General features: G+C 44.9%; 1 pseudogene; it reads left to right on the forward strand.

Moving 5' to 3' along the window:
- The first annotated feature begins 27,822 nt into the window (after positions 1-27,822).
- LOC147747622 (uncharacterized) lies at positions 27,823-170,911 on the forward strand (annotated as a pseudogene).
- Positions 170,912-288,358: the final 117,447 nt, after the last annotated feature.

The following is a 288,358-nucleotide window of genomic DNA, read 5'->3' on the forward strand; positions in this document are numbered from 1 at the left end:
GGATATGTCTCCCGCACCCCCTTATACCTAGTACTTTAATTAACGAAGCACAAAATGGCGAATTCCCGTTTCGCTACCAGTTTGCGGCCCAGTTCGCGGCCCGTGAAGCGCTTCTACCGTGAAAAATCTTTTTTTTTTTTTTTTCCCCACGGGACCCTTTAATAACCCCAACAACATTCCTAGGGGGTCAAGAGGGGGATACCTTGCCCCCTTTCATTAAATTCCTCCTTAGTTTTTCACCTTTTCTTCTCTCTCGATCCTACCGAGAGACAAGATGGCGGCCGCTCCGGACTGTCACGCAGCAAAAAAAAAAAAAAAGCTCACGCACAGCCGCTGGAAGAGATGTATCAACATATATCAGCCTCCTCAGCCACCCTCAGGAAACATAGGGGATTAGGATACGTCTCCCGCACCCACTTATAACTAGTAATTTAATTTACGAAGCACAAAATGGCGAATTCCCGTTTCGCTACCAGTTCGCGGCCGCGCTTCTACCGTGAAAAATCATTTTTTTTTTTTCCCCACGGGACCCTTTAATAACCCCAACAACATTCCTAGGGGGTCAAGAGGGGGATACCTTGCCCCCTTTCATTAAATTCCCCCTTCGTTTTCCACCTCTTCTTCTCTCTCGATCCTACCGAGAGACAAGATGGCGTCCGCTCCGGACTGTTTAGAATGTTGACAGACACCGGAGAGCCAATCAGCTTTCTGCGCGCAAAGTTCCGATAAGCGAAAAGTAAGCGGACCGGATCGCTGCCCAGAGCGCTGTTACAGATATATATCTTGGTTTGAACGTTAATTTCTCAAAAACTACTGGAGCACATATATTGAGACCTAGCAAAGGCACATCGGGCTAACAGTCCCTACAATTTTGCCAAGTTTCGTGCAAATCCATTCAGCCGTTCGAGCTAAAAGTGAGTCCAACTGCCCTATGGAAATTAACATGGGAAAAACGCGTTTTGGGACCCCCCTTTTTTCTCGGCCCCCCCTGGACGAAACCCCCCCAAATTTTCAGGGGCTGCTCAGAAACAAAATGTGCCATTTTCCTGAAAATTTCAGCCGATTCCGTCCACAAACACCAAAGTTATTAGACATAGAATTTTCAAAAGTCCCATAGGGAAAAAATCCTAACTATATATACCTACTGGCGACCGCCAGTAGGTAATATATATATATATTATTAATATTATTTTTTCCAAATTAATTACTTAAAAATAACACAAAATTATATATATTAAAAATGTACTCTAATTAATGTAATTAACTAATTACAATTAATTAATTAACAATTATTTACTAATACAAAATATGTTCAAAATTATATTAATTAATTAACTAATTAATATCAATTAATTATCAATTAATTATTAATTAAAAATATTAACAAACATATATTAATTAATTAATTAATATTAAATTACTTCCCACCCTATTCCCCTATAAACCCACAACCCGCTACAGAATTACATTACGCAATTATTATAAAAACAAAATTCATGTAATAAAATATTTTATAACATTAATACACACTATTCACACATATTATTACATAAAAATACACTATAAAATATTATATATTATAAAAAAATCGATATTTTTGCTATCTATATTTTATACAGTCGATATTACTTCACTTACCTGTAGTCGATATTATGTCCAGTCGATATTTTGTCCAGTCTATATTTAAAACTCGATATTATGTCCAGTCGATATTTTGGAGTCGATATTTTGTCTCTATACCATCCTGAACTCATCATTGGGCCTAATAAAGATACTGGTTAGGCATATTGAAATTGCCCTGGAGAAAATAAAGGAACAACTGAAGGAAGTGGAAAAAGAATTGGAAGCATTAAAATTAAATCAAGAAATGACTAAATTCAAAGAGGATTTGGAACAACAAATAGAGAAACATGAGGAAACTGTAAGATTGAGAAAACATAATAAATTTGTACGAGACGCAAATGACTACGCAGAAGGCAGAATCTTCACGTTTGCCCGAAAATATGATCTTTACAAGAAACCATCACAAACTAAAATCATCTCATCCTCCAGCCTATCCTCAATCACATCAAATGAATTGACAGATGAAGATATAAACCTGGATGAAGAACAGAAGTGTTTTTTAGGGGATATGCGCCTCGTGCTCCAGCAGCGGCAATGGGAACAGGAGCAAGGGGCGCCCAGACAAATACGAGGAAGAGGAAGAGGCCGTGGAAGATCTTGGCAACCCAGACAAAAAAGCCAACAACAACAACAACACCAAAAAAAACCAGAAGAGGCAGGAGGAGAAAATGTACAAAACCCACAAAGTGGCCCGGAAACAAGGGGCATGAAACAGAAGAGGGGCAAATGATGGAAGAATTACAAGTGGTCAACTTATCCAAAAGGACAATGACACCAGCGGAAACGACTCTACTTAAAAGGGGCATCAACTTCTGTCCCACAAGAAAAATGGATTTAGCCCAAACGAGGATAGATTTATATCTATACATTCGAAAGATCAAACTGGCTAAACATTTCCTAGAGAGACAAAATAAACCTCAAATCCACAGAATTCCCATGAAACCATTCTCAGACCTAACTGTGAAAGACGCAGATGGGTACCTAACCCTTCTTAATTTGAATGCAGAGGAAGAAAATGAAATAACTCTGACCACAGCGATACCACAATTAGGAGCTGGGATAAGCAAAATGAAGGCCAAGTCCAAATTCTATCCACAACTCACTCCGGGCAATAAAATCGATATCTTCCAGGAGGCGGTCATACAGGAATTATACAACATTCCAAAAACAAAATTCAAAGACAATCTAACCCCACAAGAACGAGCAGCACTGACAACCCTCATCAATGACAAAAATGTGGAAATAAAAATGGCAGACAAGGGGGGGAACGTGGTGATTTGGGACAAGGACCTATACACGGAGGAAGCGATGAACCAACTATCGAACCCCGAGTATTATGAACAACTTATGAAGAACCCAATAGATCAACTAAAGAGAGAGTTAGACCAAAAACTCTTAACATGGGAAAACAGAAATCTAATCGACTATGAGGAAAGGAAATACCTAACAGTCGATTTTCCACGTATGGCAACCATGTACGTCCTGCCAAAAATCCACAAAAACCCCACTAGACCACCAGGAAGACCGATAGTGTCAGCAAACGGTTCATTGATGGAACCAATGGGGAATTTTATTGATTTTTTTCTAAGACCTTATGTGGAGAATCTAAAATCATATTTGAAAGATACTACAGACTTTGTGTGTACAATATCTGATTTGGTCTGGCAGGATAACTATTTGCTAATATCCATGGATGTTATCGGACTGTACACAAACATTGACAATGATTTGGGATTGATGGCTTGCAAATACTTCCTGGAAAAACGCAACATACATTATAAGGAACATAATGATATGTTGTATGAAATGATCAAATTGTTACTCTCAAACAACATCTTCTTCTTTGGAGAACAACCCTATCGTCAGCGCAATGGCGCGGCAATGGGATTCTCATTCAGTCCAAGCTATGCTTGCATAGCAATGGGGTGGTGGGAGGAAGAGATAGCCTGGAATCAACGAAATGTCAAATACACCCAACACATCGTACAATGGAAGAGATTCATCGACGATTTATTCATAGTGTGGGGGGGAAGTGAGAGTGAATTCGAAGAATACTTTGAACTTTTGAACAATAGTACAAGAGGTCTGAAATTCACCTACACAAAAAGCAGGCAATCGATATCCTTTTTGGATACAGAAGTATATATCCAAAAGAACAAAGTGGAGACCACCTTACACAGGAAGAAAACGGCCACAAATTCAACATTGGAAGCCACAAGCTTTCATCAACCTGCCCTAATATCAAGTATACCATACGGTGAATTCCTCCGTGTCAAACGAATCTGTAGCGAAAAAACAGAATGGGAAAAGCACAGTGCAACAACAATGGAGAGATTCCGCAAGAGAAAATATGGAAAAAACTTGACGAAAAAATGTTGGGAAAGAGCCAACGAGAAATCGAGGGCAGATTGTTTGAAACCACAAATCAAAGAAAAAGAAATGGAAGAACCTATAAGACTAATACTGGATTACAGCAAAGAAGCAAAAGAAGTTATCCAGATTCTTAGAAAAAACTGGAAATTATTGAAACTGGATCCGACAATTGGTCAAAAAATGGGTGATCACCCAGTGGTCACATACCGCAGAACAACAAATCTGAAGGACCAATTGATCCATAGTCATTTTATGAACCGCAAAAAAACATCTTGGCTCAAAACAGTTGGATTCAACAAATGCTACAACTGCAAAGTTTGCGAGATAGCCAAACCAACGAAACAAATCGAAATGGCTAATGGTAAAACTTGGAAGATTAAAGAACTAATTACCTGCAAAAGCCAGTATACAGTTTATCTAATTGAATGTCCGTGCAAGCTGCGCTATATAGGAAGCACTATCTGTGAGCTTAAGAAGCGTATCTTGGAACACACCAGGGCCACAACCAACAAAGACAGAGGTAATGCAGTGGCCAAACACATGGAGACAAATCATGATGGCAATTGGCGACTTTTGAAATTTCTAGAATTGGAAACATTGGCCCCAACGGAACGGGGGGGGACATCGAGAAAAATTGTTGCGCCAAAAGGAATCACGCCACATCTTGAACTTTCGAACAATGACCCCTTATGGTCTGAACCAGTCCGAAGAACTTTACGTACACATTTAATAACAATGAAAGCCTCTCTGAATGCACTCCATAACTAACTTTTCCCTCCACAAAACCACGGCATAATATACATGAAAACCAAACTCTGGGCGAAAAATCAAATGCACTTAATACATAGATTTTGTGACATTATTTAACACCCTGGTTAATGTCAGCCCACCAGAGGGCTTTAAATAGGTCTAATGGAAAAAGACCTGGACAAAAATACCCTATTGTTTTGTTTATTTTTGAAAAATTATATGTTGAAAATTATTGAATTTAAAGTGCTGGAAACACTAACCATCTTTCCATTTGTAAGGTACAAGGAACCTTAAGCAAATTATAAGTAATGAATTTATAAGGTACCATATGACTGAGTCAGCCCACTTGAGGGCTTTTATTCTTACTGAAAAGTTGATTCTAATCTCAATTACCTGGGATATAGAAAGAAAGAATAATGATTGTGGTTTTCTGGCACACAAGAAATCCTTAATGTAAATATCACGAAAGGAATTTATGATTTAAAAACTGTCAATCAGCAGGGAATGGGTGTACAACTTGTTTTTCTGTGATAATAACATGAAATGACATTTTGTAATGTAAAAACTACGAGTCCCAGAAGGCCATAGTGTCAAAAAAACACATGGTCGGAATCATGTGACCGATGGGGGGAGGGACTCCCTTTTTAAATTATTCTCAGCAAACAGTGTTTGTAACAACCGTGATCAAGTGAGTGGGGAGCTCACGAAACGCGTTGGTTTTTCGCTGTGAAACATGCTGTAGAGGTTTGAATAATAAATCTACTGGTTTCTGAAAGAACGCATTGACTGCAGTTGCGGCTTCTTTTGTTTTGGACCCGGGAGGCCCTGGGGACAAACACAGTTTGAATACATTGCGGTTTGGTTCTACCGCGTGAAGCGACGCACTTGCCAGCAGCGCCAATAACAAGAGGAGAGCAGAACCATCCTGGGATTATTTTGAATTCCTCTTGGGGTGCTCATCGCATTGAAATTTTGAGCCAAAGGAAGCAGACTAGGGAGGCGCTTGTGGAGGACGGGAACCCACGCTGCCCGGAGAACACATCCGAGGTAAGAAGGGATCCCCCTCTCTCCTTCTCATTATCAACGGAAAAATAAACGTGCAGTCTGGGCATTTCCTAATGGCAGACAATTTTTAAAAAAAGTAAAAGGATATCCTGGCGATTAGGCAACGGCAAATTAGAACGAAGGGCATATGTTTCTGATGCGCTAAGACTTTTGGAAAGAGCGCGTGACACACAGTGACACACGCGCATTCATCCAATAACATTTGTACCCATTATGGAACCAGAATCAGCCTAGTCAGTTTCTAAATAGCCGGCAGTCATTCACAGAAACAGAACGAAAATAATAAATATAGCAACTGAACCAAAGCAGCAACTCACAGCATTGAAGAAATGGAGAAAAGAGAGGCTAAAAGAAAGGAACTTGTCACCAATATGTTCGACAAGGGGAACATGGAGAAAGCGCAAGCCAAACAGAGTGATACACCGAAGGATGACACAAAAGGGAAAATCAGAGCCTGGGAAAAATTAACCAGAAAAGAAATCAATAAATCTTGGGAAGTCATTGCATTACGCAAATACTTGGAAGCAGAAAGGGTCCCAAGAGGCCTAAGAATAATGTTGATGCCGAGCCAGCAGGATGTAACTAATGAGCTGCTACAGGAATGGGGGGCATACATCCTGAACTCATCATTGGGCCTAATAAAGATACTGGTTAGGCATATTGAAATTGCCCTGGAGAAAATAAAGGAACAACTGAAGGAAGTGGAAAAAGAATTGGAAGCATTAAAATTAAATCAAGAAATGACTAAATTCAAAGAGGATTTGGAACAACAAATAGAGAAACATGAGGAAACTGTAAGATTGAGAAAACATAATAAATTTGTACGAGACGCAAATGACTACGCAGAAGGCAGAATCTTCACGTTTGCCCGAAAATATGATCTTTACAAGAAACCATCACAAACTAAAATCATCTCATCCTCCAGCCTATCCTCAATCACATCAAATGAATTGACAGATGAAGATATAAACCTGGATGAAGAACAGAAGCGTTTTTTAGGGGATATGCGCCTCGTGCTCCAGCAGCGGCAATGGGAACAGGAGCAAGGGGCGCCCAGACAAATACGAGGAAGAGGAAGAGGCCGTGGAAGATCTTGGCAACCCAGACAAAAAAGCCAACAACAACAACAACACCAAAAAAAACCAGAAGAGGCAGGAGGAGAAAATGTACAAAACCCACAAAGTGGCCCGGAAACAAGGGGCATGAAACAGAAGAGGGGCAAATGATGGAAGAATTACAAGTGGTCAACTTATCCAAAAGGACAATGACACCAGCGGAAACGACTCTACTTAAAAGGGGCATCAACTTCTGTCCCACAAGAAAAATGGATTTAGCCCAAACGAGGATAGATTTATATCTATACATTCGAAAGATCAAACTGGCTAAACATTTCCTAGAGAGACAAAATAAACCTCAAATCCACAGAATTCCCATGAAACCATTCTCAGACCTAACTGTGAAAGACGCAGATGGGTACCTAACCCTTCTTAATTTGAATGCAGAGGAAGAAAATGAAATAACTCTGACCACAGCGATACCACAATTAGGAGCTGGGATAAGCAAAATGAAGGCCAAGTCCAAATTCTATCCACAACTCACTCCGGGCAATAAAATCGATATCTTCCAGGAGGCGGTCATACAGGAATTATACAACATTCCAAAAACAAAATTCAAAGACAATCTAACCCCACAAGAACGAGCAGCACTGACAACCCTCATCAATGACAAAAATGTGGAAATAAAAATGGCAGACAAGGGGGGGAACGTGGTGATTTGGGACAAGGACCTATACACGGAGGAAGCGATGAACCAACTATCGAACCCCGAGTATTATGAACAACTTATGAAGAACCCAATAGATCAACTAAAGAGAGAGTTAGACCAAAAACTCTTAACATGGGAAAACAGAAATCTAATCGACTATGAGGAAAGGAAATACCTAACAGTCGATTTTCCACGTATGGCAACCATGTACTTCCTGCCAAAAATCCACAAAAACCCCACTAGACCACCAGGAAGACCGATAGTGTCAGCAAACGGTTCATTGATGGAACCAATGGGGAATTTTATTGATTTTTTTCTAAGACCTTATGTGGAGAATCTAAAATCATATTTGAAAGATACTACAGACTTTGTGTGTACAATATCTGATTTGGTCTGGCAGGATAACTATTTGCTAATATCCATGGATGTTATCGGACTGTACACAAACATTGACAATGATTTGGGATTGATGGCTTGCAAATACTTCCTGGAAAAACGCAACATACATTATAAGGAACATAATGATATGTTGTATGAAATGATCAAATTGTTACTCTCAAACAACATCTTCTTCTTTGGAGAACAACCCTATCGTCAGCGCAATGGCGCGGCAATGGGATTCTCATTCAGTCCAAGCTATGCTTGCATAGCAATGGGGTGGTGGGAGGAAGAGATAGCCTGGAATCAACGAAATGTCAAATACACCCAACACATCGTACAATGGAAGAGATTCATTGACGATTTATTCATAGTGTGGGGGGGAAGTGAGAGTGAATTCGAAGAATACTTTGAACTTTTGAACAATAGTACAAGAGGTCTGAAATTCACCTACACAAAAAGCAGGCAATCGATATCCTTTTTGGATACAGAAGTATATATCCAAAAGAACAAAGTGGAGACCACCTTACACAGGAAGAAAACGGCCACAAATTCAACATTGGAAGCCACAAGCTTTCATCAACCTGCCCTAATATCAAGTATACCATACGGTGAATTCCTCCGTGTCAAACGAATCTGTAGCGAAAAAACAGAATGGGAAAAGCACAGTGCAACAACAATGGAGAGATTCCGCAAGAGAAAATATGGAAAAAACTTGACGAAAAAATGTTGGGAAAGAGCCAACGAGAAATCGAGGGCAGATTGTTTGAAACCACAAATCAAAGAAAAAGAAATGGAAGAACCTATAAGACTAATACTGGATTACAGCAAAGAAGCAAAAGAAGTTATCTAGATTCTTAGAAAAAACTGGAAATTATTGAAACTGGATCCGACAATTGGTCAAAAAATGGGTGATCACCCAGTGGTCACATACCGCAGAACAACAAATCTGAAGGACCAATTGATCCATAGTCATTTTATGAACCGCAAAAAAACATCTTGGCTCAAAACAGTTGGATTCAACAAATGCTACAACTGCAAAGTTTGCGAGATAGCCAAACCAACGAAACAAATCGAAATGGCTAATGGTAAAACTTGGAAGATTAAAGAACTAATTACCTGCAAAAGCCAGTATACAGTTTATCTAATTGAATGTCCGTGCAAGCTGCGCTATATAGGAAGCACTATCTGTGAGCTTGAGAAGCGTATCTTGGAACACACCAGGGCCACAACCAACAAAGACAGAGGTAATGCAGTGGCCAAACACATGGAGACAAATCATGATGGCAATTGGCGACTTTTGAAATTTCTAGGATTGGAAACATTGGCCCCAACGGAACGGGGGGGACATCGAGAAAAATTGTTGCGCCAAAAGGAATCACGCCACATCTTGAACTTTCGAACAATGACCCCTTATGGTCTGAACCAGTCCGAAGAACTTTACGTACACATTTAATAACAATGAAAGCCTCTCTGAATGCACTCCATAACTAACTTTTCCCTCCACAAAACCACGGCATAATATACATGAAAACCAAACTCTGGGCGAAAAATCAAATGCACTTAATACATAGATTTTGTGACATTATTTAACACCCTGGTTAATGTCAGCCCACCAGAGGGCTTTAAATAGGTCTAATGGAAAAAGACCTGGACAAAAATACCCTATTGTTTGTTTATTTTTGAAAAATTATATGTTGAAAATTATTGAATTTAAAGTGCTGGAAACACTAACCATCTTTCCATTTGTAAGGTACAAGGAAACTTAAGCAAATTATAAGTAATGAATTTATAAGGTACCATATGACTGAGTCAGCCCACTTGAGGGCTTTTATTCTTACTGAAAAGTTGATTCTAATCTCAATTACCTGGGATATAGAAAGAAAGAATAATGATTGTGGTTTTCTGGCACACAAGAAATCCTTAATGTAAATATCACGAAAGGAATTTATGATTTAAAAACTGTCAATCAGCAGGGAATGGGTGTACAACTTGTTTTTCTGTGATAATAACATGAAATGACATTTTGTAATGTAAAAACTACGAGTCCCAGAAGGCCATAGTGTCAAAAAAACACATGGTCGGAATCATGTGACCGATGGGGGGAGGGACTCCCTTTTTAAATTATTCTCAGCAAACAGTGTTTGTAACAACCGTGATCAAGTGAGTGGGGAGCTCACGAAACGCGTTGGTTTTTCGCTGTGAAACATGCTGTAGAGGTTTGAATAATAAATCTACTGGTTTCTGAAAGAACGCATTGACTGCAGTTGCGGCTTCTTTTGTTTAGGACCCGGGAGGCCCTGGGGACAAACACAGTTTGAATACATTGCGGTTTGGTTCTACCGCGTGAAGCGACGCACTTGCCCGCAGCGCCAATAACAAGAGGAGAGCGGAACCATCCTGGGATTATATATATATATATATATATATATATATATATCAGGAACACTCCAAACTTCAGCATGCAAGTAAGGCACTGACTCCGTGAAATTGTTGATTCCAAACAAGTTTTATTCACTCAATTTGGCTGCTTGACGCGTTTCGGCGGTAAGCACCCGCCTTGTTCACAACATCTTAGCAAACTGTGGTTACATTTATACCCCTTTGTCATTGCATTACATCATGCGTGTTTCACTCTTGTTTTTAGGCATATTATAGCTTGTTTTACATACTTTTGACATGGTCCCCATGGTAACCTCGGGTGACGCCTAAGTGCATTTGACATAGAAGAGTTACTTTCATTTTCCACATTCTGCATTACGTCACCCTCCCTCTCACGTTACTGTGTTACTATAGTAACCCACCGGCAATTCCAGCCCAGTTATTCCCTCCCTTTCACTCCGTGCGCGGCGCGCTGCCTCCTTGCTGCTGACAGATGTTCGCGCGCTCCTGTCTCAAAGAGTACACTATGTGTTGGTAAGTGTTCATGTTTATCGCCCTGTGGCTGATAACTATACACTATAGTGGGTGCTGAATGTGAGGCGGCGTTGGAGGCTCTGGCTGGCGCTGTAAATGTGGCCGCTCGTAAAGTTAATACGCGTCATGACTCGTAAGTGCCGGGTGCGGGAGGGACTAGTTATGACATTGCACTCCGGTGCTTACGGTTGTATTATTTTAGATTGTGCATTGGGATACAATAAAAATTCCCATATTTAATTTTAAACCGCTCACTATGGTCCAAAAGCAGTCCCGAGCATACCGGGTGCAGGTCAACCATTCGAGATTACTCTCCGGTGGTTCCGAATGTGTTGTAGCATTGGCTGCGTTACGTGATACGGGTTAAATTAGGGGAACTTGGAGGAAATAACAAACATTTCTAAGCATTAATATTTTACCGGTGACACCCGCCTATAAGCTACTTAGCGCGCCCAAGTCTGAAGTGAAAAGAAACGTTACATGTCAGTTTAACAGTGGATATTTAATCAACCCCGGGCGCCTTTAGCTGCTACCATCGTCTCCAAGTGGACAGGCGTTTTGGCGTGTCAAACATTTTAGTGCTCAGCGTGGTTAATACACTTACACATACACAGTACTTTTATACTTAGAAATTGCCGTTCATATACATAGTTATACTTATCCCACCAGAAGTCGTGATCATGTGCTACCTGTATACTTTAAAATGTGATATTTCCTCTCATGTCAATAAGTTTATATACCAGGTGAAACTGCTAAAATTACTGCCTATCAAGCTGAAACTGCTCTTGGGGTGGTCTTGGTGCTCTACTCTACAGTGAAAAGTGAAAATAAAAATGAACAAAGATGTTTATCTGGAAGGGAGAGAGTTTATGTTTCAGAAGAGGTCTGACTTAATATTCAAGCTTAGGCCCTAGTTTCGTGATTACAGATGTACATTGAGTGCTTCATCAGAGTTGAGGCCATTAGGTATTTTAGAATTTAGTAAAATGATATACCTGGATTCTAACCTTCTCAGACTCTGGAGACGGTTACCCCCCTGATATTTTTTGGGACATTGTCAATGACAAAATATGTCAGTACTCCTGTGTCACCTGCATGGGCCGTGTTGATGTGCCTGGCCACAGGGTATGCCGGATCATCATTTGTGACTGCGCGAAGATGTTGGAGGACTCTTACATGCACAGGGTGAATGGTGCTCCCCACATATCGCTTACCCGCGATGCATGTTAGCACATAAACTGCGTAATCCGTTTTGCAGGTATATTTATCACGGATCTTGTATGGTTTCTTTCTAAAGGGTACATCTACCTTAGTAGTGTTTACACCATGTTTACACGCTTTACACTTGGTACATTTACTGAACCCTTTAGACTTGGACAGCCAGTCGCCAGGTTTCTTGAGTGCGGGTGCATTACAGACAAGGTGATCCCTCATGGATTTTGCCTTCCTGAATGCTATCATTGGCCTGTTACCACCTAGTTCACCAATTATGGGATCTTTCTTCACTAGTGGCCAATGTTTGGTAAGTATTTTCCTGACCTGATTGTGATACGCATTAAATCCTGTTATTAGTCTAGGGGGTTCCCTTTTGGGGTTTTGCCCTGTTACAGCTTGCCTCTCAGTGAACAGGAGATCTTTCCTATTGGTCTTGCTACATTTGACATCTGCTTTGCTGCAAGTTTTTGGGCTATACCCTCTCTGCTTAAGTCTTGTAAACAGGTTCTCCTGTGCCTCAATAAGCCCCGTTTTAGTGCTGCAATTTCTTGTCATCCGTAGGCATTCCGCATAGGGAATTGATTCCTTAAGGTTTTCCGGATGGAAGCTCTGTGCATGGAGCACTGAGTTTCCAGCAGTTGGTTTTCGATATGTTCTAGTCTGGATTTTCCCCTGTTCTATGTAGAGTTCTACATCTAGGAATTGTATTGAGGTGGTGTCAGTGGTGCAGGTAAATCTTAAGTTTAGTGCATTTTCGTTTAGTTCTAATGCAAACATTTCTGCTTCTTCCTTTGGGCCTTTCCATAGAATAAAAATATCGTCTATGTACTGCTTGTACATGATCACATTTTGAGATAATATGGTCTGATGCTTAGCCATTAAAACCTGTTCCTCCCACCAGCCCATGTGTAGGTTCACATAGCTGGGGGAGAAACAAGTACCCATAGCTGACCCTTGTATTTGCCTGTAGTGCAGTCTGTTAAAGATGAAGGTATTGTTAGTTAAACACCATTCTGTCATCTCTAATAACATTTTCGTGTGATTGTATAGGGTGATTGGTCTCTGTCCTAAAAAGTAATTTACTGCTCTCAGCCCATCATGGTGTCTAATGCTGGTATATAGTGATTGAACATCAAGAGTCATAAATACAAAATCATGTTCCCATTTCACATCATATACTTTTCGTAGGAAATCACCGGTGTCTTTTATATAAGCCGGGAGTTTCTTGACAAATGGTTGCAAGAAATGATCAACAAAAATACTAGTTCTTTCAAAAAGGCTCCCTATGGCCGCAATTATTGGTCTGCCTGGTGGCTTTCTTTCGTTCTTGTGTATCTTTGGAATAAGATAGAGTTGTGGACATACAGGGTAGTCGGTTTTCAAATGTTCAAATTCATCTTTGCTTAGAAGACCTGTACTCTTCCATTTGTATAGCTCATTTGTGTACTTCTCTTGAATGCCCACTATGTGCGTGGGGGTTATTCTTGCATAACATTCCTGGTCTTGCAATTGTGACATCGCCTCGTTGTTGTACATTTCCAACGGCCATAACACAATGTTTCCCCCTTTATCTGACCACCTGATTACAATGTCAGATCTCGCTTTGATCTTTTCCATAAGTTTATCATACATATTATTCCTGTTTTGATGTTTTTTGTAGAACTCATCTGAGCTTTGTAGGGACAGGTCCTTCAGATCCTTAATCACACAATCTGTAAATAAATCAAGTCCATCTTTTGGCATGGCCGGCATGAATACTGATTTTGGCTTAAAGTTGTTTTTTTCCGTTTTGTAGATATCTAAATCAGCCATCTCTGCAGCTGTGCCTGATGATACCAAATCATTTACGTTATCATGTTCTATGTCGATCATGTCTCTCAGAGCATTCATATTCGCCACACTTAATCCTTGACTGTTTTGGACATTAGCTAGAGTTGTTTCAGTTTGGGGTGTTGTATTTACAAAATATTTTTGAAGTTTCAATTTTCTCATATATTGGAAAAAGTCAATCCTCGTCTGGGCATAGTCAAAATTGGTGTGTGCACAGAAAGTGAGACCCAATGATAAATTCCCAATCTCTTCTTGTGACAATTCCATATTGGAGAGGTTTATTACTGTGTTGCCGATACTCTTTGTTTTTTCTGCCATTATCGTCGAGTTTTCTTTCTGTATTGTTTTTTCGTTGTTGCTGTTTGTGCTTTTGCCGTTTCTTTGTCTTTTTCCCCACCGTCTGTTTTTTCGGCGGCGACTTTTTGTTTTTGCTGAGAATCCTGTTTTGAGGTCAATTTGTTTCTTTGCTGGTACTGTATTCTCGGCCTCAGTGTGGTGAGGCGGTGTAACCGTAAAAAAGCCAATTCTTGTGCTGGTGTTGGGACTGGTCCAGTAGCCCCAAGTGCATTGTTTGTTTCATTTTCCGATTCATAGTCTGTACTTAAATCTGGTTCACTTCGCTCTCCTGGTGTTCCCGTGCTAGTCATGGTTTTTGGTAGCGGTTGACTGCGTACTTGGTCATATTTTCTGGCAAAAGTGTATATTCTCCCAGTTAAGTAATCCTTTCTGTCTTTTTGAAATTTTATGGCTTTTCTTTCCTTAATTTCCTCCTCGTGTTTTAGGATTCTAACTTTTATTTCCTCCAAACTTTTGGCAATCTCATCCTTGTTCTCTTTTGTATCTAGTTCCTTTAAGATTTCTTCAATGCGGACAATTAATTTTTCTCTATCACTCGCCGCATATTTGGTTAATATTTTCAGCATGTTGGTTGATGCTAATACGCTGTTATCTGTCCAGTCTTGGAGCATAGCGGGGTCTGGGTTCTCATATGTGGGGGCTACCAATATTCTTAGTCCCCTAGGTACTCGGCCAACCTCAATGTACCTACTTAATGATTTCACCTCCCACCACTTCGCCACCTCTTTCTTCCTTAATTTCTCCAGTTCTGCCAGCAGACTTTTGGTTTCATCCTTTTTCCCGCCTTTATCTTTGGGTGCTGGCATATTGGAAGCGGTTTCTTCGCATGTGTCTGTGTCTTGAAATATATTAAGTGCCGCCTCCTCACGTTCTCTCTCCCATTCCACAGCCATTGTATGATGCGTGAAGTTAAAAGTCTTTTGGAAAATTTCACTGCCCTTCTAGTGCTCACTTCGCACCTGGGCTACCTCTCCCTTATACCTTGGTACATGTAATGTCACCAATCTGTCTGTACTCTCACACACGTACTGGCCTTACCTGGCAATCCCAATCTCCCACCGGCAATTGTAGACTCCAGTCAGGCTGTCCGTGGTGTTTTCCAGACTCACTTGGTGGATTACTGTTTCCAGTCTCTGGTTTAGGGGGGCGCTGCGTGTCTCTCTTCTGAAAGTATACCAAAGTATTGTCCTTTTCTGCCACAGCGCACCAGAACGAGGAGGGTCAGTGTTGGATCTCCAGGACAGGAGATTTTTATAGATCAGGAACACTCCAAACTTCAGCATGCAAGTAAGGCACTGACTCCGTGAAATTGTTGATTCCAAACAAGTTTTATTCACTAAATTTGGCTGCTTGACGCGTTTCGGCGGTAAGCACCCGCCTTGTTCACAACATCTTAGCAAACTGTGGTTACATTTATACCCCTTTGTCATTGCATTACATCATGCGTGTTTCACTCTTGTTTTAGGCATATTATAGCTTGTTTTACATACTTTTGACATGGTCCCCATGGTAACCTCGGGTGACGCCTAAGTGCATTTGACATAGAAGAGTTACTTTCATTTTCCACATTCTGCATTACGTCACCCTCCCTCTCACGTTACTGTGTTACTATAGTAACCCACCAGCAATTCCAGCCCAGGCATTCCCTCCCTTTCACTCCGTGCGCGGCGCGCTGCCTCCCTGCTGCTGACAGATGTTCGCGCGCTCCTGTCTCAAAGAGTACACTATGTGTTGGTAAGTGTTCATGTTTATCGCCCCGTGGCTGATAACTATACACTATAGTGGGTGCTGAATGTGAGGCGGCGTTGGAGGCTCTGGCTAGCGCTGTAAATGTGGCCGCTCGTAAAGTTAATACGCGTCATGACTCGTAAGTGCCGGGTGCGGGAGGGACTAGTTATGACATTGCACTCCGGTGCTTACGGTTGTATTATTTTAGATTGTGCATTGGGATACAATAAAAATTCCCATATTTAATTTTAAACCGCTCACTATGGTCCAAAAGCAGTCCCGAGCATACCGGGTGCAGGTCAACCATTCGAGATTACTCTCCGGTGGTTCCGAATGTGTTGTAGCATTGGCTGCGTTACGTGATACGGGTTAAATTAGAGGAACTTGGAGGAAATAACAAACATTTCTAAGCATTATTATTTTACCGGTGACACCCGCCTATAAGCTACTTAGCGCGCCCAAGTCTGAAGTGAAAAGAAACGTTACATGTCAGTTTAACAGTGGATATTTAATCAACCCCGGGCGCCTTTATATATATATATATTACCTACTGGCGGTCGCCAGTAGGTATATATAGTTGGGATTTTTTCTCTATGGGATTTCTGAAAATTCTATGTCTAATAACTTTGGCGTTTGTGGACGGAATTGGCTGTAATTTTCAGGAAAATGGAACATTTTGTTTCTGAGCAGCCCCTGATAATTTGGGGGGGTTTCATCAAGGGGGGGCCGAGAAAAAAGGGGGGTCCCAAAACGCGTTTTTCCCATGTTAATTTCGATAGGGCGGTTGGCCTCACTTTTAGCTCGAACGGCTGAATGGATTTGCACGAAACTTGGCAAAATTGTAGGGACTGTTAGCCCGATGTGCCTTTGCTAGGTCTCAATATATGTGCTCCAGTGGATTTTGAGTAATTTAGGTTAAAAAAAAGAGATATATCTGGGCGTAGCCTAACCACACATCTGATCTGATTGGCTGTCAGCACTTCATCCAAGAAGTGTTGGCAGCCATCTTGGGACCAATATACATGATAGCACCTCATTAAAAAGCATTGTAGTTAATAGAGGGTTTTAGGACTTTAGTTACATTATAAATCATTTGTTGATGGTACCATACTCGTTTTAGGAATTGTGGTGGGTTCTAAGGTGATTTTACCATGTGAAAAAACCTTCTGCTGTGATATCATGAATATTGTTTGAAAGAAAACTAATATCTCATGATTTTCCCACAGTGGTTTGGAAGGGGATCTATAAGCTAAACTGAAAGCATATTTTCTGTAAATTCACATTATCTTTCTCAGTCATGTGAAAATGAAGTCTGACATTCTCAGTAAAACATGTACATCCAACAAGGACAGAGACTGTCAGTTGATTCCTTTGTGTTCTACTGCAGCCTCCTAGAGTGTTCTAAAGAACAACTAGAGCGCTAACAGTCCTACTTATTACAAAGGTATGGCACACCTGAAGCCATCTTGATTGGAATAAAGTGGTAACTTTTAAAACATTTAATTTAAAAAGAAACAACATGAGGGGGTATATTTTGCCATAGAAAGTATGATTAGTGCTGCAGAATGAAAAATTAGGGCACATTTTGAGTGACTTCTCAAATCCTTTTCTATTTCATTAAAACATTCTGACATGCAGTCTCCCAAAATGGCCACCAGAGACAAAAGAGCCCAAATGTAGCCCAAATATCACCCAGATGTAGCCCAAGTATAGCCCAATGACAGAATATCCCAGAGTGTTCTAAAGAACAACTAGAGCGCTAACAGTCCTACTTATTACAAAGGTATAGCACACCTGGAGCCATCGTGATGGGAATAAAGTGGTAACTCTTAAAACATTTAATTTTAAAAGGAACAAAATGAGGGGGTATATTATGCAATAGAAGGTATTATTAGTGCTGCAGAAAGAAAAATTAGGGCACATTTTGAGTGACTTTTCAAATCCTCTTCTATTTCATTAAATAATTCTGACATGCAGTCTCCCAAAATGGCCACCAGAGACAAAAGAGCCCAAATGTAGCCCAAATATCACCCAGATGTAGCCCAAGTATAGCCCAATGACAGAATGTCCCAGAGTGTTCTAAAGAACAACTAGAGCGCTAACAGTCCTACTTATTACAAAGGTATGGCACACCTGAAGCCATCTTGATTGGAATAAAGTGGTAACTCTTAAAACATTTAATTTAAAAAGGAACAAAATGAGGGGGTATATTTTGCCATATGAATTATGATTAGTGCTGCAGAAAGAAAAATTAGGGCACATTTTGAGTGACTTCTCAAACCCTCTTCAATTTCATTAAAAAATTCTGACATACAGTCTCCCAAGATGGCCACCAGAGACAAAAGAGCCTAAATGTAGCCCAAATATCACCCAGATGTACCCCAAGTATAGCCCAATGACAGAATGTCCCAGAGTGTTCTAAAGAACAACTAGAGCGCTAACAGTCTTACTTATGACAAAAGTATGGCACACCAGAAGCCATCTTGATTGGAATGAAGTGGTAAGTCTGAAAACACTCAATTTAAAAAGATACAACATGAGGGGGTTAATTTTGCCATAGAAAGTATGATTAGTGCTTCAGAAAGAAAAATTAGCGATCATTTTGAGTGACTTCTCAAATCCTCTTCTATTTCATTAAAAAAAATTCTGACATGCAGACTGAAACATGCACTTTGAATACCAGCAGCAGACGTCCCTGGTGAGCAGTAGCTTTACTACAGTGATCTAATGTGCAACTAGAGTGCTAACATTCAGAATTTATGGCAAATGTGTGACACATCTGAATGCCTTCTTGATGGAACCAAAGTAAACAAGCATTGAAAATGCAATAGATCTCGCCCTCGTTTAAGTGAAAGCCATTCTGTTTGTAATGAGGTGGCTTTTTAGCTTTGCTTTTATTAGGGTTTTTTCAACTTTCATGTAAATAACATGCATCTGTATGCATATAAGTATATGTATGCATGCATTTATGTTTGTATTTATATAGATATACAGATGATATATGTTTATATATGTATGTATATATATATATATTCACTGAAAAAACCATAGGCTATAGACCATATATAGTTAGGAATTAGCATTTACAAAACCTTGAAAATTCACTGAAAAAACCATAGGTTATAGACCATATATAGTTAGGAATTAGCATTTACAAAACCTTGAAAATTCACTGAAAAAACCATAGGTTATAGACCATATATAGTTAGGAATTCGCATTTACAAAACCTTATTTTACTCACACAAAACCATTGAAATTCCATATATAGTTAGTTGCACTAACTATATATCGCGCACCCGCAATCCACTGCTGATGATGTCTTATATTACATCATTCATGACATGGTCAGTGACATCACTGATGACATCACTGATGACATCACTGATGACAACATCCAGTGACTGTATGTTTCTGTAAAGTTAAAATATGTCTTACATATTAAAGAATGAGTGGATGTATAAGTGTCTGGATGAAGGATTTAGTAGGTGCATTACTGACTGTATGAGTGAGTGATTAAATGTGTCTCACTGAGTGCATGGGTTAGTGACTAAACTGTCTTAATTTGTGCATCATTATGTCTGTTGTTCTGTAAACTGTTGCATGTGTTGATAAGTAGCTATATGAGTAACTATATGGGTTATTGATTGGTTGTATTTGTATGGGAGACTGAGTGTGTGTGTGGGTGGCTGGGAGGTGTATGACTCTGTGCATAGATGTGCGAGCAGTTGATTCACTAGATGTATGGTTTCAAAAGTGCATGTGGAAACAGCTGTATGGGCGGTTGACTGTGTGCATGAGTGTATTGGTGAGTGAATGGATATCTCAGTGCTACATGTCAAAGTAAGTACATATGTAAAACACAGTACATGTGAGAGTTGACATATATAAATAACTGTGCATAAGAGCCAGTGAATGTGTGAGTGGCTGTATGGATCATTGTGAACTTGTATCAGGGATTGTATAAGAGAGTAAATATGTGTTAGTATATGTTTGAATAAGTAAAGTTTGTATAACTGTATAGTTGAGGAAATGGAGGTGTGATTGATTCTTTGCATGACTGACTAGGTGTGTGAGTAACTCCATGGATGAGTGACAGTCTGTGAGTGTCTGTTTACACTGATTGTATCTAAGGTTATATTAGAGTCTGAAGAGGTTCATCGTATTATCACATGAATGATATCATCAGTGTTGTGATCAGTAATGCCAAATGAGATGTCATCATTGATGTCATCAGTGATGTCATTTGAGATGTCATCAGTGATGTCATTTGAGATGTCATCAGTGATGTCATCAGTGATGTCACTGACCATGTCATGAATGATGTAATATGTGACATCATCAGCAGTGGATTGCGGGTGCGCGATATATAGTTAGTGCAACTAACTATATATGGAATTTCAATGGTTTTGTGTGAGTAAAATAAGGTTTTGTAAATGCGAATTCCTAACTATATATGGTCTATAACCTATGGTTTTTTCAGTGAATATATATATTTAGGATTTTTTCTCTATGGAACTTTTGAAAATTCTATATCTAATAACTTTGGCGTTTGTGGACAGAATCGGCTGAAATTTTCAGGAAAATGGCACATTTTGTTTCTGAGCAGCCTCTGAAAATTTGGGGGGGCTCCGTCAAGGAGGGGCCGAGAAAAAAGGGGGGTCCTTTAACGCGTTTTTCCCATTTATTTTTCCATAGGGCGTTTGGCCTCACTTTTAGCTTGAACGGCTGAATGGATTTGCACGAAACTTGGCAAAATTGTAGGGACTGTTAGCCTGATGTGCCTTTGCTGGGTCTCAATATATGTGCTCCAGTGGATTTTGAGAAAGTAACGTTTAAAAAAAACAAAACAGATATATCTGTGACAGCGTTTCGGATAGCGCACCGGTTCGCGTACTTTTCGCGTAACGGAGCTTTGCGAAGCGAAGCTGATTGGCTCTCCGATGTCTGTCAACATTCTAAACAGTCCGGAGTGGCCGCCATCTTGTCTCTTGGTAGGATCGAGAGACAAGAGGAGGCCAAAACGAAGGGGGAAATACAGGAAAGGGGGCAAGGTAGACCCCTTCTGACCCCCTAGGATTGATGAGGGGGATATTAAAGTGCCCCGCGGGGCCCCAAAAAAAAAAAAATTGCGATTTTTTGTGGTAGAGGCGCAAATCGGTACGTGAACCGGGCAGCTAACCGGGCAGCTAACCGGCAGCATAACGGGAGTCTGAGGAGAAGCTGATTGGCTGTCAACATAGTAAACAGTCCGGAGCGGCCGCCATCTTGTCTCTCGGTAGGATCGAGAGACAAGAGGTGGAGAAAAACGAAGGGGGAAATGAAGGAAAGGGGGCAAGGTAGACCCCTCCTGACCCCCTAGGATTGATGAGGGGGATATTAAAGTTCCCCGCGGGGCAAAAAAAAAAAATTGCGATTTTTCGCCGTAGAGGCGCGTCCCGGTACGCGAACCGGGCAGCTAACTGGGCAGCTAACCGGCAGCTTAACGGGAGTCTGAGGAGAAGCTGATTGGCAGTCAACTTTGTAAACAGTCCGGAGCGGCCGCCATCTTGTCTCTCGGTAGGATCGAGAGATAAGAGGTGGTGAAAAACGAAGGGGGAAATGAAGGAAAGGGGGCAAGGTAGACCCCTCCTGACCCCCTAGGATTGATGATGGGGATATTAAAGTGCCCCGCAGGGCAAAAGGAAAAAAGTAAACAAAAATTGCGATTTTTCGCGGTAGAGGCGCTTCCCGGTACGCCAACCGGGCAGCTAAACGGTAGCGTAACGGGAGTCCGACCTCTTGTGTTTTTGGAGCGTCCGGTTTGCGTACCGGGTAGAGTTCCGGTAAGTGTAACAAGAGGAAAACCAAGAGAAACAGTAAAATAAAATTTAAAGGAATAGATTTCCACTAAACTTGGCAAAATTGTAGGGACTGTTTGTTTGATGTGCCTTTGCAAGGCCTCAAGATATGTGCATGTGTGGATTTTGTCTAATTAAGGTTAAAAAAAATATATATATCTGTAAGCGTGCTCTGGCGCGCTTACGCTACGGGTTTTGTTTGCGCTGCAGAGACGATACGTCACGTTTATGTGACGCGTCATGAGGCGTCTCACGTGGCTACGTGATACGTCACGTAATAAAGAATATATTTTACAGCTATAGATATTAGCTTTTAAAAAACCAATGAAATTCACTGAAAAAAACATAGGTTATAGACCATATATAGTTAGGAATTTGCATTTACAAAACCTTGAAAATTCACTAAAAAAAAACATTGGTTATAGACCATATATAGTTAGGGATTAGCATTTTCAAAACCTTAATTTACTCGCACAAAACCATAGAAATTTGCATATATAGTTAGTTGCAATAACTATATATCGCGCACCCGCAATCCACTGCTGGTGATGTCACATATTACATCATTCATGACATGGTCAGTGACATCACTGATGACATCACTGATGACATCTCAAATGACATCACTGATGACATCTCAAATGACATCACTGATGACATCACTGATGACAACATCCAGTGACTGTATGTTTCTGTAAAGTTAAAATATGTCTTTCATATTGAAGAATGAGTGGATGTATAAGTGTCTGGATGAAGGATTTAGTAGGTGCATGACTGACTGTATGAGAGAATGATTAAATGTGTCTCACTGAGTGCATGGGTTAGTGACTAAACTGTCTTAATTTGTGCATCATTATATCTGTTGTTCTGTAAACTGCTGCATGTGTTGATCAGTAGCTATATGTATATATATATATATATATATATATATATATATATATATATATATATATATATATATATATATATATATATATATATATATATATATATATATATATATATATATATATATATATATAGAACAGCGGTATGAGGACACACCATTGCTGCAATTGCCCTGTCACATTGCATAATTGAGTATAAGATATTGGTTCTCATTTAGAGCCTGACCAGCAGAACGCTGGTCCACCAAATCAATTAAGGGTAAAGCCACAGCACTCTACCGATGATGCTGGCCGTTGCGAACATAACTCCCTGGAAACCAATTGTTCTAAATGATAACAAGCTATCTTCTACGGTCAATTTCTTTGCTTATCCTGCAAAGATCTTCACTGGGGAATGAAATAAAGGAGGTGTACAGTACCTTCTCTTCTGTCCTATTTATATTTTAGCAATTGATCTGATGGAATTCGTTTTCATGCAAGCAAAATAATTTAATTCTCGAATTTCGAAGCAAAGTTACTATGGTTTTGGGTCAATTGTCACACAACACAAAGCAACACCACCTGATTTAGAGCTACAAAAACAGCAGAATTTATCATCTTTTTGCCCAAAAATCGAAAGCAAATAAATGATGCAAAGGGTGTGTTACTTGGAGTAAATAAAGGATACAACCATTGTATTATACACAAAGCTGAATCCACTCACATTGCATCATTTTTGTTAGCAAGAAATGCAGTAGCACATTAAGCAGCCACGGATAGTTTGCAAAAAAAAAAATGTCATAAATTAACAATTTTATCCATGGGCTGTTGTTTGCACTAAAAAATTTGTAATAGAAAGTGTGACTGAAGTACAAATTTCAAACTATACATCAGGCATCCCTGTTATGTCCTGTACAATGATTGAAACACACAAAGGGTGATGGGAGGATGCTTGCAATAAGTCTGACTACTGGCAATCGCTTGGGGTAGCACTCTAACCCATCATTCTGTTTGCTCATCGTGCCACAATAGTTTTGACTCAGCCATTCGCAAATCCGTCTTGACCCTGCTCCTCATGGGAACAGTCCAGCCCGAACTGCTAAGTCAGGGTCTCTCTGAACAGGAACACAAGCAACCCAGGACTGGTTTCGCCCTATCTATGGGCTCATCGGCAAGTACAGCTTGGTCCCAGTGACACATTGAGACATGTGTAATGGAAGCCTTTACAACTAATGTTTTTAAAATGGCAGTAGAATAATGACAATGCCCGAATAATGCAAGGTTTTGTAACAAACCCCATTATCACGCCAGCACACAGGGAATGATTAAAAGCACTGCTACAATGAACGCCATTATAACACATACATTAACAGGGATTACCTTTACAACACCAAATGGACAAAACCTACAAATTATTGAAAAGTAAATACTTTGAAAAACTGTATTTTTCAAACCATTTTACGAAGGTGGAGCTGGGATATATGCCAAACACAGTAACAGAGTGGTGCAAATACATGCATTTGTCACACAGCACTATTCTTATGTTTTTGGGAGATGCGCACTGCGGTGTGCTCATGCTGCTGCAGTCCTACCTTACTATATATTCTGCATTTCCCAAAGCAAAATGTCTGTCCTTGTTGGCCTGGAACATAAACCACAATGCAAAAAAGCTCAAAACGATTTATCACAGAAAAATGCATGAATGCTGCTGACCACCATTTTGAATTTAATGGTTACTGATACTAATTAAAGTCCCAAGCTGGCCAGTGACTGGGAGGCGAATTGACCAAACTAACTCAGCTGGGGGTATCCTTCATGCAGGGGTTGGAAAGTGGCAGGGGGGATAATTTAGTATTATAACTCCACTAGGGTTGTTCCTCTGAGCATGTGCTGGACAGTGCTGGGGGGACTAATTTAGTATTATAACTCCGCTAGGGGGCATATATTCTTCTAACCATAATGCATTGGGAGCATGTCTCAGAGCAATTGCTGACGTTTTGGTGAGTGTAAGGTCCCCAAAACATTTGTGAGTACACCTTCACAATATCAAAATATGTCACTTTTCTCCACAGATCAAAAAATACTCCTCACACCTGTTTTCCTGCAAATCAATACTCCTTCTTAGAAAGAAAAGGGATGTTATATTGTTGTAGGTTTAAAAGTGTTAATATTTGCCACCATATAAATATCAAAAAAAAAAAAAAATAGAACCATATTTGACAGGTACTGGCAGTGCAGTTTGCCAGGCCAGCCCACCCCGGGTCTCCATCTACCTCAGGTCTTCATTTCTTGAGATGTTACTGAGGTCGTGTGATTGACTTAAGAAAAGCACTAGAAAGAATCCTTAAAAAATGCAATACATCAAACATGGGTCACCACCATGTGAATTATTTTGGCAGAACACTTTGGGGCTGATTCACAGAACTAAGTTAAGACAAAATCCTAAACTTACTACTTTTGGTATTCACAGAAGTTAGGATTTTGTCTTAAGACAGACTGAAGACAAACTTAAGACAGACTTAAGACAAACTTAGGACAGAGTCAGTAACTCCTGGTGTATTTCTGGGTTTCTTCAGCAGCGGGAGGACTATTGTTTGGCCTGCAATAAATCAGAGTACCACCGTGTTGAAGTAATTTGAGTCCCTAATGACAAGGTGTGGTTACCTGAGATCATCCTGGTGAACAAGTGAGCAGCCGCTTGGTACTTCCTTCAAAGCTGAGTAAAGCGCTAGCAGAAACTCAAACATTTAAAATTCAAATCTGCAATCAAACAGCCTGTGTGGCACATGAGTTAAGACCAGCTCTCCTGACCTCCTTATACAGTAAGTGTCTAATGTTACGTGCACCCCTCTTCCCTCAATTCATGGGGAAAAAAGGAGAGCTCAGAGCTGAAACCAAATGTCTTTAAATGCCCCAGAGCTCTTGAAACCCTCAAACAGGCATTGAGTACGGTCTGAGCATGGCTGGGCAGGGGACACCATCAGGCTTTGAAACACTTAGACATTTTTTCACCCCACATGTCCCACTTGCTCCAGTACAACCACGCAGCTCCCTAGGCTGCAGTTATCACAGCCAGGGTTTCACTTTCAGGGGCAGCCTGAGTTCAGGAGGGCTGGCAGTGGCACCATTTGGACTGTTGTAGGGACCGGTGTCCCCAGCAGCAAAGAGTGCACCATCAGTTTGGCCATGAAGGAAGTCTGCAAGGACATCATGAGGATGATTTTGGTAGGGCAACCGGTGGGGCTTGCGTGCTTCTTGTCATGTTTAACTGCTGTGCGCCCTCAGTAGCTGACAGGAACAGGAGGAGTTAGAGCAGGAGGGAGAGACAGGATCAGCCCTGGAATAAATGCGAAAAATATTGCCAACAGTCACAACACCTGCATTATTGATGCCCTTACTAAAATAGAAAACAGACTCCTGTCTATGATGAATCATCAAGAGTAGGCACCGCGCACATGTGAACTCACTGCAATCTGAGAAGGTGCTTTAGTGAGTTAATGGCCCTCCACTGGACAATAGGCCTGAGTGTGAGGCCATCTTGTCCACAGTACAAGACACTTCATTGCAGGGGGACCTAGGGGAAGGGCAGAGCAGAACTCTGCAGAATTCCACACAGGGCAGCCCCACAAGCTCCATCCACCCCGAGTAGTTTCCCGACCGCTATGCTCCACTCAAAGCGTGGAGCGTGGATAACTTTGCAAGTTCCGCCAGCGGAGTTTACCGCTGACACCTAGTGCAAATAGTATATTTGAGCTTTCTAAAGTCCAATACTTTCCACAGTGTGGTGCTCCTTGGTATTTGAATAATTTTTATAAATCATTTTTAGGTTTTGCCTTAGCCATGCGTACGAAGTACGCATGCGCTAGCAAAACCTCTTGAGTTCTATCTGGGCTGATGACCCGCCTCTGCCTATCATTGGCTAGCTCCATAAATGGAGGCTAGCCATTGGGAGGCAGAGGCTGTCAATCGCGTTTTCTCTCGAAAACGCGATTCGGGGGCGTTTCTGGTGCTTTTTTTAAGCCCCGCCCCTTTGTCCCGGGCCGCGCTGCCATTGGCTGCCGGCCCGGGACACCCCCGTGACGTCATTCCCGGGCCGCGCTGTGATTGGCTGCCGGCCGGGACACCCCCGTGACGTCAGCCAATCACAGCGCGGCCCGGGACCTGACTTGTTTTTCTTGCGGTCTATTAATTGTAGAGCCACAAGCGCAATGCTAAAAAAAATACAGATACAAGAACGCAAAGCAAAGAACACATAATTGGGCGAACAACCCCACACCTGACACTTGGTAAGTGACTCCTCTGCGCCCCTCCCCTAGCCCCCTTTTACCGTCCCTGATTGTAGAATTCATGCGTTGGCAAGCAAGCGCAGAGCTCTCAAGTTCTCCACGTCTATACCGGAGCAGCTAATGCAGCCCCATAGTTTTACTATGCATTTTGGGACTGGTAACGTTGCCGGGCCCGTGTGAAATCATGACTGCAAATCCCACAATGCAAAGAAAACGCATGGACTGAGTTAACTACTCACGCATGGACTTAAAACTTAAGAACTCTGCTATCACGATTATAATTTAGCAATAGTGGCCTGTCTCTACACAACTAAAATTATGTTCGAACTAGGCACCTGTAATCTTTAATTAATTTCAAAGTTCTATTCTAACAATAAACAACGACAGCGGGCACCATAGGAAAATCAGGACAACATAGATCCATTTAAAGAAAATAATAATTCACTATATTTTAACGTAACATACTGTAGCCCTATCAATTAGGTGCATTGCTGAGCCACTAGAAACCTTAAGGCAAAATGTGTTTAGAGAGATAAATTTCATGAGACAAAGTTGCCTCCCGTGTAAAGTTAAAATAAGCACTGCACTACTTCAATTAAGGCGCGCGGGTTCAGCTAAGGGAGACATTTTGCAGACTTTAAATATAGATTTGGGCTAAAACAAGTTTGTATTATCCACTATAAGCTCTGCTATGCGCTTATGGCGAGTCTGGGGTCTGTCTCTGCAGGTGGGGTTGCCAAACTCCAATTCCATGTCTTAATTGAGCCGTTTGCAGACTTCACCTGCCGCCCTTATTTAATTAGGCCTCAGGGGCGGGCTCGGGGCCAGACACTATGGCTACGATATCGGACGAGGCAATGGACAGCTACATGTACTCGGCCTACACGCCGTACAACTACAGGTATCTGAACCCCAAAGGCAAGGGCGGCGGCTGGAGGCAGCGGGGTTACCTCACCTCCTACGCGGACACCGGAGAGTACTTCGACAACTACCAGCGCGCGCAGCTCAAGGCCATCCTGTCCCAGGTGAACCCCAACCTGACCCCGCGCCTGCGCAAGGCCAACACCCGCGATGTGGGGGTGCAGGTGAACCCCCGGCAGGACGCCTCGGTGCAGTGCTCGCTGGGGCCCCGTACCCTGTCCCGCCGGAGGCGGGGCGTGTGGTGACAGGCTCCGCAGGAGCCCGACGGGACCCCGGCCTCCTCGCCCCCCAAGACCGTACGCTTCCCCCGGACCGCCGCGGTGTACTCGCCCGTCGCTTCCCGCAGGCTCCCCACCTTCACGGAGGAAGAGGACGCGGAGGCCAAGGGCGGCGGAGAGGGGAAACCCGAGAGCGGGGAGAGCTCGGGGGCGCGGCCCGCAGAGGAGAAGGGTAGCCCCGCGGAGGGAGGCCGCGCAGACCGGCAGGAGGAGGCTAGCTTGGAGGAAGAGAAGAAGCCAGAACAGAAAGCCGAAGGGGACGCAGCAGCAGAGCCCGGGCAGCAGGAAACCACCGCCTCCCCCGACAAGGGCAGACTGCGTTTCCAGGTGAGGAGCAGGCAAGGGTCCATGGCTTTTCTGGGGGGTGAGGGGGGATTGTACGTCTCACTACCATATGGCCTACTACCCGCATGTAGTATACACTCCGTGACAGCCCTCGCCCCTTCCCTCTCACCCCGCCACCTTTGGGGGCACCCATTCGTTGCTGACTCCCCTCGCCAGTCCATCTCTCCCAATAACCGGCCGTTGCTTGTCTACCAGCTGCCGCTCAGTTTGAGGCCCATGCTGGAAAAACTTTCACAACGTTTTTTTTTTCTTTGGCGTTCTGATACTTGGTCTTTTTTTGTTGATTACTTTAGGGACTTGAGACTTAAAGTATCTCGCATAGACCTGGGAAATTTGAGACTTGTAGCCACGAGAGGAAATCCACTGGAATCGAATTGCGAGAACTGCAGGCAGTGCCAGATCTAAGAGTTTGAAAGCAGTGTGGGTATTTTTTTTATCTGGATTTAACCAATTAGTTGTCAAAACGGGGTGCTTATTCACGTAATACCAATGAATTCTTAGTGGGGGTCAGTTGTTCTCTTTGTTGCTGATTGTAAGCTGGGGTACCTGCAGAAATCCACTGCAAAGGTCAAGGTCATGTCTGAGGTTCTCTTAACAGCAGAACCATTCCCTCAACAAGCAGACAATGTAAAAGCAATTGTGAAATCGTTCTTGAGCTGGAAAAAAGGAGGTTATCAGTGAAAAGCACCCTCAGATTCCTGTCCTTTGTAACGCGTGCGCGAGGCACTGTCTCTGATGGCTGCAGACAAAGAGACTGCAATGTGTTTGGGCCGGTGAGGAGTGCCCTCTTCCTGCCCCCCACTCTCAATCATGCGAAACCTTGTGCCTGGGAGTGCGTCTCAAAGCTGAGAGCCTCGCCGGCTAGCTTTGCGTCTCGCTGGCAGGACGGAGAGTGGACGGCTACAGCTGCAATGTAATGTGTCGGAGCAGGGGAGAGCTACAGTTTGTTCTCTTCTGGAGTTCCTCGCCCAGGGTCCTAGCAGTTTTTACTCCTTACTGGAGGGCCCTCTGCGTGCAGTTTCACGGGAGTCCGCCCCAGCAATGCCTTCTTGGGTGCAAAGGGCAGCAAGGCCGGTAAAATTAAAAACATGCATTTTAGCAGCTGTGTAAGTCGCGCGCTGACAGCACTGTAAAGGCTGGTCAGCAGCACACGCAGAGTGGAGTGCACGGACACTGAGCCCCCCCCCCCCGCCCCCTGGACTACAGGACGCCGGCCCCCACTCTCTCTTCCAGCACCGTGATAAGAAAAGAGGTCCTGAAGAGCTCTGTGCCCCCCGCGTCTGCACGCCCCCTCACCAGACCCGAGCGGTGCCCATCAGCCCCTGTACCCATCCTCCCCTGCTGGTGTTCGAGCCGGGCCCCAACCCCCGCCCCGAGGAAACTAACTGCTGACGGGGTCCCCCTCTCTCTTCAAACACCCCATCTCGTTCCACACGCCTTCTATCCTGAGGGGCTTCGGTCCCTCTCACCCGACAACTCTCACTCCCCACCCTCTAATGTCTCTCTTTGCCCTGCAGGTGTCTCCGGCCCTGAGGTAAGAGAGAGTTTGTTGGGGGGTCCGAGGGTGGGGCCATGGGTGGTGGTGGCATCTGTCCGTGATGTACACCGGGGCACTTGACCGGGGGTGGTTGCAGGGGATGTGCGCAGGGAGTGATGCGCAGGGTTGTGGATGCATGGGTGTGAGGAAGGATGCATGGGCTCTAACTTTGTCAAAGGCGAAACCGTTGCATTGTAAATGCTTGTTTAGCTTGTATTGATATGTTTATTTTTTAGACATCTTTTAATGTATATGATTTTTGATGCGCATTATTTCTCAATAATTTTAACACATTTTTTATATATTTTTTTTATTTCAAAGAAAAAGGCATTTTTTTACTTGAGAATAATAATTACACATAATATAAAGTTGTATTGTACATACATTTTGATTTGTATTTACACAATTTTCAAAGATTACTACAGTAAAATGTACTTTCCTCTATTACATGCATTTATTAAACATTCTAATATTTTAGAAGGTGCTGGGGAAAATACTTTACATTTTTATTCACAGTTATTATGATATACTTTGCCATAAAATATTTTTAACATTTTATGGAATACTGAAATTTGTAAATACAATGACATGTTTAATATTGATTTCTATGGACAGGAGTCTTTTTTATTTTAATTTTCCACTTTTTTTTATCCTTGACCTTATACTCTTTCTTTGTCATTCTGGGCTATTTCTTGAGTTTGGGGTTGTATTTTCCCTTTGCTGGAGTCCTGTTTAAGTAAGACATTTTAAACATATTGTTTAAGTGTCTAGTGATGGGGGAAGATGTTTAGACTTATTTAGGCAAGGGCTTGTACCCAAATGTTGTTTAAGTGGATTTTTTAGTGTAGCATATGTTAGTTCATGGTCTTGCAGTTGGCTTATTGTAAAATTCACTTTTTATATGTACTTTATACATGTTATCAAAAAGTTTAACATTGATTCTAATAGTTTTTTTTACTGTGCTTTGTTGTACATGTATTTGTAGTGGGTTAGCAGGTTGTTTTCCTTTACATGTTTTTTGTTTAGAGATGAAAGACTTTATTCCTAATCTCGAAGTATTATTGTAGCAACAATTTTTTTTTCCCCAAATCATTTTTTACTTTTTTTTCAAACTTTTTGGGTTTTGGATGGATTCCTTTGTTTATTAGATTTATATTGAATGTTCTTTTTTATATTTCATAAATCTTTTCCATTTGTTTTTATCAATATTTTTGGGGATTCTAATTTTCGGATTGTCATTCACTGACCAGAACTTCAGCTCCAAAATCATAAGTGATATCATATTTTATTTATGTTAATGGGTGGGCAATGTTAATTTTTGATCTAATATATTGATGCACTTCTTTTATGTTTTCATGGTTTAAGCGTATTATATTTATTAACAGATAGAAAAGTTTTAGATTATGCAAAATAATTGTGGGTATTTTGGTTTGTATTCTCACATTTATGTGTGTGTGCATATGATTGTGTATATGACTCTGTGGCAGTTGCCACTCTGCAGTTATAGTTAAGATAATGTTTCAATAAGATATACATTTGTTATGATGCTGATGACTTTGGCACCATTTGATGAATCAGTATGAAACTTTGTAAAAAGAAGTTCAAGTTTTAGCTAGTTTGCTCCTTAAAAGATTCAGGGTGATCAGTCAAGCGGGGGCTGAGAAAAAGGGGGAGGATTACAGCACATTTTCCCATATTTTTTCATAGGAATGTGAGGCACAGCTACAGCCCACATCACTGAACAGATTTCCACCAAATTTGGCTCAAAATCTTAATCTTGGTCGAGAAAGAGTGCTTTTTGTGATTTGGTATACATTCATTCAGTAGTTTTTGAGAAATGAATTCTTAAAAACCCTGTAAATATCACTCTGCAGAGGTGCTGCAGAGGCTATGTTGGCTACTTGCTGCCACATCAACAACGGTCTGGCTGTTGCCATCTTAGGACTCAGGACTTGGTCCAGAGTCCTAGAAAAAATATGCAAAAAGGTCATAAAGGGGCATGGTCAGATTACCCTGACTCCCTGTGCCTGGGGCCAGGAACGTTTTTTTCCAGCTTTGCCTTGACTTTGCTAAGGATTAGGCTTCCCATGCAATGAATTAAATCAAAACCTGAGGTGGGCCGGAGACTGTGGGGATGGCACATACAATGTATAGTGGTGGGGGCATGCAAGCTCCTCCTCAAACCTCTATGAAGCCCCAGGGACAACATCTCCAAGGTTGAGTTAATAATAACAGAAGGGGCATGCAGTAGCCCCACCCCAAGCTTTGTTAGGCTCGGTGGAAACCCTAAGCCCAGTGGGACACCAAGGGGCGTGATATTTCACAGAATCCAGAGGAACCCACATCCAGGAGGGTGCAAGCATACTCTGCCTGCACTCTCCCTGGCAGGGAACAGAGCTTTGCTCCTGCCCAAAGGAAGGAGCAAAGAAAAGGTGCCAGCTTCTTCCAGCACCGACTATGGTGCTGGCTGGGACGCCTGCTGGGAGCCACAGGACCCTGGTACTACTCCCACAGCCCTCCACAAAGACAGGATTGTGGGTGCCCAGGGTGGACATAGGGACACCCTAACAACTAAACAGATTTGCAGAGTCCTGCCATAATGGCTGCTGGTGAGCTGGCCTGGGCTGCAGGTGACCTGAGGCTTCCCTCGTGGCCCCAATATCTTGTTCATTATGGGTGAGTGCTTCTGGGTTGACACGTTGCTACAAACCAGCAAGAAATAAAGATAGCTCCAGCCATGGGAGTCACCTGGGCTCGGTCCATGGGGGCAATAGCGCTCCCTCCGGCTCCCAAACAAAATAAATCATGTGGAAGTCCTGCATGGGCACTAGGACACACAGAAAAGAGAGCATAATAATACAGAGCTGCCCATTTGTTATTCACTGCTCCAGCAAATTACGCCCCAAATTACCTCACAACATTCTTTCACTATATATTTTGTTTTTGGTTTTGTCCCTAAAAGATGTAGAGGTCATCAATTTGTTTTATGTTTTGGGAGGCTGAAGGAACTGCAGCAGCCCCCAAGCAACATTAAAAAAATAATGTTTCCAGGGTCATCAAATTGATGACTCAGGAGAGCTTACCATATTTTCTTAATGCACTGGCTGGACTACTATCCTCTTCAGCTGTATATCAGAGCCTTGTTATGGACTGTTGTATGTCTGTCTCCAACTCTGCAAAGTTTTTGTTTGGCTGCTTGGTTTCGATGCAGGGCCTGGTGACAGGCTAATTACTGCAGCCAACCCCATATAATAAAGTATAAATTCACTGAAAAAGCAAACATTTAAGTCATGTTACAGTTAGGTGTAATCTTAAAGGAAAATAAAACACTGAAATTCACCAATTGTAGTTATTTCAAGCAATTTTAACTTGTGCTGTAAGGTAACTATAACTTGCGCACCCTCCACCCCCCCCCCCCCATGCCCAGAGTTGCCTTCAAATTTTAAAATGATGCTATCAAAGGTGTTATAGAATATGTCATAAGTGATGTGATATGTAGGTTAGCAGTGAATGGTGGGAGCATGAGTGATAGTTACCTTAAGGCACAGTTTTAACCTAACTATATTGTCACTTTAACCTTTGTTTTTTTTTTTTCGTGAATATATATAGTTATTGTGATAAATTTTAAATAGCAATCTGAGTATTTGTCTTCCTGCATTCAGACAACTACTTTTCTTTCTACCTTTCGATCCTCCTTTCACTCTGCCTACCTCAAAATATGTTGAAGGGTGTTTGAAGTTACCTATTAAGATGAATTGAATAAATACCACAACCTAAACGAATATTGTTAATTGATTTTCATCAGTGCTAATAGAGCCCACTAATAACCTGGAGCTTAAGGGGTGAGAAATGTGAAAGTTTTTCTATTTAGTAATTTTTTTCTACTGGGATCAATGTAATTAATTTTCCAGATCCAGTGACAATAATTTTGTAAAATAATGTTCAAATGTTTTACATACAGAAAAGATAAAGGGACTGGTTATGAGTTTGACAATCTGTGGACCGCCGTGCCTGTTGGGGTAGGATGATGGTGGTGAGCTTGGCGGTAGGCCCGCCCTATTATTACGTCTTGAATCTGTGGATGTGTGAGGACCACTGTCGTCATGCTGCTGCTTCACTGACACCACAAGTGGTCTCAGAGCATGGCAGCTGAGGGTGGTCTAATTAGTCTGTGTGATGCTTGGACCGCCAGGAGGACCGCCCACCCAATTACAAGTTGCCTCACAGCCAGCGTAAGTGTGGCAGTCCAACCATAGCATCTTGAGGAAACAGGAATTTTATGTGGTCAGTGTGTTCCCCCACTCGCACCCTATCCCCGTACCTATGCTCCATGTGTCTCCATGTTAACATGTAATTCCCTTTCCGTGCCTGTCATAATAATACCCCTGCATTTCCGTCTAATGTTAGCATGTCAGTTATTAGGCCTTCCATGAATGAAACGTTAATTCTGCACTGAGGCCTACGTTGCCAATGCATTTACATGGTACACGTTTAAATATCGCGAAGCACACGTTTTTGTGGCCCAGCCGAGCCAGGCCCTGAATTCAGGCTCCGAGCCTCTTCTGTCTCTGAAAGCTGCAGTTTAGGTATGCATCCCTGACCTCTACCTTACTCCCTGCCCAGCCGAGAGGTGCCCGGCCTGGCCTGCCTGCCAAGACGGTATTTTGCCTACAGTTATCTGCTCAGCCTCCGCAAAAACACATTCCAGTCTAGTGAAATAGGTAAACATATTTCCGCCTGCAGAGCATGGGGCCTAGCCTTCCTGTCTCCATGCAAGTGATTTACTGAACCCGTTCCATAGTAGGCCCATGGCCCCGCGCAATGTACGAAGAAATGCAGGAACGCACTAGCATTTAATGATGAACGGTCTCTGTTCGAGAGACCTTTACTTCAGAAAATACATCCGCCAAACACAAGATATCAGATATGCCAAAGGTGCAGGTCGTTCTGACATCCCAGACTCCAGACTCCTCTACTAGTGCTAAAGTCAGCCCCTCAGCTCTCCCCAGTTACACGTCAATTCCACGTCATGAACAGTTGCTCGCACATACAGGGTAAAGGTTTCTGCTGACCCTGCAGACCTCCTCTATGCATCCACCCACCTATGACACTTCTATGACTCATCAAGTGCACACCCTTGTGTACGCCTCCTTACACGCCTTCTTTTACGCCCATATGTTCTTATCTCTCTCTTTTCACTTGCTCCGCCTGGAGTGTTCCGCCTACTGTATTCATTGCAATTATGTGGTTTTACTATATATATTGTGTGATGTTAATAAAACGGTAGATATCCCTTCCTGAACCTTGGTGGTGATGGAACCCGATTCTCAATGACTCGAGTCATTCTAATTAAAGCCCTTTTGACTCAGATACCACGGACTCTGCCTCTCATTTTATGAGCTATCCTTATTTTTATTAATGTATAGAAAAATGTCCGGGTAATTTTATTTACCACAATCTCAGACAGCAGAAATGGACAACTATAAGGAAGAAACTCACCTCTACTCACCTCCACACATTCCTTGCCGACATGGAGCCCATCTCGCCCATCCTGCCACTGCTATACCTTATCTATCACATAAAAAACAGACTCAATCGCAGACGAAATCAGCCATAGACTCTTCTGTAAAACTATGCCTAGCCCTGAACCAGGAAAGAGAGGTGGGGTCCCCAATGATATCATATGTATACAGTGTCCCTAGCTGGTATTGTTTCAAAATGATCATTCGGCCCAAGCATTGGTACTGCAAAAGTAAACAAAAGGTCAGATTGGTAGGCGAACACTAGGGCAATGGCAGGGTAAGGAGTTTCAGCTGTTGGCTACATGTTTGACCAGCAAGCTAATCATTTTGAGCTGTGTCTGTGCTACTCAGATGCTACTAGCAGCCCAGTGGGAGCATGAACAGCCTTTCCAGAAGCAGATGGGGCTCTGTTACCGCCGGTTTTACAAATGAGACAGAGCTGTCATTCCCAGTCTCTCAAAAGGCAGGCCCAATATTGTATTCAGACAGAGGTGTGGTTCACCAATGTAAACTAATCAGTGCACAAAGAGTCCTTGCAATTTTAGCATTTGTTTTCTCTCAGTGTAGTTAAGAAAACATGCCTTTTTTAGAGAAACCCCCTCCTTCTTTTCTGAATACTTATAACACAGAATTAGAGAAAAGGTGCAATCTTCAAATGTGATCCACTTGTATCAGCAGTTTTTTCAAAGTCATAGTGAGTTCTGATTTAATTTGTGTACCACAACACCACCTCCTCCACAACATCATACCTATCAATGTCTATCATACATCAGACTTGACCTTTCTCACATGCTTGGCATGTCACTACCTATCTACACCAGGCGCGCAGTTCACCATTTCTCCAGTTTTAAGAAAGTCACATTGAATTGACTACAATTACAAAGAGGCTTTGTGATTCCAACTCCAACCAAGAAGCCTCATTGAATATGAAACCATCATAATGCAGACATTCCTGATCTCGTCGTGAGCTCAAAGTAACATCAGTATGGATGTGCCCTCAAATTCGACTCTCAAACATATCCCACAACCAAAGGCAATGTCACTCAATGGGATTACATCGAAGCAGTGGGAAGAACATCCTAAGTGCACAATAGAAGCGCTCTTTGAAGGAGGAACCCTGAAAGTATTGGGAAGTGGGCCACACTTCAATTTATGCATGCCTGACAAATTCCAAGAGCATTGGATCTGGGAGCTGGAGTGTATAGGGGCAAACAATAGAATGTACAAGTGCCAGGCATGTGTAGGCAATGGTTAGGTACAACTTAGGAAATCAAACACAGCAGTAACAGCATGCGGCACACTTCTAGAGGAAGTAGCTGAATGTATACACTGCAAAATGGGCACGTGGTCACGCAGAAATAGACAATGGAATGATAAGTTGACACCCTCCATGTGTGGATACATAAATATTTAACTTCAACACACATAACACTTACTTAATAGCGAGAAGGGTAAGTGAAATGTTGTTGACTATGACCAAGTTGAAATACTTACATAATGAAAGAACAAACATTCCAATGTCACCCCCATTTGCTTTTCACCCCACATATCCATTCAATGAAGATGTTTCCTCATCCACTGACACTCCAGAGCAGGTGCAAAGGTTAGTTCACACTCACCACTTCCAATGGACCACCAATTTGGCTCAAAGTTGCACAACTTTATTCGCATGTACTTAAGGAAGCCATAATAGCCAATAGCATGAAATGGAATAGCAGGACTAAGATGGCATTAATTAGTAAACAGTTTTTATTATAAAGAAAAAAGGAAGACATATGGCCAGTGCAAATTTCCAAAGTGGCCCAGCACAATGCTGTATCACTACACTTGCCTAACATGACACTGCCAGGCAAACCTTCCCAGGAAGGGGCAACCAGTGAGCAGGCCAGATCAGGCACCTCAACGATATGATTTGGGAGGGCTGGGAGTCAGTATTGGGATGAGTTGGATCGACTATGGAACAGGGGCAATAGTTGTGGCAGAGGAAAGTCCTAAGGAAACCTGAGTGTTGTCAAAGGGAAACGCAGGAGGTGGGATGATAAGGAGTGGCCTTTGTGAGGCAGAGGTAGTGTGTGTCTGTGGAATAGGTGGGCCTGTTGTTGGTACTGGCTCTGTGGGTTTGTATGTGGTAGTGCTGGGGAGGGTGGTGAGGTCTGTTCAGTGGGTGCATGTTTGCCTTTTTGCTGCGTTTGGCGTTGGGTGTGCCGCATGTGGCTGCTGCTGTGGGTGCCTGCTAATGTTTATGTTTGCTTGGGATAGGTATGGGTAAAAGGATTTGGGACAGGGAAGAGGCAGGAGGTGGACTGGGAGACTGGGCTGAGGGAAGGCTGCAATCAGTAAGGAGACCAGAGCCTGAAACAACCTCTTTAGGGAAGACATTTTACTATGAATTCCTTCCAGAATTCCAGCATCTGAGGCATCAGGTTTGACTGCCCGTGGATGGCATTCAGCAGTGCATCCTGCCCAACGTTGATTGGTCTCAGGAGGTCAATACTCTCCTCACCAAAGGCAGCTCATGCAAAAGGGCAGGAGATGAGGTGCCTGGACCATAAGAGATATCCTGCTTCTTATGAGAGTGGAGCCGGACAACTTGGCGGGGAGCAATAAGGGAGGGTGCAGATGGAATGGGGGTGGTGGACAAGGTTGGTGTGGGCACATGTCCTGGGGGTCCACCACCACGAGGGAGCTGCCACTGGAAGCCAACTCAGAAGTTGATGTAGAATCTTGATCCTCTAGGGCATGCTCCTTACCCTTCAGGCCACTGACTCCATCGGTGTCAGCTTCCTGACCAGAGCCACTCCCCAACGATGTCGCAACGAATCCTCTACTTGTCTCTGTTGATGTTGAAAAGACAGTGGGAATAGGTGTTAACTCAATGTACTAATATATCTCTACAATATCATCAAATGGGCACAGATCACTACACCGACAAGCTCACCTAAAAATGGAGAGAAGGTAACATATGTTTACTGTCAGCAGCAGCAAAGCTATCCATGGTACCAGACCTCACCTATAGCAAACGACATCCCCACTCCACATTGGTCCTGGTGGCAACATCATCCTCAGGTTCCATGTTTACAACTACATAGAATAGAGAAATGCTTAAGAGGTTCAGCTAGGCTCCAGTTCATAACAATAAGCTGTCACCAGGGCCAGACTGGCCTTATTGGACATCTGACGTTTCCCTGGTAGGCTGGAGGCCGGGGGGCAATTTTCATCTTTCTGGGCTGCTCTCACTGTAGGCCAGCAGAGCAGTGCAATGAAAATATAAGCCTTTGTGCAGCCAAACGGAGCTGACTCAAACTGACTATGCAATGAGGGGGCTGGTATGACAAAATTTGCCAGGGCTGCTTTTGGCTCTCGGTCCAACACTGGCTCTCACCTGTGTCCAAAAGAGAATGCTACCAAAAATCTTTGCCACACACAAACACCATGGTATCACATATGATCACACCTAATCGGCATGTCACTCCCTGAAGCATGTTATCAGTCAGTGAAAGCACTTCTACAGTGGACATCTGTGGTCTATATGACTCCACATTCCCACATCAATTCAAGCGAGGAACGGTTTGAGAGACACAACTCTAAGTGGACATACCATCAAATATATAGCCTCAATATTAGGACATGACTAATGAGATACACCAATGTCTCTAACTATATCTAATAAACACTCCTACGTCTAAACACCCCATCTGCATTCCTACCCAGCATTAATTAACATTTACCTTTACACATTGGCAATCACATACAAATTTGAAGGACCCTCAGCCTAAATCTATGTACACCCTTACATCATGGGTCATGTCCTTGCACATATGATTTAGAAAATATTAAAAAGTACACATGCCATCATGTAGGCATAAATACAGATGGATCCAGTGTTAGTTGTCATCTCCCAATGCTGCACATATCCCACGTACCATGGCCAAGTATAGCTCATTAACTGCATCCTATGTGCACTGTAGGCCACACCACATGTAACAGTTACCCAGGACTAGATACATAGTATTGAGGGTCCACCACTACTGACACAAAGAAGACGTAGTCGCCATCACACACTACATCAAACTTAAGTAGATGAACTGTCACATTACTCAGCCATGTGTCTGCCAACTCTAAAGAATGACATGACTTCACTCAGCTCTGGACCAGGACTACAGGACATAAGTCTTCCCCAAACATCATACACCAACGTCACTACCTACACATGCAACAACACCTATCATCCTTAGGATGAGAGTTACCTGCTTTGATGGGGCAACGGCTGCTTGTAACAGGTGAAAAATGTTAGCGCACTCTGTTAGATTTGACACAATACGCACCCCCTCATAGCTGCTGTTGGGCTCTCAACTGCCCATTGAGCTCTGGGTAGGCCACCGCCAGAATGCAGGCAATTAGGGAAGTCAGCTCCTGGTGCGCGGTCCTACAACCTGGATAGGAATGCCCGCTGGACTTATGCAACGGTCCTGGTCCAGCGTCTCAGATCCTCTCACCTCTCCCTGCAGTGGATGCAGCACCGATTGTAGACTCCACGGACTGCATATTTGCTTCAGATGGGCATTGACCTGTAATGAAGCAAGAGATGAAGGAAGATATTTTAACTGATAGTAAAAGGGTCAATGTGGGGCTCTTCCGCACTTTTTAGACTTCTAGCACAAAGAAGTAACAAATGTTAAAAAGATACATTTGTACTCCTTGCATGCTTAGCACCACTTACTTCTTTTTGCATTTTTCTATGGAATTGCAAATTACCATCAACTTGAAGTTGATGATAATTTGCAATTACTTATTGCAAAGTCTCAACATGAGATTGCGTTGTGCATTGCATTTAAGGAATCACATATTGTGATTCCCAAACTGCATACGCAAAATAGGTAATCGCAAATTTTACGATTACCTATTTTGTGAATGACTTTGGGCTTGATGAATTCATATTGGCTAATTAAGGGTTGCAAAGGGGCCGATTCGCAGAATCTGCCCGTTTGTGACCAGTAATTAGCTTAATGCATGTGCCCCAAAGTTGTATATGTTGTCTTTTAACAAGTTTCAGAACTACACTTGAGCAACTACCAGGACAGGCAGCATGCCACATGACCATTAGGCCTATACAATGCAAGGTATATGGAGACCAAGCTATATGGAGAGTACCAACACACCAGTGGAAATAAAAATCAGGACCCATATAAAATCACACGCATCCAGTGTGCGTCAAACTAAAGAAGTTTCAGGTCAGGTGCTGAGCTCAGAGAACATACATAAAGTACTATATGCACAGTCAATCATGAAATAGGAGTGGGGGACGGGACTCATTTTGGAAACATACAAGGATATGCAGGACTAAATTGAACTTACCCTGTTGCTCACATGGCTAGCCTAAAGTCATGGCCATGGCCAATGATGGGTACAAATCTGCATCTACCATTGCCCTCTGCTGCCAGTATGCATTCAAACCACATTTACAACACTTACACTGCACTTCAAAGAAGATTGTACATCTTTGTGCCATGCTAAATGTGACATTAACTTTCTGTGGCACTCTGAGTGAGCCATGTATATATATAGATATCTCCAAAAGCATACTGTTATGACCACAGATCTGGCCTGCCTCAGGACAACAACTGTACACATGCCTCACTTCATCTTTACCTGCTCTTTTCAGGACACATAAACATCACAGACTGGCAGCCTAGAAGGGGCGGCTCCTCTGCTTTTGGGGAGGAGCTCCACCCCATTGCTTTTAAGCTGTGCACTGGAAAATGCTTCCTGCTCCTTTGCGGGTGGGCGGGCTGCTCTGCTCTCAGAGCAGGGCAGTGGGAGAGTAGTTTGCCCACTCCTAAGTGTGCAATGACTGTTTGGTCGGCTCTCAAAAGGCTGCCCAAACCAGTCATGCACATTGTCCCCATTCTCCATGGAGGCAGCATTACAGCCTGTGTGGGGAACAAGCTCAGGCCCCCATTGCCTGGTTTAGCATTGAACCAGGACACTCATAACTAAACACAATCCTGAATTGCAGTGTTGTGATTGGCCAAGGGAGCCTGGGTGCTAACCAATCACAACACTGAATTGCAGCATTGTGATTGGTCGCGGGAGCCCTTTCTGTGCTTCCAGTGCATCAATCTGTTGAGGAGAGCAGGAGGAGAGACACAGGACCAGCGTGGCAAAGTACTTTTTTTTCTTTTTTTTACCGTTTCTCCCCACTCATCTTCGCGACCCACTCCCCACTTGCCCACACCTGCCACACCACCCACGAACCATGCTGGCCACCATTGGAGCATAGAAACATCCACCACACTCTAACAGGATTTTGTGGCACAAGTGTAACGCAGCACCAACAGAACATATGCACCGAAATGTGCATGCTATCCAGGAATACTCTGTGCCTAAACAAACATCATAATGATTATGTGAAGTACCCAAAGCAAAGTGCCTTATTATCCATAACATGGATGTTTAATGCAGAGACACCCAAATTCAACATGTTAAATATTATATGACACACTGGACACCATAGCCCCATCGTAGCCTGGGAGACAGGAAGCAATGCAGACCGACAAAGTGAAGAAAGTATTGAGGAAGTTACCTGCTCCTCGGGTGAGCCATAGAGCTGGCCATACTGGAGGAGGACCTCTTCCACCAGCTTCTCCAGTTTCTCTCGATAGAAGGCTGGGGCCCTCACCCCTTTAAAATAGGGCATGATAGTTCACAGAGATGGCAAACAACAGCTGAAGTCGAGGACGTGCCAATCGTACCATTGTCAGTAGGCAAGTGAAGAGTTCAGCCCACCATTATGTACATGTATGCCACATAAGAGGTCATCAGCATGCGCAGACACAGCCATTTGGCTGGTACCTTCAAATTAAAATATGTAACCCAATGGCTGTATCTGTCGTAATTGACACGGCCTACTGTGCAGTCAACTTCTGCTGGTGCTAACCAAGTATTAAATGTCCTATAAGCGACGCCCGCCAGCCACCAATTTTGATAGTAGAAAGTGTATTATACTTCATGTATTACACAGCTTCACAATCACTACAAACCTGTTACAACATGAGTACAGGTGTTGAAGAGCAATTCTCTGGAACTACCAGTTCACATACTTAAATCTTCTGCATTCCGTTTGATCTTCCCACCATTTCCACTGTGAGTGTGAACATGTTGATGACTGAAATACTGTGGAGCAAATATACATATATAGGACAAGTGGGTGTAGATGACACAATTGGAGTATGTACTATGTGTACTTTGCTGAAATGCACACATTTGGAGGCCAAATAGATCCTTCTATTGGATACAAATATGTCACTCATGAAATAAGTGGATGGATGTGTTTTGCTTACATATCCAGAACATTTTTGTGCACATGATGAAAATCAGTTGTTGCCTCACAGATCTCACTGCGGACACTTAGATCCTTGTTTAAATATGTGTCCATTACACATATAGAAAGTTTTTGTTAGTAGCTAGGCACTAGGTTTCACTGTCCCTACCATTTACAGAACATCAAATTATGAAAGTGAGATATGTCATTAAGTAATACCCAATGAATAGTAACTTCCTACACATCATAGCACTCATGCCACCAAGTGGGTACCTGACAGCCTAAGAGCTTGGGCCACGGTCAACACTGCACATGGCTCTAAATCCACATGTGCACAGTAGATGTGGCTTAAATGTTAACAGGTGACCCACATCATCACAAACAACAGTCATACTAAATATGGAATAATGGAAGTGCAAGTAGGCTCAGCAACCACAGAAGAATGGATGAGAAAGGAAGAAGTGGTAGGTGAAAGACCAACACACAAATGTAGCCATATGCCCATGACAACTCATACCACATGAGGCCTATATAAATATACATCCATGTGTGGTTTTACGTATCCAAACTGCACAGTCACGAGACCTTTAAGCCAAACGAGGTTCACAATGTCCAAGATTAGTCAAAATACCCTCCCTATGACCTCCCACCTCATTCCATGTCATCCAAAATGTTCATCCATGGTTGTTAGCCATTGCCTGTGATATACCATCACTGCTGCATTTCAATTGAGCCCTATAATCTCTGCTTATGGCATACCAAACTACATGTAGGAGCACAAAATGTAGTGACACATAACAAACACACTGACTACTTCACTTCTACGACAAGGTACAAGACAAGGCACCGACACTACACCTATCTCCAGCAACACCAACCAGCCTACATTCACCACCTGGACCCCTGTCACCACAGAAGACACCGCCAAAACCATGAAGAGCATACACTAAGGAGCCCCCACTGACCCCTGACCCCCACACATCTTCCACAGAGCCGTCACCATGGCACCCAAACTACGATGCACCTTCAACCCCACCTTCAAAACCGGCAGCTTCGCCCGATGACTGGAAACGCGAAGAGGGCAAGACTCCTCAAGACGCCCGCCGCAGACCCAAAGGACCTCAAGAACTACAGACCCATCTCTCTCTTCCCCTTCGCAGCCAAAGTCACTTATAAGATCATCAACATCCAGCACATGAACTTCATAGAATCCAACTCAATCCTTGAATCCTCCCAATCCAGATTCCTTAGCAACCCCAGCACCAAGAACCCCCTCCTAGCTATCACAGATGACATAGGCAGTCTCCTCGACCAGGGCCACATGGCAGCCCTCATCCTACTAGACTTCTCTGCAGCCTTCAACACTGTCTACCACTGCACACTCAACAGCCAAACTCAAGGAATCAGACTCCTGCCCTTCCTTACCGAACCCACAAAGATCAGCTGTGGAGTACCCCAAGGATCATCGCTCAGCCCCACGCTCATCAACATCTTCATGGCCCCCCTAGCTACCATTATCAGAAAGCATAGACTCAGCATAGTATCCTATGCCGACAATACCAAACTCATCCTCTCCCTCACCAAGGAGCCCAACTTCACCAGACACCGCTTTCAGGAAAGAATGAGAGATGTCACACGATGGATTTGGGCCCAAATCTTTGGGCTGGGGTGAATGTGTGACATTGATCCACATTCGGTCCATCACCTGTTTTGTTGGCAAATTCCGCCATAAGTGCGCTGGGGATGCTCAGACATGGGTCCCAGGCACTCCACACCACTGGAGTCAAGCTAGCCGGGCTGATGAGAGGTGTTACCTCGAAACCGGTCCGGTCCTCGGATGCTTGATTCCGTTCTGGGAAGGACATGGCTTTTGTAGTTTGGACTGGACTGTTCCCATGGGGCACAGGGTCAGAGCTGATTTGCATATCGCCATTGTCTAACCCAGGGTGGAGTGGAGTGCAAAAAAACGATGGGTTTGGGCCCAGATCTTTGGACTGGGGTGAATGTGTGACATTGATCCACATTCGGTCCATCACCTGTTTTGTTTGCAAATTCCACCATAAGTGCGCTGGGGATGCTCAGACGTGGGTCCCAGGCACTCCACACCACTGGAGTCAAGCTAGCCGGGCTGATGAGAGGTGTTACCTCGAAACCGGTCCGGTCCTCGGATGCTTGATTCCGTTCTGGGAAGGACATGGCTTTTGTAGTTCGGACTGGACTGTTCCCATGGGGCACAGGGTCAGAGCTGATTTGCATATCACCATTGTCTAACCCAGGGTGGTGTGGAGTGCAAAAAAACGATGGATTTGGGCCCAGATCTTTGGACTGGGGTGAATGTGTGACATTGATCCACATTCGGTCCATCACCTGTTTTGTTTGCACATCCTGGATGAGCAGCAGCTGCCTGAAGCTCAACTCAGAGAAAACAAAAGGCCCTATCCTCAGATCTACCCCCTCCGCATGGGACAACACCTGGGGCCCACTACCCTCAACAACCATCCAACACCCACGGACCACGCCCGCAACCTCAACATCATACTTAACTCCCCCTTACCATGACCGGCAGATCAAAGCTGTTTCTTCCATGTGCTTCAATACTCTCTGCATTCTCCACAAGATCCTCAAATGGATCCCCCCCAAATCCAGAAAGGCCGTCACCCATGCATTCATACCCAGCACATGACTAAACCACGGAAATGCACTCTATGCCGGGATCAACAAATCTCTACTCCGCAAAGTCCAGACCATCCAAAACACCACAGCCAGACTCTCCCACCAGCATCCCACGAATAGACCACATCACCCAGCACCTAAGAGACCGCCATTGGCTCCCTGTCGATAAGAGAATGACTTTCAAACAGCTCAGTCATGCATACACATCCCTCCACAGCACCGGACCCCAATACCCCAACGAAAAAGTCTCCTTATATGCACCCAAGAGAAGCCTCTGCTCTACAGTCCTCGCCCTGGCAAAAACCCCATGCATCTGCAGAGCCAGGATGGGAGGAACAGCCTACTCCTATATCGCGTACAAGACCTGGAACGAACTCCACATCAGCATGAGACAATCCTCAACTCTGCAAGCTTTCAGGAAGAGCCTCAAGACATGGCACTTTGGAGGAGACAGAGCAGCAAAAAACAAATCCCCCCATCCCCCGGTGCCTTGAGACCTTCACAGATGAGTAGCCTGCTTCACAAATCCCTGATTGATTGATCAGATTAGAAACAGTGGCAGGGCTCATGTCTTTCAAAGAAACTGTCCATTTTATTTGGATCACACATTTGACTAAAAATTATCAGGCCATTGGTCATCCCACATTTGTGAAGATGAGGCAAATGAGCAATAGGTTTACCACCGATATTGCCTATAAAATAGTGTCAAGAGAACTTCCCCAGAAAGGGGCAGCTGGTGGGCATGCCATGCACCTCAAGGATCACATGTGGGAGGGGGGACTTGGGCTTGGGAGGGGGTGTTGGGTTTCGGGAGGGGGTTTTGCATTGGTATGGGTCTGGGAGAGGGGCCTTGAACTTGGGTGGCTTGGGAGGGGGACCTTGTGCTTGGGAGGAAGGATTTGGAGGGGGCTTGGGAGGTGTGGATATTGGCCTGGGAGTGAGTTTCTTGGGTTTGAGATGGGGCTTGTCTCTTCTCCTTCTTCTCTTGAGTATCTGTGCATGCTACAAATCAAAATAACATAACATAACATTTGGTAGGGTTGGCACGTGCGGGGGAAGCGATGGGGATGGAAAAAGGGGGCATGGGTTGAGGGGGGAGAGAGGTTTCCAACAGGGCAAAGTATAAGGGAAAGGAAGTATTGGTCACAGGTAGTGGTAAAATCAAAAGTCGGGTCAGGTTGAGAGGTAGAGGGAGTGCAAGTGTCTGGTGTAGGTTGCTGTTGTGTTCATGCAGGTGTGATGTTTTGGTTGATGGTGGGTGGTATTGATGGGTGTGTGGGTGCAGGTGTGGTGTCTTGGCTGATGGTTATGTGCTGCATGCATCTGCTTGAGAGTGTACATGCACAGGTGTGTGCGTACTTTTGGCAGGCAGAGGAATAGGGTCTTGGAATGGGAATGGGGTAGAAGAAGAATGTGTGGTGGATGACTGGGTTAGGTGCAAGGCTACCATTAATGAGGAGGGCAAGGCCTGAAAAGATTCCTGTAGGGCACCCATACCTCTGTGAATGCCACCCAGGTAGGCAACCATCTGAGTCCGTTGGCTGCCCAGACCCTGGATGGCATTCAACTTTGCATTCTGCCCAACAGAGATCTTTTTTTAGGAGGTCAATACCCTCTTCACCAAGGACAGCAGGGGGCACAGGGGCAGGGACTGTTGTGCCTGGGGCAGAGGAAACTGACCTCCTCTTAGGGGAACGGGCCCCAATAATTAGGTGGACAGCAGCCGGGAGGGCAGAGATGGAAGGGGTTGGGGGAAAATGATTGTATTGCACCAGAATGGGTAGGGTCCACCACCACCACCAAAGAGTGGCCACTGCAGTCCAACTGAGTGGTTGCAGTCATGGAGTCTGGGTCTTCCGTGGCACTCTCCTCGCCCTCTTGGCCGCTGGGTCCATCTGTATCGGTGTCCCAACTGGACCCATTTGGGCCACCTGCTTCCCCAGAGATATGGGCCCTGTCTCCTCTGCTTGCCTGAGTATAGGCTGAAAGGACAAATGAGCTTGGTTAAATACAACAGCGTCAACACACAAGAAGAAATCTTAGTAAACATGGCACACCAATATTGCCATTATCACACCGCCTACTAGGATGTCTAAATTGACTACAACCTTAGCGAAAGTGATATGCAGTAATGCAACATTACTTTGCAACAGTTGCACAAAATGATGTCTGGACCATAATCTGCCAAATTGCATGAATCACCTTGTTACTATTCAATACTCCTGTATGGTGCATGGTATTACTCCATCCTGTATCCTTTGCACCTTTCACATCCCACAGTGACTATGTGACATCAACTAGCATTGCCATGCTTACAGCAGTTCTTCCCATTCCACATAATGACCTACTATAGCCCCTCTAGTCGTTTCTGAACCCAATTCCCTATGCACTGATGTGAGCCTGGTATAGATATCTCCCAGCACTATGTGTGGTGACAAGGAGAATGTGTTTAAGAAGGAACCTAGTTAACATTGATCACACAGCACTTTTACACGTCTTCATATGTTCTCTGTCACAGCACATCTAAATATTGAAAAAAATTGTAAAATTAGCTATATATCATGTGTCTCACACTAAAGTGTCCTGGAGACAATGTGGCTCAATTTAGTTGAGATGTTATCGCATACATCCAAATTACCTAACACCACCTAGGACCAGGGACATTCCCATTCCAGTTTTTGTGAACTCTCCAAAACAATTTCCCCAAAGCATATTCTATAGCCATTACAACAGGTAAGAGTGATGTTGCAAAGGTAATTTCCATGCAGTGTATGTTACACTTGTAGACAATAGGGAAGGGACATCTCAGCACTTACATTTTTCTCACTTAAAAATATTCCAGTATGTTGCTAACAGTAAACAATCACATATGAATCCAATAGTTCTGATTATACTACCAGCTGTATGTCGGCAGTCAGCTACAGTTCCTTTACAGCTTTTCATGTGCATGTCACTAACATGTCTACTGACAACGCACCAGCATTGGACTTCACATTGTGATTGTGTGTCCTCAGACCATGCATGTAATTGCATCAACATAAGCATCAGATGCCTTACAATAAGGTGTCGAATTGGGTATGTGGGACACACCAACCCATGTCTACACACCCCTGTCTGTTTTGAGACATACCATGTATAAATATCACCAGTCAAAAAAGTCCTTGAAAACTTGACTAACACATCCAATTGTGATGGACATAGGTGTGATACTAGGTAGAGCTATCAATCTTGTAGTACACACTTCTGCATATAAAAGTACAACATGGATATGTAACCAATGCCAGCCATGCCAACACATGCAATTACTCTATGGTCTAGCCTCAGTCAAACTCCAGGTTAACATGGTTGCAGGTGCCTGTAACTATGAATAGATGGTTAGGCAAGATTCAGATTAGCCAGCAAATTACTCACTCCCTCGCAGAGCCCTCAACTGGCCATCCAGCACCGGGTAGACCATCACTAGGATTCGGGCCATTAGGGAGTCAGACTGCCCTACCTGGACTTCTGCGATTCTCCTGGTCTAGCATCTCAGGTACTCCCACCTCTTCCTGCAGTGGACGCTGCTCTGGCGATAGACTTTCAGGGGCCCTACTTTCAAGGTGGTGGCTTTCCAATGTCTTATCTTGAGATGGGCGTTGACATGGATGGATGCAATCGATAAGGAGAGATGAGTGGAAATCTGAGTTAGGGATCATCACTTTAGCAGATCTATCATTTGTACACACATAGCATGTCCAAGTAGAACTTGACTAGACCACAAATGTGTGGTCTCCCTCGAAGCCCATGCACCTTGAAATGAGGCTCTATTACACTAATCATCTGACACCTATACCAAACTCAGGTTTCATAGCGCCGGGACGCTCCTTCGCTGGAGCAGCCGTGCGCAATACAAATAGCACTAACATAACATAACATAACATAACATAGTATATGCCCTATCCCAACCTAAATAAAACACTAATGTCAGGGCCACTACACATGTTCTGTTGATTTACACAAGATGTACTACTACACATAATTTGAAGCACATGACAGCTGGTGAAAAGCTGTATGACTGTACAGACACATCAATAGACCAGACAGGTGACTCTGTACAAACTGTTCCCAACATGACTGTTAGCACATACTGTGATACATTCCAAAAGGATCATTCAACATGGAAGGCATGCCATGTGTCACACTTTGTGCTCATAATCTTCAAAATAGCGGCAATGTGTTCAACTCCATTTTAAAAGGTTGTATGACTCATTGAGCATGTGGCTGGTATCCTGGCAGCAGAGTTAAACTATTTAGCACTTTCAGCCACTGACTCAGGGAAAACCTCAACATTCCTTTGTACAGACTGTTTGCTAGCTTTATGTGACACACCTGGTGATGCAGTGATGGATTTGACTGATGGAATCACTATCTTCACACTACATGTGTCAAGAGTGTAGATACTCTGCCCAATGGAAGCACCAATTAAGTGCCTATTAAAACCCCCTTGTGGTAGTGAGCGGCATCTCCTAAGGGCGTGCAACACATTGACAATGAGAATAAATGGCAAGTACACTCAGAAAAATGTCTTAGGGCCACCAATGGTCTGGAACACTATTTCGGACACTATCTCTGGATTGCCACATCTCTTTGAAGAGGACATTGTACTGCAGTGCTATGTAAGAAGTACCTCAGCTAAATCTTGGGCTAAGTAGTTAGGTATCATTTGCAGGAATAGCTTTCTGCATGCTTACCATACTGAGGCCATATTAACATCATATTTGCAAACTGTTAATAGGTTGGTGTAAATCTAATGGTCATGCAATACAGGAAAACATTGTGACCTCTACTCTACCATCCTTCGTGACAACCTCGCCAACATCGGACTTAAAGAATTCGTCACCACACTGACCCACAGAGCAGGACACACCCTCCACCCCATCTTCGCTGCAGGAAACAGTGTTCACTTCAGCTACACAACACAATTGCCATGGACCGACCATCACTGCGTACACTTCGCCTTTTACAAACCCAAGACACCCAAACCAGTCCCACACCCACCACGAAGGAACGGAGCATGGTCCTCAAAGAGCAACTCAACTCCATCCTTACCCGAGACAACCACACCTGGGAGTCCGACGCAAATGCTGCAGCCAGAGGACTCCTTGCTTGGATCTCCAACTGCGCAGATGAGCTCACTCCTCTACGCAACCTAAACAAACAGTGCCCCAGAAAATCCACCTGGTTCATCACCAATCTCCAAGAAGCCAGGCTCACCTGCAGATGCCTGGAGAAGCACCGGAGAAACACCAAGACAACCCAAAACTACACCACCTACAAGGACACCATGATGGACTACCAGAACCACCAGGAGGAACTTCGTCCACAACAAAATCCTCGCCAACTCCAGGGAACTCTTCAGTGTCATTCAGGATTTCACCAATCCATGCAGCGAAGCCACAGACATCACCCCATCCCAAGACCTCTGTGACAAGCTAGGAACCTACTTCCACTTCAAGATCAAAAACCTCTATGACAACTTTGTCGACCATCCACCAGAAGCCACAGCCGGCTCCCCGCCCCCCAGAGACACCAGCCAGCCCACCATCTCCAACTGGACACCGGTTATGACCAAAGACACAGCCTTAACCATGAAAGGCATCCACTCGGGGTCCCCCAGCGCCCCCAGCCCCCCTCACATCTACCACAGAGCCATGGCCATCATCGCACCCAAACTACATTGCACCATCAACACCACGTTCAGAACAGGCACCTTCCAAGATGACTGGATACGTGCAGAAGTCATGTCCCTGCTCATGAAGCACATGGCTGACCCCACTGACCTCAAGAACTACCGGCCAATCTCACTCCTCCCCTTTGCAGCCAAAGTTTCAGAAAAACTTGTCAACAGGGAACTGACATGATTCACCAAAGACAACTCCATCCTTGACCCGTCCCAAACTCGATTCTGAAGCAACCACAGCACCGAGACCACCCTACTCGTCGCCACAGGTGACATCTGCACACTACTAGACCAAGGACACTCTACGGCCCTCATCCTAGTTGTCCTATCAGTGGCCTTCAACACCGTCTCCTCCGCATTCTAGTCACTAGACTACATTAAACCAGCATACATGGAACAGCCCTGGACTGGATCTGTTCATTCTTCACCGGAAGTAGCCAAATGATTATACTCCCACCCTCCCTCTCCGATCCCATGAAAATCACCTTTGGAGTCCTACAGGGGTCATCACTGAGCTCGACCCTCTTAAACGACTACATGGCCCCCCTTACACCCATCGTCCTACAACATGAGCTCATCATTGTATCCTACGCTGATGACACCCAGCTCATCCTCTCCCTCACCAAAGACCCCACCACCGCTAAACTCAACTTCCAGAAAGGAATACAAGACGTTGCAGTCTGGATGACCAACGGCTGCCTGAAGCTCAATGCTGAGAAGACAGAAGTCCTCGTCCTTGAAACCACCCCTTCAGCATGGGACACCACCTGGTGGCCGACCGCCCTCAGAAGCTCACCTACCCCCTCATACCACGCCAAACCCCTTGGCATTATACTCGACTCATCACTCACCATGAACAGACAGGTCAACGTTGTCAACTCCAGCTGCTTCAACACCCTCTGCATCCTCCGCAAGACCTTCAAATGGATCCCCTTGAGTCAAGGAAGACGGTCACCCATGAACTCATCACCAGCAGACTGGACTATGGAAACACACTCTATGCTGACATCAACAAGTCCCTACTCCACCTACTACAAACAATACAGAACACTGCCGCCAGACTCGTTCTCGGCATCCACCGGCACGAACACATCAGCCAACACCTACAAAGACTCCACTGGCTCCCCATGGAGAAAAGAGTCACCTTCAAAATCCTCACTCATGCCTACAAATACCCATGCAACAACAGACCCAAATACGTCAATGACAGAATCAAGTTCAATGTACCCAAATGAAACCTCCAATCCTCCAACCTCGCACTGGCCATAACCCAGCAAGTCCACAGAGCCAGAGCAGGCAGAAGATCCTTATCTGACAATGCAGCCAAGACCTGGAACAAGCTACCGCAGACATCAGACGTGCCACCTCCCTGAACACCTTCAGGAAGACCCTCAAGACCTGGTGCTTCGGCTAACAGACCTCCTGACCACCCCCAGCACCTTGAGACCCCAGGGGTGAGTATCACGCTTACAATTCCCCTGATTGATTGATTGATTGTGTTGCTTACTTTACGTATTTGTGACACTCAGTTACTTTCAGGTGAGAGATTGGTGCGGACTGATATGTGCTGAGCGATTTGGGGGACCATGCAAACACCTGCATTCAACTACTGCTGTCCATTCTATGTTACCTCCACTAGAAATGCATTGCTACATGATCATCCCTTGGGAAGATTGAATAATATCTCCATATGAAGCCTATATAACTCCACATTACACTCTGCATACAGTTGTATGTGCATGGCACAAGGTTAGGATGTATTGCAACCCAACATCATTATGGATAGTGTTAGATTTGGGGGTCTCTAGTTGACAGAGGTAGATACCTTTGTCCAAATAGGAATCCTTACGTCTAGTCAGGGTAAGGGGGTACACTCCTAAAATAAAACCTGCTCACCTCCCTTGGTAGCTTGGCACAAGCAGACAGGCTTATCTCAGAGGCAGTGTGTAAAGCATTTGTGAACACATACAGTAACCCTGTGTCAACACTACAGATGGACACCACACCAGTTGTAGTATAAAAATAAGTATTTTTATATAGACTTAACACAAAACAACAAACGACAAAAATTCACAATACTGTACTTAAAAATGGTACAATTAGCTTAGTTCTCTTAAAATGTAAAATGCTACACTTTGGGTTCAATGTACCTTTGGGTGCGTAACTCTATACAACGAAAGTGTTTCAGAGAAGGTGATGCGTCAGGGCCCTACTGATGCGTGGGGGATGCGTGGGTTCTTTTCAGCGTGGGGAGGTGATGCATCGTTTCTTACTGCGCTTCCATGGCAATGTAATCAGCAGCGCGATGATGCGATGAAGGAACAAAATGGCGTCATCTCTTTAATGCGACACCATGTGTGCACACCCAACGGCCGAGCGGTGACTTAATGATTCTTCTGAGCCGCGACAGGCCCTGCGACACGCTTTCCGGTGTTGCGGCAGCATCCTCTTCTCTGAGGATGCTAGGCACTTCGGCAACGATGCGACACCTGCAGCGGTGACACACTTTTCCAGCGATGCGACAACAGAGGTTACGGCAGTGACACGGTTCTCCGATGATGCAGCGGCGTCTGGTGCGACGTCGATCCTCTTCTCCGGTGATGCGAGGGGCTTATGCGTTGCAAAGTGACATTGGCAGCAGCGGTGACACGCTTGTTCTTTGTGAGTCACGTTTCCAGCTCCTTGCGACACGCAGTCCCTTAGAAAGCCCAACACAACTTCAGGCACTACCAGAGAACTCTTGGGGAGCTGGTGGGAGAAGTCTGTGGTCCCTGAGACTTTAGCAGGAGGCAAGCTCTATCTCAAGCCCTTGGAGATACTTCACACGTTGAATGAAAGTAGCACAAACGTACTTTCTCCTCTCTTTGGCAGTCAGGCAACCACTGGAGGCCAATCCGTCACACTTAGGGATAGTCTCTCCTCAGTCCCTCTGGTTCCTCTCCTTAGCAAAGGTTTCTTCTTATTTCCCAAAAGTGATCTAAAGTTCTTGGGTCTGGGTTCCAATATTTATACTAATTTTCCCTTTGTTCTCTGAAGGCAGAGAGGACTTTGCCTGTCCAAACCAGTTCTGGTAAGTTCGGGAGCACTTTGTTGACAAGACTCCTTCTTTCCTTTCACAGTGTAGGCCAGGGACATCAGACGCACCACAGGAGGTGGAGCCAGCTTTGTGGAGGGAAGGAACAGCCCTATTCAAGTCCAAGGTGCAACTCTTCCCTCCCATCTGCATGCAGATCTCTCTATTCAGCCCTATGCTGGCTCACCCTGTCTCCTGGAATCCCCAGCCCCTGTCACTCAAACTCCAGAAAAGGAATACACAACCTAGCAGAGGCAGGCTTGGATGGTTACAGAAAAAAATACCTACTTTCTAAAAGTGGTATTTTTAAAACATAGAATGTTAAAACCAACTTCACTAAAATATTTATTTGATCATTCAGGCATACTAAACTCGAATTTCTACCTAGTTCCCCGAGTCAGTAAGATGTAATAATCAAACAGCCCATTCTGGCCTATGGGGAACAGATAGCCTTGCAACATTGAAAACGAAAATGGCTGTAATTCATTATTAGGGCATGCCACACACACCAGGGCGTGTCCTACCTTTAACCTACAATGCACCATGCACTTGGGCCTGCCATAGGGTTGACTAATATGCAGAAAAGGGAAGCTTTTGGGACTGGCAAGTGGGTGCACTTGCCCAGTCAACATGGCAGTACCAGACTGCACACAGGCTTTGCAATGGCAGACCTAGAACACACTTTTACAGTCTGCTTCTGTGGTTGGCACAACCAGTGCTGCAAGCCCACCAGCAGTAGTTGGTTTACAAGCCCTGGATGTACTGTACTAGGGTCTGACAAGTAAACCAAACCAAACAATCATGGAATCACTAATCCATACATCGAATTACCACAGGGAACACTTGGACTGTGGCACTGGACAGCAGTGGCACAGTGCCCAAAGCATCTATAACCAGCAAAAACACATGAGGCAACAGCAAAAAATGGAAGGGAGACCCACACCAATGTGCTAGGTCTAACAGGTAGTGTTTGCAGCAAATGTACAGAACACCATCATCCATCGCAGCTCTTACCGAAATAGTGAGAATACATACTAATTAATGCGTCTGTGCTTTCACTCTGGAACTCATAGGCATATAGTTTAACATGAACATGTTGAGGTTAAGACATCTGTATCCTTCATACATCATGCAAATCTTACTTGCTCATCTGGTGAGCCATAGAGCTGGCCATACAGGGGAAGGACCTCTCCAACCAGCATCGCCAGCTCTTCTGGTGTGAAGACAGGGTCCCTTTCACCTGCTTAGCCTGGCATGGTTGCTCCCAGAGGCGGAACACATCAGCTGACGGTGAGGATATTTTAAGGGCAGCAGTGTCAGTAGGCAAGTGACAGATTCAAAACATGAAATACATGTGCATCGTTTACACGTCATGTGCATGGATGCACACAGCCACTGGCCTGCCATGGCCACATGCCCCAACATTAGCCTATGACAGAAACTGTTGTGCAAGTAATCCCCAGATGCGTAGTTATCGACTGCTGCCAAAGGAACCCTCTATTTGTCTTATTAGCGAGATCTGGCATCCACCAGGGCCGCGGTCATGTTCACAGTGTTTGACACGGAATGTTCACCTTTGCATATACTGTAGTTGGAACATGAAGTGCACATATACCACATGAGTGCTGAGACTTTGACAATTGAAAATATCAATTCCTGTATCACGTCCTGTACAGCACCTCATCTGGGTAGTGCATTGCTTTGCACATCTGTAGAATGTGCGCTTCGCACAGTGCAACACGTTATCAAGTTATACATGTCATGGACACCTCACTATAATGCGTTTCTCCAATTTGATTTGATGGTATGCACAGTGTGCCCTTTTTGTAGATAACTGGTGAACAAGTCAGATTATACAGTCATGAAGTCACATGTGTGGTGCTTCTTAATGCATAAATGTACACATGACTTTGGCCTTACAGGTCACATAGATGTAAGTTTGCAAAACAGAGACCAATATTCATGCTACATTTACTTCTCACATAGGTGAGCTGGGAGTGGGAGTGGGAGGAGATGCCAGCCTCCACTGTTACGCCCGTTCCCAGGCCTACACACCATGCAAGAGTGTCACATTATCCAGAAGTTCAGATTGAATTGTCAAACAATCCTAGATCGCATTTATCAGTTGTAGCTAAAGCCTGTTCCCCAGACATCAGGATTTGCCCACTGTAAAGGCAGATTTCTATGGTTTTGGTCACATCCCACTTGATATCAGTTCAATTGATGGCACCCATATTGGCTTAGTACTATCACACATCAGAGAGCAATTCCATTCTATCAAAGTGCAAGTTGTCTGTTCAGCGAATTTGTACATCTCCAATGTCTGTGCCCGGTTCCCAGGATAGGCACATGATGGCTGTGTACAGCGAGTAGCACCATACCACAGCTGATGTCACAACTCTTTCTGGAGAGTGCCTGGCTTGCAGGTGTGAAATGTTTAAGCTCTGTTTTGGGAAAATGAGGTAGCTGATCTGGTTGTGTGTTATTACATGCTGCCCTTTTATCTATCTCCCATCTAGGAGATTCAGCATATCCCAATCAGCCATGGTTGTTGGCCCCTCTGAGGAATGCTACAGCACCAGGGAAAGTTTGCTTTAATGAGGCCCATGGAAGAAAACAGTGGCAAGTGGAACAGGCTTTTGGGCTCCTGAACGTAAAGTTTAGATGCCTGGACGGGACTAGTGGAGCCCTTTACTCACCCGGGAAGATCACCATGGCCGGTTGCATCCTCCACAGCATTGCCTGCAATGGAACATCCCTTATATCCCAGAGGATGCGGGCCATGAAGACCCACTGGGTGGGGACCCTGAAATGCCAAATGAAGATGAAGATAGTGGTAAAGAGGATGGAGCAGAGTTGTGCCTGGATATCAATCACACCTACTTCTCCTAAGTGTAAGTATAGTATGCAATGTGATGAAAGAACAACCTAGGAAATCTTTGTAGTGGTGTTCAGAAGCTTATTTTGAAGCTAGTAACTGGGATCTTGTAGGTCTGAGAACATCTTGGGAAAGGTGTAGTGGTAGTAGTTGTAATGATCTTTATTCGGTAACAGAGTACCCTCAAAGTCCACATGTATAGAAAAATTACAACAGATATATCATAGGACCATTTTAAGACATGTCATAGCACAATTCGTTAAGCACATCACTATTAAAATAAATCATTTACTTTAGCCATTACTAATGTGCAAAATGGAAGCAGAAGTCAAGCAAAACTGTGTGAAAACTAACCAATAAATATGTAAGAAATACATAAAAACGTTCTTCCAACTTTATATATAAAAGCAATATTGGTAAGATAAAAATAGTCCTAAAAACAATTTGCCCTAGTCACTTGCGGGCACAGTCAGTAGTCTACCATGTTTATGCCATACCACCAGTAAAAATGTGCTAGTAGCAAAGGCTTTTACGGGAGTGATGTCGCTCCTTAGTATTCTATGGGCCACTATATATTTTGTTAATTTCAGATTTTGACATACAGGATTCATCTATTTCCGGTGCGAGTCATGGTAGCTCAGACAGAAGAATAATATGTGAGCCTCATCTTCATCTGCCAAGCCACATGCTGGAAAAGTGTTAATACCTGAGGACTTGTTCCATTGACTCAATACTGATCTCAAAGGGAGAGTGCCAGGTTCATCATCATCATCAACACCAGTTAGCGACAGCTAGTAGGAGATAGCGACCATCTTGGGCCCCACTTTGCATGTCAGAGTAATTTATCACGAATGACATGCAAAGTGGGCGTGCCAAGATGTTAGCGACTGGAAACAGTCGCTAACATGGCTATCTGCCCTGAGCAGTTCTTAGCCATGTTATCCAATGGGAGGTGGATAACATGGCTAAGAGCATTAGCTCGGTAATGCATGAATATCGCTGACTTTTCAGCGATATTCATGCATTGTGGCCGATTTTTATCGCATTCGCGATAAACCTTTGTAATACCAAGGTTTATCTGCGATAAAAATCGCCGCAGGTCGGCGATAAATTTTTGTCTCTAACCAAGCAATAGCCATAATTATCGCTATTGCTTGGTAATATGCCCCACAATTTCTTGCTAGCGGTGATGTCTTTCTTAACATCCTTTGCTCCTGAATTCTTACATGGACATCCTCTCTTTCATGCAGATGGGGATATTGTGCTGCTGGGCCTGAGGAGCTTGCAGGAGTATCCTCCTCCGCCAGGGCATTCCTCCCTATGGCTGCAATAGATGTTGATGCTCTGCATGTACTAGGCTTACAGGGAGGGTTAGATGACAGAGTAAAAGCCCTGCAGAGGGTGATGATAATTTCCATCAGCACCCCTATCAGATAGGCCACCTCAGAACGGAGGCCGGACATCTCAGTGTAGACCGCAGCCACCTCAGTGTGTAGGCCTGCAACCTCTGTGTAGAAGCCACAAACATCCACCTGTATCCCAGCAACCTCCTGGGTATATGCCTTTGTGCAGCACTTTCATTTCCTCAATCTCTGTGATGACCTGGACCAACACACTGTGAGAGTCCTGGTAGAATCCCAGGACTTGTGTGATATCAGCCTAGGTATCTGTACTCTCAGTAGTCTACCTCTGGGGGCCCACAGTACCCTTCCATGATGGGTAGCCCTACTTCCCTGTGCCATAGGCATAGACTGTACCCTATCACTGGATCCTGGCTCATCACTGACTGGGGTGGTGGTGACAGCCATCTGAGAGGCCAAGATTGGTGGGCAGTAAATGTTACTGGCAGTGCTAGGTTCACTGGTTGTGGGGCCAGTGATTATCTGTGGTGTGGTGGGTCCAGAGAGCCAGACTGTAGGTGTCTGCTCAGGCTGACCAGATGGGCCAGAACGGTCGTAGACATCCACCTGTTCAGGAGCATTGGCATCTCTGAGGGCTTCTTCTTGTTCCTGGGTTGGAGAGGGACTCTGGTGGCTTTCTTTCCTCTGCTCAGGTGCAGTGGTGTAGAATGGAAGCAAAGGATACTGGTCAGGGACGGGGTGTCTTTTATAGTGTGATTTGCAGGTGTGTCCTCTCACCAAAGAACATCAGGTGTGTATTTTTTTTAATTCATCCAATGGTCAGTGTCATTCTTTTTGTTACTTTTGCATGAACAGATGCAGTCAGGCAGAGCTGTGAGACGGCCAGTATGATGGGTAGTCATAATGTGCTTGACGGCAGTACCGCCAGCCTGGCATTGACCGCCAATGAATCATCAACATTTAGGTCCACTACAGGACCACTGGGTGAACCGCCTTGCTTGAAGTCTGGGTTTCATTCTGCACAGCTCGTAATAGGGTGGTCGGTCGGGTGCAGCGGGGGCATTTACATGGCAGCATTGGTACTCTGTCAGTCGGACCACCAAACTCGTAATAAGGCGCAAACAATGCAAAATAGGTCCCTTAATTAAATAAAAAATGTTAAATTGTAGTCACTTGCTCAGGAAACAGAATACAATAAAACAGGCAAGCCATGTAGGAAATCATTTCTCTGACATTCTATTTCTCTCCAATTTTCTCTTTCTTACTTTCAACGTCTTTATTCTCAAAAAATCTCAGTCGACGAATCACACCACATTGGTGACCATCTAAATTTTTTAAGCTATGGCTATTAATATTGTATTTTCAACATAGATGAGTGAAAGCCTTTGAAATCTAATATAGATAATTCAACAAAACACTATGGGCCTGAGTCACAAAGGTAAAGTTAGAGGAAAGTCTAACTTTACGACTTCCGGTATTCACAAAGGGCATTTACTACTTGTAGATGCCCTGTGTGAATACCGAGCATCATAAAGTTAGTCTTTCAGTATTCACAAAGGGCATTTACGACTTTTGTCTAACTTTACCTTTGTGAATCGAGCCCTTTAGGTTTAAACTAGTTACCAGGCCTTTCAGAAACTATTGTGGTCTCTTGGGAAAAAACAGCATTTGTGCCCTGGACCAAAGAACCTGGTTCCACTCCCAGCTTCCCTGTTTAAGAATGCAGTGTGTCCCTGGGTAAGTTATTTTCTTCGATGTGTTTCGTTTTTCACAATCATTACATTTGAGAGCACCTTTATATAATTCATTTCTGGATACTTGCTGTACAAAATAACTTTTTTGCAAAAGGTTTAGTGGGACATAATGTTGCTCCATCTATAACAACCACACATTCTCCATGTCAGAAGCACAACACAACTGCCTTGCCACTTAGGCCACTAATAAGATTGTTTCCAGGACAGAAGGGATAGTTCACCATCAATTTCAATAAGACCTCCCAGTATAATTATATAATCTAATGTGCTCTAGTGAGCCAAGCCAAAATGATAAAGAATACGTTTTTGAGGTTCTGTGGCAATCAGTGATGCTTTCAGGGTGGAAGGTTCTGGTTCAGATAAGAGCAACATCTCTTTGTCACTCATTCAACATGGCACTGCTCTTGTAGGCAGAAATCCTGTCACAGTATTGAACCCACATGAGGCCAGCAGATAATTATTGCACCTGTCACCACCTTCACTACCACTGCTATTTTGAAACTGTTAGTGACGCTGGGAAGTCTGGATAGTGGATGTGCATCCTGAGGGACATATTTACAAGGCCCATGTGTGGCACTGCGGCCAGGGCGACAGACGCTGTAATCTGGGGATCACTGTTCGATCCCCATGTGACTCTGGGCAATAGCTTGCTTAATCTTCCAGACGGCCCCTAGCGCCTAGAGACCCTTACGGGTGATTGTTCGTACTTTACAAATGTGGATTATTATTATGCAGCACCTGAGCATCACTTTTTGCGAAGCTACGGTGGCACTGTGCCCTGCTCCATATTTACAGGTCAGCGTTAAGCCACTTTGCATGTTTTAACAAGGCCTTGTAAATATCGTTCTCTTTGGCACAGTTTTCTGCATTTTAAAAGATGTGTAATGGGTGTTGCTGTGGGCATTCCCACCCAACACCCATGGCTTTTTGACGCTACCCCAGATTTACAAGGAAACGTAAACCTGAGGCAGCGCCAAAAATGTACACCCCCGCAGGAGAGGCAGAATGGGGGCGCAATGAGGAGAAACACTTTAATATCTCCTCGTTTTATGCTTTTTCATACTTGGGTTGCATTTTGCAGCGCACATAGGAGCAAAACACCATAATTTATAGTCTTTGTGTTGGAAGGTGCCGGGCATGGCAGCAAGATTTCTTGCGGCAATGCTCTGCGCCAAACCCTCGCAAAAGAGGCCCTATATGTGCCCTTACCCAGTCATCTGCACCCATGACTTATTTGACTAAGATTACAGTTACCTGCACTGGGAATCCTACAGCCTTGTTGTTACCACGGGACTCTCCAAGCATGAGGAACAAAATCCTGTCTGCCACCCTTTCATATGATAGTGTTGTTTACTCGGGGGAAAAATTCTGTAGTATAAGGAGAAATCCAACTCTTTCAGCGGCCAGTAAGCTAAGAGCATGCACGGTGCTCCTTGCTCACCACTGTGCCTACAGTCAACATTTTTTTGTGATTCTCATACATTTCCAAGCATATTTAGCCCATTCCTACTTGATGCATAATTTCTATTGAAAAGTTTGTGACTCTCCTCCACAGGAGCATCCTTCACCAATCTCCTGGTGGATACTGCACCAAGTACATTTTACGGCTATAAAAAAATGCTTGCAAGTCATCTTTGTTATGTTTCTTTTCTGCAGCTGTCCGTCAATCATAAAGAGAACAAAGAATGATTATCAAACACACAAGTTATTATTAAAATCACGATTTTTCTTCAAGGACATCTCATAAATCTTCCATATAATTACATATTTTCACAAACTAATTAAATTAACATCTCTGCATAACATTTTGCAAAACGTCGGCAAAGTGAAAAAGAAGAGCATTTGCCTTGTCTTAGGAAAATTGTCTCAGGCAATATATTTCATTTATTAATATAAATAAAAATGTTGGAAAAACCTTGACAATTTTTTTGAAAAATATAAGTAGCACATTTATGCTCATCTTGACTGCTGATCTGATACATAATTGGCTAATACCACATAAACAAAAACTCCTAGAGAAGGCAGGTGTTGTGTGTGGTTAACATTTAGCAGAAGTAAGCCTAGAACTTTAAAATATTGCCAGATCAGATCTAACAAATCACTAAATTGATTGCAACAATGTGTGGTAAGATACAATATATTGAGGTCCTTTATGTTTCCAGAAGGCCCTGGGATACTCTATCAAAACATGAAATTAACCGTTGTCCACTTAGGAAAGGGTGAGCTAGCCAGATTTATTCATCGATAATCCTGGCATTGCCTTACCACGCCTTTTCAGAGGAGTCAATCACGTGACATTAGCAAACGTGAACCTATGGCTAACATTTACAAAGGACTGTATGGCACTGCACTATTTTGCACTGCCCCAACAAGTTTTTGTAACGAATAGTAAATCGACGTAATGCTTTGTGTTGCTTTATGACAAATCAGCACTGGTACACCCTAACAAATTCCAAGTGCTTTCTTTTCTTTTCACTTCTTTCCCTTTGCTTGACACCTCAGAATAAAACTGGAGGAACGTAAGTAGCTGTGGGAACAAAGAGATAAATCCTATTATTTAAATGGCAGAGGGGGGGTTTCAAAGGGTATTTCTTGTCACTTTGATCACTCGCCTGGTAACCCAGTGGCGGCTCCTACGCTAAGGCAGAGGAGCGCAACCCCACTGCGCTCAGAGCAGTGTAAAAGGAAAAAGAAATTTATAATAACACAAAATGATTATCATTTTATTTCTAGTACAGGCTACTGGGCCAGGTTAGGGCGGGTGTAGCTGGGGTCACAGAGAGGAGGAAATATCTTTGCACCATAAGTGTGCATGACAGTTTGGCTGGCTGTCTTGGGCCGGCCAAGCAGTCATGCGCACTTAGCATCTCTCCATCTGGCTGTGTTGCACAGCAGTGTGGAGAACAGTCCGAAGGTTCCCAGGCACTGTCTGATAGGGCCAAACAGGCCGCTAAGACCAATCATGACGCTGCTGTCATGCTGCTGACAGCAGCATCATGATTGACTTAGGGAAGACTTTGTGCTGCCAGGACCAAGGAATAGAAGAGGATGGAGGAGAAGCTGCGGCCGTAATCAGGTAAGATATCTTTTTTTATCGTTCCACCTCACCACCCACATTCCATAGCAGCTGCCACTGAAAATAAACCACAAGGAAGTTTGGTGACTTGGCATCGCATATAGAATGCACTCTTAAAAGCATACATGGCACTGTATAAAAGCGAAATTCCTTGATGCGCCTCAAATGTGCACTTGCATGTTTTATGCGTTTTGGAAGTTCGACGAAACCCTAATCAATATTTTTAATCAGAAACTGTCAAAATACATTGATGCACTTGTTTCAACAAGTATTTTTTCACTGTTCTGTTAAAAAATGATTCTAAAATAGGAGGCTTCCAGATTAAAAGTGTGACATTTGGTTAGCTTCTCTGAGATGCTACCAGTCGTTGAAGACATTAAATAGAATTTATTGTACCACATAATTGTTGCAGCTTCCAACTGTGGAATAAAAGTTCAATAAATATTCACTTTGGAGAACACTTTCCAATCTTCTACAACCATTTCTGTATGGCTTCCGTGAAGGCAGTGATTCTTGTTATCGAACCAATGCAAACCATATAAACCTGTGTGTAAGAATAAAGTATAGGCTCACTGAAGGTGGTTCTTCAGATAATGTAACTGAGATGGCATGCGATGCATAAATCGAAGGTAAGAATGTGGAGTTAGCGTCATAGACGGAGCAGTGTGAGTTAAAACCAATGTTATGCATATAATTAAACAGGTCTAATTACAGTTAAAACTATATCTATGTACTTGACCTTGAAACCCCAGAGACAATGGTGAGGCAAGGATCCAAGTACATGTAAAGAACAGTGCTGTCAAGTGTTACCGAAATTCTCACGCAAATCAGCAAAATTACCAGACAGCGTGTTTGGGTCTCACCCACTGCAGCCTCTTGATGTTTTCTCTTGGCCACGCCTCTTCCTGTCACAGGCAGCTATGGGGTAGGCTCTTTAATGCCATGTATGTGATTGGTCCAGCCCTCAAGTCATCTGGATATCAGGATTAGTTCCCTTTGCCTTTCAGGTATTTCAGTTCAATCTTGCATGCTGCATTATAGCCACATTAGTGCCCTGCCTCTTCTAGACAAGCAGATCATGCCAGTAGCATTTGAATTTGAGAATCTGTATCCCAGGGTCTAAATTTGCTCCACACAAGGCACAGTGCCCCAGTACTCTTACGTAAACAAGGTGCCCATACTGTTGAATGAATAGTAAAATAATGCAATTATCAGCGGTCTGCAGTTGCAGTGGCTTCAGATCCTTCATGCCCCTGGGCCCCGATGTCACTGCACATTCTGGACATTTCATGGATAATAATGCCACTGACAACTGAGCCTTTGGACGGGAAAGGACAGCAAAGTGCTTTGTTGAGAGATAGGGTGAGGTCAGAAGATCACTCGCCCCCTGGGATGGTCTTTCTTGGCTCAGGGAGGGAAGTCCTTGCAGCCCCTTCCACTTTTTAAAGCATTGTGTTCCCAGGGGATTTGGTCCCTAGGGCCTTCTACGTCTCAGGGAGGAGGTCAGCACAACCCCACTTTATTAAAATGGAGTTCCGAGGAATGTGGTCACTGGGGAATTTTTAGGCTCTGGGGGGGGGGGGGGGGGCACGTGCCATCTCCTCCCACAACATATGTGTTGCCCCCAGGGACCTGGCCTACACCAAAGGAAGGTTATAAAACAAATGTAGGAGCCAGTAATTGTTTTTTATTTTTTTTATTTTGCAGCACATCAATACATTTGTGGCAATTTTTGTTTTTTAAATGGACTGATTTTAACATAGGTGGGTGCCCTGGTGCCCATCCAGGGCACCCAAAAGCAACATGTTTAGGCCAAAGGGGGGCTCCAGGGCCCCAGTTCGCTTCCTACATGGTACAGGAGCCAGCATTGGTTCCTCCAGTAGGTATCAGCTATTTATGCTGCTCATTCCAGGCGAGAGCAATATCTTTTTCTGTTTCCCTGCCCACAATATTACAGGCAGGGAACCAATATACAAACATGCCCCCAGCTGGCAGGAGCATTTGTCAAGCTTCTGTCTGCTTGGAGCCGAATTTGTGTTTGCTCCCTATTGGCAGGAGCTTTATAAAAGCTCTAGCCAAACTTTGGAGGCAGGGAGCTGCGGTAACCTGAGGATGAGCTTCCCAGGACATAGTAATTGAGTCGACCCTAGGGGTGGGGTCCCTAGGGCTTTTTAAAAGCTCAGGAGGGAGGCTTCATAGCCATCTTCCCTTAACCCCTTCGATGCTCATGACGGAACGGTTCCGTCATGAGCATCTGTTGAGCTGTGCTCATGACGGAACCGTTCCGTCATGACCACACCCATTTGCATTGGGGCTCAGCACCAGCGGTAAATCTGCACCGCACGGAAGGTGTCAATCAATACTTTGGGTCCGGGTGATTGAGTCCATGGGGCCAAATAACTCAGGGAGGGAGGATGCATGCCTCCCTCCCCTTAATTAAACAATGCGGCTCCAGGCTACCATTTTTTTTGTTGCGATCTCATTGGAGTCCCTCAGGATTGTGGAAAAAACTCCAACTAGTTTTTTTTACTTCAGCCCTTGGAATCCCCTCATTGGGGCATAGGAGGACAGGGTATCCCTACCAAACACGCTGATATCTTTTTTCCCCTAAACTTCAGGACAGGGGAAATAGTCTCCAGAGTCCTGTAATGGCTGCCAGCAAATCTTTTCTCATGTTTGACCACCATTAGGTTATATATGTATTACGCCATATCACTCACCACTCACCAGTTAGGTCAGCGTTTCCATAAGAAGTGCCATTTTTGTTTTGCTAATAAATTTGACCCTCTCTGATGAATGTTTGAACCTTTTACACTTACACAAAAATCTTCATGCTGCTCATTTGCCTGGTTTGTGCATGAAAAGTTTCACAGTGATCCGTTAAGCAGAGGCTGACAAAAGAGGGGATCCTAGAACTTCAAACTCCCCATGCATTTTCCATAGACTTTTTGGGAAAGCGATATCAGGTTACTAGATCTTGGCACAGAGAGCGTGCTTTTTGTGATAAGGTTTAAATCTGTTTAATAGGTTTTGATATTTTGGGGATCAAGAATATCTGGACAGGTGGGTTTGAGGGACTCTTGCATAGGTTCCTTAAACCCAATTTTAAAAAGTAGAGCATTCTGATTGGCTCAATTAGTTTTTTTCTTTTGCCCATTTCACTCCACAGGAGACATTACCCTCTGTTATTCGAGCTGTCTGTTGCCGTTGGTTTGCTCTGTGTGCCCAGCTCACTAAACCCCGGATTTTTGCCTCAACACTTCGCGGGACCCGTTCGCTGCCAGGACTAAGGACGTGCCAAGGACTACTCAGGGCGCAGCAAGGGCCAAGCAGGGCTGCGAGTAAGTGCAGGGACTCAATGTTCCAGGAGTCCCTGCCGGCCGATTGAGCACACCTGGCCGCTCTCCCTGCTAGCCCCGCCCCCCTGAGCACCGGGTGCTCAAAAGACCCACCTCATTCCTTGTTCAGCGGGACCCTCTGTTATTCGAGCTGTCTGTTGCCGTTGGTTTGCTCTGTGTGCCCAGCTCACTAAACCCCGGATTTTTGCCTCAACACTTCGCGGGACCCGCTTTGCTGCCAGGACTAAGGACGTGCCAAGGACTACTCAGGGCGCAGCAAGGGCCAAGCAGGGCTGCGAGTAAGTGCAGGGACTCAATGTTCCAGGAGTCCCTGCCGGCCGATTGAGCACACCTGGCCGCTCTCCCTGCTAGCCCCGCCCCCCTGAGCAACAGGGGGATCAAAAGACCCACCTCATTCCTTGTTCAGCGGGACCCTCTGTTATCCGAGCTGTCTGTTGCCGTTGGTTTGCTCTGTGTGCCCAGCTCACTAAACCCCGGATTTTTGCCTCAACACCTCGCGGTTCCCACTTCGCGGGACCCGCTTCGCTGCCAGGACTAAGGACGTGCCAAGAACTACTCAGGGTGCAGCAAGGGCCAAGCAGGGCTGCGAGTAAGTGCAGGGACTCAATGTTCCAGGAGTCCCTGCCGGCCGATTGAGCACACCTGGCCGCTCTCCGTGCTAGCCCCGCCCCCCTGAGCACCGGGTGATCAAAAGACCCACCTCATTCCTTGTTCAGCGGGACCCTCTGTTATTCGAGCTGTCTGTTGCCGTTGGTTTGCTCTGTGTGCCCAGCTAACTAAACCCCGGATTTTTGCCTCAACACCTCGCGGTTCCTGCTTCGCGGGACCCGCTTCGCTGCCAGGACTAAGGACGTGCCAAGGCTGGGGCCGTCAGGGGCCGAGGGAGGCCGGGCTGGGCCAGCCCTCTGACATTACCCTTAACGGAACTTGTAGTTTAAAGCGACAGATAAGTGCTTAACATTGTATTTTGTAATAAGGTTGGTGATCACAATAATGCCTGTATGCCCAAGTAGTATTATCCCGACGACCCCAGCGGCTGAGGTTGGGCCACTGGTAATTGGACCGTTAGATAAATTCTTTTTTATTCGCCCAACCCAAAATATTGATAAAGAGATAACGCTTGCAGAGAAGCGTGCTGAGTGTAGACTGTCTATTGAACTTCTTAAAAATCCTGTAGACAAGCGCTCTGCACAAATTTATCCTGCACTGGTAACACCTTTATCCTCAGTAAGTTTGCCTGTTGTAGCCGAAATTCATGATGGAACCACTAATGAGGTAAACAAGGGTACTTCAACTGAAATAATTTCTTCTCGTTTGAGCCATACTGACTCCTTGACATGCACAGCAGAATCATGTGCCCAGGTTTCCTTGCCCCAATCCAAACCTGGATTGAAAAGAAAAAGGACTACTGCATTAAGAAACACAAACACAGAAAAGTAAGTAAAAATACGTGTCCCAGGAAGGCTGTTACTGAAGTAAGCCGTAGCATGGGAACTATACAAGATGGGGATGTTGTGTTATTAGACAGCCCAGATCCTAGTACTATTAATTCTTCAGAGTCTGGTTTGCCAATGGATGGCAAGCCACCACCCCTCTGTAATTTGATTCCCGACTTAGAAAGGTTGCTTCGATCAATTCTGTCCCCTATAGAGGAACTAATTAGTAAGCTCTCTGACCGGCTTGACCATTTTGAGCAGGTAACACTAGATAATTTCTACTCAACAAAAGCGCTGATAAAAACCCAAGTAAGGTTGGACGGAAGTAGTAAGTCCCAGAATAACACCCACTGTGTAATGCAGGACAAGGGACGAAGGCAACAAACTAATTCTCCAATGCCACCCAAGCCAGGTACTGCGGCTGTGAAGAGACCTTCTAAGCCTGCTGATTTAGCACCACTGGGACCTGCTGTAAATTCCACTAATATTGTAACTCCAGCTCTGATTGCGGTGCAACAACCGCCACCCAGCTTAAATCCTCTGCTTACTGTTGGAACAGTGGGTAACGTGTGTCCTACAGTAGGTACTGCTTCAACACCTGCCCCACTAAATAATAATCAGACCATAGCAAACAAACCTGCACCCCGCCCTGTTCCTATAGCTTCCAAACCGATTCCACCCCCCGACAAAGCCACCCCAAAAGAAACCCCCCATGAACCTTACTCCAGATTCCTTCCCCTTCGTAGCAGTCCTCATAAATGTCCCACTACTATCAGCGGGACAGAGAGAAACCTTCCAGATGCTTAAAAATAAGGTTATGCACTGGCTAAGTGTGAATCGACCTCTACCAGGAGAAGTTGATGGTTTAATCTTGGGGGTAAGGAGAATAGATTGGATAGGCTATACAACCAAAAGCCTGGGGGGGGATTGTATTGTGGTTAATTTTCAAGATCCAAGGGTGGCAGGATGGATAACTAGACAGGGATGGGGCATAAACAACGGAGGAATTGGAATTGTTGACCTTACTTTCTACTACCCACGTCCAACTAGTGTTTCGACTAGCCTGTTTAATGAGCATAATGGCCCTTCCAACTTCCCATGGCTAAGGATTCCCACACCGGCTCCACTGCCACAGTGCCAAAATTATATCACTGGCCCGAATTATAATCCCCCGGTTGGATGGCAAGATCTAGGGTGGGGATGCTGACAAACCCTTCATCACATGTCTATTAGTGGGGGAGGAAATAGTAGGAATCAACAAGGGGATTGTGATGAATTCGATGTAAATGCTGGTCCAACGCTAAATGTCAGGAATATTGGCAAAGAGAGTATGACTATGGTGGAAGGAGGTGGGGATGCAAGTGCCAACGATGGAGCGGGGGTTTTAGCCACATTAACTGCAAATGATGATAATGACACAGATGGTGGTTGTATAAGGAAAACCGACAGTCTTGTTGGGAATGATGCAAGCTCAATGATCCCTCTACCATGTTCTAAAACAAATGTAGCATGTGGGGATGGGCTTAGCTCTGGGAAGTTTTTATCCTGGAATATTGCTGGGCTGGGAAGCAAGTTAGAATCACAAATTTGGGTAGATTGTATCAATGGGTTTGATGTGTGTTGCTTCCAAGAAACATGGGCTTGTGACCCTGTTTTCCTCCGTGGCTACTTACATTTTTCAATCCCAGCCTCTAGAGGGGTTAGGGGTCGGCCAATGGGAGGGCTTACGGTATGGGTAAAGCAGGACCTGGACATTTCTATTAAAGTGCTGGATTTGGGTATTAGTGATCTACAAATGTTAAGACTTTCATTAAAAAAGGGGGATGTGATTGATCTGTATAACATCTACGCAAGAGGCACCAATTCAGCAAGTTCTTGCACCCTAGAGGCGCTGTCCGCCTTCCTAGAAACTAAGTCCCAAGGCAATAGGGTAGTAGTAGCTGGGGATCTAAATAGGACCTTCGAACCACTTGACAATACAAATGACCCCCTAGGACAGGATGAGGACACTCTCTGGGGAGTACCATCTCTGTGTATAAATCCTGTCAAACGGTGGACGAAGGATATACTGCTACTAAATGCCATGTGTATGGAGCATGGTCTAAGAGCCCTAAATGGGAGGACACCAGGGGACAAGGAGGGTGGTTGTACCTTTGATAATGGCCATAGCAGGAGCAGAATAGATTATGTAATATGTAGTCTTCCGCTATGGCAGGGGGTTGTTGATATGGTCATTAAGAGTAGATTGGAAAGCGATCACAATCCCCTTTGTGTGACCCACAAATGGTGGAATGTTGGACCCCAATACATCCACATAAGAAATGACCATATCCCAGTAATGGCCAATGATATGCGAAGGTTAAAATGGCCAAGGGTACTAGCAAATGAAGGAACAATGACCTTTATTAATGCTGAGGTGGATAAGGCTCTTACCTCTATGGAAGCGGTAGAATCTATAATCCCTGGTTCCAGGGATATTACAGATATCCATAATAAGTTTTTTTCCCTCCTAAAACCACACTTTATGCAATCACAAAGCAATAAAGGAAAAAAAAAACGGAAGTTGCTAGGTGGTATAACTGCCAGTGTAGGTCTGCCCGATTGGCACTGGGTCAAGCTATTAGAGGAAGAGACAGGGCTGCAATCAGTGCAGCCAGGAAATTGTATAAAGCCAGCATTTCCCAGGCAAAGAGGAAATGGGATGAAGATCATTGGGCAGAGTTAAAGGAGGCTTCCAGTAGTAAGGACTCCAGGCTTTTTTGGAAAATTATAAAGTGGGGTAGAGGAGGAACCCCTGCAAGGCCTGATAACAATGTAGCTGAAGAAGCCTGGGTCGAGTACTTCAGACCACAATATGCAGTAATAAAGAATGCTGGGATGGGGGAGGTTACATCGCCAGTTTTTGCTACTGATGATCTGTTTTCCCTTAAGGAAGTCGAAAAAGCAATTTGCTCTGTCCAAAGTGGGAGGGCACCAGGGTTAGACGGGTTACCCTCAGATGTCTTTAAACACGACATTAAGAGATGGGCGAGGTATATTTTATTGTTGGGAAATGCCATCGCCAAGGGAGGGGTGGTCCCTGAGCTTTGGCAAGGTGCAATTATCATACCCATCTACAAAAAAGGAGATCGGTCTCTCCCAGCTAATTACAGGCCAATAAGCTTGATAGCAACCATACAAAAAGTTATGGGGAAAATGGTTGTCAACCAGCTTATGGACTGGGTGGATGACAATAATGCTCTTTCCCCCTACCAGGCAGGATTTAGGCGGGCTACCAGCACACTTGACCAGGTTTTCCGCTTCACCATATTGCGGTGGAGGACAGTATTGCTTGGCAAGGGGTGCCTGCATGTCACATTTGTTGACCTACGGGCAGCCTTTGATTTGGTCCCTAGGCACAAGTTATGGCTGGTCCTGCACAAATTAGGCATCCCGGCTGAACTGCTCACCCTAATCATGCGATTGCATGAATGCAATTTCGCAAGAGTCCAGTGGGGAGGGAATGGCGAGTCAACATCAGACTTCCCGGTAGAAAGGGGGGTCCGACAAGGCTGTGCAATGGCACCCCTACTTTTCTCACTATTTATCAATGGGATTGTGGAGCGGATGTTAGATGTGGGTGTAGATGCACCTTCGTTAGCGGGCGTCAGGGTCCCGATCCTGATGTTCGCTGACGATACCCTAATCATGTCAAAGACTCCGGTAGGTTTACAGCGTGCACTAAACATATTTGATGTTTTTTGTAAAGAGCACAGTCTTGAAGTAAATGTGTGCAAGATGAAACTAATGGTCTTCTCCCCGCGCCGTAAAATTCACCCTTGGGTATTCTTGAACAATACCAAGTTAGAGGTGGTCAGGGAGTTCACATACCTAGGGGTCCAAATAGCAGAGGGCCTGGGTTGGTCACATCACCTGGAAAAAACGACACTAAAACACCAGCAAATTTCAGGGGCATTGCGGGGGGAACATAGAAAATCTAAGACTAAACACATTAAGCCTGTCCTCATAGTGTATGATGCAAAGGTTCTAGGTGCGGCCCTATACGGCGCAGAGTTATGGGCATGGGAAAAGCTATCGACCTTACAGATATCAGAAAACAGGTTCCTTAGAGGAATCACAGGTCTCCCCCAGAGCACCCCCCTAATTCCACTGTTTCTTGATCTGGGTAGACGATCAATTAGTGATAGGGCGCGACTGCGCCCCATTCTCTACTGGAGACGCCTTTGGACAACTCCAGAGATTAAGCATTACGCAGATGGTTTCCTGGCAATAATTAAGGAAGATAATCTTCACAAGATTAACAGGCTAAAAAACCTAAGGGCCATGTTAATTAAATTGGGCCTTTCTAATCTCTGGACCAATCCGCAGGGGGAAGTCTTCCCAAGCAAAGAAGCCCTCAAGTCTCAATATTGGGACTGGGTAGATAGCAGCCTTCTGAGAAGTGCGAGATCTGATTCCGTGGCTGGTCGCTTCCTGGAAGTCAAAATCTGTCCCATCTTAGAAAATTACTGGGACAGTATTACAGTCCCATTGGACAGGAAGTTAGTCTTCCAATTAAGGTCTGGATCCCTCCCGCTAAAAAAACTAACTGCAGGATGGCAGAGTTCGACCTCCTTGTGTTGCCCAGTGTGTGAAGTTGCTATAGAAAGCCTAGGTCATTTTTTATTTGTCTGCGAAGCTTATTCATCACCAAGGAGGGTATGGCTAACTCCAGTTTGTACAAATCTTGGGACACGACATAGTGCAGTGGCTATGAGAATCCTATGTACATCTACTCAGGAGTCGATATGTCTTGGAGTGGCCAAATATCTGAGGTGGGCTTGGGCAATCAGGCGGAGGCTGATGGGTGGGTTTAGTTAACCCGATGTGTATTTTTAGTTGAAATTCTAATGTAATTGGTTATATTTGTGTGTAATTTTTCACTCTTTGGTACTGTATGAGCCCGCACAACTGTTTTTTAAGAATATGTATATGTAAAATGATTTGCTTTTATTTGTACTGTATTTGATCTTATGTTGTGCTTTTATGAGAAGTTATCTCGAATAAAGCTTGTACCAACCAACATGTTCCCATTGGAGCAAGCACAGTGATTGGCTGCCCACAATATGAAAAGAAATGTTGCAGGTAGCCATTACAGGACTCAGAAATGCATTCCAGTACTGAGATTGTTTTTAAAAAGAAATATAAGTGATACCCTGACCTCCTAGGTGCTGCGGGTGGGTCCCAGAGAGATCCACAGTGGGTGCAAAATTAAATCTGCAGTGTTCTCTTGTGCTGTGAATCGGAAGTGACGACAGACGCTGAAGTTCTCTGCGGCTCGGCTCACTGCGGCTCGGCTCTCTGTGTGCTGCGGTGTTGTGCTGCTGCGAGCCGCTGTGCTGCTGCAAGCTGAGAGAGCGCATTTCTCCAGGAAGCTCCGGGGAGCTACAGGAACTGCTACAGAAGCCGCAAACCTACAGAGCCTCCGCCAGAGGCTTTCCAAAACAAGCCCCAACACGGCAGGAGCGACTGGAGTGGCTGGAGCGGAGCCGCTAGCGGCATTGTTGGTCGCGGTGGAGAACAGCGAGGTCCGCAACACGGCTGTGGGCCGCAAGCGGCATTGTTGGTCACAGTGGAACGCGGTGAAGAGCCACAGAATTGTTGCTCAGGGCGGTAAGCCGCGTGATTCTCAACGCAGCAGGAGCTGCAAGCACCATTGCTGAAAGCGGTTGCTAACCGCGATATCCACAAAGCGGCAGCAGCGGCTTGAGGGGCAAGAACCATTGCAAAATGCGGTCGTAAAGCTGAAAAATTTTTTTTAGAAGATAAGGGCCGTAACTTACTTGTCTAAGGTGGCAGCAGGAGTGGAACGCGCAGACATTTTTTTTGTCGAACATTGTTGAAACCCGCGAGACTTTCACAGCACACGGGGGGCAGCCAATTATTTGCAAAACCACGCTAAAATCTTTCCAATAAGGTAAAATATATCTAACGTTGCAGTGAGTAACGACATCTGCCGTGTCTCCATTTGCCATATAACCAGTTGCCATCTTTTCATGCCCTTGCAACGGCAGAGACCAGCAGTGAGCAACAGGCAGACAGACAACACTGCTGAGGCAGAGGCAGAGAGGAACGCCAGCTGCCATACTCCGCAGCACTAGCTCGCCAAAAGTTTCTGCCTGCAATTTCAAGGATTCCTCCCGGCCGGGCCCCCTCCGTGACCTAACGCCCACACTGTAGACGGGGTCGGAGGACTGAGGAGAGCCTGAGGGGAGAACAGAGGACTGAGGAGGAGATCCGATGGAGCCCATTCGGCGTTTCCTGGCATCTCCTGGGTTTCCTCTGGGGGTGACCCGCTACGGTCTCCAGCTGACAGCAGCAGCAAGCAGCATTTCTGGTGAGAGGAATCATCCTGCTGTGCTATTGGTGCAAATGTAGAAAACATCAGCATAATATATGTAATAGTATAACTACAAAGGAGTGGATCTCCCGGTAAAGCGGACTAACAGCGTGTTAACAGTGTGTTAATAGAGGACCCAATAGCAGGATTGTTAGCAGGATCCGCGCTGCCACCATACACCCTGGTGAGACCGTGGATACAGGGGTGATGCAGGGAATACTCAGGAAAGAAGCAGTATACCCCCTGCAAGCAGCCAACTGAGCGCGCTCTTGCCTATTGGAACCCCAGCCCTAGTTCCGGTACCAGTTCCGGCCCCAGATCCCGGCATCAGATAAGGGTTAGTTTAAGATTTAAGGAGGAATAAGAGTTCCATAAGGAGCCTTTACTCAGCTGGAGAACCGCAGGTAGCAAGGGAGAAGACACAGCGATTGATACAGCGGATAGTGTGCCGCCCGCAAATAACTTCAGGTCATCGACTCACCTGGCGCACAAGCCGAGTTGAGCCCGGATCAATCATGAGATCTGGTAAAGTGAGGAAGGCTCCAGGAGAAAAGCCAACAGTCCAGAGGGGAACAACTAAATGGAGAAGATTCGACAAAACCAACGCCAACATGGCAAGCAACACATTGAAAAACCCACTAATTTCAATAATTGCTTCTTTATTTGAAAAATAAAAACACTGCAATCAGTTTGCGATTTCAATTTTTTAAGGACCCTGGGTCAGCACTGTTCTTGTCAACAAGGGATGTTGTGGGATTATCGACCCCCATAGCCCCTGTAAAAAAATTAGTAGCAAATGATGCTATTCACACATTCCCTTCAGGGAAACTAAATCTCCAATTCAGCAAAATTCGGTCTCCTTTAACGGACAGGATCAATCGGAAAAAACAGATCACAAAAAAAATCCTCTGAGGAAAATGGCAGTGCAATCACAGCAGCAATGGTACACTCCGCCATTAATGATTTTAACACCATTACTACACAACAAATGCTTCCCACAAATACAATAGATCTAATTATAAGCCTGGAGGTAATGAGAAAATCTCATCCCAATCATACACAAGTTTTGCATTCGAGCCTCAATGAGCTCTCTCAATTCTGGCCAAACCCAAGCGATTTAATAGACAATGGCAAAGAGAATGATCTATTGGCTGATACAAATTCTGCACATGAGGAGGCAGTAGCAGCAGTTGGAAATAGAAGCAGCGAAACGGAACAACAAACGGCCAGCTCGCGCTACATCGAGAATCAACATAGGCCAAATGGCCACACTGAAGCCCACTCTTCATCTACAAATGAGAGGTATGATAAATCAGAAAATAGAGAGGCCGATATAAATTTCAACAGGGATGTAGGGCCTCTAGATTTTGTTGCTCCCCTATTACAAGCACTCCATACCTCTACAACAACACTAATAATGCAATATGATAAATTGGACATTCAAATCGATCTAATGAATGTAATTGCATCTTATATAGCCGGGATAAATACAAAACTGGATAATTTGAATAATCTAATCATCAGAGCACAAGCCAATACTTCTCAACCACAAACTACATGCACCTGCGGCCCAGTTCTTGATAAGTTATGTTCATTACCAATTGTTCTAGAACAGATACTTACTTTAAACAAACGCCTTATTTACCCAGGCACAGAGTCTGATTGACTGGGCAAACTCAAAATAGAGCGTCAACCACAAGTGGATAATAAGTCTGCCATAGGGGACGTTAACAAAGAAGAAATCCTCAGGCCTGGCTACAATATAATTAGTGATGATACCATTGAAAAAGTCACTACTGAGGCAATTATCTCAGAACCAATAAAGCAAATCCTAACAAAGAGACAAAGGAAAAATGAACGGAAAGCGAGGAACAAAAAATGTGAAGCAGGCCCACAGTCAGCTTTTAGAACATACCCTATTTTTTCAAATTCAAAAGCATGAAAAATAAAAGAGGATCGTACTGGGGAAACATGCCCAGAAGCAAAAGAAAGCAACGTTAAGTCTACCAATGTTATCCATACGACTAAAAAGGCTCTCAAGAGCCCCCAACTAACAGGAAGTGTGACTAACCATTTTCAAATGGCAAAAAATCAGCAGAATGCAGTGCTAAAGGGGAACAATTTGCCCACAACCGGCGTTGCCAAAAACCCCAATAAAGCTGCGAGGTGTGAAAAAGACAACAACCCTCACTTCGAGGAGATCATACTGTTAAAAGTTAATCAACAATGCATGCCACCTCAAGATATTGTTTCACCCAGGGTAAATAACCTCATGGAGGGTCATACACAAGCAACCGGTTTAATAAGGAAATCAAATCCTCTTAATCCGCTAGCTGTAAATGACATAGCAGGCAATAACAGGACATCAGATGGTATAACTAATCAATTACAAACGGCACCTCTCATGGAAGAAGGGTCTGCTTCTTCATCTCAAGCAGCCTCAGAAACAGGAGTTCAAGACCACGCAGATAATCCTTGTAGTGTTTATCAAAGTCAGACGTCTGAAACCCAGAGCAATTTAAGTCAGGGCAAATTTAGAATCTGCATAACAAATAAGGAAATCAAGCAATCAAATCTGGCGGATGGTAAGGCGCCAAGGATAGATTCAACAAAGCTCGGCGATGAATGTCATCAAATATTTTGGACTCCGGATATAAGACACAGGGCTACCATGATATATTGAATAGGAGCAACATCTTGAAACTCGTGGCTGAAATCAAGGAACTAAGTGATATTAAATCCACAGATCTAGAACAGGTTCAATTGTTAAGAGAATCCAAGGATACAACAAACGATCAAACACTGACCACTTGGAAAACCAAAGGGATAGTTCAATTAATATTAGGGAGATCAGACCTATTTCAATCATGGGGCATACAACTATCACAGCCCATCGCCCAGCGTTACCCGTTGCCTCTGAAGAAACCTTGAGGAGTGCAATTTACCAGGAAATTGGATGAATTCGTTCCCCATGAGCCAGTTTACTCGATCTTATACAACGCCAAAGGCAAATGCGATTCAGCTCTTACCCAGGAGGGAACGGAACTAAACAGAGTTGGGGAATCACAACTATCGAAGGATCATTGGAAATGGCTGTCCAGCATTCTAAATGACAAGCGTAAGAACTGACCAAACACAGATAAGGTGAATCAAACTGCAAATGATGGCATACATGTGATATAATGGAATATTGCCAGTGGTAAAAGGCTGTTGGAGGATGGATTAGCCTTAGAAGAATGGGCTAACAGCGATATAATTGCTGTGCAAGAAACTTGGCTGCAAGAAGAAATTGCGTTGGTTGGCATTTTTCACTACACCGTAGCCGCTGAAAAATGCAAAATATATGGTCGAGCCGTTGGAGGCCTATCCGTCTATGTGTCAACCTCCTTAAAAATTAACTCGGAACAGCTTAATTCTCCCGGTCCAAGTCTTCAATTAATTAAATTATCAGGACAAAATGCAACTAATAATATGACAACAATCCTGATTAATTAATACACACAACCAACTTTAGGAGTGAAAAGGACAAAAAATGCCTTATTATGTAAAGTAATAATAGACCTTTGCACCACAGATCCATCCTAGAAGATAATATTAACTGGCGATTTTAATTCTAACTTGATTTACTCTTGTTGTGAACATATCTAGGACCCTAATTAAATATCCCCGATTTATGCCCTTATGTGGTTATAACAAATCATATCCTTATAAAGGCATAAGAATCATATCCATATTTAGTAATAGCCAATGCAGTCCCAATACGGCAAGGCTACTTCCTTAGACTCCTAGAAAGTACAACGAGTTCTTTTAACAAACCAAACCTCCAGCAACCTGGGAATTCCCCATACTTTGTTTTGATTTGTCCTAGAACTCCTGCGAGTCTAAAAGAACTGCCAGTTCCAAGTGACGGTTCTTATTGACGTCTTATGTCCAACCTTACGTCAAACACGGCACCTTCCAGGTATAAATATACCAGCATTTGCCTTAAGCAACACACAGTGGTTTGGAGCAGAGCGGCTATCTACTTACCCAAAGCCCAGCTGATGCAAGTGCCGAAGAAAGCCAACCCTCCCATTTGATGCACTGAGAAAGACGCTGTGTTTTCTCCTGCTGAGAAAATCCAGCTCCAGTGTATCCAGTCACCCTTGCCGGTTACTGGGAGATTGAGTGCTGAGAACGAGATACAAGACCTCCTTCATTCTAAAACCAAGGTACGGAGCTGATTAGACCCTTAGGGAATTCTTGATTCAGATTCTTGGCAAAACTAACTTAACTGAAACTGCGACTCCCTTACTCCTTCCCACGTACTAGGCTTAGGTTAGGTACACTGGGGTAGGCGTATTTAGAAGCACCAGTTGAGTACGTTTAGTCAACTTTTATCATTGTTTGTAATTGTACATATTTTATCTGTTTTAAGTATCATATGACTCACAAACCATATCAATGCTTTTACAGTATTATTTCATAATACTCCTTTTACTGTACGCACTTTAATTTATGACAAGTATTAAAAATTGTGGCAATTCACTTCTCTTGCATGAGAAAGAAGACTGCTCAATAAATAACACCTTTTATTGAAAACGCCCATCTCTCTATTTCTCTGCACTCTGGTGAAACTAAGTATGCACGATTGACTGAGTGAAATAGTTATCTATTGTTTTCATACGACTCTGGAGATATACTCCTTATTCTGGAGAGAGCAAAGTTGTCATGTTTATGCGGTTGTCAGAAGCTAATCCCTTCTTGTCTAATCAGGGAAGTTGACTCCTCCCTGTTCATTCGAGAAAGTTTCTATTGACCTCTGAGCTAGCTGGCATACCTAATTAAGTCTAACATATTCAGTAGAGACCTAGTCGACCTCTGTCCTACGTCTAAACTGCCGTTTATGTTATTCCAATGCGCAGAGCCTATTGGGAATATAGGAACTACACTACACCCTGATGCAACACCCAACATGGAGTACTGATGCCGTGCCCACCCATGTCCAGGTCCTGTGCTGCCTGCACCTCCTGGCCTCCAGAAGCTTCCAGGGGATAGTTGCATATGCAGAGGGATCTCACAGAGCACCCTGTCACGCTGCCTACGGAGTTTCCTGGATGCCATGCTGATCCAGATACACCACTACAGAACCTTACCTACAACTAACCCTGGGCGAAGAACTACGCTCCATTCGCGGAGTTTGCGGAGTTTCGGCAACTCCGCGCTCCACGGAGAACGCGAAGTTGTTGAATACTCCGCAAAATGCTGCGTAGCGTAGTTCTCGCGCGCTCAATAGCATTTTCGCGTGCGCGAGGATGCTTGTCGGTAAGATCGAGTTGCCGAACACGCAGAAATTGCAATCTGGCACAGAATAACTCGCGAACACGTTAGTAGTGACCGGAAATAAGGGGACGCGAGCGGGCGGGACAAACCTCATGGGTAACTTCGCGCGCTACACATCCCGAGTATGCAGGCAATCAATCAATCAATTAATCAGGATATTTGTATAGCGCGCTACTCACCCAGAGGGTCTCAAGGCGCCTGGGGGAGGGGGGACTGCTACTGCTCGAATAGCCATGTCTTGAGTTGCTTCCTGAAGCAGAGGTGGTCTTGGGTCAGGCGGAGGTGGATGGGGAGGGAGTTCCAAGTCTTGGCTGCCAGGTAGGAGAAGGATCTTCCTCCCATGGTGGATCTTCGGATGCGTGGCACGGCGGCGAGGGCGTGGCTAGTCGATCGTAGCTGGCGGGTGGGAGTGTAGAAGGTCAGGCGGTTGTTGAGGTACCTGGGGCCCAGGTCATGGAGGGCCTTGTGTGCGTGGGTGAGGAGTTGGAACGTGATTCTCTTGCTGACGGGGAGCCAGTGAAGGTCTCTCAGGTGTCCGGAGATGTGGCTGTGTCGGGGGATGTCCAAGATGAGTCATGCGGAGGTGTTCTGGATGTGTTAGAGTCTTTTCTGGAGTTGGGCTGTGGTTCCGGTATAGAGGGTGTTTCCGTAGTCCAGTCGGCTGGTGACGAGTGCCTGTGTGACCGTCTTCCTGGTTTCGGTGGCGAGCCATCGGAAGATCTTTCGGAGCATGCGTAGGATGTTGAAGCATGATGATGAGACGGCGTTGACTTGTCTGGTCATCGAGAGGGAGGAGTCCAGGATGAAGCCCAGGTTGCGTGCGTGGTCCGTTGGTTTGAGTGCGCTTCCCAGGGCAGGGGGCCACCAGGAGTCGTCCCAGGCGGAGGGTGATGATCCAAGGATGAGGACTTCGATCTTGTCTGAGTTCAGTTTCAGGCGGCTGTTCCTCATCCACTCGACTACGTCTTTCATCCCTTCGTGTAGGTTGGTTCTGGCGGTTCCTGGGTCGTTGGTGAGGGAGAGGATCAGCTGGTTGTCGTCGGCATAGGAGATGATGTTGAGGTTGTGTTGACATACGATGGCTGCGAGGGGGCTCATGTAGATGTTGAGGGTGGGGCTGAGTGATGATCCTTGTGGTACGCCGCATATGACTTCGGTGGACTTGGATCTGTATGGGGGAGGCGGACTCTCTGGGTTCTTCCGGTGAGGAACGAGATGATCCACTCCAGTGCCTTCTCTTGGAATTCCGATGTTGCTGAGGCGCTGCACTAGGGTGCGGTGGCAGACCGTATCGAATGCTGCGGAGAGGTCCAGGAGGATGAGGGCCGCTGTTTCCCAGTTGTCGAGCAGGGCTCGGATATCGTCAGTGGCTGCGATGAGGGCGGTCTCGGTGCTGTGGTTGGCGCGGAAGCCGGACTGCGAGTGGTCGAGGCTGGTTGGGCGAGCGCAATTGGTGATCCACTGTGTGAGGTTGTTGGCTGCTTGGTTGGGGTACGTTGAGCTGGCGGGAGGGTTCTGGCTCAGTGAAGTGGTGAGCTGGTCGGTGGTGATCTTGTTCCAGTTCCTGCGGGGAACCTGTTGCGGGTGGTGGTGAGTCGGGGTCTTCCTGAAGCTGAAGTGGACGCAGCTGTGGTTTGTCCAGTGGAGTCCGGTGGAGTGGCTGAAGGAGATGTACTTGCTGGAGGAGAAGACTGGGTCAAGCGTGTGTCCGGCATAGTGGGTGGGGGTGTTCACCAGTTGCATGAGTCCGAGGTTGGCGAGGTTGTCCAGCAGGGTGGTGGTGGTGTTGTCGTTGTTGTTCTCCAGGTGGAAGTTGAGGTCCCCTAGGAGGATGTAGTCAGCGGAGGCGAGGGCGTGCGGGCTGATGAAGTCTGCGATGTCTTCGCTGAATTGTGTGCGAGGACCTGGGGTTCTGTAGATGAGGGTGCCTCTGAGTGTGGTCTTGGGGTCGGTGTGTATCTGGAAGTGAAGATGTTAAGCGGCTGTGAGGGTGTCGTCTGAGTTGGTCGTGATGCGGATGGTGTTCTTGTGGACGATGGCGATGCCTCCTCCTGTCTCGTTGACGCGGTCTCTCCGGGTGATCTTGTATCCGTCCGGGATGGCGACGGCGATGTCGGGCGCTGAGGAGGCGTTCATCCATGTTTCCGTGAGGAAGGCGACGTCTGGAGATGTGGTGTCGAGCAGGTTCCAGAGTTCCACGGTGCTCCCGAAGACGAAAAATGGCTCGCGAACGGGTCAAGCAAGCTACTATGCATGCTTGCGGAGCTATGCGTAGTTTCGCGGAGTGCAAGTGCATCTTCGCGAAGCTCCGCGGAGTGCGGCTACGCGAACTACGCCCAGGGTTACCTACAACCCAACAGGACTTAACCCAAACAAAACTGGACTTTTGCCACACCGCCCAATTCCCCCATGTAATTGGCTGCATTGACTGTACCCACATCCACATCTGTCCGCCTGCTGAGACAGAATACGTGTACCGGAACCGCAAGTCCTACCACTCACTAAACATCCATATGGTCTGCAATGCAAAGACCATCATCACCGACATTGAGGCCCAATACCAGGGGAGCACGCATGACTCGTTCATCTTCAGGCACAGTGGCATACACACCCGCTTAGCCAGGGGTGATTTTGGCGAAGGACATCTCCTAGGTAAGTACACATGCCCACATACAGTATGTCAAGACTATGTAGCTGTGCATAACAGGCACTGACCCTCTGCTCCTATCCTTCAGGTGATAGTGCCTATGGCCTCTGTGAGTATCTCCTCACCCCATACCTGAACCTTGCGACACCACAGGAACGGCGTTACAATGCTGCGCACATTCACACAAGAAATGTAATTGAGAGGACATTTGGGATGTTAAAGAGCTGATTCCGCATCCTACACAAGACTGGTGGGGCCCTCAAATACCAGCCTGAGGTCTGCTGCTGCATTGTGGCCGTGTGTGCCATACTCCACAATATTGCCACCAAGCGGAGGATACCTGTGGAGATCTCTGGTAGTGAATCGGAGGGGGGCACGGCCACCTGCACATGTGCATCATGCACACGGGGAGAATCCTGCAGAAGGACACAGGCGCCGCAACAACATCACACTGAACCATTTCTAGGGCACCCATACCCCTCACACAACACTGCACTCATGCATGCTACATTAAATAATGACATGAGAAAGATTTGTTTTCAAAATAAATTGTTATTATTATTTACAATTTTTTTTTTACTGGGTTTCAACCAACATTACCGCTGTATTACGTCATACAGCCTCTTGTACGTACAGCAGTGCTTGGTACTTCAGCATGGCACTGCTGCTAATGTTCTGCCATTCATTGGCGCCTCCTGCCGGACGCACCCTGTCGCCTCTCCGGCTCCACGTCAGGAGTGTCCGGGCATGATGCAGCACTGGGCCTGGTACTGCGGTGCCTCTCTGGTATCACCAGCACAGACAGGCTGCTCAGGCTCGATGTGCCTTCACTGGCATCATCACCCTCCCCTTCCTTGCATGGCCATGGCCACACACCTGTTGGTGTTGGACTGCGGTGGTGACCTGCTCCAGGGCCTTTGCCACATCTTGGCAGCATTGCACCATTTAGATCTGCATGGCCAATGAGCGACGGGACAGTTGGGATGTTGCGTTCCCTATAAGGTGGTTGGAGCGGGTATAAGCCGATAGCCAGGTCTGCAGCTGGCAGTGGCGTCAGTGGGTAATGTCCTGCTGCGCAACCATCAGTTGGCTGTTTTCCTTGACTGCAGCCGTTAACTCTTGCACACTCTTGGTGAGCTGGCTCACATTGGGTGCAGTCTTGTACAACTGCAGCTGCATGGCTGCCATGTGCTGTGCCTGCTTGCGGTGCACAGCTAGCATCCGGGCTTCGATCCCTAGGCCGAGATCTTGAGCCTGTTGCTCCCTGTCAGCTCGTGTGGCCAAGGTGTGCTGCTGCCTCAACCGTCTGCTTGCCTGCGAACGCACAGTGGCTGGGCGGCGTGTCTGCCTCCTGGATGGTGGTGGGGCCTGTTCCACTGCCATGCCTGACGCCTGGGGTGGTTGCACTCCTCCTGTGGCTGCTGGGGTGGCCCTGTCCCTCTGGGAAGGAGGTGGTACTGGTGCAGGTGCAGGTGCCTGTGACGGTCCAGGTTGTGGGGCTGGATGGCTCTCTCCCTCAGTCTCCTCTGGGGTCTCCTCAATATGAAGTGCCTCACTATCTGTGGTTTCAGCATCTGCAATGTGAATGGGTGCATGATTAATGATATGAATCTTGCACATGGATGTTGCAACATGCATGCAGGCTTGCATTCCATGACTGGCTTTAGGGATATGTTTCACTTGACAGTTCTGGCTGTGTGTGGCTATCATGGAGCATTTCCACACTACAGGTCCCACAATGCCTGATGTGCAGGGAGAGCATTACTGTTCAGAAAACTTTCTTTTTCTTTTCCTGGGACATTGTGGAATGAATGAATGTTCCCTTGTGGGGCTGCAGGGTGTGTCTCCTAGAGCTCAGGGCTGTGCCTCCTCCTCTCTCCAGCTCTGTGTTGAGAATGAGTAAGGGAACTGCCTGCTTCCTGGTTGTGATGTCATCATTGTGCTCAAAATGCGACTTCCCGTTTTTGCGATCTCGCAATTTAGTAGATCGCCATTTGCGAAATCACTATTTCTGGTTGTGAAAACAACCGATTCTGCGAATTTTATGCGATATTCTGTAATTCACATTCAGCGATTGTGGCCGAATGCAAATTGCAATTTTTCTAGCATATTTTGATGCATCCCATTTTGCCAATTCCAAATAGCAATTCGGTATTTTTCGCTATTTGAAATTAGCCGTGGGCGGCCAGCTACGCTCCGTCTGCGGAGTGTGCGTAGTTCCGCCTACTCCGCATTTTGCGGAGCTGGCGGAGCCAGGCGGCACTACGCACGCTCCGCAGACGGAGCGTAGCTGGCCGCCACCCGCCTCCCTCCCGCCCTCCCTAAATACTTTACAATAAAAGAACGCAATAATTTTAAAAGCACTTACCTTGCCGCCGCTGGCCGCCGCATTCCCCGGGGCTCGTTCTCTTCCGCCTTCCGTATTTTGCAGTAATGCGCATGCGCGGCCGCCCGCGCATGCGCATTTTCACGAGAAAATGCGCATGCGCGGCCGCCCGCGCATGCGCATTACTGCAAAATACGGAAGACGGAAGAGAACGAGCCCCGGGGAACGCGGCGGCCAGCGGCGGCAAGGTAAGTGCTTTTAAAATTATTGCGTTCTTTTATTGTAAAGTATTTAGGGAGGGCGGGAGGGAGGCGGGTTGCGGGGCTGCCGGCCAGTGGTTTTGCGGAGTGGGGCTACGCGGAGTGCGGAGGTGGGCGTAGTTTCTCGCCCACTTCGCGTAGCTCCGCGAAGCCCCACTCCGCGAACTCCGCCCAGGCCTATTTGAAATTCGCAGAATGGGTGCTTGATGCATCTGGGGAATAGTTAGGTAAAACTTTTATTGATACTGCAACAGTCTTAACTCTAAACCCCACTAAATTCACTGTCTATATTTATCTCAAGTAACTATAACTCATGTCCTCCAGTAACTATAACTTACACCCTCATCATGCACAGTTAATTATTGCATCATTCATAACATATTCTATAGCATCATTGATACCATCACTGCAACTATTGAAATGACATCATTGATGACAAGTCTGTGCGTGGCAAGGGGAGTGATTTATAGTTACTCTAGGGCATGAGTCATAGCTACTAGAGATAGCCATAAAGGCAGAATGTTATTCATGGAAAAGTATTTCATAGAATACTAATACTGAAAAACCATTTTACCTAAACTTACGATTTTATGGAAACCTGTCAATGGAATGTCATTTGGTTCAAAATTGGCTTTTGCATGCTTATATTTAAAGGTGTACATATAATGGTTGCAGGTCTTACTTATTATCAGGAACAGTATTGTTCAAAGTATTTATTTCAATCATTTACTTTGGGGGATCTCAAGTAAGCATGGGCGAATTTTGCGGATCTCGCGTTCGCGAATTTTGCGGATTTGCGAACTCGCAATCCGCAAAATCCGCGAATTCCCGCGAATTTGCGAATTTTTTTTTTTGTGTGTTCGCAATTGTTTCTGCCAGTTCGCGAGGATTTGGTACTAGTTCGCAATTGCGAACTTACTTGTCGGCTCGCAACGGTCGCGACTATGTTGTTTCTACGTCTGGTTCATCATCACAGCCTCCCAGCACCCTCTGTTTCACCACTGGCACCCTCTCTTTGACCCATGCCACCCTCTGTTACATCAATGCCACCCTCTGGTTCATCATCACTGTAGAAGATGGGGGGGAAAAGCAAGCCCACCTGCCCTGCTTGAACTGACATGAATTAATTTGGGGTTAGTTTATTAACAACACCTGCCCTGCCCCAACTGACAATAATGAATTAGGGGCTAATTAATGTGTCACTGAAAGAATTTCAAGTTCCAGCCTGGCACCTGCTTGTCTGCTCCTTTAGCTGTAAATCAGGACCTTTGTGGCATACAGTTAAGGTCAGAGCAGGGTCACACAATAGTTGCAAGCAGGCAACCGAATTCTGGAGGGCCCCCTCAGGAAGCACTACAAAGAATCGTTACAAATCATGAGGTTGACCTTTTGCACCTGCTCATTGCTTTTGCTTTTGCTGAAATCGTTTTTCGGTTTTTTTAGCGCTATTCGCGGGGCGCGGCGTCGTGCGAAACCGACCGCGGAAGCCGCCAATTCGTGCGAATGAGCATTTTATTTTTTTGCGGCTTGTTGTTTCGCGAGTTTTTTTGCAGTATTCGCGAGCCGCTTGCAGCGCAACACGCGAATTTACCCCAAGGTCGACTACGGGCGCGGCCATTTTGTTTGCGTGACGTATTTCCGTTTCCGCCCGCTATGTATAATCTCGCGCAGTAAGCGCATTGCGAGTAGAGGTTCGCACGAGATCGCGCGGGAAATCTAGAGGTTCGCACGAGATCGCGAGGAAAATCTCGCGGGAACTTACTTTCGCGCTCGTGAACGGGCGCCGGCCATCTTGTTTTTGATTCATTTCCTGTGTCTGGGCATGGTGTTTAATCCTCTTGGTATCTTTGCCATCCTTTGCTTGTTTTCAGTTTTTTTTTACGATTTTGCTTCTTATCTATCCCTCTCTTTTCCTAGCTGTATATTTTTGTCTTTTCTGCTATTTTTCTTTACTTTTAAACTACTTTTTTAAACTCTTTTCTTTTCTTCTTCCCTATCCTATTCTTTCTTAATTTTCTACTTCTTCCTACCTTACCTGCCCAGACCATGGTCAAGCCAGGCGCCGTGAAGCTGCCCAGGCACTTGAGGGCCGCAGCGGCGGCGGGGAGTAGTGCTGGACCCAGTGCCAGGACAGCATGCGGGAGATTGAGGGGGGAGCAGGTGACGCGACGGGAGATATTCAGCCCGGAGGAAGTGGGCGCGCTGGTCTACTTCGTCCAGCGCCGCCTGCCCAGGACCATCGCGGGAGGCGGCAGGATCGCGGCCGGCGGCTACAACATGCGGGAGCGCCGGAAGCGGTGGGAGAAGGTGTGCTGGGCCATATCCCACCTCTACGGGGTCCAGCGCACCTACAGCCAGGTCACCCATCGCTGGACCGACCTCCTGGACCGCGAGCGCGACCTGCTGGACCAGCTCGGCTTGGAGATCCCCGGGCTTGGTGAGTAGTAGTAGCCATTTAATCACTCACTACTATGATGTTTTCTCCTGCTCTGTGTTGTTGTATTGCAAATATTTGTTTTTTACATGGAGCAAGCCAATAATGCCGCTGATGACGATTACATTGTAGTTAAATTATATTTCAAAATCTTCTGTGCATTTCAGGTGCACTGCTCTCCTTCTCAGTGGCGTTGCTACTATGCTTATTTGTTTTCTATTTCGTGGTCTCATCATTGGCCTGAGTAACTATTATGTATGAGTGTACTTTACAGAACTGCGTAATGCTAGACACTAGGGGGCAGATTACATTTACAAGCCCCTTGCGCCACGTTTACGTTGCCTTGCGTGACGCAACAGCGGCGTAAACGTGCCGCATCCCTGCGAGTCATTTACAGCATGACGCATCTAGGGAGATGCGTCACGTTATAAAGCCATGGGACTGCACCACAATGGGTGCGTTCCTAGTACGCAGGGTGGGCGGTCCGGCGGCTGTGCGCCTCGCAAAATTGCCTGCGTGAAATCTACAAGATTTAACGCAGGCACTTCTGCGACGCTGCTACGTCAATTCAATTCCTTATGTCTGCTCGAAGCAGGCTAAAGGACTGACACAGCATGTTAAGTATTGGGTGGCCCTGAGCATTACTGGAGTTGCATTGCGTTGGCGATGTGACTCCAGCGATGCGCCGCTCTTACGTGACGAGATGCGTCACGCAAGTGCCTACCCTTGCGCCAGGGCGCGCCGCATTGTAAATGAGGCGCATCTGCCGTGTCGCAAGGGTAGTTTTGCGTGACGCATTTGATCTGGCGCATCTCTGGAGATGCGCCAGAACGCGTAAGTAAGTATGCCCCTAAGGGGCAGAATTGCAATTACCGTCGCATCCCTGCAAAGTAGCAGGGATGCGCCATTAATTGTGCGGCCCGCTACCACCACCAAACATGGTGCGCCGTATTTGCAATGCGGCGCACCATGGGCCCAAAACGTCACCGAAGCTTTACTGCTGGAGTTGCGTCACAACGATGGCGCAGCTCCAGCAATGCTCGGGGTACCCTATCTCCCCAATGCTGGGTCAAGCCGTACGTCTGCTTCAAGCAGGTGCAGGGTTTGTGTGACGCATCATTGTCCTAAAGGTGACTGATTGAAATTTTGTAGATTTCCCTCAGCCACTATTAGGATGTGTTCCAGCGCAGGAATGCCCTCCCTTGCGCCGGAACGCCCCCTGATGGCGCAGGGCTTTATAACGGGATGCATCTCCCAAATGCGTCAGGTTGTTATAATATTATACGCCGCACCATGGCGCCCTTTTTTGTTTAGCTGCTGCGTCACAAAAGTCACGCAAGAACGGCGCAAAAGAGCCGCAAGGGGCTTAAATCTGCCCCTTCCTTTGTACCCCTGACAATAAGAAAAATAGTGGCGGTGGATTGATAGTTTGACTATTTAAATGACTGGTAATGTAGCAGGCAACTGTTAGTGTTGTCACTGATCTGAATGAAATCACAATGGAGTTTGTCTGTCACTTTGCGTCTTGCCTGCGGACTGCTGCCTGCCAGTCCTAGGTGAACGTTTCAGTACTTTGTTTAGTGAGTTACGTGACTTTCGAAGTCACAGGTCCGCAAATAAATGAAAACTAACCCTAATCAATATAATTTTGCGGAAATATTTTGTTATTGTTCTTTTGAAATGTTTGATTTGGTTGACATTGACAAGCAACAATCATCCATGTTTTCTGTTCTTTCTTTCATGTTGTACGTCAGCTCCCCCCAGGGGCGAGAGGAGGACACAGGAGCAGCAGGCGGCGGATGCTGTTCAACAGGGCCAGGATCGGGCAGGCGAGGGCTCCTCTGCTGGCCCCAGTAAGTTTTCATTTTAGACTAGTACCTATTTTTCCTAGCGTTCCTCATTTGGCTTTTTTCAAAATTGTCTTTGCTCTTCTTGTAGACTGTATCTAAATTCTTATCCTGCCTCTACTATGACTCCCTGTGGTATTACTAGATTATTCTTATTAGTCTGTCTGTGTAGCTAACTAAGATTGCACGGTTGGCGAAACTCCCATGATTCTAGTCAGCAATAGCTCTATCAACTTAGTGCAGTCCTCTGGGATTGTCCATAATGTCTTTTGAAGTGTTCTATCTGGACTCATGCTTGCAAAAATTGCAAAACCTTTCGCTCAGTCACTCTAGTCTGGACTCTGGACCAAAATACACAGATTGTATTTAAGTTTAAAAGCTTTATTAAAAGTAAACACATTTATTAAAATGAAGTCATAATAAAACTAAACGTTTAACTGATAATGGAAAAGTGGTTAGTGCTGACGATTAATTGAAGACATTTCTTGTGGTCGAGCCGAGCTCTCACCTGGTTTCAACTTGATCTTGTTGTTAGAAGTCCATCTTCTGTCTGTGTGGAGAAAAATGGTGCATGTTAAAAAAACAGCCTTCATTTGTTGTGCCAAAAAGTGCAGCAAGACAACCTTCCCTGGAAAAAGGGACATTTTTTTTAACTTTAACGTAGACAGTCACAAATTACATTGTTTTCACATGTCTTCATTCCTAGACCAAAGACTAGTGAGTGCTTTATTCTAACATTCTTAAATGTACTTTGTAGGTGGAACATCCGGTGGCGGGGCCAGTGTGGAGGTGGTGGTGCTCGACACGGAGGCGGAGGGCGATTCTTCATACTTGCAATATTTCTGGGCCTTCGGTCCAAACGCGCTGCGTAGCTAGGCCATAAGTCGGGGTTGGCACGACGGATTTCCTGAAAAGCAAATGCAATCAAGATTAGAGTGTCCCAGCAGTGCTCCCAGACCACGAAACTCACCCACAAACAGACGGAACCCCCCCTAAGAGCACCTCAAAGGCAAGCAAGTCATCAAAAACACAAAAAAATTTCCGCCTGGGATTTCGTCCAAAACACTTTTATCCGGTATTAGAGCTTCCCAGCAATGGCCCCAGAGCCGTCAACCCAGGAGAAAACGAGTAGAAGACCCCCAAACAGCCAAAGAGCAAAAGTACAAAAATGGGGGCTTAGTCAATTTTTCACAAATTTCCCAAATCACTCCGCGCGCGCTCTGCAGCTAGGCCCTAAGTCCCCTCTGCCACCATGGATTTGCTTCAAACCTCTTGCAAAGTAAAGTATATATAGCCAGCAGTGCTCCCAGACCACGAAACTCACCCACAAACACCAGGAAGCCCCCCAAACAGGCCCCCGAAAACGCTACATAGAGCAAAATGTCAGAAATAGCCAAAAAAAAAATCGGCCTGGATTTTGTCCCAACCACTTCTACCCGGTATTAGACCTTCCCAGGAATGCCCCAAGACCCGGCAACCCACCCGCCAAGAAGCATAACACCCCCAAACAGGCCAAAAGCAAAATCTCATACTTGCAATATTTCTGGGCCTTCGGTCCAAACGCACTGCGTAGCTAGGCCATAAGTCGGGGTTGCCACGACGGATTTCCTGAAAAGCAAATGCAATCAAGATTAGAGTGTCCCAGCAGTGCTCCCAGACCCTGAAAGTCACCCACAAACACCAGGAAGCCCCCCAAACAGGCCCCCGAAAACGCTACATAGAGCAAAATGTCAGAAATAGCCAAAAAAAAAATCGGCCTGGATTTTGTCCTAACCACTTCTACCCGGTATTAGACCTTCCCAGGAATGCCCCAAGACCCGGCAACCCACCCGCCAAGAAGCATAACACCCCCAAACAGGCCAAAAGCAAAATCTCATACTTGCAATATTTCTGGGCCTTCGGTCCAAACGCGCTGCGTAGCTAGGCCATAAGTCGGGGTTGGCACGACGGATTTCCTGAAAAGCAAATGCAATCAAGATTAGAGTGTCCCAGCAGTGCTCCCAGACCACGAAACTCACCCACAAACACCAGGAAGCCCCCCAAACAGGCCCCCGAAAACGCTACATAGAGCAAAATGTCAGAAATAGCCACAAAAAAAAATCGGCCTGGATTTTGTCCCAACCACTTCTACCCGGTATTAGACCTTCCCAGGAATGCCCCAAGACCCGGCAACCCACCCGCCAAGAAGCATAACACCCCCAAACAGGCCAAAAGCAAAATCTCATACTTGCAATATTTCTGGGCCTTCGGTCCAAACGCGCTGCGTAGCTAGGCCATAAGTCGGGGTTGGCACGACGGATTTCCTGAAAAGCAAATGCAATCAAGATTAGAGTGTCCCAGCAGTGCTCCCAGACCACGAAACTCACCCACAAACAGACGGAACCCCCCCTAAGAGCACCTCAAAGGCAAGCAAGTCATCAAAAACACAAAAAATTTTCCGCCTCAGATTTGGTCCAAACCACTTTTAGTGCTTCCCAGCAATGGCCCCAGACCCGTCAACTCACCTGCAGAGAGGTAGAACAACACCCCCACAAGTGCTGAGTCTTTCTTCATTGGGCGTAAACCAGCCCTCTGCTTTGATGGAAATAGGAGTCTGGAGGAGGAGGATAGAGGAGCATGTTCTTCTGAACTTGTGAACCTGAGGAATGCAGACTGCGGCACCTTCAAATCAATTAGCAAACAAGTGAAGACAGTTCTGCTGATGGGCTTGTTTTTGTGATTATCTGATTAAAGTTTGAATTATATTAACTGTGCACAACAAAGAAAGACAGACACACAGGAATAAAAGTGAATAAGGATGAAAAAGAAAGTTATTGATTTGTTGTCTCATTTTCAGGGCTCGGTATCACAGTCCAGGAATAAGAATAAGGCTTCGTCATCATACTCTGCGAATTCAGACAGGGTGAGCTCAGTGTCACCTGACAGAGTAGAAATTCCCTCATCTATGTTGCTGGCCACCTCCTCTTCATCCGGCACGCTCTCTCGTACTCTGAAATCTGGTGGTATGAGGTGCTGATTCATCTTGATCATTGTTAACCTCTCCACATTTTTGGGCGAGAGGCGGCTCCGTTTGGGAGTTACAATCCCACCAGCCGCACTGAAAACCCGTTCAGAAGACACGCTTGCGAGTGGGCAAGACAAGTAGTTTAAAGGCAGGTTGGTGAGCTGTGGCCACAATTCTTTTTTCCCATGCCAATACGCCAATGGGTCAGAATTAACATAGACCTCTGTTGAGTCATTCAGATAGTCCTTCACCATCGACTCAAGGTCCTCATCCAAGGTTCCTCCACTTTGCTTAGCTCTTGCTGTGCCTCTGACCTTTTGAGAACCAAACCCACGCAGAGCTAGCCAATCCTCTTCAGCCTCCAATGTTTCTGTTGTCTTTCGTGCAGATGATCCGGTTGCCGGTGTCTTTAACGGCTGAGAGGTCACTTGTGCCACAGCCACAGGTGCAGAAGTGGATTGTTTTGACTGGGGATGGCCTGCTGATGTACTGCCATTTCCTTCAATTTCCAGCCGTTCTGTTTCAAACTTCTTGGCTGACAAGGCTAGCCAACGTTTGTACTTTGGAACATGTTCATCATCAAAAGGAAAGAATGCTTGGCCTGCCAGCGCCTTTTTGTAGCGTGGATCCAGAATAGTAGCACAAATGTAATGCTGTTCTGAGTGGATCTTTTTAAGACGTTCATCACCTTGTAGGAGCTCTAATAATTGCTCAGCCAGAAGCAAAGAGTCTTGGTTTTTGTCATCTTTTCCAAACACAGAACACACCTCCTTCAGTTGGTCCTCCAGCATGTACAACAATGGGATAGCTTTTCCCAAATTAGAGTCCTCCTTGCTGACTGCACGCGTGAAGAACTCAAAAGGACGAAGCATGCGTGTCAGGCTTTCAACTATGTTCCATTGCGGCCCACCCATCCTCAGCTCCTCTGTACCCTCTTTAAGGAAATATTGATCGAGTTCCGTATACTGCTCATACAGACGCTCAAGCATGTAGAAGGTTGAGTTCCAACGTGTTACCACCTCCTGGATGAGTGCTTTCACTGGCATTTTACGTTGATATAGCAGGCTCCTCAGCTGCTTCCGGGCCTTAAAAGAATGGCTGAAATGCTTGCACATTTTTCGGCAGGTGTCCAATACACTGTACGCTGCACTGCCTTTATTACCCAAGAATTTTTGGACAACCAGGTTTATACAGTGCGCCAAACACGGCACTCTGAAATAGTAACCGTCCCTCATGGCCTTAACTATATTGGCGCCATTGTCCGTGGAAACATAACCAACCTTGCGTTTTAGTGGGGACAGCCAGTTAAGGACCTTTGTGTTAAAGACATCCAAAATGTTTTCTGCTGTGTGACGTTTCTCCAAACCAAACATGGCTAGTGTTGCATGTTTCCGAGCACCTTTAAAAACAATGTTCGTGTCAACACCTGCGTTTAGCTTTGCTTTAGCCCCTGAAAAAGAGACCCAGTGTGCAGTGATGCACATGTAATCAGCGCCTGCGCCACTGGTCCACATGTCTGTTGTCAGATGTATAGTGTGAACAGCACTCTTCTGCAAAGCTGCCCCAATCACCTTCAGAACATCTTCATGTAGTGCTGGAACCGCAACTCGGGCAAAATAGAACCGGCTAGGAACCTTCCATTTAGGGCAGAGCGCTGTCACTAATTCTAGAAAACCAACCCCTTCTACAAAAGAAAAAGGGAGAAGGTCCAGAGCTAGCATTTTAGCCAGCTTAGTGTTATACAGACGGGTCATTGGGTGGTTGCGTTCATATTGCGCTTCTGTAAACAACATCTTTTTAATGTTGCCCTGGACCAAGGATTTACGGGATGATGATGATCTCTTCGACCCAGTTACGCTCGCTGATGAACTTTTCCGCATTGATGTCTCACTCTCTCCCACACTCTTAGTGTGGCTCCCATGGGGTGTCCTGCTGACAGGGGAACTGGGTGTAAGTGAAGTGTTTGAATCGTCTTCTACCTCCGCGTCATCATCAGATGAAAAATCAACGTTTTCATTGCGTGCAATTCGGGCTTCCTTGATCGTGTGTAGGTGCGCAAACCATTGGACATCGTGCGTTCTCCTAAGATGACCTCTCTGGCCTCCGGTACCATAGTTGGAACCCAACTTACCACGACTAACTCGAAGCTTACAAATGCTACAAATGGCTACGTTTTCCTTTTTTGGGCAAACACTAAAGAAGTCCCAAACTGGAGACTTGAAATGTCTTGGGCGGCCGGAGGAGGCGGCGATACTGGTGGTGGTGGTCCTGCTGCTAATGCCAGATGAAGTGGAGGATGTGGATTGCCGAACTTCAGTACGTTTTGCACTTTCACCACCACAAATTGAGGTCGAGGTGGGTACCTTCTTGCGAGGAAGAAATATGGAAGCGGTAGGTTTTGGTGTACTACTTAACTCCAAATCTAATGATTCCATTTCCATTGCCTCCTCGTCGACATCATCATCACGCTCAGCAGCTTCTCGGGATAGGGTCAAAATGTCTCTTTGCTGCATGCCCGGTGGGGCTGCAGTGACCATTGTGATGACTGGCTCGTCGTCATCGTGAGAGGCTTCATCACCAGCAGTATCTGTCACTTCTTGTTGAGCCTCATCACACTCCATAGGTTTGAGTTTTTGGACGACCTTCCTTTTACGCTTAGGTACCGGTGTCAGATCATGGTGTGCCTCACTGTCAGACCGCAGTTGTGGTTCCCAAGACAGATCACTTGCATCAGAACGAGGTGGGCTTGAAGAAGATGTAGACACCCCCCTTGATCTTTTCCTTGCTAGGGATGTGGAAGACAATGAATGATCATCAGGAGGAGTGGCTTCCAATGATACCTCGGCTTCATTGTCGATTTCCTGATGTGCCCCTACTTCGGGAGGAACAACTATTGTGGGCACTTGTGAACCTCCATGCACCTTTGCTTGCGCATCTCCTTTTGCTGCCTCTCCTTCCACATGTACTTGGGCGTGTACTTGCACATGGTGTTGTTGTTGCGGCTGTGGTTGTTCAACACTTGTCAGATGAGTTACAACAACCTGTGTTGATTCAGGGACATTGCTGCTACTTTCTTGCGATGAGCCAACATCACTGGTCGATGGTGATTGGAGAAGTACACTGACTGCCTCTGAAGCACTCAAGGGCTTTGACTTAAGTTGGCGTGGTGGTGGAGGCACTGAACCCAATGGAGCAGGGGTGCTGCTCCCAGCTTGGTCCCCAGCAGATCCTGCTGCTGCAGGCGTACTTTTTTTTTTCTCCCAAAAAACGTGGCGGGTGGCACACCAGCCTCCTTGGTAACTTGCTTCTTCTGCTCCTTACTAGCAACTTTCTTGCTAGAGGAGCTACGGAGACCTTTCTTTGGGGCCATCTTCTTCAGAGCAGGTCAGACAGCAGGCCGCAGTTGCACGAATTGTAGAGTTGTCTGAGGCCAGGCGTGACGTTATGCTGCACACACACACCGCTGCAGGACTTCTTCCTGGCACTGGTGGTTCTCTTGAGTCTTGTGCACCTAAAAAAAATGGAAGACAGAGGAACATCAGTTCAGTTATACAGCACAAAAAAATCGAAAAACACTGCAAAATCAGCACAATCACAATCCATCCATGCCCTCCATAATGTTTAAATTCAAGACAACCCACAGAAAGACTAGGCCCATGCAAGACTCACTACCCCTGGGCATAAATAAAGGTTGAAAAGTAGGTAAAATGGTTGGAGACCTAACAACAAAGCCTGCATTCAAAATGGCCACTTGCCTGCCAGCACATGGCCAGTGCCTGTAGCTGCACTCAAAATGGCCACCAGCCACATGGCCTGTCCCTCCCCATGAACACCCCCAAAAATCGAAAAACACTGCAAAATCAGCACAATCCCATTCCATCCATGCCCTCCATGATGTTTAAGTTCAAGACAGCCCACAGAAAGACTAGGCCCATGCTAGACTCAAATACCCCTGGTGAAAAGGCCACAAGTACAGGCCCAAAAAACGAAAATCACTGAAAAATCTGCACAATCCCATTCCATCCATGGCCTCCATGATGTTTAAATTCAAGACAACCCACAGAAAGACTAGGCCCATGCAAGACTCACTACCCCTGGGCATAAATAAAGGTTGAAAAGTAGGCAAAATGGTTGGAGGCCTAACAACAAAGCCTGCATTCAAAATGGCCACTTGCCTCCTAGCACATGGCCAGGGCCTGCCTGTACCAGCACTCAAAATGGCCCCCACCCACATGGCCTGTCCCCATGAACACCCCCAAAAATCGAAAAACACTGCAAAATCAGCACAATCCCATTCCATCCATGCCCTCCATGATGTTTAAATTCAAGACACCCCACAGAAAGACTAGGCCCATGCACCACTCACTAACCCTGGTCAAGGCCCCAACAACAGGTAAAAAATCGAAAAACACAGAAAAATCAGCACAATCCCATTCCATCCATGCCCTCCACGATGTTTAAGTTCAAGACAGCCCACAGAAAGACTAGGCCCATGCTAGACTCAAATACCCCTGGTGAAAAGGCCACAAGTACAGGCCCAAAAACGAAAATCACTGAAAAATCTGCACAATCCCATTCCATCCATGGCCTCCATGATGTTTAAATTCAAGACAACCCACAGAAAGACTAGGCCCATGCAAGACTCACTACCCCTGGGCATAAATAAAGGTTGAAAAGTAGGCAAAATGGTTGGAGGCCTAACAACAAAGCCTGCATTCAAAATGGCCACTTGCCTGCCAGCACATGGCCAGTGCCTGTAGCTGCACTCAAAATGGCCACCAGCCACATGGCATGTCCCTCCCCATGAACCCCCCCAAAAATCGAAAAACACTGCAAAATCAGCACAATCCCATTCCATCCATGGCCTCCATGATGTTTAAATTCAAGACAACCCACAGAAAGACTAGGCCCATGCAAGACTCACTACCCCTGGGCATAAATAAAGGTTGAAAAGTAGGCAAAATGGTTGGAGGCCTAACAACAAAGCCTGCATTCAAAATGGCCACTTGCCTCCTAGCACATGGCCAGGGCCTGCCTGTACCAGCACTCAAAATGGCCCCCACCCACATGGCCTGTCCCCATGAACACCCCCAAAAATCGAAAAACACTGCAAAATCAGCACAATCCCATTCCATCCATGCCCTCCATGATGTTTAAATTCAAGACACCCCACAGAAAGACTAGGCCCATGCACCACTCACTACCCCTGGTCAAGGCCCCAACAACAGGTCAAAAATCGAAAAACACAGAAAAATCAGCACAATCCCATTCCATCCATGCCCTCCACGATGTTTAAGTTCAAGACAGCCCACAGAAAGACTAGGCCCATGCTAGACTCAAATACCCCTGGCGAAAAGGCCACAAGTACAGGCCCAAAAAACGAAAATCACTGAAAAATCTGCACAATCCCATTCCATCCATGGCCTCCATGATGTTTAAATTCAAGACAACCCACAGAAAGACTAGGCCCATGCAAGACTCACTACCGCTGGGCATAAATAAAGGTTGAAAAGTAGGCAAAATGGTTGGAGGTCTAACAACAAAGCCTGCATTCAAAATGGCCACTTGCCTGCCAGCACATGGCCAGTGCCTGTAGCTGCACTCAAAATGGCCACCAGCCACATGGCATGTCCCTCCCCATGAACACCCCCAAAAATCGAAAAACACTGCAAAATCAGCACAATCCCATTCCATCCATGGCCTCCATGATGTTTAAATTCAAGACAACCCACAGAAAGACTAGGCCCATGCAAGACTCACTACCCCTGGGCATAAATAAAGGTTGAAAAGTAGGCAAAATGGTTGGAGGCCTAACAACAAAGCCTGCATTCAAAATGGCCACTTGCCTGCCAGCTCATGGCCAGTGCCTGTAGCTGCACTCAAAATGGCCACCAGCCACATGGCATGTCCCTCCCCATGAACACCCCCAAAAATCGAAAAACACTGCAAAATCAGCACAATCCCATTCCATCCATGCCCTCCATGATGTTTAAATTCAAGACACCCCACAGAAAGACTAGGCCCATGCACCACTCACTACCCCTGGTCAAGGCCCCAACAACAGGTCAAAAATCGAAAAACACTGCAAAATCAGCACAATCCCATTCCATCCATGCCCTCCATGATGTTTAAGTTCAAGACAGCCCACAGAAAGACTAGGCCCATGCACCACTCACTACCCCTGGTCAAGGCCCCAACAACAGGTCAAAAATCGAAAAACACAGAACAATCAGCACAATCCCAATTCATCCATGGCCTCCATGATGTTTAAGTTCAAGACAACCCACAGAAAGACTCAGTCCACCCAACACTGAGTACCCCTGGGCAAAAGGCCCCAAAACAGCCCAAAAATCGAAAATTCCAAAATTTTAATTGCAGCAACTGTAATGCCCCAAACAAACTTACTTGTAAAATTTCTAATCCAGCAGTGATCCAAAGAAAGTCAAAAAGGCCTCAAATCCAAATATCCAGCAGCATCCACAAAAAGTAATCCTTCCAGCTCCAGACCCAAATGAAAAGTGACCAGGAGATGGACAAAGCACTGGGAGGAGCCTGCTGAACAGGAACAGGAAGTTGAGGACTGTGGGGCACTTCCTTCCTCCCAGCCCCCTGCCCCCCTCCCCAAAATGGACTCCTCGCTAAAAAAGTGCAGGCAAATGTCAAACTAAGGAGTTATTCAGATAAAAATCATCATTTCTAGAAGGTTTATGCTGCTTGCTGGTGGATTTCTTGTGCAGAATTTCAAATTTATATTTTCGCTCGCCGCATCTCAAATCTCGCAATTGCGAAGTACCGCGAGACGTGATCTCGCCGTACTCGCGTTGACAAACTATCGCTGGCAAGCCGCGATGACGTAATCGCGCTCGCCAATTCCCGCGGGATCACACAGCAAGATCCAAAATGGCGCAGCACTCGCAAACTATCGAAAAAAACAACTCGGCAAACGATGATAAACGCCGCGCGCCGCAAAAATTGTATCACCAACGCCGCGCGCCGCCAAAAAAATCCGCTGCGTGCGAATTTGCGGATTTTGCGGGAAATTCGCAAATCTCGCGGATTGCGAATTTCCCAAAAATCCGCAAAATCCGCGAGCGTAACGGATTTTCCGCCCATGCTTAATCTCAAGTCAGTTTTATATCTTTCACATTGTCAAACAACTGCTTGCAAGATTTTAATTCACTGACTCATCATCGCTGCAACACCATCTAACCCTGTCCTCTAAAGACCCCCTTCCATGCCTAAACTACACCTGTTCCTGAACCCTAAAAGCCACTTCTACCCCGATGTTCCACCCAATCAAGAAACCTAAGCACCCCTCAATATACCTGAAGTACACCCTCCCCAGGCCCCAAAAGTATACCCATCCCTGAACACTAAAAGCCCTTTTTACCCTGCACTCCACCTATCTCTGAACCATAAAACCCTTCACTAGCTCTGAACAGTAAACATCCTTTAACCTGCAGTCAGAACAAAAAACCTGCCTTTACAAGGCAGTCACTACTCTGACTGTGATGTTACCATAAGTTCCTTTAACCTCCAAGTCATTACAACAACTTCCTTTAGGGGGTACATTATTGGACTGGGGTTGGATTTTAAGTTCTGGCGTTGGAATAGAAATATTTACTATTCCAAATTCCAGCCCCCCCTTAAAGCAATTTATTGTAATGACTTGCATGGTGAAGTAATGCATGATAGCATCGCAGTCGGGGTAGTGACTGTACTGTAAAGACACGCAAATAGTTGCATGCAGGATTACATCATACAACTACTCTAAACTCCACTCATTCCTGAATCCTAAAAACTCCATTCTATGCCTAAGCCCCACTCATCCCTGAATCCAAAAAAACCTCACCAATCTTAAATAGTATGTAATATGTGGGGTAAGGGACAATGAAATAAGACACCATCTTACATGTCGCTCAACATGCATTTTTGATGTGGTTCAGTGCCAACACCAACACTATAAAAACAATAAGTAGGACAAACAGTGAACAACCTCTCTACATGATTAAGGGACTCAGCAATAATTAATGAGAAATGTGACCAGCCTGTAGCCAAATATTTTAACATTGTGAACCATTTGGAGATGTTCCCTGTGGAACATGTCTTAAAAACTACTGGACTCTTGGGAAAAATTCTGGATGCACCGTTTAAAATCATTGTATCAAGATCGACTGTATATCACTGACAATGCGACATACTTACTCCATATCTCAAGAGATCTAAAGGCTGCATTGATTCCACATTCCAAATGCATTCTTCATTCATGATGCTTTTTGAAAATCCAGATTGGCGCACAAGCAAAGCGTTGGGCTTATCAGCTGGACCACAAACAGTCCAAAAGGGAGCTAGAGATCAGGGGGCCCCTGTTACAGGATCATTAACCTGGGATTATTAATTTCTCTACAACCTAGATTGGAGGGCAATGCCACTGAGGCAGGCAACGAGATTAGGGTCAACTCTCCTCACCCCCCAGGCGAGATGACATTGGCGGTCATCTACCTGACCATCATGGCCCACCGTGAGGAGACCCGGCAAGAAATCCCCCGCACTCAGGGTATGTGCCGCAGGGGGCAAAATTCTATCCGTAGAGTGGCAAAAACTTATTCAGATGTTGCCTCTAGAATAGGAGAGGCGGAGGAGAGGATCTCTACTCTGGAAGATGATATTGCTACCCAGAAAGGTATTACAGATTTACCCAGAAGGAAGACATTTTATGGAAAGTTACGGACCTGGAAAACAGAGCACGGAGAAATAACCTGAGAGTCCTAGGAGTTCTGGAAGGGATTGAGGGGCAGGGTACTTGACAATTTGTTGCTGAACTGTTCACTGAAGCATTTCCTGAGGTCAAACAATGGGACTGGCAACTTGAAATCCAGCGGGCGCATCGCTATCCATTCAAGCAAAAGGCCAAACTGAAAATAAGCCTTGTGCTATTCTAATTTGTTTAAATAATTTTTTAGCCAGAGAAAAGATCTATGACCTGGCTAGGCCTGATAGGAAGCGATCGGGCAAGGGTTGTGTGTTCTTTGTCAGGCCTGATTTGTGCCCAGCTACTGTTGAGCGGAGGTGGCAGCTCCGCCAGCTAATAACGCCCTTTCAGTCAAAAGGGGCTCAAGTTTTCCTGCTTTTGCCATCCTAACTGAAAGTTATTTACCAAGGTCAGACCAGATTCTTCACTTCTGAAACCCAGGCCAAAGAATTCTTGAACTCACTTTAGGCAGTAACACTCTTAAGTTCTGGCTTTTTGTCTTTAGTATCAGAGGTTGTAAAGAGTAGGGGGCGCTGTCCTTGAGTGGAGAGGAGTGTGCATTTGTGCATTTTTTTGTCTTTTTTCTTTCATTTTCTGTCCTTCTTCTCTCCCCAAAACCACACCCCTCTGCACAATATTGGTGAGGACATCGGGAGAATCCGTGTTTGAAGCAGCTCCCCCATCACAAGGACTTAGGTCATGTTGCCCTATGTGCGGAGTGGTAGGGGGGTGGGCTCAGGTGGGTGGGTTTAGGATGGGCAAAGGCAGGGAGGGGGGTTCGGGGTGGTGGAGCTTGGGGTGTGGTTTAATACTAAAAATTAGCTTGAATGTACACATTAATCGTGGCACTTGTATTGGGTTTTGTACTGTTATGATTTGCTCATGGCTAGAAGGATGGCTCAAGTTTATTTTGTATGTACTTGCTGGGGTTGGCTCTTTCCTAGGTAGTAGATGGCACACTGTAAGATTTGTGTAGCCTCTTGGAATATATGCGGGCTGAATGATGGCAAGAAGAGGACTCTGCTCTCTAGAATTATCCCGGCTTTGCGGATTGACCTACTCTGTCTCCAAGAAACTGATATCCCTTGGAAAGATCGGGATTTTCTGAGAATTCCTGGGTTTGATTTGATCGGGTGCTCTCGTCAAACATCCAAGATCAGAGGGGTTGCAATCTTACTGAAACGAGGGATTGGGGTATGCAGTAAAACTTGCCAAGACAGTGCAGGGAGATGGGCTATTACAGAGTTGATAATTAAGGTTAGGCCCCTAACAGTATGTACCGTGTATGGCTCAAATTTAGATGACCTCATAGTTTTTCATCATTTGAATGTAGAGCTGGCACCATTCCCCCATCCTATTTGTTTGTGGGGAGACATAAATATCCATTTACCTGCAGACTTTAATTCATCAGGGGATCATAATTATGGGGGCAAGAAACCAAGGGTTTTTTAGTGCACTTCAAGCCTTGGTTCAAGAACATTGCTTGACTGACCTCTGGGCTTACCATAATAACAATCAGGATGGCTTTACATATTATTCTGCCTGGCATGATAAAACGGTCCATTTGGATTACTTTTTATGTCGGATCAGTTAGCAGAGGTCTCTTTCATTTCAATCCCCCCAAGAATTTTATCAGATCATACCCTCTGTTAGCCGAATGTCTTCTTCCCCAGGACTTGGCTGTCCCAAGGATATGGACATTTGACAGAAAACTGTTAAAGGAACAGTCCTACCTAGACCATATGAGGAAAAGGATATCTGACTTCTTAAACATCAATAGGGGGACAGCTTCTGACACCACGGTTTGGGATAGACTAAAGAATGCTGTTCGGGGGGAGACAAAGAGTTTCGGCCTTTCGGTGTAGGGAAATTAGTGAGCATATCACTTTCCGCATGGATGAGCTTAGAGCAACAGAGGTTGAGTTGATAAATGCCATTAAGGAGGGTCAGGACACAGACGAGACTCAGGCTTCGGTGGCTAAAGTCAGGGCTAGTCTCCTGGAGTTTTTTGGCCATGACCTTGCTGCTAAGTTCCTGCAGTTCTGTACAGAGATGTTTGAGCTGGGTGAAACATCAGGCAGGGTCTTGGCCAAACGACTCCAGCAGAGGAACATGGCTAATCGTATCATTAAGATTCAAGACTGTAGAGGCCAGGTTCATGATACACCAGAGTTGGTTATGAGAGTCTTTCAACAGTTTTTCCACACACTATACTTCCTTAGATTTAGAGTCGAAAACAGAGGCTTTTCTTCAGGAGATCAACACCCTCCATCATACACCTCAACAGAATGAAATTCTATCTGCTCCAATTGAATGGGAAGAGGCTGAGCTCGCGATTAATTCGCTAGCAAATGGAAAAGCTGCTGGCCCATATGCAATTCCCCTGGTGTTTTATACATTGCTCCGAGCCGAGGTTCGGCTGGATTTTTTGCTAGTTCTTAGAGCTGCACAGCATGGCCATATACCAGATTCTTAGCGTCAAACTAATATTATCCTTTTTTTTTAAAAAAAAAGGGAAATCTGAACTAGACCCCTCCTCGTATCACCCTATATCTTTAATAAACACTGATAGCAAGATCTATGCCAAAATGTTGTTATCTAGATTGGCACGGGTGATCAATCCTTTGGTTTCATTGCACCAGCACAGCTTTATCCCAGGCAGGGACACGACCGATCACGTTCATCTGGTTATTGCCTTGCTGGACTGGGCAGAGGGTACTGGCTCCCCATTGGAGCGATCCTGTTGGATGCCAAGAAGGCGTTCAACAGGGTCGCCTAGGGATTCTTCTAGTCAGTTATTCGATGGAAGGGAGCCAGCCCGGAGTTTATTCAGGCGATACAATCACTATTTATTGCTCCAGTGGCCACCATATCTGTATCAGGGCTATTCTCAAATTCATTCAGTATTAACAGGGGCACCCGGAAGGGTTGTCCCTGCTCGCCCCTGCTATTTGCTATTTACATTGACCCCTATTTAAATAAAATTGAGCATTCCTTAGATATTTCACCGGTCAGGGTCAATTCTATTGAGAATAAGGCATTGGCTTACGCTGATGACATTGTCGTGCTGACCCAAGATGTGGCATTGGCTTTTTCAGCTCTAAAGCTGTTAGCTAAACAGTTTGGCCAGCTATCTGGGTATAAACTCAACGTCCCCAAAACCCAAGTGATCCAGTCCTCTGTTATGGGTCCGTCTCAATCCCCAGTGGTCCACTCTGCAACTTACTTAGGAGTTAAAATTACGGCTTTAGTAAGCAATATTCCAGATCTGAACATTTTGCCGGTATTAGAATCAATTAATTCTATTTTGGTAAGATTGGACAACCAACCTCTCTCTCTCTATGGCAGGTGCGACTTTCTAAAGATGCTGGTTCTCCCAAAGTTCTTATATTTATTCAGAACTGTCCCCTTGGAATTTTCTCAAGCTAGTCTGGCCAGGGCAGAGAGCACTTGCAACAGATTCCTCTGAGGATATCACCGCCCTCGCAGGGCTGCAAAGTGGACGTTCCTCCCGAGTGATCGGGGTGGCTGGTCAGTACCGAACCTTTTGTTTTATTTCTGGTCCTCAATGATTCAACATTTAGTCTACCACTGCTTGGGGATAGGGCGGTAGTCCCTTTGTCTTGTAGGCCCTCAATCTATGAAATAGGTCTAGGAGATGACGCTAAGGGGAACCTACTACAGATTTTTTAACCTAGTTATTACAAGGAGACCAAATTCAAGGTTATTGGGACAATGTTTTCTGTTTGGTGCAAGATTCGACGTAAATGGACTATCCCCAACATTAATGTATATACATCCTTTACAGATGCAAGACTTCTACCACCCATTTTTCAAGATCAGATCACCTTTAGGTGGATGTCGCTAGGACTAGTAGCATTAGGGGATCTAGGCTCAGACGGGAGCATGGCCTCATTCTCAGTTTTAAAAGACAAATTCCAACTTGATAAACACTATTTTTTTAAATACTTGCAGATGCGTACTTTTGTTGATAGACTGAAGGCTCAAACAACTACAATCCCAATGACATCCCTTTACAGAATGCCAAGTGTGAGGCTAAGCTGGGGTCGACCGGAGTGGACATTACACAGGCCCTTGAATTGTCCAGCAGTGTTTTAATTTCTGGAAGTTTGCGCTCTCAATGCTACATGGCCCAATTCGATTTATATTACACTCCGGACAAAATCTCTAAATTGGGTGGTAGCGGTGCTCACTCATGCCCGAGGTGTTGCCTTATAGCGGCAAATGATTTACACATGTTTTTAATTGTCCAAAATTGGGGCCCTTTCTCAAGTATGTAGAACGATTTATTAATTCAAGGCTTAAGATTCTGGTTACTCTTTCATCGAGGTGGTGGTATTTGGATGCAAAACCAACGGACTGTCTGTGAGATCACGGTATGCTTATGCTCTCCTTCTTATTGCTATGTCCTTAGTCCGCCTTTGTATCACATAAGAATGGATTAGCCCAGATGCACCTACCTTTTTTAACTGGAGAGCAAGGATATTGGCTTTTTATAATCTAGATTCAGCAGTTTGGTTAAGATGGGGTAGAAGGAGGCGGGAGCTGGGCCAGAAGGTCTGGGCTCCATTGGTGGAGTGGCTTAGCGAATAAAGCAGCAATTAAGGGACTCTTCTCTCTTTTTAGTTTCTTTTTAGTTTTTTTACTTATCCATTCTTGGATTTTTGCTTTCCTCTAAAAAGTATTAGGGGGTTGATTTGTACTCTTAAAACTTCTTGCTCTGTTATTGTGTTTTTTTTTTCTTTTTCTTTGTTTGTCTTCTGCCTTGGGCTATCGCTAAGTTTAAGATGTCTTCAAAACTCAAACTTATTTGGATTATTTGGATATTTGGTTTTGTATATATGCACATTTGTATTGATCTTGGTTGCTTGTGCAATGTTTTTTTTCTGTGCCACGGCTATTATGCTGTTGTATTTTCCTTTTGTTCTTCAAGCTTTAATAAAAAATAAAAATAATAAAAAAAATGAAAATCCAGCAGTGTCAACTGTGCAGCCATTGAGCAAACAAACATGTATTACCTGAGGAAAATGGAAGCCAACACTTGATGTGGAAATATATGTTTGTTCTTTGGTAAGTCCGTCTCTTTGAGTGTCTTCTTTTGTGGATATATATACATATTGCCTATTGACAGTCCCCACTGGGTAGTTACAGTTAGGCTTGCTTTTCCATTGAAAGAGTGTTTTATTTGCTAATAACCTTGGCCCCGTTGGACTGTCTCCCACCTAAAAACTGCTCTTTTTCAATGTAAGCCAAAGGGGAACATCAATTTCCCTGATTTATTGTTTTCAAAATCTCACTCTTAACAAGTTCAGAATGTTGGCCTGTATGTTACATTGGATCATGAAGAGAAGGAGGGATGGGGTAGGGACATGGATTTGGACTCAGACAATAGAAGGCAGAAGGGTGGTGGGCAAGAGCACCAAACTGACCTTACATGGCAGGAGCCAGGGGTTGCAGGAGCACAATATCCAAACAGGTCAAGCAGTGCGGCAATGCAGCACAACGGCCAATGGATATCATGGAAAAAGGGAACAGGGACACACACATTAACAATAGAGAGCATAGGGGAAGGAGACAAGAGCAACAAGCTGACAATAATGGACAGACAGTAGTGTCCGCTGTAGCACAATGGATCCTGAAAGGGGCAGCCCAATGAATCGTGGAAGGTAGGAGGGATGGGATGGGCATCCGCACATGGAAAATGGAGGGCAATATGAAAGGGGGCAGGGCAGGAGCACCAAGTTGACCATTCTGAAAGCACAACACCTCATGGAGGAAAACAGGGAGAATATAATGGCATACATACAGACATCAGGGAGAAGGTAGAAGGGAGGAGAGGTCAAGGGCAGCAGGTTGACCACACAATGCATGTGGAAGGGGAGATTGCATCACAAAAGACCATGTATGGTAAGCAGGAGCATTAGTGGCAGCACAACTGCCTTTGTGGGTAAGAGATAGAGGGCAGGGTCATGCACAAAGGATAAAGGAAGGCAGAATGTAGACGCTGAGCACAGGCAAGAGAGGGCAAGGGCATGGGGCAGGGACTTCACAACAGACCCTGTGGGGTGGGCAGGAGGAGCAGTTGCAGCACAACAAAGCACGGAGGGCAGAAGAGAGTGGCAGCAAAATAGACCAGTGTGCAAGTGGAGAGGATTGAGGCAGTGATCTTGGACAATGGAAGGCTGGCTGGAGTGGGCAGGGACAGGCGGCAGCCATCTGTCCATGCTGGACAGGTAGATGGGACAGTGGCAGCTCAACAGAACACTCAGACTAGTCAGGGGGGCAGTGGCAGTTTCATGTAACATTGTGGGCAAAAAGGAGGCAGCAGAAGCATGCACATAGACATCAGAGCAAAGGGGAAGGAGGGATTTGGCAGCAAGCTAAGTGCAGAGACTAAACAGGAGGGCAATCTATGGGCATCGCATAACCTCAGGCAATGGTGGGCTTGAGGAGTCAGTAAGGACATCAAACTAACTGGTAGACAATGGCCAAGCATTGTACTACGTAGGGCAGAATTGAGGGGTAGGTGCCTGGACTCAGACAGCAGAGGGGAGGGAGGGGGTTGGTAGGGGTAGCAAAACAACTGGGCAGGGCAGGAAGGAAGGTCAGTAACAGAACAATGTCCACAAGGGCTGGATTAAGGGGTAGGGGTATGGATTTAGGCATGGAGGAGGGGAATTAGGGGCACCAAGCTTGGATGGGGGAGCACAACGGCCAGACTCTGTGTCCAACTGTCTCCCACCACACATTACAATGGACATGTTAAACTACATTTTAAGAAACCTAGATATTCACTGACAAAACAAAGGTTAAAGTAACATTATAGTTAAATGTAATATAATGATCTGTTGTTATTTTTTTTTAAACATTAGAAATTCACTAACAAAAACAACAGTTACAGAAATGTTGGAGTTAAATATATTTCTCACTGAATAAATGTATGTATCAGAGTTAACTATAACTTGAGCCCGCACCATGCCCTGCTTATGACCTCACATATTACATCACTCATGACATGTTCTTAAAATCATTTATGGCATCACTGATGACTTCTCAAATGACATCATTGATGATATCACTGATGACAGCACTGATTACATCATCCAAGCTTCTTTTGTACACATTGCTCTATAAACGGGTATAGCTACTGCCTAGGTAGTTCCCAAGTTTTAGATGGAGAGCAGGTCCTTTGTATTGAACTCTCCAACACACCACCAGCACTCCAACTCAGCTCACCTCAAATGGCTGTTTTTCTAGAAGAGTTTTAAATATATGTTTAGCACAGTGCAATCCTTACTGAACTAGAATTTTACAAAACCTTTTGCATTTTTACAGCATTGTCTTTTGGCATAGAATTAGCAAGTGCTCGTGATGCCGAAGGCCGTGTAAGGGGATGGGTTCCAAACGGGGGTTGAGTCAGAGTGCTGCGGGACCAAAAAAACTATTTAAAAGTAAAGTGAGTTTTGTGTCTTTTGGGGTAGGCCTGGCCCTGGGGCCAACTCAATGCTACATGTGTTGGAAGGCCGTAAGCAGTGGGGATTGACTGCCTATGGGAGTTAGAAGCTGGGCTTCAGGCCGGGCCCTGCAACTAAATTTATCTAGGCACATCCTAAGGCTCTCATGTCAGAAAGATATATCTCCTAGGGTAGGTGCATAAACAGCCCTAGGAGATAGTTAGATAGATAGATAGATAGATAGATAGATAGATAGATAGATAGATAGATAGATAGATAGATAGATAGATAGATAGATAGATAGATAGATAGATAGATAGATAGATAGATAGATAGATAGATAGATAGATAGATAGATAGATAGATAGATAGATAGATAGATAGATAGATAGATAGATAGATAGATAGATAGATAGATAGATAGCTACTGTAAGTAGTTCAACTGAACTTCTGGTTTAAACCACAATTTTATCACCACTTGTAGCTTCATGTAGTGTTAAAAAGCATAAAAGCAAATCCAGAAATTAAAATGGGTGCCTGACTTTGCTTGGTAGGCAGGAGGTAGGGTGCAGGGCCTGAACACAGGATAGGCCTCCACCCAGCCCCTGTTGCTCAAGAACAAAGTCTGTGTGCAAAAGTGGGTGGAAGAAATGTTGGGTTGGAGGCCAAGCCCTGTGGTTTGCAATATACCACATTTATTCACTGACTTGCATAGACCCACATTTTAAAACTTCAAAAGTTGCAAACTCTTAAACATTGAGGCCTGCCCCTTCTGGTTTCTGCTAGGCATCTGGGCTTGACTTGCCGTAGAAGGCGCCGGTCATTTTTCTTGCAGGCCGGAAGGGTCGGGCAGTTTTTGGACCGGGGGGGCCCCTTTTGGTACAGGGTCCGGTTTTGCATCAGTGTTGCACAATCGGTGACCTGTACCAAAAGCAACAGCAGTGTTTCCCACCAGCACCCTTACCTCCCGCAGCTCGTCCCACTTAATTGACAGGGCCAGTGTGCATTCCCAGTCCGGCCCTGCCAGGTGAGAGCAATATATTCTGTTCCATCAGCAGAATTGGCAGCATTTTGGCTACTCCACAATATGCTTATAACACAGAGCTCTGGCCAGATTCTGCCAACTGCCCGTGGTGGAGTTTTTTCTCATGTTTGACTCAAAAATGGTTAGTTGGTGAGCGCTAGTCAGATTTGGTGGCCCCTAGCATGGTCTTTGGTCACTAGGAGGTTACCTGGTGAGATTTTGCCAATGCGGGTGGTCATGTGCATTCGCATAGCGCTGTCCCTTGAGTAGAAAATCAACTTGAGTGGCTGCAAAATCAACTTGAGAAGCTGTGCCTTCTGACATAAAGCATGGTAGTGTTCATGCTATTCTTTCAGTGCGGAAAAAGCTCCTGGCGCTAAATCACAGCACAAGTATCTCAATGTGCCTATTTCCACCCGTTGGCAGAATTCCACTTAATCTTGCAGAGTTTTGGGGTATTTTTGCAGAATTCCACAGAGTGAAACTGTGACTTCCATCCAAACCTAGTTTCTACCATTTAAATGTCACATACATGATCTTTTGTGCCATGTGCTAGGAAAAATGTGGCCTTCCTTTTGATTGTCATCAATGTCTGCAACTACGTCCTTTAATTATATGGTTTCTGTAGTTTCTGTCTGTCTTACGTGTCCCCTTCTAGCTTGGTGGCCATGAATTATGTTGCGTTGTTCTATATTCTCTCATAAGTGTCTCATCCCTTTCAACCATTGTCTAAGTAAATTGTCACCACCTGTCAGTGTCTCCCTGTAGATCCCATTCAAGGTTCGCTTTCTAATAGGTCATTGCTAGTAAGGAAATTGGGGGCAGATGTACGACGCTTTTTTGTGGTGGCAAATGGGAATTTGGCACATTTGCGACTGCAACATTTGTCAGCCCCATGAACAAACCATATTTTGCAAGTCGCTAACCTATTAGCGACTTGCAAAATATGGTTTGCGACTCGCTACTTTTTTTTTCTTTTTTTTTTAGTAAGTAAATAATCTTTATTGCTTGATTAATAAAAATCTTAGTAAACTGCATTAAAAACAAATATAACGTAAAACAATGCTAAATCTGTTAAAATTGCCGTAATTTCAAAAAATACAAAAATATAAAATTTGCATACAGCATTGAAGATATATGTTAATATGTGTGTCATGTTCAAGCACACAGTGGCTGCTGTCGGGCTGTCCTCCGTAAAGTTAACCTAGGTTCAGGTATCTGTGTGATTAAGTATAACATCGTTGCCAGGTTAAGGGTAGTTGAGAAATGGTCCTTCCTAGTGAACAGATGCCAAAATGAGTTAGCAGCAACCTAGGATTCAAGCCAGTTAGTTGGGGATTGTCAGGTTTTGTTTTATTTTTACAATTTTCATAAAGCATACAAAACTACAGGCTAGCCGAAAGTCACCCCCCTCGAAGCAGGCCATCTCCGCCTGTTTGCATGACCGTATTTAGTTTTCGTTCATATGCGGCTTTAGAAGCTGTCTTGATGTAGGATGTCCTCTTCGGAGTTATTGCATAGTCAAGACTGATTTGCCTATGGCTGGGTCCAAACTAGGGTGGTGTGGTGAGCAAAAGAATGATGTATTTAACCAGATCTTTTTGACTGGGGTGGATACTTGCTTTGTCCAGCATTCCTTCCATCAATTGTTTCTTTTGCATATGTCGCCCTAAGTGGGAAGGTTATGCCCAGACATGGGTCCCTTGTTCACCACACTACTGGATTCAAGCTAGCCTGGCTGATGAAGGGTGATGCCCTGAAACCGGTCCCAGGATGCTTGTTTCTGGTCCAGGGAGGACCTGGCTTTGCATTTCAGGCTTGACTGTTCCCACAAGGAACAGGGTCAAGACTGATTTGCATATGGCTGCGTCCAACCTGGGCTGGTATGGTGAGCAAAAGAATGATGGACTTAACCCAGAGCTTTGTGACTAGGGGTGAATACTTGCATTGTCCAGCATTCCGTCCATCAGTTGTTTCTTTTGCTTAGTGAAAAAGCTGTCGCAGACACAGTGGTCTTCTGACCCCAGTAGGCCACCATCCCTGTGAGTGCAAGCCATTCCCAGTGGGGTCCCAAATTGCGCTTGCCTCATTTATATTGATGAGTCATGCAAATCGTTACCCCATTGGGAATCGTAGACTGTGTCTGAGGCACTGTTATACATTCAGTTTAGCAAGTAACACATTGTGAAGGCGATTCTGGGCAATTTGTGACTCGCTAAACTGAAAGGTCGTACATCTTGCCCTTAATGTAGTAGGATTTTAGGAAGACGTAGTCCTGTTATTCATATATTTGTTTTGACTGCTGGGTCTCCACTTGGGTTATAAGCTTCAGTGATGTGGTGTTTATCATCTGTAATTGATGAAGTACTCACACATTTTGTTTTGTTCCTGTTAGCTTTCCCTGCCTATGGAATCTGTTTTGTCTCTATGCAGCTTTTCTGTAACAGCGGAGCTTGATACTTTAATACATTTGTAGCCCTAGTACATTGTAGTAATGAAGGGTCTCCTTACTAGTCGTGAGTTCATTTTAGGAGTTTGAATTTCATTTTGTACAGGATTTGCTAAATAGTAGTGGATAGGTGTCACGGCGTACTGCCATTGAGATCTCCAAGGCGCCTAAGGGTGGTGATGCGAGTTTGAAGACTTGTTCTGCCTGTCTTGAGAATCTGTAGGTTGTGTGCCTCTGTTTGACCTCTGCAGCTTAGTTTTCCCATGTTTCCTTTTTGTCTTTCTTTGCGATCCTGGTTCCATTTAAAACTGGAATATAGGAGTAAGATTCCGATCTCTTGCAAAATGACAGGACTGGCTGGAGGCAATGAATGGCCATATCAAACCTATGCCTATGAGTGGATTCTCATGTAAGCATCTAATGTAGAACCTGACAGCAGCAGGTTGGATTAGAGCAATCTCTCTCGATAAAATCCCAGGGAGCAAGGTGTAACAAATACATGAGAAAGCCAGGAGAGGAAAAAGACATACAAATCAGTGTGTTTGAGGGGTTGCATTCATATGTCATACATTGCAATGATTATTAGTTTGGTTAACATTTTTAAATAAGGAAAGGTGATTGATGGAAAGCTTTGAATTAATCTTGACCACTTGTCGCTTTGCAAACTATTGGTTTTGCTCATGTGTGCATTGTCCATTAACAAGGATAACTTAGTCTGTGTTGGCTTTGATTGTCTCATTGTCTTGTTAGTCCTCACCACCATAGTGGAGCTCGAGACATAGGGGTTACAATTTCTAGACCTAAACCTGAACTGAAGATAGGCTGACTACACCAGCATGATTCCTGCTTATGACTTTCAAAACACCAACAGATCGCACTAACTAGACATCCCTTCCAGCACAGAGATGGCTAGTTGTAGGAGAAAACAGTCAGTGGTTGCCTTAACTAAATGATCCTTTAATCGACAGTTTTTAGTGAAAACAACACTATTCTGTCAAGAAAAAATGGAAATACAAAAATAGGGCAACTTAGAGACAGAGGTCATATTGTTAGAGATGCCAATACAAATAGTTGCACCAGGCCAGGGAATATCACACAGAAGGATTTCAGGACAAAGAATTAAAGTGCAAGATTTCACTTAAAGATGTTTATAGATCAGACTCAAATACAAGTACTCGGGATAATGTGAATATGTTACCAATTGCAGCATGAAGATAATCTAGGTCAAGAAACTAAACAACTTCTAGACAAAATGACATATCACAAACGCCATACAATGAATACTATGACAACAGACCACGTAAGTTGTGTGGAAGAGTGCAAGTCCCTATGCCAAAACACACATACGTCACTTGGGATTCCCCTATGAAAGACACCAATCCCATAGCTAATGCAGACTAGGTTGAGGGCCATAACACCTGAATTCCCCGTCAAACCCAATGGAACATTCGAATCGAATGGCCATAATGCAGGACACACTCAAATGGGTAGAATGAAGTGTTGCAAGATGCCCCTTTCTCACCACATTGTGTCAACACCATATAGAGGAAATCCCACACCTATATATAGTGAGTTTTTTTATTGCTGTACTTTATTGCTTCGTGGTTCTACTTAAGAATTGCTGCAAGTGTGTTGTTATGACTTCTACTGAACTTTTGTTAAAGTACTGTGAAAGCTGTGCCTCACTTTTGATATTAATATTACACATGCGAGAAACGCTTATGTCTATGTATTACTTTTACTTGGATATCTTTTTGAATTTACAGTATTGTACTGTACTTAATATTAACGTCTTACAGTCTTATGAGATTTAAACTTTCTATGAAGATTAATGCCATATTCACTCCGATGCACATTAATGTATCAGACATTATTGCTTCGGGAAAATCCCAGTGGTACGGAGTTTTAAATCATAACATCCACTCTATGCTTTTTTACTTATTCTGAATGGTTAGCCTCAGAAAGTCTGTAAATTCTGAAGTGACATTACACTGTAACTTTCAGAAAGAATTCACAGATTGGTTAATGTCTTTTTACGAACGATGCAATGGTTGCACAAATCTGCTTTTCAAAGTAACTAGCCTATTTCATACAATCTTAACACACCATCTGCACCTCTTTCTCATTAAAATTCCAAAAAGCAATTATTTTGTTTAGCCGCTTTTTTGACTGCGTAAACCACCAGTTTCACCAGGTCACCAGTTATATTTACTACAATTTCATAACTTGTTTAGACCTGCCGAACATGTTACTCCCAGACTGTTAATATAGCATTATAGCATGCTGTTGTGGGCTAGAGTTCATGGACGGTGTTAGTGGCCATCAACATCATGCCAAGAACAAAGTGGCAGCATCCTTTTATGGATGACTGGTCTCCTCTCCTTTTTTCTGCACTTTTTTTGTGTGAGCGAATGTGAGTGACTAACCGCCTGATTCATCAATGGGCTGTTTTGCGAGCCCCTAATAGCGAATCATAGCGATTCATTTGGGGAATTTGGCACATTTGCGACTGCAACATTTGTCAGCCCCATGAACAAACCATATTTTGCAAGTCGCTAACCTATTAGCGACTTGCAAAATATGGTTTGCGACTCGCTACTTTTTTTTTCTTTTTTTTTTAGTAAGTAAATAATCTTTATTGCTTGATTAATAAAAATCTTAGTAAACTGCATTAAAAACAAATATAACGTAAAACAATGCTAAATCTGTTAAAATTGCCGTAATTTCAAAAAATACAAAAATATAAAATTTGCATACAGCATTGAAGATATATGTTAATATGTGTGTCATGTTCAAGCACACAGTGGCTGCTGTCGGGCTGTCCTCCGTAAAGTTAACCTAGGTTCAGGTATCTGTGTGATTAAGTATAACATCGTTGCCAGGTTAAGGGTAGTTGAGAAATGGTCCTTCCTAGTGAACAGATGCCAAAATGAGTTAGCAGCAACCTAGGATTCAAGCCAGTTAGTTGGGGATTGTCAGGTTTTGTTTTATTTTTACAATTTTCATAAAGCATACAAAACTACAGGCTAGCCGAAAGTCACCCCCCTCGAAGCAGGCCATCTCCGCCTGTTTGCATGACCGTATTTAGTTTTCGTTCATATGCGGCTTTAGAAGCTGTCTTGATGTAGGATGTCCTCTTCGGAGTTATTGCATAGTCAAGACTGATTTGCCTATGGCTGGGTCCAAACTAGGGTGGTGTGGTGAGCAAAAGAATGATGTATTTAACCAGATCTTTTTGACTGGGGTGGATACTTGCTTTGTCCAGCATTCCTTCCATCAATTGTTTCTTTTGCATATGTCGCCCTAAGTGGGAAGGTTATGCCCAGACATGGGTCCCTTGTTCACCACACTACTGGATTCAAGCTAGCCTGGCTGATGAAGGGTGATGCCCTGAAACCGGTCCCAGGATGCTTGTTTCTGGTCCAGGGAGGACCTGGCTTTGCATTTCAGGCTTGACTGTTCCCACAAGGAACAGGGTCAAGACTGATTTGCATATGGCTGCGTCCAACCTGGGCTGGTATGGTGAGCAAAAGAATGATGGACTTAACCCAGAGCTTTGTGACTAGGGGTGAATACTTGCATTGTCCAGCATTCCGTCCATCAGTTGTTTCTTTTGCTTAGTGAAAAAGCTGTCGCAGACACAGTGGTCTTCTGACCCCAGTAGGCCACCATCCCTGTGAGTGCAAGCCATTCCCAGTGGGGTCCCAAATTGCGCTTGCCTCATTTATATTGATGAGTCATGCAAATCGTTACCCCATTGGGAATCGTAGACTGTGTCTGAGGCACTGTTATACATTCAGTTTAGCAAGTAACACATTGTGAAGGCGATTCTGGGCAATTTGTGACTCGCTAAACTGAAAGGTCGTACATCTTGCCCTTAATGTAGTAGGATTTTAGGAAGACGTAGTCCTGTTATTCATATATTTGTTTTGACTGCTGGGTCTCCACTTGGGTTATAAGCTTCAGTGATGTGGTGTTTATCATCTGTAATTGATGAAGTACTCACACATTTTGTTTTGTTCCTGTTAGCTTTCCCTGCCTATGGAATCTGTTTTGTCTCTATGCAGCTTTTCTGTAACAGCGGAGCTTGATACTTTAATACATTTGTAGCCCTAGTACATTGTAGTAATGAAGTGTCTCCTTACTAGTCGTGAGTTCATTTTAGGAGTTTGAATTTCATTTTGTACAGGATTTGCTAAATAGTAGTGGATAGGTGTCACGGCGTACTGCCATTGAGATCTCCAAGGCGCCTAAGGGTGGTGATGCGAGTTTGAAGACTTGTTCTGCCTGTCTTGAGAATCTGTAGGTTGTGTGCCTCTGTTTGACCTCTGCAGCTTAGTTTTCCCATGTTTCCTTTTTGTCTTTCTTTGCGATCCTGGTTCCATTTAAAACTGGAATATAGGAGTAAGATTCCGATCTCTTGCAAAATGACAGGACTGGCTGGAGGCAATGAATGGCCATATCAAACCTATGCCTATGAGTGGATTCTCATGTAAGCATCTAATGTAGAACCTGACAGCAGCAGGTTGGATTAGAGCAATCTCTCTCGATAAAATCCCAGGGAGCAAGGTGTAACAAATACATGAGAAAGCCAGGAGAGGAAAAAGACATACAAATCAGTGTGTTTGAGGGGTTGCATTCATATGTCATACATTGCAATGATTATTAGTTTGGTTAACATTTTTAAATAAGGAAAGGTGATTGATGGAAAGCTTTGAATTAATCTTGACCACTTGTCGCTTTGCAAACTATTGGTTTTGCTCATGTGTGCATTGTCCATTAACAAGGATAACTTAGTCTGTGTTGGCTTTGATTGTCTCATTGTCTTGTTAGTCCTCACCACCATAGTGGAGCTCGAGACATAGGGGTTACAATTTCTAGACCTAAACCTGAACTGAAGATAGGCTGACTACACCAGCATGATTCCTGCTTATGACTTTCAAAACACCAACAGATCGCACTAACTAGACATCCCTTCCAGCACAGAGATGGCTAGTTGTAGGAGAAAACAGTCAGTGGTTGCCTTAACTAAATGATCCTTTAATCGACAGTTTTTAGTGAAAACAACACTATTCTGTCAAGAAAAAATGGAAATACAAAAATAGGGCAACTTAGAGACAGAGGTCATATTGTTAGAGATGCCAATACAAATAGTTGCACCAGGCCAGGGAATATCACACAGAAGGATTTCAGGACAAAGAATTAAAGTGCAAGATTTCACTTAAAGATGTTTATAGATCAGACTCAAATACAAGTACTCGGGATAATGTGAATATGTTACCAATTGCAGCATGAAGATAATCTAGGTCAAGAAACTAAACAACTTCTAGACAAAATGACATATCACAAACGCCATACAATGAATACTATGACAACAGACCACGTAAGTTGTGTGGAAGAGTGCAAGTCCCTATGCCAAAACACACATACGTCACTTGGGATTCCCCTATGAAAGACACCAATCCCATAGCTAATGCAGACTAGGTTGAGGGCCATAACACCTGAATTCCCCGTCAAACCCAATGGAACATTCGAATCGAATGGCCATAATGCAGGACACACTCAAATGGGTAGAATGAAGTGTTGCAAGATGCCCCTTTCTCACCACATTGTGTCAACACCATATAGAGGAAATCCCACACCTATATATAGTGAGTTTTTTTATTGCTGTACTTTATTGCTTCGTGGTTCTACTTAAGAATTGCTGCAAGTGTGTTGTTATGACTTCTACTGAACTTTTGTTAAAGTACTGTGAAAGCTGTGCCTCACTTTTGATATTAATATTACACATGCGAGAAACGCTTATGTCTATGTATTACTTTTACTTGGATATCTTTTTGAATTTACAGTATTGTACTGTACTTAATATTAACGTCTTACAGTCTTATGAGATTTAAACTTTCTATGAAGATTAATGCCATATTCACTCCGATGCACATTAATGTATCAGACATTATTGCTTCGGGAAAATCCCAGTGGTACGGAGTTTTAAATCATAACATCCACTCTATGCTTTTTTACTTATTCTGAATGGTTAGCCTCAGAAAGTCTGTAAATTCTGAAGTGACATTACACTGTAACTTTCAGAAAGAATTCACAGATTGGTTAATGTCTTTTTACGAACGATGCAATGGTTGCACAAATCTGCTTTTCAAAGTAACTAGCCTATTTCATACAATCTTAACACACCATCTGCACCTCTTTCTCATTAAAATTCAAAAAAGCAATTATTTTGTTTAGCCGCTTTTTTGACTGCGTAAACCACCAGTTTCACCAGGTCACCAGTTATATTTACTACAATTTCATAACTTGTTTAGACCTGCCGAACATGTTACTCCCAGACTGTTAATATAGCATTATAGCATGCTGTTGTGGGCTAGAGTTCATGGACGGTGTTAGTGGCCATCAACATCATGCCAAGAACAAAGTGGCAGCATCCTTTTATGGATGACTGGTCTCCTCTCCTTTTTTCTGCACTTTTTTTGTGTGAGCGAATGTGAGTGACTAACCGCCTGATTCATCAATGGGCTGTTTTGCGAGCCCCTAATAGCGAATCATAGCGATTCGCTATTAAGGACTCGCAAAACGGTAATTATGTAGGAATCGCATAATGAAATGCGATTCCTACTGATTCCTTATTTGCGATTAGCTAATTGCTAATCGCAAATAAGGAATAACTCGCCATTCATTCCTATGGGCCAAAAGGCCCATAGGAATGAATGGGGAGTATTCCATATTTGCGATTAGCAATTAGCTAATCGCAAATAAGATTGCGATTTGAAGGGTGCCAGGGGTGTCCACAGAACACCCTGTAGCACCCCTCAAATGACATTACACACAGGTGTTGCACACACACATGTCCAAAGGACATGTGTGTGTGTAACATGCAACTCAGAAAAATGCATTTAAATGCATTTTTCTGAGTTTTCGCAATTTACCGCGAGGTCTGACCTCGCGGTAAATTGCGCCTAGAAATTGCGAATTCGCAAATGTAAATAGGATGTTGAATAGCATTTAAGGAATCTCAAATAGAGATTCCTTAAATGTCATTCCTCGCAAAATTGCGAGATCGCAATTAGCGATTTTTACATTTGGGATGCTGAATCCCAAATGCAAAAATCGCTCTCGCAAAGGGCCGGATTCTCAGAATCCGGCCCCTTGCGAGCGCAAAAAAGCATGATGAATCTGGCTGCAAGTGAGTTACAGGTAGTGAGTGAGAATAAGTGAGAATGAGTGTCAATATGTGAGCATGAGTGAGCCCAATTCAGTGAGAATGAAAGAGTGAGTGACTGCATGTAGCTGAAAGTGAGAAAGGATGAATACGAATGAACATGAAGGATTGTTGGAGAGTGTGATGGATTGTGAGTGAGAATGATGATGAGTGAGAATAAAAGTGTCTGACAGTGATTTAGTTTAACTTTGAGTGAAATTTGAGTGAATCAGATTGAATAAGAATAAGTGATAATGGGTGGCTGAAAGTAAGAGTGAGTGAATGCAAGTGAGTTTGAGTAAGTATGAGTGAATTAAAGTAAGGATGACTGTGAGTGAGTGAGAATAAATGATAGTGAGTGAGAAAGAGTGAGAATAGGTGTCGGAGAATAAGAGTGAGTGCAAATGGGTGTGTGTGAGCAATAAGGTATGAGTGAGTCGGGATATTAGTGCAAGTGAGTGAGAGTAAATTAGTGAGTGCAAGTAAGAATGATTGCACCCAACCCCTCTGCCAGGGCAATCAAAGGAGTCAAATAGATATTAAAAAGCAGAGGGCTCAGGGTAGAACCCTGAGGGACTCCTGTTTATAACTTCCTGGCAGAGGATAAAAAGGAGGGCATCCAGACCAGTTAGGTGCGCTCATCCAAAAAGGATTTTAACCAAGCCCACACCACACTGGAGATGCCAATGGAGGAGAGCCGGGCAAGAAGGAGCCGTCGAGGCACCGTGTCGAAGGCGGCGGAGAGGTCCAATAAAATCAGGGCCGCTCTACCGCCCCCGTCCAGGCACTCTCCAATTGCCTCTGCCATCTCAACCAGCGCAGTCTCTGTGCTGTAGGATGTTCTAAATCCAGACTGGGCTGGGTGGAGTGATGTCTCCACAAAGTTCTCAAGTTGACGGAAGACCACCTGTTCACCCACTTTGGCCAATGCAGGCAACAGAGGGATAGGACGATAATTGGAAGATATAGAGGGGTCAGAAGTGGATTTTTTAGGAAGCGGGAGAAGTTTGGCCTGTTTCCATTGTGCAGGTACCACAGCAGATTGAAGTGATCGATTGATGATAGCAGTGGCTTCCAAATAAACACTCTCCGCTACCCCTGCTAAAGCTCTAGCTGGACATGGGTCCGTAGGAGAACCCGACTTAAGGGATTTGAGAATAGCAAGAATGTTGGAGCCCTCTGCTAGCACAAGCTGAGAAAATGAGGGGCTGGTAGATTTGCCAGGCAAGGGAGCTGTAGGTGAGGAGGTCCTCTGCTCCCTTAAACCCGACCCTTAACTATCCTGAATAGATTGTACTTTATTGATAAAAAAGAGGAGAGCTCCTCGCACCATTGGGGAGAAACTGGGAAGGTCTTTTGTTCCGCACACGGGAATATAAGACTTCTGACAATAGAGAAGATCTCCTTGCTGTTAATATTGGCTTTCGTAATTCGCTCGGCATAAAAATCTCTTTTAGCTTTCCTAACAGCTGCGTAGTAATCTCTCTGAGCAACACGGAGCACTGATTTAGCCGCAGGGCAGCATGCAGCATGCCACTGGCGTTCCATTTTCTTGCATCCCAGTTTCAACTTTTTTAAAGACATAGAAAACCAAGGATTAGAGGGGGAGGATCTATGATGTCTCTTAACCGGAGGTTTGGAAGAAGATTCAACCCCCTGACAGACCCAGGTGTTAAAGCAGTCCACACCCCTCCAAGATCATCTGCGGGAACCAAAGGGGTGTTCAGCAGGGCCTCAGATAATGCAGGTAGGTTGATCCTCTGCATAGGCGGGTCATAGATTGGGGGGAAGGTAGAGGAGGGTTTCCCCATCTCCCATGAGAACCTAACCAAAAAATGATCAGACCATAGAACAGGGAGGAGATCCATGACATGCAAATCAAAATTAGAACACACCAGGTCAATCAGATGACCACCCGTGTGTGTTGGCCCCTTAACCCACTGGGTCAGTTGAGTCAGGTCAAATAGATTCAACAAAGCTGCAGGGTGTGAAGCCTCTGGGGTATCTAAATGAATAATAAAATCACCCAAGAGAAGAAATTTAGGGAAGCGAAGAACACGAGGGGCAATAACATCCCCTAGAGTCTTCAGAAAGGCTCCAGAAGGGCCAGGAGGCCGGTACAACAATGTCCCCCCCAAAGTGAAGTGGGTTGACAGGATGATGGTAAAATCCAGTGCCTCCACCTCCATCGGTTCCCTAGAGGTTAGACACGTAAAGGCCCAAGCTTACCGGAAAACCACTGCCGTGCCACCCCTTCTCTCTGTTGTGCGGTCAGCACGAGCTAAGTGAAACCCTCAAGGGACAGCAAGCTCGACCACCGGTGCACATGATTCACCTAACCAGGTTCCCGTGATGAATAAAGCGTCTAGCTTATTATCTAGAATTAGCTCATAGATATTAAGAGCATGTTTGACCATTGAACGTGCATTAATGAGACCTGCAAAAATCTCATGTTCCCTAGCAGCCTGAGAACCCCGACAGGGCAGTTTGGTGTCAAACCAAAAAATACAGATGGAGCACCTAGTAGAGAGTTTATGTTACAACCCACTGTTTATTACCCACACAGGGACGAAGATTCAGCGGCAGCAGTTCATCACGGCCATAGAGTCGCCTTCCCCCCAAATCATCAGGCCCCACACCAGCAGCATAACCGGCACTATGCACTCCCAGGGCGCGGACGGGCGCGGACGGTCGCGGACGGGCGCGGACGGGCGCGGACGGGCGCGGACGGGCGCGGACGGGAGCGGACGGGCGTGGACGGGCGCAGACGGACTTGCCATTGTCCGCTGGGCGTCCGAGGGATCATGGGCAATTTATATGTCTTCCCTCCCCAGCTAGAGCGCTAACTTGCATCCCAAACTGGATCCGGGACACCCAAGACGGCGCCCTACCCTCCACTCAATCGGCACTGGGAGCCGCGGTAGACCGGGCAGGCACAGCACACCTTCCTTGCTGAGAGACCGGGTAGGTGCGAGCCAAGTACAGGGGGAACAAAGGAGAAATGTAGCTGCAAAAAGAGAACGAATTCTATAAGTGTAGCAGCAATGTGAGAACACTTTTAAAATATCTCAGTCTTTAAAAGCATATAAAAAAACACAAATGTCGAGTTCCAATTCACATTTAGCGTAAAAACAGATTAATTATTCGCCCAAAAAGCCTGAGTCCTTGCGGGTTCGAGCAGGAACTGCCACTACCTGCACTAGCCGCGCATACTGAAGGCTATTCTTGGCTGACAGAGGCACCCATGGCAAAATTTGGTGCACAGGCATGGCAAACAGCTGTGCCAAAATACTGGTTCAGGCACACTAGAGGTAATAATTGGCACATGGGACACACATGGCAACCTTCTGGTTCTGGCGTACTGGAAGCAATGCTTGCCACAGAGCCCCTCCCCCACATACACACACACTAGGCTCAATTACTTTTAGTACAATATTACCCTCTTTTGCTTTCAGAAATTCCTAGCCATTCTGTTTGAACATGGCTAAACAGTGTCTTGATGAACACTGATTTCTTGGGTATAGACATTATATTTGAAATGTACAAATTCAGCAGTGCACTGCACACTATTCTGACTAAATTGAAAACAAACTAAAAAGCAAGCAGATTTGTTGATATGTTTCAATATTTCAAGTCCATGAAAAATCATATGAATAAAACTTTCAGCTCTGTGGTTCGCAAAAGTAAAAGTGAATTGCAAATTATCATGATTAAAAATGTACTAACAATAAGGAATAATGTATGACAATACAATTGTTCATATTCAATTTATGGTCTATAACAATTAACTCCAGGTCAGATAATTACTGCTGTCAATTTGTTAACATCGTTTTTTCGCCTTCCTATGGCTGTGCAACACAGTTCTCTTTGACATATACACTGGTGGCACTATTAACTTCTGAAAGTGTGAGGTAAGCCTAATTTACCTTCCCATTGCTGCAATATGGAACTTCAGCAATGTCAAATATTTTGATGCCATCAGGTTTAAAGGCATGTGAAATCACATCTTCGGAAAACTGAGGGCTAAAGCTTAAAGGGGGCATTATGTCATTTCTGGTACCCTTGGCAATTTTCTGAATCGATATCCATGCCCGAAGTATAGATCTGATCCTCAAGCAAGGGACTATATAAAGGTGAACTCTTTTAACTGCTGTGAGGGCTGTACCAAGGGTGGGGACCTGTATCAATGGGTATAGTCCAAGGCATAAGGGATGCAATTCTATTTTAACAGTGCACCCATTAATGGTAGAATGTTCGATATTAAACAGAAGCATATAGAAAGACACACATTGGAATGTTGGAGCAGGAGCTCTATATCAGCGTTCATTGGCCGTGAGCTACTCCAATGCCCTAAGCACGAGGTCTGACTGTTTCCTTGATTTAATATTCTATAGAAAATAGATGGTGCAATATTCCAATAATATGAATGATTCAAGTTTATAAACAATAGAATCAAATGTCTAATCAGTTAACATTTTAAAATTAAAGCTCACCAGCAACTGTAATCACTAACTTTCATATTTCTTGGATCTAGCACCTTAACATGCGCATCCCATGTTAGCAATAAAAGAGGGGATTGATAGATGTGGTCTTCTGTGTCATATCTAAGATCTTTTCTTATACTATTTGCCGCAGATAAAGAGGTTTACTCAACCCTCATATCCGGAATTTCTTTTTATGTTATGCGTTTTATTTAGCAACTTCATCATTATGGTGTATCAATAATATCTCTTACTAGGCCTTTGTTTATTGAATTCGTCCTGGAAATTAAATTAGTCCTGACAAAAGGACTATATGAGGAATCATAGAAAGTGTCCACGACCTTTTCCTAGGAGGTTGGAGGAGTTCCCCTACTTAAGAAAAGTTTAGAAGAAAATGGTGGATGTTTCAACTCGGTTTTTAAAATCTGCTGGCAAAACATAATACGATATGTATACAGCACTTAATTCAAACTAATTTAACATTTAATTTCTTAATGTTTACCACAGTAATCAGGGGCAATATTTCGTCAAAGTTCAAAAGCGTAAGACAAAGAATTGAAGATAGCCACTCTCCGCAACTTCCCGGTCACAATTTACAACTACGCTGATGATCTGCAGTTAATTTTCCCTGTCGATTCCCTCCCTTCTTCTTGCACCAACTTCCAGTCCACTATGCTAACCATAGCTGAGTGGATGTACCACAGCCACTTAAAGTTAAACCCCACCAGGACTGAGCTCGTCTTGGTGGGTGGCCCCAATCACCCATGGAACGCCTCCTTTTGGCCTACATCTCTGGGGACGGCACCAATTCCCGTGAGCTCTGTCAAAAGCCTGGAATTCTGGACTTTTTGGTTCCGTCCAGAGGTGTCAGGGAACAACACCCAAAGACCCCGGAGTTCCACCTGCCTTGGTGCACAAATGAACAGAAACACGGGCTTCTCGATGGTGGCGTCAAAGACCAAAGGTTTATTACTGCAGGGACACAGAAGTCACAGAAACTACGCATGGGCAGTAACTAGGAGCCTGTTCAATTTGTACAAAGAGGGTTGCTCCTTATATACTGAATTTTAAGCTGGGGGCAAATTCTTTACATGTAATACATTCCCAAAACCTTTGTGTCAAAAACAATAAATATTTGGCGTTACACAGGAACCGTCGATAATATCTGATGCCAAACATTACGAAGAGGGGTTCCCACTAGTTCATCACAATCCCTTGTCAATATTGCATTCAAGAGCCGGACCGCCTCATCGTAAATTTCGTTACCTCCCCCTAATAAAGATTCAGAAAGAAAGGAACGGAGCCAGGTGTGGAAGATAGAAAAGTGGGATAAGGGATGCTTGTGGGTTGTAAATGGGCAAGGCTACCGGCTTCGGCCGCCTAATCATGATCAGGACAATGGACACGAGAACCAGTTCGGTGGGGCTGGCCTCGGGCAGAGGAGGCAGCCTTTGTCGAGTCATGCAGCTACAGCGTGTTCTGTTCCAAGGTGCACGTGTCACTAGAGAGGTGAATCTCCGGCTAAGGCTACGTGTCCTTAATCGAAATGAAGTGATCAGAGGTTATTGCGTATGTGAGGGCAAGAAACACAAAATGGCTACCATAATCTAAGATGGATGCCATGGGTGCATCAGAAATGTGTCTGTTACAGGAGTACTCTTGCTCGTAGCGTAGCGAAAACACCAGGATATGCTAAATGGATCATTTGCGGTTCGCTGATACCAATATTATGTATTTCCGACAATATTGAAAACACGGGTTCAAATCGTCACGGAACCTCAGACCCTCCTTTTGCCCTTACATAGGCAATTACTTAATCTATGTCAGAATCTAATTCTATGCTCATCAGGTCAGTGACATGCTGTTGTATCATCATCCTTTCTCGTGCCTTTTCTCCAAACGCAGGTGGTTTCCTAAGACAAGTTGCAGCACAAAGACTACACAGAGCAGGACCACACTGGATAATCAGGCAACATGAGAATAGGAATACTAAGATGACACCAATGACCATTAGAACCTTCCATCCCCACGCTGAGATCAGAGTCCAAAACCACTCCATGAAGGACCAGTTTCCCTTGTCTACGTGAATAGAGTCGGAAATCTTGTGTAGCTTAGAGATCGCCTCATAGACTGTTGGAGCATTATTAGGAATAAAGACACAGCAGCTCGATTGGATCATTCTGCATACCCCACCTCGATCTGCAAGGATAACGTCTAGAACCATACGGTTCTGCAACGTCATGAGTCTATCCGCCTGAAGCTCAGCTGTCAAATTGCTAAGGGCACCAGCAGTTTCGGTAATAGTAGATTCAACTACCCGTGTTAGCTGACGTATGTTTCTACTATTGGCCATAGGCCCCCAGAACGGAAGGAAGCCTTTGAAGAAGTCTCCAGCTTCCTGACCAGCAGTATCTTCCTTGCTGAAGACACCTCTCGCTACTCTGGTCCTGTGATAGTCAGATGAAGCGGTGTATGTTGGAGGCAACAATCGAGCAATATAGCATGATCCTGAAAAGTCAGCAGGCAACCATGTATAAGCTCTATCTCGACAGATGAAGTAGGTACCCCTAGCAGTAAGGAAGGCAGGGGAAGAGTTAGCCGGAAACACATAAGTCTCTACGCACTCGCTCCTCCCTAGCTGAGCTCTCGGATTTCTCCCATTCCCTTGCAAACAGACCTGACCTCGGCGAGGTACGACCCAGATTGGAGTTGAGCTTTTGCGCTTGCTTTCTCCTAAACTAAGGCGATACTCTGAAGTATTCCAACTTAAATATACTCGCAATTCGTCTCTAGGGTAAGATGGAGTATTATTGGCGTCCTTAATCATGTCAATAATTCCCTGGACTAAAGCTTTGTTGGCAGAGTTATATTTAGTAGAACGTGGTGGACGTGGAGGATAGGTTTCAAGGGCATAAGCAAAGATGGTTTGAAGGGCCTGAAATGATCCATTGTAGCTGAAAGGCAAAACCAGATAGGGAATAACTTTATCCATAGTGTGGGGTATCAAGCCACACACCCAGCAGTCTGTATTGTTAACTACCAGTTGGTGTTGATGCAAGAGCTGTACAAAAGTGTTGTTAATGAATTCAGAGCGTCGAGCTTGCTCATGTTCGGGAAACGAGTGAAAAGAGTGTATAGAAGAAACAGTAGAAATAGCAGGATCAAGGGGAGGTACTGTAGTAACTGGCACAAAAATCAAATTTATACTGAAAACGATTCCTCCCACCAACGTTATCAAAACAATCAAGAATGTAATGGCACATTGCATCAAAAAGCATTTGCTGTGAAGGATTCTGTAAAGTCTGTTTCTGCGAACATAAATCATATTTTCTCGTTGCAGCGCAGGAAGCTCCATCTTCTACAATCCGCTCGCGACCACTGATGATGTGTACGTAGATGAAAATGCCTCTATCAGCCCTGGGAGTTCCCAGAACCAACAGAAAGATCGACCTTGTGTCAGACCTCCGCAGATTCAACTAGGCACACAGCCACGACCCTACGGCTACCCAGACGGCAAGGCAATTTTAAAACAAACAAAATAATAGCAAACTTCCTGGCTGAAGGCAAAAGTTCAAAATTTCAAAATATCACAATGGGCAGTTGCCTGCTTTATTTGTCCATTTTACGGTTTCGTAAATTATATCTTTGCTTCGCAGGTACTGTCTGATCGGCAAATAGCGTTTCACTGGTAGCTGTTGCAGTGTTCAAGTTCGCAGATGACAGAGGTTTTTCTGATGCAGGGGACAAATGTTCAGAGTTAAAAGGAGTCTTTTCCGAAGGAGAGTCAGAGCTTGGAGTGTCCGTGATCAATTCGGCATCGTTGAAAGGGATGAACTTTGGCGTGCTTTCAAATTCGGAGGAACCAATTCCCTTCTTCACCCAGTCGTCGTAAGGAAGTGGCAAAGGTACACGCTTTACGTGGGATGCGTGCACCCAATGCTTGCGACCAGCCACACGAACTGCTGTTCTTGTTACAAGTAGGACCTGGAAGGGGCCGATGAATCTCGGCTGAAGGTTCTTCGTCCTCGCGAAATTCCTGATAACCACAAGATCTCCTGGTTTCAGCTGATGCCCTGGACTCTCCGGAGGCTTTGGTAAAGCATCGAAAACCTGTTGGTGAATAAGACTTAATTTAGCAGTCAAGTCGTAAAGGTAGTCTATCAACATAGGATATTCTAGAGAACAAAACTCCTTAGGCCTCGGCACACCCCAAATATTTGCCGGACGGCCAAACACTATCTCATAAGGGCTAAGCCCCACTCTAGAATGTACAGTTGCTCTCGTTGATAACAAAGCCAAAGGAAGTGCGTCTGGCCAGGCTAAACCTGTGGATGCTTGTATTTTAGCTAGTTTCAGCTTGAGGGTGCCATTGTAACCCTCCACTAAACCAGCAGACTGGGGATGGTTCGCACTGTGGAACTTTTGTTTCAGACCTAGGCCGGCACACACACTCTGCATAACTTTTCCTATAAACTCACTTCCGTTATCTGACCATACAATCCGTGGCATACCGAATCTAGGGAAATATTCTTTGAGAAGAATTTTGGCAGTTGATAGGGCAGTATTGTCCTTTAGTGGATATGCTTCGATCCACCTGGAAAAAGCACAGACTACCACCAGGACATATTTCAAATTATTACAGCGATCCATGTGAATGAAATCTAACTGAATCACTTCAAAGGGGCAGGAAGGAGGAGCGAAGTGACCAGCAGGAGTTGGAGTTCCCTTACCAGGATTATGCATTAGGCATACCATACAATTTTTCACCACTCTCTCTGCACACTTACTGATCCCATTATTCTTCCAGACCGGAGCCAACATCTTACAGATTCCTTTAGAACTTATATGTGCTACTCCATGTGCCATCGTCACCACTGCAAGCACATACGCATCAGGCAACATCCAACGCTGCTGTTCTGTCAAATCAATCCAACACCCATTCGAATCCAACTTGCCCGTACTTTCTTTCCATACACGTTTTTCCTCCTCAGTTGCTTCTTTCTGAATCTCTTTCACACTTTCCATTGTATCCTCACGCATTCCAGAGTCAGCAATCCATCTTGCAGACGTAGCAACATACATCCTGCTCATCATGTCTCTAGCTGTCTGTTTAGCAGTCTCATCAGCAAAAGCATTCCCACGACCAACATCATCCGTGATTGCTTTATGAGCACTGCACTTCACAATCGCAACTTCAGTCGGCAAGGTTAGAGATTCCAACAAGTCGTTAACTAGCTGACCATGTTGAATCTTAGTCCCATGGGACGTAATGAAACCTCTTTCTCTCCACAAACGGCCAAAACTATGGGCCACGCCAAATGCGTACTGACTATCTGTAAAGACATTCACTCTCTTTCCCTTAGCTAAAACACACACTCTTGTTAGAGCTATTAATTCTGCAGCTTGGGCAGAATTCTGACTCACTTTTGCAGTCTCCACAATCGTCCTCAAAGTCGTTACTGCGTAAGCAGCAGTCACATCACCATTCTCCAATTTAAAACATGACCCGTCCACATACAGCGTGCCATCTGGATCGGATAACGGAGTATCCTTTAAGTCAATTCGTCCTTTTGTCTCTTCCTCCGTTTTAAAACAACAATCATGTGGCTCGGAATCACTCGACTCTTGATCAGTCGGCAACAGCGTTGCTGGATTCAATACATTACATCTTTTGATCTGAATATGACTCGCTAGTAATGTCAGCTCATAACCAGATAATCTCGCACTGGTAAGGTGTTGTGTCTTCGTTCGATTCATGAGTGTATCCACCGCATGAGGAACCATGACCACTAGCATGTTGTTCATCACCAAACCAGCAGATTGTCGAATGGAAGCCGCAGCTGCCGCTGTAGCTCTCAAACAACTAGGCAATGCTCTAGCTACCGGATCTAATGTTGATGAAAAATACGCACAAGGGCGTTGTTTATCACCAAACTTCTGTGTCAGCACACTCAACGCGCAACCTTCTCTCTCATGAACATAGAGCGTGAATGGCTTACTGTAATCAGGTGTACCCAATACAGGAGCTGAACACAATGCTTTTCGTAATTCAGTAAAACTCTCTTGACATTCATCAGACCATGGCACCGGACTCGGAACATTTTTCCCAGTCAAAGCTACCAATGGTTTTGCTAAAAGAGAAAAATTTGGGATCCACTGTCTACAGTAAGAGGTAATACCTAGGAAGGCACGTACTTCTCTCTGTGTGCGTGGAACACTCATCTGCGTAATTGCTTTTATTCTCTCTGGGGTCAACTTCCTTCCCTCCTTTGACAAGAGATGACCTAGGTAGGTCACTTCTTGGCAGCAGTATTGCATTTTCGAAGGTGACACCTTGTGATTCAAATTAGACAAATGATGCAATAACGAGATCGTAGCTGCTTTGCAAGTTTCTTTGTCATCGGCAGCCACTAAAAGATCGTCTACATACTGTACTAGAGCAGAACCTGGAGGAAGGACAAAGGAATCTAACTGGCTTTTTAATGCTTGACTGTAAATAGATGGGCTCTCACAATAACCTTGTGGAGCGCGTTTGAATCTGAAACTTCGACCTCCTAGACAGAAGCCAAAAATATCTCTGCTTTCCTCGGCTATCGGAATGCTGAAAAAGGCGTTCTTCAAGTCGATGACTGAGAACCAAGTGGCTGTAGCAGGAATTAATGTTAACAAGGCAGTAATGTCTGGAACCACAGGAAACTGCGGAACTACAATCTTATTAACTTCTCTAAGGTCGATAACAAACCTATACACTGGAGGCTTTGTGGGATCAGTTCGTTTCAGAATCGGTAGTACAGGACTGTTACAGACATTTCCTCTCGTTTCTTCAATCACACCTTTCTTAATCAAATCTTGCACAATCAATAAAAGTGCACGCTCACCTTCACTAGATATTTTGTATTGCGGAATTCTTGGAAATTTTACATTTGCTTTCAAAGTTACTACATATGGTGGAATTTCTAAAAGGCCTACATCATTAGGACCAGTCGCCCAAAGAGAATCTGGGAGTGAACACAGCTCTGGCGGGAGTGCATCCATTGACAAGTACATCGGAGAAGTGATATTTTTACCCAGTGTAAGCTGTACTCCTTCCGGAGAACAGTACAATGTCGCATATAGTCGTTTTAACAAGTCTAAACCAAGCAGATTTTCATTACAACCTGTTGTCAAAATCAGGGGTGCTTTCAAGTGACACGGTCCCACAGAAATAGACAAAGGACCAGATATAGGGTTGTAAACAGGGGCGCCTGAAAAACCTACAGAAACGTTAGTTGAGCCGGACAAAGGTGCGCCAGGGAGTTTCGCATGAATGATAGAACTTTTTGCTGCACCAGTATCCAACAGAAACGGTTCGACTACACCTGATGTTGCTACTGCGACATAAGGCCCACTCTGATCCACTGGAACTGATACTACTCCCTCTCTCTGTCCATGGCTGTCCTAGTACCCATTTTGCTGAAATCCCTCATCTACTTCACAATAGTCTTCAACAAGATACTGTTGAGATCTATTTTGCTGTGCAGACTGTCCATTTCGTTGATCAAAGTGATTGGAAGGACGATCGTTCGTTTGTGGAGGCATAGCACCTCGCCCTCGACCTCTAGAATTTTGCACAAAACCACCACGACCTCTTTGAGCTGCTGCTGCATTGTTTTGCGCTAAGATCGGACACTCATTTTTATAGTGACCCTCTTTCTTACAGTACGCACATTGGTTCCACTGATATTGAGGTCTCGATGTACTATAATCTGTCCTTTGATACGAACCCTGTTGCGTATTAGTCTGATTTATGCGAGGCGGATACGCCTGTTGCAAAAGAACTTTAGTTTTTAAGTCTTTCGTTTTCTTGTCTGATTTCTCCTTTTCCTCTTTATCCCTATTTTCGTAATACTGTGCAGTTGCAAGTATTTGCGCAGTTGTAGAAACAGCCCACGCACTCTCGGAATCTTTTAATTTGTTGCATAACTCAGGTAACAAATTATGCACACATTTATCGACAAACAGTCTCTGTCCTCCTTCTGTGCTCATATCCTGACCACTGTGATCTACAAAAGTCTCTTCGAACCTCGTGAAGAAGTCGGAAACACTTTCGTCTTTCTTTTGCCTGCATGCGGACAACTTGTCCCAATTAACACGCAATGCAGGCATCAGAGTCTTCATTAAGTCTATTATTCTACCTGGAAGGTTAGCAATTAGGGGTTCGGGTTTTGCACCACCTATTTGCTGACCATCCGCTGCAACAATAGCTGCCCAATCACCACCTAGGGCAACTGGATGATTCTCTCTACGAATTTTAGCCCACACTGGTTGCGGAACTACATTGCCAAATAACATATCGATGTCTGCTAAGTTCATTATACAAGCCTCAACTGTCTGTGTTAATTCCTTATAGTATCCAGCAGGATTCTTACGCGGATCTGGCAAGGCCTGCTTCACTGCTAGCACTTCAGCTCGCTTCCACGGAATATGTATCCACACCCTTTGGAATTGCGCTGGAGCAGCTACAATACCATTATTATGATCAGCTTGCACAGCTTCGCGCCAAATTGGAGGAACCTCCCTCATTGGATATTGGCGACTTAGCTTCGTCTTGCTTTTCTCTAAATCTCTCGGTGAACGAAGTGATGGATCACTCCTATAACTTAAAATCAGTTCCATTGCTTCTTCTATATTTTCACCTACTATCATTCCTGCAGCAAACTCTTTCTGAACCTTAATTAAGTCTTCTAAATTTGATTCAACATCATCTTCTTCTATTTCCTCACGTAACAACGAGCACATCTCATCAAAGACATACCGTTGCGTTGGTTCTTTCCACTGCATAAATGTTTCTAGCACATCTCTCGTGCTATATCTCCTACTCTTCGAAATCCATCTGAGAGCCGTGGAATCTAAAATTCCCCGTTCCTCAGTACTTGGAAGCTGACTACGTCTCTGAACAGAGTCGGAAGTAGGAGTCTTGATTAAAGTTTTATAGAAAGGAGACAGCATACTAGACACAGAATCAGTGATTCTCCGACGAACAGAAAGTGGAGTCAACACACTCGCAGATGTAGAAAACACAGTAGAGGTAGGAACAGATAACGGAACAGTAGGAGTATCGAGAAAAATAGTTTGTGGAACAGTAGGTGTAAGCGAGACAGATACAGGTATAGAAGTCGGCAACCCAGGAAGAGGAGGAGCCGTAGGAACATTTACATTGACCACAGGAGGTACGGTAACCTGATTCTGAGGGACAGGAGCAAGAACACCAGGTTGTCCAGCAACCGGCAATTGAACATTCGGTAAAGGTGGAGCCGTAGCACCTTGTGCGTACGGTGGAGGTGACCGTAACAAATAAGACAACAGAGGATCGTTTTCAGAGTCCTCTAGTATCTTAACTGTTTTTGATGGCAAGGCAGGGTAGCACTTGTCAATCGCTAAATTATGCTTTCTAATGGCCACCTCTATGGCTTTCTCACACTCGTTATCCTGCAACTGTTTAGTTGCTTTTTCTAGAGTCAACTCTTCTTTCTCTTTCTGTTCTTTCTTTAACCTTTTCATTTCTCTCTGTTTGGATTCTTTTCGCCAGTAACGGAAAGAATCAAACATTGCCGGCCGGGCTTTCTTCCTAAACAATTTCGCTTCTAAATTGTCGAGAATTTCGGGTTCAAAACTACCATGCAGTGGCCAACTAAGGACACCATCTTTCTCAGTGTATCGGACCCATACCTCATTATAAGATATAGGACCCACACCATGTTTACCATATAAGTCATATAGGGGAGTCCCAATCGGAGGAACCAGACATGAGTCCTCCAATCGTGAGTCACTGTTGCAACCAAAACAAGACAACATAAAATTTCTCCGACTTACCATTTTGCAATCCGGAACACAAAACAAACAAAACAAGAAACGAATATGTGCACCTGAACCAAGAACTTAGGCCTACCAAAACGAACTGATGTATCGATACCCAAACTAAACCAAATAGATTATCGTAACCAGAACAACCAGTGATAATCTTACGAAACCAAACCAAACCAAAAAAGGATTTTAACAACCCTCACGAAGTAACCAGCTAGCTATCACTAAATACTTAACTGAGGCACTGAAGACGTCACCAAGGAGAAACCCGTCACGTTTCGCTGTACTAAGGACTGCACCTCGGGTCCAAGACAGGGCGACGGTCAAGGCAACGGCCCACTGCAGCCGTCCTGAACGGGAACCCTCGTGGAAGAGAACGTCGGGCCACTTTTGCGATATGCCGGGATCGATGAAGTGGGGCGCCTCCCTCAGGAATCTTCACACGAAGCTTCTCGAACTCTTCAGGCTTTTGGACCGGTACCGAATGACGTCGCCCCACATTGGGCGCCAATTGGAGTTCTGGACTTTTTGGTTCCGTCCAGAGGTGTCAGGGAACAACACCCAAAGACCCCGGAGTTCAACCTGCCTTGGTGCACAAATGAACAGAAACACGGGCTTCTCGATGGTGGCGTCAAAGACCAAAGGTTTATTACTGCAGGGACACAGAAGTCACAGAAACTACGCATGGGCAGTAACTAGGAGCCTGTTCAATTTGTACAAAGAGGGTTGCTCCTTATATACTGAATTTTAAGCTGGGGGCAAATTCTTTACATGTAATACATTCCCAAAACCTTTGTGTCAAAAACAATAAATATTTGGCGTTACACAGGAACCGTCGATAATATCTGATGCCAAACATTACGAAGAGGGGTTCCCACTAGTTCATCACAATCCCTTGTCAATATTGCATTCAAGAGCCGGACCGCCTCATCGTAAATTTCGTTACCTCCCCCTAATAAAGATTCAGAAAGAAAGGAACGGAGCCAGGTGTGGAAGATAGAAAAGTGGGATAAGGGATGCTTGTGGGTTGTAAATGGGCAAGGCTACCGGCTTCGGCCGCCTAATCATGATCAGGACAATGGACACGAGAACCAGTTCGGTGGGGCTGGCCTCGGGCAGAGGAGGCAGCCTTTGTCGAGTCATGCAGCTACAGCGTGTTCTGTTCCAAGGTGCACGTGTCACTAGAGAGGTGAATCTCCGGCTAAGGCTACGTGTCCTTAATCGAAATGAAGTGATCAGAGGTTATTGCGTATGTGAGGGCAAGAAACACAAAATGGCTACCATAATCTAAGATGGATGCCATGGGTGCATCAGAAATGTGTCTGTTACAGGAGTACTCTTGCTCGTAGCGTAGCGAAAACACCAGGATATGCTAAATGGATCATTTGCGGTTCGCTGATACCAATATTATGTATTTCCGACAATATTGAAAACACGGGTTCAAATCGTCACGGAACCTCAAGCCTGGGGGTGACCATCTCCCAAGATCTTTCTATGAGACCCCACATCAACGCGGTAACTTCTGCTTGCTTTTTCCATCTCAGGCGAATTCGCAAGATCAGTAGGTTTCTGAACAAAGAAGCCCTGACCCAAGTAGTCATTGCTCTCATCACCTCCAGGCTTGACTACGCCAACATCTTGTACGCAGGAATTCCCGCATGTCACCTTCATCGACTTCAGTTGGTGCAGAACCAAGCTGCCCGCTTGATTTTCTGCCAGCCCAGACACCAGCACGTCACCCCCCTACTCCGCAGTCTGCATTGGCTCCCTGTCTCAAAACGGTGCATCTTCAAACTGGCATGTACCACCTTTAAGGCCCTAGAGGACGCAGCCCCTAAGTTCATTTCATCAGCCTTATCCCGTCATATTCCTGCCAGAGCTCTACGCTCAGCATCTTTGAATCTTCTCGAGGTCCCCAGATTTAAAAGAAAAAGGCATGGAGGCCTGAGCTTCTCTGTTCTGGCTCCCGCTACTTGGAACTCCCTACCCCTCTCTCTCCGTCTCTGTCCTAAGTACGATAGCTTCCGTACTCTCCTAAAAACTCTGCTCTTTCAAGCAGCATATGATTAATTCCCCCTTCCTGGATCACCGCTATCTTTATCAAGAGCGCCAAGAAACCGAAGGTGATAGTGCGCTGTATAAATATTTTTAATAGAATAATAGAATACAATGAGATTCAGGGGTTACCTGAGAGTGTGCCCCACTGACACCAGTTTTACATTCTGTGCAAGTTACCTAAGGCCCTTTACTGTTCCTGTGCCAGAAAGTCCTTCAAAAACCTCAGTCCTTCTAAAACCAAAATGCTAACTCTACCACCAGATCCGGAGTGCTGCTCAAGTACACCAGCGTCCTTTCCAAAAGGCACTTATTAAGGGTGATCACTGCTGATAAAAAGGCTTCTCAAAGCATTTTATTTTGCCCGTGATGTCAGGTCAGCACACCAAACGTTATCCTTTGTGAAGGCTGGGGAAGTTCTAAACATTCCATGAACTGTTTGGCCCACAAATTCCTCTGTGGATAATACAGCTAGATGGGCTCGAAGAGAAGGATGGTATATCCTGCAGGATGAAAATGCTTTGCCCTTGCTGCTGGTGGCCAACAGGCATAAGGTAAATTAACTCAGGGGGACAATATGCTATGACAATGGGGTTTTATTAACCTGCCCATAGCCCTATGCTTAATGGGTAATCAGGTGCAGTTTGGCCATTAAGATGCAGTCATTCCCAGCTGAGTCAAGGCCTTCCTCTTCAAGCAGGCAAAACTGCCCATTTTCTTCTACCGGGCATTTCCCTGGTGGACTAGAGACGTTGGATGCCGTTTTTAGGTCTCGGCCTAGCAAAAGCCAGGCATCCCAGCGCTGCTGGTGCTGTTGTGGAGATTAAGCAAGCTATTGGAGAGAGAGAGAGAGAGAGAGAGAGAGAGAGAGAGGGAGAGAAAGAGAGAGAGAGAGAGATAGAGAGAGAGAGAGAGAGAGAGAGAGAGAGATGGAAGGGGAGAGAGAGAGAGAGAGAGAGAGAGAGAGAGATTGCACTACTGGGTCAATCCCATCTTCCACCGTAGGGCCGCATATTAACCACTCAAAGGAGTCCAATGTGAGGTTTCTATTGCGAAGTGCACAGAAAGATTCGTTGTTGCTTTGGTTGGAACCTCAATGGAAAGTTATGGATGAGAACGAAAACCAGCCCAAGCCACGCCACGACAAAACAGAATTAAAGGAACTAACACTGTCAAGAAAAGCAGCAACATACTGACTGAAAAGCTCATACAATGCGTTTCACACAGTCATACCCTAGGTCTCAGAAATTAACACACTCACCGCGACCACGGCTATTCCACAGAGGCAGGCAGGTAATATGAACATGGCTGAATTAATTTCCTGTAAGCCTACATACAGACTTGTCAGGTGTTAATGGAGTGCCGATCAATCACTATTTGCCTATTTACGGGGTTGATTTCTTAGCTTAAAATAAAAGACTCTTGAAATGCCAGCTTGGGGTGTAGAAAGCACCTTCTTTAACGTTTCTGGTTCCTCATTCTATCCCGTGTGTAGGTGTTTGCAATTGTCGCAATGCACAGGCCATGCTAATGGGCAAGCATGCCGAACTCTCACCTGCGGCTGGAAATTAATCTTCATATTGTCCCTGCATGCTTCCATCACAGACTGCTTCCAGATACAATGTCACACCCTTCTTATTTAACTACGTGCACATATACTTTTAAAAACGGCCAAGAGATTGGGCGGGGATACAATGACTGAAAGGCAGGCAGGGCTGAGCTAGCAGCATGGCTGCTGCTGGGAAGCGAGCTGCTGAGTCAGCCTGAAGAGCCAAGGGCTCGGGCTAACCCCAGAAGCACAGCTGGCGATCAAGGCAGGCCTTATAAATCATTAGGAACGTGAATTAAACCTGCAGTGGGGACCACTGGGTTTTCAGAGCCTTCCCGTCTTCTCGGTCTGATCACTTTTCCGGGGGGAAAGTCACATTTTTCTAGGCTTTTGTGGGCGAGTACGTTTGCAAATAGCTTCGGATTCCTACATGCACAGGGAGCGAACGCATGCTGAACATAGGTCTCGTCTTTTATTAAGGTAAAGTCATTTGCTTTGCTGGACAATACCATTAGCAAAGCAAATGGCTTTAAAGTAAGCAAAGGCGAGACCTTTTGCATTTTCAGTGCTTGTTTGAGGAAGGGGGCCGTTGCTGGTGGCTCTGCCAATTACTAAACTTTGCCATATAATTACAGCGGCATGACGGTGGTGAGAGGTATGGCAGAAGGGGCGAGGAGAGAGAGAGAAGGAAAGAGAGATGAGATAGAAAGACGGGAGCAGGGCTATTTTATACCTTTTTGCCAAGTAGATTTTTACTTCCAGTCTTGCTCTGCCTAGCAAGATGGGACATAGCGCCTCACAGGATGAAGTCTACGTACTGCTGCCTACAGCGCTGAAACAAGGAAATGGTGTTTAAAGTTTGAAATTTTTCAAAACCCTGCAAAGTAAAAAAAAATATATATATGAAGCCAGTGATAGAATTAAACACTGCCAAAAACTCAAATATGATTTTAATATTCCTAGATTTTCCCTAGTGTATAAAATAAGTAGATAAGGCATACATCATGATTCTCTACCCTGCACCCAAAAGCACCCACACAAAATTTAAAAAGCAATATTTTAGTGGTATATCTACACAACAAACTTAACCAGAATTATCTTGGAAAGTATCTCTTGCTGCTACCTTGTATAAGAAAGTTACATTGTGTTGGCGTCTACAAAAAGAAATTACAATGACTCATTCTCCCTCACTTTCACGTCTTTGCCTTGTATTTTAGTTTATGATTGTGCAGGTGTTTAAAAGTGTTTATATATTTACACTGATGAGCGATTTACCCTTTCAGTGGTGACATTCACTGCACTAGTGGAGATTGCGTAGTTCAAGTATTCCACATTCCGGTAGCAATGTGGAGTTCCCAATAAATGCTGCCTTCTGCTGCATAGAGGTGTTTTTTTCTGTGGTTGCTTGCAAAATGTATTTTGCAGCGTTTTTGTTGAGCATAGCAGGATTTACTGGCTGCTAGTGAGCGTGTATGACACTTGGTGGCCTGTTGGCAAGCGCAAGTGAACACAGCTGCAATTGAACAGATTCTCTCATCTAGAAGCAGCTAAATCTAGTTGAAAAGGCATTTCTGAGTTATTATTCTATTCCAACGGACTGTTCAGGATGTTTGTTAGTGCGAGATGCCTTTTCTTTTCTTTTACTTTTTTTTTTCAATAAAAAAGAAGTGCTCCAGACACTCCAACTTGCTGTTCCTGTCCAGCAGGCGTCTCTCAGTGCTTTGTCCGTCTCCTGGTCACTTTTCATTTGGCTTTGTAGGTGGACGGATCGCTTTCTTTGTCTGCTGCATATATACCAATGGGTTTAAGGCCTTTGCTTTTGAGATTTCACAATTAAGTTAAAAAACTCTTGTATAAGGGTGTTGTGTGTTTGATAGAGGGCTTGCACCAGTTTTTATTTGTTCTTTTATTTGATCTTTGTGGTGAGAGACCTGCAGTTTCAATAGGGGCCTAGTTATATTTTTGTATTTTATTTTTCTTCTTTTGTAAAGGAACTATGCTGCACAGTTCAGTGCATTTATTCCATGTTTGTTAAATTTGCAATAATAATTAATTTTACTATGTGGTCTAGTCTGCCAATGGCACATCTAATCAGTATGCTCAAGTCAGTACGAGACATGGGTGCATGAACAACTGTTTCAATGGTATATTTTGTTTTATTACACTGGGATGGCTTTGGATTACATTTAAAAAGTGGTGCTTTTTTGTATTTCACATTTTCTATGTGAAAAAAGTGCATATGTGGGTAATATTTGATGTCTCGGGAGCATTTATGGTGACTTGTTGTAACATTTTTATAGCTCGGTTAATTTGAATTTTTTGCATTTCTAAATTAATGTCTGTGTTTTCTTCAGTGTTACCAATGCCTCCTTTGTCTGGCAAGTGTGTGTTTGCCATAGGCCACCATTTGTCTTTGTTCTACATGTTCTGTGGACAGAGGCCTTTTTGTGTAGTCTGTGTCCATTGTCCTGCATGTGTTCTTTGTGTACCATTACTCCTTGCTTGTTGTTGTTTGACCATATGGCTGACAATCATTTTGTGTAGCCAACAAGTGCACTTTTGCTACAGGCTTGCATTTGGTCTTTATTGTGGTCATGTATCCTTGCTTGCTATTGTTTGACCATGTGGTCGATGGCCATTTTGTGTAGGCAGCCAGTGTGCTTTGCCATAGGCCTGCATGTATTTGTTGTTGTGGCCATGCCTCTTTGCTTGCCGTTGTTGTTTAACCATGTGGTCGGTGGCAATTTTGTGTAGCCTACTTGTATGCTTTTGCCATAGGCCTGTGTATATTCTTTGTTGTGGCCTTGCCTCCATGCTAGCTGCTTTTTGACTATGTGGTCGGTGGTCATTTTATGTAGCCAGCAAGTGTGCTTTTGCTATAGGCCTGAATGTATACTTTGTTGTGGCCATGCCTACTTTCTTTCTGTTTTTGTTTGACCATATGGTCGGTGGCCATTTTGTGTAGCCAGCCAGTGTGCTTTTGCCTCAGACTTGCATGTGTTCTTAGTTTTCCATTGCTCCTTCCTTGTGGTTTGACCATGTGGCTGGCTATCATTTTGTATAGACAGCCAGCATGCTTTTGACATAGACCTGAATGTGGTGTTTTTTATCGTGGCCATGCCTCTTTGCATGCTGTTGTTTGACCATGTTGTCAGCGGCAAATTTGTGTAGCCAGCCAGTCTGCTGTTGTCATTGACCTGCATATGTTCTTTGTTGTGGTCATGCCACCTTCCTTGATGTTGGTTGACCATTTGTCGAGTGGCCATCTTGTGGAGCCACCCTTTTATCCAGTTTTCAAAGGAGATTGATAGGAGAGGGCTATGCCTTTTTGAAATTGTTTACTTATTTTCCTTTCCCTGATATCAGTTCAATATTATGATTGAGGATCATTGTAGTATTTGCATATTACATGGGTTTTATATTATATGCATTTGTATGAATTTTTCACGTTCACCCCATGGCCTCCCAATGGGTTTCTCATAGTCCCCTAGTATTCCCTAATACAGCAGCAATTCACTTTTTTGTTATTTATTACATGTGTTCTTTCAATTTTCTTTACTTTTTATTTTTTATTTTTTTTAGAATTAATTTTTAAATTTAATTGAAACTCATTTTTTAATATTTTCCCACCACCCATCCACTATCTGCCTGCCATAGGTGCATAGCCGCACAGCAGCTTTAGCAATTTAAGTATTATTATTCCATTTTCCCCTGGCCCCTCTGCCTGCCATAGGTGCACAACACACACCAGCTTTCATTTTTAAAAGTTTATTCCATTGCCCCTGGACGCCTTTGCCTGCGATAAGGCACACCAGCATTATTTTTTTAAGCATTATTCAATTTCCCCCTGCTCCTCCCTGACTGCCACTAGTGTCTCTATTAGATGTACACTAAGCAAACAGTTACATCTGTATGTTGTTACCTGATTGAAAATTAAATAATATGTTCTGGTGTTGTGGTTTGACTTTGAAATGCACTGTTGTTGTTAATTATTTAGGAGAATAATGACAACTTAAGTAACCACATTTCTTGCTTCTTTGATACTAGGTGCACAGAATACAGTACCGATGGTACTGCCATACAATCTCCTGTGCTTGTGCCGCTAAATCCCACTGCCAACTGACAGCTTCAAGATGGTCCTAAATAAAGGTGTTACTCCAGGGTGGGATCAGCACTCCTGCATTAGTAGCAATACCCGAACCAAGGCCATGTCTCTCAGATGACAGCCACTACAATCATGTGTATGCTGACAAGCAGTGGCATTGTATTGGTCTCTTTCTCAAAGTAGTACCTAATTGTTGCAAGAAAGTAGACAACAGTGGCAGCCAGCAACAGATCTTCCTGAAGAAGGAGCAGAACAGGAGATTGATATTCCTGCTAAGCAAGGACCACCTTTTTTACAGCTATTAGCTTCCAGATCTCCAGCAAGAAAAAGGAAGGGTAATCCACCATCTTCTCCAAGCCCCTTTTCTGGTGATCTGGACACAGGTTGATCCCTGGCTGAGTCCAAGACATGCCATGAGATGATCAGGAAAAATAAAGTTAATGAAAGACTTACAATTATGAAAGGTGATGAGGATGATGAGACAGTCATTTTGAAAGCTGGCATATAGGAGGCTGACATTACCCCTCCTATTCAAACTACTCTGAGGGATGTGGCACCACCACCATTGCTAGCAGGTGCCCTCCTATTTGTAAGGCCCACTCTGGGACCTGCATACACAACTAGCTCAGTGGAGGTATGCACTGCACACAGCCAATCGTTGACACACCATCCTACCTCAAGTTCTTCATGCATTGGCAGTGCCACCATTGGCACAGATAAAAATTACACATCCCCAGTTTGGGACTTATTTGAGGTTAGCAAACAGAAGGACAACATTGCAATATGCTCCTTTCTCAACCCTAGTGTTTGTCGAGGTAAGCTTGGTATGCACTATGGTACTGGAGGCCAAGTGACCCATCTGACAAAAAGACACTCCCCTGGGAGGTGCACCTTAATCAACTTTCTGCACATGCTGGTGGTCAAGGTAATGTTAGATTGGAATTAGCCCCAGAGCCTCTGATCATAGTAGGGGGTATAGGTGATGAGGAAGAACAGGGTGACACCTTTATGCAAAACAGCCCTGCCACTAGCAGTGCCCTGGTGTTAGAACTGGGATTTATGGTTGGCTAAGGCTTGCGCCAAAGCCAGGCAGAAACTACCATTCTAGTCAGGACAAGGGAGTCAAACGCCAAGATAACCCCTGCTCTGGTAGCTTGGCACAAGCAGACAGGCTTATCTCGGAGGCAATGTGTAAAGCATTTGCGCACGCACACAACAACAACAACATCCTAGGCACACACAAAAGAAATAACTTTTGTATTGTCAAAACACATCAGATAGTAAACACACAATATACATTGTGCCAACTGGCACGGGCAATATTCACAAGGGATTATTTACACCAGGACAGGGCCACGTGGGCCACTGTCAGAATCAGCACTTAGTAGAACTAGCACTTAGAATAACTGTCACACCAAATAACAATTATAGATCACAACCAGTAACCACTGGTAAAGGTAGGTACACATTATGCAATACTAATAACCATAGGCATAGGTCACGAATGGACACATAACCTCGCTAGTATAAACTATACTAGGCAAAACAACCTCCTAAGCATGAAAACACAGTTGGAGGTATCACAGGCATAATGGCATTGCACATTACGCCTGACTAACATTTAGGCCATACCAGTAAAAATACAGTAGGCAATCTCCTCACTATTCTAAACACATAAGACTCTGCCTCCTAAGAATAAATCACATTTAGGGGCATAACTCACAGTGAAACATAATCTCATTAACATAAACCTCCACAGGAAAAACCATCTCTAGAGGTATCAATACAGGGTGCGTAAAACATACTAAATTCATTACATTTCCTAGTACCACCTTTAAGGCACATATCACTCACATTAACCCCTTAAGTGCTGCTGACGGCCAACGGTCTTTAGCAGCGCTACCTCCCCAGTGCTGCGCACGACCATTGGACGTCCATTCAGCACTGGTTCCAATGGACAGCGCAGCACTGGGGAGGGATGTTTACACGCAGCTAAGGTGTTAAGCAATTACCATCATAAACATAGTAAATAAAACCACATTGCGCAAAAATCACATTAGGGCCTTGCACCCTATTCAAATACCAGCCCCCTGGCCAACTCGCAATCTCAAGGAGGGCTCAAATGCCCTGTGTCCAGAATGTCAGGGCACGCCGCCACGCAGCGCCAGTCAGGGGTGTGCCACAGGCGCAAACCTAAACGTTGCAGCTGCCCACTACTTGCTGGGCAGCTGATGACAATCCCAAGGACCTAAACGCTGCAGCTGGCACTAAGTGCTGCGCAGCTGTGGAAGGCCAAGGTAGGGATGAAAGAAAAAAAAAGCCTAAACGGTGCAGCTGCCCACTACTTGCTGGGCAGCTGTAAATCAGCCAAACTGTGACAGGGCCCTCACTGGCCCTAGAACAAAACTGTGCAAACTGTTGGAGCCCTCTTGGCTCTGAAAACAAATATGCCCACTGGAGCCCTCCGGCCCAACACAAGAATGCCTCAATGTCGGAGCCCTCTGGCTCTGTACAAAATGGTGGGGCGACCCACTGCCATCTGGGGGTCGCCCCCACCCTGGGCGAGCACTGCGGCGTGTCCATGCCCTTTGATCAATTATAAGCAAACTGGTGGAGCGGCCCGCTGCCAAACGGGGCTGCTCGAATACTGCCTCCATAAAGGTCTGGGCATCTCTGGGCCCGGGGAACCACACTTGCCTCACTGGCACCTCACGGGGCTTGCTGCAAGGAAGGAGGCCTCCTTGGGGAAAATGTGGGACTCCCATCTAGGCTGCCTCCCCATCGGCCTACTCACCAGACCTCGCGCGGCACTTTAGGCGAGCAGCGCGGAGGGGCAGGCACCGGCATTGTGCCTCCCGCCCCCTCCGCAAGACAACAGGCTGCACGTCTTCGCCCGGGGCTCCCATCAACTCACAGGAGCCCCGCACCAGCACTCGAGGAGGCGGGGTGGGCTCCTGTCCTCCTCCCGATGCAGATCAGCTTTCCCTCTTGCCGCAACATCAGTTCCGCTTCCGTCCAGCGGCCCCGCCCACAACCTGGTGGGCCGCGGGCGGCGGCAATTCGTGCACCAAATGAGGGGTAGGCTCCCTCAAAATCAAAATATAAATGTAGGCGGCCATGACGCGGGATGGCACCCGCAAATTAAATAAACATAGCACGGCCAAAATGCAGGGTGGGCATCTGCTTTGCACACGCAGGCAAGTTAAAATAAAGTGCTTTCCCAGGCGCTAAGGGGGCACAGAGACTACCTAGCCCCCAGAAAGGACCCCTACAGCAAAAAGGGGGTCCCAGGAACAAGGTCCAAAGAGAAGTCCTAAAGGAAAAGTCCATCAGGTATCCAGGGGCTGGGCAGGGCCCAGGGAGGCAAGCCTTCCCCTGGGCCCCAGCAGCAGCATGCCCCTGGTAGATTCAAGTTGGAGAACAAGAACTTCTTCATGGAGTCACAGCCCCTCATTTATACAGCAAATCCTTTGTCAAGCAGGGTGCAGGCAATGTGGGAACCAGCTACAACTGGTTATGGGAAACTCCTTTCACTGGCCAGGCTAGGGACATCAGATGCACCACAGGGGCTGGAGCCAGCATTGTGGAGGGAAAACCCAGCCCTATTTAGGTCCCAGGTGTACCCCTTCCTCACATCAGCATGCTAATCTCTCCATTCACCACAGGGGCTGACCCATCCTGACTCCTGGAGCCAGGCTCACCAGCCAGCTCCAGCCAATCACACGCTAGACACAAATTACACAAACATGCCAACCTCTAGAAGTGGCACTTCCACAATAGACACAATCATACTGCGTACAACTTTACACTGGATCACAGTGAAAAAGTGCGCAGAGACCTAAAATCACCAACACCAGGTTACAGAAACAGGCTAGGCAAAAGCAAAAAGTTTCGCGGTGAACCTGCCAAAAAGGGCTGTGTGCAACACCCGGTATTACTATCCTCAGCAACATCTCAAATGCACAAGAGTCAGATAGAGACCCAACCGCATACAGTGACTGCCCCTAGCACATCTTTGAGTCAACACTTCCTAGGTTCTCTCCAGAAGTCACCTGCATCAGTGGTACTGCAAAAGAAAAAATCCAGGCTACTATTAAGAGCAAGTTAAGGCAGGAATCCAATCACCGAGTGGCACATTTGTCCAATGGGGTCCTGGCTAAAATGTCTGCGCTGGACCTCTTCCCTTTTTCTTCTGTGGAAGGAGTGGGCTTTTTAGAGTTTGTGGCAGCCTGAAATGGAAGGTTCCCAGAAGGACGGACTATGCCAGAGTGACTGTTACAGTGCTCCATCACGATATGCTGGAATTGGTTGGAAAAGCTTTGCAACAGAGTACTGTTCTAACTATCCATTTGACGACAGACAAGTGGACCAGTTGTCAAGCCACTGATTTCATGTGTATCACTGCATACTAGTTCTCTTTGTGGGGTTAAGCAACAGATAGCTTCTGTACTAAGTGTGGTAAATACATTTAAGAGCGGTTGGCAGCATGCAACAGCTGCAAACAGCTTGGAAGACTTTAACAGCAAGTTTTTTGAATAGCTGCAACCCAGAGGTCTCATAATTGGGTTTGTTGCCACTGACAATGGCCGGTACATAGTTATGGTCAAGGCAGAGGGTGGCTATTTCATGGTAAAGTGTTTGGCATATTGCATCAACATCATTGTGCAGGACTTTCTCAAAAAAGAAGACCTAGTCAGCAACTTACTGACTATCTGCAGAAAAATCTGCACTCATTTCAGCCATTCTTTTAAAGCCTGGAAATAATTGAGGATCATTCAGCATACTAATATAGTATGAGTTAAAGCTCACATACAGGTGGTGCCAACACATTGGAACTCAACATATTGCATGTTAAAACATCTGTTTGAGAAGTGCAAACCAATCAATTAGTATGTCATGCAAAGAAGAGGGGCTGTAACTAAAAGCATAACCATTGGGTTTGACAAATGGAAACTAGTCAGCTTTCACACAGGAAGTCAGCAAGGAGGATACTACGATGGGCCAAGCTATCCCATTGTTGTGTCTGATAAAGCACCGGTTAAAAAGCATGTCTGACAGGTTCACAGCTGTGGAAAAACGAAAATGAAAATGCGTATACCTTGGTTCAGAGCTTAATCCGTCTCTCTTCTGAGAGTACACAGCTGCAGGGAGACATCATGTCATCCAGAGTACGTCTCTGCCATAATATTGAAACTATATTACAAAAATTACTGCCCACGTTCATTCTTTTTTCCAAATGGGATGCTTCAGAAAACAAGCACTGGATTGTTGGATGAGCCCAAGTACTGGAAGAAGAATGCCTTGAACACAGAGTACCACTCATGGAAAGAAGTTCTGGGTTGCAGCCTTCAACTACCCTATAGGGCAATCCTGTTGTCTCACAGAAGCCAACACCTGCAACAAGAACGCCAGTGGCAACAACAAATGGAGCATAAGAATCATCCACAACCTCTGGATTGATTTGGTATTAAGGGCAGGGCTAAAGTTCAGCGCAGAGGTGAAAAAAAAGAAGTAGAGCAAGTGGCAGCACCAATAACGATTGAGAGGATGTTCCATGGGTATCTGGATGACCCAAAAGAGGTCTATGTGGATCAAAACCCCTTGGTGTGTTGGCATGTGAAGATCCGCCAATGGCCACAGCTCAGCAGGCTTGCAATAGTATCTGGCCTGTCTGGTAGCCAGTGTCTCTGCTGTATGTGTGTTCAGTGCAGCTGTGCTGTCTTCACAGTGAGACAAACCAGTCTCTCACCTCAAAACATGGAGAGATTGACCATGATCAAAATGAACCAACACTTTATACTACCAAATTTCATCATACCTGAAATACCACAGGAGGAGGGTGAGGTTGATTGGTCAGATTCAGGTCCTAGTGTGTAGGTTGACTAACTTCTGGGTGATCCACCTGAGTTTCTCGACAAACTCTACTTTCCTGACGGAGTAGGACAAAATAGAACTTTATCACCAAACTGCTTTGCCAAAAAATGTTTGCTATAGCTAAGACAATGTTATATATTTTGTTGGTTTGTGTCTAGGTGACTAGTGCACCCTTACTATTTTAGGCACATGGATGGCTTGATTGCAGTTGGTTACCATGAAATTTGGGACCCCCCTCTAAGGTTTGCTTATATGACCAGGGAAAAGAGGGGACTACGCTTATACACAAAAATAACAAATTTCCCCCATGGTCAAATCTTAGTTTCTTTTATGGCATTGCTCTCAACAATTCTACAAGTAGCCTTCAATTTAGTCCAGGGACACCAGTGTGTTTCTTCTCATTAATTATATTTTATTGCTTTTTTTTGGAGATAAGTTTATCAAAGTGTTATTAAAACAATTTTTTCTTTTTTTGAATCTTTTTCAAGGTTGAACATCAATTCATCAACATAGATATTAATACAATTCATATAAATAAGTGCAAAGATTAATACTATAATAATAACAGTCTATACAGTGTATACTCTGTGATTTTAGCAAATTAAGTAAAAAACTAACAATTACCCTGTCTCACACACCAACTTTCATGCACACCACTCATTCATCCAGTGTCCCAGTCATACACGTTCTGAAACAAATTCTAAGGTTGAGGTAACCCGGAACGTCAGTGTTTTTGTTACACGCCAGGTCTGTTACACGCCAGGTCTACGCGCGTTTCGGTGGGTTCATACCACCTTCCTCAGGACCCACTTAGAAAGAGTTGTACTCATCCCTCATGTCGTGTGATTGTAGTTGGAACAGAGTGCAGTGAAAAAGCCTCTCCCATGTCCTTCAAGGAAATTCGAGAGACAATGCCTGCCTCCGTCCTGGGCTTATCCTTCTTTCATTATCTAGCAGGACTGCCCTAGAAAACATTTGATTTACAAGACTACCTAATGTGTCTTACATGGATCAAAGTGGAATTACGATTGTATACCACAGTGCTTGGATTGGAAAAGTCAAATATATTGCACCAATGAGTGCTATATTATTGAGTGATTGTGAGTGATGATTCATGTGGTGGCAGACAGTGAGGGAGGGTATTATAACTATAATTTGTAAGCTTGATTGTGATGATTTGCAATGTTTGTGACCTGATGGGTGATAACTGTTTCTGAAGATGATTGACCCTTTCCCTTTCACACTTATCAAGATTTGTTTTCTGGGTCCAGTCCTTTGTTCTGGCTTACAGTCTTCAAAAAGCAGAGAAGTACATTTAGGTAACAAACACAAATCAACACAAAAAACCTTTTCTTTCTCATTTTCAACAGCAGTGCACTACAGGTCGATCTCTTTTGTTTGGGTCATTAGTCGAGACACATTTGGACATATTCATTCCTGAGAATCAGGTGGATAGTAGAAGGATTCAGGGTGAGACTATCTCAACAACAGCCATAGGAAGGAAGTTATCAACTTCAGGGGAACATGATGATCACTCTGAGAGGCCTACTCATCTCTGTGGCTTTGTGAGAGGTGGTTTTGGAAATGAAATGCTGCTTAGTGTGTGTGCTGGCTCAAATCTGAATCTCTTCTCTTGTGTGGTTGTGGGGTAGGGGGCCTGTTGTCACAAATAACTAGAAACTGACAAGTGATGTCACATCATCACAATATGCATGCACTTGGCTAAATGTTATTATCACTGTTGTGAACATATTCAGGCTGGAAGTACAAGAAGCCAATTGCTTTGGTTGTAATTTGCTCTCACTTCTCTTTTTTTTTCATTTTTTTTTTCAGGCAGTTAAAATTACAGAATCAGTACATATCCAGATAAATAGATACACTATATATTATAAAATGTAAAAAAAGAATTTCATAATATGCAGTACATTAATCAGAGCTTTACAAAAGTTAATAACATTCAGTCAAAATTCTTAAAAATAGAACAAAGGAGCCAAATCCCCACAAATCTCATGAATCAGGGTTTCTCCAGATCTTAACCGGTGCCCAAATATTCCTACCAAACTGCTGCTTCTTTCTACCCTTTAATTCATAAAGGCAGGCTTCCAGATTGTGGATACCCAGCAGCCTAGACATCCACATCTGAAATGTGGGGGCGTTGGAATCTTTCCACCCAGCAGAGATTAGCATACGGAGTACTGCTGCGGCAATAAATAACAATGCTTGTGCGTGTTTCACAACCTTAAGTTTAGAGTCCACTCCTAAAAGAACCAGTGTGGGGGATAGGTTGATATTGTTACCTAGCAGCCCCCTCAAAAAGGTTGTTATCTCACCACAAATTGGGGCCAGACTAGAGCAGCCGTAAAACATATGTATCAAATCTGCTGGGCCTGTGTTACATCTTGGGCACTTATCGTCTTCCCTTAACCCCCACCCAAACAGCTTTGCAGGGGTGTAATAAAGGTTAAACACCGTCTTGTAATGTTGGGCCCTTAAGTTTGAGGCTCGAAATACTTTACTGCTTAAAAGTAAGGCCAGATCTATATCTACGTCTGGGTCCCCTAACTTACGTGACCAAGCCACCTCAGTTTTATCCAGATCATCTGGGAGCCCGGACACCAGAAAATTATAGACCGTACCAATCTTCCTTCCCCCTCTTTTTATATACTCAATCAGTTGGCAGTTTGGTGTCATCACTAGTTTTGGTCTTATTGCTGAGATAGTTTGAATGACTTGCCAGTATAGCAGCCAGTGATTCCCAGGGATCCCAAACATCCGCTGTATTTCGATAAAGCTATATATATTCTCTCCCAACATAACATCACCCAAGCATCTTATCCCTTGTGCCCTCCAAATTAAACTATTCTCGTTCTGTCCAAGATGGGTGAATAGACATGATTTCCACAGATCAGTATTAGCATTTATTTTCGGGATTCCTAGGATTTTACCTATGGATTTCCACGTCCACCAAACCCCTTTGATGATCCTATATCTCGTCCTGTTGTAGAATCTCAGTTCCACTTCACACTGTAATAACCCATACGCTTTTCTACCTAGCAATAGCTCATAGATGGAGGGAGGATCTTGATTTTCATTATAGCCTACTGCTGGCAAGGGTTCAGATTGAATCAATATATTCATTTGTGTGAACAGGCATGCTAAATGGTAAAGTTTGAGGTTTGGAAATGACAGACCGCCCCTATCCACCGGTAAAGATAGATAGTTTATAGATCGTCTGATTTTACCGTACTGCCACACAAATCTGACAAACGTGGATTCAATTTTTCTGATCATTGTCTCCCCTATAAATAGGGGAATAGCCCTAAAAAGATATAATATTTTGGGAAACATGGTCATCTTTAGGGCATTCACCCTACCTATAAGGGATAGATGCAGGACATCAATTCTTCTAAACTCTGTTTCAATTGAGCCGAGCAGCGGAAGATAGTTCTCCTCAACCATCTTCTCAACTGATGAATTAATCTTAACCCCAAGATACGTCGCACACTCTACATACCTATGATCACTTTTCCTAATATTCTTGGTACAGATGATCTGGGTTTTCCCCTCATTCAACTTATACCTAGAGCAATTGCCAAATTCTTTGGCCAATTGTACAATTTCCGGCATTGCTTGGTGGGGGTCCACAGTGGTTATAGCCAGATCATCTGCATAAGCCAATAATTTGGTTGTGAATCCATTGACCACTACTGGGCTTATTTGTCCTGAGGCCAGGATTCTTTGTATAAGGGGGTCTATATACATAGAGAATAGAATTGGAGAGCAGGGGCACCCCTGACGCGTCCCTCTCTTGATTATTATTTTATCAGATTGAAGCCCCATGACTGAGACCCTAGCCACTGGGTTACAATACATGGCTTTAATTGCCCTAAAACAATTGTTACCGAACCCTCTGCCTCCCAATATACCCCAGAGATAATCCCAGACCACGCGGTCGAAGGCTTTCTCCGCGTCGAGGAGAATCATGGCCATCTCCCCCCCCGCGGCACCCTGAGCGTCGAACAATGCTATTGCCCTTCTAATATGGTCTGTGGTGCCTCTCCCTGGCACAAACCCATGCTGCCACGGAGACACGAGATTGCCAATCATCCCCCCCAATCTACTCGCCCAGATCTTTGAATATAGCTTTGTGTCAGCATTTATGAGCGATATGGGGCGGTATGATCCTGGTAATTCCTTGGGTTTCCCCTTCTTATGAAAGATAATGATTTTTGTCTCTTTCCATGATTCTGGTACTCTCCCTGTATATAGAATCCCATTAAATAGGTCAATCAATATAGGGGTAATCTGTTTTTCTAGGCACACATACACTTCTAGGGGTAACCCGTCAGGACCTGCGGCCTTTCCCGCAGCTAGCTCATGTAGGGCTTTCGTTACCTCGTTTATCTGTATATCTTTTTCCAATTCTTCCCGATCCTGTACAGTTACTCTGGGGCCCCTGTCTGTAAAGCCCGGCCTTGGCTCTCTGGTCTGCTCCTCCTCATCATATAATTTTTGGTAGAACCCATGAAATACTCTCAGTATCTCTTTAGGCTCTGTAAACTCTATGCCTTCGTCCTGTATACAGGGAATTATGTTTTTAGTTCTCTCCTGTCTTAACTGCAGGGCTAAAGCTTTTCCTGCCTGCTCCCCTGTTTCGTACCGTTTTGCCCTTGCTGCTTGATAGCTTCTAGCCTCCTTCTCCGTAGCTATTTTCTGGAGGTTAGCTTTGGTATTGGTAATTCTTGTAAGGCTTCCGTGACCATCCTGCCCCATACTAATTTCCCTAATATGCTGTTTTTCTATCATTGCAAGTTCATCCATCAGCTTCTCTACCTCTCTCTTATCTTCCCTCCTGAGCCTGGCGGAGCAGCTAATTGTTTCCCCCCTCAAAGAGGCTTTGAAGGCTTCCAAACCATATTTCTGGATGTGCTGTATCTATTGATATCAAAAAATTCCTCTGCCCATTTTCTAATGTGTTCTACAAATCTGGTATCTAACAGAAGCTTACGCTCGAACGACCAGCTGTTTTGTTTCCTCTCCATACTTGAAATTGTACAGATTATAATTAATGGGTTGTGGTCGGATATTGATTTCGGGAGTTTCCTGATGCCAACCTTATTCATTTCCGAGAGGGAGATCAAGAAGTAATCTAGCTTGGTATATTTCGCATTAGGGAAAGAGAAGTAGGTGTAGCCTGGGTCTAAAGGCTCCTTTTCCCCCCAGACGTCCTTAAGCCCATGGGAATTCTTGAGGGAATCCAAGGCTCGGAATACCCTTGAGGCTGCTCTCACTTCTCAAGTAGTTGATCACACATGAGTCATAAAATCAATGACTGCAGCAGACTATGCTCTTGTTTCCTGGTACACTACTCATGAAGCTTACCTTCTTTCCTTCTCCTTGACTCTACAATATCAATTCTGTTGTACAATCCACAGGCCTTCCCTTTACTGCACAATAAGGCAAAAGCTTCATACTCCTTCTCTTGACCTTACTGGACCTCTTCAGCCAGGCACCCAAGAATGACTTACTATCAGAGAAGAATGTAGATGCACCACCCAATTTGGGAATACAGTGTAATTTGTCTTTAAAGAATCATATAACTGTGTGGCTTCACTTCACTTATCCATAACTAGTGTTTTTCAAAGCCAGTGCCTAGAGACACTAAGGGTTGATTAGCTGCGCTCTTTAAGAAACATAACTGAATAGATGATAGAACATTTAGATATATAATAATAACTTGGGTCTCTGGGACTGAAGGACTGTTTGCAATGCATTTATCTAACTGTTGTCATCCTCATTCCTTCATTTCCTTCCAAAACAGACTGATCATGATATGCTGCTCATCACCCAGATGAATATTGTTGTGCCATATTTGTCACACCTTTCCCCAAATCCCCTTTCCCATCTATTCATCAAACCCCTAACCCTTTTCCCCCAGGCTGTCGGATTCATTGTGGTGTGACTTAATGTATACCATTAATAGATCACACATTTTGTGGGGTGTATGTGGTGAAAGCAGAACCAACTCACTGAGGGATCTTCTATTACCTGGCCCCATTAACCCACCCATGCATAAAATTGATCTATATTGTACATATAGAAGAACATCATTTATTAACACCCTCATTCAGACCTTGTGTTATGATGTTGTGTGTAAATGCTTAACCTTGTCCAAACCTGACTTTGATTCTACTCTTCCTGAGTCCAGCAATTTGGTAAGTTTACTTTTAATTAAATACTAGCTCCCCATTTCTCAGAAGAAGTTACTACTGCTAGTTCTTGTTGTCATATTGAGGTATTTTTTGTTGTGTCATGGTGGTAGCCTGGTCTCATTCTTTTTAAAGTTACGATAGAAATAATAGAACCCACTAATTCTGTGTTTTCTTTCAATTTAGTTACCTGTGATGGGCGTTGCTCTGACTAATCCTACAGTTGGGGTTCACCTAGGTGGGAGTGGGACCTCACTAGTGATTCATTACTTGTTAGTGCAGTAGCCTACTACTACTACCACTACCATAAAACGGCACATTGGGAAACCCTGTGGTAAGTGGTCAATATAGTTACATAGGTTAGTAGGGCTTAGGTAATGTGTAATATACTGGCATAACCTTTTCAAAAGCAGATTTTACAAAACAGGATGCACTAAAAGACAACAGTGCAAAGTAAAATACCTAAAAAAAAGATTTGAGGTATAAATAAATTAAAATAATATTATATAGTACCCTTTATTTTTTGGGAACAATAAAACACAGCACTTCCACCCACAAGAGGCCAACCCCTCTCCCCAAACTAATCTCCCTTTCCCCAACCAAAGTCCAAATGTGAAACAAAAAGTCCAAATAAACTGTCATGGTCCCAACTCCCATCCCAATTCCAACCCTCTCCACAAAGAGCAGGTCCCTCCCACCAAAACAAATATTTAAAAGGGACCAAAGAAGAGGACACTAAATGCGGGTCAGAATCTTTTTGAGATGCCCCTCAATTTGTGATGTTCTGCTTTCTAGATGAACCAGCTTCTGCAGGATGCTGTGATGGAAAAGGTGGTCTGAGCACAAAGGAGGGGGATAGAAGTGGTGGTGTGACGGCGGATGGAGGCACAGTTGGCTGTCTGAAGCCCTGAGCAGTGGCAGCTGCCTCCTCCTCCCACAGGACCATCAGCTGCTGAAATTCAGCCCGTATGGCCTCAGCCTCTACCTTTGCAGTGAGCCAGCTAACTCCTGCCTAGGAGGTGATCGATCTGCAGTAGTAGCTATATCAAGAAAGAAAACTATAAACAATGCTCTTTACAAAGCAAATGTTTAAAACTATATAGTGACACAGTATTAATATATTGCTGGCCCTCTAAGGCCATTCACATTTGATGTAATCAGAGTCAGAGCCATTGCTTACCCACAGATACCTCACATAAAAGGTAAATGCACTAACTGGCTGAAAGGAATTAAGGCAGTATAAACCGAACACCTGTTCAAAAAAACTGTTTTACCATTTTAAAGGATTTCCAAGTAAAAAAACTAAACAGACACTTGTGTGGAAAAATAAAAATAAAGTACCTCAAATTAATAAGTAAGGCATTATGCACTAAGGACTACAAGTATTACTGCTGTGCTCAGTTAATGGAGGCATGCTAGCTAGCGCATCAGAAGTTCGTACTTTGCTACTCTCTACTCTGGACAATTATTTTAATGTAACTCCAATGGCCCTGCCCTTCTTTAAAATGCCTTTCAATTGTATACAAAAGTAGCAAAGGTGCACCACCCAAAATACTTGATCACCACAACTTAATCAGTTGTCCATTTCCAGAAAAAAAGTCTTCAGTAACTGTTCTTTTTCTTCTTTCTTTATTCTTATTTCATTTCAGATAAAAAACTGTGTTCAACACAGAGAACAGCTGACGCGTTTCGTCCTTATACAGGACTTCTTAAGGGCTGTCAAGTACAAACAAAGAAATATACAATATAAAAACAAATACTTCCAACAAGAAGGAATCAATTCATACATAAACAGTTAAGGGCAACATTACCTGCCCCAAACAGAAGAAACTCACAGCAAAGACAGACTCAAGACGTAATAAATTATTACACATTTATCGTTGATACATTGAGAATCAATGTTGATAGACATCTAAGTGAGGTTCAGGAACCGTCCCAGCTGGGACTAAGTTCATCTCCCTTCATTAGCACTTTCCCGCTCTGCAAAATACATGTAATATATTGTTTTATATTACTATATAGTGATAGAATCTAACCATGGCAGGTTTTAAAGACAGACGTCAGGACCTAGCGCAGGATCTTTTTGCCACTGGTTCTAAACCAGCAGGCATAATTGGTAATGGCCCTAAAATTGAGGGCTCGAAAACAAAGTTTCAAAAACTTGAAAAACTGAAAAAAACATAGAATATCGAGATAGTGGGACGGTACCACCCTGGAAAAATATATAGAAATGAAAAAATACCCCAGGGCCTCAGAATACTAATTTTCCCAACATTCGAAGATCTCGATAAAGAACAACTAGAGGACTGGGGGGGGGGATCCTCCGGAATGCGTCATTTAACATGATGCGCATCCTGAATATAAATGCCGAAAAAAGGGCTTAAAATACAACATGATATTGAGGAATTAGAAAAAGAAATAGCACGCTCAGAGCTCAAGGATGTAGTGAAGAAAACCTATGCCATCAAATCTACTTAAGAGACAAGAAAATCAAGAAAATCAAAAGATATGATAAGGATTATAAAGACGGAAGAGTATACACATTTTCGCACAGGTATGATAATGTTAAAATACCTGGTGAGGGCAAAAGACCACGAGAAGAGACATTTGGAATTGGCCTATGCTAGTAGTAGAGCCCTCTTCTCTTCTGTAGCTAGTTCACTAACTATAGATGGTTCGGCAGCAGGAGTGGAGAATGAGACTAGGCCCAATAATTTCCTATAGGAAATGGAAAGACTAAAGCTAAGTGCAAGATCGACACCAAAAGATCAAAAACTATAAGCGAGGGGTGGGGGGAGATGGCAGGAATCTAAACAGAAACAACAACAAAAAACAAAACAAGAACCAGTGGGGAAAGTGACCAGGTCCAAGAAGACAGGGAATTGGAGAGTTCTAGCGATGGGGGATGTGTGGTGGAGAGAGAGCCAATGATTGTAAATTTGTCAAACAAGCCGATCCCTGAGGATGTTTCCTCGGTATTAAACAAAGGACTTGGCTTTAGCCCAAATCAAATGGGAAATGATACTGATGTTTTTGTTGATTTATCAAAATGTATCAGATTATAGAAACTGAAGGACCTTTTTGTACGCAATCCTGCTACTTGTGTGAAACCTGTAAATGAATATACTCCACCGGGTCACACTGTCAAGGAAATAAATGTAATTCAATCAATGATGTCTGTTGAATATGAAACACCTATTGATGTTGAACTCATTAGAAATGAATTGGATATTATGGAGTATGTGTCTAGATAGTGGCGTAAAATCTAAATCAAAATTTGTTACGGTGGGCACACACCCTAACATTGACATATTCAGAGATAGGGTCACACAAGGATTACACCAGATGCCAGAACACCCTATCTCCCCCACCTTGAGGAACTATATTATCACGGCTGCTGAGAACTAAGCCTTAAAAAATTCCTACCCCTCTATTGTCATACGTGAAGCGGAAAAGGGGGGAATGTGATTTTAATGGAAAAGATTAGCTACATGGGAGAAATAGATCGTCAACTAGCAGACAGCTCTTGTTACATCAAACTATCAGGCAATCCAATTAAAACACTGTGCATGCACATAAATATGAGGCTTGTGGAGTGGCGTGAGGTTGGGTTATTAAGTGAGGAGGAATGTAGATATCTAACTGTCCTCGAACCAACCTTTCCCTGTATCTACATTTTATCCAAAATCCGCAAGGGTGGCCCCTTTCCACCGGGCGCCCCTTTATCTCTGGCGTCAACTACCCTACGGAGAAACTCTCTGAATATGTGGACCATTAAATACAACTAAGCATGGGCGTAAAATTCGTTCCGTTCGCGGAATTTGCAGATTTTCTGAAATTTCGCGGTCCGTGAATCTCACGAAATTGCAAAAAAATCTGCGAAATCGCGTGCGGGTCGGATTTTCAAAAACTGAAGTACATGAAGCACTTACAGGGTTACAGCAGGTGCCCAAGTTGAAGCTAATTTCTTTGTAACCATTTACAAAATGGTTACAAAGAAATTAACTTCAACTTGGGCACCTGCTGTAACCCTGTAAGTGCTTCCTGAGCGGGGCCTCCAGGGTCAGAGAATAGTTACAAGTATGGCACAATGTTCCAGGCTGTCACAAAAAAAAAACCACAACAGGAAACACTTACAGATAAGGAAGCAGGTGCCGGACATGAAGCTCAAATTCAGTAACACATTGACCAGCCCCCGGTTGAGGGGCTGGGCAGGTGTGCTTTCTCCCCATAATCTACAGTGGTGAACCAGAGGGTGCGGTGATTAACCAGAAGGTGCAGTTGTGAACCAGAGGGTGCTGTGATGAACCAGAGGGTCACAGTGGTGAACCAGAAGGTGGTAGTGGTGAACCAGAGGGTGCTGTGATGAACCAGAAGGTGCAGTTCTGAACCAGAGGGTGCTGTGATGAACCAGAGGGTGGGAGTGGTGAACCAGAGGGTGGCGGTGGTGAACCAGAGGGTGCTGTGATGAACCAGAGGGTGACAGTGATGAACCAGAGGGTGGCAGTGATGAACCAGAGGGTGACAGTGATGAACCAGAGGGTGGCAGTGGTGAACCAGAGGATGGCAGTGATGAGCCAAAGGGTGGCATTGGTGAACCAAAGGGTGACAGTGGTGAACCAGAGGGTGACAGTGGTGAACCAGAGGGTGACAGTGGTGAACCATAGGGTGCTGTGATGAACAAGATGGTGGCAGGGGTAAACCAGAGGGAGGCAATGGTGAACCAGAGGGTAGCAGTGGTGAACCAGAGGGTGCTGTGATGAACCAGAGGGTGGCTGTGGAGAACCAGAGGGTGGCATTGGTGAACCAGAGGGTGGCAGTGATGAACCAGAGGGTGGCAGGGGTGAAACAGAGGGTGCTGTGAGGAACCAGAGGGTGGCAGTGATGAACCAGAGGGTGGCAGTGGTGAACCAGAGGGTGGCAGTGGTGAACCAGAGGGTGGCAGAGATAAACCAGAGGGTGACAGTGATGATACAGAGGGTGGCAATGGTGAACCAAATGGTGGCAGGGATGAACTAGAGGGTGGCAGTGATGAACCAGAGGGTGGCAGTGGTGAACCAGAGGGTGCTGTGATGTACCAGATGGTGGCAGTGATGAACCACAGTGTGGCAGTGGTGATCCAGAGGAAGCTGTGATGAACCAGAGGGTGGCAGTGGTGAACCAGAGGGTGCTGTGATGAACCAGAGGATGGCAGTGATCAACCAGAGGGTGGCAGTGGTGAACCAGAGGGTGTCAATGATGATCTAGAGGGTTGCAGTGGTGAACCAGAGGGTGGCAGTAATGAACCAGAGGGTGACAGTGATGAACCATAGGGTGGCAGTGGTGAACCAGAGGGTGCTGTGATGAACCAGAAGGTGGCAGTGATGAACCAGAGGGTGACATTGATGAACCAGAGGGTGGCAGTGGTGAACCAGAAGGTGCTGTGATGAACCAGAGGGTGGCAGTGATGAACCAGAGGAAGGCAGTGGTGAACCAGAGGGTGCTGTGATAAACCGGAGGATGGCAGTGATCAACCTGAGGGTGGCAGTGGTGAACTAGAGGGTGGCAGTGATGAACCAGAGGGTGGCAGTGGTGAACCAGAGGGTTGCAGTGATGAACCAGAGGGTGAAAGTGATGAACCAGAGGGTGGCAGTGGTGAACCAGAGGGTGCTGTGATGAACCAGAGGGTGGCAGTGATGAACCAGAGGGTGACAGTGATGAACCAGAGGGTGGCAGTGGTGAACCAGAGGGTGCTGTGATGAACCAGAGGGTGGCAGTGATGAACCATAGGGTGACAGTGATGAGCCAGAGGGTGACAGTGGTGAACCAGAGGGTGGCAGTGGTGAACCAGAGGGTGCTGTGATGAACCAGAGGGTGGCAGTGGTGAACCAGAGGGTGGCAGTGGTGAACCAGAGGGTGGCAGTGGTGAACCAGAGGGTGGCAGTGGTGAACCAGAGGGTGGCAGTGGTGAACCAGAGGGTGGCAATGGTGAACCATAGGGTGGCAGTTATGAACCCGACGGTGACAGGGGTGAACCAGAGGGTGCTGTGATGAACCCGAGGATGGCAGTGATCAACCAGAGGGTGGCAGTGGTGAACCAGAGGTGGCAATGATGAACCAGAGGGTTGCAGTGGTGAACCAGAGGGTGGCAGTGATGAACCAGAGGGTGACAGTGATGAACCAGAGGGTGGCAGTGATGAACCAGAGGGTGGCAGTGGTGAACCAGAGGGTGCTGTGATGAACCAGAAGGTGGCAGTGATGAACCAGAGGGTGACATTGATGAACCATAGGGTGGCAGTGGTGAACCAGAGGGTGCTGTGATGAACCAGAAGGTGGCAGTGATGAACCAGAGGGTGACATTGATGAACCAGAGGGTGGCAGTGGTGAACCAGAAGGTGCTGTGATGAACCAGAGGGTGGCAGTGATGAACCAGAGGAAGGCAGTGGTGAACCAGAGGGTGCTGTGATGAACCGGAGGATGGCAGTGATCAACCTGAGGGTGGCAGTGGTGAACTAGAGGGTGGCAGTGATGAACCAGAGGGTGGCAGTGGTGAACCAGAGGGTTGCAGTGATGAACCAGAGGGTGAAATTGATGAACCAGAGGGTGGCAGTGGTGAACCAGAGGGTGCTGTGATGAACCAGAGGGTGGCAGTGATGAACCAGAGGGTGACAGTGATGAACCAGAGGGTGGCAGTGGTGAACCAGAGGGTGCTGTGATGAACCAGAGGGTGGCAGTGATGAACCATAGGGTGACAGTGATGAGCCAGAGGGTGACAGTGGTGAACCAGAGGGTGGCAGTGGTGAACCAGAGGGTGCTGTGATGAACCAGAGGGTGGCAGTGGTGAACCAGAGGGTGGCAGTGGTGAACCAGAGGGTGGCAGTGGTGAACCAGAGGGTGGCAGTGGTGAACCAGAGGGTGGCAATGGTGAACCATAGGGTGGCAGTTATGAACCCGACGGTGACAGGGGTGAACCAGAGGGTGCTGTGATGAACCAGAGGGTGGCAGTGATGAACCAGAGGGTTCAGTGGTGAACCAGAGGGTGGCAGTGATAAACCAGAGGGTGACAGTGATGATCCAGAGGGTGGCAGTGGTGAACCAGAGGGTGGCAGTGATGAACTAGAGGGTGGCAGTGATGAACCAGAGGGTGGCAGTGGTGAGCCAGAGGGTGCTGTGATGTACCTGATGGTGGCAGTGATGAACCAGAGTGTGGCAGTGGTGAACCAGAGGAAGCTCTGATGAACCAGAGGGTGGCAGTGATTAACCAGAGGGTGGCAGTGGTGAACCAGAAGGTGCTGTGATGAACCCGAGGATGGCAGTGATCAACCAGAGGGTGGCAGTGGTGAACCAGAGGTGGCAATGATGAACCAGAGGGTTGCAGTGGTGAACCAGAGGGTGGCAGTGATGAACCAGAGGGTGACAGTGATGAACCAGAGGGTGGCAGTGATGAACCAGAGGGTGGCAGTGGTGAACCAGAGGGTGCTGTGATGAACCAGAGGTTAGCAGTGATGAACCAGAGGGTGACAGGGATGAACCAGAGGGTGACAGTGGTGAACCAGAGGGTGGCAGTGGTGAGCCAGAGGGTGGCAGTGATGAACCAGAGGGTGACAGTGGTGTAGCAGAGGATGGCAGTGATGAACCAGAGGGTGGCAGTGATGAACCAGAGGGTGGTGCTGCTAAACTGCCCGGGAGCCCTGTGGGTGTGAGCCCCCACGCTGCGGAGCTGCCCAGGGGTTGTGTGCCCACGCGCTACTGAACTGCCCCGGGGCCCAGTGGGTGTGAGCCCCCATGCTGCTGAACTGCCCCAGAGCCCTCTCAGTGTGAAAATCATTTGTGCTCAATTGCCTGGGAGCCCTCTGGGTGTGAGCACACATTGTGCTAAGTGCCCCCCTGCCCCAAGTACATATATACTCGTACCGCACAGCACCATTATGCTCTTGCACCATGAAGTCAGGTGCTTGGATGCTCCTGATCGGTGTAGGTGGTACCACAGTCTGGTGCAGTCAAAATGTAAAGTCATAACTTGCTACACAGCACCAATAAACACGTGTCCCCCCTGGTACCGGTATGTGCATGTACCAGGCGTGGAGCACCCACATGCCTCTGCACCCTACTGCCCAGCGCCAGCATATGCCTGTACGGGGCAGTTTAGTATGAGATTGGACATTGTACAGCAGCAGCAGCTGCATGCGCCTGAACCCACTGAGCAGGATCAGAATTGCTTTGTACCAACAGACGCAGCAGAGCTATCTTGGACATCTGAAGGATTCTGGCGTCCTGTGCCAAACTTATTTTTGCATCCATGAGTTTCCCGAGTGCCATCCCCGTGTCGCTCCTGTGACCAGGAGGCTGCTTTCTCCTCATCTGCTGCTCTGCTCTGCTCGGTCTCTGACATTTTATAAACAAGATGCATGTGAACTCGCATAGAAGCCCCGCCTGTGTGGCCCCGTCCACCACACACTAGCGGTATGAACCATCTTCCCTCCCGTCCCCACTATTATGGCCAGCTCACTCAAGGGACCCCGGCGCCTTTTGGCGTGCTGGCAAAGTTACAGGCACAAGTGGTCACATATTTGTGCAAATGGCACAAAAATCCGTGGGTTCGCTGGAAAATTCGCGAACTCGCTGATTTTTTTGCCATTTCGCACGAATTCACAGACCGCGAATTCGCAAATTTCGCCCATACTTACTTACATCCTTTGGTGCAAAACTTACCAGCCTATATTAAGGACACCAAGGATATCCTAAGCTAGTTTGAAGGTTTCAACTGGTCTGACACTTTGACCTTTGTGACCCTTGACATGACTAGTCTGTAAACGTGCATTAAAAAAGAATTTGGGGTGCAAGCCCTGCAATTCTATCTGGGACAAAGGACAGCAGACCACTACTCGCATAATGAGGTACTGCTGGAAATGACGGACATCATTCTATCGAAAAACTTTGTCCCCCTTGATTCAGAATGGTTTCACCAAATCCAGGGCACGGCGATGGATTCCAGGTTTGCTCCCACTTAGCCGGGCTCTTTATGGGCTGGTTTGAGCGGGAGCATGCCTGGGGCTGCCATGCGGCAAGATGGATGGAGTATGTAATCTTCTGGGGCAGGTACATCGATGATGTCATCATGTTATGGGATGATCCTGCCCCAGATCTTTTGGATTACCATGCTTACTTGAAATATAACCCTTTGAACGTTAAGTTCACTATCAATTACAGTAGGGAGGAGATTGAATTTTTGGATGTCTCCTTCTTCATGCAAGACAATCAGATCCACAGCCGCACATAGAGAAAGAACACTGCCTGCAATAGTACACTCCATTATCAGAGTGCACATCCCCAACATGTGATCAACAATATCCTCTATGGGGAAATGATCCATATGAGACAGAATTGTAGCACGGAGGAGGTATTCCAACTAAACCTAAGAGAAACAGAAGCGCTTTTCGGAAAGATCTGGAGGTCACCCTCAATAAAACACATGACAGAGTGATGAAAGTTCCAAGGGGAGTAACTCTTAAAGCAAGTAAGAATGACGGGACCAAAACGCCCTCATTGCTTTTAACACACAATACAATGAACAAAGCAGCAGGGTTTACAACATTGTTGCCCTTAACTCTTAATGTATGAATTGCTTTCTTCTTGTTGGAAGTATGTGTTTTTATATTGTATATTTATTTGTTTGTACTTGACAGCCCTGAAGAAGTCCTGTATAAGGACGAAACGCATTGGCTGTTCTTTTTGTTGAACGCAGATTTTATCTGAAATTAAATAAGAATAAAGAAAGAAGAAAAAGAAAAATTACTGAAGACTTTTTTTTTGGACTTGGACATCTGATTGAGTTGTGGTGATCAAGTATTTTGGGCGGTGCACATTTGCTTCTTTTGTAAATTGTTAAGTTCTTGTTGGGACAGGTACCGTGACAGCGGGTACTATACAGTGTGCACACAGCTCCCACAGTACAAGTGAGCTTAGTTTACTCAGAGTTTAAAGAATTCGGATAGTTGCTGGTAGCTATTAGATACCGTTGTCAGTGTTTTTTGTCTATTGCCTTTCAATTGTACTCTTACTTCAAAGAGGCATATGAATAATAATGATACGTCACACATGTCATTTATAAAATGTGGATATCCTGCGTGCCGTACGTAGAAGGTGGGAAATATGATTCACTGCAATACAGAGGAAGGAACAAGATATATGGATTGTATTTGACACGTTCGTCTCAGACTTTCCCATTTTCAAAACTCAAAGCGCTTAGGGGCTCAATAGGATGGCATAAGGACTGCCAGCACAAGCCCTGTGGTAGCAGTCCTTACATCCTCTGACCATGATTTCCCCCTGCCAAATTTGGATGGCGGGGGGAATCTCACTGCGACTCTGGCAGTTGTAAACACCGTCTTCCACAAAACCGCCAAAGGCAATCCATAGGATTGCCTGGCGGAGCGGTCTTCATCAGTAATATGCACAAACAACAATTGATGGACAGAATGCAGATCAATGTCATACATAAACCCAAGTACGGAGATCTGGGCCTAAATCCATAGTATTTTTTCTCACCATGCCATTCCAGTTTGGACCCAGCCATATGCAAATCAGTCTTGACCCTGCTCCCAATGGAAACAGTTCAGCCCGAACTGCCAGGCCAGGTCCTCCCTGGACTGGAAACAAGCATCCTAGGGCCAGTTTTGGGCTTTCTGCCCTCATCAGCTAGGATAGCTTGACTCCAGTGGCATGGAGAGCACGGGATCCACGTCTGGGCATACCCGTCTCACTCGGGGTGACAAATGCAAAAAGAGCAATTGAAGGACAGAATGCAGATCAATGTCATACATTCACCCCAGTACAGAGATCTGGGCCTAAATCCATCGTTTTTTTTAACCCTGGGCGTAGAACTACGCTACGCTAACAGAGCATGCATAGTTTGTGCTAATTCGCACTCCGCAAATTGCACGTAGAACAGTACAAAAACTGTGCTTAATGATGTAGCGTAGCAGATAAATCAGCAACATACACAGATGCTTTGAGTAAGATATTTTACATGCTAAAAAGCATATAACCAATTCACATTAGTGAACTTTTAGAATGAAAATATTAGGCAATGAGAGAGGTGATGATTTCCGGGTCCCTCTAACCTAGGGGGAGGACCAAACAGATAGGCATGGGCGGAAAATCCGTTCCGCTCGCGGATTTTGCGGATTTTCGGGAAATCCGCAATCCGCGAGATTTGCGAATTTCCTGCAAAATCCGCAAATCCGCGAGCAGCGGATTTTGCTCGCACTGCTCGCACTGTTCGCGTGAGTTCGCGCCCCGCGAATAAGTGCGAAATTGCAGAAATACGATCTAAGCAAAACTGAAAGTAACTACTTACCAGGTTCAAAAGTTCAGGCACATCATTAGTAGCCATTTCCTGTAGTGCTTCCTGAGGGGCCCCTCCAGAGTTCAGTTGCCAGTTGCAACTATTATGTGACCCTGCTCTGAACCTCAGAATAGTTACACATATGCCACAAAGGTCCTGAATTACAGCTAAAGGAGACAAGCAGGAGCCAGGCTGGAAGTTAAAATCCATTAATCAGCCCCTAATTCATTATTGTCAGTTGGGGCAGGGCAGGTGTTGTAACTAATTTTGCAACAATGAAAGCACTTAGCAAGTGCAAAAGATCACTAATCAGGGCGCACTAAGGAAGCAGGTGCCAGCTAAAAAAATATTCTGTGACACATTAATCAGCCCCAAATTAATTCAGGTCACTTGAGGCAGGGAAGGTGTGCTTTGCTTTGCCGAAAATAATGTACACTGGACAACCAGAGGGTGTGGTGATGAAACAGAGGGTGGCATGGGTGGGCCAGAGGGTGGCATGAGTAGTCAGAGAGTGGCAGTGGTGACAGAGAGTGGCAGTGATGAAGAAGAGTGTCCCAAACAGGTTGGACACGTAGAAACAACAAGTTCGCAAAACTTGCGACCCGACAGGTAAGTTCGCAAATTGCGAAATTGTAAAAACCCTCGCGAACTGGCAGAAACACGGGCGAACACAAAAAAAAAAAAAATCCGCAAATTCGCGGGAATTCGCGGATTTTGCGGATTGCGAGTTTGCAAATCCGCAAATTCGTGGATTGCCAATCCGCAAAATCCGCTCATGCCTACAAACAGATGTCTTGAACACAAAGAGCATAAACAGAAAGCACATCTAGTTGAACGATTCGGTGATGGTCCCATCCTCTTAGGACCACCCCATGCACAGTTATTGGCAAAAAATCAATCCCAACCAAAGGCCTTGCAACGCATTATGGGACGAGATTAGCAGTGGGCAGTGAATATTATAGTATCCAATATCAAAATAATTCCACAAAGAGCTGCAGTTCAACTAGTCGTTACTAGATGTCCCTCACGAGTCAAATGCAAAAGCATTGAAATTATTCTTACATCAAGCTGCAGTTCCATCAGTCGTTACTAGATGTCCCTCATGAGTCAAATGCAAAAAGATTGAAACGCTTTCACCCCAGTACAGAGATCTGGGCCTAATTCCATATTTTTTTTGCTCATCATGCCATTCCACAGTACAGCCCAAACTGCCAGGCCAGGTCCTTACATGACTAGAAACAAGCATCCTAGGACTGGTTTCTGGGTATTACTCTTCATTAGTCAAGGCTAATTTGCATATGGCTGGGTCTAAACTGGGGTGGCATGGTGAGCAAAAGAACAACGGATTTAACCCAGATCTCTTGACTGGGGGTGAATAAATGATTTATTCAGCATTCCAGCCATCATTTGTTTGCGTAGAACATTCATTAGTAATATGGTGGCGGTGCCTAGCAGGCACCGTCCGCCAATTTATAATGTTGCCTGTAGACAGCGTTTCCATGGCGGTGGAACTGCCATTGAAAGACTGGCGGGGATTGGGTTTGGGGGCCCATTGCAGGCCCCCTTGTGTTGGAGGATGCAAGGTGCACTTGGGGGGTACCCATGGTACCCTCCAACATTTCACAGCACAACGTGGCAGGGGCCTGCCTTGTAGTGCTGTGAAATTCACAGCATGCTGTATTAGCATTGTGGTGGGTGCTGCTTCGGCAGTACCATCTGCAATGTTAAATATCAAGCTCTGACCACCATGGTGGCGGTCGCATGCTGAGCAGGTGTGCAGGACCATCGCATGCATGGCGAACGGTCCCAGTTTATACCAGGAAGGCGGTAGGACTTGAGTCCGTCTGCCGTCCTAATGAGCTCCTTAGTCCCTGGTGTCACCCCCACCACAATTTATAACTATTTTCAATACATTTGCTTGGCATTAAGGAAAGAAAACATAATTTAATGTTGTGTTACAGAATAATGGGGTGTCAGTGCTCATCACCATGTGCCTAAGCTTTGACTTAGTCAGTCACTTTAGTGGATGAATGTTGAAAAATTTGAAACAGGTGTAAATCTGTTATGGAAGTCATGAAATATATAAATCAATTGGTCATAAAAATGTTGCAGATGCCATGAGTGAATTTGTCAATTATTTTGGTAGGCTGGGAAAGAAGTTAGGAAAGAATAAAGGAATGAAGTGCTAGGAGATGCAGACTGGGCACTTGGAGGCATGGGAAACACATCTTGTTTTTGGTTTCTAATGCATTGAAAACTTTGTAAAAGGCACATTAACTAAAGCAGATGTGCATTTGACAGTCAAAACTGCAGTGCCAAATTCAAGCATGCAGTGGTTAGGTCATGGGTGGCAGTGGTGAAATGCCATGGACAAGGAGGTTATGATTGACAATGGGTGGGATGCATATCTGCATTGCTTAACAAATACAGTGAGTCAAGGGAGTAGACAGAAACGCACCCCACTTTGAACCAAATCTTTGATAAAATCATTCTAACCTAGTAGGTGACCACCCTCCTCTCCCAAAGAGCTCCCTTGTGTTTCCATCCAAGCAATTATCCATTCATCATTTCATTGTTCAGTATTCTTCACCCTTTGATACCCACCATTTAAGCTTTACATTGTATCCAGTCTTTCAGCATTAAAAACCGTTCATCCATTTATATCCATCCATTCATTCACCAATCGATGACTCTCAACCAGCCTTTCCCCAATCCATCCATTTACCAACCCGCACATACTTTCTCCCATTCACCCTTTCACCCATCCTGCTTTAACCCACCGAGCATTTCGTTCACCCATCAACTCTTTCACCCATCCAGGTAAGCATTCTTTCACCCATATACCCTTTCATCCATTTTTCATTCTCCCATGCATGCTTTCACCCACCTATATAACATTTTACCCACCCAGATATTCTTTCACTCATGTAACATTTCACCCATTCTTTCTCCTTTTGTCCATTTTTTTCCGGCAAACCCATCTTTTTTTAGCATTCATTATGAGCTTTTGTCTGCTGAGTTGCAGATAGAAAAGGCCATTAAGAACTCAACTCCCAAAGTAGCTGCAAAAGTGGGGAGTTTAAGATTACAGTAAGCTTACTACAAATTGTTAATAATCAAGCAATGTGACTTATCACCGCCCATCACTGACGCCGCTTGGACCCCCCTTTCGACCGCCGCCACATCTGCTACACTGCTGCTGGCCTCAGCCCTGGTGGTCTGTACAGCTAAAAACAACATTGCACATTTTAGATGCCAGATAGGCCTACCCTTATTATTATTTTTTAACAAACTGCAACCACAATACAGTTCAATTGCAGTATTTGCTATCACAAATGTATTGTTGACCAGTTAGTTGGTTGGCAATGTTTGAAAAGCCAAGTAGACAAGCCAACCATAAATCTTTCGTAAGGAGGGGCAGAGATATGAAGACTCTAAGTCATTGGAGTGCAATGAAGAGGTGGAATAATTGGTCAATGAAGGGCATTTGGCCATGGTTGGAAAATGCAATGGGACCGTCCCCATACTATTTTCCAGCCCCATATTAATTTCCAGCCATGCTGCTCTGTCATCGAAACTGCCGGTTTACTACTATTGTATAAGTAAACAATAATACATACACAGCATTGGGGAGTCGACCTGTGACCATGGCCACTCTCTTGTTTTACTGTTTGAGCATTAGCAAGAAAATGAAAACATTCTCAACACACATGCATAGAATAGTGTACTTGGCCATGCAATATTCACAGTAGAGTATCTGCCCTAAAAGTGGTTATCTCAGTCTTACAGTACCAGTCCACAAAATATGTAAGGAGAGAGGGAAAGCTTACTGACAAAATAGAAGAAAGAAAGTTACAGACAGACTAGAACAGAAAGCTATAGAAACTTGAAATATAGAAAATAACTAGGATAATGGAAGAATAAGACAAATTTTTAAAACGTTAGATAGAATGTAGAGGAGCTGGAAAAAATTAGGAGACCAGCCCAGTAAAATAATTATGAAGGAAAATCATTCTAAATGTAAGTGGAAAAAGTTAGGGGAATAACATTGATATTAAGAGGAAGACTTTCTGGGGCCTGCAGATCCATCGGCTTAAGCTGTGGCCATGACGCTGGTGGTGGTCTTGGTGGTGTTGAGACTTCTACCCCCAGAGGCACCGGTGGTGGCATGCCTGTTTCCCTGACCCGCCTCCATGCTGCTAGCCCTCTTCTTTTCCCTGGATGCTGATGTAAGAAATAAAGAAGATACAATAAAAAAAGATTAGTGGTACTGTTAATAATCATTCCGAAAATATGTTGACAGCAAATGTAGTAAAATTGTACTTTTCTACATCAGATCGCCTATAATACTACTATCAAGTTGACCTAATCCTAATTTCCTAAACCTGAAGCCCTTTTCCAAATTTCCTAAACCTAAACTACAATTTGGAGCTGCAATTCCATTGCCAAAATAATCTTTGCTTCTTATCTCATTCTCAATCTCAGCCCTCTTTAACGGGCCAACTCAGTCTCCCTTTTTTAATGCATGGATGCATACTAGACATCCCTTGGAGATTGCTTGGGATTGTACAAGCTACATATAGAAAGAGGCCAAGAATGCTAACTCACTAATGCTACTACTGCCACTATCTTAGTGAAAGGAGAGAGGAGTCAGTATCCTTACATAAATTCTCATCCTAAGTGAGCACCAGCAAGTACAATTAGGTATCACTGAGCACCTGGCTGGATCTATTTCTTACATAAACTTAACTTAACCTCTTAACTTTCCTCGGATTGTGAGCAGCATGCAATAATAGAAAATGAAGGGTGGATGAGCCAGATGGGGGAGGATTGAAAATATTAAGGGTGGTTTAACCAGTACCATGCACAGAACAGAAAAGAAAATGGCAGCACCCATGCAAACTGTCTAGTGCTGTTTGCATGCAGTTTCCAGTGCGAGAATGTGCTTCATGCTACTGAACTTCACAAACATAGTGCGAAGGGGCACGTCAAACAGCTGTACCCATCTGAGGAATTCTACAGACTCTAGCAGAGCTTTTGGGCTGATCCGCGTAATTCCACAGAGCAGAACTCACCTTGCTTCACCCAGGCCTAGTTTTCCATTAAAATAGGTTCAAACCTAGAACACCCTAGCCTAGTGAGTCAAGAGAAATTAGCTTGTTTTCACACTACTAATTGTGATAGTAGAAATATCACTGAGTACGTTTAAGGTACTTTGAGCATACATATGTAGACTTATGTCTCAGACAATAAGGTAATCCATTACATTTAAGGTAATGGATAATACTGGACAAGAAAATCCGCTACTTTTCAGATAAAACCCTGCAGGCAAGGCAACCCCAGCAAAGCACTATTTACAACATTGAAGAAACTAGTCAAACTTCCCGAACCAGAAAAAAAGGACTTTAGTGTGGCATTCTGCAACCAACTTGCAGGATATTTTAAGGACAAAGTGCAAACCGTCTTTGAATCTCTCACAGACTGGGACGACGGCATGGCAATTACTCCAGCTACAACCCCCCATGCCGCATCAATGTATTGGACTCCTTCGCTCCACCTAATATAGAAAAAATATTGCAGGCAATCAAATCAATAAAATCCGGAGCACCCTCAGACCCCTGTCTACCCAATATATTTCATAAGCCAACGGATATATTCAGCAAACAAATTAGTACACTTTTTATAGAAATTATCACTTCAGGTGTCTTTCCAGATGCATGGAAAATGGTGTCAATTTACCCTTTACTGAAAAAACTCCAATCTAGATCCCAGTGACAATAGCAAGGATTCCATTCCCAGGCAAGGTTGTGGAAAAAAGTCTTAACTTCCAACTTACAACCTTCATCTCCTCTGCAGACTTGTTGGATTCTTCTCAATATGGCTTCCGACAAGGGCACGCCACAAAAACGGCCCTGGTTATGGCAGCAGAAGAGATCCAGGCAATACTGGACATGGGAGCCGAAGCCGCCTTCATCCTGTTGGATCTATTGGTGGCTTTTGACACCGTTAACCACAATATTCTGATCAAAAGGCTCCACGAGGTAGGAGTCAAGAATGTGGCTCAAAAGCTGATCAAACCCTATCTGAACAACAGATAACAATATGTTCAAGTTGGCGACTCCTGCTCAGAGCAGTTTCAGCCTCCATGTGGCGTTCCACAGGGCTCCTCATTTAGCCAAAACCCTGTTCAACCTCTATATGACCCCTCTGGCTAATATCATCAGGCAATTCGGCTTCACACTAATATCTTACGCAGATGACACACAAAGTGTGGTGTCCATCTCAAATAGCTCCGAGAAAACAGCGGATCACTTTATCCAATGCATGTCCCCCAAAAACCAATGAAAGTGGACACATTGTCTAAAGCTCAATGGAACCAAAACAGACGTCCTCCTACTGGGATCAGATCCATCCTTTTGGTCACAGAGCTGGTGGTCTCCCAGTATGGGAGCTCAACCTACCCCAGTCCACAAAGTGAGGACCCTGGGCATAATTTTTGATGACAGACTGACCTTCCAACACCAGGTCAACAAAGTAATCTCTTTGGTGTTTCTAACATTAAAATCAACCCAACAAAGTATGCACCTTCATCCACTCAAAGCAGTAAAAACTATTGTGACGTTCCTAGCCATGGCTAGACTGGACCACAGAAATGCACTATACTTAGGGCTTCAAAAACAGCACATGGCTAAGTGTCAGCAAGCACAAAACACAACGCTACCAGAATGCTGCTGGACATCCCCAAATTCCAGTCCATCTCAGAAGGATTGAAAAAATTCCACTGGTTTCCTATAAAGAAAAGAATGGATTTCAAATCCCTATGTCTGGTGTACAAAGCTGTACACGGAAATGGACCAGCATTTTTGAAACACCACCTCACCTGGTACCACCCACCTAGACACCTATGCTCAGCACAGAGCAAACTCCTCCAGACAGTAAAATTCAAAAAAGCTTGCTGGGGAGGTAAAGCTTTGTCCTGGGTACAGTGAAACTGTGTAACTCGCTCCCGATAAATATTAAAAGCTGCTCAACATTACTTGGATTCAGAAAGCTACTAAAGACCTGGCTAATTTCAAGCGAACACAATCCATCTTTAACTTGAACTACGGTATACTCCTCCTCAGAGCGCCTAGACTCCCCTGGGCATTCATGTGCTATATTAATCCTACAATTAAATCAAATCAAGGTACTGCTCTTATACATACATATACATATATATATATATATATATATATATATATATATATATATATGTATATGTATATATATATATATATATATATATATATATATATATATATATATATATATATATATATATATATATATATATATATATATATATATATATATATATTTGAATTGCCTCATCTTGAAAAAGACATTTTGTCATGGCTGTTTAAACATTGTACCAGTGGGTAAATCATCATTGCCATGCCATAATCAATGCTCCATGATGTGTAGGGTAAAATTGTATGTTGACTAGAATTTGAATTTCGAATAGTGGGAGGGAAACTGACTATTCCCCATCTATTTTTCTTATCCAAATCATTAACACTTAAATATTGATTCTCTAATGGACCTTCTATTTACCCAAACTTTAACATTAATGTATGCCCTTTAGAAGACAGGATGCCTTTTTTTGCAGTTTAAAAATAGGGCAGATATTCATCAGTTTAAGGTCAGGATCACAGCAGTGGTTAACTGAATGGAAGCCAACCGAGTTGCAAACATGACTGTTAATAGAGTGAATATTTTGTGAACAATACTGCCCAGTAATCAAAAGAGATTTGGCCACACTAAAATATCATTTTGTGTATTTCATATAACTGAAAATCTTGGTGTGTTCAATATTGATAATTGTTCCCTGAATGCTCAGAAAATGCAATTAACAAATATGATTTTCAACCAGCTTTTTACCTATTGGCATCTAGTCTGCTGCAAACCGACTTGCATTACCAATGGCAAATGAAAACCATAGTAACTGTATTTGGTTGACATTACAAATGTGAAATGTCACTGACATGTACAGTACACGGATATTACTAGTACAATAATTATCTACATTTACATTACTACACTATGCACGGTTGATCAAATTTTACATGAAAGTTATGATACCGGCATTTGTTTAATGCTTATTGCTAATATGGAATTGCAGCATATGATGGCAGCTCAATAAATATAGAATTACATTTAAAAACAGTAACTGTACACCATCCTTTCATCACCCATGGACTGTGCCACCATGCCACCCAAACCACTAAATCTGATCTTTTTATAAGAATAATGTATTACTTATAATTAATAAAAAGGTACTTTAATTATCACAAGTTTATATATACTCTACCTGTCCATCTGATCCACAAAAATATTTTTACCTTCTTCTATGTTCAAAAACGCACTTCAATTACCAATTAAAATGTGAAAACCCTTCACTACCACATATCAGAATCACCCTTAAATTCATGTTAAGGTACACAATGTCATGACAGGCCAGGCTAAATCAGCTAAAAACAGAAATCCAATTAAACTATCTCAACCAACATTAAAAGATGAAAGATTATGTGAATGATTGACAGGCTTATGTTTATGTTTGTGGTTTGTAAAGCAGAGGGCTTCCAGAGAGCTTTCCCGCACTGATGAGTGCTGTCATGAGTCCTATGATCATAAGTAAATTAATGGGGGAACAGCCGAGTCTTTAGGTTTTTTCCTGAAAGAGATTTAATTCTGCAATGATCTGAGATCGAGTTGGAGGGTATTCCACAGCCTCGGCACCAAATGGGGAAATGATCTGCCTCCCCATGTTGCTCTTTTAGCTCCGGTTTGTTGTATTGCATTTTATGACCCTACTGTAATTTTCCAGATTCATGCCCTTATATAGGTATAAATCACCATATCCTTATAAAGGCATAGAAATCATAACCATATTTAGACATAGCTCATGCAGTCCAAATACGGCAGGGCTACTTCCACTAGTTCCGAAAATCCACAACGATTTCTTGGAAAACTCGGCTTCAGCAGCAAGGGACTTCCCCTTGCTCGAATACTGACTTGTCCAAGATCTCATGGAGTTTTCAAAGAACTGAGACTCTTTGATGACGGTACTATGTCCACCTTTACGTCAAACTCGGCACCTTCAAGGAATAAATATGCCCACACTTGCCATAGCAAGCACACGGTAGTTTGGAGCAGTTCGACTATCTACTTGCCCGATGCATCCTGCTACAGCAAGTGCTGAACGAAGACAACCCTCCAGCAGACGCACTGAGAGAGACGCTTTCTTTTCTCTTGCTGAGAAATCCAGCTCCAGTGTTTCCAAGCTTCCGTTGGCAACCAGTGAAGCTGTTCAAATGATTCTTTTACTGATAGATGGCTTGTTTTTTTTTTTTAATTAAAGCCTGGCTGCCGCATTTTGCACTACCTGGAGTCTTTTTGTTACATATTACGGCGAGCCCACTTAAAGTGAGTTGCTATAGTCCAGACCTGGAACTATTAGGGACTGTATGACAGTTGTTTTAGATGATCTGGGATTAGTTCAATGATCTTCCTGATCATTTTGAGTAGAGACTCATATTTTTGATAATTTCTTGGTTTGAAAGTCCATTGTGAGCGTGTTCTCCATCCAAATTCCCAAAGTTGTTATGACAGGTTTGGGGATAGGTGGGTTGCCCAGGTCAATAGGCCATTAAATCAGGGATTTCAGTATGGCAAGGTTTCCCAGTATCATAAGCTTCATCTTTTCTCCGCTTAGCTTAAGCCAACTGTTTGTCATCCAGTTTGCCACCTTCTCGAGACTGTGAATAAGCTGTTTTTTTCCTGAATTATGGCCATTTGTCACAGACAGAACCAACTGGGTGTCATGCGCGTAGGACACCACCGATATGTCAAACTCCTGCACTATGTTGGCAAGCTGTCACACATAAATGTTAAATAGATTAGGACTGAGAGACAAGCCCTGTAGAAAACCACAGGTAATTTGCAAACAATCTCAGAAACAGTCCCAATCCACAGTTCCACTAGGTTAGTGTAATGTATGAATATGAATGTAGAAGCATCAAAAATGAGGTTGGGCAAAGCATTCCATACCAGAAATGTAGCTATGATAGGTATTTAATTGCAGACTCTGTAGAAAAATAAATTAATTTAGGAACAAAGCAGAGTCGACACTAGGTTCAGTCATAGAGTACTGTAAGAGAGCTGGCAATGACTTGAAGTTTCTCTTACCTCCTGTCAACAATAATGTGAGAATTTAACTCAAAAGAAAGGTAGAGAACAAGTAAGTCATCTAGCATCCAGAGGGACTCTTGGTAGCAATTCACTGAAAAGTAAATCCTCAGTGTGGGAAAAGGTCGCTCCAAGAAAATATAAAATTAGACAAACAATTAGTGGACGAGAAAAGGTGTGTCTGCTCAAAAGTGTCTGCTAATGAAGCCGAAATGCTTGATATTAGTGGCCAGCTGTCCACACTGGTCAGATGCATTGACACATAGCTTTTTGAACAATATAATAGACTTACACAATGACTTTTTGAATTTTCCTCTGGCCATTGTTCTGAGACCGACCGTGATTCTGATGCAGAAGACCATGAGGTTATTTTATATTAGGACCCCACCTCTTCCTAATAGCCAAACAACAACCTGGAGATAAGTAAACAATGAAAATCTGAGAGCTTGCAAAGGTTAGCTACATTGGGCAAGGCCCCTCCCTGACTCCTAAATAAAGCCTTTCCCTGGATTAATTGTTGATGAGCATAGATCAGGACTGAAGATATTTTTCTGTAAAAATTGATTAGGCTAATGTTAAGAACAATATTACATCATATCGGAAGACTAAGAGCTTAATTTGCAAAACAAAAAAATTGATAAGTGTCTGAGCCCAACATTTTCTTTGTGGGCCACCACCCACTTCCACCTTTGGCATAGCCCTCTTTTACCATTGTTGAAGGCTATAAATCAATTAGAATCTCCTTATTTTGTGACTTTAGGAGTACTTAAGTTGTGGGTGATTTTAGGCCACTTAATGGTCAACAACAACTAAAGAACATTTCTGTCACAGTATATACAGATTCTTATGGTCCATGTATGGTCCCTGAAAATAAGTACTGTAGGGGCCCACCAGCAGTCATTGGCTCCAACTAAGTACAGAGAAGATTACAGTACTATTCTCCTATTCATAACTTTAATTTCAATTATATAGGTGCTGCTCATGCTCATTTTTAGCACCAGTAGCTTGCTCTGTGCTGTAAAGTCAACGTGAATCGCCGGAGGGCTCTGCTTCTTTCTGCCGCTCAAGTAAATCTTCTACTCAAGCGTCAGCTTTCTCAATGCAAACAGCTGTGACTGCCCTTGTTGAGAAATCTTGCGGAGAGGCATTACAATGCCTGAAAATTACACTCAGGGTTGAAAGTTCTTGCTCGCCAACTTAACATTGGTGCACTGCATGTGAGAAAAAAATGGGTTTTGCTGGAACTCCACATTGCAAGCAGGACAAGTAGTGGGGAAAATTCTGAGAACTCCGCCAACATAGCGTAATTATTTAACCACGCCTAATAATTACCTTGTTTATAACCGCTACACATGGAATAAATAACATGCCATAAACGACATAAGGAGATATACAATTTATTACCATGGCATTATGATGATAAAATGCATATTATGTTTAATCCCTATGAAATATGTTTCATACGACTTTGTAAACCATTGCACGTTGTGGCTTATTTTAGCAGACGGGATACTTTGCCACAAATGCAGGGATATCCTGTCTGCCATATTATAAATGCCATAGGTTGTATGTTCACCAAACTCTAAATCCCTAAAAAATAAGGCCCTTTGCAGATTGAAATAAGTCTCCAAGAGGCTTATTATGTTTTTTTAATGTTGCTGGAAAGCTTCAGCCCCCACACCCCCAACATATAAAAATGGTTGGTGGTACCCCTGCTCCTTCTAGGGCACCACCAATAAGAAAGAATATATTTTAAAAAACACTATGAAAATATGGGGCACTCCTTACGTGGTCTGTGAATAATAAATGAGTGTCTCCTGCAGCTCATATATTCTTCTTTTTTTTTCTTTGTTTTTATAGGTACCCCAATCCCCACCTCAAATACTGTTCACAAACAAATTTGTCTGGTCAACAATCTCATCCAAAATTACAACCTCCATAGATAACTGAAAGAAATTAAAAGGCAAAAACTTTTCAGGAGTGGCCTTACAACCTGTGACACCACTAAAGGTAGGCAACACAGTCTGCACCATGTTTGGGGCAACCCTGTGTTCAGCACTTCAATTAGGAAGCCTTCCAGCCTCATGCTGCATTCCAGATTCCTCTTGCTGGACTATCAGCATATCAGTGCAGTCCTCTAAAAGAGGCCCTTCCTCCGCACTGACATTGGTTTCATCATCGGATGATTCCTCTAGGATAGAAAATTCACTGCCAGAAACATGGTCTTCTGCATCAGATGTACAGTCAGTCTCAGATCCATGGCCTGAGGAAAATCCAAAAAGCAAACCAACAACATGCTAAAGTGGTCAACCTGCAGTTATAATCCTCACTAATAAAAGTAAAACAACAGAAGAGTCAACAATAACCAGCAAAGTATTAAATAAGTAATAAACAAACTGTGGCTTTATCAAACAGAAAGTAAAACTACTTTTTTTATAGTAATATGGAAGAAAACATCAATCAACACAAAGCACACAAAGATATATATTCAAAAACAATATCACTCACTTATCAGAGACAACAAGACTGGGGATCAACTACACTTACTCTGCACAGACACAGCAAGCACCAAAGAAGTCACACTGGAAAGGAAACAACTAACTAAAACGCATTGCACATAACACAAAGCAGCATAGAATGTGCACAAATCAATGTGTTACTCTGAAAGACAACATGAAAGCTAAAAATTCAAACATTAGTACAACAGCCAAAAGAAAATCATACAAACAGGCCAAAGATACACATTAGATTATTAGATTAGATGAGATGCTTACCAACCACAGCTCCACAAACTACAGATCTGCCAAATCTGCAACCATGAACAGGATTCACCACTTCAACAAAATAAACTATTGGCTCTGCAAAACAAATTTGAAACACAACTTAGAATGATACCAAAATATCAATCAAAAAACTCTGATATTTCCCCAAAAGGAGGTATGATTAAGACAAAAAAGACACCACTGGATGGAAGCAAACCTTTTTCCAGAGGCAGATACCCCATTGCATACATGACATCATTCCCAAGTGTTACCACCTACCCTGAGGCCCAATCTACTCAATAAGACCAAAAACCCAAAACATCTGCCCTCAAGGGTGTGGGCAGAAAGCAAAAGTATTATGGCCACACAGAAGAGCGTCCCATGCCCAGGGGTTGCCCCCCTTCTAAAGGTAATCCCTGGTGTCTAGTAGGCTTCTGCCACCTGGGGTGAAGTCAGCCTAAAAAGGGCAAAACTGCCCTTGAGCGGGGTGGAAAAAAACTATAGCCTACACAAAGGGAAGGGACTGTTGCCTAAGGGGCCGCTCCCCTTCAAAAAATGATTTCCTGCTGTCTAGTGGGCTTCCACTTCCTCCCAGAGGGCAGATCATCTTAAAAAAGGCTGATCTGCCTTGGTGTGGGGGGGGGGGGGGGGGGGGAGGGGGATACAAAAAATGATTAACCACCAAGGGTCACTTTCCTTCCAAACATAATCCCTGGTGTCTAGTGGGCAGAATACAAAAGTAATATATGGGGAACAACCTTTGTACAATGGATTGCTCCCTTTCTAAACATAATCTCTAGAGTCTCATGGGTTTTTGTCATCCAATAGGGCTTATCGGCCTAGAAATTACCAATCTAAAATCAGTGTGGGGGGGGCAGAATACAAAATCAAAAAAATCCCACAAGGTGAGCAATCTTTTCCCAAAGGGTCTCTGCCTTTCCAAACATAATCTCTGGTGTCTAGTGGGCTTCTTCCTCCAGAGGGCAGATTAGCCTAAAAATGGTCAATATGCCCTCAGGCTGGAATTAAAAAATATAGCCCCCAATGGGAAGTGTCTCTTGAGTAATTGGTTGCTTCCACTTCAAAATGCTATTCCCTGATATGTAGTGGGCTAACACCCCTCTCCCAAAATTAGAGTACGCACCTCTAAATTTTATGAAAAGCATTTTTCCTGGTACCTACTAGGTTTCGACCCTGCCCCAGCCTGTGGGGCTGATTTGCCCCCAAAAAATGTCCGAACTAGCCCCCGGGGGGGCGAAATATGGATGTGTGACTATGTACCATGGGTAGTGACCCTTACCCAAGGGGCTGCTCCACCAACAACAGGGGGTCTGGTTGGTCAGATTCATGCTTTACAATCGCTGATCTTTCCTTTACCCCAATGTCTGTTCACAAACAAAACTCAAGAGAAGGACTCACCTTCTTCCTCCAATGTGCTGGAGGCAAATGGCTTACAGGCAGTGGAAGCACTCCCCACACTGCTCTGTGCCAGGATGGCCTGGCCTAAAGCCATGCTCCGTATATATTCACTATGACTGACTCTCCATTACTCTTGCAGATGCACCTGAATCCCCCTTACAGAGACCCCTGTATAAACCACGATAGAATGTGAGTGAAAAGAAGATGTAATAAGGGTATTCTACCAATTATGTTATGTCAGCCTTCATTACTGTAACACATATATTTAGGTTTGTCTTTTTCTTTATGAATAGTTTTCGTAGTTTACTATTTACTGTCTCTGGCAGATTTTGGTTCAACTTCTGATGATGTTCCCTTCATGAATGTGGATTAAAATCCCGTCGACTAACTGACAAGAGCTGATTTAACAATTATATTGAATACAGAGGCTGCTTACAGATTCTGTAAATTGTAATACGCTCATTATGTATGTGTATCACATTCGTCCGAGCACCGAGCACTTTTTTCACCTCACTGTCACTTATGCACATATGCACTTATGCACTTATTCCGTGACTTGTTTTCTTACACTCTAGGGGTTGTGTTTTCAATATTCTACGTAATATTATTTAAAAACAAACTTACAGTAATGCGTTGTTTTGTTTCTACTGACATTGATTTTAAACTTTGTTGCTGCAATTCCAATCATGCTGAAGAGGCGCATGCCCCAGAAATAGTACCGCATCCCTTCACTAAATAAATTATACGAAGAGCAGCTGTGAATGAAGGCACAGGGGAGTTCTTTGTGTCAAATAAAATGCTGTGCTTTGCAGAAGTTAAGGGTATTCTACATAAAACAACGTTGTCTCTGTTCTTATGTTGTGAGCATACTGACAATCCTTTCTCTCAGTTTTACTATTGCAGGCCAACTTCATTAATTTAAACACAGTTCATTTCCAAACCAGATAACTATTGTTTTAGGGATCCTTGTTATAGGCTTTACGTACTTCATGCAGCGCTTTATAGTTTCCTTACTCACAATGCATAAATCGCGACCAGGTAAAAAAGAGCATGTTCGTGCTCGGGAAATGTCATGCTGAATGGATTATGTACATTTTATTCAAATTGAATTTCAAAAAAGGTCAACTGACTATCGCTGATAAGATAGTTTGGAAATCTACCACTGATACAAGTAACTGAAGTCCTGTGACGCGTATGGCTTGTTCTTTCTTAAAGCAGCAATTATCTTGAAGTCTTACAATGAAATTGAATTAAAAAGTGAATCTTCTCATACCTTAAGTGTTACTTTGACTTTCAAAACTATAAGTACAATGTCTGCAACGCTCTACAAAAACAAACATTAAAATAACCATTGGCAAAGCCTATAGGTTTCCAAAGTTTATTTATTGCCTGGATACACATGCATCCATCACGTAGGAAATACACTATAGAGGTTAATTTTGCAATTGTATTTTCTATTAAATGAAACCCATTCTGCAGGTGTATCTTGTGTATAGTGGCACATGGCAGTCCTTTTTAATGTACCAGTTTAACATGTCCAATGGCAATTTTATAACAAAAAATTAATAACAGCAAGAAATCGAAAAATAATGCATTCAAAGGCAAAAAAGGTATCCAGAAGCAAGCTGGGGATAATGCAAGGAAACATATGCACGAGCTTAGCATGCTCAGTGCAAAATGAAAAAGAGCTCCACCAAGCCAGCATTGAAGGATACCACTCATCCAGACAAAACTTTGAGATGGGTTTACTCCTAAGCAGGTTACACGTAATGATAATGAGAGAAGCCACTGAATCAAAAGCAGACTCCTGAGACAGAAAAAGAAGCCATCCAATCATGTTCAAGGGATTAAACCAACTCCAACTGGAAGCATATGCTATAGTCTGGAATGATTAAGTCTGCCCACAGACATCTAAGGCTGTCTGTAGGCAAGACATACTAACCTCGGACCTGTTTCCTTTCAACTCAATGACGTAGCTTTTTAATATATTAGGTATAATTTCCTTTCGGATGCCAGGATGAGCTGAATGTGCTTTTTTTAAAAATGAGAATTCTAACTTTATCTTCAGACATTGAGAAGTGATTGATTATTTATAATTTGGAATTGTCAATCTATAAATATTTTGGAGATATCTTGAGGTAACTGTCACAAGGCAAATATAATGATAATTTTTTTCATTTTGTTGATGTATTAGTGTGTATCTAGCGAGGGTCCCTTGGCAGGAAGTAGCTGGATCTATCACAACCCTTTCAATAACTGAAAGAGTGCATGACATTGTCCATTGCTACAACCAGGGTAGATTTTCGTTCATTATGCATCAGAGGAAGGTTGATGGCCTGTTGGTTCAAGGCTCGAAACCTCAATCAATCAATCAATCAATCATCGAAGTTATATAGCGCACTACTTACCCAGAGGGTCTCAAGGCGCTGGGGGGGGGGGGGGGGGGTCTGTTACTGCTCGAACAGCCAGGTCTTGAGCTGCTTCCTGAAGGCAAAGTGGTCTTGGGTCAGGCGGAGGTGGGTCGGGAGGGAGTTCTAGGTCTTGGCGGCCAGGTAGGAGAAGGACCTTCCTCCTGTTGTGGCTCTTCGGATGCGGGGGACGGCGGCGAGGGCGTGGCTGGTCGATCGAAGCTGGCATGTGGGAGCGTAGAGGTTGAGGCGGCTGTTGAGGAAACTTGGGCCTTGGTTGTGTAGGGCTTTGTGTGCGTGGGTGAGGAGCCGGAAGGTGATTCTCTTGTTGACCGGGAGCCAGTGCAGGTCTCTCAGGTGTCCGGAGATGTGGCTGTGTCGGGGGATGTCGAGGATGAGTCTCGCTGAGGCGTTCTGGATTCACTGGAGTCTCTTCTGGAGCTTGGCGGTTGTTCCGGCGTAGAGGGCGTTGCCGTAGTCCAGACGGCTGGTGACGAGGGCCTGGGTGACCGTCTTCCTGGTCACGGTGGGGATCCACCGGAAGATCTTGCGTAGCATGCGCAGGATGTTGAAACAGGACGAGGAGACAGCGTTGACTTGTCTGTTCATGGAGAGGGAGGAGGCCAGGATGAAGCCCAGGTTGCGTGCGTGGCCTGTCGGTTTGGGTGCGGTGCCCAGGGCGGGGGGCCACCAGGAGTCGTACCAGGCGGTGGGCGAGGAGCCCAGGATGAGGACTTCCGTCTTGTCTGAGTTCAGTTTCAGGCGGCTGGTCATCATCCACTCGGCTGCGTATTTCATCCCTTCGTGTAGGTTGGCTCCGGTGGTGGCAGGGTCGTTGGTAAGGGAGAGGATCAGCTGGGTGTCGTCGGCGTAGGAGATGATGTTGAGGTTGTGTTGGCGTGCGATGGCTGCAAGGGGGCTCATGTAGACATTGAAGAGGGTGGGGCTGAGCGAGGAGCCTTGAGGGACGCCGCAGATGACTTTGGTGGCTTCTGATCTGAACGGGGGTAGGCGGACTCTCTGTGTCCTTCCAGCGAGGAAGGAGATGATCCACTCCAGTGCCTTCTCCTGGATCCCGACGTTGCTGAGGCGCTGCACTAGGGTGCGGTGGCAGACAGTGTTGAATGCCGCGGAGAGGTCTAGGAGGATGAGGGCCGCTGTTTCTCCGTTGTCAAGCAGGGCTCGGATGTCATCGGTGGCTGCGATGAGGGCGGTCTCGGTGCTGTGGTTGGCCCGGAAGCCAGAATGTGAGGGGTCGAGGGATCCATTCGTCTCGAGGAAGGCGGCCAGTTGCTTGTTGACGGTCTTCTCGATGACTTTGGCTGGAAACGGGAGGAGCGAGATTGGGCGGTAGTTTTTGAGTTCGGTGGGGTCCGCTGTTGGTTTCTTCAATAGAGCGCTGAGTTCGGTGTGCTTCCAGCTCTCCGGGAAGGTGGCGGTGTCGAAGGAGGTGTTAATGATGTCCCGCAGGTGGGGTGCGATGATAGCGTCGGCCTTGTTGAAGACGTGGTGAGGGCAGGGGTCGGTTGGAGATCCGGAGTGGATGGAGTTCATCGTGCGGATGGTGTCTTCGGTGCTGATCGGGGTCCAGGCGCTGAGGGTGGTGGTGGGGGGCATTGGTGCTGACATGAGGAGCGTAGGTTGTGTGCTGAAGCTGTTATGTATGTCAGCGATCTTGTTGTGGAAGTAAGAGGCGAGGGAGTTGCAGAGGTCTTGCGATGGGGTGATGTCGTTGTTTCCGGCGTTGGGGTTGGAGAGCTCTTTGACAATGGTGAAGAGTTCCTTGCTGTTGTGTGCCTTGTTGTCCAGCCGTTCCTTGAATGCTGTTTTCTTGGTGGCGTGGATCAGTTGGTGGTGCTTTCGGGTGGCGAGCTTGAGGGTGGTCATGTTGTCTGGTGTTGGGTCTCTTCGCCAGGCTCTCTCGAGGGCTCGGCAGTTCTTCTTGGAGCTCTTGAGTTTGTCGGTGAACCATGGGGACTTCTTGCTGCCAGGTCTGCTGGGCAAGGTCCTCAGTGGTGCGAGGTCGTCTGCGCAGTTGCTGATCCACTTCGTGAGGTTGTCGGCGGCCTGGTTGGGATTTGCTGCACTGGCGGGAGGGTGCTGGCTCAGGGATGCGGCGAGTTGGTCGGTTGTGATCTTGTTCCAGCTTCTTCATGCAACCTGTTGCTGGTGGTGGTGGATCGTGGTTCTTCTGAAGCTGAAGTGGACGCAGCTGTGGTCTGTCCAGTGGAGTCCGGTGGCGTGGCTGAAGACGATGTCCTTGCTGGATGAGAAGACGGGGTCGAGTGTGTGTCCGGCGTAGTGGGTGGGGGTGGTCACCAGCTGCTTGAGACCGAGGTTGGCGAGGTTGTCCAGCAGGGTGGTGGTGTTGCAGTCGTTGTTGTTCTCCAGGTGGAAGTTGAGGTTCCCGAGGAGGATGTAGTCAGCGGAGGGGAGCGCGTGCGGGCTGATGAAGACGGCGATGTCTTCGCTGAATTGTGTGCGTGGTCCAGGGGTCTGTAGATGAGGGTGCCTCTGAGGGTGGTCTTGGGGTCGGTGTGGATCTGGAAGCGTAGGTGTTCGGCGGTAGTCAGGGTCTCGTCGGTGTTGGTCGTGATGCGGATGGTGTTCCTGTGGATGATGGCGAGGCCTCCTCCCGTCTGGTTGGCGCGGTCCCTCCGGGTGATCTTGTATCCGTCCGGGATGGCGATGGCGATGTCGGGCGCTGATGAGGCGTTCATCCATGTTTCCGTGAGGAAGGCAACGTCTGGAGATGTGGTGTCGAGGAGGTTCCAGAGTTCGACGGCGTGTCTGTGGGCGGAGCGGGTGTTGAACAGGATGCACTTGAGGTGGTTGCTGCTGGTGGGCGGCTCAGCGGTGTCTGGGTCATCCGGCGGCTGGGCAGGGAGCGCGCAGGAGGGGTGGTACAGTAGGCAAAAGGGGAGAGGGGAGAGGGGAACACAGGGGAACACAGGGGAACACAAGTCAAGAACACTGGGCAATCAGTAGAAGGCACAAAATAACGGCGTGCAGAGGGGGAGAAAAAAGTAAAGTCAGCAGGCGAACAGCAACAGGGGACACACAGGAGAACAGACGGCGGGCTGCAGGGCAAGGGAAGGCAGCAGCAGGAAGAGCACAGTCAGCAGGGCAAGGTGCTGGCAGACAGCGGGAGGGAGCAGGGGTGTGGGGGGGACCTCACCTGGAACAGGCTCAGCGGTCACTGTCTGTTTGAGCGGTTTAAACCAATCACTGACTATGGGGCCTATTACAATGGCAGTCGATCAGATGACCAACAGCCCCAGCAAGGGCCACATAGCAAGCTGAAGTATTATTGAGCACATTCATGCACCATATGCCAGGCATCATGTGATGCCTGGCAGATGGTCCATGAATGTACATGTACTGTATGTGGCCCAAGGGCCACATTCCACTGGCCCAATGGGGACACAGCACTGCTTGGGGCCCCAAAAGACCCTTGCTGACAGCCTTTTTATGGCGGTGGGACCACCATGACAAGGCTGTCAGAATGGGACATCATAAGTCCTTTGGTGGTGCCTGCACAGGCGCAGCCTCAATTATAGGGATTACTGTCTGACTGCCACCTGTTCGGGATCATAGATCCTGTTGGAGGTGGCGGTCCACCCTGGACAGTCAAGGGTCCGATTACCTGCATCGGAATGCGGTGGTCGGCCCGAAGAACTGTCTGCCGGTAGGACCATCGCTAATGGCTTGTTGGTGGCAGTCCCACCAGCAACATTATATAACAACCGGGTATTTGTAAAGCGTGAACTAATCACCCCTAAAGATCCCAAGGCACTGGGGGCCTTTGGGAAGATTAAGCCAGCTATTGCCCAGAGTCACATAGTGCTGGGGTAACCTGCCACCGGGTGTTAGGGTTCGGTCCCCAGTCCTCTTTTGATGACCATGTCTTTGCTGTCACATGACTCGCCAGTTACACATAAAAGTTAGTCCTACCATAGTGTTGGTGCTTGTTATTGCTAACCTGTGGGTTCCTGCTATCCTGGTTCCTGTGTATCCTGTTGGCTGTTGCTGGTTCTCACGGGCTCGTGAGAATCGTTGGAGTTTCCCTTTTTTGCCCCTCTTCCAGTGTCCTGGAGTTCCGATATTGATTTTTGCCTGTTCCCTCCCTCCCTTTTCTTCCTGTCCATTCCTTGTAGGCTGTAGTTAGTTAGTTTTGCCCCTTTTTGGTTCTGTTCCTATTTTTCCCTTCATAGAGACTTGCCAACAACATACAGGGGCTCCTGTTTGTCATTCACCGTATCGGTGCTTTTCTCTGTTGTTTCATGAGACGCTGTGAGGAAAGATTGTTTGACGCGCGGTTTCCGCGCTGTACACACGTCTTGTTGTACCGCTCCGCCTCGTTATGGGCAGAAAGGACGTTTTAGGCCATTCCGCGAGTGGAAACCCGGCTGGGTATTACCATTCGGTCCTTCGGGGAACGTAGTCATTCACGATTCTCGGATTACCTTCAACCCTGCATCCATTTCTGAAAACACAGGGGTTTTTTGTTCATGCCAGCCACTGAGGCATGTTTTTTACCCTGCACCTAAGTCAGTATCCAAACCAATCACCCGAATCTCTAGTCCTGTTTTAAATCCATTCCAAGAGAAGTTATCTTGGAGTAGTTGTACCCTGGACTAGACCCCCCTCGAAGCAGACCCTGCATTCGTTTCTGGTAAGTGCATGTGTGGTTATTGTCTGGATATGGTCGTTAAGTACAGAAGAAGGACTGGGGACTGAGAAGTTATAGTGAGGTGTGTTTCTTTTGTCTCACTGTTTATGCAGGTGCGGAAGCGAGGAGGAGGGTGTTATTTGGACTACGCTCTACAGGGGTGGAAGGTTTGGTGCCTTTATATATTTTCCACCCCCTTTTCTGGGTCATCGGCTTACTCATATGTACCATCAAGTGAGTGGCCGGTGAGTCGGGGAAGAGGATTGGGACATACCTCGTTCCTGCAGTGTGTGGGTTGGGCAGGAGCCTAACAGAATAACAAGCCCACGTTTAAATACACTGCCCGAACTAGGATGGATGTCGATACAGGGGCCATGGCGGGGGCTGAGGCCCCTACCATGCTTGATGTAATGGGTGCCCTGGCAGCCTTGCAGGCACAGGTACGGGACTTACGACAGGAGAATGTAGGACTGAGACAGGAGTTGGGCGCGGTAAGGGCGCGAGAGCACACACAACCAAGAGGTCAGGCTCCCATAATACAGCCAGCTACTTTCCAGTATGGAGGGGTGGGACAGAGCAATCCTGGAGGCGGAACCCCTGTCGCTATCACTGTGACATCCCCTGTTCCTGTTCCCCTGGCTCCGCCTGAACGGTTCTATGGAGACAGTGGGAAGTTTGGGATGTTCATGAATCAGTGTCAGTTACACTTTATGTGTAGGCCTGGTGCCTTTCCTGATGATGCGGCGAAGGTAGCCTTTACGCTTTCTTATTTGGCTGGTACTGCTGTCCAGTGGGCTATACCCTTGGTGGAAGGCAGGGATCAGGTGTTGCGTGATTATGAGGCCTTCAAGGAGTTGATGCGAGGGTTGTTTGCTAAACATGCATTCATGCAAGCCAGCGATTCTGAATTGTTGAAATTACGGCAGGGCAGACAGGATCTACTGACGTATATAGCGACCTTCAACCGGTTGGTATCTGAGACTCACTGGCCAGCGGAAAAGCGGACCTCATTGTTTTACCAGGGTCTTAGTGAAGAATTGAAGGACGTGGTGTCGCAGGTGGTGGATCCACCAGAGGAGTGTGCCGCGTTCATAGACTTGGTGGTTAAATTGAACCATAGTCTTTCAGAGCGACGTGGGGATCGTGCACGTTTTCAGGTTTCCCGGGGAAACTTTATGAAATCAGAGGTTAAACAGCCCCCTGGGGAGCAGAAATCATTACCGGAACCAATGGAGATAGGGGGAATAAGGGGGCCTCTGACCCCAGAGGAAAAGAAGAGAAGAAGAGACAAGAATTTATGTTTCTATTGTGGACAGGGAGGCCATTTTGCAAGGGAGTGTCCCGTCAAACCATCAGGTGTAGGGTATGGAAAAAAGGTGGCATATGTACAGGTGGGAAGGACCCAACTGACTGAGCACTCAAGGGGTCAGTATGAGGTGTTGGGGGCAGTGGATTTGGCGCCCAGACATTTTGTCATTTCTGCCCATCTCTTGTTGGCCGCGCAAAGACGAGTACCAGTATCGGTGCTATTAGATTCTGGTGCCACTGGTAATTTTATTGATATCGCATTAGCAGAGAAGTTGGGCGTTCCCTGTCAATATAAGAAGCAACCAGAGCCAGTAAGAGCAATTGACGGGACCGAATTGTCATCAGGTTGCATCACCCGACAGACAATGCCGTTGCGATTGTTGTGTGAAAATGGACACTCGGAGCGGGTGGTGTTTGATTTGATAGATGCGCCTTCATTCGGTCTGGTGTTAGGGGTTCCTTGGCTCCAGGAACACAATCCCAGGATTGATTGGGTGCAGCGTTTGGTGACATTGGATTCGTATTATTGTTTGGGACATTGTTACAGCGAGGCCAGTGAGAAGGTCCCTTCGTTGTCCTGCGCAGCAATGGAAGGAAGTGGGGTCCCTGTGCAGTATGCTGCTTACAAAGACGTTTTCGACAAGGGTTGTGCCCAGAGCTTGCCACCACATCTGTCTTTTGACTGTAGGATTGACCTAGTGGCAGGGGTTCCTCTGCCATGTAGTCGTATTTACGCACTATCTGAACCTGAGGAAAAACACCTCAAGGAATATCTGGATGAGATGTTAAGATTGGGGTTTATCCGTCCTTCTTCTTCACCCGCGTCTTCAGCGATCTTCTTCATACCAAAGAAGGAGGGGACGTTGAGGGCTTGTGTGGATTATAGGACGTTAAACAAGGCCACAGTGAAGAACAGGTACCCTCTTCCACTCATCCCCGTGTTGCTGGACCAGCTCCGCAAGGCCATGGTGTTCACTAAATTGGACTTGCATGGAGCCTACCATCTGATCCGTGTTCGGCCTGGGGATGAGTGGAAGACGGCTTTTAAAACTAAACATGGCTTGTTTGAATACTGTGTGATGCCGTTTGGCCTTTGCAATGCTCCAGCGGCGTTCCAGTATTTCATTAACGAAGTTCTGAGCGAGTACCTGGATAGAACGGTCATTGTGTACTTGGATGACATCCTTATCTATTCTGAGACAGGAGTAGACCATCACAAGCATGTGATACAAGTGTTGCAGAAATTGAGGGAACACCGGCTATACGCCAAACTCGAAAAGTGCCAGTTTGATGCTGTAGAGGTGGAGTTTTTGGGGTTCTTGATTTCAGCAGAAGGGATACGTATGGACCCAAAAAAGATACAGGCAATCGTGACCTGGCCTGTGCCATCCACTGTTAAGCACATACAGGTGCTTTTAGGGTTCGCCAATTTCTATCGGCGTTTTATCTCTCATTTTTCTGATATCGTGGCGCCCATGACTCGATTGTTGCGAAAGGGGGTCCCTTTTTTGTGGTCCCTTGAGGCTCAGAGTGCCTTCCGGTTGTTACTGAAGACCTTTACGTCCACTCCTGTGCTGGCCCATCCTGATCCTGCCTTGCCATTCTACGTAGAGACCGATGCGTCAGCTGGTGCAGTGGGTGGTGTTCTGTCGCAACGAGAAGAGGGTACGGGTCATATGCATCCTATTGCCTATTTTTCTAAAACATTGTTGCCAGCCGAACGCAATTATACTGTGGCGGAACGTGAGTTGTTAGCCGTGAAACTATCCTTTGAAGAATGGTGTCACAATATTTTGGGGGGCCAGACATACGATCACGATCTATACGGATCATAAAAATCTGGAGTTCTTTAGATCAGCTCGGGCATTGACACCAAAACAGATGCGATGGGTTTTGTTTTTTAACAAATATGATTTTATCATAACATACAGACCCGCTGCTCAGCAGATAAAATCTGACGCACTGTCCCGGATTCATATTGACCCGGAGGAGATGAGATCAGTGAAGGAGAGTAGACCTATGATTGACAGTGGGAAGATAGTTGGAGTGGCTTCGGTGGAAGAGTTTTCCTCTACTGTGAAAGACCAGTTGCGCAGGATGGATTTGGGTCCATGGTTACAACTGTCTCAGGTGGTGTCCCGGGATGGGTTGTTATATCAGGGGGATAGGTTGTTTGTTCCACCCAATTTGAGAGGAAAGGTGGTAGAGTGGTGTCACTCCTCCTCTTTGGTCGCGCATCCTGGAATGGGTAAGACGAAGGAGTTGTGCTTGAGATGGTTTTAGTGGGAGACCGTGGCACAGGATATTCAGAGGTATGTGTCAGCCTGTACTGTTTGTGCTATCAATAAGCCCTCACATAGAAAGCCCTCTGGTCTGTTGCAGCCGTTGGAGATTCCTCCCTCCCCTTGGCATACTGTCAGTATGGACTTCGTCACTAACCTTCCTTCGGTGTCCGGATTCACAGCCATATTTGTGGTGGTGGATTTGTTCACTAAGATGGCGCACTTTATACCACTTAAAAAGATCCCGACAGCGAGGGAGATGGCCTTGGAGTTAATGACCTCGGTTGTAAGGTTACATGGTTTACCTACAGCTGTAATATCAGATAGGGGAGCGCAATTTGTGTCCCATTTCTGGACGGAACTCTGTCTGGTACTCAAGATGGATATACGATTGTCATCTGCGTATCATCCTCAGTCAGATGGGCAGACGGAGTGTACCAACCAGACAATGGAACAATACTTGTGGTGCTTGATTACGTATATGTCGTGTGATTGGGTGACGGCTTTACCCATAGCAGAATTCGCCTATAACAATAGTGTACACACTGCCCTGGGAATGACACCGTTCTTTTGTTCTATGGGATACCATCCTAGAGCATTAGCCATCCAACCCACTGGGCACATGCCAACCATTGACGAAGTGTGTAAACAATTGAGTGACATCTGGGAAGTGGCAAGGGTTAGGCTACATGAAGCCAAGGTAGCTATGAAAGTACAGGCGGATCGTCATAGGGTCTCGGCCCCTGGTTACAAGGTGGGCGATCAAGTATGGTTGGTTTCACGTAATCTGCGATTACAGGGGTCACGAAAGTTACAGCCCCGGTATATAGGCCCTTTCCCTGTAGTACAGGTGATCAACCCTGTGGCTTTGAAGCTGTTATTGCCATTGGATTATAAGATCCATCCAGTTTTCCACACAACGTTGTTGAAGCCGTTTGTTCCTTCAGATCAGGTCTTGCCCCCTCCTGCCCCTGTGTTGGTGGATGGACAGGAGGAGTTTGAGGTTCAGGCTATACTTGACTCCAAGCGTAGGAGGGGAAGGTTGTTTTACCTGGTGGATTGGAAGGGCTATGCCCCAGAAGACAGGACATGGGAACCAGCTGGGGGGGTGCATGCGCCTCGTTTAGTGCGGTTATTCCATAGACAGCATCCCCGGAAGCCCCGGCCGGTGGGAAGGGTCAACGGGGGGGTACTGTTAGGATTCGGTCCCCAGTCCTCTTTTGATGACCATGTCTTTGCTGTCACATGACTCGCCAGTTACACATAAAAGTTAGTCCTACCATAGTGTTGGTGCTTGTTATTGCTAACCTGTGGGTTCCTGCTATCCTGGTTCCTGTGTATCCTGTTGGCTGTTGCTGGTTCTCACAGGCTTGTGAGAATCATTGGAGTTTCCTTTTTTGCCCCTCTTCCAGTGTCCTGGAGTTCTGATATTGATTTTTGCCTGTTCCCTCCCTCCCTTTTCTTCCTGTCCATTCCTTGTAGGCTGTAGTTAGTTAGTTTTGCCCCTTTTTGGTTCTGTTCCTATTTTTCCCTTCATAGAGACTTGCCAACGACATCCAGGGGCTCCTGTTTGTCATTCACCGTATCGGTGCTTTTCTCTGTTGTTTCACGAGACGCTGTGAGGAAAGATTGTTTGACGCGCGGCTTCTGCGCTATAGACACACGTATTGTTGTACCGCTCCGCCTCGTTATGGGCGGAAAGGACGTTTGAGGCCATTCCGTGAGTGGAAACCCGGCTGGGTATTACCATTCGGTCCTTCGGGGAACGTAGTCATTCACGATTCTCGGATTACCTTCAACCCTGCATCCATTTCTGAAAACACAGGGTTTTTTTGTTCATGCCAGCCACTGAGGCATGTTTTTTACCCTGCACCTAAATCAGTATCCAAACCAATCACCTGAATCTCTAGTCCTGTTTTAAATCCATTCCAAGAGAAGTTATCTTGGAGTACCCTGGACTAGACCCCCCTCGAAGCAGACCCTGCATTCGTTTCTGGTAAGTGCATGTGTGGTTATTGTCTGGATATGGTCGTTAAGTACAGAAGAAGGACTGGGGACTGAGAAGTTATAGTGAGGTGTGTTTCTTTTGTCTCACTGTTTATGCAGGTGCGGAAGCGAGGAGGAGGATGTTATTTGGACTACGCTCTACAGGGGTGGAAGGTTTGGTGCCTTTATATATATTCCACCCCCTTTTCTGGGTCATCGGCTTACTCATATGTACCATCAAGTGAGTGGCCGGTGAGTCGGGGAAGAGGATTGGGACATACCTCGTTCCTGCAGTGTGTGGGTTGGGCAGGAGCCTAACACCGGGGCCAGGGATCGAACCGTGAGTCTCTTATTCTGGAGTCAGCAACCCAAGCCACTGAGCCACATCGCTTCCCGTTCTCATGCACATAGTCATTCAAAGAGGAGGGGATGCAATTGGGAAAAGCATTATCATAGAGATGGACAAATGGGGGCTTGTAAAATGCCTGACACAAATGTTACTTCCATTTGAGGTTTTCACATAGGAGGTCAGCAAGGAGGGCAGTGTAATAAGCCAAGCAATCCGATTGTTGCATCTGCCACATAACCAGCATAAATAGGTGTTAAAAAGGTTTGCCGGTTTGAACGAAGAACCATATGAATTGGTTCAGAGCTTACTCCCTCGCTTGGCTGTTAATGCATGGTTGTGAAGAAAGAGTGTCTCTTCCAAACAGAACATTTGTGCCACAATAATTGATTTGTGGTGCACAAAAATATTGGCCACTTTCATCCCTTTCAAAGAAGGGGATGTTTTGAAATACAAGACTTGCTTTGATGACCAAGCAAGCGACTTTGAAGAAGAATTTCTGGAAGTTAGAGCCCTGGGCAGAAGTTCAGATGAGTAGCCTTCAAGCTCCATAGAGGCCAGAGCTGTTGCCCCACAGCAGCCACCACCAGCAATACCAGCAAAAAGAAGCAGACCCAACATCTGGAATGGCTTGGTTTCAAGTAGTTGGGCTTAAGTTAAGTGCAGAGGTAAAGTCAACATAGGTTGAGGAAGTGGTAGCACCAATGACCATTCCGAAAATGGTCCAAGACTGTCTGAATGACTCAAAATAGGTCTACCTAGATCAAAACCCATTGTCTACTGGTAAGGGAAGACGCACCAATGGCCAGAGATCAGCAGGCTGGCAATAAATCATCTGGCTTATTCGTTAGCCAGTTTGCCTTCTGAATGTGTGTTCAGTGGAGCTGGCGTAGTTGTCACAGTCAGAAGGACCAGTCTCTTACCTCAAAAAGCTGAGACCTTGAACATGATCAGGCCAGGTCCGCTCCCCCACCGCGCCAGCATTCCCTGCTGGTGCTCTGCCTGCTGCCCTCGCCGCTGCTGCTGTTGGAAGTTCGAGGCCCTCCTCCACCCGCAGGCTCCCGCTTGCGCCTCATCTCTGGTGGCCTAGTGGTGGGCGGTAAGAATCAAGTCTGACCTCTTCCTCTGTCCGTCTCTCTCTCTCTCCCGATTTCCCTCCTCCTGCTTGTCTGCTGCCCTTAATTGTATTCTGCCTTTAGCCTCTGCTCGTGTTATTTTTCAGAAGCCTTTCTGCCTTTAGCCTGCCTGTTTTTCCTCTTAACTGCTGTTGTTTTTTTTTTCAGTGCCCTTCTCCCCCGGCCCGCCCCAGCTCTCCTTTCCCGCCGCTGTCTTCCCTGCCGCCCCGCCCCCATCCTCTCCCATTCGCCACCCACCTCCCAGCTGCTGCTCCTCACTCCACCCTTCTTAATGCAGGCCGCTGCGCGGTGAGGGTGCGAACCTTGACCTGTCCTCAGGCCAGGTCCACTCCCCCCGCGCCAGCATTTCCTGCTGGTGCTCTGCCTGCTGCCCTTGCCACTGCTGCTGTTGCAAGTTCGAGGCCCTCCTCCACCCGCAGGCTCCCGCCTGCGCCTCATCCCTGGTGGCCCAGTGGTGGGCGGTAAGTATCAAGTCTGACCTCTTCCTCTGTCCGTCTCTCTCTCTCCCGATTTCCCTCCTCCTGCTTGTCTGCTGCCCTTAATTGTATTCTGCCTTTAGCCTCTGCTCGTGTTATTTTTCATAAGCCTTTCTGCCTTTAGCCTGCCTGTTTTTCCTCTTAACTGCTGTTGTTTTTTTTTTCAGTGCCCTTCTCCCCCGGCCCGCCCCAGCTCTCCTTTCCCGCCGCTGTCTTCCCTGCCGCCCCGCCCCCATCCTCTCCCATTCGCCACCCACCTCCCAGCTGCTGCTCCTCACTCCACCCTTCTTAATGCAGGCCGCTGCGCGGTGAGGGTGCGAACCTTGACCTGTCCTCAGGCCAGGTCCACTCCCCCCGCGCCAGCATTTCCTGCTTGTGCTCTGCCTGCTGCCCTTGCCACTGCTGCTGTTGCAAGTTCGAGGCCCTCCTCCACCCGCAGGCTCCCGCCTGCGCCTCATCCCTGGTGGCCCAGTGGTGGGCGGTAAGTATCAAGTCTGACCTCTTCCTCTGTCCGTCTCTCTCTCTCCTGATTTCCCTCCTCCTGCTTGTCTGCTGCCCTTGATTGTATTCTGCCTTTAGCCTGCCTGTTTTTCCTCTTAACTGTATTCTGCCTTTAGCCTCTGATCGTTTTATTTTTCATAAGCCTTTCTGCCTTTAGCCTACCTGTTTTTCCTCTCACTCTTTGTTGTTCACTGCTGTTGTTTTTTTTTTGAGTGCCCTTCTCCCCCCGCCGCCCCCCGCTCTCCTTTCCCACCTCTGCCTTCCCTGCCGCCCCACCCCATTCTCTCCCATTCGCCACATGCCTCCCAGCTGCTGCTCCTCCCTCCCTCTACCCTTCTTAATGTAGGCCGCTGCACAGCCGCGCGCATCGGACGCGCGCATCGGACGCGCGCATCGGACGCTGCACTGGCGCGCCATAGGCGCGCCAGAGGCAAGCCCGTCTGTGCCCGCCTGTGCCTGGACCGCGCCCGGCGCCTGGCCCCCGACGATGCCAGCCCACACGACGGACTTACGACATCGCCACTCTCAACACATTCAAACCCGGCCAAAACCCTGCCTGCTACCGAGCCACCCCGAAACGCACCCATGGACCCTTCACCTACCAAGCCTGCAATTTCACCTGCCTCCGGACCTGCACCGCACCTGAAAGGCCAGGCACCAGCAATAACCACCTCAAGTGCATCATGCTCAACACCCGCTCTGTCAACAGACACGTCGTCGAACTCTGGAACATGCTCGACACAACATCACCAGACGTCCCCTTCCTCACGGAAACCTAGATGAATGCCTCCTCAGCCCCCGACATTGCCATAGCCATCCCAGACGGATACAAGATCACCCGGCGGGATCGCGTCAACCAGACCGGAGGAGGCATCGCCATCGTTGAGAGGAACACCATCCGCATCACGACCAACTCCGACGACACCCTCACCGCCGCCGAGCACCTCCACTTCCAGGTACACATTGACCCCAAAACCACCCTCAGAGGCACTCTCATCTACAGACCCCCGGGACCACGCACACAATTCAGCGAAGCCATCGCAGACTTCATCAGCCCGCACGCCCTCACCTCATCTGACTACATCCTCCTAGGGGACCTCAACTTCCACATGGAAAACAACAATGACAGCAACACAACCACCCTGCTGGAAAACCTTGCCAACCTCGGACTCAAGCAACTGATAAACACCCCCACTCATTACGCCGGCCACACGCTTGACCCCGTCTTCTCCTCCAGCAAGCACATCTCCTTCAGCCACTCCACCGGGCTTCATTGGACTGATCACAGCTGTGTCTACTTCAACTTCAGGAGAACCATGACCCACCACCACCCGCAACAGGCTCCCCGCAGGAGCTGGAACAAGATCACCGCCGACCAGCTCACCACCTCCCTCAGCCAGAACCCTCCCACCAGCGCAACGGACTCCAACGAAGCAGCCGCAACTTCATACAGTGGCTCACCAACTGTGCTGGCAACCTTTCACCTCTGAAGAAGCCACCCAGCAGACCCGGCAGCAAGAAAGCCTCGTGGTTCACCAACAAACTCAAAACATCCAAGAAAAACTGCTGCACCCTCGAAAAAGCCAGGCGCCACGACCAGACTACAGAAAACATGACAGCCCTCAAGAACGCCACCCGCATACACCACCAGCTGATCCGCACCACCAAAAGAACAAAATTAAAAGAACGACTGGACAACAACACCCACAACAGAAAGGAACTTTTCAGCATTGTTAAAGAGCTCTCCAACCCCAGTGCCGGAAACAACGACATCACACCCTCGCCAGACCTCTGCGACTCACTCACCTCATTCTTCCACCGCAAGATCGCTGACATATACAACAGCTTCGGTGCACAGACCAGGCACCCAACCACCGAACCAACGCCCCCCACCACCACCCTCTGCAACTGGACCCCGGTCAACACCGAAGCCACCACCCGCACGATAAAAACCATCCACTCCGGATCCCCTACCAACCCCTGCCCCCACCACGTCTTCAACAAGGCCGATTCCATCATCGAACCCCAACTCCGGGACATCATCAACATCTCCTTCACCACCCCCACCTTCCCGGAGAGCTGGAAGCATGCCGAGCTCAGCGCCCTCCTGAAGAAACCGACAGCGGACCCCACTGACCTCAAGAACTTCTGCCCGATCTCGCTCCTCCCTTTTCCTGCCAAAGTCATCGAGAAGACCGTCAACAAACAGGTCGCCGCCTTCCTCGAGACGAACGGATTGCTTGACGCCTCACAGTCCGGTTTCCGAGCCAACCACAGCACCGAGATGCCCTCATCGCAGCCACCGACGACATCAGATCCCTGCTCGACAACGGGGAAACAGCTGCCCTCATCCTCCTGGACCTCTCTGCAGCGTTCGACACAGTTTGCCACTGCACACTAATACAGCGCCTCAGGAACACCAAAATCCAAGAGAAGGCACTGGAGTGGATAATCTCGTTCCTCGCCGGATGAACCCAGAAAGTCCACCTCCCCCCATTCTGATCCACAGCCACTGAAGTCATCTGCGGCGTACCTCAAGGATCCTCGCTCAGCCCCACCCTCTTCAACGTTTCCATGAGCCCCCTCGCGGCCATCGCATGCCAACACAACCTTAACATCATTTCCTACGCCAGCGACACCCAGCTGATCCTCTCCCTCACCAACGACCCCGCCACCGCCAGAGCCAGCCTACACGAAGGAATGAAAGACGTTGCAGAGTGGATGAAGAACAGCCGCCTGAAACTGAACTCAGACAAGACAGAAGTCCTCATCCTGGGATCATCCCCCTCCACCTGGGATGACTCCTGGTGGCCCCCTGCCCTGGGCACCACCCCCAACCCAACGGACCTCGCATGAAACCTGGGCTTGATCCTGGACTCCTCCCTCTCGATGACCAAACAAGTCAACGCCGTCTCGTCATCCTGTTTCAACACCCTGCGCATGTCCTGAAAAATCTTTCGATGGATCCCCACAAAAACCAGGAAGACGGTCACCCAGGCACTCGTCACCAGCCGACTGGACTACGGGAACACCCTCTACGCAGGAACCACAGCCAAACTACAGAAAAGACTCCAGCGCATACAGAACCCCTCCGCGCGACTCGTCCTGAACATCCCCCGCCACAACCACATCTCCGCCCATCTCGGAGACCTCCTCTGGCTCCCCGTCAGCAAGAGGATCACGTTCAGACTCCTCACCCACGCACATAAGGCTGTCCAAGACCTGGGCCCCAAGTACCTCAACAACCGCCTCACTTTCTACACGCCCACCCGCCAGCTGCGATCGACCAGCCTCGCCCTCGCCACCGTACCACGCATTCGCAGAGCCACCGCCAGAGGAAGATCCTTCTCCTACCTGGCGGCCAAGACATGGAACTCCCTCCCCATTCACCTACGGCTGACCCAGGACCATCTCTCCTTCAGGACGCAACTCAAGACCTGGCTTTTCGAGCAGTAATGGATCCCTCCCCCCCCAGCGCCTTGAGACCCTAGCGGGTGAGTAGCGCGCTATGTAAATTGACTGATTGATTGATTGATTGAAAATGAACCAACTCTTCCTACCACAAGATTACACTGTCCCTGAACCAGCACAGGAGGTAAATGAGGGTGAATGGTCAGACCTAAATGCATTACCTGACAATATTCTGGGCGATCCCGTGAGTTTGAGGATGAACTCCACTTCCCTGACTGAGATGACCGACATAATATAGATCCATCAAATATTGAAACACAAAAATATTGGAAATTTAATATTGATAACAAAAATATCAACTTTATATACTGTAACTTAACTATAAAACTACATATGTCAAGAGCACAGATATCATTGTTAAAAATATCAATTTCTACATACATCAAAAACAAAAGTATTGGAAACAAAAATATTGCTACCTTTAAATAAACATTGCATATGTGAAAAATAGTGATCCACTCAATATCGAGTACAATAGTATTACCCAAATAATTAAATAACAATTAAAATAACACTTTTCTTGTAAAACCTTTACTTTAAATAAATCCAAATCATATAATACACATATTTAAATTAAATGAAATTGTAGTACATCACCAGAATATTTACCATTCACCCCGAACATATATTTATATTTAAATTATATGTAATAAACCTCCCAAAGATTTGAAATACCAAAAAATAATTGAAACACAAACCTAAAAAGAATTATATATATATATATGAATGTATATGTATATATATATATTCCACGAGCAAATGTCCCAAGCGGGGGGAGCAGTCTCTAGCTGGCGCTGGCGGCGAGGAATGGGACAGCCTCGCTGTACTTGTTGAATCAAGATCCTCAGTAAAGAAGACGCCGCGCACCACTTCAAGTTGGTTTTTAGTGCTTTATTTTCTGTAAGTTTCTCCCACCCTACGCGTTTCGGACTTTCCCAGTCCCTGGTCACGGTATACAAACAATAGTCCCTTGTTTGTTTTGCAAATTTATACAAAGACACCCACATGGTCTGTTATGATGCATTGTGGGTGTTGTAGGCAATTGCAGTTTGTGTCGGTATCAACAATTGTCAAATGCTATGAGCCTGCAAGGATTTAATATGCGGTTTATGTGGGGTAAGTAAAGGTAACGTTTCTACCAATACTAGTCTATTTCTTCATAATTTATGAAAGAAATAGGTTTGCATGACGGACAATAAGCAATTGCTTTGTGACTTGTCCCAATACTTGGGTTGATTATGGGCTAAGTGCCTTATTAGAGATATTACCCTATTATCAGATTTACCTCACAGACTTTTAGCATTTTAACAAATAAAATTTCTCAAAATTCTGCTTATCTACCACATTAAGTCATACTGTACATGAGGAATACATTTTAAGTTGAGTCCATGATTTCTATATTTTCACCAAAATATTTTTCACCTAAATATTTTATCATTGTCTTGTATCTTGAGTTCTTTGTTTTACAGATGCACATACATCTCACCGTCCCCATTCAATCCCATCGGGGTCCTTGTTTTAAATCTTATTATCAATTTAGATTCAAGACAGCGTAGCCTTGTGATTCAATCTCCACTTCTCTCGTCCTCGTTGATCATAGCTATGCCTGAATATGTTACATCCTTCCATGTTTTACCGGGGTGTGTTTTTAGATGCTTTGCTATTGCATAACTATAGTCATTGTTTGTTATTGAGCGAATATGTTCCAATATTCGCTTTTTTAATGCACATGTTGTCGATCCAATATATTTTTTCCCACAGAAACACTGTAGTTGATATACCACGAATTGGGATTCGCACGTGATTTCATTTTTAATTTCAAATTTTCGACCTTTTGGGTCTGTCAGACTTTTCAGATTTTTTCCAAATTTACACGCCTTGCATGTTAAACATTTTGAGAATCCCAGCTGTTTTCTTTCTAGCCATGTCAAAGGTTTGATTATCCGAAAATGGCTGTTAACTACTGAGTCTAGTACAGAAGGTGCTTTTCTGAAAGTTATTAGAGGTCTTTCTCCTATTAACATTCCAATTTCATTGTCTTTTTTAAGCACATTCCAATATTTAGTTAGGATTTGTCTTACCTTGAAGCTTTCTTTTCAGTACGTCAAGATCAATCGTGGTTTGTCATCACTCATTGGGCTTTCTCTGGGTCTCGGTATCAAAGTCTCTGTTCTTGTTTTGTTTCTCGCTCTTTGTTCCCCTTGTCTGATGTCAGTGTGTTTGTATCCACGATCAATGAAGCGTTTTCTGGTTTCTGTGAATTTTGTCTCCATTTCAAGCTCTTCAGAGCAGTTACGTCACATTCGGAGAAATTCTCCATAAGGGATACTTTGTTTTAATGACATGGGGTGAAAGCTTGTACCGAAGAGAACACTGTTGGTGGAGGTCTTTTTTCTAAAGACTGTTGTTTCCAGTTTATTGTTTTTCACATAGACCTTGGTGTCTAAGAAATCAATTTCTTGTTTCTAAATGTTGTACGTAAACTTTAGACCTACTTCATTCTGGTTCAAGGCTTCAATGTATTCGACTAGTTTTTGCTTAGGACCTTTCCAGAGGACGAAGAGATCGTCAATAAATCTCAACCAGAGTACCACGTCAGTGGTGTACTGATCATATTTTTCTCCCCAAGCTAAGGTTTTTTCCCACCATCCCATGGTGAGATTAGCATAGCTTGGGGAAAATGACACGCCCATTGCACATCCACACACTTGGGTGTAGAGATTTTTGTTAAAGATGAAAATATTATTGGTAAGGCAAAATGTTATCATTTCTATTAGCATGTTTGTATGCCTTATTTCTGAAATGGGACGTTGTTGTAGGAAATATGTTGTCACCTGTAGTCCGATATCGTGCTTGATTGACGTATACAGAGATACGTCATCTATAGTTGCCAACCAATATTCCCTGTGCCAATGGGTGTTCATAATGTTACTGAGAAAATCCCTAGTGTCGTTTATGAATGAACGTAAGGAGGGGACAATTGGTGCCAAGAAGTAGTTAACGTAAGATGCTATATTTTCACATAAAGATCCACAACTCAAAATTATCGGTCTAGTCGGCGGATTCTTCAATGTATTGTGGATCTTCGGTAGGAAGTACATTGTGGGTGTCGTAGGATGTAGCACTATTAGAAAATCATTTTCTTCTTTGCTTAGTAAGCCTTTATCATACCAACCATTGATTTTCTTGTGTAATGTCTGCATCATTTCAAGACAGGATTCATCGTCAGTAGTTTATAATTGGTTTGATCACTTAATTATCGGTCAGTTTCCTTTACATAGTCTGCTTTGTTTTGGATCACAATATTTCCCCCCTTATCCGCTGATTTGATTTCAATAAGGGGGTTTAGTTGCAATGCCTTTAAGGCTAATCGTTCTTGTTTACTTACATTTTCCTTTTTGTTTTTCACAATCGCCATTGTTTCTAATTCCGCAATTACCAAATCATGGAATACATCAATACGATTGCCAGGATGTATTATTTGACAGAATTTTGATTTTCTTTTAAAGTTGGTTTTTGAACGTGAAGCTATATGGATTCCCATATCCGTTATCATTTAGGTGTTGGTCATATCTGTTTCTTTGATTTGATGTGTTAGCTGGTAAGCTGTCTCCAAGCTTGTGGCATCAGACACCGTAAAAGTTTGATGCTGTGATGTACTTGGTTCAATTGCATCTTTGTTTTTCTTAGAGAAAAATTTCTTTAACTTGAGTTTACGTATATATTTATATACATCAATTCGGGTTTCTACATCATCGTGATGTTTATCAATACAGAAAGATAATCCTTTACTTAGAACTGTTGTTTCATATTGAGTCAAGATATGATCCGATAGATTAACAATTACTTTGGGATCCATTTTTGCAACTTTTTTGCGTTGTTTTCAGTATTTCTTTGAAGCTGCCCTGTTGCGCAACGGATACCTTCGATTTCCTACTTCTCCTGGTTTTCCTCCTTGGTTTGTACTCATTGCATGTCCTCTTCCTCCTGCTCGTGTCGGTTGAGTTCCTATGCCTCTTCCTGCTGTTTTTGGTGTTTGCTGGTCCTTGTAGAGGATCTCCATCTCCTCTAAAAAAGAAAACTTTCTAAAGCCAGCAGCCATTTGTTCACCATCACTCACTTCCGATTCGGGCTCGCTTACTGACGTTGTGCTATCTGAGCTTTGAGGTACTGTTCGTTTTTGTTTCTTTAAGGCCTCAAATCGTTTGGCAAATGTGAAAATAGTTCCATTTTCAAAATCGGATTCATCACGCCTGAATTTGCGCTGTTTTCTTTCTTGTATTTCAGCATCGTGTTTGTCAAGATTTTTATCCATTGTTGATCTCAAATTTTTGATTGTGTCATCATTCTCACCAGAGGTTTGTATCTGTTGTTCCAAATCATTTATTTTGATCAGCAGGTCATCCACATTTTTTTTGGCATATTTAATTATGATGTGGATCATCCTTTGTGAACATTCCATATTATTTTGTCCCCACTCCTCAAGCATTTCCGGGCTTGTATCTGGATGGTTGGGCAGGGTAAAAATCCTTAAACCTCTGGGCACTAATCCGAGTTCAGAATACTTCTCCAACGTGATTATTTCCCATCCACGTGAAATTTCTTTTTGAAGTAATTTTTCCAATTGCTGGAATAGTTGTTTTGTTGTGGCATCCTTGGTTTTTCCTGTGGTTGTTTTATTTGTGCCATTTGAATGGTTTTTCTGTTTAGTGAACATATTTTCAGCTTTTTGTAAACGATGAGCAGCTCGTTTTTCCATGGTGAAGCAGTAGGGTTATCTTGCAGGTCTAGCAATAACTTTGGTACAGTCTAAATGTGGTTCAATTAAATTGACTCATTCGTGAACTCTGTGGGAGAGAGTTTTTGTGTTCATATAGATAAAGGTTCAGATTTACGCTTTATTCTTCAGATTGTTGCACTAATGAAGTGAGTGCTTCTTAAGCTTGTTTGCAGCAAAAGTAGATCTCCAAATTGTTTGTCAATGTCTTGGAGTTCAAATAACACTCGCTACAGCATTACGCAACACAGGGGTTAATTTAGACATCACAAATGCACAGTTGCTTTCACTTACCAGGAGACTCCCGTAACTGTTTGTGTCCTCTGACACTCTCAGTCGGCGCTCAACCGGTTGCACTTGGGTCCGTTTGGCCACCTGGTTTGCCGTTTCTCTCCTTGATACGTGTGGAGCCCTGTAGATTCAGACAGACGGCGGTGTTGTTTTCCAGGTTGTTTCAAACCCGCCGTGTGATGAGGAGCTTCCGTGATATGTAATCTAAATTCGAACAATCGCATTCACGAGCAAATGTCCCAAGCGGGGGGAGCAGTCTCTAGCTATATATATATATATATATATATACATTTATGAACACAAATATCAAACTATACATTATACAGAAAAAGTAAAACCTAAAACAATTAAATAAACAATAAAAAAGCACACTACTTTAAACAACTAAATACTTCAAAAACAAGAATTGGAGTAAGACAAGTAAACTCTGCCGGATTCTCTCAACAAACCATTAAAGAAGAAAAAATGCATCTGAACATATAACCAAATAACAAATACTTGTTTTTAAACTAAAACTTAACTTTTATAAAACTTAAGACTATAAAATGGCAAATAAACATCAACACACTCTCCTGCTATTATATTTTTGGATAGACTTCCTAAAACAAAAAATCTACAACTTGAAAACCAATAAACAAACAGAGAATATAAACTATCATAAACCAGCAAAATCAAAATAACAAAGTAACTATATTAAGCAAAGAAGAAATTATAAACTCACCCAAATAGAGAATAAAAATAAACTTAATGACTGACACCTCTGCACACTATCAAAAAAGTGCCCATTTAAAAATTAGTGTTTTTGTTTTTCATTCAACAGAAAAGAAAGCTCCTGCTCCACATTAAAACTTCCCCAACGGAAAACCTGGAAAACTGTGTGAAACATCTCAGCTGAACATACCTATATGAATACAAGAAGAGAAACGAATGTTAATATACTCTAAAGCAAACAAGTTAAAGAACCGTAGACAATACCAATCCTGGCTGATAGATGGGACCTTCAATATGTGCCCCAAAACATTAACTGACAAATACTGCATACACAGTGAACATCAAAATACATATATTCCTTTTATGTATGCCCTACTACTAAATAAACAACGCAGCGCTTACTACGAGCTCTTAAACCATATAAAACATGAAACAAAAAACTACTTCCACTACCGCACTGATGGCATTGAAGCAGAATACTCGCTCCACTCGGGCCGGAAAGGCTGGCAAGATGTTAAAACTGGACACTCCAGGTACGCCAACTGCTTGCAATTTAAATGTAAAACTGACAATGGTAGAGCCCGTAGTAAACACGAAAGTCAAGGCTGCCATGGGCGCTGGAGCTAAAGGTGTAATAATCCCGGCTGCTAAACAAATGCTCCGCTCGTGCTCGACATAGGTGCTGGCAATAATACTGATCCCTCGGCCAATTGTGATGAGACTTTGAATCAGTCCAGTTCACTTTCTCTAGGTGAATCAGAAGGATCAATCAATAAGGAATCAGACGTTGTAGTCTCTAAAGTTGTTAATGCAGATCCCTTAACTGAACACAATGGGGGAATTAATTTAAACATGGCTAACACGATCAAAGATGTTCTTAAGGACACGGATACAGCCGAGTTTCACACAGAGGATGAGCCTGCCCATACGACTGATCATACAAGAGAGAGTAGAAGGGATACAATGCTAGACGGGGAGATTGCAGATGAGAATGTGCACGAGGTAGACTATACAATTACTGTACCGGCAGCAATTCACGCCCTCACAGGCGCTAGAGTTGACGCTATTGGTTACATTGATGCAGCACAAACAATTCAGACGATAGCAGACTCAGTCACAGCCGGACCAATAGCAGAGAAACAACTCAGCAATACTCTATTGGAAAATAATGTAACAGAGTGCTTACTGACCGACGACACAGAGATAGTAGAGGAAAACTCAAACCTGGACTATGAAGAGATGCCTGATGAGGATGAAAGTGATACAGAAACCTCATATAACAGATCTAATGTTAGTAAACTACCTGGCACAAGAAAAACAAAATTGAAAGCTAAAACCAAATTGAAGACAATTGTCCGTAAATCATTGACCAAAGATCCTTCAACATCCAGAACGGGCGAAAGGCTAATATTGATGATAGTCCGCTGAGAAAATGGATCCAAGCCAAGGTGGGGAGTCAAGAGCATGGCCTTGAGGCTATCTGGCGTAAGCCCTGATGAAGATTTCCACTCAAAGGACAAAAAAACAACATCTAGACTGGAGAATCCAATAACGCCAGCACTAGTAAACATGGACGCAATAACTTCACCAACCCTGCTGACGAATCCTGGTTCTAGCCACTTAGATAAAATAATGGTCACACAGTCTAGCACTCTAGCCCCAACTCTCTCTGTGGATGCGACTAGCAATTTAGCTACTAGTAACTCCTTCCGTTCACAAACAGATCTAACAAGCTCAAGACTAAGTTCAACTCCAATGGAAACAGGAATTGATAATTGTCTGTTGGGATTATCATACACTGATAAAGAGAAGGTAAATGTAGGCTGTAACTCTCCCCCTGCTTGCACGCCGGCCTCAAACTTGGAACACAGCGCTTCATCAAGCACTTCTCAGACACAATTACCGATGCAGAGGGAAAAAACAGGAGACCACGGAAACATTGCCTCCACTGATGTAATTATGCATACTCTCTTGGCACAAAGACAAGAAAGCCAACAACATTTCTTGCAGCTAAGAGAGGACAATACTAAACTGCAGGCATTTATGAGCGAAGTGTGTCAAAAGCTTGGAGGGGTCACGCAGGAGATGGACAATCTAAAGCAGCGAATTGTGGAAATAGAAGAAGGCGCAACTCGATCCGAATCAGTAGCCAGTTCTCACTCAACACGTATATCTAAATTGGAAGCCAAGGTGGAGGACATGGAGAATAGGGCACGCAGACATAAGCTCAGAATTTTTGGTATTCCTGAGGGCGCGGAGGGGGCCGACCCCAGATCCTATGTTGTGAATTTATTTCAAAAGGCTTTCGGCGATCTATCAGACTGGGACTGGGACTCCCAGCTGCAGCGAGTACATAGACTGCCCCTCTTTCAAAAGAGCAAAGACAATAAATTCCCCAGACCGTTTCTGATCTACTTTGGAAACTTTCTGCTGAGGCAAAAGCCAAATCTAGCAGCCCGGTTACTATTGATAACATCTCTTTTTTTGCGCGCTCGGACTTGAGCAAGGGCACAATGGACAGACGCTGGGAACTTCGCAAGTTGATTGACTCTTTTAAAGCTATAGGTTGTACGGTTTATTTACAAGAACCCGCACGGCTCAAAGTGATTAGATTTTTTTTACTGAACAACAAGAGGCGGTTCAGGCTCTAGAAAAATTCACAACTGAAAGAGGGAACTGAAATGGCTACAGCAGGGCACATCCTTGATTTTTTTTTAGTTTTATTACTTGAATTTGAAGCAGTTAATGAAAGCACCAAGGATCACATCGGGATGAACTTCTTCTTACTCTTCAATGCACTTACACATAAATCTATATTTTCCTCTCATTCTGTAATCGCTTTTCCTCACTGATGAATTGAAGATTTTACTTTGGAAGCGGGTAGGGGTCGCCTCCGTGCCTACCACTTCACAGCGCTGCCACTACAGCGGCAGCAAGGTATAGAGGGGTGCTCCCCCCTTAGGGACTTTGGGGTGAGAGGGTGGGGAAGGGTAGTGGGCAAGGGTGCGTTAAAAAACAAGGGGGGAAAAATGTATTGCAAGAAGGAACTACGTCTTAGACAAAAGCAAGCCATGTTTGTTTAATAAATACTTTACCCAGAGGAAAATTAAAGGTACTAATATTAGATATATTTAAGTTAAGACTATTAGTTTGGAATGTTGCAGGCCTCAACAGCAAACAAAAGAGGAGATTAGTACAAGAAGAGGTTGACATGTACAAACCCCATTTGGCGCTCCTGTCAGAAACTCACATTAGTTACTAGGATAGAAGGTTGCTGTCCCAAATAGGGTACGAGTTGGTGGTATGTTAAACTCTGGTTGCTTCTATCCGGGGGTGGCCATTCTAAAACAGAAACGATTAGATATCGAAATTCTCGAAACTGCATCGGACGCACGGGGGAGGTGGGTAATTGCTCAAGTTCAATTTGAATTTAAGAAATTAGTGTTGTGTTTGGTATACGGACCCAATATAGACGACCCTAAGCTGTATGAGCAGCTAAGTATCAAGTTACTAGAGTGGGAGAGGTCTTGGTCATGGGTGACTTTAATGGTATTAACAACTATAAAATTGATTCTACCGGACAGGGTACTCTAAGTAGGATGCGCAAGGTCAGATCCGCAATCTTGGAACTTGGCAGATTGCTCAACCTAAAGGATGTATGGCGCTTTAAATTCCCCAATATAGCTGGACATACTTACTACTCGCCGCCCCATAGATCCTGTTCTAGAATAGACATGGTTTGGGCAATGGACCAAATAGCAGGCAACTGTAATATTGAATTATGTCAGAGGATCACATCCGACCATATTCCGATACTATTAGAATTAGAAATTAGTGATCAGAGGCGAGATATACGACATTTTACATTTCCAAGATATTTACTCACAGATTCTCGCTTCGTTATATCACTAAAAAAACACATTAAAGAATTCATAGAACTGAATATTAACTCAGCTAAGATTAACATAGTTTGGGATTCTTGCAAATGCAGCATAAGGGGGTTCGTTCAGCAATACATCTTGAAGTCAAACGCTGAGAACCGTCAAGCTACCAAAGTAACTACCTCTAATATAATGCAAGTAGAACAGCAATTAGCCGAAGCTACTACACAAGCAAAATCAAACATTGACGAGCTAAGAATAGAGCTGTGTAAACTACAATCATCTATCAAAAAGACTCTTAGAGAAATGTACTGCGCTAAAATTCATAAGTATAAAATGGCTCACTATGAAGGTGGAGACAGAATCGGCAAAGTGCTGGCATACAAGGCAGCCGACAAGAAAGCGAGAACTAAGATTAAAAAAATTAAAGGCCCTGATCTATGTGAATATGAACAACCAGATCAGATTTTAGACCAATTTGTAAAATACTATTGAAATCTGTACACCCCAGACAACACTTCCACTAAGGCTGAAATACTGCAATATCTTAATAAACACCTATCTATACAAAGAGATATCGATATAGAAGATCTTCAACTACTTAGCTCAAAAATAACACTAACCGAAATAAACATGGCTATCTTAGCTTTAGCCCCGGGAAAAGCTGCTGGAGAGGATTCCCTACCAATGGAATTATATAAAATTTGTGCACACGAATTGTTGCCTTTTCTAGAGTCTGTCATTAACTCTATAGCTAAATCTGGGAAGGCTCCAAAATCATGGAAAATAGCTAAAATAGTTTTCTTTCTCAAGAAGAATAAACCTCCGGAGGAATGTGGCTCTTACAGGCCAATTTCTCTGCTCAACTCAGATGTAAAAATATTTTCAAAAATTTTGGCAAATCGGCTAGCCCCCATTATACCGGACCTGGTCAATGTGCAACAGCATGGGTTTGTGATGGGGAGAGACACCACGGCCCATGTGAACACCGCAATTACTGCCTTTGACGTAGCCTCAACTACCCTCACCCCAATGGTCATGTTAGACGCAGAAAAAGCATTTGACCGAGTGGGGTGGGAGTATCTGTGGGAGGTGCTAAAGAAGATTGGCATGCAGGGCCAATACCTTGATTGGGTCTGTTCGCTGTATGGCAAACCGTTGGCCAGGATCAGCTATGGGGGTAGGGAATCATCGAACTTCCTGATAGGGAGGGGAACAAGGCAAGGTTGCCCTCTGTCCCCTCTGCTTTTCGCTCTATCTTTAGAGCCATTTTTAAACGCATTGGTCGTACAAGCTAATATCACTCCATCTCAGCATGGTGGGGAGAGTTTAAAGATAACTGATTTCGCAGATGACATTGCAGTATATACTACAGACTTAGTTAGAGCCATCCCAGAAATAATAAAAGAAGCAACACAGTTTGGCAACGTGTCAGGATATAAATTAAATGTAAGTAAGATGCAGGTCATCGCTAATTACAAACCAGCTGTGCCAATTCCTGGTATATGTCAAAGTGCGACGTATTTAGGAATCAAACTAGCAGCTAACACTGACAAGATAATAACAATGAACTACGATTCTCTGCTAAAGGAAATCGCTCTAACTCTTAAAAAATGGCACAAGATCCCACTCAGCCTAGTGGGGCGTACTAACCTCGTAAAAATGAAGATTCTGCTCAAACTATTATATCTGTTCAGAGCCATACCCTTACAACCTAGCAAACTCTTCTTCAAAAAACTGGAAGGCATTTGCAGTAGCTTCTTATGGGGCTACAAAAAAGCGTGCAGGGCTATTAAATTCCTGAAACTACCAATTGAAAAGGGGAGATTAGCTTTTCCCGATTTTAGGTTATACTTCCTTGCAACTTTTTTTCTTCGTATACGAAGTTTGTTGAAAAACGAGAGTTCACTATTCTACCACCAGTACATGTTGGGACCTGATTGTAACCAATTCTTATTTCGACTACACGATCCCAACTACTTTAAACAAGTAAAATTCAAGACAGCTAGACATATTAAAAAATCTGGGACTAAATCATGATCAATGACAAGATATCTTTTTACAACGCAGAGCTTAGTTTATGGGGTAATCCAGGTCTACCGAATATTTTCTCAGACGGGGCAGGAAATCTCTGGGCTAGACATGGCATCAATACTCTGGGGGATCTGTATGGCCCAAACGGTCTATTGGATTTTGACACATTAAAACTTGTATTCGAATTAAGCGATGATATGTATTTTAAATATATCCAAATAAGAGATTACCTGCTCCGTAAGATGAACATTTCTGAAGTGGCTCATTCGGACACATTAGTATGTCTATACTCTGATAAAATCAAATCACTTATCAGCTTGGGCTACGAACACTTAATTCGAGGCAAAACTGATGATAGCATCAAAATGGTGGCTAAATGGTCTTCTAGACTGGGAATGAATATCAACTCCACACAGATTTTATCTTCATTATCTCACATAAATTTGATAGTTCACTCTTCTAACCTGAGCCTTCAGCTATATAGAGCTATCACACAGTTATATTACACTCCGCAAAGAATATCTAGCTGGGCGCAGGGGAATCAAGCAAACGATAGAACAAAATGTCCTAAATGTAACATGGAAGCTGCTGGCATAGAGCACATGCTTTTTGCTTGACCGTGGTTATCTTCATTCTGGAAGGGGATAACGGATGTTTTAACTAGTAAACAAATTACTACCCCATTACTTACAGCACATTTAGTTTTATTGGACATCCAAGATGTTAACTGCCAGCATAAAGATTTAATAACTATACTGCTTGCCTGCGCTAGGCTAGTCATAGCAAGATCATGGATCTCAAAAGAACCCCCAAATATAATCGAATGGTGGACTTTGATAAATGAAATAAATGTAATGGAACTCTCGCTAGCAAGACTAAGAGGCCCTACAGCTTTGCAAAAGAAGGAAAAAATCTTGCGATATTTCTTTTGAACTCTGAATTGTGAACCTCTGTATTATTATGACCAAAGAGGCCAGTTTAAATCTACGGATATCTTTTCTAAAAACTACATTTGTTTTCTGAAAAGTTATTATTTTTTCCTCTGTTTTTGATGTTAATCGTTATTTTACATGAATTTCTTTTGTCTGCATATCTTATGTCATTTTAATTTTGTTGTCCTTCTTGCTACAATAAAAATATTGAAAAACGAACAAGTCATGATTCAAATTATTGTAAAAATATATCCCTAAACAGATATACAAGGCTGTTATTATAATGTCAATCAAATTATATGTTGAGACCCCTCCAAAAATCTGCGCTAAGTGTAGAATATTCCAATATTTGCCATTGAAATAAAAAAAATATAGCACTAGCCTATATCCCGATCACACAGGTATCCAATCAGATGGACACAAATTAGTCCCCTAATGAACTATTTCAAAGACACTTGGACTGGCAGACTCCATCAATATGTACACAGACACCACTTAAAATTCTAAATGCCATGGTGAAATGTCTATGACACCACCTTAGCACAGGAAGCCAAAGCAAACAATGAAGTGGAAAAATAACACAATGCTTTCCAATCCATGGTAGGCAGGACTTAAACTACTCTATGCAAATTTATAGAAGTATTAGAAAAACAACCCAGCTACCAAGAACAACAAATTAATCAATTTGTCAAAACTGAGGTGAGCACAAATTGCGGAATGCATGTACGATGATGCAAAGGAGCAGACTTTTATGGGATATGATGTAAATATGTAATTGTAAATGTAAATTGATACTTGTATAGCGCACTACTCACCCGTAAGGGTCTCAAGGCGCTTGTACGAATACCGCTGTGGAACCCATCCTGGCTTTCCCTGTGAGGCGTCCACTCCTGGGCACCCCCAAGGTGGAGGCCAGGCATCCTTAGCGTTGTGGGGGCCGTTTTGGAGATTAAGCAAGCTATTGCCCAGAGTTTCAGAATGGGACTCCATGATTGGAATAGGCACTGAGGCAAGAATTATCAGGTCTGTGGAATTTTTGAGCCCAAGACCCGCTGAGGCGGGGAATTGAACCCTGGTCCTGGGCTATACCTCTGCATCAGGGTCAGCCGCTCTAATCATTGAGCCACACTTCTCCACAACCATGTACTGTTTGGCTACACTCATTTCCCTTGCCAAACTTTTTTTCATTGCCACTTCTACCATTTATTACATGGTCCAAATGTTCCCTTGCATTCGGGTCCATTGATTACTTTATTTCCAGCCCGAGCTAGAGAGTATTGCCTGTGCCAGAGAGTACGGCTCGGGTGCGGAGAGTACAGCCGAAGCCAGAGATTTCAGCCTGACTGTAGATGTAACAATATGACTCCTAAATGATCTCTGTGAATACCAGATGCCTTTGTGAATCAGCCCCCACATTTTTATAGCACAATATTATTTTGAAGATATTTTGTCCAAACACCCCTGACTACACTGTTGTGTTGCGTTTTAGGCTTAGATTGAATTTTCCCGATTCCTGCCCTTATATAGGTACAATTCACGTTGCCCTTATATAGCCATAGAAATCCAGCCCTTATTTAGGCATAGCCCATGCTACCCAAATACAGGCATGGCAACTTCCATCCGTTCACCAAATGTTTTCTTGGAAAACCAGCTTAAGCTGTTAGGGAACTTCCCCTTGCTTGAATATTGATTTCTCCAAGAACTCAGTTACTTTACAATGAACAACTATTCCCCAGGGGTTCATATACAATGTTCATATGCCGAACTTTACGTCAAACTATGGTAGTCCTAAACACCTTCAAGGTATAAACATACCTTCATTTGCTATAGCAAGATACGGTGGTTCGAAGAAATTCGAAGACCTACTTGCCCTACGCAGCTCACTACAGCAAGTGCCGAAGGAAGCCGACTCTCCAGCTAACGCACGGATCAGGAAGCTGCTTTTCTCCTGCCGAGAATCCAGCTCCAGTGTTTCCGGCTCCCCTTGCGGGGTATCGAGTCCTGAGACAGAGATACCAGACCTCCTTTATTCTAAGGTATGGATTGATTAGAACCTAGAGAAACCTTTGGTAGATTCTTTGCAAAAACTAAACCTATGCAAAAGACCATACTTACTTCTTCCCTCGTACAAGACCTAGGTTAGGTACATTAGGGTAGGTGTATTTTAGAAGCACCAGTTGAGTATTTTAGTCTATGTTATTTATGTATGTATTTTTATATGGCTTAGAAACCATACAATGCTCTTACAGTATTATTTCATATTACTGTTTACGCTGTACACCTTATACTTTTCAGTCTGCCTAACGATTTTAGCAGTTCACTTCTCTTGCATGAGAAAGAAGACTGCTCAATAAACCCTTTTCATTGAGAATGCCCATCTCACTATTTCTCTGCAACTCTGTAGAAATGAAGCATGCACGATTGAATTAGTGAACTAGTTAACTATTGTTTTCGTGACTCTGAGAGATATATTCTTATTCTTGGGAAAGGGAAGTTGTCATGTTTATGCGGTTGTCAGAAACTAATCCCTTCTTGTGTATTCGAGAAAGATTCTAGTGACCTCTGAGTTAGCTGGCGCACACACAATAAGTTTAGTATATTCGATAGAGACCTTTTGACTTAAGTCCTTCGTCAATCTATAGGATATATTATTCCAATGCGCAGAGCCTATTGGGAATAGAATAGAATATAGGCACTACACTACATGGCGCCCAGCGTTTGGTAAGGCACTAATTTAACCTTAGATACTAAAGTAACTCAGTTGTGCTTTTCTTAGAGACCCCTTTTTCCATAAATACTCCAATAGACTTCTGAAGTGGGTAAAAGGATAATATCTGCCATAGCTGAGTAGGACGAAAAAATCCTATGTATTTGTTTTTGGTTTATTCAACGTTGAGGGATACAGTGTTACAAAATATTGTGCACCTTATCTTTGTTTCGTTGAAACTTGCTCTGCAAATGTTCAATCAACAAAACGGCTGACTAAGATAATCCCGGGGCAGGCGGAGCTACAGGCGACAACGCCGTACAAACTTTAAACTTTACAGGTCTCCAAGAGACCAACGAGGATATTATAAACATTCCAGAAAATTTAAGGAAAGCCATCATCATAAAACTCATACGAAATGGCCTATCAGCAAGAGGTGGTAGCGTAGTTTCTGTGATAGAGGCACATGAATATCACCAGACAGAGGTATTCTATTTATGATAGTCTTCCCTGAAGCAGATCCAAGAACAAAATGGTTTAACTTCTACAAAGAAGATGAACCACCAGAGGAATACATTCCTTTCAAGGATAGAGAAATTCCACTAACATACCAGGAGCATGAGCTCTGGTTTAAAGGCACCCTAAAACATATAAATCACATTACCAAGCTCGGTCCACTAGGTAGACCAGGAGCAACATGGCCGGTATTAGCCAGCTACACACCACATCCTGAAGTTAATATAATGACAGATGAGGAACTACGAGCTCAACAAAAAGATCTAATCAAAATCTATAGGCAATTGGTTCAAAATGTCATGCGGACTCTTACAGTGCAACCGGCAATAATGATTCCACAACATCCCCCCCACCAGGGGAACACAATTAAAATTACCCCACAGACTTTACATTAAGTCGTTGGTAAATTACCCGCAAAACAGGAACAAATTCCATTCTGAATAGCTCAGAAAATTACTCAAATCGAGGGAGTATTTCCTAAAATAACCCCTCATAAGAAACCCAGAATTTTAACAATCTGGTTACCAATGGGGATTGCACTGCACCTGGAGGACTGCGGCACTTGGGGTACAGTCTTTGCTGCAATTTACAATAAAACACATGATGTTCCGTCTATGGTGGTAATAGCAGGCGTCATGAAACAGATTCAAAATGAATACGGGGCAGAGCCTGCTCTAAATCTAGGTATGAAATTACTGAAAGATTTCAAACAGGTCTCAACAATAATATTAGCTAATATTAAAGGTGAAGCAGCATCCGTGGTGAACAGCCAAAAGTTAAGGGAATTTGATGTAACTGAGCTACCACAGGAACTGGCCGGAATAATTGAAAAATCCTATGAAGCATTAGGCAGAGACAGCCTGGGTGGGAAATCCGTGAAACTCCCAACTGTCTGAAAGTCTTGATAAGTTTTTTAATAAAACACTCCTGCTACTCCCTAAAAGAAGTGGGAGAACACTAAACAAACTTCTAAAGAGAAGCGTTCTCAATCCCGAAGTAGGTCTCCTCAAAAGGAGCCCTCTGAAAGGAGGTATAACCTCAGGAATAGGGATAATTTGAGAAAACCTGATAGATAACAAGATACTGATACACGTTCCTCCCGTACCTTTCAGACTTCGTCACAGAAATCTGAAAGAAGAGGACGGTCAGAAAATAAGGAAGAACGAGTGAAGTCCAAAGACGATCAACATATTCAGAAAAATAAGAAAACTCAATTCACCAAAAAGAAAGTAGCAGGTCTAAAAATCAGACATGCCGAGGATCTTGAGGACACAACTCAAGAATGGGGAATGGACTCAAACGATGTTGAACAGCGCAGCAGAAGTCACCATAGGTCGCAAGAACTTGAAGGATCATCTGGAGACAGAGGAATTGAATGAGTTAATTCAAGTTGAGACTGTAGATACCGGGGTTAGTGTCCCACATAAGGTATATGAAGTAACACTCCGGATGGAGGGGGACATAACAAAATAAATAAGAGCACTCTTTTGGGAGCGGCTTTCAAAGGGTTATGACATTCTTCTAGCAGAAAAAGACTGGCCACCACAGTTTGTCAGGGAGTGCCCACATGACAAAGAAATCATTATGCCAGCTTTCTCCAACCACATTCCAATTCATTTAAAATATACTTATGCCAGGAAATGGGCAGTAGCCCAGGCTCCTGCATAATATAAAAATCATGTAGGATGGGATGAGGATTCTCCTCACTATAAAATCCAGTCAAAAAATCAACCAACTGCACAAAGGCAGTATCCAGTTAAGCAAGAAGCTAAACAACTCGTCAGGGAGATAATATATCAACTTGAATACCAAGGGGTGATTGAAACATGCACCTCGTCAATGAACAATCCTTTGTTTCCTGGCTCCAAACCAGACAATACATATCATCTAGTATTGGATTACAGACATTTAAACACTTGTTGCAAAACCTTTGCAGTACAAAATGCACATAGTGCAGCACTAATGAATAACATTGTGCGTAAAAAGTATAAACCACATTAGATATTTCTAACGGTTTCTTCTGGCAAAACATTGCACCAGAAAGTAGGTATTTGACCGCTTTCTCAATTATGGGAACACAGCGTCACTTCTGTTGTCTCCCACAAGGATTCAAGAATAGTCCAGGGTTATTTTCAGCCAGAGTAACAGAGTTACTACAAACCTATGATGGTGAGGCATTATCATATGTAGATGACATCTATCTAACAGACAATGACTTGGATATGCACTTGAACAGGGTGAACACCATCATACTTGACTTCGCCATTGAAGGGTATAAATTAAATTTTCAGAAATCGAGAATTGCCCATTTATACGTCCTATTTTTAGGATATAATTTATCAAGTGAAGGCAAAAGCCACCTAGAAAAATGCTAAAGAACTTAAAGTCGATTCTAGGTTTCCTAAATTTCAGAAGAACTTACATTCTAAACTACGCAGAAAGGGTTAAAACTCTCTACAAACTAATCAAACCTGATTTCAGTTAATTGGACACAAAAATACACAGAAAGTTTGTGTTCAGTCCAAACAGAAATGTTAGCAACAAAACATTTGCAAACACGCGTAAACGTTAGCAAATTAATGATCCGAATCATTCCAGGACAATGCGGATTCACATACTTAACTTTTAATGAAGGTGAAAAAGGACCAATAGCTTACAAATCACACTTGTACACACAAGCAGAAACGATATTCACTTCAACAGAAAAAATTCTGAGAGCGGTTCAAACTGCAGTAGCAAAAGAGAGAGCCTTCGTACAGGATAAGCGCATTATGGTTGTTACACCTGTACCTGCCTTAGAGACAGTGACAAAAGTGAGCATTCCAAATGCAAAAGCTTTACATTTGAGATGGATACAATTGGTTAATTCTCTTTCTACAACAGACATTGAATATGTTTTTGACCCTTATTTGAAGACACAAGCATTTTTACAATATAAACAAGAATGTCCTCTGCCTACGGAAATTCTGCCTCAGGAGCGGAATGACTTTATAATGTATACTGATGGATCAGCTCAACCCGCTACGGAGGGTAAACAGGCCTACAGTGCTGCGTGCGCGATCGTTAAAGGTCACTGGTGCTATTGCAAATTCCGACCAATGGTCAATAAAACTCAATCTCTAGTAGATTGTACAGCTCAGGGAGCTGAACTACGAGCATTCAGGATGGCACTGGAAAATATGGACCACGAATTCCACACACTCATAGTGTGCGATTCGTATTATTGTGTTCAATAATACAATGAACACTTGCAGAACTGGATTCAAAATGGTTACAAAGATACAAAAGGTGGCACAATCAAGAATAAATTGCCCTAGGAACGAGTAGTTCAGTTACGACAAGGACTACAAAACGCTCACGTGATAGATACACTGAGTCATCAACGTGATGGTGTTCACATTGCAGGGAATTAATTGGCTGATGAAGCCACGAAGGCAGCTGTGCCAACGCTTCCGTTGCTGCAATCACTGTGGAGTGGTGTGGCTCACTGGTTAGAGGCGGCAGACCCGGAAGCAGAGAATGGCCCGGGACCAGGGTTCAATTCCCGACTCGGCAGGGTTGTGGACCAGGGTCAACAGACTCGATAATTCTCACCTCGGTGCCTAATCTAACCAGGGATCACACTTGGCAACTCTGGGCATTAAGCTTGCCTCATCTCTACAACGGCCCCCCACAGACGCCGGGGATGCCTGGTTTCACCTTGGAGATACCCAGAAGGGACCATCTCACAGGGAAAGCCAGGACGGGTTCCCCGGCGGTCTTCAGCACCAGGACACCCCGAGATGGGGTAACAGTGCGCTTTACAAGTATCATCATCATCACTCGTTCAAAAACGAAACTAGACAGCAAAATAATGCGAGCTGTCAATGCAACAAGCAAAGGCAACAGTGCAGCATTACCTCAAAACTATCTACTCAAATACTCATATATAAATGCTGCAAACTCTGTTCCTTTTACTCAAATCCCTCGAGTGGGGGATAGAGTAATTCCAACCAGGAAACATAGAGCAACTTTGATACATGAAGCACATTTGGGAGAGGGTCTGATACATCAAGGGATCTCTAAATCTATACTAGAATTAACAGAGACGTACTGGTGGCCAGGGATGAATATCCACATTCACACATTTGCAATTAAATGCCATGACTGCAACAGAGATCGCAGCAGGGAACGTCGCCAGATACCTGACTACAGTGTAGCCAACCCAGTACAGACACCATTGTTAGACAGCATTAGACTATCTACTCGCAGACGTCACTATGGACAGATGCGGTCCCACAAATATTAGGACAGATTCATTTGGATGTGGCCTTAGCGCTCGGCATTATTTTGCTGTCTATTTTCGTTTTTGAATGAGTGATTGCAGCAACGGAAGCGTTGGCACCGCTGCATTCGTGGCTTTATCAGCCAAATAATTCCCTGCAATGTGAACACCATCACGTTGATGACTCAGTGTATGTATCACGTGAGCGTTTTGTAGTCCTTGTCGTAACTGAACTACTTGTTCCTAGGGCAATTTATTCTTGATTGTGCCACCTTTTGCATCTTTGCAACCATTTTGAATCCAGTTCTGCAAGTGTTCATTGTAATATTGAACACAATAATACGAATCGCACACTATAAGTGTGGGGAATTTGCGGTCCATATTTTCCAGGGCCATCTTGAATGCTCGTAGTTCAGTAAAAAGAACTTTCAAAGAACAAGCAACAGACCTTTTTCATCACCTGGAAAAGACTCATCTGGTTTCACCATGGATTGAACTTTGGATTGTGTTGGTTGAGCTTTTTCTTCTACTTGGGTTGACTCTGGTAAAGACTTTGGGAATGCTGATAAATGGAAGATATGTTAAAAAGGACACAGCAAGTAAGAACATCAACTTACAACTCAAGCCACACAAATCATCTCATCGTAAACAAAGAGACTTGTCATCAGTGAACATCACAGCCGTTCCTATACCTGGTGGTATAGCTTGGGACAGAACTGATTATGACATTTTTTGCCCATCGGAGCTGTTGAAGATTCCACACCAGTTCAAGATTTCCTTGAATGACTTGTTTCATCTAGTACCTTTTCTGATGGTTGGGACTTCGAGGCTGTTAATAATATGTCAGACTTAGAAAGGTCTACAAAATTTACAAATCATGAATATTTAGAAGGTTCATCAGATTATGAACAAATGTATTGTTATAATCACTATGGTCATCATTTCTTGCACAAATCTGCAAATCCTAGAAATGTACTGATGTATAACCAATGGGAACATTGTCCTACGCTACCAAAGGATAGCTCAAAAACATTTTATGCCAAATTTCCATACTTTTTAGGTTTTATTGTATCTAATCCAGAATCATTTTACTATAAAATTGTTAATAGGACAGGAATGAAAGGTATGTTGACAAATACCAAACACATTTATTCTGCTGCCTTTTATGCTCAGCTGTCTTTGTTAGGTTGGGACTTTTGGAAAGACAACATTGAGACAAAAACTATCTGGGACACAAAAGACTTGCAAGTGCAGGGATTGGAAGCCTTATTTAGAGCCTGCACCCTCCCAGGGCAAATAATGTTTTGAAATGACACTGTCCAACAGACATCTTGTCTTGGGTTAGCCAAGATCAAAGAGTTAAACAAACTGTCCATACCTACTCCTACACCTGATAGCAGTAACACCTCAGAGGGGGTGGTCGACGAACATACTATTTTGCTTCACAACAGAACAGATCCAGATTTGAAAAAATGGCTAATCAGGCCCACAGACACAAACAACTGTCAAGATAGATTCCTGAATAAAACACAAGGGTTCAAATTCACAAGGTCAGACCCAAGATATGTTTAGAGACAGCATCCAGGAATAGTAACAACATACAGTGTAGGGAAACTGTCCCTTGAATGGTTACCTAGATCTACACTCAAGGATGTTAAACAACACTTATCTTTACTTAAAGATGGCGCTGATCTAAGGGACTTCGTGCAAGGACCTACTAAACCGTGTCATAAACATTTTATGTACGCCGGTATCTATGCATTTTATAATGAAGCATGGAAGATTACGCAAGCAGAGACTGCAGAACGAATACTAGAAATTGACCGTATTAACTTAGAGAAAACGCTCTCTGTAGTTGTCAATGGGTTAATGACTTTGTCATCCAGGATATTTTCTTTGGACAGCATAGTATCTTCTGCCATAGACACCATGGAACAGGACTTGGTCATGCTGCAACATGGTCAGTCGCAATTACGTTCCATCATGCTATTAGGCTGGACGTTACAAAACCTTTGTTCAGGCTATGTGCCTTGGCGTTTAATCAATACTACGTCACTGTTTTCAGAATTGAATCTCACTAAAAACTAATCAAACTGGCACAGAGGAGAGCCAACTATAGGGTGCTGAGCATTGATGCTGAGCTTATTGGGAATATAGGAACTACACTACAACACAGGTCACAAAATAACTTTCACATTATTGTTGAACGGCTTTGCAGAAAAAAGTGGATAGATCTAGAAGTACAATAATATCTAATGTTGGACTGGATTGGAATTGGACATGTGTGCACAGAAGAAGCCTCCCCATTCATTTAAAGGACATGAAGACAATGCAGCCCTAACCTCCTTTGTTTTCATGCCCTAGCTGGGCAGCCCCAGTAAAGATAATTCATTTACAATACTGTCATTGTTTGTTGGTTCCATAGGAAAAGAGATACAATAGACAAATGTGTAACACCATGCTTGTAGGAGGTAACTATTGCAACAATAAGGGATATACATTGATTGAGTGATGAGGATTCATGTGGTGGCAGACAGTGATAGTGTAGTTAACTAATTCTTAAACTCGATTTCAATGATTTGCATTGTTTGGGACCTCATGGGTGATTCTGCCTGAGTGCGATTGAGTCATTCATACATGCATGGTCCACTCCTTGCTGCACTTTTTTTTAGAGTTGTCATGGACGAAATCAGTCAGTTTAGTTAACAAATCTACATAAACAGCTACATTTTTGTTTGCTCTTCAGCAGTGCACTGCAGGTCAATTTCTGCCAATCTCATTTTGGTCAAGATGGAATCAGGACTCAGAGTCTGGACTCAGAGCGGGACTACCTCAATACCCAGAAGAAGGAAGTTATTAACAATGCCTATCTGCTTCAAAGGGAAATCAAGAAGACTCAAAGAGGCCTACTGAGCCCTGTGGGCTAGAGAGAGGTGAGCTGATTAAGAAAATGCTAGGTAATATCCTGACTTAAATGTCAAACCCCTCTAATTAAGTCCCTCATTATGGTGTCGGGAAGAGGCCACAGATGGTCTCCGCCCAACATACAGGGCCATGGTTCCTCTACCACATTATGATGCAGGTGGTCAAAGCAATAATGTAGGAGGGGAAAGACTGCCATCTCTGACAGGATCTAAGATTATGTTGGGGCAGCAGGCGGACTCCTATCCTTACAATGGAGTTGGTGCCTCTACAGGCTCTGCCATAGGTATTAGGATGTGACTTTAAAACTGCCTTTTCATGGCGGTACCACTGCTGTGAAAAGGCAGACAGATAAAGACTTTGGAGGCCCCAAGCAGCACATGTATTGTCCCCCCATACATCCATGCACCGTTTGATACAGCACAAGCTGCATTAGACAAGGGCACTTTCCGCCTGACAGCACAGCGATCCCATTCTAATTTGGTAGATGGGATTAACATAACATTCTCGGGCAGCCTTGTGCCCGAAGCGGAGCCCGCCATCATAATAATGGCCTAAGTTGTTTTGGTCAGGGGGGACTGTAATTGGAAACATTTCACGTGATCGATGCCCTTGGCTAAAGTTTATGACAGTTGTGGGATTCGTCGGCCAGGTACATGCTTCTACTTATCTGGGATTGGTTGTGATATTGTTCTTACTTCTAAGTTAATCACACATAAGTCAAGATTACAGCAGCCTATGCTCTTCCTCTGCCTCTTGGTCCTCATGAAGGTTACCTTCTCCTTGACTTTACAATATTGCATTTACTGTTTTGCACTTCACAGGTCGTCTCTTCTTCTACATGAAAGCACCATAACACTCTTTCTTAACTTACCCGACCAGTTCAGCCATGCACCCAAGATGGTTATTCTGAGAAGAATGCAGTTTCACCACCAGATTTCAAAAAGTATATACAGTATCATTTTTCTTTTCTTAACAATCATAATTCTTAGAACTGTGTGGGTCCACTTCTTCCTAGTTTGTATTTTTCAAACCTAGGTGACAGAGCAAGTAGATAACTTTGGTCTCTGGTGGGGATCAAGGATTGTGTGCTATGCATTTATTAAATGAACTGTGTCATTCATAAATTGTTTCCCACAACAGATTTGATGATTATGTGCTGCTCATCAACCTTATGAACAGTATCACATCTTCCCCCAACTCCCTCTTCTCATCTATTCATCAAAGCCCCAACCCTTTCCCCCCAGTCGGTGTAATATACTGAGGTTTTGACTTATAAATGTGCACCATAAATGGATCACACATTTGGTGGGGACAGACGTGGTAGAAAGCGACCCCAACTCACTGCAGGATCTACATACCTTTACAATAGCCCACACCGGCACCACTTACCCACCCAGGGATGAAAGGAATAACATCATCATAGTGCAGAGCCCGAACAATGTCTGTCCCATGATAGGTGAAGTATGAATTATTTGGCCGGATTCAAAAAGGCAAGGTTAGACTTTTGGCGTAAATTCACACTTACAGTTTCACTAAACTACCAGAAATTTACAATTATGAGTAGTAACCTTACGAGTAGTAAATAAATAGTAGTAGTAACTCAAATATTTAACCTAACACTCAAATCAATCAATGAGATATGTATACATTTTGATAATCGAAGTTCATTCAAGAGGAAATTCTGTTCAATCTGAAACATTGATCCATATGTCTGAAGAAAACAAAGTAGTCCAAATTGCAATATGATCCATTCTTCATTTTTCAATCTTTTCCTCAATGTAGAATCTAATTAAAGCCAACACTGTTTGTCCACTGGGGACTTCTTCAGGGATCATAAGTAGATTACACCACGTATTGCGAGAAAGTTGAACAGACCATCATGCCCATTGGATACTTTTGTATTCAAGCTTCATAATATAGGCTCTTCTGTTCCATTTTGACAATTCAATTCTGTTATAAATGACCCATTCGCTCCAGACAAAAAGCCACAAGCTCTCATCTTTAACAGGTTAGGGCCATGTGGGAAATGGTCTCCATGACCAAATAGGCCTGGGGAATGAGGCTGTATGTCTCCCTTCCCTTCCAAATGATGCTGGGCCCCTTGGGATGGGGTCTCTGCAGAAAAATTGACCCAGAGTGGGGGAGCATGCCCTGCTCCTTTTAGAAATGGTGTGGGGCACCATGGGGGTGGTCTGAAACATCCCTTGGAGAAGGGTGCCTGACCCCTCATCCTAAAAATGACACCAGACCCCACTGGGTGGGGTTCCTGGAGGGGCCAGAATCAGTCGGTAGAGTGGGGTCATGCGTGCCCCGCTCCCTGTTATTTGAGGACTCATCCTGGGGGATGGGGTCCCTGGGCCTAACAAGGATCAGAGAGGGAGGCAGTGTGGCCCACCTGCACTTTAATAAAAACAGCAACCCTGGTGGGTGGCTGTCCGAGGGCCTAATGCTGCTCAAAAAGGGGGTCATGATGCACCCTCCCCTTTAAAAAAAGGGTCTGTGTGTGGGTCCACAGAGTCAGGCCAAACTTCCACTGTGCAGGGCCAAAGGCTGTTCCCCTTGTGGGGTTGGCTTCCTTTAGGGGGAGTGGCACAGGACCTGGCCTCAGTCCACGACTTGTCGTCAACCCTGCACTGCGCACTGCCAAAATGGATGTGCAACTGGGTTTGGCTGCATGAGTGGGGTTGGTTGGAGGGCCTAGCCTCTGGCCTTGCCTACTGTGCACGACCAAAGGGCCTGAGTAGTGTGGAGCTGGCTGCCTTTTCAGAGGTTCACCACAGATATTTGGGCATGTGCAAATCTGGCTTGGTAGCTGGATCTACCCGCGAGTCAGGCCCTGCATCCAAACCCCTGCCACGCATGACACTGCATGTCTGGGGTGTGAATATACAGATCATAATTAAATATAAATTTACATTAAAGAAAAATATAAATGTATGAAAAAAAAAAAGGTTAAATTAACATTATAGTTCTGCTTTTATTTTTAAAAGCAACTTAGAAATTCACTGAAAAAAGCAAAGGTTTAAGTAAGGTTATAGTTAGATGAATTTGTCACTGACAACACTAATGTTTTGAACTTAAAAAAATAATATAGAATTTTAGCAGTTATGGTTAGCAGAGCTAACTATACCTTGCTCCCCAGCCATGCATTGCGTATGACCTCACATATGACATCACTCATGACATGTTCTACGACATCATTGGTAACATCTCTGATGACAGCTCAAATGTCATCATTGATGACATCACTGATGACATCGTCCAAGCTTCTTTTGTACACATTGCTATTTAAACAAGTATACCCTTGGAGCTATGAAAGTAAGTGCAAAGTAGTTCAAAATAATATGAAGCATCTTTACTGCTATCATACATTCCTTCCCCAGAGGTAAAGCAAGATTTCGTTATTTTCAACATTTACCCTATGCTATACGCTTCATGGGTAGCTGAGTTCATTGGCTATGTACCACAAATGAAAGGGTAACCTATCCTACATACAGTGTTCAATCTGTATACAACTGTTCAGGGAAAACCAAGTTCCTCCAGATACTCACGCCTTGTTACCTAACTAAGGGGCCTATGTACAAAGGAGCGGTGGAGCGTGTTGTTAGCCTCCTTGGCTTAACCACACACTCCACCACTTCTGAAAAGCAGGGATGCACCATATGTACAAGAATATGGTGCAGCCCTGTGTTTCCCCCTGTGCTGGCGCTAAGTTTAGCAGCCTAGAGCCAACACAGGCACCCCTGCACTATATTGCAAGGGTGTCTGCGTTCAGACCAAATAACCAAATATATTATATTTGCAGATGGAATATATATATATATATGTGATCAAGACCGGGTTTACCCGGTCTTGATGCGCGTCATGCTACCGTAACGGAGGAATAAAGCACTCTTTTACTTTACCGCATGGTGTGGTCTGTACCTGATTTGCGCAATCTGCATCTCGTCAGGATTTTTGCTTTTATATACATATATATATAACAATTTTCCAAAACTCGTGTGGGTGCAGGGCACTGAGGAAGGCTCTGTGAACGCCGAAATGCATTTCCCGCCACTCACCTTTGTATTTTGGGAATAAAGCAACTCCAACGAATTCCCCTTTGGCCTCCGCTCTTTTCCTTGTGTGAAGAGGTGTTTTGGATATTTGCTGCGCAACGCCAGGAGCGCAGAACGGATGGCCCTGACACTCCAAGAGACCCGGACATAAGACTGGCAACGAGCTGCTTGCAGCTTTTTTGGCTTGAGGAATCAAGAGTCCGGTGTCCGCCGACTGACTGTGGGAGAGACATGCAGCAGGAGGTATTTTACCTATGACTGGACGCTATGCAGCGCAGGGCTGTCCTTGCATAATTTCAGTCTACACCAGACGGCTGTGTCAGTCCGAGGGGACCCGAGGGGGAGCTTTGGACCTTTCATGCAAAGCAGGCAGTCTAACGATCGGAACCTGCAAATCTGCTCTGGAACTGGCAACACTCCATGTTGCCCCCACACCACCGACCCAGGTGCATAAACATGATGCACCCTGGGAGTTGGAGTCCGGTTAATGGATCCTGATGTCCAACAGGTGAGCCAACGACTTTAGGGGAGGAGCCCAGAGACGCCAGATCACACTTTAAGGCGGAGCAGGACTGATTAACAATTTTCCAAGACTCGTGTGGGTGCAGGGCACTGAGGAAGGCTCTGTGAACGCCGAAATGCATTTGCCGCCACTCACCTTTGTATTTTGGGAATAAAGCACCTCCAACGAATTCCCCTTTGGCCTCCGCTCTTTTCCTTGTGTGAAGAGGTGTTTTGTATATATATATATATATATATATATATATATATGAACGTAAATTCGTCAAACTGGAGCAGCCGCCCCAGTACACAGCTAGACAATGACGAAGGAACAGACCCAGATTCAGTGCTCAATTGAAGTCTTTATTCTCCAGCAAGCCTGCCGCCGCCATATATATATATTCTCGCTCCAAGGTTGTCCACCATTGAGTAGCACGCGAGCAGCAGCTTTATTTATGTGTAGGTGAGGACGGGGATCCACTTGTAGACGCCGCTCCGTAATGGATCTGCCCGACGCGTTTTGAAGCTCCATCTGCTTCTCTGCAGGGGCTTTAACGGAAGCGGTGTGCGCACCCGCTACACTTCTCCAAATACGTATAACTCACCCGCCGATGGGAGGCTCCAATGAGACTTCTGGGAAGTGTAATGCGGAAAGCACACAATCAAGTCCTGGATGGACTCCACAAGTGGGCCCGTCCTCGATCCCATGTACGGCTGCTACTTCACTGCCGTGACCCCCACGTTAACGGGGCGGTGCATACTCTGCGGCTGGACTGCCGCATATAGATTCTCGCTCCAAGGTTGTCCACCATTGAGTAGCACGCGAGCAGCAGCTTTATTTATGTGTAGGTGAGGACGGGGATCCGCTTGTAGACGCCGCTCCGTAATGGATCTGCCCGACGCGTTTCGAAGCTCCATCTGCTTCTCTTCAGGGGCTTTAACGGAAGCGGTGTGCGCACCCGCTACACTTCTCCAAATACTTAGAACTCACCCGCCGATGGGAGGCTCCAATGAGACTTCTGGGAAGTGTAGTGCGGAAAGCACACAATCAAGTCCTGGATGGACTCCACAAGTGGGCCCGTCCTCGATCCCATGTACGGCTGCTACTTCACTGCCGTGACCCCCACGTTAACGGGGCGGTGCATACTCTGCGGCTGGACTGCCGCATATAGATTCTCGCTCCAAGGTTGTCCACCATTGAGTAGCACGCGAGCAGCAGCTTTATTTATGTGTAGGTGAGGACAGGGATCCGCTTGTAGACGCCGCTCCGTAATGGATCTGCCCGACGCGTTTCAAAGCTCCATCTGCTTCTCTTCAGGGGCTTTAACGGAAGCGGTGTGCGCACCCGCTACACTTCTCCAAATACTTATAACTCACCCGCCGATGGGAGGCTCCAATGAGACTTCTGGGAAGTGTAGTGCGGAAAGCACACAATCAAGTCCTGGATGGACTCCACAAGTGGGCCCGTCCTCGATCCCATGTACGGCTGCTACTTCACTGCCGTGACCCCCACGTTAACGGGGTGGTGCATACTCTGCGGCTGGACTGCCGCATATAGATTCTCGCTCCAAGGTTGTCCACCATTGAGTAGCACGCGAGCAGCAGCTTTATTTATGTGTAGGTGAGGACGGGGATCCGCTTGTAGACGCTGCTCCGTAATGGATCTGCCCGACGCGTTTCGAAGCTCCATCTGCTTCTCTTCAGGGGCTCTAACGGAAGCGGTGTGCGCACCCGCTACACTTCTCCAAATACGTATAACTCACCCGCCGATGGGAGGCTCCAATGAGACTTCTGGGAAGTGTAGTGCGGAAAGCACACAATCAAGTCCTGGATGGACTCCACAAGTGGGCCCATCCTCGATCCCATGTACGGCTGCTACTTCACTGCCGTGACCCCCACGTTAACGGGGTGGTGCATACTCCGCGGCTGGAATGCCGCGTGTAAATTGTCGCTCCAACTCATTGGAGCCTCCCATCGGCGGGTGAGTTATATGAAATTGGAGAAGTGTAGCGGGTGCGCACACCGCTTCCGTTAAAGCCCCTGAAGAGAAGCAGATGGAGCTTCGAAACGCGTCGGGCAGATCCATTACGGAGCGGCGTCTACAAGCGGATCCCCGTCCTCACCTACACATAAATAAAGCTGCTGCTCGCGTGCTACTCAAGAGGTGGACAACCTGGAGCGACAATTTACACGCGGCAGTCCAGCCGCGGAGTATGCACCACCCAGTACGTGGGGGTCACGGCAGTGAAGTAGCAGCCGTACATGGGATCGAGGACGGGCCCACTTGTGGAGTCCATACAGGACTTGATTGTGTGCTTTCCGCACTACACTTCCCAGAAGCCTCATTGGAGCCTCCCATCGGCGGGTGAGTTATATGAAATTGGAGAAGTGTAGCGGGTGCGCACACCACTTCCGTTAAAGCCCCTGAAGAGAAGCAGATGGAGCTTCGAAACGCGTCGGGCAGATCCATTACGGAGCGGCGTCTACAAGCGGATCCCCGTCCTCACCTACACATAAATAAAGCTGCTGCTCGCGTGCTACTCAAGAGGTGGACAACCTGGAGCGACAATATATATATATATATATATATATATATATATATATATATATATATATATATATAAAAAGGGGATACTCGAGAGTAATGGTGGAGAGTGCCATGAAACGTGCCAACACAAAATCTCTGGGCAGAAAACTATTGCCGCAGATGAACTAGCACATGAGCTAGAGGACAAGGAGTCAGGTCAACCTAGATTCATAACTGCCTATAGCCGACAGCACAAACAAATTCACTACATTATTCGCAAGAGCTGGCAGGTCATCAAGGGTGATCCTGTGATTGGAGGGATCCTATCTGATAGACCAGCCATAACATATAGCCGGGCTAGATCTATGAGCGATATGTTGGTGAGTAGCAGCCCTGAAGTTTCTGATGACAATTGGTTAGGTAAAAGTAAGGGCTTCATTAAGTGTGCTGTCTGCAAGGCGTGTAAGATAGGAAAGAGTTGCACGTCTTACAACACGCCTTTTAGCAATGAGGTGAGGGATATTAAAAAGAAAATCACCTGTAAATCTGACTTCGTTGTCTATGTGTTAGAGTGCGCTTGTGGCTTGCAATACGTGGATGGCACGAAATTGCAGGTCCACAAGCTCATCTTGCAACATCTAAGGGCAATCAGCAACAGGGATGAGACTTACCCTGTTGCTAGGCATGTAAATGCATGCCACGGAGGTGATACAGGATGTTTACAATACTACGCCATAGATATGGTACCACCGCTCCGCAGAGGAGGAGATAGAGAGGCGCGATTGAGAATATTAGAAACTCTTTACATCTTGGAGCTTAATAGCAAAACCCCTAATGGTTTGAATCAAACTGAAGACGTGCACTATTGTTTATACTGAGATAGCAAGCAGGGGGACTCAATCAACGCAATAAAAGTACTGTAAACAGGCACACTCTATCTGTACAAATAGGAAGCATCATCAAACATTGGGCTGGCCCATATATACAGAATTTTAATTCAACTTTGATGGTGAAGGGTATAGGATTATTTTAATCCATTGGGCACTTTTGTTTATTATTGACAATAATGTATTAGTTAAAGTGCGTTTAGTGCATCAGCAGTTTCCAAACAGACTGCAGTGTGGACGCAATGGTTGAGGGATTTGATATGCCCACTTGGGCGCAATTTTGAGAAAAGGTCTTTAACATGTATCCTCAGAGGTAAACTCAGGCTTGTTTCCGTTTCCGTAATTTGCACATAATATAGCAAGTTTGCACAGAATTAAAGAATTGTATATTTTAGCCATGATTTTAACATGCAATATACTATAGTATTTTATTCTTTTAATTGTTTTTTTTTAAAAATAATTAATCAATTCAATCAATGGAACATACTTGAGGACAAGATGAGGACTTGGAGGTCAAGATGAAAGGAAATGATTTTTAAATGTTCATATCTGGATTATTTCTTATATTTGTACATGTTGTATTTTAAATAATAAGGACCTTGAAAAAAGCAAAACATGTTGGCACTGAAATTGTACATATGATTATGCCGTGCTTTCATCCCTGACCAGGCTGAAGTCTGTTCTTTATGTCCACAGGCTGGGGGGTCAGCTGATTATGCACTCGCACTTTAAATTGATGGGTGATTTGCCGGACCATGTCATGTGATCAAGGGATCAAGGTCCCGAAACGCGTCATGGCGGCGTGTTTGTCTGCAAAAGGATGAGAAAATAAAACGACTTTTTGCAAATATCCTATTGGGTCCGGTTTCGTTGTTGTCCTGAGCGGTGTTTTAGGATTCAGCGGAGTTCTCTGTATATATATATATATATATATATATATATATATATATATATATATATATATATATATATATATATATATATATATATATATCCTGGCTCACTGCTCCAAAGTTCGGGGCACTCTTGCAGCGTGTGCTAGTCCAAGCGCGTCAGAGCTTCGCGCTTAAAATGTGAAAGCTCTCTCCCTCCCGGGTGGAAATAAGGACAGCACACACGGGAATTCTCCTTCAAAGCAACTTTACTCGCACAGACGCGTTTCGGAAGCCACGCTTCCTTCCTCAATGTTTGTTACACCGCAACGCGCGATTAGGCGCCATTTTATTTCAAAATACACAAACAACTTGCGATGGTAAGCATAGAGAGGGGACTGACGCGTGAGCGCCATCTTGCTAGTGCATATAATTCTACAGTAGCATAACAATGATTAAACAACATTTTCATGTGGTGATTACTGATATTCATAATCATTTAAAAACCTCACACATTTACAACGAGGAATTTACAAAGTAATAATGCCGTGGATCGGCGAGTGACCCTCTCATTAATACGAAGGGCAATGGACTGAGATCTCGCCGTGGATCGGCTTGTGGCAACACGAAGGTTGCCATTTGAGTTTCCATTAGCCCCGTATATAAATTTATACCAATCAGTGTTGAATGATTAATTCCAAAATATTAAAAAAGTTGCAAAATATTAAACAGTAATCCAGAAAATTCCCAAAAAAATACCACAAAATAAACCAGTAAGTACGTGGTGCAATAGTCATCTGAGAAATAATCTTTCAATTCATGCTAAAGCACCTCATAACCATTCGTTACAGAGAGACACACATTACAGAAACCATGATCATTAAGCTGTAATTATTTTCATATCCACATTTGAGATACTGCATTATTGTCATTTAGCTCCCTAAATGCACGGTCAGTTCCTCCCCACAGTTTAATCCCAAGGGGGCCTTTGTTTGGCAGTCTATAATATATCGGGATTCTAATCTACGAAGTTTTTGTAGTTTATCCCCTCCCCTGATATTGTCTGAAATTGCATCCAGGCAGAAATACTGTAACAGGTTCCTGTCGCTCTTATGCTTATTGGAAAAATGTCTGGCGACAGGATATGTGAAATCTCTGTTTACTATGGCCCGCATATGTTCTAAAATGCGCAATTTCACAGGGTTTATAGTACTGCCTATATACCTAAGCCCGCAAGGGCAGAGGAGGCAATAGACTGCAAATGGGGAAGTACAGGTAAGGAATTGCTTGATTTTCTTTTTAGTTCTGCAACCCATGATTTCATAAGAATAAACCCTTTTGCTATTGGCACAGGCCTTGCATCGACCACAAGGGAAGAACCCTTTTACATCTTTTAGTTTGCCTATGCGTGTGGGGATGGGTGACAGGTGACTATGTACCAAAGTATCCCTCAACGATCGCGCCCTTCTGAAGGTGATTAAGGGATTTACAGGTATGTCACTCCCTATGATATTGTCTTTTTGCAGGATATGCCAATGTCTTTTCAGGATGCTCCTCATTCGTTGACAATCTTTGGAGTATGATGTAACCATCCTGAATTTTTCAATGTTGGTTGTGGGTTTAAGTTTCTTGACAAACAGAGTCTGTCTGGGTTGTGCCCTTACTCTGTCTAGGGTGTTCCGTAACAGTTGCTTGTTGTACCCCCTAGCCTCAAATCTATCATTGCTTTCCTGTGCTGCCAGCTCAAAATCTTCATTGGTGGAACAGTTACGTTTCAACCGTAGAAGCTCACCATACGGTATACTCTTGATGAGCTTCTGGGGATGATTGCTTGACGCATGTAGCGTACTGTTTCCCGCTGTTGGCTTCCTATAAAGGGAAGTTTGGATACTGTTGTCAATCACCTCAATTTTTAAGTCTAAGTACACCGCCTCACTCATGCTCGCATGACCAGTAAAGATAAGGTTGCAGTTGTTTTCATTCAACACTTTAACATATTGCCAAGCTGTCTCTACCGAGCCATTCCATACTATGCACAAATCGTCAATGTAACGATATCATGAGACGATACAGTTCGACCACTGCTCTCTCTCATATATATATATTACTTCACAGCGCCGGCACCGCCGCCGCTCCACAGTATCCCGGGTGCTTGGAACCAGCGCTGGTGAGGCGCTTACGTATCGCAACACACTCCTAGAAATCGGCTCCAGGACAAAAAACGGCCAGCACTCCAGTGTCAGTGTTCTTTAGTTATTTTATTTCCAAACCCCCCAGCACCCTCGACAGACGCGTTTCGCACAGGGCTGACACTGACGAAGCCCTGTGCGAAACGCGTCTGTCGAGGGTGCTGGGGGGTTTGGAAATAAAATAACTAAAGAACACTGACACTGGAGTGCTGGCCGTTTTTTGTCCTGGAGCCGATTTCTAGGAGTGTGTTGCGATAAATATATATATATATATATATATATATATATATATATATATATATATACAGACTGGCGCGTCTCCACCCAGCGTGGCGAACTTCTCAAAGGAAAGGATAGCACGGACACGGACCAGTTAAGTGCTGGGATTTTATTCGTGCAAATTCAGCCGCATGACGTTTCGGCTCCGAGGAGCCTTGCTCACATTATATATATATATATAATATATGTAGATGTAAGAAGTTATAAGCCTGGTTCTATTGAAAAAGCTAAGTTATTCTCTAAAATAAATATAGAAGTCACACTCTATATGTAGCCTTAAGGGAGAAAGATTTGGGGAATCTAGGAGCCTGTGCAGAGGTTGTTTAATAAAAATGTTGTGTGATATTCAGAGAAATCATCATTGGTTAGACGTTTCGGTTTTCACAAACACACATGAGATTTCTTATTATTCTACAAATATTTGGAAGGAATATTTAATGGGATGTTAGATATAGGTATAGAATATTGGGGACTAGCATCATTTTGATGGTACCTAAGTGTCCCTATGAAGAGAGGTGCAAAGAGTGACAGCGATTGGCAGAGTGGTGAGTTTATGAATGCACTGTACCAAATTTAGTAAGCTAGAATTAGCTAAGGAAGAAGTGAATCAAATATCCAGATTTTTGTTTTATTTATGTTCTAAGAGAATCCTGCAGATGTATATACTTGTTTAAATGCTAATTTATTAAGAATTTGTCTCATTTAATTTATAACTAGAAACAAGGGAATTAATGTCAACTTCACTTCACAAAGCTAGTATTGATGACTGAGGTCATGAGATAAATAAGAGAACATCCTCAACATATGCTGCCGATTTAACATGTTATTTGTTATGATAAAAAAAATGAAGATTCTCATTTTGTCATAATTTAGATATAAAGGTTTCTGATGGTAAGTTGCTTGACCTATCGGCAGCATTCAATACTATTTCCTATCAGACCGTGCTCAAGAGGCTTGGGGAAATTGGTCTCCATGGCAGCACTTTGAAATGGATGACAAGTGTTCTGTCTGACAGAACACAAACTATAAATCTTGGCCCATTCCACTCAAAAACTCTTGGTAGTGTTTTCTTTTGGTTTCCTGTGGTGCTTACTGGACAAGCGCTTAGAGACCCCTGGGTTATATAGCGCTATACAAATCGAAAAAAAAAGGAAAAAAAAAACACAAAATTGTCTAAGGGAGTGCTGCAGGGCTCCTGTTTGAGTTCCATCGTATTCAACACTTATGTGGAAACCTTAGTGGGATTACTAAGGAATTTAGGTTTAGTTCCTATGTCTTAAGCTGATGATACTCAGCTTCTACTCTCCTTTGACAAGAACAATCCGAATGCTCAGTCTATCTGCTAGGAGAATGTGCGCCCCATTGTTAGCTGGATACGAAATAACTTTCTCCAGCTAAATGTGTTGAAAACAGAGATAATGCAGTTTGGAGAGGCAATGTTGAGGTGGTCCCCTCGGTAGTGGCCCGAGGAAATGGGCACTGCATCTACGCCTAAACTAGTGGAAAAAATTGTGGGTGCCCGTTTGGACCAGAAGCTGACCATGAAAGAGCATGCCCCAGAGTATTTATGAGACTGGGACAGAATTTTCAAAAAAATCCTTGTAAAATCTGATATGTATCTACTTTAAATGAAGACTGATTTTTTCTTAAGTTGTATATTTGGAAGAAAATATTCTAATCATAGTGCCAAAACCTTAGAACAAGATTTTGTAGCCAATATTAACAAGGGATTAACAAGGGACTTATCTGTAGCTTTCACAATATTTAGGAGCTTTACCTTCTTTTGATATAAGACATATCAGGACATCTAGAACAGTACCATTAGAGTTACCTATGTGTGCAAAGTTTTACACCAGGTTTAATACTTTAGGTAAGTGTGAGAATGGCAGATAATGTTCTTCTGTAAATCCATTAGGTCATAGTGCTTTTCCATTTAAGAGTGAAGTGCTGTAAAATTTCTGTATAAGAAACATCTGATTTGAGTGAAGAGAAATCTAAGTGGGTATCAAAGGATTGTTGTACATCATAAAAATAATGAAGAGTCTTATTTTCAGTAGGAGAAGTATATGGAATCTATAAGGAACATTTTAAATTAAATATCCTAATATTTGTATATTAATTTATGTTAGTTATCCAGTATAAATTGAATTTTCGTTTTTAATATTTTTTATTTGGAGATAGTATGCCAACAGTTTTCTAGATTTGTTTTGACATCCATAATGTCTGACACTGGAGTTAAGAAAATAAGCATTGTCAGTTTATAATTTAACTTGAGTTATCTATAAGTAAAGGGGTATTGAATCTCCACCTTTCAGGTTTAACAGGTTTAGTTCAAATATCTATTGCATGGAAATGGGTGCAAGCTCCGTGAGCAAGATTGATCCAATTTCCGCTGAGTGTAATGTCTGAGGTAAATCATGAAAAAGGTAAATATGGCCTATTCCTGATTGTGTCAGATGGACAGCGGAAAAATGTGTGCATTCTCTTGTGATGTGACATAGTCTTCAATTGTTAAATAATGTTCTTTGCTTGATTGTGTTAACAAATAATTGTTTAGGCCTGTTAGGGACATATTGAAAAACAGAGTTTCTGTCAATAAAAGTATCTATAACTTAGTTACAAACACTTGCAACTATAAGATTATCATCTGAATATAGCAAACACAAGGAGATGATGGACGGAGCGCTGACACCTTTCGGGCACTCTCCCCTAGTCCCAGATCTGGGTTGAATTCATCATTGTTCTTTAGCTCACTTTGCCACCCCAGCTCGAACACAGCTAAATGCAAATCAGTCTTGACCCTGTACCTCATGGGAACAGTCCAGACCAAACTGCCAAGCTATGATTTCCCTGGACTGGAAACAAGCATCCGGGGACCAGTTTCGGGCTAACAGCCTTCATCAGCCAGGCTAGCTTGAATCCAGTGGCAAAGTGAGCAAGGCACCCACGTCTTGGCATACCCTGCCAGCTTAGGGTGAATGTATGTGACATTGTTCTGCATTCTGTCCATCAATTGTTCTTTTTGCATTTGTCACCCCGAGTGGGACGGGTATGCCCAGACGTGGGTCATGTGTTCTTCATGCCACTGGTGTCAAGCTATCTTGGCTGATGAGGGCTGAAAGCCCGAAACGGGTCCTAGGATGCTTGTTTCCAGTCGGGGGAGGACCTGGCCTGGCAGTACAGGCTGAACTGTTTGCATTGGGCGCAGGGTCAAGACTGATTTGCATTTGGCATGATCCAAACCGGATTGGAATTGTGAGCAAAAATTCAATGGATTTAGGTTCAGCTCTCTGTACTGGGGTGAATGTATGACATTGTTCTGCATTGTGTCCATCAATTTTTCTTTATGCATTTGTCGCCACATGTGGGTCTTGTGATCTCCATTCCCCTGGAGTCAAGCTATCCTGGCTGCTGAGGGCTGAAAGCCTGAAGCTGGTCCTAGGATGCTTGTTTCCAGTCCAGGGAGGACCTGGCCTAGCAAATCGGGCTGGACTGTTCCCATTGGGCGCAGGGTCTAGACTGATTTGCATATAGCTGGGTCCAAACTGGAATGGCATAGTGAGCAAAATCAATGGATTTAGGCCCAGATTTCTTTACTGGGGTGAATGTATGACATTGTTCTGCATTCTGTCCATCAATTGTTCTTTTTGCATTTGTCACCCCGAGTAAGACTGGTATGCCCAGATGTGGGTCCGTGCTCTCCATGCCACTGGAGTCAAGCTATCCTGGCTGATGAGGACTGAAAGCCTCAAACCGGTCCTAGGATACTTGTTTCCAGTCCAGGGAGTACCGCGCCTGGCAGTTGGAGCTAGACTGTTTCCATTGGGTGCAAGGTCAAGACTGATTTACATATGGCTGGCTCCAAACTGGAATGGCATGGTGAGCAAAAAAACTAGGGATTTAAGGCAAGATCTCTGGACTGGGGTTAATGTATGACATTGTTCTGCAGTCTGCCTATCAATTGTTCTTTTTGCATTAATCATCTAAATATTTCATGAGTTGATGGGAAATATTTGACCAAAAATGACAATCAGGCTATTTTGGGCCATTTACATTGAAAATGGAAAGTGCTATATTATCAAGAAGGAAACAAATAAATAACCATCAGCCTCCCTTTAATTTTAAAGATTTGTTTCAATAAGATGTGATTCTTGTTTAAGAGTTATATTAACATTGAGATTCTAGAAAAAGGCTAAGGCACATTGTAAGATAGTAGGACCTGCTTCTATGGTTACCCCCACTTTTTCCAGGTGCTATGCTGTTTCTGACTAGTCTGAATGGGATCCTGCTAAGCAGGACACCAGTCTTTGTGCTTTCTCACTTAAATTGTCATGGGGAGTACTTAGATACCTTCCAGATTGGATACTGGTGTACCCTTATATGTCCCTAGTATATGGTACTGAGGTACCCATGACATAGGTACACCAGGGGTCCCCCATGGGCTAAAATATGTATTATGCCACCCATGGGGGGCTACTCAAACGGTTACCACAGTTCTGCCATTTCAGCCTTTTTAAGCTGGTGCTAGCACCTAGCACCACTTATAATGGATATAGGCTGCCCTATTTCAGAGGCGTTTGCGCTTAAAACCTATAATTCACCCCTAAGGCAGGCCTTTCATTCCTGAATGCAAGGTGCTCAGTTCTAAGTGTGAGGGTGCCCCTACATGAACAAGTCACCCCATTCTCCCGGGTTGTAAGTGCATCAGCCATTACGATATATAGAGTGGCCATGTGTCATTATGTGATGACCATCTCCAAACTGGTTGTAACAAACCCTGTGATATTTGCTATCAAACATGTTGGAATCATACCCCCACACAGTAAACAGTGTGGGAGGTATGTTATACCCCCACACCGTAAACAGTGAGGAAGGTATGATTTCATGCACTGTAAAGCTCCTCTTCTAAACCTGAATAGCAAAACATTGCTGATTTCGACCTGAGACACGATTCTGCCTTCCTGCTGCTGAGCCAAGATCAAGGAGGGGAAGGCAGAACAACGGGTATCCTGTCACGGGGAGGTGTGACCTCCTCCTAGACAGAGTTTAGTGCATTAGGAACAGGTGGGAGCGCTTGCCAGCACCACTTAGTCGGCTTGAGGGGCACATTTGGGGCCCTCCTTGTATAGTCCAGTTCAAACCAGCTCAGGGAGCCGTTGGCGTGAAACTGGACAAAGGACATAGGAGTATCCTCCCTTCTATCTGACCACTTCCCTGGGAGGCAACCCTTTCCTTACAGTATTTAAGGGCTCCCTGTAGGTGGGACAAGATTCATATCAGGAAACCACTTCTTCTTCGACCACCTGGGCACTCTGGACTTCGCTGGACTTTGCTTTGGGTACTGTGACTGCAACTGGGAAAACTCCTGCTGCTCTTGGTCTCGTAGCCCTGCTCGTCTGCTGCAATATCCATGCTGTGCTACATACAGGAGCTTTCCAAGGCCTGGGGACATCCAATACACCGAAAGGAATCTCCCTTGAAGTGAAGGAGTCATTCCCTGCATCTGCAGGGACCACAACAAAGCTGACCAGTCTGATGATCCTGGGTTCCCACAGACTTTGAAAGGCTTAGCAACACAGTTGGTGGTTCTTCACATCCCTCAAGGCCTGCTCTGTCCTCTCACCAAGTTTGAGGCCAGTATCCCTTGTCGGAGTCGCAGGAACTGAACCCAGTGCACCGTGTCAACTTCCTTGCAAAGGCTTGTTGGCTTTCTTCTGCCAAGATCTTCAGACTCCAAGTAGCCCCAACCTCAAGCATCTCCTGTGAATAAGATCTTTGTCCTCACCATATCACTTGCATCATGGGCCTGCATCTTTGTTCAGCTGTTCGAAGTCCTCTTGTGACTCAAGTCCCTCCAGCTCTTGTGGGACCGCCTGAGGGTCTTCTTTGAATTCAACAGGCTCCCCTGATTGCTCGGATATGCTCTGAATACCCTGCTTGTGGTGGGTCACTCGGAGCTTGCTGGTCCTGTAACTGCACCTTTTCGCTTTCCACATTGGTCGCAATTGCCAAGGCTTTTTGGTTCTACCAATGAACACCGCCCCTCAACTCTCGACATCCAATGTGGGACAGCTTGTGACTGCTCCTTCCACAGCGTTGCCTGGTCTGCACAGCTGCAGCTTCAAGCTCACCGTCAGCTCTCCTGCAACACCCGACATCAGTGGGCATTCATCTTCAGTTCCTCCTGGTCACTCCTAAGTGGCATAGACTATGTCCCCTCTGCTTTCATGTAATTCTCATCTTGAATCAACCTTTGGGTTCCACTGGGCACTTTCACCTTCTCCAGTAGCGGCATCTTCCTGAAGTCCTCCATTGAGTTCGACAGCAGTTTCTGATGCCATTTTACACCTATGCACCCAGCTTCTCTGGTGTAGGTATCCTGGTTCTTAAGGTATCCATGGGTGGGGTGGCTCTCCAACCTTCTGTCTTCCACAGGGTTTCTTCAGGGTTCACTGGGAAGGGTTCTTCTTCTTTAAAATTGCAACTGAGTCTTACCCATTGACTTATATTGAGCTTGCGGTCATGTTCCCACACTGCACACTGCCTCCGTGGGGTTCTTGCTTGCTTACCTCGGTTAGTTCATTGGGTCCCAAGCACTTCTACGTCTTTTGTGTACAGTCTTGCCTTTGAGTCGTAGTTCTCATATCACTATTATAGTATAAGGTTTGGTCTCCCCCTGGCGACTACTCTGTACTTGTGCTAATGACCTGTTTTTTTTATTGCAAAGTATTGCATGCATTGTGTATATCTCTGGGCAGGAGATATTTGTATGTGTGTCTTATAACAAATACATATTTTTATAAATACACTGTGTGGTTCTTTTTCACATAATCTGTACCAATAAATGTATGCTCTGTTGAAACAAGCTGCTTTACACTCCTTCTGGACTAAGCCTGAAGGCTGCTCTACACAGCTACCACTTAGAGAGCTTTCTAAGGTTGTCTAAGCCCACTAAATTCACCATAAGTGTCATCTGGTTTAGTGCAGAGTGCCAAACACTGAGCCAGCTTCTCACAAACATTTTTGCATAATAGGAGAACCAAGACCTTTGACATTCCATGATGTCATTTTTAACCCCTTCCATGCGTTCGTCGGCAAACGGCCTCTGTAGTGCTGCACATGTCCATTGGCTGACGCCTGGAGAACCGGGTTTTAGAACCCAGCGGCGCCAGGGATAACGCCCGATGTCTTTGCATTCCCCTGCCTCGGCAAACAGAGACACGGGACACTTCTTGATGACGTCAAAGACCAAATTTATTGGCTGCAACCAGGAACAGAGATCTACGAAGCACAACACGGGTGGTTCGCTAGAGACTGCACAAATTCATGGAGCAGAGCATTGTCTTTTATGCTAAAAATTACATTCCTGGCTAGCATCAATTGCATACAAACTGACCAATAGAAGGGTGAGATTTCAAACATATCGCATGACGACAATGCCACTTTCCGTTGTCCAGCCCACCAGAAATGACAAGGCAAAATTCAACATTCCTGTTCGAACAGGCCGGACGAACCCATCGTAAAGACCGCAACCCAAATCAATATTTAAGCCATAAAAGAAGGAACAGAAACAGATGAGAAGCAAGATAGAAGGGTGTGTGCATGTACCATAAACTCAGCAATGTCCTGCTCTTTGATCTCTATCTGACCAGCTGCTTAACACGGAACTGGCTCAACGAGGTCAGCCTCGGGCAAAGGAGTCAGTTCGGCCAGGTCACACAGAAGTCAACCAAGGTGTACGTGTCCCAAAGACTTGTTCGGCCATAGTCATCGGCCTATGTGAGGGCAGCCACACAAAATGGCTGCCGCACACAAAATGGAACCCGAGGGTTCAAACAAAATCCCTGAATACGTAGTGTTCTCATTGATCGGTTATGACAAAAACAATTGTACACACGGCACTCATCATTTGCGGTCCGCTGATACCAAAATCGTCTATAGCCGACGACCTTCATTGAACAGGTTCGGAATCACCGAACCTCAGTACCGCAGAACCACAGAACCACAGAACCACACGCGGCCCCACCCACTCCGGTAAACCACCGCACTGCCGCGGAGTTTCTGCTGCGGTTAAACACATAAGAAAAGAAATTCTTTAAAACAGTATTCATAAGCAGCATGTATAATATGTAGAACTGAAGAGAAAGTAATAACAAAAGGAAAAAGCAATATGATTTTGAGAGTAAAGGAAAAGTTTTTCAAAGGAACAAGGAAGGATAAGAAAGCACAGCAACGAAAAAAGTGTAGAAAAAATAATCAAATCAACCAGGACAAGAGAAAAAAGGATAAACAAGAGAGAAAGAGCTAAAATACCTTGGTGTACATCAGAAGGGTGGGGTTGTTGAGACCACATGGGAAAGTTGACACTTCGTTTCCCCAAAGGAGTAGATTCTCCTTAATACACACGATGGAAGAAACAAGCATAATATTGAAAACACTACCTGCAAAAACAATATATGATAGCATTGTAACATTGTAAACATATGAACGTTGGAAATCAACATGACGAGGCATATTATTTGAGAAGAGAAACATTTTAAAAGTGAGTAACTTAAGAAAAGTCAATGTTCATTAGAACTGGCCAGCTACATGACTTCAGCTTTACAGTACTGAAAAAAATCCTTAATTAAACGGGGTTGTCATACGTTGTTTTATTTTTGCATGTGACTTTATAGATACATGGATGCAATAGTTCAAATCAGGCATTGAGAGAGCGGAGCTCCGCCCTCATGGTTAGGAAACCTTTGCATCTATCTGAAGTTTATTTAGGATAGTCTCGTGAGAAAAATAGATTATGTCCTGACCAGTTGACTTTTGTTTTTACTTTTGACTGCCGAAAGGATTTTAAGTAAGTGTACTTCACACACTTTCTAAATACAACAGCAAACAACACTTCTTACCTCGCTCCTTTAATGCAAGAAGTTACCCGGTGTTGTGTAATATCAGGTATCCCCTCGGGATCGTGTATCCCCTTCGCTTCGGCAGATTCCGGACGACCTGCCTATTGGACAGCTCAGCCGAGCCCCCAGTAGCCCCGCCCACCCCAGGAGAGAAGAACCTCGGCTCAGGCAGGCAGAACGAGCAGCGCTCCGAGCAGAGCTGCTGATAGAAATACACGCATTGCATACGGGTGATTCTTACACAGCCATAAATCCCTTACGTCTTGGAGACAGAAGAGGAAATAATTCACGGCGCTGAAATTAGCTCAAAATACATTTATTTTCTGGGCAAACTCCAACTGCTGGCTAAAGTATTACGATCTCGGATAAAGAGTTCTTTTAGGAAGCACGCATAAATGTGTGACATTTTAATAATTTCAGTGAAATTATTAGTGACATTTCAACGAATATGAGTGACACTTTTCGCAAGCAAAATTCAAGCAATTAAACATATAGGGAACCATAAATATCTGAAATTGCACCCATTTGAGCACCAACAAACTCTAAGAAGTAATTGAACTAAACTGCACTAACGGGGGTGAGGGGTGCAAAAAGTGACGGCAAGCTACTCTGCAAATCAATGCGCCCTTGCTGAGTGGTGGCCTGAGTAAAAGCATCCATAAAAACTAAAAGTAAGCCAAACATAAGCAAATGCTCAACTTACGATTGTAGTGTAGTTCCTAGTTTCCCACTAGGCCCTGCGCATTGGAATAACATAAACAGTAGTATCGACATGGAACTGCGGATATTCCAGGCCTCCACTGACTATGCTAAACTTAATTGGGTGTGTTACCAACTAGCTCAGAGGTCACTGGAAACTTTCTTCTCTGCATGGGAGGTGATCAGCTTCCCTGGCACAGACAAGAAGGGATTCAGTTTTCCAACAACCGTGCAACATGACAACTTTGCTCCTCAGATCAAGAGTCAATCTCTAGGGTCGTGTGAAACAATAGACACGTATTTCACTCAGTCAGTCTAGTGCAGTTTACTTTCACGAGATGTAGAGAATAGAGAGACGGGCGTTTGTCAATAAAGGGTTAACATTTATTGAACAGTCTTTCTTCTCGTACAAGAGAAATGTATTGCCAAAATTGCAAGACTTGTTATTATAAAAAGTACGTACAGTAAGATAAGTATTGCGAAATAGAACTGTAAAAGCATTGATATGGTTTCTTAGCCATACAATGGTTTAAAAGTAATAAAACATATATACAGTCATATATACATTAGGCTAACATACTCAACTGGTGCTTCTAACTATGCCTACCCCAGTGTGCCTGACCTAAGCCTAACACGTGGAAGGGGAGTAAGTAAGTAGCTTTAAGTTAAGTTGGTTTTGCCAAGGCTTGCTTTCAAGAATTCTCGTCTAAGGGTTTAGTCAACACCATACCTCTGAATAGAATGATGGAGGATTGGTATCTCCTTCAGGGGTCACTCTCGATATCCCAGTCACCCGCGAGGGTAGACCGGAAACGCCGGAGCTGGATTTCTCTGCAGGAGAAAGGCAGCGGGTCTCTTCAGCGCGTCGAGGAAGGAGGGGGGACAGCGTCCGCGGGCAGCTGGAATCTGCTGGATGTCTTCGCAGAGGGACGGCTGTTCAGCTCCTAAGCGTACTGCACCATCGTTCGCGCTTTAGCAGCGATAATGGTATCAGTAGCTTCACCACCAAGGGGACAGCAGGCTGCAGCGACAGAGTGCTAGATTTACCAACACGGGGTCTTGCAGGCAGCTGGCATCAGCAACAGTAGCTCATTGCTTAAGGCAACGTTGGTAATATTTATACCTGACAGGTGCCGGGTTTGACGCAAGTTTGCTGGACATAAGACGTCAATTAAAGATGTCACTAGGAAGTGATAGTTATCAGTTGCTCATTAGAGTTCCATTACTAATCAAAACACAGCAAGCGGGGATTTCCAGGTTTGCTGAGTTTTTATCTTGTTGAAGAACTCGGAGTGTTAATCTAGGAATATCAGATAGTGACTTCTGCTCTGTCATTGCACTAATTGGTCGCAAAGGAAGTGGCAGAGAGCTATGCTGGAATGTGGCTCTGTTCGTGTGAGGCCAGAGAGGACTTTTCTGAAAATCGCACTTGAACGGTTATGCCAATATAGGGAATAAATGGATTTATAGCCGAATAGGGGCATAAGGTCGCAGTATCGATCAGGAACCTAGATAAACACGCAACACCCACTCCACATATTCATGTCCATCAAATTACTAAAACTAAAGCAATTAGATGCATGTGTAACATTGCCCACCCCAAAATACATAAATGCATTTGAAATAGGCGTACTTGAAAATACTAAGCATGAGCGAATTTTGCGGATCTCGCGTTCGCGAATTTTGCGGATTTGCGGATTCGCAATCCGCAAAATCCGCGAATTCCCGCGAATTTGCGGATTTTTTTTTTTTTGTGTTCGCCCGTGTTTCTGCCAGTTCGCGAGGGTTTTGTACACTTTCGCAAATTGCGAACTTACCTGTCGGGTCGCAAGTTTCGCGAACTTGTTGTTTCTACGTGTCCAGCCTGTTTGGGACACTCTTCTTCATCACTGCCACTCTCTGTCACCACTGCCACTCTCTGACTACTCATGCCACCCTCTGGCCCACCCATGCCACCATCTGTTTCATCACCACACCCTCTGGTTGTCCAGTGTACATTATTTTCGGCAAAGCAAAGCACACCTTCCCTGCCTCAAGTGACCTGAATTAATTTGGGGCTGATTAATGTGTCACAGAATATTTTTTTAGCTGGCACCTGCTTCCTTAGTGCGCCCTGATTAGTGATCTTTTGCACTTGCTAAGTGCTTTCATTGTTGCAAAATTAGTTACAACACCTGCCCTGCCCCAACTGACAATAATGAATTAGGGGCTGATTAATGGATTTTAACTTCCAGCCTGGCTCCTGCTTGTCTCCCTTAGCTGTAATTCAGGACCTTTGTGGCATATGTGTAACTATTCTGAGGTTCAGAGCAGGGTCACATAATAGTTTCAACTGGCAACTGAACTCTGGAGGGGCCCCTCAGGAAGCACTACAGGAAATGGCTACTAATGATGAGCCTGAACTTTTGAACCTGGTAAGTAGTTACTTTCAGTTTTGCTAAGATCGTATTTCTGCAATTTTGCACTTATTCGCGGGGCGCGAACTCACGCGAACTCACGCGAACAGTGCGAGCAGTGCGAGCAAAATCCGCTGCTCGCGGATTTGCGGATTTTGCGGGAGATTCGCGAATCTCGCGGATTGCGGATTTCCCGAAAATCCGCAAAATCCGCGAGCGGAACGGATTTTCCGCCCATGCCTAGAAAATACATGAAATTTAGGTACTGTACGTTTTTTGAAGCATAGTAATCATTCAAAAAATTATTGCATATGAAATCATTGAACGATTATGCAAAAAGAATTACACATGAAGTATCTCTAACAGAAGAAAGGCGAGATAAATCATCACATATAAATGCATTGTAATAACATGTGCTAGAGGCTGGTGTAACTTTGTTATGTCTCTAGATGTGTTTAGAAATAGAAGTGTGAAGCTTCTGTTCTCTAAGAATAGTTTTTACGTTAAGCAAAGAATTGTTCGTGCCAAAAAAAGGTCAATATTAAAAATGTCCAATTCAAAGAATTATTGCTTGAACGGGGAAAAATGGAGTTCCAAAGCTTTTTGCAGTTTTTGTTGATCAAAACTGAAGGCCGAATTCAGAGTTCATGGGAACGCTGTGTGTCGGAAAAGCTTCTAAAAGTTATTGTTTCTGTACGGGTGAGAACATCGTATCAGACAGGCTCTCAAAGAATTGGTCTACAAATTCAGGTGATAGTTCAACCAAATTAGATAGCGCTGTAACTTGGCAGGTGTGAGAATGATTGCTGTCATCATAGTCGGGACCAGCAATGCTCACAGAACGTTGTACCTGGATGATGTTGCTTTTGTCACTCGCTCCACTGTTACCACTTGGCTGTAGCACAGGAGTCTCCACGAATGCCGTCATCAGGATTGGTAGCCGCTGGGGACTACACAATGCGTGAGCCGTTATTGGACTGAGCAAAGTATCGACGTCCATTGGTACTGCTGATGGAAGTGAAAGACAGATGTCCAACACGCATTCATCGCCGCAAAGCATACACCTTAGCACAGGTAAAATGCAATTTTGCCATATCGGTCTGAATGAAAGGAACCAGGTCATGTTTAGATCTCTCAGCCTGGCCAATCCGAGGACGTTAGTTATCCTGTCCCGGTAGCGCATCGCTAGGATTGTCTCTTCCATTCCCATGGGAGCTATGTCTGAGCCGAGGCTTGCAATAACGAAGCAGGAGGGTCAAAAATAAAATCCCTGCTACAAGTCCCAAAAATAATGGTATGCCGCCAAAAACAGAGTGTACAAAATTAGGAACGATTTCCAAAATTGCCTGGAAGGGTGTTAGCAGTCCCGTAAAGACTGTCTTAAATATGCCTGGGATGCTTGTTGCACTAGACATGTTAAGGAGTTGGCTGAACATTTCTATGAAATGCACGGGGCAATTTGTTGATAAAAGGTCATGAACTTCAGTAGCTGTCCTTGCAACTAGAAGATCATACGTCTCTTTCGATGACGTTATAGGCACTGTTGTCTGTAAAAGTACAGATTTCATTTTGCTTAATGTATCAATTCGTATAGAATAGAGATTCAGACGAGGCCAGATGGGAGTCACTGTGTCTGCAGGCCCACTCGGAAACAATGCTTGCATACAGCATTTGACCATGGATGTTACTTCTACTAGATAACTTTTCCCTGGCACGAGGCCACAACATCTGTGATCCGTTCTAAGAATGTAACTCCCGTTCGAAAGTTGCATAAAGAAGGGCTCTATCTGAGTTGCAGGTGTGACTAGCTGGTGGCATGAAAGGTTGTTAGAATTTCCATCACATGCTCCGTGTAAATTAATACCCTGACACAAAAGTATACCGCTTAGTGAATGTTTACAGTTCTCACCACTAAGAAATACATTTTTGTCACTGTCACTATAGCAAGAATGAGTGTATGGTAATTTCCATTCAGATTTTACATATCCTTTACCCAATTGTTCATATTGGCCAGCAGGTATGTACTCAAGGCACTTTTTAAATCGGAAAGTTGTTATCGGAATTGTCAATGGTAATCTCTCGAGTTTTTCGATGCTCAGGATTGTATAGTCTGCTCCTTTCTGTGCCAAACTGATCTGTTTATCAGTAAGGTTAAAACTGGAAAATAATGACGTTGTGTTGATTAAACGCCAAGGCACATAGCCTGAACAAAGATTTTGCAGCGTCCAGCCTAATTCTATAATAGAGCGTAATTGAGACTGGCCATGTTGTAACATAAGCAAATCTCTGTCTATCACATTAAAGGCTGAGGATACAATATTGTCCAACGAATATATTCTGGAATACAGAGTCATTAACCCGTTGTCTACTACAGAAAGTGATTTCTCCAAATTAATACGATCAATTTCTCGTATTTTTTCAGCAGTTTCAATTTGCTTTACTTTCCAAGCCTCGTTGTAAGCAGCATAGATGCTGGTCGCTATGAAGCGCTTTTGACGCTGTTTGCGTGGTCCAAGAATGAAATCGCACAAATCAGCACCATCTTTTAGTAAAGACAAGTGTTGCTTAATTTCAGCCAGTGTGGATGATTTTAGCCATTCGAGGCAGAGTTTCCCTACACTGTATGTTGTTATAATCCCTGGATGTTGTCTCTGGGAATATCTCGAGTCTAATCTGGTCATTTTTAACCCCTGTGTTTTATTCAGGAATCTATCTTGACAGCTATTTGTGTCTGTAGGCCAGATTAACCATTTTTTCCAATCAGAATGTGTTCTGTTAAAATGTAAAATTTGTGACACGTCTAACTCAATATCTGTGGTTGCATTCTCAGGTATTGGCTTTGGTATAGACGGTGTTTTAAGGTCTTTGATCTTAGCTAGGCCAAGACAAGATGTTTGGTGTATTGTGTCATTTAAAAACAACATTTGTTCTGGTATCATGCAGGTTCTAAATAGTGCTTCTATGCCTTGCACCTGCCAATCTTTTGTACCCCAAATTGTTTTCGTTTCAATATTATTTTTCCAATTATCAAAACCAAATGTCATCATTTTGTCATAAAATGCTTCTGAATACATAAATTTAGAATTTGTCAGCATTGTTTTCATTCCTGTTTTATCTAACAGTTTGTAATAAAACGTTTCTGCATCACTGGTGTTAAACCCTGAGAAGTATTTGAATTTCTCAAAAAATGCTTTAGAACTGCTTTTAGGTGGTGTAGCACAATGTTCCCATTGATTATACATAAAAACATTTCTAGGCTGTGCAGATTTATGCAGGTAATGATCCCCATAGTGGGTGTAACAGAATAACTGCTCATAACTAGATGAAACTTGTAAATAATCATGATCTGTGAATCTAGCTGACATTACTAAATCAGACATCATGTCATTAATACTGTTAAAGTCCCAATCATCAGAGAATGTACTAGGTGTCACAAAGTCACTTAAGGAAACCTTTAGTTGATGAGGATACTTCAGGATTTCGACCGGACCATAGATCTCATAGTCTGTTTTCTCCCATACTACCCCACCAGGAATTGGAATTGCTGTGACATTTACTGTTGACAGTTCTCTTTTCTTCACGTGGGATGATCTGTGTGGTTTCAGGACTAGGTTGATGTTCTGACTTGCTGTGTCCATTGTAATATATTTTCCTTCAATTAATTTTCCCAAACACAGTACCATGATGAGCCAAAGCAGGAGGAAAAATACACCTAGACCGAACCAGAACTCTAGCCAAGGGGAAATAAGGTAGATTTCCTTCAGTTGACGAAAGAGTTCCGTTGCTTTTTCTTTAAAAGACTTTTTTGTTTCTGGCATCACTTCGGGGTCGTTTTGATCTTCAGAGAAGTCGTCGAAGTTGATGAAATAACCAGAGGCAGTTCTATCAATTGATGGGATTGTTCTTTCAATCTGTCTTTCGGTAGCATTTTCTGATGCCACATCATTGTAGACTGGTGTTGTTTCTTGATGAACTGTTTCAATCTGTGTTTCAAGAGGCACGAGTTCCATGGCATTATTGCATAGTCCTTCATTGTGCACTGCAGGCTGATCGAATGTGATTAGTCTTTCAGTTTGAACCTCTTGGATTGTTGCAAGTTTGGGTATTCTGTTGTTTCTTGGGAGTCCACTGGGCCTACTGTTGATTATAGGCCACATGCTTGTGGTTTTACCAGGTCGATGGACACAACTCTGTTCTCCTTTTTATCAGCAAGGGGCGGTAGCACAACTGATCTTGTTCCGGTGACTGCTAAGACAGGTACTGCTTTTCTGTAAGAAGGCCCAAATTCCTTCTTAACCGCGATCTTTTCTCTGACTAGATCCCCAATCTTTGGAATCCAGACAGGCCTTGCTGGGGCTGTTGCTGGTGGTGCCTCGTCAGTGGTACTTGGCTGTTGCTTTAACTTTATGTTGCTTAATGATTTTCTTGTTTCATTCAGTTCCTGTAAAACAGCCAAACGATCTTTGATATCAAAGTCTGTTGTTTTTTCTTGTACCACTGACATCTGACTATCGAGGTCCTGAACACGCATTCTAATTCCGAACAATAGTTCGTATGGGCTGAAACCTTTTAGAGAATTTCTTGGCATGTTGTTAAGACTAGTCTGGACACTTATTAAATGTTTGACCCACCCAGCGCCTGAACCTAATACCTTCGCTGTTATAGATTGCTTTATGTCACGGTTTTTTCTTTCTACCACACTGTTCCCTTCGGGGTGCGACAGACAAGAATACCGCAACCCAATTCCCATGCTGGCCATGGCCTCCTTATAAGCTCGAGAGCTAAAAGCAGGACCCTGATCAGAATGGAACGAGGTAATTGCGTATGTGCCGATAAAGACTCGCAAATCTTTTAAACCGTTCTAGCGTCAGCCGAGCGCTGGGGGCCTAATTTTTTTTAAGTGCTTTTCGTCTTAATGGTGTACACTGGGACGCGCTTCTTTTCTTTGATTGCGCAGATAGACCGCCCTATGCTGTCTAGAAGGGATCCTGAAACTACACTGGCCTGTTCATTTCTGCGATCTCGGTTGCAGTTTTCACAATTTTGAGTAAAACATTGAATATCTATACTCATTCCTGGCCACCAATACTCTGATTGTAATTCTTTCAGAGAGGCTTTGATTGTTTGGTGTCTCAGACCCAACCCCATGTGCGCTTCCAGTAAGAGGAAGCCCCTCCTGCTCCTGTTTGGAATTACTCTGTCCCCCACTCCAGGGATTCGAGCAAAAGGAACGGAGTTTACATCTATTAAGTATGCATAATTGAGTGGATAGTTTACGGGTAGTGCTGCCCAGTCGCCTTTTACGGTTGTTTTTACTGCCAGCATTGTTTCCCCGTCTATGTATTTATCTGTATGCTTTTTTGTGGCTACGGAAGCCGGTTTAGTTGCTTCCGCTTTGGCTGTATTAGCCAATGAATTCCCTGCAACGTGAACGCCATCACGTTGAAGACTCTGTGCGTGAATCATGTGAGTCTTTTGTAGTTCTTTGTGTAAAAGAGCTACCTGTTCCCAGAGCAATTTATGCTTTATTGTGGCACCTGTGTCATCTTTGTAGTCGTTTTCGATCCAACTCTGCAGTTTATTGTTGTAAGAGTTGGCGCAAAAATGAGAATTGCACACGATAAGTGTCGGGAATTCACGTTCTGCATTTTCGAGCGCCATCTTTAAAGATCTGATTTCAGTTCTCTGAACCTAACAGTTTCTTACAGATTCAGTTTTTGTTACTTTCGGTCTGAATTTACCGCACAGCCAACGACCTTTAATGATCGCACACGCTGCATCGTAGGATTTTCTCTCTACGTTGAAATGCTGTACAAAGCTATCTGTATAGATTATACAGGCGTATTGTGGGAGAGGTAGAATTTCGATTGGCAGAGGATATTCTTCTTCATATTCTAAATCATTCAGATCTTCGAACTGCGGGGCGAAATAGTATTTCACGTCTTCCGCTCCTAGAGAATCTATGCGCTGTATCCATTTCGGATCAAGTGACACTGTAGGCAGGTTTACTGGGCTGAATAGCGCCTCGAAGGCGGATTCCGCTGTAAGGATATTAATCCGTTTGCCGTGTGCTAGTTCTCGTTCATTTGCTAATGCGATTTGCACTGCTTTCACAGTTCTTTCTGTGTGACTGAATGCTTTTTCTGCTTGTGTGTACAAGTGAGATTTAATTGAAATTGGTACCTTTTCTCCCTCATTAGAGGTTAGGTACGTGAATCCGCATCTTCCTGGGATGACTCGGATTACAAGATCGATCGTGTTGTCACGTGTATCTAATTTTGTTTTTGCTAACATGTCTGTTTGCAGTGATCTCAAAATTTCTGTGTGTTTTTGAGTCCAATTGATTTGTTTAAAATCAGGTTTAATTAGTTCGTAGAGAGGTTTAACCCTCTCTGCGTAATTTAGAATGTAAGTTCTTCCGAAATTCAGAAAACCTAGAATGGATTGTAAATTCTTCAGCGTTTTTGGAGCTTGGAGTACAGCGCACTTCTCTAGGAAGTTGTCCGCTAGGCTTTTCCCTTCACTTGATAATTCGTACCCTAAAAATAGTACTGTCAGATGGGCAATTCGAGACTTTTTAAAGTTGAATTTGTAACCCTCTGCTGCGAACCCAAGTATAATGGTGTTCACTCTTTTCAAATGAGTATCCAAGTCGTCGTCTGTGAGATAAATATCATCTACGTAAGATAATGCTTCATCATCATATATTTGTAGTAACTCTGTTACCCTACCTGAGAATAGTCCTGGGCTGTTCTTGAACCCCTGTGGGAGTCGACAGAATTTTTCTGCGACCCAAATGCAGAGAAAGCGGTCAAATATCTGCTTTCTGCTGCAATGTTTTGACAAAAGAAGCCATTAGAAATGTCTAATGTCGTTTTATATTTTTTCCTAACTATGTTATTCATTAGGGCTGCACTATGCGAGTTTTGTACTGCAAAAGTTTTGCAACATGTATTAAGGTGTCTGTAGTCCAAAACTAGACGATATGAATTGTCTGGCTTGGAGACAGGAAACAAAGGATTGTTCATTTGAGAGGTGCATGTTTCAATCACCCCCTGGTACTCAAGTTGATCTAAGATCTCCCTGACTTGTTTTTTAGCTTCTTGCTTTATGGGATACTGCCGTTGGGCAGTTGGTTCACTTTTTAATTGGATTTTGTGAGGAGGTGAATCCTCATCCCATCCTACATGATTTTTATATAATGCAGGTGCCTGGGCTACTGCCCATTTCCTTGCATATGTATATTTTTTGTGAATCGGAATGTGATTCGAGAAGGCAGGCATAATCACTTCTTCGCCACGAGGGCACTCCCTGACAAACTCTGGGGGCCAATCTTTTTCAGCTAACAGAATATCATAGCCTTTTGAGAGCTTATCCCAAAATAGACCCTTAATTTTCCTAGTCTTATCACCCTCTATACGCAATGTTATTTCGTATATTTTATGGGGCTCGCTAAGTCTGGCGTCGGCAGTTTCAACCTGAATGTATTCATTCGTGTCCACTGTCTCCAGATGACTCATCAAGATCTTGCGCGCTATACTGATTTCTGCTGCACTGTCCAACATTGTCAATGCCCACTCCCCGTTTTTCAACTGTGTCCTCAGTTTTCTCGGCATGGTTGATTACTCTAATACTGGCTACCTTCTTTTTCTGAAATTGAGATTTCTTATTTTGAGCAGGTTCCTTGTCTTTGGACTTGGTGTGCTCTCCTGGGTCTGACCGTCCTCTTCTTTCCGAATTCTGTGGAGAAGATCGAGAGGGACGTGTATCAATACTTTGATATCTATCAGTTTTTTTTAGATTATCCCTATTTCTAAGGTTATATCTTTTCTCAGAGGGCTCCCGCTGGGGAGACTGGCGTTCTCGAGTCGGAGTTCTTTCCCTCCGTCGAGGAGACCTTCCTCTGGACTGGAAAACTTTTTCCTTGGGAGTGGATTGTTTATTTCCATCCCAGCTCCTTTTAGGAGTGTTTAAATTATTTTTAATAAATAATTTTTCAGGATTTTCGAGCAGTTGGGGCTTAACTGGTTTTCCACCCAAGCTGTCGCTACCTAATTCTTCATAGCATTTTTCTATGATTTTTGCAAGTTCAACAGGATCTTTTATATCTGTTTCCTTCAACTTCTGGCGAATCGCCACAGATGCTGCTTCTCCTCTAATGTTGGCTAATAATATAGCCGAGACCTGCTTGAAATCTTTCAGTAATTTCATACCTAGATTTAAAGCGGGCTCTGGACCGAATTCATTTTGAATCTGTTTTAGCACTTCTGGTATTACCGCCATAGACGGAACACCGTGTGTTTTTGTGTAAATGGAAGCAAAGACTGTACCCCAAGTGTCGCAGTCCTCCACGTGTGGTGCGATTCCCATAGGAAGGCAGATGGTCAAGATTCTGTGTTTCTCTATAGGGGTAGTATCAGGAAATACTGCCTCTATTTGAGTGATTTTCTGTGCTAACCAGAAAGGAATTTGTTCCCGTTTTACGGGTGTTTTACCAAGACATGACTGTATGTTCTGTGGTGTAATTTTATTTGTATTCCCCTGATGAGGGGTCAGCTGTGGTACATTAACAGCTGGCTGGACTGTTGCAGTCCGCATTACATATTGGACTAATTGCCTATGTATTTTTATTAGTGTTTTTAGCTGTACTAACAGCTCTTCCTTAGACATTTTTATAATGTCAGGATGTGGTGTGTAGCTGGCTAGAACCGGCCACGTGGCTCCTGGTCTACCTAGTGGACTGAGCCTGGTAATGTGATCATTGTGTTTTAGGGCGCCATTAAACCAGAGCAGGTGCTCTTGAAATTTAAGTGGAATTTCAATCTCCTCGAAAGGAGCGTACTCTTCCTGAGGTTTCTCTATTTTGTAATAGTGAAACTCTTTTGCTCTAGCGTTTACTGCTGGAAAGTTTATCCATAAATAGAATACCTCTGTCTGCCGATATTCGTGAGCCTCTATCACGAAAATTACTGTACCACCTTGAGGTGTCAGTCCGTTTTCTATAAGTTTTAAAGTTATAGATCTTCTTAAGTGGACCGGGATGATAATAGCATCCGGGTCTGTGTATTCGGGACCTTGCTGAGTCGCATCTGCTGCGCCCCCAGTGGTTCCGTTATTTTCTGGCATTGTAAAAAAGCAAGGTTTGCAGAGTAGGTCTCCAAGGAGACAAAGATTAGGTGCACAATATTTTTGAACACTGTATCCTTCAACGTTGAATAAACCAGAGCTTTACATAGGAATCTCTTCCTACTAAGGTCGGGCGGATTTTAACCTTTCACCCACTCCAGACGTCTATTGGAGTATTTACGGGAGAAAGGGGTCTGTGTGAAATATGCACGACTGAGTTACTCTAACTGTCTTGCGTTAGTTTATCGCCTTACCAAACGTTTGGGCGCCATGTAGTGTAGTTCCTAGTTTTAAAGGTAAATAGAAGAGTTCTCCCAATTATTTAATTTTAGGTCCAGAGGAGGGAGGGAAAATACAAAATATAACAGAACCTCTGATCAAACCTATATATTTTTTTCAATGAGACATATCATACATTGCTTTGAAATGGATGCTAGATATCTGACAGAGACATTTTATTTATTCAAAAAATTATTTTTATTTATCATTATATTTCTTTTTTTGTTAATTTTCCTGGTAATAAATACATTTGAATGTCTATATACAAAGTTAACACTTTTTGCAACTCATTGACTACCTAGTCTAAAAAACACTGTGTAGACATATTATACATAATACGTACGCTTAGGAGATCCCCTTATATAAAAAAGACTAGCTGCAAAGTGTATAGACCATCAGACCTGTTCTTGCAGCAATATACAGGGGTCTCCTCAGATAAGACTCACCATATGTTAAATGTCTTATGTATAATATGTCTACACAGTGTTTTTTAGACTAGGTAGTCAATATCACAGTATGTTTGTAAGAATGACTGGTATGTATGCATGATTAGATTGATTTCGGGGTTCTTCTTTTTTCTCTCTTGTCTTTCACATGCTATTTAAAATGAGTTGCAAAAAGTGTTAACTTTTCTGAAAATCGCACTTGAACGGTTATGCCAATATAGGGGCATAAGGTCGCAGTATCGATCAGGAACCTAGATAAACACGCAACACGATATGTGTAGAGAGAAGAGCCAGTGTGGAAATCAGCATATTCAGGACATGTCTGCAATTTAGCCGCCCATGATACCATCCCTAATACAAACAAAGTTATCCTCCAAACAAAGTGATAGTCAGCAAACTCGCCATAAACAACACAGGTGGAAACAATCGTTTTAAACATGCAGTGGAGTTAATCCAGAAACATGTGACTGCAGGCTGAGCCAAGGAATTTAGGAAATACGTGACTCTCTTCAGTTATACTATGTCCATTCACCATGTTTACTACATGAAAATGAGACCAAGCACAATGCAAAGGAAAAGTGATATTCACAATTGTAGAAAGCCCAAAATACAGTGATTGCTGCCTAAATTATCAATAAATGATGACCTTAAACCTGATGGTGCAGAACCCTCACAATCTCTATTCAAAATATAAATGATGAAAATACTTTGGTAGTGCGTCAGACACAAATGTTTAAATGCACCCTTTCGTTGAAAACAAAACGAAAAAGAAAAATGAAACAATGCCCCATGCATAATTATTCACCATTTGCTGTTGTATTAAGATGAATCCTGCTTATGCACAGAATACAACTCGATTTTTCCAGGAGGCCTCTGATGTTTCATAATATATGTACTGCGATTTGATATGTTCAGGGTCATAACCAGGCAGGACAGAATACGAATGAATGATGGTAGAATACGCTAAATTCTTTTCTTACATGTTCAAAGGCACGAATTTCAGGAACTAGACCCCAGCATGACCGTCGGCATGACTTGTAGTGCGCCCCTGAGCCTCCGACAAATGAGCAGATGAATCATAATGTTCATGAACCTGCGAGGGGCAGTTAAGGGTGTCCCCCTGCGCAAACATGCGAAGGGCTAGATAGGTGAATGTTGAGAGTGTGGCTGGGACGCGATACATATGTCGACTCCAAAATGAAAACTAAAACCCGCCTCCTCCCTCAAAGTCGACTTGTCCCACGGAAGTCTGCCAGAGATGGGCAAGCTAAGAAAATAAAACCTTGCATCCGCCTCCTAGGAGGCCAACTACCCTGCATGCAGTAATCACAAGGGAAGCGAGCCTTGAATACAACAACGACGATAAGCTGCAATAGACAACTTGGAAGTGCTGTTGATTGTTGTTTCATCAGGCTTCGCTGTGCTCCAGTTCACCATCTATTTAAGTTCCTGACACAGTCAGACACAGGCACGCTTTCTATAGCACAGTACGTTCGCTGTTGAAGCTCCTTGTTACAGCATGCCTGGTGGTGTTTGGGGTCCCTAATTTGTATATGCTGTCCACTATTCTAGTGGGCACCTTGCACCAGTCCAAACAACCCTTATTGATGGTAGGTTTAAAGACAGCCTATTTAGAAATCTATCCTAATGGTAGCTGTGGAGAGCAGCCTTCAGGCTAAGTCTTGAAGGAATGTAAAGCAGCTTGTTTTACCAGTCTATAATCTCATGAATGACCAAATGAAAGGAGGACCACGCCAGGTATATATATAAAATATATGTATTTTTTCTAAACACATCACCCTAGTCTCTTTATGAGGGTAGAGGTAAAAGTACATTCAGTAAACTTATTTTGTGCACAGTAAATTAGCACAATATACATTGAGCCCTAGGGGCGTACCAAACCATATACTTAAAGGTGGTATAAGAACCATGACTGACATAGATACAAGGCCTAGCGCCTTTAGAATCGCAGGGGCCACTATGAACCACCCAAGGTAGTGACACAGGGGACCCACGGGGGACATGCGCCATGTCTAAACACAGCCGCGAATCACCAATAAATTCTAGGACGGAAAGTCGCAATTTTAAAATTACAGATTAAGGACACTTAGAAGAGGACTTGGAGCAAACCCCTTTAGAACTAGGAGGTTCTAGAGTCAACACCCATGGGAGCACCGGAGTACTCGAGTTACCTCACCCAGGGAAGCTGGGTGCATAGGTGACTTTTCGTGTCGGGTTTCATCGTCGATTTCAATGGCAAGCTGCTGAAGAATGCTGCAGGCGACCAAGTGGAAAGTGTCCGGGTGGATCCAAGGGTGGATCATAGATCTGAAGAACCTGAAAGCAGAGGGGACATCGTTTGGGTCACTAGCCAGTGACCAGGAAGGTGATGAACAGATGCCCACCGATGTCAGGGGATTTCAGGTGAAGAAGGTGAAGCTTTACTGTTCAGCCACGAGGACCAGGAGGTGTCGAGGATGACCAGTAACTGGATTTGAGCTGTCCCACTAAGGATGTTCAGTGCTGCGGTGTCGGTTTCCGGATCAGACCCAACACGCCTTGGCAACAACAACCCACGCAGAAAGCAAAGATTGGCTTTGGTGAAGACCAGCAAGGTCTGAGGGACTCACCCTTTGAAGGGGAGTCAGGGCATGTCTGGTGCAACCAGGGAAGCCAAAGAAACAGGAGAGTTACATTCGTGGGGACCCACCAGTCGACAGACCAGGGATCGCGAAGGGCCCTCTAGCGGAAATGCTAGAAGCAGGCTCGTGGAACACTCGTGGAGTGTAGTCCCACAATCTTTGGTGCAAATGGTGCTCAGGCGTGGACTACAAGCAGCCCAATGTGCAGCTTCTGGAAGCCCGGGAAGTCGATGCACTTGCAAATATGACGTGTCCAAGAGTTCTGGTCCCACGTCACTCGTGAGGGCAGAGGGTGTCAGCTTTGCTGGGATCTTGTGTTGGCCTGGAGAAGTCTGGAAATCTGTGTCCTGAGTCCCAAATTCATCGGATTCCAGTGGGAGCCTTCGAAATGCAGACAGGCAAGATGCTTCTTTGGTGCCTGTTTGAACAGGGGAGTTGCTCCTTGACCCCAAGGGAGATTCTTCTGTCTTCTAGTCGATGTAGAATGTCGAAGTTCCAGGATATATGTTGCAGAGTTTCGTCCAGTTGTAATCTGAAGTCCTAAGGACTGGGATCCCATATTTATAACTAAGTTAGGGGGTTGAACATACTCTAGTGACCCACCTATGGGAGGTTCCAGGGAGGTGGGTGGTTACACCCCTTTCACTTTGTCCAGTTTCACGCCAGAGCAGGGGCTGAGTGACCCTGCAACTGGTTTGAACTGGGGTATGCACAAGGACACCAAGTGTGCCCCCAGCACTGACAGTAAAGCATTCTATGAAGGCACCAACCCAGCCCCAATACACTAAAGCCAGTCTGGGAGGTGGTTACTGTAGGAGAGTAGGGTCTGCTATCCTTTGGTCACCCCAAATTTTTGCTTTTTGCTTCACTGGTTTATGACTTAATGTGGCTGTGGGCCAGCTAATCAGACCCAAAGCCTGCTGTTCTCTCTCTAAATTATTGCCCATGCACTCTAGGTGCATTACGAATTGGAACTGGTTCACCTTATTGGCCCCTGTAACAGTGTACCCTAGGTACCCAGGGCATAGGTGTTTTCAAGGCCTACCAGGGGCTGCAGCATGTATGGTGCCACCCCTGGCCTGGCCTCCATATTTGACACAACTGGCTGATCACTCAGCTGGGGCAAGTTGGTGTAATCACCTCTTGCTTAGGTGTAGTATATCTATACCTAACCTAAACTGGACACATATGTTCCTATCAGCCACTCCTATGGAAGGCCTCATCAATCCTGGAGGCAGAGTGCTTGGAAATATGTGAGATGGTGCTCTAGCATGAGCTGAGCCTGTCTGCAGCTGTCGGGAACAACTCCCTTAGCTGTTCCGGGATATTGCCATACCATATACTCTTAAGTGCATTATAATCCTCGCGGTTATATGCTAACTTTGGTTTGGCTTTATCAAAACATGTCGAGTAAGGTGTCATAGGATTTGGGATACTATCCCCTCGACAGTTCTGTCGACGGGGATAACATTCCACCCTTCTAGAGGGACACAACATGTACATAGCCTTAACCCCGGTTAAAGTTAACCAGAGCCTCAGCATCACAAAATGGATGCTGCCACCACAGACACAAGTCTGACCTCCTGCTGCTGGGAATCCTTCCAGCGAGGGAGGCTTGGACAAAGGGTTTACTGCCTTGGGAGGTGCGAGCACCACCCCAGACAGGATTTTGTTTATTGGGTAGGACAGGGCTGAATAGAATCAGACATGCCCGGGGCACACAAGGTGTCCCCGTGCATAAGCCAGTCCAAACCGGTCCTGGGACTTTCCAGACCCAGGCCTGGCGAGGAGCTGGACAAAGTAAAGGGGGTGTAACCGCCGCCCTTCCTGGTCCCACCCAGAGGAGGGACCTAGCAGGTGATCCACCCCTCAGATTGGGAATAAGAGTGGGAGCAGTGCCATAGCACCTCAGATCATCCTGAATCAACTTGAAACTAAGAAGACGACTGGACTTCGACATTCTGCTGCACAGAAGACTGAAGAGCATCTCCCTTGTGGCCTAGGAGTGGCCACCCTGTGAACACAGGCACAATCCAGCAACTCAACGTCTGCTTTGCCGCCGCCTCCCGCCGGAACCCGAGCCCAGAGCCTGACAAGACCCAGACTCCCAGACTTATCACAGCCCGATCCACAGTCCCTGCAAAGAAGGGACCTGTGGAGGCACTGAGAGACGTGGGACCGGACCTCTTGAAAGACCCCTGAGAAGCTGACTGCGCAGCATCCGAGGTACCCTCGATGCTGTGCTTTGGGGATTGAGAACCCCTACAACCGAGCAGCCTTTGCACCGAAGATCAGCCCCCCAGCATCTCCATGATCTGCGTGGGGCCCTTTTGCATTGTGCCACTCGACGCGCCATCCCGGCCACTTGCCACGTGGTCAGCGGCCATCTTGGCAAGAAAACCTACAATCTACACTGCGGGTCTGGTTGCTCCAGAATTGCCCTCGCTCCTGTAAAAGGGAGCACCCGCTCTGACCTTGCTGGCCTGAGTGATAAGCCTTTTTTGATTCCTGCGTGGCTTGCATAAGCCAAGGCCTGTTTGCTCCGATCAAGTTGCCGACACCGCCATTAGCTAGAGATTTTGTGGGACAACTCGTGACCGACGTCTGGACGTCCTCGACTTCCTCGTGTCCACGTGGCTGCAGAGAGAAGCTACACCTCATCGCCTGTTTGCACCCGACATCGCCTGGTTACAATCTGGTTCCACGGTAGTCACTGGCTAGTGACTTTGAACATTGTCCCCTCTGCTTTCAGGTCTTCACCACCTCAGATTCAACCTTGGATCCACCGTAACTCTTCACATCGAGCCGCCTGCAGCATCTTCAGCTCCAAGCACCATCGACCTGCGTGACAAAACCCGACACTACTTCTCACCTGTGCACCCGCTTCCTGTGGGTGAGGTAACTCAACAACACCGGTGTTCCTACACTGGTAGACACCTCTAGTGTCTGTGTCTAAAGTTTCACTCCTCTAGGTCACTCGGAAGGTTCCTAAAACACTAACTTTGTAACTTTTACGCACCATAGACAATGCATTGGTGAATGCGTGCACTTTAAACACTGCACCCGAGTCCTGCGGGCCTTTCCCGACTTAGTCACTGCTAGTCCCAATCAGCTCCAGCGAATCCCAAGGCCCTAGGCCTATTTCCTTTTCGATTGGTATCTCTTATACCACTTTCTTAGTATATGGTTCAGGTAGCCCCTAGGGCTCATCCATATTGTGCAACTTTTGTGTATTTTAACTGTGTTTTGTTTTAACGCTTGTGTTTCTTTGCTTATAAAGAGTATAGGGGATATTTGTAGTTAATAAATATATATATATATTTTCAATATATATCTGTGTGGTGTCCTTTCATTGGTATTCAAGGGGGTTGTATATGGTAAAACAGCTTGCTTCACATGCCTTTCAGAGTTTAGCCTAAGACTGCTTTGCCCACGCTACCACTAGGATAGCTGGTCTATAAGGTTGACTTACAACCAATCATCATAAGGGTTGCTTGGCATGGTACAAGGTGATCACTAGAACTAGTGTGCATCACATACCAGGCCAACTTCTCACATTGGTGAGCAGGGGATTGGGATCTGAGCTTGCTGTTTGTTTTACCATTACAATCTTTGAGAGTATCATTTGAAAGATTATACAGGTACCTGCTAGGTACATATAAAACAAGACTAGTATACTTAAGTTCTACTGAACTTAGTTGTTGTAGAGGATAGGGAGTAGCACACCCTGACTACACCTACTAGATAGGTTTAGTAGGTAAAAACCAGTGTAGGTAGATTGCAACATATCCACCCACACTAGAGCAATGTCTGGAGCAGAGGGTTACACTGGGAATGTCTCTGTTGAGAGTGACCCTCCAAGGGCACCATCCAAATTTGCTATATTCCCCTTTAAGGAACTAAGGCAGCTTTGTGCCTTAAGAGATCTTAGGACAGGGCCTACCCCTACTACAGACCACCTTAGAGAGCTCTTAGACCAGTCTGAGACTCTAAAGACCTCTAAAGCAAACCCCACAGGGAATGCTGAGGGAGGCTCTCCCACTGAAGATGACAATACTGATACCCCTGTCCCTGTAGTCCAGTTAGATGAGGATGACCAAGTCACTGGAGATACTCAGCATGAGGCGGAGGAGGAAGAAGAGGAGACAGAAGGGGAGAACAGTGATTCTCCCGTAGTGCCTTAAGGACACCGAGCCATCAATGGAGTTGTTTACTTTTCCCTTCTCTGTGTCAACTGGTGCAGAAGCAGTACCCCAAGCTCGGTGAAGTCTTTGCAGTCACTGAGACTTCAGAACAGAAGGCAAGCTCTACTTCAAGCCCTTGGAGATACTCAGCAAAAGTAAAGAAAGTTCAGTCCGGTCCTTTCACTGCCCAAGGCAGAGGCAGCAACTGAAGGCCAACCCAACAAAGCAACAACACTGCAAAGAGGCAGTACTCCTCCTGGCAGCTCTTCCAGCTCTTCTTCCTGTCAGGCTCCTTGATTCCAGTGAGTTCTAAAGTCTGGGCCCCAGTATTTGTACTCGAAATTCCTTTGCTCTCTCAGGCAGAGAGTATCTGCCTAAGTCCAAACCAGGTTGGTCCTCTCTGGCCCAGGTTCCCAGCAGGAGGCGGAGATGGCATTGTCTAAAGCAGACCAGACCCACTGAGGTGCAAGGCAATCTCTTCCCACCTCTTTAAATGCAGCCCAGGTCTATTCAGCCCAGCCCACACTCATCGAGGAACAGCGGGACACACCTTGACTCCCCAGTAGCTGTCTGAAGAGAATGCACATCCCCAGCAACTGTCACTCCAAAGCCAGACAGTCAATCCACTAACATAGCAGAGGCACTAAGCTAAGCAAGAAAATACCTACTTTTCTAAAAGTGGTATTTTCAAACAAAGAACATAAAAATCTTTACTAAAAGATGTGTTTTTAGGGGTGTGGTCAAGATGGCGACCTAAGAGGATGCTGATTCCAGTGTGTTAGAACCGGCTGTCTCTAGTTGGCAGAGGTATGCACTTCTGACAAATAGGGACACCTTTTCCAGTCAGGGCAAGGGGATCACACCCTTTGATAACCCCTGCTCACCCCCTTGGTAGCTTGGCAGAGCAGACAGGCTTATCTCAGAGGCTGTGTGTTAAGCATTTATGACCACATACAGTAATAAAGTGAATACACTACAAATGGACACGACACCGTAGTATAAAAATAAGGATTTTTATATAAGGCTTAGCACAAGACCAAATAACGACAAAAATATACACAATCTTAATAAATAATTTTGGAAGGGAAAATAATAGTTCAAGAGTAGTTTCTTCTTTAGCACAAAGTCTTTTCGTATCAAAGCAACTCTTCTTCCTGGAAACACAGTTCTTAGCAACAATGTAACCCACATGGGAGCTACACGACGTCGAGGCAAAGTTAATCCAAAGGTTCGGCGTCGACCGCGAGGAGCGCTACGTCGAGCCCGGAGTCACACGGACCCCCCACAACACAGTACCTTGGAAGATGAAGCACACGATGGTCAGCGGCGTCGAGCAATCCGGCGTCACGTCTTCGGTGTCGATCAGGCCTCAGCAGTCGTCGATGTCGATGATTCTGTTGCAAGTGTGAGAAGCGCTCACGGCGTCGAGAGGGCACAAGGGCGATGCGATCAGCAGCGGTGAAGACACGAGGTCCCTTGGAGCTGGAGCCGAACTCACTACTCACTGGCATTGCTGCTGGCGTCGATCGGGCCCGGCGGCCGGCATCGACGAAGCGGGACACTGGAGCCGTTACTCACTATGGCGAGCTGGATTCGGCGACGTCCGTCGGCGTCGAGATTGCTGGATCTTTCAGAGGTGCTGGATTCACAGATTCCAGCAAATAGCACTTTAAGCAGATGAAGTCCTTTAGCCTTGTGACTTCAGCAGGAGACTGGCACTCTTCCAGTCCTTGGAGATTTTCTTAGCAAGCGTGAGAGTACACACACAGTTCCTCTCTCCTGGTTCCTTGGCAAAAATAAAGAAGCACCGCAGGATTCCCCCCAGCAAACAGCACACTGGCAGAAGGGGTAGGCATAGTCACTGGCAGGAGCAGGGCTATCGGCCTCCTGGAAGGAGGTGGGGCTAGGATCGTCCATGGCAGGCACAGAGCCATCAGCCGCTTGGCAGGAGGTGGAGCCAGCATTGTATCAGGCAGGGCAGGCTATCAGCAACTACTCTCCCTCTACTCTCAACGCAAATGTCCCACTCATCCCACACTGACTCATCCAGACCTCTGAAGCCACCCAGCTCCTGTCACACACACGCAAGACCAGCAGAAACCAGAAATGGTTAGACAAGAAAATAGACACTTTCTAAAAGTGCTATTTTCAAACCCAGAGTCCAAAAACCATCCACACCAACGGATGCGTAATTAAACCCTGAGTTCAGGGATACCAAACTCGACATTGCACCATGCTCCCCGAGCCAGCTAGAATCATAGCATTAATAATCCCGGCGGCCCATTCTAACTAATGGAGAGCAGGCTACCTCGCAATAGTGAAGAACGAAGATGGCTGTTGTTCACTATTAGGACATGCCAACTTGGTCAGGCGTGTCCTACCTTATACTTACAACGCACCCTGCCCGTGGGCCTACCATAGGGGTGACTAACATGAAGTTAAGGGAAGGTTTGAGGGGCTGGCAAGTAGGTATACTTGCGCAGTCCGCGTGGCAGTATCAGACTGCACGTGGGTCTCGCAATGACAGACCCGTAGACATTCTTTTACGAGGCCGGTCTTGTGGGTGGCACAACACGTGCTGCAAGCCCACGAGCGGCATTTGTATTTACAAGCCCCGGCACTCCTGGTGCACTAGACTAGGGACTGACAGTAAACCAAATAAGCCAAACATGGAATACAATCAATTTAACATAGGGAGCACTTGCACCGTGGCACTGATCAGCAGTGGCACAGTGCCCAAAGCATTATCCAGCAAAACATCGTAAAACAGTGGAGGCAAACAGAAAAAATGGAGGAGAGACTCAAGCCAATGATGTCAGGTCTAACACGTGTCCCCTCCAGCTGAAATGTGGGGAGAACTCCCTTGACCTAGGGAGTCCTCTTCACTAAGGCGGAAAAATCTGGACAGACCGTCAGCATTGGCGTGATCTGTACCAGGGCGGTGTTCCACCGTGAAGTCCATCCCCTGTAGGGAAATGGACCACCTCAACAGTTTCCGATTCTCACCCCTCATTTGCATCAACTATCTGAGGGGCCTGTGGTCTGTCTGATCCCGGAAGTGAGTCCCAAACAGGTAGGGTCTTAGCTTCTTCAGCGCCCAGACCACAGCAAATGCTTCTCGCTCTATCGCACTCCACCTCGTTTCCCTGGGAAGTAACCTCCGACGGATGAAGGCTACAGGCAAGTCTCGGCCCTCTTCATTCACCTGAGCTAGAACAGCCCCCACGCCATGCTCTGAAGCGTCCGTCTGGACAATAAATTCTTTCGAGAAGTCGGGTGCCTGGAGTATAGGTGCTGTGCACATTGCAGTTTTCAGGGTATCGAAGGCCGTTTGACAGGCATCAGTCCAGATCACATTTCGTGGCTGCTTCCTGGAAGTCAGCGAAGTCAAGGGGTGCACAATGTTACCGTAATCCTTGACAAACCTCCTGTAGTAACCCGTGAGTCCTAAGAAGGCTCTCACCTGAGTTTGGGTTTTGGGCGGCGCCCAAGCCAGGATGGTATCAATCTTGGGTTGCAGGGGGGCCACCTTGCCGCTCCCTACTTAGTGCCCCAAGTACACCACAGAACCCTGCCCAATCTGGCACTTACTGGCTTTGATTGTGAGGCCTGCTCTGCGCAGGGCCAACAACACTTCCTGGAGGTGGCGCAAGTGTTCCTCCCAGCTGGCGCTGAACACTGCGATGTCGTCCAGGTAGGCGGCACTGAAATCTTCCAGTCCAGCCAAGACCTGGTTGACCAACCTCTGGAAGGTGGCAGGGGCATTCTTCATCCCAAAGGGCATCACCCGGAACTGGTATAGCCCATCTGTGTGGAGAATGCTGACCTCTCCTTTACCCCATCCGTTAAGGCGATCTGCCAGTACCCAGACGTCAAATCAAACGTACTAAGGTACCGGGCAGCCCCCAACCGATCGATGAGCTCATCAGCTCTGGGGATAGGGTGCGCGTCAGTCTCTGTGACTGAATTGAGTCCTCGGTAATCCACGCAGAACCGAAGTTCTGGTGAAGCACCAGGCGCTGCAGCCTTCGGGACCAAGACCACTGGGCTGGCCCAAGGACTGCTAGAGGACTCAACCACCCCTAACACAAACATTTTGGAGACCTCCTCCTTAATGTATGCTCGGACCTTGTCAGTCACCCTGTAAGCCTTGTGCTTCACAGGAGGGCTGTCTCCGGTGTCAACATCATGGACACACCAATGAGTGACACCCGGAACCAAGGAAAACAGATCCGGGAATTGTCCCAACAGTTGGCAACAATCCTGTTTCTGCTCAAGGGTCAGTGTGTCAGAGAGGACAACACCATCCACCGACCCGTCTTGCTCTTTAGCACACAGGAGGTCAGGAAGAGGCTCACTCTCCTCCTCCATTCCAGCATCTGTAGCTAGGAGCATGCCCACTTCGGACCTTTCTAAGTGGGGCTTCAAACGGTTGACATGCAGGACCCGCAAGGGGTTCCTGGGAGATTTCAAGTCCACCAGGTAGGTGACATCGCTCTTCTTCTCCACAACCTTAAATGTTCCAGTCCACCTGTCCTTGAGCGCACAAGGTTCCACGGGGGACATGACCCACACTTCCTGACCAGGCTGAAGCTCTACCAGAGTGGCATTCCGGTCGTACCACCACTTCATCTCCTCCTGGCTGGCCTCCATATTTGCCTGAGCAAGGTCTCTGAAGCGCTGAGTCTTGTTCCGAAAGGCCAGCATGTAGCTGTATACATCCTGGGGAGGTTTCCTGGGAGATTGCTCCCAGCCTTCCTTGACCAGACTCAAAGGCCCTCTTACCGGGTGACCATACAAAAGCTCAAAGGGGCTGAACCCTAGAGACTTTTGCGGCACCTCTCGGTAAGCGAACAACAGGCATGGCAAGAGGACATCCCATTTCCGCCTCATTGGTTCTTCAAGACCCATGATCATGCCTTTAAGGGTCCGGTTGAATCTCTCAACCAGCCCGTTTCCTTGAGGGTGGTAAGGAGTGGTGTATATTGTAGCTTACCCCACACTCCTTCCACAGAGACTTCATATAGTTAGAAATGAAGTTGGTGCCCCGGTCTGACACCACCTCTCTGGGGAACCCCATCCGTGAGAAAACACCCATCAGTGCCCGTCTCACCACGGGGGCCGTCACTGTTCGGAGAGGGATGGCTTCCGGGTACCGTGTGGCATGGTCCACCAAGACCAGGATAAACCTGTTGCCCAGGGCTGTCTTGGGGTCCAGGGGTCCAACAATGTCAATCCCAACCCGGTCAAAGGGGGTACTGACCACCGGAAAAGGTTGGAGGGGAGCCTTCTGCTTCCTTCCGCTTTTCCCACTTGCCTGGCAAGTGTGACAAGTCTTACAATAGATGTCTACATCCCTGCGCATCTGAGGCCAATAAAAATGGGTGACAAGCCTGTCATAGGTCTTGTCCTGCCCCAGATGTCCAGCTAACGGAACGTCATGAGCCAAACCCAGTAGAAAGGCTCTGAAGCGCTGGGGTACCACCAGCACACGGGCTGACCCAGGCTCAGCAGCATTAGGCTCGCTATACAGGAGGTCGTTCTCCCATTACACGAAATGTGACCCTGACTGATCACCTGAGGATTGGGCTGAGGCCTGCTGCCTCATGCCCACAAGAGAAGGGCACACCTTCTGTTCCGCACAGAATTCCTCCCTGGAGGGACCACCATCCTGCTGCCAATGGGTCAGCTCGGGCAGGTCTCCCAGTTCGGCAATTTGTTCCCCTGTGGACTCCAGGGCATCCCCCTCAGGGTCTACCTCCTCCTGGACCACGGGAACTACGGGGGCCGGTTTCCTGCGCCTCCTGCCTCTTCTCTTCACAGCTGGGTCCTGGGCCATACTTTCAGGCTCCGGGACCACATCAACACCCTTACTCGCTGTCATCGATCGAGTGGTTGCACACACCCATTCTGGCACACCCAACATTTTCAAGTGCGTCTCCCTCTCCACCTTAGGCCAAGGGGAGTCTTCTAAATCAGTGCCCAGGAGACAATCGACAGGCATGGCGGGCCTAACAGCAACTTGAAGATTACCTGAAACTCCTCCTCATTCAAAGGAAACCTGATCTACCTCACACTCCTTCTGGGAGTTGTCAGCAGCTATCACAGGGTAGAATGCGTGGGGAACCACCTGCTCTCTGGACACCAAGTGACACTTGACAGCTGTCACACTCGCTCCGGTGTCTCTGAGAGCTTCCACTCTATGGCCATTAATGGTCACCCACTGCCTATATTTACTAATGTTACTAGGCAGGGGGGGTGGAGGGACCATTTGCATGTCTCCTAGCGAGACCAGGGACATTTCTGCGGGACCCCTCCCACCAGGGACAACCATCTCCTCCCCTCCCAGGGCTACACTCGCCAACTGATGGGGGGTGCACGCGGCGGTGCATTCGAATTCTTCATGGGACACTGGGGGTCATAATACCGGTGTCCTACCTGCCCACAAACGTAGCAGGTTAGGGGGCTCCTATGAACAGGTTTACCCGTCGGGGCCCCTGGCTTCTTCTCAGGGGGAGGCTGGGAACCTTTCCCTTGGTTACCTTGGGGATTACTTTGGGGCCCTTTCTGGGACTCCTTCTGTTTACCCTTGTCCCCCCCACTCTTCTGCTGGGGACCCTGCCCACCTTTGGCTGAGTCTCCCACTGGACCCTTGTGGACCCTGGTACTGACCCAGCGGTCTGCCTCCTCAGCAAGTTTTCTAGGGTTAGATATCTTGCTATCAATCAGGTGCTGGCGCAGCTCTGGAAAACAGTTATTAGACAAATGCTTCCAAGCAAACAAATCATAAAGAGCTTCATAACTTTCCACTTTGCTGCCCTTTACCCAACCATCCATGGCTCTGCAAAAATAAGACACATATTCAACCCACGTCGTACCAGGCAACTTCATACATTCTCTAAAAGCTTGTCTGTACTTCTCGGGGGTTAGGCCATACCGCAACATTAAATTATCTTTCATATGAGCATACGACATCCTATCCTCAACAGGCATGTCTAACAGGGTATCTCTTCCCTCATTCACAAAGCGACCCCACAACCCCGCTCCCCAATCCTTTTCAGGGACCCGATGGGCCAACAATGCTAACTCATACGCTTTAAACCACTGAACAATATCTTCGTTCCTATGATAATCTTTTATCACATCTTTGGGAAAATAAAACCAACTTTCTGCAGGCACAGATGGGATGCTGCCACCCCAGAGGGATTCAATTCTAACTTTTTAGCTTGGATCTCCAATTCCCTCAACTTGGTATCACGGTCCAAAGCTAACTTCTCTCATTCAAACTCCAACCTTTTGGTCTCCAAATCAGCTTCTCTTCTACCTCTTGCATTTTCTAACTCCAACTGCCCATTTATCTTTAGCCTTGCCATTTCCATGTTGTATGCACGCTCCTTCGCCCTTTCTTCTCGTTCTTCAGGCGAAAGACCTTTGGAGGAAACACTGCTTCCGGGAGAGGACTCAGGCCCATTCACTGGCGCCTCCTCATCCCCTTCCCCTGGCGGTACCACCACCGCATCAGAGGGATCTCTGGACTCCAACCAGGCCTCCAAAGCTTTGTGATATTCCGTTTTGTTTTTGCAGCCCTTGGTAGGCACTTTAAACTGCTTGCAAAAGGATTTCAGCTCCTTCAAGCCGTAGTTGTTTATCTTCGCTCTGTCGAATTCCTCCACAACAACAACAGGGGTAGTGACTCCGGTGTCACTCATGGTCAAAACTGGCAGTGTTCAAAAAATCAAGCTTCAGAAAAGCGGAGAACCAAAAATAGGATCCTTCCAAATTAGATTGTGGCTGCGCTATGGTCTGCTTTCACTATGTAGCGTACACTAATCACTGCACATGGGTCATAAATGCAAGGTTCAAATCCTCACCGCTGCGTCCAATGTTAGAACCGGCTGTCTCTAGTTGGCAGAGGTATGCACTTCTGACAAATAGGGACACATTTTCCAGTCAGGGCAAGGGGATCACACCCTTTGATAACCCCTGCTCACCCCCTTGGTAGCTTGGCAGAGCAGACAGGCTTATCTCAGAGGCTGTGTGTTAAGCATTTATGACCACATACAGTAATAAAGTGAATACACTACAAATGGACACGACACCGTAGTATTATAAAAATAAGGATTTTTATATAAGGCTTAGCACAAGACCAAATAACGATAAAAATATACACAATATTAATAAATACTTTTGGAAGGGAAAATAATAGTTCAAGTGTAGTTTCTTCTTTAGCACAAAGTCTTTTAGTATCAAAGCAACTCTTCTTCCTGGAAACACAGTTCTTAGCAACAATGTAACCCACACGGGAGCTACACGACGTCGAGGCAAAGTTAATCCAAAGGTTCGGCGTCGACTGCGAGGAGCGCTACGTCGAGCCCGGAGTCACACGGACCCCCCACAACACAGTACCTTGGAAGATGAAGCACACGATGGTCAGCGGCGTCGAGCAATCCGGCGTCACGTCTTCGGTGTCGATCAGGCCTCAGCAGTCGTCAATGTCGATGATTCTGTTGCAAGTGTGAGCAGCGCTCACGGCGTCGAGAGGGCACGAGGGCGATGCGATCAGCAGCGGTGCAGACACGAGGTCCCTTGGAGCTGGAGCCGAACTCACTACTCACTGGCGTTGCTGCTGGCGTTGATCGGGCCCAGCGGCCGGCGTCGACGAAGCGGGACACTGGAGCCGTTACTCACTATGTTGAGCTGGATTCGGAGACGTCCGTCGGCGTCGAGTTTGCTGGATCTTTCAGAGGTGCTGGATTCACAGATTCCAGCAAATAGCACTTTAAGCAGATGAAGTCTTTTAGCCCTGTGACTTCAGCAGGAGACTGGCACTCTTCCAGTCCTTGGAGATTTTCTTAGCAAGCGTGAGAGTACACACACAGTTCCTCTCTCCTGGTTCCTTGGCAAAAATAAAGAAGCACCGCAGGATTCCCCCCAGCAAACAGCAAACTGGCAGAAGGGGTAGGCAAGTCCTTGGATCAGCAGGCTTCTTGTCCTTGGTTTCAGGGTTCCTTGTCAGAAGTGATCTGATTTCTTAGTTCAGGGGTCCTTCTCTTATACCCCTTTTCGGCTTTGATCCCTTTGTCCATGCAGGGGGATTTCCCAACATCCTGGGTCTGTTGTGGGTGGAGCCAGGCAGAAGCACCTGGCTTATTCACTGAACAGGGCTGGGTCCTCAGATGCCCAGCAGGAGGTGGAGCCAGCATAGTCACTGGCAGGAGCAGGGCTATCGGCCTCCTGGAAGGAGGTGGGGCTAGGATCGTCCATGGCAGGCACAGAGCCATCAGCCGCTTGGCAGGAGGTGGAGCCAGCATTGTATCAGGCAGGGCAGGCAATGAGCAACTACTCTCCCTCTACTCTCAACGCAAATGTCCCACTCATCCCACACTGACTCATCCAGACCTCTGGAGCCACCCAGCTCCTGTCACACACACGCAAGACCAGCAGAAACCAGAAATGGTTAGACAAGAAAATAGACACTTTCTAAAAGTGCTATTTTCAAACCCAAAGTCCAAAAACCATCCACACCAACGGATGCGTAATTAAACCCCGAGTTCAGGGATACCAAACTCGACATTGCACCATGCTCCCCGAGCCAGCTAGGATCATAGCATTAATAATCCCGGCGGCCCATTCTAACTAATGGAGAGCAGGCTACCTCGCAATAGTGAAGAATGAAGATGGCTGTTGTTCACTATTAGGACATGCCAACTTGGTCAGGCGTGTCCTACCTTATATTTACAATGCACCCTGCCCGTGGGCCTACCATAGGGGTGACTAACATGAAGTTAAGGGAAGGTTTGAGGGGCTGGCAAGTAGGTATACTTGCGCAGTCCGCGTGGCAGTATCAGACTGCACGTGGGTCTCGCAATGACCGACCCGTAGACATTCTTTTACGAGGCCGCTCTTGTGGGTGGCACAACACGTGCTGCAAGCCCACGAGCGGCATTTGTATTTACAAGCCCCGGCACTCCTGGTGCACTAGACTAGGGACTGACAGTAAACCAAATAAGCCAAACATGGAATATAATCAATTTAACATAGGGAGCACTTGCACCGTGGCACTGATCAGCAGTGGCACAGTGCCCAAAGCATTATGTTATGTTATGTTATGTTACCTGTTTTGTAGGGCGCAAACAGCTGCCCCAGCGACGGGGCGTCCCGGCGCTAGAACCGTAACACAATCAGCTGGCAACGAAAGAGGGACCTACGGGGAGGGAAAGAGATGGGTTTTGATAGATCTGCGGAAAGCTAGCAGATTATCCATGCAACGGATGTGGAGAGGGAGGGAGTTCCACAGCTTGGCCCCCAGTAGTTTGAAAGAGCGCCCTCCGATGGGACAGAACTTCGTATGGGGTATCAAGGCTAGGTGTTGCCCCATAGACCGGAGATTCCGTTTGGGATTATAGGGGGTCAGCAATGAACGGAGGAGCTCTGGACCTTCGTTCTTCAAGATTTTAAAGGCAAATATGACAGCCTTGAACTGGATGCGGGCTTCCATGGGCAGCCAATGTAGTCTGTAAATAGTCGCTCTCACTGAGCACCTTCTTGGAAGACCTACTATAGCTCTTGCCGCCGAATTCTGGATTCGTTGGAATCTTTTTATCTCAGCTTTGTTTGCTCCTAGCAACAGGACACTCGCGTAGTCCAGTCTGGCCAAGATGGTAGACTGTACGATGAGTTGTCGTGTCTTGGAGTCGAAGTAGCCTAAGATGGGGTATAGACTTCTCAGTAGGCCAATGCAAGTTGCGGCAACTTTTTTGGTGTGCGACTGGAAGCTAAGGGTCGAGTCCAGCCATACTCCTAGATTTTTTACTAAATTTTTTGGAGGGGGTGCTGGGCCCAGCGATTGGGGCCACCAGAGATCGTTCCAGTTGTTGCTGTTTTTCCCCATTATCAGCACCTCGGTTTTGCCACCGTTAAGTTGGAGGCAGTTTGCTGTCATCCATTTGGCGACAGCAGTCAGTCCATCCCTGAAGTTGGTGGCATCAGGAGAGGGGGCCTCACTAAGGCTGATGACCAACTGAGTGTCGTCAGCGTACGACACCATTGTGAGGCTCCATGTCTTGGCAACCTCCGCCAAGGGTTGCATATATAGGTTAAACAGGGAGGGACTGAGAGCCGAGCCCTGTGGGACTCCTTGTCCTTTATCTTGGGGTTGAGAGATAAATCTGTTGGTTAAAAATGTACGAAACCATTGAAGCGCCGAGTCTACGATTCCTATGTTTTCCAGGCGTTTTAGTAGAATGGCATGGGAGACCGTATCAAAGGCCGCGCTGAGATCGAGCAGTATCAGCGCAGCACTTTTGCCGGTGTCCATAATTTCCCGTAAGCTTTCCGTGGAGGTGAGGAGCGCGGATTCCGTACTATGGCCCGGCCTGAAGCCGTGCTGGGAGGGGTCCAGGATGTTATTTTTCGCCATATACTCACTGAGTATTTTATTCGCGTGCGCTTCCGCTAGTTTAGCGACCCATGGTAACAGTGAGACAGGCCGGTAATTCTCTGGTTTAGAGGGGTCTAGGGAGGGTTTTTTTTATAATCGGAGTTACCCAGGCCTGTTTCCAGCAGGTGGGTACCGTGGCTGTAGCAAATGAGAGATTAAGGATTACGGTTAAGGATGGGAGGAAGAATTCCAAGGCTCCTAGAAAGTGAATTGGTCTCATCGGGTCTGTGGGTGCACCCGATTTCACCTTCCTACAGAGTTTGGTGAGTTCTTCACCGGAGATAGCGGGTAGGCATGTGAGCCTGACGTCTCCGAAGGTGGCGTTGGGAGGGCTGATGTCCTCTGGACTGTCCTGGGTGAAGGTGTTGTATATTTTCTTCACTTTATCCGTGAAGAAGGTAGCTAGGTCTTCACATTGTTGCGTGGAGGTTATGTGAGCAGCCGGCTTGGCCCCATTTTGTAATTTTTGCACGATTTGGAAAATAGTTTTTGTGGGGTTTGAGCTGGCTTTTATTTCAGAAGCGTAGAAGGCAGCACGGGCTGTCCGAATTGCCTTGTGGTATGATTTCAGAGTAGCCAAGTATACGATTTTGTCCTCCTGCTTATATTCCTTCCTCCATTGCCGTTCCGTTTTCTTGCAGGCTTTCCTCATTGTTTTGGGGTTCTCGTCAAACCAGGGTTTGGAAGGAGTATTTCGCCCTTTAGTCCACTTGGCTGGTATGATAGCGTCCAGTCCCTTGGTGATCCAGTCCTGGAAAGACGCATACGATTTTTCTATGTCGTTTGTGTTCTCCAGAGTAGGTCACCCTAGGCTGGCCGCAAGGTCACATTGTTGGAGTTTGTGCCAAGGTCGCTTTAGACAGGAGGTGGGTGATTTCTTTACAGGAGGGGAGTTATTCGGAATAGAGAGGGTTACTAGCGAGTGATCAGTCCAGGCCATGGGTTTAGGATCGTCAGCTCTGGCCTCGGGAATGTTAGTGAATACCGGATCAAGCAAGTGTCCCGCTACATGTGTGGGGGATTTGATGAGCTGGGTTAGTTGCAAGGCAGCTAGGTCCGCTACAAAGTTGCTAATTTTAGCATCCGACACACTGTCTAAGTGGAGATTGAGATCTCCTAGAATCGTGAAGTTAGCCGAGCCAGTGATCAAGGCATGCGTTACTTCAATGAGCTCTTCCGTGAAATTAGTAGAGGGCCCCGGAGGTCTATAGATAAAAAGGCCCGAGAAAGTGCAATGGGGGCTCGTGGAAATTTTGAAGCGGGCGCATTGGCAGTCCGCAATACTTTCATTTTGAAAGAAGCAGGTAAAGGGGGATCTATAGATGGCTGCAATGCCACCTCCTCTTGAGTCTCTATTGATGCACGTCATAGAGAACCCGTCCGGTATTGCTAGATTGGGGATGCTAGTGAGGTCGTCTTTAAGCCATGTTTCACTTAGAAACATTATATCTGGGTTCTCGTCCATTAGGAGCGTTCTTACCTCTGCATGGTGTTTAACCAGAGATCTGACGTTCAACTGCATGATGGTGAGTGACGTTTCGTTCCTTTTAATCTCTTTATGGCCTATAAGGCGTGGTTCCGGTATGGCCAGATTACAGTGCTTGCAGTAAAGGGCGGTTCGACCAATGCAACCTTCTATATTGTTGCATCTAGGGCCGGTGTTGAGCGACCGCAGTATGTTACTGTCATAAACGAATTTTTGGGCAGGGGGTCTGGCGAGAGGATTATACAGCAAAACATTGTAAAACAGTGGAGGCAAACAGAAAAAATGGAGGAGAGACTCAAGCCAATGATGTCAGGTCTAACACAGTGGCTCCCCGTTCCGTGCTCCCCTCGCCCGCCACATTCTACTTCAAACTCCCCCATCAGCACACGGGTTTAGCAGGCAGACGAGCACATACCTGGCACCTGGTCTGCTGGTGCTGTTTAAGGTCGGGAGCGGCAGTGGCGATCTTGAAAGGTTCAACTCCAGACATCACGAATTTGAACCCTGACTGGGAGAGCGCCGGTGCACTCGAGAGTGGGGTCAGAGAAGGAGCCTCTGAACTTGTGGAGTCTGGGGAGCCAGCCAGCGTAGGGTTGCCCGCACCTGAGAGCTGCTTGATCACAGCTGTAGAGACCTCGTGGAGAGGCGAGTACCCGATCGCTGCCCCTGAGACAGCGAGCGGGAGGAGGGCCACGAAAATTGAGACAGGGGAAGAGGGGCCTACACCTCAGGAGCTGAGGTCCGGGTGCTGCCCCTGAAGTTCACCCGCGGAACACCATCATCCAGTGTGCTGGAGGGGAGCGTCACCTGTAGCCGGAGTGAGCAGAGAGGAAGCACTTTGAACGCCCGATCTTCAGATGATCTGAGGGCTCAGTATCAACAGCGGCGGCCCTAAAGAGCCCGACCCCACGCAAGCAAACTCAGGGCGTGGGTTCAGAGGTCTAAGATCACCACTATCCAGGACAACAAAGGGCGGGAGCTCCAAGAGGACGTTAAAATTGTGGAAGCCTTTCGGGCCTTCTATGCCGAGTTATACAGCGCAGATCTCTCACTAGATAACACTACTGGAGGTAACGGAGACCATAAAGGGAGTGACTGACCGCGGTGGGAAGGCTATGCTGGTACTATTAGACCTCTCAGCGGCCTTTGACACCGTCCCTCACAACCGGCTCCTTTCTAGACTACAGGAGATCGGGATTAGAGGGACGGTGCTCAACTGGCTTAAGTCCTTTCTCTCCGATCGCCAACAATTGATCTGGTCACCCCCTTTCTCAGCAACAGTTCCATCTCTTGATGTGGGAGTGCCACAGGGATCAGTCCTTAGTCCCACTTTGTTTAACGTTTATCTCTCCCCTCTGGCTGAACTAGTGGAGACCTTTGGCGCGCGTATCGTGTCCTATGCGGACGATACGCAGCTGCTATCTACCTGTGACAAGAACTCTGATTTCGCGGGTGACTCTATTAAAAGCTGCTTAGAGGCAGTTTTTTCCTGGTTTCAGTTGAACCAGCTTAAATGTAATTCAGACAAGTCTGAAATTATATTTTTTGGCTGCTCTCCTGATACTCAATGGAAATCTTGGTGGCCGGCAGATATGCATCCTCCCTCCTCTCCTACTGCGGTCGCTAAGAACCTGGGCGTCAAATTTGACAATGGTCTTACCTTCAAACTCACCCCAGATCCTTGCTTTGGTTGGCCAATGCTTTGGCCAGCTACGTATACTTAGGAAATGTCTTCCTCTATTGTCTTTGGCTCACAGGAGAATCACTGTTCAAGCAATGATTGGATCCAGGCTTGACTATGCCAATGTGCTCTATTTAGGGCTACCAGAATACCTCCTATCTCGCTTACAGTCTGTCCAAAACTCCGCTGCAAGGGCCATTTTCGGTTTAAGCCGCAGATCTCATACCTCGTCCCTCCTTGAGGCACTCCACTGGCTTCCGGTAAGGAAACGTATCATCTTCAAGACTTTGACCTTGACCTATAAGTCCTTACACGGTACCGGTGCAGGTTACCTCAGGAAACATGTTCAGTTCTACCATCCCACAAGATCACTCCGTTCAGCCACACAAGCCCTTGCTGTCATTCCATCTGTAAAGCATTCACGCATTGGGGGTCGCTCTTACAGAGCCTGTGCCCCGCAGCTTTGGAACAAGCTCCCCCTCTCGCTGAGGAAATCTGACAACCTCCTGTCCTTCAGGAAAGGCCTAAAGACCTGGCTTTTCAGCCTCTAGTGCGCCTGTTCTCCACTCAACGTCTCTCCACAGATCTACACAGCGCCGGGACACTCTGCTTGAGTAGCCGCGCGCTATACAAACCACATGTTAACATAACATAACATAAAGGCGAGGCAGATTATTTGAACGAGGCGGCGGTAACAGCGCTCAATGAAGCCGGTGCTACTTCATTAGATGGACCTATCAGGACAGAGGAAGTGATAGCAGCGATTTTACACCTAAAGCCCCTGAAAGCGCCGGGGCCGGACGGCTTCACAGCCAGCTTCTATGAAGCATTTTGTCCCCTACCTAGTGCCCCTCTTGAATAAGTTATTTAATACCTTCCAAGGGCCGGGCTCCACACCCAGACATGCTTGGGGCCGATGTCCTAGTACTGAAGAAGCTGGGTAAAGCTGTTATTCAATGCGCCAATCTCCAGGCCCATATATCTGCTCAATCTCGATCTCAAACTCTTTACGGGGATCTTAGCAGCTAGATTAGGACCATGCTTACCTGGCATAATAGTGCCAGACCAATCGGGTTTTATCCCAAATAGGCAATGCAGCGACAACACCAAACGACTTCTACATGTCATAGACAAAGACCACTACAATGACTCTGATGCGGTGCTCCTCTCTGTCGACGCTGAAAAAGCGTTTGACAGAGTGGACTGGGGCTTCCTGGACAAGATGCTCATACAATTCGGTATAGGTGATCGCTTCAGAGCCTGGGTTTCCAGCTGCTATGATGCGCCCCGGGCATCTGTCCGATTCAACGGCATCGGTTCACAACTGTTTGACATCAGACTGGGCACTAGGCAGGGGTGCCCCCTCTCGCCTTTACTGTTTGCGCTATACATAGAGCCGCTTGCACAAAGAATCAGGGACAACCCGGATATAACTGGCATCACATTCGGGGGCGTACCGCAAACCATAAGCCTTTACGCCGATGATATCTTGGCGGCCCTGGATAACCCCAAACAGTCCGTGTCAGCCTTCCTGAATGAAATGGAGGTTTTTGGGAAGGTAGCAGGGTTCAAAATGAATGTGGGTAAGTCCATGATCCTTTCTTTGGACCGCAATGCTCGCAGGTCCACTAGCGGAACATTGACGTACGGGGGATTGGCTTCTCGCACCTCAATCACTTACCTGGGAATCACCCTGACACCAAGTACAACGTAGACTGTTGACCCAAACTACTCAGCTCTCTACTCCCAAATCCAGGGAGATCTAAGAAAATGGAGACAACAACCACTTTGACTGCTGGGTCTCTTAGGGGACAAACGAAATACACTGTAATCCACCACCAGGACACGTCATACACACTAGTACATGTCCGACCTTTAACATACACAGCACCCTGCTCACAGGTGTACCTTGAGCCTACCTTAGGGGGTGACATACATGTATGAAAAGGGAAGATTAGAGCCTGGCAAGTGCGTGCACTTGCTATGTTGGCATGGCAGTTGAAAACAGCGGACAGACACTTTAGCGGCAGGTCAGGGCTGCTTCGGTGGGTGGCACAATCAGTGCAGCAGACCCACTAGCAGCATTTGATATACAGGCCCTGGCACTCTTAGTACACTTTACTACGGACATACTAGTAAACAACATATGCCAATCATGGAAACACCAATATGTAACACAATTTACAACAGGAGCACCTGCACTTTAATACTGAACAGAAGGGAGAAAGTGCACAGAGACATAAAACCAGCAAAAACAGAGTCACAACCGGGAGGTCAGAAAGCAAAAGCCAGGGGAAACACGCCAAAAGATGCAAGGTCTAACAAAGTGACTTTTTGGATCTCTAGTTACCACAGCATCCAACCACAGTACGATATAATTATTAACCTACAGTGCACAATGCAAACTGAATGATAGACTATCGACTGGTGTCTATGGACCTGATATCCTAGATTAGGCACCCTTGCATTCAACTCAGATCCTTATCAGACAACTCCCCAATAGTTCTGGTACAGGACTGTAAGCAAGGTACCTGACATACTGGAACTTGGAGATCTAAACCAGAATTTTAATTAGATGTCTCTTCCAGGAATGAGCAGTGTGAAGTAATCACTGAACACTCGACCTCAACCTGGTCTCTATGCTGCGGATAACTACATTTTGGCGGGCCTTTAAAGTGTATGTTGTAGGTAAGGGCATATTAAAGGAAGCAAAGACATTGACATTGCTGTGATAATGATTAACATGACTTAAAAATTATCTTAGGTAGCTGGAAAAAATTCAACGCGAGATCATAATTATGCCACACTTTCCTGAATGAATGAACCATTAAGCAATTACATGGAGGTTGCAGAGCACGAAAGGAGATTCTTGGCAAAGCAAGCTGAGGGTTTATGTATTAATAAATAATTGTGCTTTATTAACAATCTGCATAATCTTAATCTGCACTCAAATTCACACATTTATACTGACCTGATGCTTTTTCATTTGAAACAATTTGATATGACCTGTTAAAATGTGGTATCCTGGCTAACTAGGCCTAAATTGATTTTCAATATCATCTTGTAAAAAATGTATGTCACATTCACTATTTATTTCTGCTGAATATAGTCAAGCAAGTCATGTTTGTTTATTTCTGAATGACTCTATTCGTGAAGAAGACTCTTTGGCATGGACTTAGAATGTAACATTTTTCCAAGGGTCTCACATGAGGTATTGCATTTATTCACAATGGTTTACTGTTGTTTCTGTAACTAGTTTGTTCTGACACCTCCGGAAGACATTATGCACGGCTAGGGAGTATTCATTATTCACATAGTAGGTTAGTGCTTAGGTAGTAAGGCTGTACGATGTTTTTAAAGTCTGTATTCTGATTTGTTGAACATGTATTGTCTTCCTCGCACCATGATTCAGCAGTTTATATACTGTTCCATGAGACGATTTCATACATAAATGCCCAATTTTGGGGGTGAGCTGTCTGAGTTCTTACTGACTTTTCTGCATATTTGGAATTTATTCTTTTATGGATTTTGCCTATTACAGCCATCAGTAAACTAGCGAAAACATTTATCAACCAGCAACTGTCATCATGTTTGGAGACCTCTAACTCACTCCATCCCTCCCAAACAGGCTTTCGCCCGGGTCAGGGGACGGAGACGGCACTACTCAAGGTGGTAGTAGAGTCTAGGAGGATAATGGACACGGGTGGCAACGTGGCCATCATCCTCCTAGACCTCAGTGCCGCCTTCGATACGGTTAGCCACCGTATCCTTCTTTCCCGCCTGAAAGAAACTGGAGTCTCGGGAAAAGCTCTTTCCTGGCTCCAATCTTTCCTCAGGGACAGATTTTTCAAAGTATTTGAAGGAGATTGTCACTCTTCACCATTCCCCCTGCAGTGTGGGGTTACTCAGGGCTCCTCCCTTAGCCCCACACTTTTTAACGTTTACATGTCCCCCCTTGCTAAGATAGTGGCCCCTTATGGAATCGAACTCACCAGCTATGCTGATGATACTCAGCTTGTGGTGTCCCTCAATCAGGCTGATTCATGGCACCCAAGTCTGAGTAGTTGCCTCTAAGAGGTATCAAAGTGGATGGGCCAGTCCCAGCTAAAATTAAACAGTCAAAAAACTGAACTGATGCTACTGGGCAGGAAGGCCTCGTTCAACTCCGCAACGCTGTGGCCCCCGTCTATGGGTGCCAGCCCAACCCCAAACAAAGCGATCAAAAGCCTGGGTTTCTGGCTAGATGATAGCCTTACTTTCAAAGTACAAGCCAGAAAAACCGCGGCCACTTGCTTTGGGTTGCTCAAATCCACTCGCAAAATCCTCCCTCAACTCCCCGAGAGAGCCAACAAAAATTCTGATCCAGGCCATGATCCTATCGAGGCTGGATTATGGCAACGCGCTCTACCTGGGAGCCCCGATCTCCGTAATCCAAAAACTCCAGGTGGTGCAGAACTCCGCCGCTAGATTGTTGACAAATACTAACCATCGCTCCTCAGCCAAACCAGCTCTGAGATCTCTTCACTGGTTACCCATAAAAACTGTTGAACAACACAAACTAGTGAACAACGAGCCTACCCATGAGAAGGGCCACCTATTGGACCCCATCCTCACCAATATAGCAACTATTGCCACCAAATCACCTGTGACCCTCCCATGGACGGACCATTTTCTGGTCCCTATTTCCTGGGAAATCTCCACACCGATCCTCCCAACCTCTAAAACCCAGGTTATCAACCGACAATGGCGCAAACTGTCACCTGAGAAATGGGCTGCCACCCTTGCAGATTCCATCCCCGAGCTCTCCTCTGACCCCACTACGGCTGACAAACAGTTCAGTGAATGGATCACCTCATCCCTAGACACTATGCTTCCGAAAACTACCACCTTTAAACAGTCCAAAAGATTATCCCCCGCTCTATGGTACACCCCAGAGCTCAAAGCTCTGCGCCAAGAGTGTAAGAAAACCGAACGCTCATGGAGACGTGAAAAATCAGAAATCAACAAAAACATCTACTCTACTTCTCTTCTAACCTATAAAACCGCTATTCGCAAAACCAAAAGCGTGTTCTTTCAGGAGAGAATAGAGAAAGCGGGATGCTCCAGTAAGGAAGCATACGTCATCCTTAAAGAGCTTTTAAAAACCCCAGAACAGGGACTGGGATTTCCCTCCGACCCTAAAGCCGACCAGGAGAAATGCCAACAACTGGCTAATTTCTTCCATGATAAAATCCGATCAATTTTGGATTCAATTCCCCCCTCGAGCCCGTGGGAAGAAACCGTTCCTTCATACACGACATCTCCCACTTGTCTCTCCACGTGGGGCCAGGTTACTATAGACGAAGTGAGAAACACGTTTAACTCCATGAAGAGCAGCTCCCCTAGGGACCCTGCTCCTCTCTGGATCCTCAAGGAGGTAGCCCCCACAATCATCCCCCCTCTCACTCATCTGATCAATGCCTCACTCCAACAAGGAGTTGTACCCCGGAGCTGGAAGACGGCCGTCGTAAAAGCCCTATTGAAGAAACCTTCTCTCGACCCTGAGAATCTGGCGAACTACAGGCCCATTTCCCTACTCCCAGGAGTCAGTAAAGTTGCGGAAAAATTAGTCAATAGGATACTCTCGCAGTTTCTGGAGGCCAACAATAAACTAAAAAGTTCCCAGACGGGCTTCCGACCAGGGCAGGGCACTGACATCGCCCTCCTGGCAGCGGTAGAGGAGGCCAGAGCGCTACTGGATGGGGGAGGATCAGTGGCAGTGATCCTCCTCGACCTCAGTGCGGCGTTCGATACCGTTGACCACCAACTCCTCATCGAAAGATTGGAAAGAGTTGGAGTGGAAGGTACAGCCCTATCCTGGCTTTCATCCTTCCTGTCCCAACGGACCTATCAGATCTGGGAGAAGAACGCCCGCTCCTCCGAAATGCCCCTCCAATGTGGTGTGCCTCAGGGCTCCTCCCTGAGCCCCACATTATTTAATATCTATATGTCCACATTGGAGGAGGTTATCACCCCATTCGGAGTGAGCGTCGTCAGCTATGCTGACGACACACAACTAGTGGTGTCTTTGTCCCACCCCAAGCAACAGAAAGCTGATCTATTCAACTGCCTTACGCAGGTCCACCGATGGATGAATGGATCAGCCCTAAAGCTAAATGGGATGAAAACCGAGGTCCTCATACTTGGCCCGAAAGGAACCTCACTCCCCCTGGACATCTGGCCAGCCTGTCTGGGTCCTCCCCCTGATCCAAAAACAGAGGTAAAAAGTCTGGGTGTGTGGATTGACTCTGATCTCTCATTCGCTACGCAAGCAAAGAAGGTAGCAGGGACCTGCTTTGGTCTCCTAAAATCTCTGAGGAAAGTCCTGCCCCTTCTACCTCCCAAGTCCCAAAAATTGCTAATCCAAGGTCTCATAATATCGAGACTGGATTACAGCAATGTGATTTATCTGGGCGCTCCTGAAGCGACCCTCAATAAACTTCAGAGAATCCAGAACACCGCTGCCCGGATTATCACAAACACTCCGGCCAGATCATCTGCTAAACCTGCCCTCAAACTCCTTCATTGGCTCCCCATAAGGGAGCGAGTCAAATTCAAGGCCTTATGCCTCGTCTACAAAACATTGCATAACCAAGGCCCCCCAGTCCTCAGCAACTTTATCACCCCTTATAAAACCACTAGATCCCTTCGTTCAAACGCAGAAAACCTCATCAATACCCCAAGATTCAGGAAAGCCCGATCAGGAAGAAGACGCTTCTCGGTACAAGCTGCTCGCCTTTGGAATTCACTCCCTCGCGACCTGCGTCTTGAACCACAATATCTGCGCTTCAGGAAGCAGCTAAAGACGCATCTCTTCCCCTAGTTTTTTTCTATGCCCCCCCTCTTTCTGAATCCTCATCCCTCCTCTCTTTCTGCTCTCTGCTCCTGGTTCCACAGGTCTGTAGTATTAGGGTTCTTAGCGCTGGGATACCTCCGGGTGACTACGCGCTTTATAAAAATAAATAATAATAATAATAATAATAAAAGAATGGGTACACTTTAAAGCCCTCTGCATTGCCCATAAAAATCTTCAGGGCAATGGCCCTCCCATCCTGGCCAATTTAATCAAAATGCACAAGGCCTCCAGAAATCTTTGTTCCAACAACCAGAACCTGTCACAAGTTAGCAGAGTTAATAAGGCCCGCACAGGTGGTCGCCTCTTTTCCCATAACATCGCAAGGCTATGGAACTCTCTGCCCCTCTCCCTTCGACAGGAGCCCAATCATCTCATTTTCCGTAAGAAAATAAAAACCTGGCTTTTTCCTATCAATTAATCCATCTTCTTTGATTCCACTTCTGTAGCTGCAAGCGCTGGGATGCCTCCGGGTAGCCATGCGCTATAAAAGTGCTATTTTCATTTAATTTCATTTAATTTACTATGTATTGTGCTATTAAAGAGAGCCTTCACTGCAATGACGTTAGGCTTATAAATGAGATTAGCTGCATTTGAACAGCATTTCCAATCCACGCAACCAGTGGGAGTGTTTTTGTAGTGTAAGGTTTTAGGATACAGCACACTCCCAAAACTCAGGGCAATAGACTGGAGAATTTAGAACACCCAGTTGAGTGCTTTCCAGTACACTTTAGAATATTGAATGCGTTCACACCACAGTGGAATCGGTCTACAGTGCAGTAGAGACCATCTTATTGATATCACACATGGGCCATACTCCTATCCCCATCCTATTATATGTGGACAACGCAGTTCAAATAGACCAAACTACAAATAGTCTCCGGCACCTCTTAGACTTGTTTTGTAATGTAAATGGAGGACCTATACCTCAAAGTAAATTTTTCAAAGTCCTACATCATAACCAATGGTAGCCCTGGCACCAAATTAAAGTCTTTTAAGATGGGCAAATCGGCCTTATCAACGGTTAAAAATGTCAGTTATCTAGGGATTTTGTTTAAGCACCTTTAAGCTGGTCATCACTCATAACATTGAGAGGCCAGATTTTTAGAGGACATATTGAATCCATTTTTAGATTTGCCAGCAAGCTTCAAAATAAACCAATTGAGGCAATGCTGAATATTTGCAAGAGTAAGTGTATGTCAGCATGCGTTTAAGCTACTTGCCTCTGGGGGCATAATAGCATAGAAACGTTATAACGCATAGAGAATCAATTTATGCGTAGACTTATGAGTCCTGGGAAGCACTCCCTCTCTAATTTGTCACAAAGAGCTTGGCATGCTGTCTCTGAAAGATGATAGGGCTAGCACCCCTATTACTCTGGACACAAATGTGGCCATCACAGGAGTCTGGATTAGCAAGATCTTGTATCTGCGCTTGCCTTCTATTAGATGGGGTAGAACCAATACCACCACTTAAGTACGTGAGGTTTCTTTTGCATGCTTATGTCTGTCCGATTTTTACAGGTCCCCCTTTTTAATTGGCCCAAATTTTAAGCAACGTGTTAAGAAAGCATACTTTGAGCACTGCAAAAATACCTCTTAGATGCACTCCAAAACATGCAAAGTATAGTAAGTTAAGCTCAAGTAACAACATCCTCTGGTCTGGGGCCTTATCTGGGATGAATTATATACCTTACTTATCGTTATTGCCTTACCCTTTTTAAATTAAGGACTTTGTACTTTAAATTTGACTGTTCCACAATGGGCCCCTGGCATCAAGACCTACTCACCTGCAGGTGCGACAATATTGCAACTCGAACTATCAGCCACTTATTTTTGTTTTTCCACTTGTACCAGGAGCCAAGACTTTGATCCTTGGCATCCTTTTTACGGAAGGCCAATGTGAAACAGTACTAGGAAGGGCTACTGATTATGCAGGCACTAGGTTCTTCAAGGTTTGGTGTGCGGCACTATATCCTGCTCGACATTGGGACAAGGACGGAGCCTGGCGGCCGATTCCATACTCCGACAAACATTTTTTATGACTTGCCCTGCTGGTTCGAAACATTTGAATGGCCGACCCGTCGAATTGATTTTAGCGCCCTCCCCGCCCCGTGCCCTAAACTAACTATGGACTAACCTCCAGTCCACAGCGGAGTTGTTAACTGCCGTCGGATTCTACGGGGAAAGAATAGCATCCGCTCCGGAGTAGACATATCGTATAGATTCTTGCGGTTTGAACCTTATTTCTCCGACTCCATGAAACGGATAAGCAGGATAAATACAGCCTGACGATTATACAGGAGGATTACCCTCTCCTCTTGACAGGACCTGGAACCTTTTCCATCAACCCACCGAATCGACACATGGGATTATCTCCTGAATGACCCAGCGAAAAATATAAATGCCACATTGTCTATATACTCTTGCCTGCTTGTTTCCCCTCCCTGTTTGAACACACCCCCCCGCCCTGAAGAAGGTGTGGCCCACTCTGGCACCTAACACCGAAACGCACGTTGGCGTGAACTCTATGGATTGCAGCAGCATGGTCCTTGTGGACTATATTCCTTCATCTGTTCTGCGTCCATAATTCGCACCCCTGCTCAAATAATCATAATTTCACTCCATTGTAGCCGTGGGTGCTCCTTCCTCCCCCCCTGTATGTCACTATATAAATGAATGAGGAAACAAATGAATCAGTTAACCCTGGGTAGTGTGTGAGTTGCTTCTGTGTGTATGGGAGTGTGTGAAACTTATGTATGTATTTAATCTAAACTGTTTATACATCCAACTTGTGTTATTTTTTGTTCTATCATTGATTGAAAAATGTTTACCAATGAAATGTCTTTTATAAAAACCATTAATCTGGTTAAAAAAAACATATAAAATTTGCCAATAAAAAAAACTATGTTTCTAAAATATCAGTAAAGTCTATGGCTCAGATGTTGTGTTAATGTCACCCCATATATAACTTTGTGGATCCCTACTGGGACCATCGGTATCGTTTCTGGCAGGGTGTGCTGTTGTCTATTTTGTTGTAAACTCTCCCCATTTTTTCCTGCCAATAACCAAAAATCCCTTTGGGGAACCCCCTTCTATTACACATATGCAGGCACTAGGTTCTTCAAAGTTTGGTGTGCGGGACTCAATTGTATCAAATCAGCATTACACATTAGGAGGGCTTATGAACCTTAAAAGATGCAGTTTCTGTATGAATCAGTTATAGTCAACACTTTTTAATCTTATGAAATGTTATAAATTGTACTGAATATCCTTGATTTTATGTGACTCAGTGATATGTTTTTATTTACCATATTTTTATAGCTATGTGATATGCCTTTTGTGCGCTTTTATGGCCTCTTGCCGAATACCATTTATCTTGACTTGACTTGAAATCGCAGTTTCATGATTGGAAAGGTTCACATGTCTGCCTTGAGGATTTACTAGAGGTAATAAAGTAGCTGCAGAGTGGTAAGGTATCTGGGCCTGATGGGATTTTAATTAGATTTTATGAAACTTTTGCTGATTTAAAAAGCCCCCTCCTAGTTAAGGAGTATGAAGAAGCCATTCTAGAAGGGTGACTTCCCACATTGACATTAGAGGACATGTGGACAGCACTTCTCAAACCCGACAGATCAGAAGAACGCTGGGCATCATAAAGACTACTGTAATTGCTTTACATTAGCAATATGGTATTTGCAAAAGTCCTAGTTAGTAGGTTAAAACCACTTATGTGTGGCCTGGTACTTCCAGACCAGACTGATTTTATACCCAGCCACCCAACATTGTTACATTAAATATTCTCCTAGCAGCGGTACATCATTTAGACCCTCAATTACTGGCATAGTCACTTCTTCTTGGCATTAAAAAAGTATTTGGCTCCCTGGAATAGCCATATATGGTTTAGGTATTAACTAAAATGGGCATGGTTAGGCATTTTATTAAAATTAATGTGTTCCGTAAGAACCCCTTGGCCAGAGTGTTTGTCAATGGGCAGTGGCATCAGACAGTGTTGCCCTCTATCACCACTCGTATTTGCCATTTTCTGGAACCCTTGACCTTTGTTTACAGACAGATGCATGCACATAGAGGAATTTATATAGATGGCAGGCCATTGGTTGTATACCTGTACATGGACAATGTCCTTCTGTATATACAGAACACAACCTGAAACATGATTCCAATTGTTCAAGAAACTGTCTGATTCAGTGTTATCTCTGGACTAAAAATTAATTGTGCAAACCGAAGTTGCCCGAGGCTCATGTTTTCTTCATTTGGCATGGACATGTCCATACAAAGCTACGTTTTGGCGGGAAATTGATGACTGCACTGTACAAGATGAGATAAATCCTTGCACTGTCGTTCCTATTATTGGCATTGTTAGGCTTGAGGATTTGTAGCCATGGCTCTACTTTTGGCAAAGTGTGAAACTGCAGTGTGACGGATGAAAGGTCCAACACCTTTGCCTACACCTAAAAAACGGAAAGAAAACTTAAGTTATTGAAGTGATTTTGTGGTCCAATATCGTGGGACTTCAAGGACTCACTGAGAAAATATACCTTTTTTTTGTTTTTACAAATTTCTTTATTGGTTTTAGCACAAGTAGAAAAATAAACAAAAAACTATAATAGTGACAATTCCGAAGTGACACTCACAAACGATATCACATCAAACAAAATTAACAAATGTGAACGGTGGAGTCACAATAGCCTAAAGCAAACATAAGGAGATGATAGACTGAGCGCTGAACCTTTTCAGACACTCACCCTCAGTCACAGATCTGGGTTGAATCTATCATCGTTCTTTAGCTAACTTCGCCGCCCCAGTTCATACCACGAAAACAGTCCCAGGATGCCTGTTTCTGGTCCAGGGAGAACCCGGCTTGGCAGTTCGGGCTGGACTGTTCCCAGGAGGAACGGGGTCATGACTGATTTGCACATGGCTGGGTCAGAACTGAGGAGGGAAATTGAGCTAAAGAACGATGATGGATGAAACCCAGATCTGTGACTAGGAGTGATTGTCTGAAAAGTTTCTGTGCTCGGTCAGTCATCTCCTTGTTTTTGTCATAATAGTCTAGACATGTCACTCCTCCATTCTCAGGTGTGGTAGCATGTCATAATGAAGAAGGCCCCTGCATTGACATGGGTGGCAGTATGGTGTATCGTGCCAATAGTCCCTAGGGTACAACATGATTTGGAAGGACACCCAGGCACATGTACGCGTCAGTACAGGCTAATCCACACATGGAGATATAAGAAGATCCTGCAGGCCAGTGCCAGTGGTCACTCCAAACCAGGACAGCAATTCTGAGGTGCCTGAGATCCACACCCACAGTTGTGAGGGGCAGTGTTGGAGTGGCTGTATTACCTATGTGGAGTCCTCATAGCACCATGGTTCCGCTATCTCATGTGCTGGCATGGCTCATCGTATGAGTTGTAGGATGGGACAGAAGGACCTAGGGTAGTGGTCATGGTTCAGGGTGGACGCGCATACTTTTTTTCCTCTAAGTTTCTGATATAGGTATCCCAGCACCCGTCTCTAGCATTCCCCCTCCATATCTACGTGTCACTGCGAGGTCATCTAGGTCAGCTTTTGCCCATTTGAGCAATGTGGAGAGCCAACAGGGTGTATCAGTGGCTGTATGAGCCTTCCAGGACATGATGATTTGCTGTTTGAAGAGTATTATGGCTAGGTCAAGGAATCCATGAAAGTACTTATCTCTCTTAGTCTTGGGTCTAAGACAGAGTAGGCATGATTCCAGGATCGGCAGGACCAAGCGCTCTAGCAAAGTGGAAGTTATTCTGTGACTTCTCCCCAGGGCCGCTCCATCACCCGGTGCTCCCAGACCATGTGGTCAAAAACCTTCCTCATCTGCTCTACATCTGGGGCATGCATTGGATGCTGTAGAAAACAGGTGCTTGATGCGTTCCAGTGTGAGATGTCCCTGATGCAAGTAGTTAAATTGTGTGTAATAGAAGTGTGGATTACGTGAAACCTCATTTACATGTTGTAACACCTGAGTCCAGAGAC

This window comes from Lissotriton vulgaris, chromosome 1_1, assembly GCF_964263255.1.
Source record: "Lissotriton vulgaris chromosome 1_1, aLisVul1.2, whole genome shotgun sequence".
Lineage (NCBI taxonomy): Eukaryota > Metazoa > Chordata > Amphibia > Caudata > Salamandridae > Lissotriton > Lissotriton vulgaris.